General features: G+C 43.5%; 2 protein-coding genes and 1 pseudogene across 2 annotated transcripts; 1 reads left to right on the plus strand and 2 right to left on the minus strand.

The window, feature by feature from the left end:
• Positions 1-37,866: 37,866 nt before the first annotated feature.
• On the minus strand, positions 37,867-216,106 carry LOC136638827 (zinc transporter ZIP11-like). The gene is made up of 7 exons (XM_066612854.1): positions 216,053-216,106; positions 211,675-211,807; positions 206,860-206,898; positions 170,271-170,429; positions 86,124-86,268; positions 40,368-40,452; positions 37,867-37,972 (listed from the first exon to the last, which is right to left on the minus strand). Exons 2-7 carry the CDS (start codon positions 211,780-211,782, stop codon positions 37,867-37,869), a joined length of 642 nt encoding a protein of 213 aa, XP_066468951.1. The 5' UTR covers positions 211,783-211,807; positions 216,053-216,106.
• Positions 216,107-255,104: 38,998 nt separating this feature from the next.
• Positions 255,105-255,228, minus strand: LOC136643004 (5S ribosomal RNA; annotated as a pseudogene).
• Positions 255,229-256,743: 1,515 nt separating this feature from the next.
• Positions 256,744-257,929, plus strand: SSTR2 (somatostatin receptor 2). Its single transcript, XM_066617077.1, has one exon. It carries the CDS (start codon positions 256,808-256,810, stop codon positions 257,927-257,929), a length of 1,122 nt encoding a protein of 373 aa, XP_066473174.1. The 5' UTR covers positions 256,744-256,807.
• Positions 257,930-284,546: the final 26,617 nt, after the last annotated feature.

A 284,546-nucleotide genomic window follows, 5' to 3' on the forward strand; every position in this document is an offset into this window, starting at 1 on the left:
AGACACTTTCAGAGTGTGCCAAGCACTTCACATGTATTATCTTGATGTTGTTACTACAACACCTCAGGTAAGTAGAATTATCTCCATGTTGCACTTGGAAGACTGGGTACAAAAACAGTGGCTTTCCCAAGTCCACCTGGACTTGACGACAATTTGTAGCTCAGTCCCTTAGCCACTACACCATGCACAGAGAGAGGGAGGGTGCATGTATCTGTGCATGTGTATATATACATAGAGAGTCCGTGTCATATGTAGTAGAGCATATGCTTTGTTTCTCTTCAGATATGCGATTGTATTACTGCAGAATTCAGCACGAGATGAGTGTCTGGCTATGCTCCTTTAGACCTGGTATCCAGCCCAGCGCCCCCCATTAGCACTACTTATTTCCCTGTTCTAGGGAAATAAGAATGAAAAAAATGACACTGGGCATTCTCAGAAATTGAGATGCACGCTTTAATATGAAGCATCACTGCAAATGGTTAAATCTCAATCAGTCTCACTTCCCAACACACCAAGACCTCTAGTTTCCAGGAATCTTCTGAATGGAGCAGACATATCTCCAGCCATTCAACTGTACTTCAGACATGGGACCACATCTAACAAAAGGAGCTCTCTATTCCAAGAGGCCCAATTGCATTTAGCATGCTGCCAAAGTTACCTTTTTGTTGTTATTCACTTTGTTTGCCAGTCAAAGATGTATCACAACAATTCTTCATGTAAAACTGGTCACACACATAACGTCCAACTGTCCACCCCAAACATTATTTTCTTTAGTACAAAGTACCCTCATGAATGTCACTGGCAGCTCTGTTGCCTGTTCCCCTCTGCCATCATTCAGCATGACAAAGAGGAAGAGAATTTTCTGAATCAAAGATTCCAATGACTGCCTGATAAGTTACCATTCGTACCCACTGAGGCAATGAAAAATGTTATCCATGCAATCAACAGATACTTGTCATACCAAAAACCTCTTGTTCTCTACACAGAAAGAAATAGGACTTCTGAATGCACCATCACACTAGGCAATTGCTGTGGTATTTTTTCCCCCTGAGTGCATTAAAATCACTTGCTTGAGTATACATTTAGCAGTTCTAAGGACAACTGTATACTTATCAGGAAAATGCAGGAAAATGAACAGAGAAAGAAGAAATAAAGATGTCTGGATATAGTAAGAACAGGACTGGAGACCAGACATTTCCAAACTGTCCATCCAATTGGAGCAGACAGCTTCATACATTTACAATATATACATACATCTATATGTGCTTAAATGAATAATTCTGATTTCACATTCTATTCTGGATGTCAGACTAAAGCGTTTTTCACATTTTATATTTATTTTTCACACTTTTATACCACCCTTCCTCCAAGGCGCTCAGTATGGTGTACTTAGCTCCTATTTTAATTCAAGAAAAAGGTTGCGCTTCCACTATTAGGAGCTGGGGGAATATTGCTGAAGACACATTTTCAAAAATATCTGAACATAGGCAATGTTCAATGTGCTTCAAGCAAGCTTTTGATTGAACAGTGTTATTAAAGTAGTGTCAACAGCCTTAAAGAAAATTAGGGCCCAGTACAACAGTGATTGGATATTAGGGTGGGTTACATTTGTACCAGCCATTGCTACTAGAAAATGCCAATGGTGGCAGATCCAGGACAATAGTGCCAAAGAACAAGAAATGCAGGAGCAAAACTAGATTTATACCATTTCTCCCTCCCTTTCAAATTGTGCATTTCCAATACCAATATTTGAAGACATATCATAAACCATATGAGAGGAGTTTCTTAATTTCCTTTCAAACAAAATCAGTTTTACAATTCATTGTTACTGTGCAATCTTTTGAAAACCCAAATGTGAAAACAAGAAACAAAACTGAGAATCCTAATATCAGATATGGCAACGTTTCTTTTGAAGAAAATGCCACTGCCAATTGTCCTAACGTAGTCATCCTCACACATTTAGCACAGGGACCCACTTTTTAGAATGAGAATCTGCCAGGACTCACTGGAAGTGATGTCATTACCAAAAGTGATGTCATCAAGTAGGAACATTTTTAACAAACCTATACTGCAATCCTACCCACACTTACCCAGCAGTAAGTCCCATTGACTATCATTGTTAAAAGCATATACAGAGTAGCTTGTTAAAAGTACAGGTCTGTAACATTTCCCCAAATGCAGTCACATACCATGGGAGCATCAAGTTTAATATATGAAAAATAAAATATTGAAATGAATGGGGACCCACCTGAACTTGGCTCACAACCCACCTAGTGGGTCCCAATCTATAGTTTGAGAAACACTGTCCTAAAGCAACACATTCTGTGTACACTTTCCAAACTCCTTTGCTACCATTTATGAATGTCAACTGAACGGCCCAACCAGGAACATTCATAGCCTGACTGGAGAACTCTCATAGTCCCATCACTGTAAAGAACTTTAGAAGAATTAAACACACATACACAAACTCCAAAAGACAGGGAGCTACCTGGGTAACAACTCTAATGGGGAAAGATAACAACAGAAAGTGAGAAAATTACAACCTTATTGCTTACAAGTACTGTGTGTAGTGGCAGAGAATGCACTTCATACCTGCTCTGATCTTCAATGCCAAACAAACAGATATTGAAGCAGCAAGTCTTAAGAGGGGAAGGGCCTGGGGCAAGGAGATCTTGGGCTGTGCTCCAAAATTACTTGAAGAGGTGTGCATATTCCTACAAGTCTCTGATTAAGTAACTACAGAATTTAGCACTATGCAAAGAATGTAGTGATTTTCTTGTCCTCAATGAGTATTTGCATGAAGAAAGCCTGAGATGCTGCAAGTGCGGGTTTCCATCTATCAAGAGGCTTCCATCAGTCAAGAAGTAATAGCCTCTTGTCTCTCTTCTCGGGAGTGGGATATGCAAAAAGCAAACATTTATTCACATTTTCTTAATTTGCTTCATTCTGTTTCAGAATGATGCAAAGTACAGAATTCATTTTTTGGAAATTGGAAACTGACTAATGTAAATTAGTCAGAATTTTAACTTACTGTACTTTCTCTCTCAAAAATATACAGTCCTATTTATCTGTGAATCACACACTGAACTGTCATGGGACCACATGTTCAAGGGTAACAGCTGCATTTACCTTTTGCACACTGACTACCATGGGACTGACTGCCAAGCCTCATGGTAATCATGTGATCTACAAAGGAAAGCGAAGCATAGAGATGGAAAAATAGCATCACCCCCAAAAATCTATAGCAATGCTGGAAGTACAGTCCAAACAGTCTGCTTCTAAAACTTCTCCTTAGCCAATGGAATATCTTTCACACATCTAAAATACCAACACATCACCATACTGGAGCTGGAAAAGTGAACCGAAAATTACACACAACCTCCAGTATAAACAACAACAACAGAGAAAGATTCCAAAGCTTTGTAGCTGCTGTTTTACTTTGGAAAGAGCTTGGTATTTCCTCCCCAGCAGGAGGGCCAATCTTCTCATACCATTTTAATCTGACCCATCTCTCTTTCCACTACTTTTCATATTCACAACTTTCAGAGGGACACAGATTTCCAAGATGAGCACGTGCACATATGCAAGCAAACCTCTTAGGTTACCCAAAAGCCGTCTCAGGAGAAGATAGCAGATGCTTCAATTTCGTCACTCAGCACAGCTGTCCAAACCAAACCCTGCCACATCTAAAAGAAGAATGCCTGTCAGTCCTTCAATGCCATATGGAAGTTTTATTTGTTTGGCTTTCAAGCAGTACAGTTTCACAGCAGCTCCATCACATTTTTCATGTTACACGCAAAAGGAAATAAAGATCTTGTTGAAACTGAATAGACAAGAGAAGCCAATTTGGGTAAAACAGACATAAGTACTGTAACTAAGGACCTAGGAGAGGAGGGTAAAGGGGTAATTTGTACCCGGGCCCAAAGGGGGGCCCAGGAGCCAAAGGAGGGGGCCCAGAAATTTCCTGGGATGTTAAGTTTTCCTGTCTACTCAGACTTGTTGCCTGCACGGGATGCTGGGGACACTACTGATGCCACATGGGTTGGCAGACCTGGGCTCCAAAGACTTTTCCAACTTTACCCTCCCCCTACCCTGTTTTGCCCCTTCCTGCCCATACTTGATCATCATTTGGAGGATTGGGGGATATCTCTCCCATCTTCCCAGTGAAAAAATTGTGAAGATATTGGGTAATCTGAGATGCACGTTAGGAAGATTAAAAGGTAAATCTCTCCCTCCCTCCCTCCCACACACCACACAAGTCTACTCAGAAATGTCTCATTATAGCTAATGACCTTGCTACCAGAAATACGGACAAATGAAATCCCCATCCAGGTAGTATCTTGGACAACTACACATGATTGAAAGCCTTGAATCACCAGCCAACCAACAGGATGGTTGCACTTAGGCAAAGGATTATTTTGCACTGAACTCACTAGCTAGCCATCTCCCTCCTGCCTCCCATGTTCCACTGCTGCTTCATGACACATTGGCCTGGTTCACATGCTCTAAGAAATGGTTGGATCATAAATGAGGTCAGGAGCACAAATGCAACACTTCCCCCTCGCCTTGCAAGCACATGCAAAGCTTCCTGGTTTCTTTAACCAAATTTTTATGATGTCTGAACCAGGAAACTGCAATTTAAAACAATCCCAAGATATCACAGCTACCCAGTAGTTTAGGAAGAAGAAAACTGGGGAGCACTGAAATACAGAGGTGAATGCAAAGAGGGTCAGTGGTGTCATAGTTGGACAGTCTCAGAAGTTCAACACCAATCCCCACCCCCATCACTATGTTTGTAATCCTTGTATCCCATGAAACCTCCACTTCTCATCACCTCCTGTCAGTCACAGGACAAGAGATGCCTAGCCAAGGGGACAGTGGACTGGCCATGGACAACTGGGCTAGATGAGCTGATGTGTGGATATCTGAATTAAGAAGCAGGCAACCAACAATTGCAATGCTTAGGTTCAGACAGCTGCCCCACCTTGCTTGCTTACAGCTGACCTGCCAGTTACACAATCAGGATAGTTTTTGACATCAGCAAAATAAGGCATCCCTGTAAACAAGAGCCAGCCCTGCAGAGACACTACCCGCTCCCATTCTGCACTGGCAATAGAGACTTTGGTAGTGCTCCTATCATTCATCTCACCAGCTCACTCAGAGACAACAGCAAACGGTTTGCCAAGAACACGCAAAGAAGATTGAGCTGTTAGAGGGGGCATGAGGGGAGGACCCTGACAGAGTCTCTCTTGGTGGTTGTGTAGGTGTCTATGACTGCAATCCTAACCACACTTTCCTGAGAGTAAGCCCCACTGAACAAAACTTACTTCTGAGAAGTCCTGGTTAGGATTGTGCCCTTTGTGAAAGCACCTTTCATTTGTGACTTAATCAGGGTGAAGCCAGTGCAACTGGTCCTACTAAACATTCCTTGATGACCTCCTACAGTCATGACACTAGAACTTCCAGAAAGGTAACAAAATCAATCTCTTTCCAATTTTCCACCTCATTTAAATGCAGCTTAATGCTACCTATATACAGTTTGCATATTTCCTTTCATTAACTGCTATACGGCTGAGCCACCTGCTTACTTGCACACAAGACAGGCAAAATAGAAACAGTTTAAACAGTAATATAGCAGCAACAAAAAAATGTCCAGGAGTTCACTTACGCTTCGCCTTGAGATATCCCCAGTTCAGCCAAGATTGTATGCTTCTCCTGGGTTTCACTTCTGTCTAACCACAACTTAGAGAAGTCTTCCACTACCACCCCAAAGTTCTGGAAATATTGGAAGCACTCATTCATACCAGTGCTTAACCTTTCATTATTCTAAGGTCCTTTTCATGCTACCACTCGCTCCTTAAGTTTGCATGACATACTTCAGCCCAGACATTACCAGTATAACATCCAGGAATGGTTTTATTTCTACCTGACATGGTTTTAGACAGGATGATATTATCATCATCATCAAGAATATTTATACAGCATACTGCTTTTCAACAAGAGTTGTTCACAAAGTGAACAAATAGTAAAATAAAATAAAATGGTTCCTTAATACCATTTTAATATTTTTATATGATGATGTTCTAGTTTGCAGCAAGAACCAGAAGTTTTGACCTATGTACTTGCATACAGATCTCTGGAACCTAACCTGTATACACACAAAGGAAACTTGGTGTATATCAGTGTTCCTCAACCAGCCCTTCAGGTACCACCAGTGGTACTTGAGGTGGTGTTTGGTGGTACTTTCAGGACCCCTGCTGCCCTGAAACGCAACACAACCAACAGTGGTAGGAGGCTCCAAAGAATGCTTTTCTATGCTTGAGAAAGTCCCCCTGTCCACCCTGAGCCTCTTACTGGTATTTGTCGCTTCACATCTGGCCTCCCAACCCGGAAGTAACTGGCAAAGATGTCATCGCCAGTTATATCCGAAGATACTTTGAATAGGTGGACCGTGTGAAGTGGTATGGCAGAGGACAAATGTTGAGAAGCATTGTGAAAAATAGCTAACCCCAATTAACATTCTTTTAACACCAACTTTAAAGTCACAGACACTGACTTTACGTGCTTAATACAACTGATTCGATAAATTCAGAAGAATTCTATCCCTTAGAATACAGGACCCATCTGCAGTGCGCTAAGGGCTTCCAGTTGGCTGAGTGAATACTGCCCACATCACCAAATGAAAAAGAAAAACAAAGCAAGTACTTCCATCCTTCCCGAGCAGCCTTCTCCTCCCCCTCATCTCAGAATAAAAAACAACTCATTAAATTACAATAAGAGAAATACATCTAGGCTTTTAAATTTATAAAACAAACACACGCATATAACGTAAAAGAAACTATGGTTGGCAACCTTCAGTCTGGAAAGACTATGGTATAAGCCTACAGCTCCCGGTATTCCCAGGCGGTCTCCCATCCAAGTACTAACCAGGCCTGACCCTGCTTAGCTTCCAAGATCATGGTATAAGCCTACAGCACACGGTATTCCCAGGTGGTCTAAGGGTTCGATCATACCCACCACCAGCCCAAAGCACGCAGTGTTGCCCACAGAGCACATGCTACATGCTGTGTGGGGGAGGGGGGAACCAGGCATTCCAGGAGAGATACTATAAGTAAAAAACTTTTTTTTACTCTACATCTCCTACATCTCTATAGGCCACCTGGTCCCCAATGGGTCTCCTAAAACCTACGGCCCTTTTGCTGGTGTAAGTCCCCTGAGCATAGATCTGGGCTGGAGAAAGGAACTTGGCAAGCACTTCTGCCACCCCCTCCACTGCTGAACTGCCTCTGGTCTCGCTTGCTCCCCACCCCAACCTGCTCACAATCCCCCACCAATGCCAACTTACAAACAGAGATGGACAAATCCAGTATGGCTTGAGTCAAGTCACGAGTCTCTGCCCCCTTTAAAGGGCAGAATTTCCAAGTCACCCAGAGCATTCTGGCCACTCAAAAAGACTAAGTCTTTTGCATTAAAAGGTCAGCTGTGGCTCCTCAGAAAAAAATGCAGCTGCTGCCAGGGTGAGTGTGTGTTCGAATTATCTTTAAATACTCACCAGATGTCCCCAACCCATATGTAAACATGGTGGGTGGGGCTAGAACAGACTACGTGAAAGCAGGGACAGAAGCAGCAAGAGGGAGGAGGGTCAGCAAAGTACGCAAATCACATCCAGACACAGACTCAAGCCTGCACACGTGGAGACTAATTTCTGAGTCAGTGGCCTCAGACTCAGGTCAGTGCCAGAGTCATTGACATGCCTAACTTAAGTGTATACTAGTCAGCAGAAAACATGAGTTTTTGCGACTTGGACTCAAGCCACCTGACTCGAGTTCCCATCCCTGCTTTTCAGTGATGAAGGTGGATGGTGGAGATTCAGTGGACAACTGTCACTCACATGTAGCCTCTGGGAGTTGCAGCTCACCAAATGGCAAAGAGGCTTTCCCCACTGCAGCCCAGGACATACTCTTACATATCACAAGATCCATCAGTGTAAGCTCCTGACAGAATTTGGCCATAGCATGGTTAAATTCTTTTTTTCTTTTTTTTTTAAAGAAAAGTAACATGTTACTCCATACAGGGGGCAAAATAACAATGCTACATATCAATAAGAAATCTTACAAGACTGCGGTAACAAAGAAAGTTACACAGCTTACAAAGAAAAAATCATGCAGAAATTCTGTTTACATTTAATACACTGACATCCTGCTATTTCCCCACATTTGCGGGCATTCAAGGAGGCTTGTGAAGGTAAGAATTTGAATATAATGAAACCACCATATATAAAAAATAAAAATTAACCATTCCTAGTGAATTAACATTCACCCACACAATAAAAAATACCATACCCTGAAATGCCTCCTTTAGCCTCCGAACCACCCTCCCTCAGCCCTTGCACCACTCAGCACTTCACTTGTTATCTCTGCTGGCAGCCCGGAGCTTGGATGTAACATCAGCAGGGCGAGGAGGAAATGGACAGAGAAGATGTAATATTTAAAAAAAAAATTCTGGCTAACATTTAGAAAACATTTACGACTAATGTGCATCTTTTATTGAAATTTAAGAGCACAGTCACGCTTTGAAGTAGTTAAGTTTCCTTTTTCATTGAAATCCATAGTGCTTAGAAGGGGCAAGGCAGGTTAGCTTTGCGACTAATTTTATCAGTTCACATTCGATAGCTTTGCAGCTGATCAAATATTTATTATAACATTAATATTGCTAAATGTAGACAAGCCAAATAAACTATTTTTAAACTTGCCTTTTAACACATCACTTATAGTTTAAATAGACCCGTGTAGTTGGACCAAGCTGCCACCTTAGCGGGTGCCAAGTTAATGGGCAGCAGGTGGACTGATCTTTGCGGTCATCTTCATTAGCAGCGGTTGTGAAATCAGTCTTTGATTGTGGATGTGTGAAGCATTGCCAAATTGCAGTGTTAATTGTTTCCATAATGGGAATAGTGGGAGCATTTATGCAAGTTCTGTGAGATGCTGGTAACTTGTTAGTTAAAATAACTGTGTGTGCTCAAAGTGACGTGATTATTACACAATTTTTTTTTTACAAGGACATTAATTGTATTCCATTTAAAAGCCTTAAATATAATGTTTGCTATATCCTTGCTTGCTTAAACTGTCAGCACTTTTACAGCAACCACAGCAATCAGTAGGGCTCTAAAACATAGCCTTGCCTGTGCACAGATTTATGAAAATTGTAAGGTTATATCAATTATCGGGGCAATAAATACTTCTGTAAATAGAGTCTTTGCCTTCTTCTTTGTGCTATTGCTGAGATAGTATGTCATCTTGCTTTATCTTTGCTTTAGATGACACCAAGCCATAAATCCCCAATCCCATCTATGTAACTCATGTTGCTGTCATTCTGTTCTGGTGCCTGCTATCAAACCATTTGAGAACCTCACAGACTTAACATAACTATGCTTGAAATTCCTCATATTGGTAAAGATGTCAAATTGTGACTACAAAGTTGAGTAATGCGGGTTTCAGCCTGGTTTTGATACAGAAACTGCCTTGATCACATGGATGAATGATCTACTCCGGGGGGGGAGGGGGAGAAACAGGAGAAGCATGGTGTTGATGATTCTTCCAGAATTCTTGGTGACTTCCAACACCACTAACCACGGTATCCTTCTGGATCCACTTTCTGGGTGGAGTCAGTGAGCATGGCAGTTATGTTTCTACCAGCAGGGCCATTTCTAGAGGATGATGATGCAGAACTCCTGCTCATGGCAATTATGGGAGTCATGGCACTTACACTGCAGAATCCCACAGGGTTTCATCACCCCCCCCCGTTTTTTAACATACGAAGCCACTGAAAAAAGGTACTTAGAATGAAATGTCCCCCAATATGCTAATGATACTCAGCTCTATTTCTTCTTAACAGTTAAGCCATGTAAGGCAACGGAAGTGGTGAACAAGTGCTGGAGAGGGTCACTAAAGAGAGACTCAGGAAGTCTTACTTACCATACCAACACATTGCTTATCATTCAGAAGAATGAGCCAAAACACCTGGAAAAATAGGCGAGCAGAATGCCCCTCTGTTCTTCTTTCAAGAACAAGAATTTATGGTAAGTGCAAAATCCGTATGCAAAAACAAAAAAGGCATTCTCAAATTGTAAGCACCACTTGTGCACAAATCATGGGCAGCCTGGGGAACAAGGAGCCCAGCATTGGGGTCAAATTTGCAACTAGCCTGAAGGATTAAGAATGCCCCCATTCCCTTGCCAGAGAATCACTAGTTACATAGAGACTTAAATGAGGGCAGTCAGGAGCTGGATGTGGGCAAACAAGTTGAAATTAAATCCTGATAAGACAGAGGTTCTCTTGGTCTGGAAGTCCATGATTCGGGTATTGGACTATTGTTCTGCTCTGAACGGGGTTGCACTCCCTCTGAAGGAGCAGGTCCACAGCTTGGGGGTACTCCTGGATCTGCAGCTGCTCCTCGATTCCCAGATAGTGGCTGTGGCCAGGGGAGCCTTTGCTCAGGTTAAGCTGATTCACCAGCTGTGACCATACCTGGGTTGTGCAGACTTGGCCATGGTGACCCATGCCCTAGTGACATCCAGATTAATTACTGTAACACATTCTACATGGGGTTGCCTCTGAAGATGGTTCAGAAACTGCAATGAGCACAGAATGTAGCTGCCCTTGTGGTTGCTGGGGCTCACCAGTTTGACTCATTCCTTCAGCAACTACACTGGTTGCCGGTTCATTTTCGGCTCAATTCAAAGCACTAGTTTTGGCTCTTAAAGATCTTTATGGCTTGGGGTCAGGGTATTTGAAGGACCACTTCTTTCCTTATAATTCTAGCTGTCCTCTCAGGTCAACAGAGGGGGTCCTTCTAACTGTGCCGCCACCAGTAGAGGTAAGGGGGATGGTGGTAAGAAATAGGGCCTTCTCAATGGTGGCGCCCCATCTGTTGAATTCCCTTTCGGCAGGGCCTCAAACCTTTTTTATTTAGGAAAGTTTTTAAATGCTGACAGCAGGGGGCTGGAGTTTTTCATAAAACATTTTAACTGTGATCCAGTTGAGCGTACCATGTCTTATTGTTTGTATGGTTTTAATTGTTTTAACATTAATGTTTTAGTATTGTTTTATGCATCATTGTATTGATGCATCATTTTGTAAGCTGCCTTGAGGATCCTAAGTAGGGTGCAAAGGCCCACACCTTATAAATTCCTTACATACATACATACATACATACATACATACATACATACATACATACATACATACATATCATATAACTGAATAAAGTAGATATTAACAGAAGGAGAAAAGGTGAATATGCATCTGTGATTTCTCTTTTGGAGAACAAGCTTTCAACTGCAACTAAATCAAATGCTTTTCCAAGATGCAGTTTAACTTTCTCTTCATTTAAATAGTCAGATTCAAACACGCAATTTTTAAAGCCAGATCAATCGATCTCAAACTGAACACACCATACATCATTGTATTAGGTTCCTGGGGACCCCAGGAGTTGTTTCTCAATTCCTTTAATTTATTGTTTATTTTCCACCTTTTTATACCACTGTTTCTCCAGTGAGATCAGGGTGGTGTACATAGTTCCCTCTTTTTGTCTTCATAACAACCCCAGAAAGTAGTTTAGGCTGAGAGACAGTGGCCCAAAGTCACCCAGGAAGCTTCACGAATTTGAACCTGGTTTATCAAAGTGTAACTCCAGAACCATTATACAAACAAAATTAACTAACCCCTAGAGCAGCAATTTTCAACCAGTGTGCCATGGCACACTGGTGTGCCGCAAATGGTTCACAGTTGTGCCGCAAGAGTTTAGGGGAATGTTATTTATTATAGGGCCATTGGGGTACGTGAGCCCGATGCCAGCAACATGGTGTGCCTTGTCAATTGTCAAAAAACTGATGGTGTGCCTTGTCAGTGTGCCCTGAGATGAAAAAGATTAAAAATCACTGCCCTAGAGATTGTACATCCAGCAAAAGCTCACATGCTAGGGACATAACCACAGCTTTCTTTACCATTTCATTCTTTATTCTTTCCTAATATTTATTTAATCCTTTTTATTTTATGGCAGTCATCTCTTTCTAGCTCATGGTGATCGTGGCTCATTACATTTCATAGCACTTTATACTACCAATCATATAACTCTTTTGACAATTTTTTTAAGAATAAGTTGGAACAAATCCAGATCAATTTTTTTCCTATGACTCTCCAATCCCATAGGCGCAGATGTGCATAGCTGTGTACGTTCTTATAAAATGGTAATGCTAGGCACATCTGCATTAGAGGAATGGGTGGTACCTCCGTACATTCAGGGAACTACACTTCGGGTATGTGAACTGTGCTTGCATATGTATATATTATGCTAATAAAGGTTCTGATTACACACTTGCATTCCTAAAAAGTTCAAAACAAAATTCTGTATTTTGGCCAAGTTGTATGGAACCCAAACTAAAAATGTATCCTTGAAATTCCATATTATTTCCAAATGCAGATGATGGAAAAAGAATAAAGCCTAAAAATAGCTTGGATTAGAAATCAGGAGAACACAATTACTTTAGCAATCAAAGGTGTTTAGGTAGCACGGGGGAGCAGGGTAAGAACTGGTTATTTTTGGAATGAAAAAACTACTACAATTAGACAAAAGCATTGGAAGGGCAATCACACAGCATATAAAGCGTGCGCTTTGTATACCCTCCCCATGGCCCTTGCAGTACATTTGAAAATAAAATAATGATTTCATATTATTGAATTTTCCAGAAAAGCCATGGGGTAAAGTTTCTGCCAAAACTTAATTACATCCATGCCACTTGTTCATAAGGTATATTTTATTTGTTCAATCAAGAAAGTCATAACAAAAAAAATTTTTCCCGCACAAAATAACAACCCACAAACATGAAGCACCATAATAATTTGAAAAAAACCTCACCCACTCTAACATTAAAACCATGACCCTACAACTGTACCATAATAGGCTGATATAAAATCAGATCTAGTGTTGCAACCTGTTACGTATTCACAACCTTCATAGAGTCATGTCTGGAAGAGGAACACACACAAAGAGAGAGAGAGAGAGAGAGAGAGAGAGAGAGCAAGCACAATTGGATTGTATGGAAGGGTTTTATTCTAGAGAATTTCTTAATGACATTTCTCAGCACAGACACAACAGCATTTTGCTCAGAAGCTGCAGTGAGGACAGTCCCATGCCTACAGATTCCTCTAGGGATATTTACTTCTTCAAAAATGAAATGCTTATCTATTAGAAAGATAGCATTGTGTTCATACTTCTCACTTCTGCTCTGGCTTAATCTATGCGTCTGACCATAACCATTTTTTGTCACCTCAGCACTACCAAATACACATTTGTCCACTCAAGCTGTCTGGGGTTATTTTCTGTCCCAAGGATCCTTGCTGCAAGGACTCAGCTCATTTTATAGGAGGGAAACAGAATGCGACAGCTTTGATAGTCTCACCTCCAGCATTCTGGGTTGAGGCCAAGGCAGCATCAGACACCTGCTCCTGCTTCAGTCAGATTGGCTGGTTTGCTTTGCATGATCATTAAGATGTGTTTTCTGCCCTTTATTAATGTTGTAAATCACTTTGATAGACGTGCCTTCCACTTTTCAGAGTTCCCAAACAGATAAACAAACACAAAATGACACAGTGGTCCCACAGTATCCAGACTCTGGCTAGCTTTATTGCATGTTCCAAGAGTAGGAGTAAGTCCTATGGCAGTGAAGCCTGCACAGCTCACTGTCTTAAGAGGAGGAGCAGAGCCAGGAAACCTCTGTTCCTGGTGAGCCAAAGGGGAGCCTGAAGAAGAGGAGTCCTCCCCTTGCCTGTTCTCAGTAACAGAATAACCAGTGAATTATCATGCATACATGAGAACCAGCAGTCTTCACACCAAAGTATGAAATCCTTTGTTGTTCTCATATACAGATATAAGATATTTAGGGCTGCTAACACATCACCATTTACCTGAGTGGCACAATCGCAGTTCCGAGTGCAGTTAGCAAATCTCTAGCAAGAGCATCAATGAGGGAAAGCACTGAATCACTGGAGAAACAAGGGAGCAAAGGACAGTTATGGTCATGTCTCTCTTTCACCCCACCCTTTGTATCACCAAAGTCTGGAGGAAAGGATTTCCTTTTCAACTCTCTTCATTATGGATTACTGGATTCATGGATTACTGGCAGTGCTGTTGGGGGAGTGGAGTGAAAAGAAAGTAGGGGCTTACCCTATACCCCACTAATTGCATTAGGTAAGAGAAGCAGCTAATATGCCTGTATTATTACTGCCTGAGGGAAAAATGAGGGGTACAGGTATAGTTTAAGGCAAACTCCTCCTCCTCACAAGCGAGGACAACAGGAAGGAATCTACAGCTCTGAGATAAGGACTTCAAAATGATCATTTGGCCTGAGGTCCATTTTGCTGCCCATCCTCATTTCAGAACCCTTTCCACTCACACACTGCACCACCTTCCTGTGCTTCTGTATGCTAAAGGCAGGATCGGCCCTGGAACTGGTCCCAAAACATAGAGAGGAATTCAGCATTGGACCAAGATGCCCAGGTAATCTGTCTCTTGAAAGAGATTCTGCTCTCTTATGTCTCTGCCCAAAATATCAGGCAGTTTTAACTATTCAGGCCTCAGAAATCTATGTTAAACCTTCTCCAAGTTTTTCCTCTCTAAATTGGTTTCCTCAATTTCATTTTGAATGACAGAAAACAGAATTATTTCTATTTATAAGGATTAAGACAATATCTTGCTCTAAACCTAACCTACAATGGAGTGTTGATACTGCTTATTAGAATCTAGGCTTTCAGTTGCTCTTTTATTCCCAAGATTTATACTTGGCTATAAAATGCAGAGAATGAATGGATGTTTTAAGAAAAAACTCACAAGAAAGGAAAGCTGAATATTTCAAGCATGTTTGCATTATCTCCCTTGGGCACTACTTCCATTGTTTCTTGACTGCACTTGAGGGTCAATTTGGTTACAAGTGAGGGTCAACATGGCTAAAACCCCTTTCTAGCTCTACTGAGAGATGCCAGGGGTTGAACCTGTGACCATGCAAAGCATGTGGTTTATTACCAAGTTAAACCATCTAACCCAGGGGTGCCCAAACCCCGGCCCGGGGGCCACTTGCGGCCCTCAAGGCCTCTCTATGTGGCCCTCAGGGAGTCCCTAGCCTCCAATGAGCCTCTGGCCCTCCAGAGATTTGTTGCAGCCCACACTGGCCCAACACAACTGCTCTCAGCGTGAGGGCAACTGTTTGGCCTCTCAAGTGAGCTGTGGGATGAGGGCTTCCTCCACTGCTTGTTGTTTCACATCTGTGATGCAGTAGGAGCAGGAAAGGAAAGGCCAGCCTTGCTTTATGCAAGGCCTTTTATAGGCCTTGAACTACTGCAAGACCTTCATTCATTCATGTAAGTTCATCTTTAATATATTCATTTATGTAAATTTATTCAAATTTGATATGTAAATTAATTTGGCCCCTGACACGTTGTCAGAGAGATGATGTGGCCCTCCTGCCAAAAACTTTGGACACCCCTGATCTAACCAATGGCTGCTGGTGAGGGTAGAACAAGCAGGACTACAAACTGAAGGAGGAATCATGAAAGAAAGGAAAAAAGAAAAGAAAGTCATGTTTTTATGGTGTGTTAAGTCTTGTGGCACCTTATGTGCATTGTCATTTGTAATGAATTTCCTTCCTTACCTTGCAGCTACCAGACAGATACGTAGTGAAACTAGAGAACTTCAAATGAAGCGACAGATAATCTTAATGAGCTTTCATTATATTACATTTGAAATGGAATACTAAACTTGACTGCTCTGGGGCTGAGGACACAGACAGAGAAATGAATGATTCTACTAAAATCCCCTCCCCCTAAACCATATTAGCAAGACCCTGTTTTGTTTGTTTCCCTATTATATTTCATGTTATTGATTGACCAGACAAAAAGGTACCAGAGAACTCTTCAGATTTTATTAAGCAATGAGTTCCTTTGGCGTTTCCACAGAACTTATTCTTTCCAATTAATCTTGGGGACAACACAAAAGCTGCCCAGGAAAGAACTAGTGATAAAGCACGCAATCACTTTATTGCAACAGTATCAAAAGGCCAATATCAGCAGCACCCAAGTGGCTTATTGCAAATGATCATCATGATATAAAAAAAAAGATACATTATTATACATCATTATTATTCATAAAGAGTATTCAGTACTGGTGGATGTAGAAGACAGCAATAGAGGAAATGCATGTAAAAGTTGCATCCTAACTCAAAACCTGTTAGACACACTGATTTTAACCATATGAAGCCTGGGCTTCCCCAGCACTCAGGATGCCTTTTATGGGCAAAAAACGTCACATCTGTTTTCTCTCCAAAAACCGTAAGTTGCTTTTTTATTTGTTTTGCTAAATCGGCCGTTCTGAAGCTTGCAGAAGCTGAAGGCTTTAGAAAGCCCTCCGGAAGCAACCAGAGCACAGCTCCAGTTGCCTTTGGAGGATTTAATGGGGTAGAAACCTCAGATTTCATTATCTGCAGGGATTGGAGAACAGATCCCCCACGGGTACTGAGGCCCCACCTGTATGTGAAAAAAACTAGAAATGAAACAGTGACATTTGATCTCTTAAGTTACATCTCTAAGAGTTATACAAAATTTCTTGTTGGATTCCAAGTTGATCCTACAAGGAACAATAATAAAAGTCAGGGATGACAATTATTAGCTGCTCTTGCTCTTTCTGCTCTTTAGCCTAAAGCACATTTCAGGATGGATTGCAACAACATGTTTAATGGATCCAACAACATTGGCCCCAAGACCCTCCATGATAAAACCTTCAAGTGATTTGGGTTAATTTCACTCTGTGGACTGTGGTTCATGCTCAAGAGACAGACATTCTTGGGTAAACAATGGAAGTGCACCATGAATTTAGATATGAATGAAAGTTTGCTATTAAACCAAGCTCCTAAAGTATAGACAGCCCAATTGTATGCATGCTAACTCAGAACTATGTACCATTTTTGTCAATGGAGCTTACTCCCAGGTAAGTGTGCATAGGATTGCAGCCATAGTACAGTGGGATTGAAGAGCACCAGTAGTGATGTAAGCTAATTTTTTTTAGGCATGGAATTGATTATGGGTTACATAACAGAGTTCCGCCTCATCAGCTGTGATGGACTATTCTGCCTGCCTGCATCATATACTTCATGGCTCACAGATCATTATGTTATTAGTTCATTTTTAATGAGGATGTAGGGGTTTCTTTAAGAAGCAATTTTACAGTGAGACACAGTAAGCTATTCTTTATAAATGTGTATTTGATCTTAAGCCTGCCTTGATAACTATATAGTCATAGATTATCCTAACATATGGAGAGACAGAGCGTGCACGCAGAGAGAGAAACAAGATGATTTTCATCTGATCAAAAAAAAAAAACCCTGCCCTTCAAAAAAATCAATCTACTTCTAAATCCTTCCTTGTAATAGCTAGTATAAATCAAAATAATTCACAAGAATTAAATTCCCAATGGTCTGATAGTCAATTAGAGAAGACTGTAGAAATGCTGTGATCTGTGGTGCAATTGTAAAGCCATTAAAATTTCTTGTTGTTTCATGTTTGCAATCCCCCCTTTCTTCCCTTCTTGATGCTTCATTAGTCCTGAATATTGGTGACAAATGTATTGCCCTGGTTGCACTTAATTCCAGTAGAATACAAACCCTGCTGGAGTTTTATTGTTTAATTTCCAATAGGAACAGGTAGGAGTTCTATGTACAATAATGTAGAACTGTTGTCTCATTCAACCACAGCACAAATAAGCACATAAGGTACTTTGCAATCAATAGGATACAATCTAAAGGATACAATCAATCAAGTGTTGCAATCATTTGATTAATAAATTGAAAACATAGATTTTTAAATTGGGATTCAGTAGATGAGCCAGTGTATAAAAAAAAATATCTAGTTTTACAAGTCATCAATAAGGTGCAAATGTGAGTGAGAAATAAGAAGGCGTTTGCTATTGTGACACTCAGATCATGGCTAAAGAGGATGCTGCTGCTAATCAGATCACATGATCTCAAAAACTAATAGTGCCTGACTTACCCTATATAACCATGGCTTCAGTCTTGGTTCCTCAATTCATTCCTATGAGTAGCCACACACCCTTCTTTGCCTTGCGACCTCTTACTGTACCGGAAACAGCCATTTGGGGAACACAACTATCTGCCTGCCCTTGACTCTGCTCTTGTTTCCAGATCTCAGCTTGCTGCACTGGACTCTCAAACTTCTGGCTTGACCTGACTCTGCAATCTGTCTCCAGCCCCTTGGACCAGTATCCACCCACTACAAGCTGAACCAAGCTGAAGCCTTACACTTTACAATTTACCTTATTCAATATTTTCAAAACATCACAAAACGATTTGCTTAATTTGTTAAAGGTAAATAGTTCAGCCACTTTATCAAAATTGGAAAGTGTGGCAATAGATGAGGTTCTTTTGAAAACCAAAAATGATTAAGGACTCAATCCTACTTTCCAGGACTGGTGCAGCCATGTCAATGGGGTGTGTGCTGCATCCTGTGCTGCAGGGGGCAGTCACAGAGGCCCCCTCAAAGTATGGAAACATTTGTTCCCCTACCTTGGGACTGCACTGTGGTTGCACCAGTACTGAAAAGTTGGAAAAAATTGGGCCCCAAGTACCTAGCTATATGCTTTGACTTTCATATAAAGTAGTTGCCACAAAAAGTCTGTCACCAACAACCTATGTGTGCTTATACCAGTTGTGCAGGGACTGCAAAACTAAAGGGAAGCATCCTCTTGCCTCTATCATCAGCCAGAATACTTTGGGTCACTGGGAAGTTGCACCTCCTTGTCTGCCAAAAAGAACATCACAGCAATGAAAAAGACCAGTCTGGCCCTATGCATAGATTAGAGAAGTAGCAGTTGCAAGGTACAGTCCCTCTTCCCTTGCCCTCAACTGAAAGAGCATCTACCTTTTGTTCTGAAAATGTACAGAGTTCAAACAACACATACTCAGGGTCTCCACCATTGGTCCGAGGACTTAAGGGCTCCAGAATTGTGTGTGTTGATGGGGTATTGCTGGTGGAAATATTGCTGTAAAATGACTGAAAAATATTTGATCAAAAGGTAGGGGATAAAAAATTCTTCATAATAAGGAAGTAAAACAAAGAACTGCCTTCTCCTACTCTGCCCCAGAGGCTTCGTAAAATTGTCCAATTCCCCTTTTAAAAGGTATCAAGGCCAGGTGGTACATCCCACGGAAAGGAGTTCCTAAAAAGCAGACACCAACAGAAGAGATTCAAGGGGCTGCAACCATACAGGAAGAAACGCAGCATAATAGAATAGCTATTAAAACTAGTGGAGACTCCACACTCCATACCACAGTTAAGGCAGAAGTTCTCAGCTGAGAACTCTCTACTTAAAATGGGAGACTAAGTAAAACTCGGGGGGGGGGGGACTGGATGCAACTATAATTTAACAGCCAAATTTGGAGGACAGAGGTTCTTTGCATAGGGGTACTGGCAGCTGCCTCTTTTTTGCTCCTAGAAAAGGTAGGTTAGAGAAGGTAGAAACTATGCTTCTATTGCTGTGTTTCCCAAACTGGTGGGCCGAGGCCCTTAAAGGAACTCCTTTAAGGGGAGTGGTCCTGCTCCAATGGCAGCAACAGTGCTGCAGAGACTGCAGCGCTGCCTCTGCCAAAGGGATTTTTTACTTACCTGGGGGGCAGTGCTAGCCTCCTGCAAGTTCCTGGAGGATCGTGGCTGCCCTCTGATCTTCTCCACAGCTTGTTTACAAAGCCCTTATCTCCATCTAAAGCTACTTTCCGTTTTCAAAGAAAACAGGAAGTAGCTTTAGATTGGAGATAAGGGGTGTTTACAGCAACCACAGAGGAGATCAGAGGGGGCTGTGAACCTCCAGGACCCTACAGGAGACCACCGCTGCCCTCCAGGTAAGTAATAAAAGTAATAATTATTATTATTTATATAGCTCATTCCATGTGTGCAAAGCACTTCATATGTATTTCCGTGATGCTGTCTTTACAAAAACCATATAATAAGTAACTATTGTTCCCAACAAGCAATTGGGAAGCTGAGGCTGAGAGGGAGCAGTTAGCCAAAGGTCACCTACTGCGTGCTATGTTTTACTCCAGAATAGTGAAGAAAAGTGGATCTTGTATTAAAAGGTAGAATAAACCACCTACTAATTTCAGCCTAGATTGCACAGCTAAATGCAGTGGCTGCTAGACTAGGAGGCAGAAAAGGCCAAAGGGGGAAAAGGGGTTAGTCTTGCAATTATGAAAGTAATTAGAAGAATCAATTTAGTGTAAGGCTCCTTACTGTGCTGAGTGGTGCTTATACACATGGTAAGAGATTTTTTTTGTCACAAGGATCATAGATTGCAAAATGCGAGGTGTGGGGAAGGAGAGAGAGATGAACAAAGGCATGGATATGCTACAAGCCACAAACTCAAAATGGAGTTGGTGCCGAAGACATTCCTTCCTTGTGTGCTGCAGCCTTCAAGAAATGGAATGTATGTATTAAAAAGTCTGAAACCCTTCTCTTCCATACCAGCTGGGGCCCTTAGCAGGCAGTTTGCAATCATCAGACAACAGCAAAGAATAATGCAAAAAACTGAACAGCACTACCAGATGCGACAGAAAACCTGTAGCCAAACTGCCAAAGAACATCCTGGGGCAAGGAGCATTTGAAGTTTAAACAATATTGCTTGGGCTTGATGCGTTAAAAAAGCATGAGGGTAAGAGCGTTAGCCAAATTTTACAGAACAAAGAATTTTACATTCTGGGCAATACCAGCAATACTACCTGCCTGCATTCCCACCCCCTGCACTTCAGATGCATGTGACATGAAGTAAGCCTTCATGTAAAGATTGCAGCACATGGGTAGGTTCATATGGAGGGAGAAGATTCTTTGGATACTCAGGTTCCAAGTCATTTATGGCTTTAAAAAGGGCAAAATACTGCTAGCCTTTAAAGCCCTATGTAGCTTTAGAGAAAGGTATGGACCATACAAACCTAGCCATATGCTGAGGACATCTTTCCTAGCCTTTGAATGCTAGGTTAGGTGGCACTGGAAAAATGGCTCTCTTTGTCTTGGAGTGCCTGCCTTGTTGGTGGCATTCTGAGTTAGTGATATACCGGAACTTTGTGATAAGACAAAAATCACTTATAAGCTTAGTTATATCGTCAAATGCATATAGTGCAAGTTTTCTCTTTTTTTGAGTATATGTTACCGGGACTCCTTTCTTGTTGCACTTGTCTTTTACCTCTCCACTGTTCCCCAATTTTTTCCTATGCTCAGCAATTTGTCTCTTACTATATCTGTTTATTCTACATATGAACAAAACAAATCAGATCCTTACGAGTCAAACCCTCCTATACCCATGAAGAATTGACAAAGATTTAACCCAAAAGCTTCTGGTGGACTACAGGCCTTTCTCAAATAGCTGTAGTAGTTTATTGACTTCCCCCCTCCTTTTTCCTCTGTTGGTTGGGTGGGATGCCTCTATTCTTTATTTTCACTGGTTTTAATAAAAATAATAAAAATAAAAATGATATGGTCATTTTTAAGTTTTTAAGACTTTGTGACCATATCAAAATGAACATAAGGATGAGACCATCCACTATCGCATTACCTCTGAGACCAGGGCTTACCCCTGCTAACTGGGTAAGAGGCATTTTTTCAAGTGGGTGCTCCTCTTTTATTTAGCACAGGGAGAGTAACTGGCTGTCCTTCCCCCAGCTGTGTCTTTTCTAGTGGCTGTCTACTGGTGTTCTTTTCCATCTTTTTAGATTGTGAGTCCTTTTGGGACAGGGAGTCATTAGTTATTTGATTTTTCTCTGTAAACCGTAATACTGTTATTATTTATTATTATTATTATTATTATTATTATTATTATACCCTTCTTTTTTCTCATGCTAATATTGCAGATTCACTTTAAATAGTTTCTTTACACATATTTCCATCAACAAAATTGATTCCCCCCCCCCCCCCATGGATTTTGGCATGTGGTTCAACATGTTTTTAGAGGAATCTGCAGGGCAGGGAACGTTTAAGAGTTAGGCACAGACAATGAGTAAGTATGTCCCCTGTTAACTGGGCAAAGAGGCATCTTTTAATCTTGTGCCCTCTGATACTTAGCAGGGGGAGAGCAAGTACCCATCTTCCCCCAAGCACAGCAACTTTTTCAGGGGCTGCTGCTGGCACTGCTCCTGATGGAAGCTCAGAAGGAATACCCAGATGTCAGATAAGATGACCATAGCATGAAGGATTCCAGCTGAAAGTGAAGGGTTCTACAAGTTCTCGCAGAACAATTATAAAAACTCATTTGAAATAAATATGAGTTTATATAGTCTGCCTATGTGAACCACTGTAAGTCACACAGTGAGAAAGACAGTATACAAATGCTGTAATTATTATTATTAATTATATCAAGACCTGTGAGTAGAACTCGGGTATCTTTGGAAGAAGAAGGTCAATACTGTGCCAACTGTCACTGGAGCACCTGGAGTAGTGCCTAAAAGTCTGAAGAAATGTCTTGACATTCTTGGTCTGGAGCAAATTACACTCTTGGCCTTGAGCAAATCAACTCCAGAAAACAATGGTGCTTGGAAGAGCAAGAATCCTATGATGATATCTCTGCAATTCCCAGGATCTTGGTTGGATTCTGAATTGCAGAATATAATCAGCCCAGCATAGGCTGTGATGAAGTAGTGTAACAACCACTGCCACCTAATGCATGCCTTTCATTAGGTTCATCCAGCTGACTCTAAGAACTTATGGCCACAGATGACTTCCCCACTCTAGGTTCCTTAAATACGTTCTTTGAGATACCTACATTTTGCACCATTTCTCACTCGCTCAGGTGATTTGCCTATGTCCAATTTGTCATTGATTAGGCTTTAATTTCAAAGGCAAAACACTTTTTTCAAAATGTGTTAAAACTCAAATGCAAAAATGCCAATCCACAGAACAGAACATGTACCAGGAAAGGCTTTTAAAACTGTTGCTATTTATATGAACATTCTTTTGAATCAAGTACTGTACGTGCAGAAATAATGGAGATGGGAAGCAGGGGATAAAAGCTTTCCTAACAAAGAAAAAAATCCAAACAAAAGAAGAGAGAAAGTCAGTTTTGTCCTTTTTAGCGATTACAACAACAAAATGACTCAATACACCAGATTAAAGTAGTACACATTTACAGCAATTTGCTTTTTATGAAGACATCCATTTACATGGGTGCCTTACAACCAGCCAGATTAAATCACTGATATGCCTCCCTTTTGTTTGACTGAAGGTATAATTGTCAGCATACTGCCATTAGTCTGGCATCTATAGTTTTTCCAACATCTTCCATTTGAGAGAAGGGACAGGCACTGCAGCTCTAGCTTCATTACACTTGTTTGAAAATAAAAGTTACTGCAGTCATTCATGAGGGAACAGAGCCTTAAATAGACTTGAAAGAAGAATAGTGAGGACTACAACTATAATCCAGTTGTGTTACTTTTTACAATGTGATGTAGAAAGAAACCAGATGGGACAGAAGGACTAGTAAGGCATTAGAAGTTCCACACAATAACTGCAAATAGTAATCTGTCATTAACAGCACAATCCTAGGCATGTCTACTCAGAATTAACTTCTTTGAGTTTATTTTAAAATACAGGTATGCGCCACTTAACGATAGGAATATGTTCTTCTATCCCTGTTGTTATACGATTAGGTCATTAAGTGAACATTCAGTCCAATCTATTGCCTTTGTTGTGTAAACAGACACTCTGCTACAGGCTATGGGAGTCTTGACTGCCTCATTAAGAGCCTCTTTATGGTTCTTTGACCACCATCATATATGTGGTCCGTTAAGCGGCGCACACCTATATTTATATCCCACCTTTCTGAAAAGTCAAGACTGCTGACACTTTCAAAACTGTTAATAAAACCAGAATAAAAACACAACAACGATTAAAACAATAAATAAAAGAATATGGAAGGTTAGTAATAGTGTGAAGTGTAAAATGCAGCATACAGCTTATAACACTAGCCTAACCATTGCAGCAACATTTCACCAACTAAAAAGCCAACTGAAATTTAAAATTTTTTAACTCCACCAAAATACCAATAATGAGGAAAACGTCCTAATTGCGTATAGGAGAGCTCCAGACAAATGGTGCCACCATAAAGAATACCTTACTTCTAGCTGCCATGCCCAACACCTCCTACAGAGGTGATGCCAGAGGCAAGGCTCCCTAAGATTATCTTAAAGGGTGGGCTGTATGATACAGAAGCAGGCGGTAGCCTGCGATACACTGCTCCCAAACAATTAAGGGCTTTAAAGGTCAATATCAGCACTTTGAATTGGACCCGGAAGCAAATGGGAAATCAGTGCAGGTGCCGGAGCAGCGGATCAACAGCATCAGACCACCAAAGCCGCATTCCGCAACCACCAGTCAGCTTCTTGAATGGTCCTGCCCTGTCTCTAGGACAAGAATGGTCAGCTGGGGGACTCGGGATTTTTTATTCAATTTCTTCCTTTCTCCAATGAGCTTTAAATGTCAGGTCAGCCTCACAACAAGTGGAAACCATTCACAAGGAAAAATAAATCTCTTTTTTTAAAATTGTGCAAACAAAGAAGCCCTGTAACCAAATGTACATACGCTTGTACATACGCATGTACATACGCTCTGAAATGGATACGATTAACTGCTGAGGCTTTGCTGAATTGATTATATAGCCAGACTTAACCTGGGGTCAACTCACATGGCAAAATATGCTTTCAGAGCCCTAATCACTGTTTGGAACATGGAATCTTCATCCCCTGCCCCCATACACGTTGGTCATCCCTCATCTAGGGCATGTCTCTATGGTCAGTGACCAAACATCTTCTTAACATAAGAAGAGCCCTGCTGGATCAAGCCATCTAGCCTAGCTTCCTGTATCTCACAGTGGCCCACCGGATGCATCAGAGTGCACACAAGACAACAAGAGACCTGCATCCTGGTGCCCTTCCTTGCACCTGGTATTCAAATTGTTGCTGCTTTGCTGTCACAGGAATTCAGAGTCTCCAGTTGCCTGCTCATCATCCAAGCTGGAAAATGGCCAAGACCTAGAATGATAAAGGGTACAGACCTCTTCCTTACAGGGATCACCTAACGCTTTGGGGGCTTTAGAAAAAAAATATATTGATAGAAGTATATAAAATTCCCAGCCAAATGGAGACAGATGAGAGAAGTTTCTCTTTTCTTTTGTGATATTAGAACTTGGGGTCAAGGAATGAAAGGTCGGTCTGTCCTGAACGCTTTGCCAAGCAGAAGTATGCATTACATAATTAATTTGCAGAATTCACTGTTACAAGATGAAATGGTGGCCACTAGCTTATGCAGATTCATAAGGGAGGATAAAACTATTGATGGCAGTCAACAACAGCAGCAGTGTTGTGACAGTGCCTAGCCAGGTTTCTGGGATTTTGCACATAAGCAGAGTTATTTGAGCCTGTTCTGAGCATGTACAGAGTGCTTTGGCCAAAGTAGGCCCTATACTTAGCTGCTTAGGTCAACAGAATATTTTAGAAGATGCCCCTTGAATGCCCTTTGGTGTCTGTGTTAAAAGCAAGTCGTGTTGCAGCTAGTACCTCAAAAACAGGAAACAGCTAGCTAACCGCAAATGAGCAGGTGGTCGACGGAGAAAAAGGGACTTTACGCAAGCAAGCTTAGCTAATAAGGGACTTTACTGGGCAGGAGGTCTGGTCTAGAGGGTAGAGCTTCCGTTTGCCTGAAGATAACATCCACAGGTCGCCAGTTCGAGGCCACCGGCACCATGCGACCTTGAAGCGGCTGACAAAGCTGAGCCGAGTTATTCCATCTGCTCTGAGCGTGGGAGGATGGAGGCCAGAATGTGATACCAGATCAGAAAGAAACATCTGAATGTTGTGGTTCTTGAAAGACAGAACCTTCTTTCAATTGTAAAAATCCCTACAGGGATTTAAATAGCCTGCCTATGTAAACCGCCTTGAATAAAATCTGAGGCGAAATCTGAGTACCAAGAAAGGCGGTATAGAAATACCTGTATTACTACTACTACTACTACTACTACTACTACTACTACTACAATGCTATATTTAGTGAAAACATGCTAAGCAAAATTCAAGTAACAAGCCATGTAGGCAGGAACAAAAGTCCATGTGATGTGCTGTTTGCCAATCAAGAATGTATCAAAGGCTTTGCAATTTGCATTTGGCCAATCAGAAGTCCTGCCAATGCTTTACAATGAAGATTTGTTTTGTATATCAACTCAGAGCCCCGAGCAAATCGGGGTCACAGACTTTGGAAATGATTCCTCTGTGACCAGCAGCCAGCTGAAAGAAATAAAGCTTGTTTTCCATGAAACCTTCTGGCGTCCGATTCCATCCTTGCCTGAACCTGCAACATTTCCACTGATGTCTAAGTTTCCAGAAGCATTTGGCTGGCTACTGTTGGGAAAAGAACATTGAACTTGATGGCTCTGGGTTTGATCCAGCAAGGTAATTCTTATATTCTGAGAAGCAATTCGAGAAGTAAAAATTGCTGTGTTTTGTGTAAGGCTGGACCTAGATCTCCTGGAGACTGAGGTAGTATGCAAAATGCTGCCCCCCACTTACCTGGTGATGTGCCAGCTTCTGCTCTTCCCACTCCCTGGACTGGAAAAGGAAGGAGGAGACAGGGCAGAAGAGGAAGTATGGAGAATGGTGGGCAACAGTATTAGAGAAAGAGCAATGGAGGCTTGGCAGCAGACAGATTTGGGGGTCCCCTTCTAAACTGGTGCTTGAGGTAACCATTATAATTGGCCTCATGGATGGGCCAGCCCTGAACCCAGTCCCTCCTCTTCCTAGGACTGTAAGATTTTTCTTCCATCCCCTTCGTGTCTCGTTCACTCTCTCTTTCCTCAACAGAGAACTGATCATTATGGTAAATACAACTGTTGGCCAATTGTTGTTCCTTTCCAGGACCTACGAGGGTCGCCCAGAAAGTAATGCACCACATTTTTTTTCTCAGCCTACAGTAATGGTACGAATGCGAAACTTTAAATATACATTATTTGAATTTTCAGGAGTGCGCACACAAATTTTTGGTTTCTTCAGACAGATAGCGTAGCTGCAGCAGTGTTTCGAAATGGCGTCTGTAAGTGATGTACGTTACAAGCAGCGTGTCGTCATTGAATTTCTCACTGCGGAGAAAGAAACTGTTGGGAACATTCACAAACGTTTGTGTACAGTTTATGGAGCATCTGCAGTCGACAGAAGTACGGTTAGTCGCTGGGCACAGAGGGTGAGGCCATTAGAAGGCGGTTCGGCAGAGCTCCAAGATTGGCAGCATTCGGGGCGGTCATCCACGGCTGTCACACCTGACAAGACGCAGCTTGCTGATGTGCTCATTCGCGAGGACCGACGCATAACGACTAGGCAGTTGGCGCTGAAGCTGTCAATCAGCAAAGGAAGTGTGGATGCAATCATCCATGCTCTTGATTACTCAAAAGTGTGTGCACGATGGGTTCCGCGCTGTCTTACGGTGGACCACAAATCTCTCAGAAAAAACATTTCTTCTGAGTTGCTGAAACGTTTTGAAGATGAGGGGGAAGCGTTCTTGTCCAGGATTGTGACAGGTGATGAAACCTGGGTTCACCATTTTGAGCCCGAAACAAAACGACAGTCAATGGAATGGCGTCATCCTCAATCTCCACAGAAGAAAAAATTCAAAGCAACTGCTTCCGCCAGTAAGGTCATGATCACTGTGTTTTGGGACTGTGAGGGCGTCATACTCATTGATGTGATGCCAAGAGGCAGCACCATTAATTCTGAAGCTTATGTGAAGACATTAACCAAACTCAAGAAGCGCTTCCAGCGACTTCGGCGCCATAACAACCCAGGTGAATGTTTGATTCAACATGATAACGCTCGGCCTCATACAAGTTTGAGGACTTCGGAACACATCACTAAACAGGGTTGGACTGTGTTACCCCATCCACCCTACAGCCCTGACCTAGCTCCCTCAGACTTCCACTTGTTTGGGCCATTAAAGGATGCCATTCGCAGAAGACATTTTGAGGATGACGAAGAGGTGATTCGCACAGTGCAGAAATGGCTTCGTGACCAGAACAAGGAGTGGTACCGACAGGGCATACATGCCCTTGTGTCTCACTGGAGGAAGGCCATAGAACTGGACGGAGATTACGTGGAAAAATAGGGAGTGTAGAAGAAACATCATTCTTTCTTGTGTGTAAGTTTCATTGTGTTCAATAAATAATTGTTGAAGAAAAAAAAATGTGGTGCATTACTTTCTGGGCAACCCCCTCCCCCCAATACAAATTATTTCATCTGGAACAATTTCAGCAAGACTCTGCATAGAATCAGAGTTGAAGGTCATCTAGTCCAACCCCATACCTGTAGCAGCCACTGACTAATCAATCCTAGTCCTCCAATCCCCTTGCTTCTCTCTTATGTCTGAGTCTCCAGTTTCAAGCTGGCTTTTCATTCATGCCTGTTTGAGGCTGTCAAGACAAGAGGGAGAGGCCATCAATGAGAACTATGGAAACTGGTATGAGTATAAAGAATAATAATATTTATATAATTTATATAATATTTCTGTGGGATCAAAGTACTTAACTGATTGGTATAATTTCATTAACCTCTGCAGGGTGCCTAACTCAATTTACAAAAATTTACATATATAAGGGATAAGTATCAGATCAAGTGTGATAATGCCAGAAGTGACTGTCAGTTGTCATTTGTTGCAGTGGCAGACTTTTGTTGGCATACAGTGGTTATCCAGGGGTGTACATACACATAAGAAAGCTGTTCTGCACTTGCAATATTTCACAAATACAGTACACAACTGTTATGGTAACACACGCTATGCATGAGCTAAAAACATTCACCCCACCAACTCTAAACCTCACCAGCTATCACTGCCCTTGACCACATATACCATAAGGAGCTTCATTTCCAATTGCTCCCTATAGAGACTGGGCAAGCCCCAGCTCACAAGTTCCACTGCGTGGGCAGACAACCCACTGCAATTTCTCTCCTAGAATTAACGTTATGCTCAAAGACGCTTTCTCTATTATCTCATTATGAGCTTTGCATTCATGCTAATATGATTTTTAATAGCTTTTTTAATAGCATGAAGCTACTCTACAAGGGATAGATTCAATGTCACAGAAACCTCGGATAGCAGTTTGCATGGCAACAACTGTAAAATACACCCTTTGCCTTCAGCTTTTAGTTTACGCTATGTCTGGGGAAGGGAAAGAAAGTAGAAAAGAACAAGTGAAGCTCACAGATCTTGCTGCAGGTGAGATCCATGAACCCTACTCCAGAAGTCCAGGACTTGCACATCTGGTTTCTCAATTTCTGTGCAACATACACAAACTGGGTGTCATTTTGATATACTTTGGTAAAGGGCAATTTCTAAAGACAGAATGGCTAAGGCTACAATTCCAAGTATAAACACATTCAGAGGCAGGGTGGGGACAAGGCTAATTGGCATACTCTCAACCCCTCCCATCATGTGATTCTGTGTGGAGTAACCTCTGAAGGGGACTGAAGTTCCACTGATTTCAATGGAACTGATACTATAATCCTATACATGTCTACTCAGAGAAGTCCCACTGTGACCAATGGAGCTTACTCCCAGGTAAGGAAACATAGGAGTACAACTGGCATATTTGAGATACCACAAGACACTTCTTTGTTTTTACTGTAACAGATTGCCACAGCTCCCTCTTTGAAATTAGGGAACACAGCATTTCTTACTTAGAAATGGACTTAATGACCTATCATTATATCTTAATTACCTTTTATAAACACATGCACAGAAAAAAATTGCCTCTGATATTTTCTGCTTAGCAGTTTAATATTAAGGTTTAAATACAAACTCATACTACAGATATTTGTAATTTTGTTTCAGAAATAAAATATTTGATTGACTATTAAGCATCTGTATCTTATAGAAACATATAATGTGGTAATGGAAACACAGTCTATGCCATTCATTCCAATATGTTTAATATGTGTCCAGGCATGTTATACGTTACCATCAAACTCTTATAATTGTTCAGCCTAATTAAAGTTCATGTAGCAATCATAATATGGCAAAATTGGCCACGGTTCACATAAACTCCATGGACATTACCCACCTTCTAGCACTTCAACACTCATTCTGGATAGGACCAAAATTAAAAGAAACAGAAAATGCGTGGCCAAACGTAGGAAATCATGTTAACTTGTTTTTCTCAACAAATAAAAATGTGATGTGTCAGCAGTACAGCCCTAGGACTGGTAAAAATCAATAGATGTTCCTCTTGAAGAGGTAGCTTCTTTGTTTCCCTGTCTTCTACTGCCCTAATTAAACTGCTTTCAGCAGAAGAGCTTAATGTGCTGAAGAATTCTGAAATGCAGCATTACGGTGGTGCAATATGACACACTGAACTGCCACCCTGACAGACCCCTGTGCTCCCTAGGCATCGTTTCCTGGCCTAACAGCAGTGCTGCATTGTGATGTGCTGGGCAGAACTTAACATAATCCATGCAAATGGAAACACTTAACAGAGAGACAGCACAGCATGATACATCCAACTTTCTCTACACAAATAAGAAAAACCCTGGCTCTGTTCTAAAGACCTCTAAAAATTCATGAAGTCTGGAGAGTAGGTGACATGTTGAGGGATTAAAGGGGGGCCAGCAACAACTGGTACAAATCGGGTTGCTACATTTTTAGTTGGATACACCTGCTGATTCCATTTCCACTGCACAGCGAACAAAGGCACAGCCATACCCTGACCTGAACAGGATCTGGCTACCCTACAAAGGTAACAAATGCAAGGTATGTGTGAGATATGTAAACCCATGTACATTTTGCCTTTTTTCCCCATTTAATGTACTACTTTGGGGTCAGCATAGTTGGCCAGCACAACTACAGCTAATCTCTCTTCTCTTTTTTCTCAGTTTCACAGATCTGTAGAACACACCCAACAGTCCCAAAATATGTACCTCTTTTTAAAAAAATATGGATCTGTTTCAGCTGACAATCTTATAATAAACCACACAGTTTATTATGCACATAGAACACAGTGTAGCTTCAGCACTTCTAAAGTATCTACTGGCGGCAGAGGAAATGGGAGATGTAACAGGAGAATAAAATACAGAACACTTTGGATGAACATGTTGATTTGTTGGTTGGAGGGAAGTTGCACATTGCTAAGCAGTTTCATTTTTTTTTTTAAACCAAGCAGCATTCCTTCAGTTTTGAAAAATCGACCAAGAACTGCAGAATCACAGTTGCTTCTATCTGACTGGTACAAACAGAAGTCTATGGCAAATGGCTTTAACCCCAGAGCGAGCCAAGCTGTGGCCTCGTGGCTGGAAATTAAGATTAAAACTCTTTCCCATTATTTTTCATCTTCTGTCTTCTCTGACATTTCCTCTTTCCACTACTCTCTTATCATTAAACAAAGGAATCCATGAGTAAAAAAAAACAGCAGCACCAAACAGCATGTCCCTGAAGCATCTCTGCATTGTTTTGAATGCTGTCCCTATGTACTTTCAAAATGATTGAGCTGATGCTGTGGAACAGTGTTTCTCAACCAGCAGTACGGGTACCACCAGTGGTGTCTGGTGGTACTCATGGGACCCTTGGACACCTGCAACCCAGCAGCAAGACTAGGAATGCGATACAGCAAACAGTGGTAGAAGGCTCAGCTTGATAGGCAGAACTCCAAAGCATGCTTTTCCATGCTTGAAAAAAGCCCTCCCTTCCACCCTGAGCCTTTAACTGGTATTAGTTGTGTCACATCTGGCCTCCCAACCCAGAAGTAACTGGTGATGGTGTCATTGCCAGTTACTTCCGGTGGTACGTGGAATAGCTGAACCATGTGAAGTGGTACAACAGAGAACAAATGTTGAGAAACACTGCTGTAGAGTTCTAATTCAAGTCTCATGTATTAGTTATGGGAGGACACATGTATCAAAAATACACACTGGCTCTCAGATTCTAAATATTTTGTACTGCATCCGTTTAGAAGAAACATATAAACAAGACCTATCTCATTTCACTGATTGGAATTATTTTGTATGTGTCATCTCTTGACAATACATCCAGTGGCATGTGGGATAATATTTATCAGAGGCAGTGACACTGAATACCATGACTCCCTGGGAATTTGCACATGCTAAACTACCCTGATTTGTACAACAGAAATTGTATATTTATTTAGAAATAGCTTAACCAGCCTTAAACTACCACAGTATTGGCAACCTTCAGTCTCGAAAGACTATGGTATCGCGCTCTGAAAGGTGGTTCTGGCACAGCGTCTAGTGTGGCTGAAAAGGCCAATCCGGGAGTGACAATCCCTTCCACACCGGGAGCAAGTGCAGTCTGTCCCTGGTCTGTCTCCCTGGCTATGGGCCTTCCTTCTTTGCCTCTTAGCCTCAGACTGTTGGCAAAGTGTCTCTTCAAACTGGGAAAGGCCATGCTGCACAGCCTGCCTCCAAGCGGGCCGCTCAGAGGCCAGGGTTTCCCACTTGTTGAGGTCCATCCCTAAGGCCTTCAGATCCCTCTTGCAGATGTCCTTGTATCGCAGCTGTGGTCTGCCTGTAGGGCGCTTTCCTTGCACGAGTTCTCCATAGAGGAGATCCTTTGGGATCCGGCCATCATCCATTCTCACGACATGACCAAGCCAACGCAGGCGTCTCTGTTTCAGCAGTGAATACATGCTAGGGATTCCAGCACGTTCCAGGACTGTGTTGTTTGGAACTTTGTCCTGCCAGGTGATGCCAAGGATGCGTCGGAGGCAGCGCATGTGGAAAGCGCTCAGTTTCCTCTCCTGTTGTGAGCGAAGAGTCCATGACTCGCTGCAGTACAGAAGTGTACTCAGGACGCAAGCTCTGTAGACCTGGATCTTGGTATGTTCCGTCAGCTTCTTGTTGGACCAGACTCTCTTTGTGAGTCTGGAAAACGTGGTAGCTGCTTTACCGATGCACTTGTTTAGCTCGGTATCGAGAGAATGAGTTTGTTTAGCTCGGTATCGATTTTCTTCGCTGTCCTGCTGAAGCAGGCCTTTGGAACTGCAACAGAAGGCATCTATCTCCGGACCAGATCAGACGGAAAGCTCTTCAACCTCTCCAGACTGAGAGCAAAATCCAAAGTCCAGCTGAAATGTCTGCGTGACTTCCTCTTTGCCGACGATGCAGCTGTCACTACCCACTCTGCCAAAGATCTCCAGCAGCTCATGGATCGTTTTAGCAAGGCCTGCCAAGATTTTGGACTGACAATCAGCCTGAAGAAAACACAGGTCATGGTTCAGGATGTGGACTCACCTCCCTGCATTACAATCTCTGAGCATGAACTGGAGGTTGTCCATGACTTTGTGTACCTTGGCTCAACGATCTCTGACACTCATTCTCTCGATACCGAGCTAAACAAGCGCATCAGTAAAGCAGCTACCACTACCACAGTAACATTGAAGAAAGTGACCAGGGGAAGCCTGGCAAGCCTGCTGATGTGGTTAGGCTTCCATGCCAGTTTTGTTGGTGCCGGGGGTACACATACTTCAGCAGGTCGTCTGATCCATAGATCAGCTTTCACTATAAGTACAGTAATGCACTTCTTATTGCAAACTGAGTGTGACAAAACACCAGAAGAGCTGCAAAGGCAACTACAGTCTAGTGTAAAAGCTAGAATGACTGCAATAATTCACCAAACCGACATCCATTTTCCTGTTGCTAAAATGCAGGTAGTTTGCTCCCTATTTTTGAAAACCTAACTACTATTTATTTTGTTCTCTGCTTGAAACACATTTTGTTTTACAAACAAGATCTTATTTTGAAGGGGGAACAAGAGTGAAAGGAGAGTAGGTTTCTCATGTTAAAAATGAGAACAGGCAGTGGTGTCACTGGGGGGTGAGCGGGTGCTGCAGGCTGCCCCGGGTGATGTGCGCGGGGGGGGGGGTGACACGCTAAAATCATGGTGGTTAGGAGTAATACCATCATGTTATATACCATTAGATGCAGAATTTCCAGCTGAATGCAATTTTAAAAGACAGAGTGAAATATCACTTTCTATCAAAAGTTATGGCCAAAAAATTGTAGAACAAAAAATGCATGGAGCCCGATGGAAAGTGAAATCATGTGTTTACTCGCAAGTAGGTGACCTTGCCTTAGTTCGTTGGAAAGGGCAAGCTGAATCCAACAACACCAGAATGGTCCTGATCCAATGAATGCAGCCCCAAAAAACACCTGAGAAGGAAGTCCCTCCCTCCAAGCAGATGAATGTATTGAGCCCTATGGAAAGTGAAACTAAGCCACACAGTCAACAAACGTGCCTTGGCTGGTTGTCAGGCCAGGCAAAGGGGAGTGTGAAGGCCCCAGAATGATCCTGATCTGATGGAACTGGAGCTCAACAAATGCTCCAGAAGGCAGTCTCCACCCCCCCCCCCAGATCAAAACAGAGGCTTCAGCTGATAAGGTGAACCTTTTTGAGACTTGCAAAGCCAGGTGGATCCTGACAGTGATCTGGTTTAAACAGAAGTTCTTCAATTGAACTGGGCACTGGGTAGGGCTGAAAACCTTACTGGTTTTGGAGGGGGGGGTGTTATTGCAGGCAGGCTACAGAGGAAATTCACTTGGTGGAACAGGGCTGGCTTCTGCTTATTTAAATATTTGTTTTACTTTAATTATTTACTTATTTATTTTAATTTGCCTGATTACGTCACTTCCACCATGACATCACTTCTGGTGGGTCTTGGACAGATTGTCATTCTAAAAAGTGGGTCCCAATGCTAAAAGTTTGAGAACTGCTACAATAAGGTGTTAGTAAGTTGACACCCTGGGGGGGGTGACACCACCAGTGACCAAAATCACTAAAGTCACAGTTTGGAGGAATAATACCATCATGTTGTATATCAATCAATGCATAATTTCATGCAGAGTATGTTCTATCTTTGTTCTAGCAAAAGGTACAGCCAAAAAACCAGTGGGGGGCGGAGTGATGGTACATCACCACGCCCACCACATAGGGTGTTGCCCCACCCACTGCATGGGGGGTGACGCACTGGCATCCCGCACCGAGTGACGCAAACCCTAGTGATGCCACTGAGAACAGATGCCAACATTTTCAATGAATACTGTATACTATTTGTGAGAATTTGGTCGCCATTCCTCTATAACCATGCACTTCTTTAACTATGACTTCTGATATCAGGATTAATTGTGCCCAACCTGTAGCAAAGTTAGCAGAAGCAGTCCTGCTATGAAGTATGGCAACTTTGCTTGATGGAAACTATAACTGGTTAGCTGAGGAAAAGCAATGAGCGTCTGCTCTGAGGCTTGTGCTCTTAAGGAAGTCATTGTAATGGGCAGCAATTAACTGGTACTCTGCATTGTTGATGAAGATATTAGAATAGCAATCTTCTTCCACATTTGGGTTAGAGGCCATATCCATGAGAGCATAGTGGGCCACATTGAAGTTCATATGTTGAAACAAAGCAGAAGGTTCTCTGACTACCAAAGGAGGAGAAGGGTTCAGCCTTGGCAGGAAAGAGAGGAGCCCTCCTCCCCAAACCTTCTGCCCCATCCCTGAGTGTAGTATTCCAGCACAAAAGGCAACGGTTGCCTGACCAGGATGGCATGGCTTGCAGTGCTCGGGACTCAGTTCATAGCCAGTAGGAGATTGCCATATGTGCTCAGCCTCCCTGGAGGGAGCTCCTTTCACTCTCAGCGGCAATTGGTTGGTTGACTTTCCCATATCCTTCCTGCACTGCCAGCGCTCCCTCCCTCACTCTGCCCAAGAGCTGACTAGAGCCTGGATCACAACACACAGAAAGAGCCAAGCCAGAGACTGTACCAAGCAGGAGTAGCCCAGTGCACCATGCAACTTGGGGCTGGGGAGAGGACTGGTGCACAGCCCCCCTGCCCAGCCAGGCACCAATCATGCTGCTAACACGCCAAAGTTGAAGAGTAGCTGGACAAGGAGGACAAGTGCCCACTCTTCCCTTGTCTTCCCCACCGCTTGCTTCCTTCCTTGGTACAAACCTCTCCCCATGCACAACATACTCTTTGCTTTTCCAGCAGGCAGGACTCATTACAACCCGCTCCATGCAGCCCTCCTTGACCCTCAGCACTGACACAGCCCCAACGTGGTGTGGTGTTGTTCCTCTTCTTGAGACCCAGGAAGTGGTTCTGTCTGTCACCCAAGTAACTTTGCAACATGTGCTTGTCAAGAAAGCAAAAGGCCTATGTGTCAGATGATTTCGGGTGGTTGGCTGGATTCAGCCCACGGGACATAGGTTGCTGAGCCCTGTATTAGATAATGAATTGCACCTCTTCTTCAAAGCCTAGCTGACAATGAAAATATGGCCATTAACGGGAAATAAATTCAAACCTCATCTTAACATATGTTTCTATTTTACATCGCAGACTAAGAGTGTTACTTGCTGAAACATCACCACAATTTTACCACAGTTCTGGCCTGAAGTATGCTCCGATCTTCTCAGAGTACACCTAGTCGCTCCAGCTTTCCTTCTACCACACAGTTAACATCTGCACAAGTACTGGTACAGTATTTCCCAGATGCCCCAGCAACAACAAGAACTAAAAGGATGACACTACTGGTACAGCAAAAGTGAGCTAATCATTGTTCTGGCAGACAGTCAATATGACATTCACAAGGAGCTTTAATTGTTGCAATGCTGTCTATTTGCCCAGATAGAACCGAAAGCTCAGTGCAGTCAAATATAACTGGCTTTAGATCATAATTTCATGGTGGTTTTAGAAAGCACATTTGTTCCACGGTGTTTGGACCTAAAATGCATAAATGTGACATCTAACATTATTCATGCTTTGCTGCCATTCATGCTTTTGTGGCTATATTTTACACTATGATATTTCCCTGCTGCTGAAAAGCAGCAGGCATTTGGTGCTTTCCCCAAAACCATATGGCCACCAATGGCACAGCTGATCTGAACTTTATGGGGTTTTTCTTCCATGTGCCATGCAACTGTGGAAAAGCATACCAGCTACCAAAACATGCAATGTCTGACTCCTTCTCAGTCATTAAAGTAACTCCACATGATAAATCCAAATATAAATGTCTTTTGAAGCATTATTTTGACCCCATATATAAGCAGAAACTCATTGATGGAAAAACCAAGCACCCCACTAAAAAGATTATCTTGGCAGTTGCCATGATTCAAGATATAGCATTAAAAACACAAGAAGATGGGAGGCTATCATGCAAAAACACTTGTCCCTGCTGGCTACAGCTCCTCAGGGATAATGTGATGCTTGCCAGTTTCACCTCACAGGGTTTTTGTTCAACAGTGAAGCAGTGCTTCATAATAAGAAGCATTAGCACTTGTCATGACAGGAGAGAAATTAACACCCTAAGATCTGAATATTTTCTCTGCTAAGTCTACAAGTAGCTACCGGGTCATTCATGTTTGGGGTGAAAAAAATTGTGGCAAAGTATAACATGAGTTGAGAGTGAGCCTTGAATGCGACACAGTTTCTTTCCTAATTTGAGCCACTTTCATGGAAAAAAACAAAAAAAGATATTTGCTAGATATACGGAGATATGCAACTGAGGTGGATTTTTAAGCGTTTTCATTTTGCATGTTACCAGACAAGAAGCTGCAATGAGAAAAAACAAAGCACACCTGCTAGGATAGAAGTTTGATTTTTTTTTTTTTTTAAAAAGAGGTATTTGTTGTCAGAAGGCTCTCTTTTTAATCATTTATTTTCTATCCCCCAGCCAGAGGAGGATGAGTCAGCCTGCAAAATGGCATTACAGCTCCCTCCCACGCAGCCCCACACGAATTCCGCTAAGAGGCAGCAGAAAAATCAAAATCCACTCGTTGATTTCCTTCACTCTTTGAAACATCACAAAGAGTCGTTTTGATAAATGCTGCACAGAAATACACCACAACTCTTTGAGAGGGAGAAAAATGTCAATATTAAAGCGCTAAATAATTAATAGTTTTTAAATGTTGCTCAGAAAAGAAATCTGTTTTGTTAGCTCAGAAAAGAAATCCTGTCCCTTTTTAGTGAACAGAAAAAAATGATCATGGCTTAAATTCTACTCCAGATAGCACCAGTGTGTACTCTGGGTGACACCAGTAAAATCAATAGCATTAGCCTAGAGTTACATTCCTGATAGAGCCTGGTCTTAGTAATGGAATAAATTTGCACAAAATGAACATGTAGTAGGAGGCATTAAAACTTTAATAGGAACTGCACACCAGGGAGCAATATAACTTAGCATATATGAGCAATAGCCCTAAATATTAGTAGAGCAATATTTCTACAAAGCCAAAGTTTCTTTTCATGTATGCAAATTGCACATAAAGACTCTATTTTGTTATCTGAAATGCTTTGCCACTGTACAGAAGATACAGCAGGGTTCTTACACATGAAAGACTGGGCAGGGAAATGCTCTATAAAGGGCACAGCAGAACGCCTGTCAATTGCTATTCAGACAAAATAGTGGGGTCCCCAAACAGCACGGAATACTAAACATAGCACCAGAGCAAGGCTCCAAGAGCTGATCTGTTTACAGCATTCTGGGCCTCCTGAAAACCCATGGGTACATTTTTAGGCAAGGTAATTAAGGAAATGAAAAACCTTAAAAACCAAAGATTGGTTGCTTGTAATGCTCAGCCACAATGAGCGTTTCTCCTTGCTATGGATCAGTTTATTTAGGAAGTCTTTTAACCACAGGTACAGTTCCTAAATGCACCTTACATATTTCATTACCTTAAAATGCATAGTATAAATGCAAACGCTGGATGGAGAGACTGGAAGATTAAACACAAACTGATAGTGGGAGTTAAAAGGAAGAAAACTAATGTGATATTGAGGCTAGAGCATCAAGCTTGGATGTGGGACACCCAAACTGAAACATTCCACTGTTTTAAGGAGCTGACTGGACAGCCTTGTACGTATATCATTATCCTTCAGCCCACACTATACCCAATGTGAAAGCAGTCGTTTGATGGCAACCTTTAGGAAGACACTCAATATCCATCCTCGTTCTGCAGATGAAGGAGTGCGAACAAACACATACCAAGGACAGACAGTTAAGATAAAATATTGCTTTGAAATCAATTTTCCAATCAGATCTCAAATAAAAACTCTACTCTGCAGCAGAGAGTGGATGCCTATACAGCAGTGGTTTTCAAACTCTCCAGGAGAGTTTGAGCCACTGTAAGTTCTTGCGGGGGCGGGGGGAGGCAGCAGGGGACAGCAGGGGCTTGGGAGCACTTACCCAAGCCTCCTGCAGCCTCCCCAGGGTGCGGGGAACCCGGTGCAAACCTTTATTAGAGCTCCCTGCAGCAGTGAACGTGAAAGCGGAGCAATCGTGCTCTGCCTTCACTAAAGCGGACGCGGAGTGCGATTGCTCCACTTTCACTGCTGCGGGGAGCCCTAACATAGGTTTGCACCAGGCTCCCCGCACCCTGGGGAGGCTGCAGGAGGCGTGGGTAAGTGCTCCCAAAATACAACAAAAGGAAAATACCAATCAAATTATCCTTCAGCAGTACCCAGGACTACTGAAGGCAATCAACCCTTTGCACTATTACAACTGCTTTCTGGTCTTTGAAGAGAGAACTTAGCTTTACTCTGCTTCTTAATGTGCCTTGAGGGCCATATGTTATCAAATAGTAACACCTGCCTCAGAGAATATCGCTATTCTTTAGCTCTATGGGAGGGAAGGAATCAGAGCTTAAAATATGACTGCAAAGCCTCTTAAAGGAGTAGCAGATGGCTATTAATATATTTGAGTTTAATACTTGCTAGCTAATGAAGCCCCTTAAAGATATACATTTAGAAAAAGCTTTCACAGCAAATTGCATGATGAAAAATCACCAAACTACCCTTTCGTTTCAAAAAGCCGCTTCTTCCCCACAGAAGATATCAGAAGCGCATTATACTCCATTCACCGTTTGTGCTTTTGAGCCATGATCTCAAGCACGCAAGTACTCATGGACACATAGGACTGAGACTGCTACCTCAGGTTTTGAAGGTTGGTCTAGGAATGCCAGTCTGAGTGCAACCACACAGCTTCTTCTGTCTGCAGTTGCCGCCAAAAAACACTCTGCCTGCTCCAAGTTCCAGCCCTGGCAACACACACACACACACACACACACAAAGGAAGTCCATGTGATTATGGTCAGCATGCACCTGAACTTTAACTGAATTGGCTCTTAGCATACTATCTCACACACACGCACAAACAAAATTAATCCACAAGCAGAGATGTCGGGGTGGATCAACAGCTGGGGCACATGCTGAAGGTTTGGGTCCACATATGGGCCCACAGCAGTACCTGATCAACTCCTCACACAGCAAGGCCTCACTACTGCCAATATTTGTCACTTGCCTCTGGCAATCCACAGCCACAGGAGTGCTTGCTAGGCAAACATGGGGAAGAAGTTTTAGGAGAAGGCATCTGTCTTCTTTCCCCAGTGCCATTTTACAACTCCCAGATGTCCTGTTGTCCTGTTTCCCAATACTGCCTCAGGGGCTGGGGCATCTGGGAACTATTTAACGGCACCAGGGAATGAAAGTTAAGTGCTCCTACTTGCCACCTCCCCATCTGCCAGTATGCCTGCCCAATGGATTACCAGGAGGCAGTGGGGAACAGAAATAGCAGTGGGCTGTTCTCCTCTTCACTCAGTGTAATTGTACAAATCCTGCTGCCATTGCTGCCATCCCCTGGTAAGCCAACCAAAGTTCCCAATCCCAATGGGGAAGCTTACCAGAAAATGGTGGGGAGCTAGAGGAAGCAGAAGGTGCAAGCCCACTGTCTGGCTCCTGATCACAGTGGGTGGGTGGGTGGGTGGGGGAAGGTGGCATGTGTAGGTGCTTTCCCAAGCACGAGGGAGCACACCACTGAGAGACCTCTCAGATTTTTTGCCCTAGGCCACTCCAAAAGTTGGACTCACACAGAACAATGAACTGAAAGCCAATACAGATCCAGCCTCTTTATACACTAATTTTTTATACTCGGATTTGACTCAACATGAATGGCCACTGAGAATGAGAAGGAATATGCTGATCCCTGGAGAAGGGGAAAATGCATCCCTATGAAATCAGTTTAAAAAATTGAAGAGTCCTTTAACAATAGCCTCCTTAATGGGGGGGGGCAGCTGGTTGACAATCCATCATTCCTTTTCTCTCTAGGCGACCCCCCCCTTTCCCCTGAGTATGTGAAAGAAAGGTGATCACTTTGAATTGGTGAAGGGAGGGACTAAGAGAAACGCCTTTGTAAGCCCTTGGAGGAGGACTGATTGATGGATTGTCTTCTTAATGACTCTTTTCTTACATCACAAAGGTCAGCAAGGCTGTTTTTAAGCCACCAGAGCAAGGGAACTTTGTTTTTTAAATGGATTTGCTTTCGTTCTGGGAACGGACCCCATGCGAATAATGAGGTTCAACCTGTATACAAATAGCTTACTGCAGTGGTTCTCAAATTGGTGGGTCGTGACCCACCAGTTCGTGTAAAGGTCCCCCGTACCTTTAAGGGGCAGGGGAAGGGAAGAGGCAGGGGAGAGATCCCCAGGATCACGTCCATATGGGGGGCAAGGGGGGATGCTTTGTACTTACATTATGTAGGCAGGGCTGCTCAGCTTTGCTTTGCTCCTGCTGTTTCCAAACTTTCCAAGCCTCAGGGAGCGCTGCAGAGGGCTCCCCGCACCTCCTGCAGCCTGCTGCAGCTCTGCCTTCATAAAGTAAGTCCAAAACACCCCCCCTCACTGACACGATCCTAGGGATCGCATCGCTGCCCTAGCCCCTCCCCCACAAAGACTTACTGAAGGAATAAACCTCCCTCAAAGTTTGAGAACCACTGGCTTACTGAACATCCAATACAATCACATTGATTAATTTGTGCTTGCTTCTTGGGGTAGAACTCGGCACTGGTCTTGTGCTTTCCAGTGAATTCAACCCTTTATGGGGCAAAGAATCTTATGACTGAGCCCTTTCAGCCAGAGGCCTGAAGGACTTCTAAAAGAAGACTTTGTGCTCAGAAAAGTGGGAGGAATCCAGAGATTTGATCAAAACAACCTGCAATTCTTGCCATGAGAGAAGCAAAATTTTGTGTGGGAATGGAAAAATAAAGTGGAAGATCTCATCCAAAACATTCACAGCAGCAGGAAGAAACATATAAGAGTCCAAACAGAGAACTCCATGTGCTGGGTACAGCAACACATGCAGAACAAAACAGAGTGACAAGCTCATGCGACAGCTTAATATTTGCAACAGGGAAGATTGAAGAGAAGGAGGGACAGGGAGCTTTTCCCAGAAAGGGCATGGACTGAAGTTGCGTGGGGGAGGGGGTCTAAAGCCTAAATGTCTAAAAACCCACAAGGAAATCAGCCTTTCCCAGAAACATAGTGCAAGTTTGGATACAAAAACCATGCAGGTTTCCGTATCCGTGAGCTTTTCCCCCCACAGAATAAGCCAAGTACCCTTCTTACTTCTTAGAACCAAGGTTGGAAACTCACGTGGTTGTCTGATATCCATGGGTTTCAAGGTCTCAGAAGAGGTGAGACAAAGGATGATTGACGGTGCTGGAGGAGCAAGGCTTTTTCTGTGGATAAATGCCAGATTGGAGCAAATGTACAGTTGCAAACCCCACATGGGTTGACAAATGTAGTTACACATGGATGTGATTTATCACAAATGTACTACATGTTTGGTCAGGCCCTTAAATACAGAGCAGCAAAATAATCAACTTCATAGTATAGAGTAACCACATGGGTACATTTAATTAGAGAAAGGTATTCTTCAACTTTGCTAAGAAATTCTAATTTGGTGGCTTCATGTTGGAGTCTTGCTTTGAAAATGTTTTATGGTAACCCAGTGACTTTAAGTCAGGACATTCCAACCTTTTTGGGGGGAGGATTCTTTCCTCAAATGATTTTCTAAGTTCCATCTTTTGTAGGTACCACTTTTGCAACTGCTAACACTAACCCAAGAGGTAACAGCTGGCTATGCACAAGAGTAGGCAGCTTGCCCCAGTTAGAAATTCACTCTTCCCCTCCACCTCCAGTCAGTTTCTCTTTGGAAGGGCCAGGCAGCTGCATGGTCACATCTTGATCATTACTGCAACATTACACTTCATACCTACCACTTCCATTTCTAGCACAGTCAGGCATGGCAGGGCAGTGCCACTCAGTCATCATGACCTACCACACTATGAACTATTCCTAGTGGGGTAGCAGTAATAGTACTGCTTCAAACATTGCTTTAAGAATAGCAACAAAACATTCCCAAAGGAACGAAATATTTCCGTTTTCCGAATGTTGCTATTATGTCTGATCTGTGCCCATTTACTGTATTTTTCGCTCCATAAGACACACCTGACCATAAGACACACCTAGTTTTTAGAGGAGGAAAACAGGAAAAAAAATATTCTGAACCAAATAGTGTAATAAAATGTTTAATAAACTATAACAGAATAACATTGGAACCATGTAAAGTGAACAGCAGTCAACAGTGGCATTAAGAACCATTATCACCGTCATTAACAAATGGAGAGACTTAAAGGTTTGAGTACTCTAGTTTTCTGGAAACCCCAAGAACTCAGAATTTATAAAGCTCACAAAAGCAGGTGCACACAAATAGGGGATCACATTATCTTTCTGCTACAATGATGTTCTGCCAAATTCCAATACACTGGGCCTTGTGCCCGCTTAAGGCTGATCAGTCCCCCTTGTGCAACTCACCAGTGCAGCAAGCAAAAGTGAGTCCAGTTCCAGTCCACAGATGCCAAGTAAATCAGTCCAATCAATCAGAGTTGCCAAATCAGAGTCCAGAGCCAATAAGCCAAATTACAGTCCAAGGTCAGGTTCCAGGTATGGTAGGTCAGTCAAATCCGTCAGGGTATCCAAGTCCAGTCACAATCCACAGTCAGATTCCAAATTCAATAAAGTCAGTCAGTCTCCTCTCCTACCTCCAACCTGCACTCCTTCAAAACCCACAAACCCTTTCTGCCTCAGGTACTCCTTATATCCCTGAGGGCCCTATTGCCTTCCAGTGGCTGCAGCTGTGCAGCACACTCTGCTGGATGCCCAGGCCTTACCCTCAAAGGGGCCACTGCTGACACCACATCTACCTCCTTGCCAGTTCCCATACAATACAATACAAATGAACAAGTGGAAAGTCCAACCACAACTTGAATTCTCAAGACACAACAAACCTCTGGATTTATGGTGAGAACCGAGCCTTACCTGGGGCTTGTGCAATAAGCAAACACTGGCTTTCTGACCAAGGAGACAGTTTTTTCTTTGTGATGGGGGGGGGGCTTACATTCAGATGCTGGATGAGGTGAGTGAAAGCACCCCTCCCCCGCTGTGTGAGTGTGGGGGGGCAGAGCATCTGTGTGTGTAAGAGAAGGGGGCAGCCTGTGTGTGTGAGAGAGGGGGGAAAGTGTTTGTGTTGCAGAGAAGTTGTGATGCTCCAGGCTTGGGGTGGGGGGAAAGAGAGTCTGTGATGCTCCAGGCTTGGGGGGGGGAGAGAGAGGCTTTCCTGGGAGTAAGCCCCCCTGACTCTAATGGGACTTACTTCATTTTTTTTTTAAATAATGCTTTATTTATTTATTCGTGAGATCTATGAAGGCTATAAAGAGTGGCTGTCGTTGTTCCCTGCATTTCTCCTGCAGTTGTCTAAAGGAGAATACCATATCAGTGGTGGACCTGTTGGCTCGGAATCCACACTGTGATTCTGGATAAACGCTCTCTGCAAGTACCTGGAGCCTCTTTAGTGCAACTCGGGCAAACAACTTTCCTACAACGCTAAGGAGAGAGATGCCACGGTAGTTGTTGCAGTCACCCCTGTCGCCTTTGTTCTTGTACAGCGTGATGATGTTTGCATCCCTCATGTCTTGAGGTACTCCACCTTCTCTCCAGCAGAGACAAAGGATTTCATGCAGCTCAGTGATGATGATCTCTTTGCAGCACTTTAGGACTTCAGCAGGGATGCTGTCTTTTCCAGGTGCCTTGCCAAAGGCAAGGGAGTCCAGGGCCACGTGAAGTTCTTCTAGGGTTGGTTCACTGTCAAGCTCCTCCAGCACAGGCAGGCACTCAATGTTGTTCAGCGCTTCTTCGGTGACTACATTTTCTCTGGAATATAGCTCAGAGTAGTGCTGCACCCAGCGTTCCATCTGCTGCGCCCGATCCTGGATGACCTCACCTGTTGCAGATTTCAGAGGGGCAATTTTCTTCTGTGTTGGACCTAGGGCCTGCTTGATACCATCATACATCCCCTTGATGTTGCCCGTGTCAGCTGCTATCTGTATCTCGGAACAGAGCTGGAGCCAGTAGTCGTTAGCACATCTCCTGGCAGTCTGCTGGACTTTGCTGCGAGCACCTCGGAGGACCTGCAGGTTGCGCTCACTGGGACAGGCCTTGTATGCTGCTTGAGCTCTCCTCTTTTCCTCAACCAGTTGACTGGTGTCAACTCCTCAGAGTGGGCTTCAAACCAGTCTGCTGTCTTGTTGGTCTTCTTGCCAAATATGGACAAGGCGGTGTTGTAAACGGCATTCTTGAAATGTTCCCATCTGTTGGATGCGTTTGCATCGACCGGGCCTGGAAGAGATTCCTCAAGTGCTCGTGCAAATTCCTCCACTTTTCTCTGATCCCGGGTCTTGCTCGTATCAATGCGAGGTCTTCCTTCCCTTTTCGTGTGATACAGTCGCTTTGTTTGCAGTTTCACTCTGCTGCACACCAGCGAGTGGTCGGTGTCACAGGCAGCACCCTGATAGCTGCGTGTGATCTTGATGCTGGGAAGGCTGGAGCGTCTGGTGAGAATCAGGTCGAGCTGGTGCCAGTGCTTTGATCTTGGGTGTCTCCAAGAGACTCTATGTTGGGGCTTCGTGTTGAAGAACGTGTTGCTGACACAGAGATCGTGATGACAGCAAAACTCTAGCAGGCGTTGTCCATTTTCGTTCATCTTCCCAGTGCCGAACTGACCTAAGCAAGTGGGCCACGAACTGTTATCAGCACCAACTCTAGCGTTGAAATCGCCGAGGATGAACAATGGCTCTTTTACGGGGATCTTCTTGATAGTGGTGGCCAGGTCATCATAAAATTTGTCTTTGGCTTCTGCTGGAGACGACAGAGTCGGTGCATAAGCACTGATGAGAGTGACAGGTCCTGCTGATGACTGGAGCTGCAGCGACAAAATTCTTTCACTTCCCACAGTAGGTGGGATGATGGATTTCAGCAGGGTATTTCTGACCGCAAAGCCAACACCATGTTCCCTGGTTTCGTTTGGTGGTTTTCCCTGCCAGAAGAATGAGAAATTTCGCTCCTTGACAGATCCAGAATCTGGCAGCCTTGTCTCTTGAAGGGTGACAATGTCCATCTGCAGTCTGCTCAGCTCCATGTCGATGACAGCTGTTTTGCGTGCATCGTCTATTGCTTGCAGGTCATCAGAGAAGCCAGGTGTCATTGTCCTTACATTCCAGGTGCCCAGCTTTAAGGCAGGAGTTTTCTGTTTTCTATTGCATGGTGCAGAGTTGTCGATCCGCTTGTCGGTTTTCACCCTAAACCCCACGCACCCCGTGAGGTTAACGGACCGTGGCGAGGCAACACCTTACTGGCTGGGGACTGCCCAGCTTAAGGCGGGCGGTAGCTGCCCAATGAGATGCAATGATCTCTCCCACCGTCGGAAGCAGCCCCTGGCGTCATGCCCTACGCCAATCGAGCAAAGACTTATAACCGGTAACTGCTGCTTCCCGTGTTGTGCCGACGCCGTATGGTGAAGTTGGAGTGTCCTCTCCAGTGCGCGAAGCCTGGGTAAAGAAGGTATGGAGGATAGGCTGTTACCCATGCAGCAAATCCCCCCTCTCCACGTCGCTGGAATGATCCAATGGAAAGGCAGTAACCAATACGGTTGGTTCCAGCGGCGTCGCAGGAGTTGCCAGAACATGACTGTGTGCAGCCACGAACCGCCTGAGGGACTCCGGCTCCTGATTTTGCCTCGAGGTTGACTCCTGAAGCCTTTTCCACAACTGCATGTAGCCACAAGGCAGTGGAGGTTTGGAATCAGAGTTTTCCTTCTCTTAGATGGAAAACCCTCTCCTGCCCCTCCCCCTGCATCCCGTCTGCCTCACCACTGCTCCCTGTTCAACTTCCTGATACACACAAACCCCTCTCCTGCCCCTCCCCCTGCATCCCGTTTGCCTCACCACTGCTCCCTGTTCAACTTCCTGATGCACACAAACCCCTCTCCTGCCCCTTCCCCCTGCATCCCGTCTGCCACGAAGGCTTTCGACCTGGTAAGCAGGGATGGCCTCTTCAAGATTCTCCCCAAGATTGGATGTCCACCCAGGCTCCTCAGCATCATCAGATCCTTCCACAAGGACATGAAGGGCACTGTTGTCTTTGATGGCTCCACATCACACCCCTTTGACATCCGAAGCGGCGTGAAGCAGGGCTGTGTTCTTGCACCAACCTTGTTTGGGATCTTCTTCGCTGTCCTGCTGAAGCAGGCCTTTGGAACTACAACAGAAGGCATCTATCTCCGGACCAGATCAGATGGAAAGCTCTTCAACCTCTCCAGACTGAGAGCAAAGTCCAAAGTCCAGCTGAAATGCCTGCGTGACTTCCTCTTTGCCGACGATGCAGCTGCCACTACCCACCCTGCCAAAGATCTCCAGCAGCTCATGGATCATTTTAGCAAGGCCTGCCAAGATTTTGGACTGACAATCAGCCTGAAGAAAACACAGGTCATGGTTCAGGATGTGGACTCACCTCCCTGCATTACAATCTCTGAGCATGAACTGGAGGTTGTCCATGACTTTGTGTACCTTGGCTCAACGATCTCCGACACTCTTTCTCTCGATACCGAGCTAAACAAGCGCATCGGTAAAGCAGCTACCACGTTTTCCAGACTCACAAAGAGAGTCTGGTCCAACAAGAAGCTGACGGAACATACCAAGATCCAGGTCTACAGAGCTTGCGTCCTGAGTACACTTCTGTACTGCAGCGAGTCATGGACTCTTCGCTCACAACAGGAGAGGAAACTGAGCGCTTTCCACATGCGCTGCCTCCGACGCATCCTCGGCATCACCTGGCAGGACAAAGTTCCAAACAACACAGTCCTGGAACGTGCTGGAATCCCTAGCATGTATTCACTGCTGAAACAGAGACGCCTGCGTTGGCTTGGTCATGTCGTGAGAATGGATGATGGTCGGATCCCAAAGGATCTCCTCTATGGAGAACTCGTGCAAGGAAAGCGCCCTACAGGTAGACCACAGCTGCGATACAAGGACATCTGCAAGAGGGATCTGAAGGCCTTAGGGATGGACCTCAACAAGTGGGAAACCCTGGCCTCTGAGCGGCCCGCTTGGAGGCAGGCTGTGCAGCATGGCCTTTCCCAGTTTGAAGAGACACTTTGCCAACAGTCTGAGGCTAAGAGGCAAAGAAGGAAGGCCCATAGCCAGGGAGACAGACCAGGGACAGACTGCACTTGCTCCCGGTGTGGAAGGGATTGTCACTCCCGGATTGGCCTTTTCAGCCACACTAGACGCTGTGCCAGAACCATCTTTCAGAGCGCGATACCATAGTCTTTCGAGACTGAAGGTTGCCAATACAAATTTATTTATTACAGATACAGGTAAGGAAAATTGGATAGACTTAGTGCTAGGACTACATAGGTTACACACGAGGGTGGTGGCCATCAATTACAACAAACATTAATCCAAACGAAATTAATAATCAATACAAAAATTATCATATTCTTTAACCCAACTGGTTAGTACTTTAACATTCCATATTTTTCCTCTAACCTTATCTATCCCATCATAAAAAAACACTTCAGACTTTTACTTATACACTCTTCTTACCACTAAACTAATCTCTAAAATAAAATCTTTTATCTAATTCTTAATTTCTAATATAACATCTAAAAAAAAGTCTCCGATTACAATGGTATTACCTCCTTCAATATCTCTTATAACACGTTATACATCATTTTCCATAACTATCCAATCAAAAAAGGCTTCAAATTTTTACTTATAGACTCTTCTTACCACTAAACTAACCTCTAAAATACAATCTCCTATCTGATTCTTAATTTCTAATATCACATCTAAAAAACAAATATCTCCAATTACAATAATATTATACTTCACTTATCCACCACATATTTATTAACCCAAAATACAGGTTTAATATTTTCTCCAAAATAAATTGACATCTATAATTTCTTTTATTTACCTTCTTTTTTATAAAATAACCCTTTTATTTGTCTTAATACCACTATAATTTACACCATACTTATATTCCAAAATTACAATTCCATCTAATTTATTTCATATATTTACCACTTTAATTTTCACAATACTTATATTCCAAATTCCCTTTTCATCCACTTTAGTTTAATCTAATTAATAAAATATTTATCTTAATACCACTTAATTTCCGAAATATTTATATTTCAAATTTTCATTTGCATCTATTTTAATTTAATATATTAAAAAAAATTCTATTTATTATTCAACCATTTTGCCCTTCTTCTTATTGTTTACTTTGTACTCTATCTTATTGGTGTTCCCTCTTAGTCCTCCTACTGGTTCTTCCACTTCTTCTTTTTCTTCTTAAGTCCCCCCTCTGTTTTTCTTTCTTCTTTTTCATTCTGTTATTCTTGAATTCAATCCATAAATTCTTCCTCTTCTTGAGACAGCTTGCTCTCTGGACATTTCATCTTTTTTCTTCCTTAAGATTCTCAGTTATTATGATAATTGCTTCTTCCATCTCGTGTCCCATTTCAAAATACTCCACTTCTTTAACTTCACCCGACATCTGATCCATTCTTTTTTCTTCTCTATTGTTTATAATCTGTTCCCGTGAGTTTACAAGGGAGGAGCTTATTTGCCCAATTTGTTCAGAGAGTTCTCTGACTTGTTGCTCCATTTCTCTTCTAAAATCCATCAGAAAGTCCACCAACAAGGCCTGGCTTTCACGATCATCTTTTAGATTTTCAAAAGCCATTTTTATCAACACCAACTCGAGCCACTTCCTGCAGGGCTACTTTCTAATTTTGTATCCAGGGCTACTTTCCAGATTTTTATATCCAAAATAGTCAATCAAATCCACAATCAGGTTAGTATGCCTTTAAATGACCAAAAGAAGAAAAAATAATTCAAGCCTCTTGCTGAGAAACCGAAACCAAAAGTAGCCATGTCCAGGCTTTTTGCTGGGAAAATGAAGGTAAACTTTATTTCCTTCGTTGAAGATTACTTATTTATTTCTCTTCGGTACATACCATTAAAAAAAATATAATCTTGCACTTACTCCAGCAGGGGAAATACCAATTCACCTATTCCCCCCCTGGGTGGCTAACGGCCAGCGTGAATAATCTTGAAATATCTCCTCCTCCTCCAGACTTCTTACTTACAGTTCTCAGTAAAACTTTTTAACGAACCAAGTTCACTCACTCTTAATAGCTTTTCTCGCTGCGATGTTGTTGTATCTAGGCCGTGGGAGGACGGATTTTCAGCTTTCCGAGCTTCTCAAAGATGGCACCCGGGATAGATATGCTTCAGCACAGAGCAAAACAGAGATAAATCCTTGAAATTGCCTGTTTCTAAGGACCCCCCCGTTCAAGCTCTCAGCTCTTCGTACCATCTTCCTGGCACCGAAGCGTGCCTTAGTTGTTTAGGCACATGAAAACATATCTATTTCGCAGTCTCTTCGGGAACCCCCAAAGTTCACTGCAACTTCGCTGAAAGTTAGCTCCGCCCCCGGGACTTACTTCAGAGTAGGCATGCACAGGATTGCTCAGCGAGACTGCCACCCCACCCACGCTTTCCTGGGAGTGAGCCCCAGTGACTCTGAGACTTACTTCTGAGTAGACATGCGGGCTTGCGAGGCTCAGGCTCTGGTGGGCTGTGGCGCCTTGGAGCCCTGCTCATCGCCCTCGCGCTCCGTCCGGCGCTGCTATAGTCCACGCGGGCGCTGAGGGAAGGCAGGAGCCCCCCCGGCCAGCTCAGCCTCTGACTGCCTGGGGAAGCCGAGCAGAGCAGAGCGGGCAGGGGGTGGGGCCGGGGCCGGGGGCAGAGTTTTTTGTTGTTGTTGTTGTTGTTTTGCAGTATTCGCTCCATAAGACGCACACACTTTTCCCCCCACTTTCTGGGGGGGGGGAAGTGCGTCTTATGGAGCGAAAAATACGGTACTATTTTTGCTTAAAAACTAATCTGTTTGACCCATGAGAACAATAGAAGGGTACTGTTGGCAGGGAGCAAAATATATAACATTGAAGGATATGAAGATGAATCCAGCCTTGATCATTAGTAGGACCTTATAAGTATTACCTGTGATACAGAGACAGAACAGACATCAGAATATACCACAGGGGCTTAGTTGCTGGGCTTGTGTTTCCATTTGAAGATCCATCATTTCAGGTGAGCAGCTGTTTCAGGATGGGGGCGGCAATCAAGGACAAATCCAGCATCCAAGGTTGGTGAGATAAGGTATCATTTGCAATTATGTGCTATAGATTCTTGGTAGTAATGTTTAAAAAAAAAAAGAGCTGAAAAAAGGAACATTTGTCCTCCTTCAGATTATGCATTACAGTGCATTACATTCAGATCTAAAAACGATACCCAGTTTTTTCAGTGCAGATTAGAGAGAGTAAATTCAGAACAAAGGACTGTAGAAATTAGTCAGCGGGTACTAGCCAATGTCCTCCCAAATGTGAATACAGTTTTAATAGACAAACAGCTGAACCCTATACAAGTTTATTCCAAATAAGTTCCACTGTGTTCAAAGGCACTCTCAAGTGTAAATAGACACTTCAATGGCATTTGCTCTCAAGTGTCCATACTTTTCTAACAGCAAGTCCCATTAAAGACAATGGATACACAAGCATAGGATTGTGCTCTTATTCCATATGTTCTAGACCAGTGTTTCTCAAGGTTTGTCCTCCACCATAACACTTCACATGTTCCATCTATTCAAAGTACCACTGGAAGTAACTGGCGATGACATCATTGCCAGTTACTTCTGGGTTGGGAGGCCAGATGCCACATGACAGACACCGGTAAGAGGCTTAGGGTGGACGGGATGGCTTTTTCAAGCATGGAAAAGCATGCTTTGGAGCTTTGCCTGCCAAGCCTCCTATCACTGTTTTTGAATCATGTGCCTAGTCTCACTGCCAGGCAGCAGGTGTCCAAGGGTTCTGCGAGTACTACCAGATACCATCTGTAGTACCACTGATGGTATCTGTACCACTGTCCTAGACCAAGGATGGTTAACCTGAGGGTGCCTGGATCTTTAACAATTGTGTAGAAGAGGGAACTTCACAGATGACAAGATGCACCTGCTGAAATTCCCTCCTCTGCACAATTGTTAAAGGTCCAGGAGCCTTAAGTTGAAAGGTTGACCACCCCTGTTCAAGACAAATAAAAAGGTTTGCAATAATTTCAGTTATTATGGTTGCTATCCCCAGTCTTATTAAATAGGCACTACAGATTCTAAATAAATTAAACCTAAATGCCTTTGTATGCCATACATCTGCCATACATAACCTGGAGAGCTTGATCTTCATAAATCACTTTCCATGCATGCCAAGTACTAAAACAGCAAGTACAAAGTTCACATCACTCATAGCTGCTCCTCTAAAAGGGAACAACACTCCCATGAAATGGACGAACTACTTGATTTACACTTGGTCAAAAATTATCAAGGGCAGGCTTTGCTCTAGACCAGTGATTTTCAACCAGTGTGCCATGGCATACCAGTGTGCCGCAAATGGTCTGCAGGTGTACCATGGGAATTTGGGATAGGGTCATTTATTATTAGGGCCGTTGGGGGATGTTAGCCCCCAGCCATCAGCATGGTGTGCCTTGTCAATTGTCAAAAAGTTGATGTTGTGCCTTGACAATTTTAGCACCTTGCAACTGTGCCCTGAGATGTAAAAGGCTGAAAATCGCTGCTCTAGATGCTTCTTTCCCCTAGCTAGACCTGGGGAAGAAACTACATCCACACATCTGAAGTAGAGCCACAAGTCCACAATGGAAAACACGGCAATAATTTAAATCTCTTTTCATTCCAAGAACAACTAGGCTAGACAGAAAACTTATGTCTCATGTCTTGACTCAACTTCTATTACATGAACCAAAATATGCAGTACTCTTTATGGATCCTATTTTCTGAGGGCTTCTAGTCACTGAACCGCTATTTCAAAGAAGCAATTGCTTTTTGCTTCCAGTCTAGAATCTAGTGAAAACAAATCAAGGCAGAATGAATCACATACACCATGAAGGCTTTAAAAACATCCACAGTGGACTCATGGTCTCAGAATCATGAAATAAGTCCAAGGTCAACTACGCAGAGTGTTTCTTTTTCTCCCTCCTTCAGAGAGGCATCTAATGGTGCCTGCAAACAGACTTGCAAATCAGGACTTGTTGTGTTCTCTCTTTCTCCCTCCCTCTGCCTTTTTTTTAAAAAATAATAAAAGCCCAATCAGTTTTTTTAAAACAATGAAAACACCTGTTTGGAGAGAGAGATGAAAGGTGAGTTTGTAACATCTGCTTCAGATAATCTGTACTGCTGTAAACAACCAGAACTGATTTCTCACAAGCTTGATCCTTGAGAAAGGCTTGCACACCAAATAAAGTGAATATGCTTCCAAAATAGGCTCACCACAAAAATGATGCACATCTGTATGCAACCAAAACATACTAAACAAGGGGGAAGTTGGGGAAAGCACAAGTGCACTGAAAGTTGCAATTCATCTTCCACCTTATGGTTTGGAATTGAACCCACGTCCTTTGACCCAGTCCCTGCAGAGAGGTATATAAAATCCAAATGCAGAAAGATGAGCATGAATCTTACCCGAGGAGGAAGACTACAGGTCTTTCATCATAGCAAGGAACAGACTGTTTTGCTGTTTTTAAAAAAAATAAAATACAGGTTGAGCCTCATTATTCGCGTGGGTTCTGTTCCCAGAACTCACGTGGATGGCAAAAAACGTGCTAAAGCAAATCCATTTAAAAAACAAAGTCCCCTTGCTCTGGTGATTTAAAAACAGCCTTGCTGACCTTTGCGATATAAGATAAGAGTCATTAAGAAGACAATCCATCAATCAGTTGTCCTCCAAGTGCTTACAAAGATGCTTCACTCAGCCCCTCCCTTCACCAATGCAAAGTGATCATCTTTCTTTCACTGCTCAGTGGGAAGGAAGGGGTCGCCTGGAGAGAGGATTGATGGATTGTCATCCAGCTGCCCCCCCTCTCATTAAGGATGCTATTATTAAAGGACTGTTCAGTTTTTTAAACTGATTTGAAAGGGATGCATTTTTCCCCTTCTCTGGGGATCAGCACATTCCTTCTCATTTGCAGTGGCCATTCATGTTGAGTCAAATCCGTGTATAAAAAATCAGTGTATAACAAGGCTGGACCTGTAAATATAATTGACTGTGATAAAGATTATACCTGCCCCCACTCTGTAAGAGGTGAACTTTTTCTGAATACACATCAGGCATGAAAGTAAGGGTGCAGAAGATGCTGTTGGCCCGACACTGTGTGCACTTCCTTTCCAAGAGGAGGTCAAGGTGGGTAGCAGCCATCCCTAGCAAGTCAGGATGGATGACAGCTTGACCCCATCACAACTCTTGCCTGGAGACAGCAGGGGACAGAACACTAGCAGCAATCTCAGGACTTTGCAAATGCAGGGGGGAGGGGATCTATTGATGGGAGCTTGTAAAGTAGGAAATATCTCATTCAAGATGGAAACCAGTGAAGAAATTAGCAGGGTGAGAGTGAATTGCTCTGAAGATCTCTCTGTGAGTCAAGAAACCTAACCTGGAGTCATCATATGATCTAAGTTTAATACTGTGGCTCAACCGCTACAACACTTAAGTACAAGTGAGGTTGAAGAGACTAAAGAGATGTTCCCCAACAATCACAGATAAGACAACTTTTTCTTACAGGAAGCTGCCCCCCTATTGAATCAGCTCTCTGGTCCATCTAGTCCAGCATTGTTTGCTCCAACTAGCAACAATTGTCCAGGGTTCATATTGAAGAGGTCTTTCGCAACTCTAGCAGGGGATGCCAGTTTGGAACCCAAAACCTGCTATGTGCAAACCAGGTACTCTGCTACTGAGCTACAGTCCCATCTTCTCACATTATGCTATATGAACGTTAATCGGCCAAGTGTTGCCAGTCTCTTTATCCTTTTGCAGTTGGTACACTGTGAAGCCATCCAAGGCTTTAGTGAGATGTATACAATATGCCATGTTGACTTAAGGAATATTCAGTCCCTCCCAGGTACAAGGAAAAACAGCAGAGGGGGTTGATAGGGATAATAACGAGAGCACGATGGAAGGCTTCCCTGTGAAGACAAATCTATCCAGTAATTGCCAGCAGAGAGGAACATAAGAACAGCCCCACTGGATCAGGCCATAGGCCCATCTAGTTCAGCTTCCTGTATCTCACAGCGGCCCACCAAATGCCCCAGAGAGCACACCAGTTAACAAGAGACCTGCATCCTGGTGCCCTCCCTTGCATCTGGCATTCTGACATAGCCCATTTCTAAAATCAGGAGGTTGCGCATACACATCATGGCTTGTAACCCATAATGTATTTTTCCTCCAGAAACTTGTCCAATCTCCTTTTAAAAGCATCCAGGCCAGATGCCGTCACCACATCCTGCAGCAACGAGTTCCACAGACCAACCACATGCTGAGTAAAGAAATATTTTCTTTTGTCTCTCCTAACCCTCCCAACACTCAATTTTAGTGGATGTCCCCTGGTTCTGGTGTTATGTGAGAGTGTAAAGAGCATCTCTCTATCCACTTTATCCTTCCCCTGCATAATTCGTATGTCTCAATCATGTCCCCCCTCAGGCGTCTCTTTTCTAGGCTGAAGAGGCCCGAATGCCATAGCCTTTCCTCATAAGGAAGGTGCCCCAGCCCAGTAATCAGGAGGATTTTATAGGCGACATACACTGGAAGGGGGAGAATTCTTTGACAAATACCAAACAGAAAATGAAATTGTCGGGGCCCCTCCCAGATGCCCTGACCCCCGACTTACCCTGGAGCAGGCACCCCATGCCCAGGGTGGGGAGGCTTCCCTGCCCTTGAAGGGGGCAAAGAAGGTTGGCTCATCCCAACCAGCCAGAGGGGGCTGGCAGGGCAAACAAGGAACACTACAGGAAACAAGCCAGGAACAGGAAAGGCCTTTTCTGCCCCACCTGGAGGAAGGGGAGGGGCCAAAGGGGGTGGGCTTGCTCCGTAAACAGGGAGGCTAGGGATGAGAGGCAGGCAGTGTGAAGCAGGGAGCTGTGAGGTGAACAGCTCCTGCTCCTAGGCCAGGTCTGGCAGCTCTGCTAGGGAGGAGAACAAGGGTGCTTGTCAGGCTGCTCCCCCTTCAGCCAATCTGAGGCCTCCCTGGAGGTGGAACAAGCCTACTCCAGGCCCCTCCAGGGCAGGGACCCTACAGAAATATAGATAAAACGCAAAATGACACTCTACTTGCAGCCCTCCTTCCTTTCCTCAAGCTACTCACAGAAATCTCTACAGCATATGTGTCAATCAACAATATTTCTTACCCTCTTTCTTTATTCCTCCCCCCCCCTCATGCTTTGTGCTGGTTCTTTTGCATGAGACAGCGCTGTGAATATTGCAGGCAAGGACGCCAAATGAGACACCCAGGGCAACACTCTCTGTAATAAATAGCTCCAATTATCTGGAAGCAAGCAAATTCACCCAAGACAGACAGCACACTGGCGCCCCGTGGCATCCCCAGGCCACATCACCATGAAGATATCTACATTTGTTTATCCTAAAATTTATATTCCACCAACAAGGCAATACAATACAATTTTTATATTGTATGGCTTATGCCTTGTCCCACCCCTCTCAACTCTGTTGTCCCATCTGCAGTATCATGAACCTGTGGGGTGGGTGGGTGGGTGGGTGGATTGGAGGAGCTGGGAACAGCACAATCAACAAAACAATGTCTGTCTAATGACAAAACATCTATTTTGTTCAATCAAAAAGCAAGAGAACAAACCCCACTATTAGGTTTGTCAGTGCCATGGTTCTCAAAACACGAGGTAAGCCTCTTTATGGAGGTACAGACAGTTGCTTAAGGAAACAGCTAAAAAAGGCCAAAGACAGACACAGCAAGTGGCTGGAATTGAATGGTAAAAGCAGGAAAACAAAAAAATGAAAGAAGAACCTTTCTGAAGACACAAACATGCCACTTGGAATTTATTAACAAGACTTGTACCTAAACTCCAATCAAGCTGCACTTTTATGTATGTAGTTTTCATTGGGGAGCAACTGAATTTCTGCAAGATTTGATTCTTGGATCAGAATCCAAAGGATTTCAGTCTTGTAGCCATATTGCAAGCCAAAACTCAGACTTATACACACTCTTCTTGGATTCTCATTTGAACAGATTGCAGGTAATGTTTTGAGGAGTGGGCCAAGGACATACAGCACCACAGACAACATGATTGGATGTGCACTCAATGTACACACTTCGTGCATGACCATGCATTGATCTTACATTCCAACCACAGCATGCAGTTACCAGCTTCCAAGCTAAGATTTTTTTATTTTTTTAAGACTCTCACATTGACTAAAATGAGCAATGAAGCTCAAAGGGTTCATATGACCAAACTATTATTCCCAAAAACTAAAGGTATTTTTTAGACTTACACCTTTTGGAATATCACCGTTAAAATGAGTGTAATATATGCACCAGTTTAATCCAGGACCTTCCTCAGAATGGACAGGATGAAGGTGACTAGGATACTGGTTGGTGAATATGTCTAACTACTGTATACCAGTTTAACTCTTGCAGAACAGTTAGCACTCACTGAGAGAGCCCTACCTTTTTTAGTTAACAGAGATAATCCATTGATTTTAGATTAAGATGTTTCATTCAAACATCTCTTTAATCCAGTGGTTAACATCACAACAGAGTGCTATGAGAGGCACTTGACATTTAAGAATAGAAAGGGGAAATTAATCAAGGGCCTCTAAAGATATACACTACTGATTTCCTGTGCACAGAGAAATCTTTCCACCCTGAAAATCTGGGAAAAGGTGAAGCTTGTGCGATGGTGAAAAAAAAAGGTTCATGAAGATTTTCACCTCCTATGAAACTCTTTTTAGAGTTATTCTGCACCCCTTTGAAGAAGTCTGTGAAACTCTTTGCAAGGAGACAGTGGAATGGACAGAAAAAGGAATGTGTTCTCTTTGTCAGCCAACCAGGGCAACACTCCTTCATTCCAATTCAGAAAGAGTTTACTAGGTGGGGAGAAACAGGACTACACCTGTGAATGCAGTAAAAGTAGTGCAATGAAAATGATTCACTGCAGACATCTGCATTTGCACATGCATTCTCATTCACATTCTGCTCCAGCTGGTTATGGCAAAGTGCATACAAGTAGAGTCAGACTGAGACAAAGGTCTTGCTGACTAAGGAAAGAGCTTGCACAGCATCACAAAACAGGGAGAGTCAGTCCAGTTGCCAAGGGAACATGGATGCATATCAGTAGAAGAATTTTCATGGACCCTCATGAGGTCACACAGTCCATTCCAATTGGCAACATAGCATGGTGACATCATCATGTTCACTACATGCTCCCCGACTAGTCAGGATTATGCAGTGAAGAAGCCTCTTCAAGTTAAGGAAAACAGTGACCAAGAAAAGCAGATCAGTGGAACCACAGCTATTCAGAAATACACAACAGTGAGGGGCATCTTTTTTATTTTCTTACAACCCATGCATGTGCTCTGAAATGGCAACTTTCACAGTGAAAGTTGAACCTCATAAGGATTCAGCATAGAACTAGGGGGAAAAAACCCCACAAAATAAAAGGAAACCTTTGTATGGGGGAAAAAATGACATAAGAACTCTTAAGCTGCATACCATCAGAGGCCTTTGAAAGGGGCAATTCATGATTTAAAAAAAAATTGTCCATGTCACAATGGGAAAGAAACAGTTCAGCTTGAGTAAGTCAAATTATGCCTTCAGAAGAGCAGAAAGCAAACTGAAGGACACAGCAGAGTAACTGATTGAAATGGTCTTTATCAGCACGTCACACGTGTTTTATGGCCACTGTGTGTTTTAAAAGAGCAACACACCTCCCAAATGCTTTTCAAATACTGTTGTCTTTGATGTCAATATTTTAAACATTTTAATGCAAGATAAACCCTCCTTCAATGAATTTGCATCTATATTTTGAAATAAAAGTATAGCAACCTTGGCAACTGCAGGCCCACAAGTGGAGCTATTCCAGATCAGAACATGACAAGTGTGTGTACCCCACTGCTTCCTTTTTATTTCCTTTCCAAGGTCCCATCAGAAACAAAAGCTGAAGCACCTCAAGATTGATGTCATGTTAAACTATGGCAAAAAATGGGTGGGCAAAGGGCTGGCCCATGGGGAGCCCCGCATTTCCAATGAGCCCCTAGCCCATCAGAGACTGTTGGAGCCTGTGCTGGTCCATGACTGCCAGTCACAACCATTTTAAACCCCCCCCCCCCATTGCCTCTGAACAACTTATGTCTCCATGTGTTTCTGGCTTGGTTTTGACCCAATCTCCAGAACCATCTGTAAATACAAATGCATGTAAAGTCATGCACATTGGGGAAAAAAATCAAAACTTCACATATAGGCTAATGGGTTCTGAGCTGTCTGTGACAGATCAGGAGAGAGATCTTGGGGTGGTGGTGGACAAGTCGATGAAAGTGTCAACTCAGTGTGTGCCAGCAGTAAAGAAGGCCAATTCTATGCTTCGGATCATTAGAAAAGATATTGAGAACAAAACGGCTAATATTATAATGCCGTTGTACAAATCTATGGTAAGGCCACACCAGGAGTATTGTGTCCAGTTCTGGTCGCTGCACCTCAAAAAGGACACAGTGGAGATGGAAAAGGTGCAAAAGAGAGCGACTAAGATGATTAGTGGGCTGGGGCACCTTCCTTATGAGAAAAAGGCTACGGCGTTTGGGCCTCTTCAGCCTAGAAAAGAGACGCCTGAGGGGGAACATGACTGAGACATACAAAATTATGCATGGGAAGGATAAAGTGGATAGACAGATGCTCTTTACACTCTCACATAACACCAGAACCAGGGGACATCCACTAAAATTGAGTGTTGGGAGGGTTAGGATAGACAAAAGAATATATTTCTTTATTTAGTGTGTGGTCAGTCTGTGGAACTCGTTGCTGCAGGATGTGTTGAAGGCATCTGGCCTGGATGCCTTTAAAAGGGGATTGGACAAGTTTCTGGAGGAAAAATACATTATGGGTTACAAGCCATGATGTGTATGTGCAACCTCCTGATTTTAGAAATGGGCTATGTCAGAATACCAGATGCAAGGGAGGCACCAGGATGCAGGTCTCTTGTTATCTGGTGTGCTCCCTGGGGCATTTGGTGGGCCGCTGTGAGATACAGGAAGCTGGGCTAGATGGGCCTATGGCCTATGGCCTGATCCAGTGGGGCTGTTCTTACATTCTTATTTTCTTATGTAAAGAATAGCACAAATAGCCACTGATCAATCATCAGCCCTTGACAGAGGCTTTCCTTGCCAATGACTGGGGGAAGCCGACAACTGATGCAACAAATATTGTGCTTCTCAATAAACTCCAGTGTTTGTGCAGATAAGATACAAGTCACCATTCAGTCCTTTATACCAGCCAGGGGTGTTTTCTGCTTAGTAAGCTGCAAAAGCAGCAAGGCCTCTATCAGTTAACTGGCAGGGTATTGAAACAGGTCAACTCTTCTCCAGTAGTGCTAAACAACTGTCAAGATGCAGCTGCTTCCTTATTGATGTATTTCTGCGCATCATTTGTGACAGGCAACGCTTGGAGTGCTTCACGGCATGGTGGCTCTGTAAGTGGGGGGGGGAGGACTACTGTACAAAGAGCAGCAAATATTGATTCAGCAGAGAAATCAAATATGATCCAGAATTGAACAAGAAACTCATCCTCTTTCTGCCTGCTCTGTGCCTCACGATGAGGGTTTCAAAGTGAGTATAAAGATCTGAAAATAAAGTTAAAATTTGATGGAAATAATGCACTAACAATATTCAACAAAATATCCACCTATTTCACTGCTATTACGAATTAATGTGAATTTTTAAAAGCAATTATGCTCAGGTTCCAAGTGAACATGAATGCATGCCAGCACCCCGAAAATTTTGCTCTCTACACTATTACTTACCTTCAACAAAAGGACAATTTTGTAGTACAGGTGGTTCTCAGAACAAAGTCCCACATTCACTATTGTTACGGAAATATACTCGTTCTTGGCTGTGAAATTCTGAAAGTCGTGTACTTGCCTAACTATAATTAATAAAACCAGAAAGCATTAAAAAGGGGATATACCTATATGATGAAGACTATTCCACAAAACTTTTTTTTTTAAGTTTGACAGAAGAAGTAGTGACCATTCTGCCAAATTAAATCCTTATTTTCCTGGCAAACTCTCCCCTACAAAGTTCAACGATCAGCTCTCTTCGTTTTTAATGACAGAGCAACTGTAGATGAAATGCCAGTTCCAATTATTCCACAAACTAGTATAGTGAAAATGGGGTTCCTGTCTGCATCGTCAATATCTGTATTTAGATAATTTTTTTTAAAGAGTGAGAGAAGGAGGGAAAATACAATACTGATTTTAGTCTGTCATCCTGTGCCATATACCACATGAAAGAGACCCCAATCTAAAACTATTCTCGTCCCCTCAAATTTGCAAGAAGCCAATTAAGAATATGTTGCCAATCAACAAACAAGGAGCGTCAGCTACTGTAGCAATATCATGAAGGAGGGAAATGCCAAGACAGAGGAACACCAATAACCATGAAAGAGAGAGAGAGCATGCAAAAAAAAAGACATGCATATAAAATATAAAAATAAAAACACCAGATACCCAATTCACTGCTATTGTGAATTAATGTGAATTTTAAAAGGCAATTATGCCCAGGTCCCAAGTGAACATGAATGCAGCCAGCACCCCAAAACTATCTGAAATTGTACATCATGTGTAGATAACTTGTTGCAGCGGAACATAATTAGATGATATTCAGATTCAGATGTGGAATGAATGTCCCCGTCCACATTCTGCCACAACAAATAAATATGTATGAATATGGCTGGAACAGGATACAAGTCTTGCTGGGCAGTGCTAGCAGGCAATGAAATCAAACCAACAGCACAGGGAGCATCAGCCAAGTTGCCTCAACAACAAAGGACCAATTTCCTCTTTCACCACACCCTAATTTAGAGGGACACTTTTGGGCCTCAGTGATGTTGACAGGTAGCTAAACTGCATTATGTGCCTTCATGAGGTTATCCTATTGGCCACGAGATATTGGATTGGCTGGAATCACAGAGCGATTATTGAAATTTAGAATACACACATACAAGAATGTGGAAGGCTACTTCAACACGGGAGTCGAGGAGCTCTTTACACTATTTGAAAGCTCACTTTTCACCTCAAAAATACATTGAGTATGAAAACTGACCACATCACTAATAATCATGGCCTTAAAAAGGAGACATCTGCCTTGCCTTTTTAACTCGACTTTCCAAATCAATCTCTTCTAACCTTACTCGGCACTTCTTTGACAGTTACTATGGCTTCCTCCATCCATATCTGCACAGCTGGTGAAAACATTCCCCCAGAGATTTACTAGCTCCGTAGTCATGCTCCAGGCGTACTGCTGGGGTATACATGCTTCAGTTTATCCCTGGGGAGTCCTGACTAAGAACTAGAAACAACAACTCCCTGCCAGAAAAGACTGAAACACAGTATTTGCGTGCAACAAACAGCATGAAACAGTATTAAAAGCTAACATACTGCACACACATTGGAGTAATTTTCATTTCTTCAGGCAATCCGCATCCTGAGCTCACCACGCACAGTACCTCAGTAGAGCTAAACCTGCTGATGGCCACAATTCATTCACACGTGAAAGAGGGGGATTTTTCTCCTGCAAATGGAGCTAGGAGGCCTCATTCCTGGGTACATTAAATAAGTATTCATACTGAAAGCTGTGACCTGGGCAATGCCCAGTGGTTCACAAAGTGGGTGAACCACTTGGGGGAGTGGTTTTACCTAAGGCGTACACTAAGAAGCAACTGGGCAGCAGGAAGGTGCTGGACATTGTGGATTATGACAGCATGTTGGCAAATGGCACTCCAAATGTCTGCTGTTCCATAGTGCTGAATCTGGTGGGAAATTATGGTTTTTTTTAAAATAAATATGCTACCAGAGCATACTCAAACCGGTATGAAGCATTTTGAGAAACTGCTGTCATCATGTGTATTTCTGTCTGTCACTGAACAGAAACAGCAGAAGCAGAAAAATCAAAAAAGAAATTAGATAATATAGTTTGCAACATCTGAAGTAAGAATTTCTACCCCAACAAATCAGCAGCTGTGCCTAATATGTGAAAAGGTCTTTTTTTTAATGAGGACTGTGTAGGCATTCAGACTGACTGAACATTTGAAGAAGGCACATCCTGACAAGGCAAACAACTTTTTCTCTAAACACTTAGCGACAAATTTCAAAGCCAGCCAACACTATCAAGTATGCTTTACAATGCTCAACGACAAAACACTGACAGTTTGCGTACATCATGCTACATTTCATTGCTAAGTCTTGAAAACCTTATACAATTGGTGAAGAACTCATCCTACCAGTAGTGAGGTTCTGAGGACTGTTTTGCACAAGTCGTCACACTACATAATTAAGACAATTCCTCTCAGCAACAATTCAGTGCAAAGATGAAAATGGTGAAAATGGCTGAAAATGGTGAAAATGTGGAAGATACATTGTGCCACATGCCAAGGACAACAGAATCTGCATTACAGCAGGATGAGTTAAATTTGCCAGGCAATGAATCTTTGCTTCTCACATAACTGCACTTTATAAAAGATAAAAATTTGGCCCAAGACTTATTTGTAAGGCAGCTAAGAACAGATACTAAAGGGGAGTCAATATTTTGTGGTGTTTGAACTGTTCTTCAAAGAGTAGGAAATTCCATTCTCATCATACTTGCTCATGCAGCAGACAGAGCACCATCAATGACTAGTTGCTACCATGAGTGTGTTTCTCAATTGAAAAAAAAGCCAAATGTTTTCACCGTTCACAGTGCTGTTGATTGCCATCATCTGGTTACAACAAATCTCAGTGATCACCCGCACAAGCGATTACACACCGTCGTCATAAGAACATAAGAACAGCCCCACTGGATCAGGCCATAGGCCCATCTAGTCCAGCTTCCTGTATCTCACAGCGGCCCACCAAATGCCCCAGGGAGCACACCAGATAACAAGAGACCTCATCCTGGTGCCCTCCCCTACATCTGGCATTCTGACTTAACCCATTCCTAAAATCAGGAGGTTGCGCATACACATCATGGCTTGTACCCCATAATGGATTTTTCCTCCAGAAACTCGTCCAGAAACTCGTCATTTCAATTAATAAAATTAAAGCCCATGTTCTCATGTTCGCAGACACCCAAAGATAGTGAAAATTGTGGATAAGCAAATCTGTAATTTTCAGCCCCCTAAGCCCTCTGAAGGGGACCAAAGTTGGGCTCCCTTGACCTCAGAATGCCTTAAAAGGCATAAAAATGTCACTTCCTGTTTCCTGAGGGAAAACAGAAGTTGTGTTTTTATAGCTCCAGGAGCTATTCTGAAGCCCAGTGACCAACAGCAGACGTGGGCTGCCTCTGCAGGCTTCAGAAAGCCCTCGAGGGGACCAGAGCACCGCTCCAGAGGGTTTAAGTGGAGCCCAGTCTGGTTCAACACGGGTCTAGGGGAGCCACGTTGTGCCAGATCCATGGATGTAAAATTCGCGGATAAACAGGTTCCACCTGTAATTATACTGTAAGGTGCTTTGATCGTGCCTTCAGGGATGGGAAAGATGGCATAAACTTTTTAATTAAATACATACATATATGGCATCTCCAACAGCACCTTTTCCAAATTTCTCTGTTTATTTGCACAATAAACATTTCTAGTTCAAATATCAAGAGCTGTTCTTCAACCATTTTTTTAAAGTAGAATCAGTAATTTTGGTAGATGACCATAAAACAACAAATACAGCTCAATGCATACTGCTAAGCACTATAACATGGCTGTTTTCGAAGCACCTAAGACTGTGGGCTCCCAGTGGAATACACCAACTTCATTATCTAGAAAATGGAAGAATAAGAAGAAAGCGAGCATTCCATTTTGCATAAAGAGGTAAGATATTCTTCAAACCCTACCAGATTAACAGACATTTCAAATGCACATACCTGCTTCTTGAAAATGGTTACAACTCAAATATGCTTTTATAGCTGCAAAATATAGCCCTAATGACTCCCCACTCTTCTCAAATTATTGTGTGCTAATCTACAGCAACAGAAGAAAGGCATAAGACTATTTCGAGTTTGACACAAGCTTTCTGTCTCATCGAGACAAAAGCACAGCAGGAAACATAATGATAAACAGTGAGCCACTGAAATGATGGACAACACACAAAACACAGTGCTCTTACTAAGAGAGGAAAGGTAGAGTCCCTTAAAAAAATCAGCAAGCCCCATCCCTAGCTCTCTCCAACTGTAGTCAAATTATATTCACTCTCATAGCCTTTTAAGAACAGTACTAAGGGAGAGGTCAGGTCCTTTCACCCACATCTGCAATTCAAGCACTGAAAAACACTATTTCAGGTAATACAGAAGGGTTAGGCCAGGGCTTTTCAAACTGGGTTGTCGTGACGCCCCAGCCTGTGAGCCCTGGCCTCTGCCCCCTTAAGGGGTGGGGCAGCCTGGAGGCAGGGAGGAGGCAGCAGCACGATCCCCAGGATCGCGCCGCCTGGGGGGCTGCAGGGGCTTGGGTGCACTTACCCAAGCCTCCTGCAGCCTCCCCAGGTTGCGGAGAGCCCGGCGCGACCTGCAGCAGGGCTCCCTGCAGCAGTGAAAGTAAATGCTGAGTGATCGCGCTCCACGTCCGCTTTAGCAAGTGCACCCAAGCCCCGGCAGCCCCCCTGGGCGGCGTGATCCTGGGGATTGTGCCGCTACCCTCCTGCCCCCGCTGTCTCCCCTCCCACCCATGCAAGTACTTAGTGGCTCTCAAACTGTCCCAGAGAGTTTGAGAACCACTGGGTTAGGCAGTTCTATCGTAACTGAAATCATGGGGTGTTTTTTTTCTTCAGTCAGGTCAGGCACTTAAATCCTACATTTCTAAGAGGAATGGGATACTTGAATAAGAATTCAGTAGTATGGATTAAAAGTGCCCACTGTTTGTAATTGAACTTCAGCATTTTCTGGAAAGGACACTCAACTTTGATATCACCACCATCACCACCCCACTTTCAGTTCATGGTTCAACACAAAAACTAACCAAATACATAACATCCAAGTTCTGCAAGTAAGAGGAGGCAGATTTTCAAACAAAATTATCATTCTCTTCATTACACTGTTGGCAACCTTCAGTCTCGAAAGACTATGGTATCGCGCTCTGAAAGGTGGTTCTGGAACAGCGTCTAGTGTGGCTGAAAAGGCCGATTCGGGAGTGACAATCCCTTCCACACTGGGAGCAAGTGCAGTCTGTCCCTGGCCTGTCTCCCTGGCTATGGGCCTTCCTTCTTAGCCTCTTAGCCTCAGACTGTTGGCCAAGTGTCTCTTCAAAATTCTCTTCATTAGGAGAATGAAAACACACCAATGCTCCCTTGCTGTTGCTTGACTCCACATGCAACAGGGAATTCGGGTTTCAGAATCATAGAAGAGAGACTAAGGGCACAATCCTAACCAACTTTCCAACACCAAGGGCCATGCAACTTTGAGGTAAGGGAACAAACATTCCTTTACCTTGAGGAGGCCTCTGTGACTGTTACCCAACTGCAGGATGCAGCATATGTCCAATTGGCATAGTTGTGTCAGTGCAGGGAAGTTGGTTAGGATTTGGACCTAAAGGTGATCCATACCTTTGTGTCCTGGATGATTGTATACTGGTCAAATGTTTCCCAGTCATTGGCAAACCTGGATATTAGCATCTAGTGTTTCTGAGTACCTGTTATTTGCATCCCACCATAACAGAGCAACAAACCCCATGTTATATATCCTAACCCTACTTTTGCAGTATATCCAATGTAAATGTATATTGAGACATGAGTGTCTGGGATGCAAAAAAAATGGGCACAAATCTCCAGGGATGCCAATGACTGGGACACATTTGTCTGGGACATAGCTGACCAATGGTCCCACCACCAATCCATACCATCACACCATCACAAGCCCACATTGGAGGGCCGCAGAGGACCTCCTGGACACGACTAGTCGTGTATGTCCTCCCTGAGCCTCAGAAGGCCAGCCAGAGTCCTCTGAAAGGAACTTCCAGGTTTTTGCTAAACCAGAAGTGCCTCTCAGAAGTCTCCAGCTGTCCTTCTGAAGTGTGGAGAGGCTGCATGAGATCCTCTGACAGGCCCTCACTGCGGATTTAATTATCAGCAAATTTCAGTATATGCGGGATTCCGGAAACAGATCCCTGGTGGATACTGAGGGTCAACTGTATTTTGACAACTTCAAAAACTAATAGGATAAGCTCACGGATGGCTAACATCACTGAATAGAGGCAATTAAGAAGAGGGGTACAAAAAAACAGAATTTTGGGGGGAAAATAGGTATTTATAGTTAATTACTAGAGATTTTCATGACAATATTAATACTTGTGGAAGATTCTTTATCAGTGAATAACTTACCTGCATATTTGATCATTTAAAAACAACATGTGACTGGGTTTGACCCAGTTCTGGTGGTGCTCTCCTGACTGTTATATAATAACTAAACAGGTTTACAAACAGTCCATTACCCACCCACGAACACCATTTTAAAAATTCTTCATGGGTGCCTTTTCCTGAGACACTGCAGACTGATGAAAGTGAAGAGATGTTGGAGAGGACAAGACCTTCCAAAGGTGGGTGATATGAGATTAGAGGGGAGTGAGAGATGGAGTGCTCAGGGCTGCTATGGCCTTTTCAATCAGACAGATCTCAACAGGAGGTTGTTTGGTCTGATGAGCAAGCAAATGCACTGGGAGTTTCAAGAGCCAGGACCAAAAATAGCACTGAATCGCCACAATACAAGCTATGGGAAATATTTTTAGGACATCAACCATTTCCAACCATTAACAGTCTTTAAATTAAAAATTGGAAGCTGCCAACAACAGAGAAGAACACAGTTAATTTTTCATATTTTACTTTGGTCAGCTCTTCTATTCTACAACAAAGGGGAAAACTTAACAGGAGGCCAACAGATCTTCTGCTGTGCATTATTTTTAAATGACATATTTGGAGCATGAGCTATTAGAGGGCTGTGTTTTTAAAAACTTAAAAAGTAGAACTCCAGACAGATAGCCATGTAGGTTTGTAATGGCAAGAACTAACAGCCCAATCCTAACTAAATACCCACACCACCGATGCAGCGATATCAGCAGAACACATGCTGCAGTGGAGGGTGGGCTGAAGTCTGGAGATCTCCTTAAGGCACTGGTTCCCAACCTGTGGTCCGGGAAGTGGTCCTTGAGATCTAAAAAAAAAAATCAGCTTGAATGCTTGAACTGTATTTTTTGTGTGCAGAGGAGTAGTGTGGTTCATGATAATTTCCAATTTTTGCCCCATGATCCGCAAGCTCCTAAGGTTGGGAACCACTGCCTTAAGATAAGTTTCCTTACCTTGGTGTAACCTGCACTACCCCAGTGGGTTTCCTTGGATCTGTATCAGCTATTTTGCATATACCAAGGAGAGTAAGGGAGAAAGAAAGTGACAGTTAAGGAATGAACACCTAATTGACATTGGGCAGTTATTGGGGCTGTATTGGGGCTGTATTGGGCCCTAATAAAGGCATTTACAACAGTTTGGATCTGAGTGTAAGCCTTGTGCAATTTATGGCCCAAACCTATCCAGCATAGGAGCAGTGGCACTAAATGCACTAAATGCTCACCGCTGCATCCTGTGCTGGAATTGAGCAGGCTGGAGATCTCCCCAGACTGCTCAGTGGGGCTTCTCGAGTCTGCATCAGCTAAATCACTGATGCAGACTCGGGAAGTCCCATGTCAAGATTCTGAGCAGAGGCGACCTCCACTGATCCCACCCCCTTCCTGGGTCTTTCCTTCCACTTTTTATGAAAAGTGGACTACAAATGGACTCAAATCGGGGTGTTTTTTAATGATATTTTTTTCTGAAATTTCTTGATTAAAATAGCTAATTGTGGTGGTAGGTGTTTTTATCCAAATTCTTAATTCAAAAATGTACAAGCAGTGCAATAAAGCACAATAAGCATTTCAACTGTGAACTCTGTATCATTTTAGACCATTACCAAACACACAAAGGTATTCATTCATACATATTCATTCATACATTCATATTTTCCAGCTTCTCAAAAATACAACACCACACAGATAAGTAGAATTTTTTTTAAAAAAATCACAGTATACCAGAGTGGTATAAAATGTGCAAAAAAGTCACAGAAAGTGATCAGATCAAGGTGCAGTACAATACAGAAAAAAGCTTCACTAAGCCTTCCTTGGTTTTCCAGGCTTCTCAAAAGTGCAGCACCACAAAGACAAGCCCCAGAAAAGGCATTTACAGAGTGTGGCTTGGGGCAGAGGGGACATCCAGATCCGAGAACATTCACCTGAACACAGATCACAATTTAGAACTCAATTGCCTCATCTTCAGATTACGGTACAGCGCTGGTTTGCCCTCCCTGGGCATAACAGAATGACATAAAATTGGCAAAAAAAATAAAGACCACAGAAAAGTCTGTGGAGCCACAGAAAGTTAGTCATAACTAAATACCACTGAGATCAGTGAAACAATTTCATCGTGACTAACACTCTTTGGATCCAACTGTGACAGAAAAGTGAATATTGGTGATCAGGTAACATCTGAATAAGGAAAGCTTCTGCTTGTAGCCATGTTGCTAGGCCTGAGTACAAGGCCCCAGCTATAACCAACTTCCAATTAGTGCATACCAGATCTGGGAGAACTGTGGAGAAGGCTGCTTCACAGGGCCTCAGATACTGTACCCAAGCTTCAAGTGAGCTTCAAGGCCAACTTGATTAACAACAAGGTACAGCTGTGAACTCCTCAGGTTGGGAGGGGGATTCCACCTTGAGCAAGGAGGTTTGTGGCACATCCACCCCTAGAATGTTCGGCAGGATCCGAGTTCTGATTGGTGGAGGGGTCAGGAGACCTATAAAGGTGAAGAGAAAGGGCTTGCCTTTGTTCTAGCTTTGTCTCGGGCTAAGGGGGCCTGAGCTTCGACCATTCTGACAAGATGCACCTACCTTGACTGCAGCCGGGATGGGTCAGACTGGACTCTGGGAGTGTAAGACTTTGGTGAGTGATAGTTAGAGTTAGGAGTTGGCTCTTTATTGTTTTATTAGTGCTGAGTATTGTAATGTATTGATATGCTCTACCCTAAATTCTGAAACCTTTGACTGATGCAGTGCTGTCTGTATAACTATTCTTTAAATCTATATTCAATAAATCCTATCTATTACAACTGACTGGATTACTGGGACTGATGGAACAAGGGGGAATTGGTTGTGGGTGCTAATCCGGTATGACTGAGTTTGAACCTGGAGACCCCCAGTAACAGGAACCTGCTCCTGGGTTAAGCTGAGTCAGAGGGGCTCAGGCTGGAGCGCAGTTCAGGGGAGGGTTCCCCAAATTGGCCTGGCTACCAGAATTGAATGCTCTTACGGTTAAAGAGCAATTGGCAACTGAAACTGCAGAGGCCTGAGTGGTGTTAGGTGGTTGGATGGGTTTATGGCCACCTAATTACTTCTAAGGGCAATAAATGGATTACACGGCCCTCCAGGGGGAAGGTCATGCTGAATGTCACGCCAACCCATTAAACCAGGGGTGCCAAAACCCCAGCCCGGGGGCCACTTGTGGCTCTCAGGGACTCACAATCTGGCCCGCAGGGAGCCCCCAGTCTCCAATGAGCATCTGGCCCTCCGGAGACTTGCTGGAGTCCATGCTGGCCTGATGCAACTGCTCTCAGTGTGAACATGACTGTTTGACCTCTCACATGAGCTGTGGGACAAGGGTTCCCTCCACTGCTTGCTGTTTCACATCTGTGATGTAGCAATGGCAGTGAAGGAAAGGCTAGCCTTGCTTTGTGCAAGGATTTTTATAGGCCTTGAGCTATTGCAAGACCTTCATTCATTCATACAAGTTCCATCTCTAATATATTCATTTATGTAAATTTATTCAAATTTGAAATGTAAATTCTCTCTGACACAGAGTCAGAGATGATGTGGCCCTCCTGTCAAAAAGTTTGGACACCCCTGCATTAAACTATCATGGTCAAGCTACACATTTCCTTCACTTTTTCAAAGACCCTACAACCACGATTGATAAGAAATGCTTCTTAGGAAAGGGGGAGCAGAAATGATTGCTTTCTTTCCCCCATTTTCTGTCAAACACCAGTTCCAACAGTGGAAATACCACCAATGCAATTCCATCAAACAATAATGAGTCTTTGTTGAGACAAAGTGAGATCTTATGTTTCAAATTTAGTTTTTAGTGCAATGGTTGTCACTAAGTCAGCTTTATACTGGACTATTTGCCACCCAGTACAAATTTCATTTAAACTATGTTTGCAGGACAGGTGCTTATCCTACTGTTGTGAGCAGGCACTCTTCTCCTAAGAAAACTTCTGATTTCTCCAAAGCAGAGGTTCCCAAACCAGGCGTTGTGATGAGTCACCTGTGGTGTCACAGGCCATGGGCTGGCCAAGCTGCTCAGCATCACAAGCACAGGAGATCACAATTGCCTCTGATCACAGATCAGAGGCTCTGCATCGTGAGCTGAGGGTCACGCACACTGTTGTGTGTGCCCACCTGCCCTCACTGGCCAGTTTAACAACAATTTTTCAACTTTTTTCCAGGTGTAAGCCAAGATGTAAGAGTCAGTAATGTCATCATGTCACGCATCATCAGTGCTTACTTCCGGGTTCAACAACCAGCAGTAGTAGGAGCAGGGCGCCACCAGACCAGCTAAGTTTGGGAAGCGCTGCCTCAAAGGACAGTGCTCTGTATATACTGAAGCTAACACAGGAAGCAGCCAATCACATTCTCTATTCTGACCAGGACCCATGTCACACAAAGCTTTCCTCTTTCATGTCAGTTGGAGCAGTCATGTCCCATGGCTGCCTGGTATCACTAGAGAACAACAGACCAAAAGTTAGCTCACCTCTGGTCATTGGTCCAGTTTGCTCACCCGACTTGGGTGCAGAACACTTTAACATCTGTTTAATTCAAACCCAGCCTATCAGAGCTTAGGAGGGCTAGACTCCCAAAAATGGGATAAAAGAGAGCTGATCACTTGGGTTGTGAGAGAAGATTGCACAAGATGTAAACGAGGCTTTGAAAGATTCCAGCCAAGCGAAGATACAAGCCATGATGCTATCCAGCTAGGAAAGAGTTAACTCCTAGGAAGATCTTTCCTGCCAAGACCAGAAGGATGCTGAATTGTAAGTGGATGCTTTAAGCCACAGAAAATCTTAGTTACATCTGTTTTGACTTCGTTTTTGAACTTTGCCCCTTAATATAAATTAAAGAATTTGATTTTTTTTTAATCCCCAAGAAATGTATCTTTAATTTAAATAAAACCAACCCTCCTAGTGCTTTAATCCAACCTACCTGGGGAAGGCTAAGAGAGAGAGAGAGATTGTAGGGGGATGTATGGATGAGAGAGAAACACAAGGAGGTTGGGTCAAGACACACTCTATTCTTCTCCCTCCTCAGGGAGCAGCATGAGAAATACCTGTTAGTAGACAGACCAAAAGCTGGATAGAGGGGTGAAAATGTGACCGAGATCCTATTTTCTAGTGGCAGCTGGAATCTACCCCACAGGTTCAGTCCATGTCTGACCATATGTGTGGCTTTGACGTGATCTCCGACGGGGAGAAGCACCAGATTTCCCAGAGGGGAACATGGTTAGCACTACTCTGGAGATAATCATATCAACTTAAGATGGACTCATCCAAAATAAGCCAGGATAGGAACAAAACAAGATTAACTGGAACTGACAGTTAATTTGAGATTGGGGGGAAATGGTTCCTCCTGCACTCCAAGTCATCATTGGCTTGAAAGAGGGAAAACAGTGAGCAATTTACTAGAAGGAAAATAAAGGTTGACTTGGCAGACAACGGGAAGAAAATGCCTCTGCTTAAAGCAAGCAGTATTGCTCGCAAGAAGACCTGTCAGAATCATAGCCAAAAGTCAAAAACATACATGGTTGTGGGCCTGAGACTGGCAGCTGGAGGCAGAGTTCATCTTGCAACCAAATTTCAGAGTGAGGCAGCTGGCATGATCTGTGTCATTATGCAGTGAAGAAGTCTAGTAGAGAGGAACAAGCAGGGAGGAGAAGGAGCAGAAACAAAATTGTGACCAGCCAACTAGAGCATATGTTAATATTGTCACAAGGGATGTTGCTGCAAACAGCCTCCCTGTGGCATGTTCCCACTCTTTTTATTATTATTATTATTATTCCAAAAACAAAATAACAAACACACATAACAAACACAATATTGGAGGGTGCAAGGTATCATACATCACTATAACTAATAAATCATTACATATTTCCTAATCCAGCTCCTCGTCTACATTAGCCTCTTAATATCATTTATCTATCATATCATATATAATATATCATATATATAATACATTCATCTAAATACCCTATCTTATACTTCTACAACTTCCTTTTCCACCAAGCATAAAATAATTTTCATTACTCAATCTAGGTTTCACTGTTGATCCAAGCTCTCTAAAAATCTGTCCATTTCCACCATGTTCATTATTTTCTCTATTAATTCATCTTTCATTGGGATCTTCATGTCTTATTATTTCTTATATTTATGATTTATTTAATAATATTATAATTATACAACAGCACTCCCCTTACTACAAATTATCTCAGATGGTAAAAAATGTCAACATCCCAACTGAAGACCTTGTTTAGATTATCAGTAATTTTCTTGTTTCTTCTTTATGCAAACAAGGGAACCCATGATTAAGGAGTCTAAGGGTCCAATCCTGCCTAGGCTTAACACTGGCACTGAGCTCCAGTGACAGCACTGGGTGTCGTAAACATGCCGTAAAGCACATTTATGGCACCCATCAAGTAAGAAGCGCTGGTGCCGGGCCAATGCCAGTCGGCACTGGGCCCAGCATTGGATAGAGAACACCGCAGCAGTGTCCAATGGTATGTCTCTCCGCCAGGTGGCAGTGGGGTAGGTAGGGCAAGGCAAAGGGAGGGGAGGAACCAGCCAGTGAGAGTATCCCTTCACAGATAGTAAAAACAACAACAATAGCTAAATCTGGGGTTTCAGTTCCTTAAACCCTCCAAAGGCAACCAGAGTTGTGCTCTGGTGGCCTCTGGAGGGCTCTCTGAAGCCCACAGAGGCTGTGTGCATCCACTCTAGAGGGCTTCCCAGGGCTTTAAAAGGCATAAAAATGTCACTTCCTGTTTCCCAAGGGAAACCGGAAATAGCTTTATGGGTCCTAAGGGCCATTCTGAAGCCTGCTGAGGCTGCAAGCAGATGCAGTCAGCCTCTGTGAGCTTCAGAAAGCCCACCACAGGTGACCAGAGCCCAGCTATGGTTGCCTTTGGAGGGTTCAAGTGGGGCCAAGTCTGGCTCAATGTGGGTCCAGGGGCTCCATCCTGTACAGCCTCCACCTGTATATCTCAAGTCAGCAACTTAAGTGAAGAGAACAAATGCTGACTGCTGGAAGGACTTGAGGTACTGAGCAAGGAGACCAAAATGTTTATCCCCCTCCCAAAATAAACACGCAAACATCTAGCCAAAATAAGTACAAAATAAGCCTCAAGCAAAACTGTTATTTTCAGCCAATGGCACCAGCATCCACAAATTGTGAAAGAAGCTCCATGTGATAGCTGTGGACTGGACCCTGGGGTAATGAAAAAGTCAAGGACAATTTGTTTATCTGCCAGACCAGCCTTCATCCCATGAAAATGCAAGCACTAGTTAGAGGCCCTCAAGTTCTTGAGTAAACCCAAGGGAGCAAATGTAATCCTTCACATTCAAAAAGCCTCAGTTTCCTGCCGTTTATTTTATTAAACAACTTGCATTTCTTAAATTGTAGTGAATTAATGTGTATTCAGTGTTTTGTTTTTTTTACACAACCCTCAAGCCCTGCACTTCATTAAAATAACTCTGGTAATGAAATTCCCCTTCTGAAATATTTCATACACGCTACTGTTCCTCCAGAAATTATTCCCAATGTGCCTTTTTTTAATTGCTTGTCAGCCCACAGCAACCATGCCCCTAGCCATTATGCCTTAACCACAAACAAACAGATTCACCTCTTGGTGATGAAACAGCATGCAAATTGCTCCGGCTTCAAAGTGAACATCCTGAAGATTGAATCTGATATGAATCTTCAGGATGTTCACTTTCACATCCCATCATAATCTGTTGCATCACCAAGAGGCAGAGAGGTGTCAGCAACATAGCGTAGATAGAGAAATGCCAAGAATTGCTCAAAATAATTTCCGTTTGATTATTAATTCTCTTATGAAAAGACCCCACAGATCTGTCATTCTTTCCTGGTATTCTCAAAGCTTCCCTTTTGCATAGCATGTTCATCATATAGATCATGCCTCATTATCCCTGTTGATAATACCCAGTGGATTAAAAAAAAATAATCAGTGGATTCCAAATCAGTGGAAAAATAGCTTTAAAGACCCACTTCCAAGTTTCTTGCTCCTCCACTGTCACCCCAGAATGCATTGATATAGACACTATACTACATTCAGCCACTAGATGGGGTGAATAATGTAATGAGATTACTGTATCATTATTTAACAGCGTGAATGTGGGAAATTGGATTTTGGCGCTTTTTCCCATGTTATAAGGCATTTAAAAGGTGGACCTCGGTATCAGTGGTGAGTCAAATCAATTTATCCCAAATCAGCATCTCGCCTGTATTGCCCAACCAATTCAGACCTTGGAAACATACTACTCATTTGGTGAAATATTTGCAATTTAAAGCATGTTAACCCCCTTCCTACCCACAGTATTCCCCAAGTGCAGATCATAATATTCTGTACACATTTATCAGATCATGGTAGTTTTCACTCAGCCAAGCAATCAAAGAACACTGGTTTTTCTATCAAATAATTACCCCAGTTAATAATAATTCAAATTATAGGAACCGGTCTGGGGGGCCCAACCTGCAGTGACTTGCATGGTTGTATACAATCATGCTTTGTCCATCAGTATCTGGTACACTTTGTGAATACAAAGTGTATTCTCATTAAGTTCTCCTTGACTTGACTACATACATCTACACCTAGCTATCACCACTTCATATATCTGATGAGGCAGGATGTTGCCTAGGCCCATTCATGTCATCAAAAAGCAATTTACAGAAACTAGAGTACTTTTTTGGCTCATTTTAAACAAGCCACCTTCCAGTGTCTGTTCCAACTAACCCGTCTCATTCATTTCAGTCCATGTTCAAAGCTATAATGCAAACTGATAATGCAAAACGTATTCCAGCACTACTGCAGTCCATTTATCTGTCTGCACCACCTTGGAATGCACACAAGGGCCATCACTTCAGAGCATTTGCAGAGAAATTTCTGTTCACAAGGAAAGGTACCACATAAGAGAAATGCATCAGCCAGGAACACTCTCCCTGACATGGTATGGGGTCAGAGACAAAATATAAGGCATCTCAAAAAATGTACACACATTTTAATGAGCCCTAATTCATACATACTTCATTGTAGAAAACTGCCAGTGTGCATTGTGCTCACCACTGGCGTGCTCTGTTGCAAATGTGCCATAAGACACGTTTGCGGGCCCTAGGTCCGATGCTCCACTGGTGCTAGCCCAGCACTGGCCGGCACTGGGCTAGCACAGGTGGAGAACCAGAGCTCTATTGCTTGCCAATCGCACAGACCACCAAGCAGCAGAAAGAGAGGTGGGGTGGGAAGTGAAGAGGAGGCATTTCAGGACGGGGGAAGCAGGGGGAGCTCAGGGAGAGGACGGGGAGAAGGCATTCCAGGGGGAGGGAGTTGGGTGGGAGGGAGGCGGGACCAGTGGAGCTTTGCTCCACCAGATCCAGAGTCTCTGTTCTGGGTTGGCTGCCCAACATGGAGGCTCTGAATTCTACACCAACCTTCATGTCGACATGGAATCAAGTAGCCCTATTGCAGGGCTACTTGCTTCACCTGCGGGAATGGGACAAAAGTTGAGAAGATGGGTGAAACCATTCCAGCACACACAGTGGTGGATGCCTGCAGATTCTCTTAGTCAACGTAGTCAGTGATATAGAGGAAAAATTTGTAGGGAAAAATTTGACTACTTAGTCTAATTTATTAACTAATTAACTGGGCCAGGCAACCACTTCTGTGTACACCGCATGCTGTATGCAATGGACCTTCAGTATCTCTGAATACTGAATTTATACTGAATACTGAATATGCAGATACTGAATTTCACGGATAATGAAACCCAGGAGAGGATGGTTTGCTGGCAAACTGGAAGTCCCCTTTAGAAGCATCTGGGAGGTCTTCGGAGGTGCAGGGTGGCCACACAATCTCCCCATGCCTCAGAAGGCCTCCCAGATGTGACTAGAAGGCACCTTCTGGTCATGTCCAGGAGGTCCTCTGACGCACTCCAGCTGTGGAACAAGCATCCACAGATACTCAAATCTGCAGATGCTGAGCCTGCAGATCAGGAGGGTTCAGGATCTGTATGTGTGAATAATAGCACAATGACTTTGACTCTATAAAGTGTGTGTGTGTTTTCTTGAGATGCCTTGTATTTTTCAGCCAGGCAGATAGCTCCAGATACCAGTCTGGGTTCTGTTCAGTTAGCATTTAAGTGGGAGTGAACTGTAGTACTATAGACAGCTTCAAGGCATAGAAGGTTTTTCCAAGAAACTACAGAAGTCAAATATTTTCTGTGCCAGTAAGATGACTTCTAGTGCTCACTCCTCAGCACTACTAACACTGCTCAGCTACCTCCTTCACCTAGGACAGGAGTCTCTAAACTTTGCGGCCGAAGGGCCACATCAAGCATCTGGCACAGCATCGAGAGCCAGAAAAAAGAATTAAATATAAATTTTAAATAAATACATTAGAAATGGAAGTTAGATGAATGAATAAATAAGCTCAAATGTCCAGGATTTCTCCAAACACCAACACAGCCCAAAGCACACACTTAAACAGACCCCCATTCCCCCACCCCACAAGCACAACTCTGGTTGTGTTTGGTCAACTGGGCCAGAGGCTCTCAGGGGATCAGAAGCTGGCCTTGGGCCGGATAGAGGCTTACCGTGGGCTGCATCTGGCCCCTGGGCTGGAGTTTGGTGACCCTGACCAAGGAGATCAAGCTGCATTCTATGTTCAAAGATGCGTTGTATTCAAGAGAACAATTAATCTCCCCTCCCTGTAGGCCACCAGCTCTGGAAGTAAAACATTTTCTCCACCAGGAAGCCAAACACATAGCAGGCACTAACATCATTCAGCCTCACTCAAGCTGCTGACTTCCCTCTCAACACATCAGATTCTGAAGTTACATTTGACATTTAAGCCTGGAATCTGAAACATTCAGATACAGAAATAATCTCCCACAGGACAGCTGACATGGTCCGGAGGCTTTCGGGGTGCAGGTTTAATAAATGATACATTTTCTTTCCTCTGAAAAATTGTAATTAAAACAGGAAGGGAAACTACTAGAGGGATTTCCCCAAGACCAGCTGGTGCCATCTGATCTAATTTACAATTAAACAGATCACTTTGCATCTGAAAAGAGTAGGGGGTCAAACAATTTTTTCAGACTAAGGAACACATTTCCCTAATTGCTTTCTATGCTTAGGTATCTAGAAGCACCTTCCCTCACCTCCCACTGGAGCTAAATGTGAACAACAAATGCAAGTAAACTTAGAGATGGCTGCTTCAGTTTCACAGCATAAGGATCCATTAAGTGGTACAAATCTGACCCAAACACCTCCTACTTTTTTGGGCCAAGAATTTACTTTTTTGGAGCCAAGAATTTGGCCCAAACACCTCCTACTCCTACCAAACTCCTAAGCCTGGAGTGATGCTGCATAGAAAATACCTTCTTAAATCAAGAGCATTCACAATAAAGTTTAAATAAAAGGAAATACATTTCCTCAAGTCCACTGCTCATCACTGTTCCCCTGTAAGCTTGCTTGTCCGACCCTCCCACTTCCCCTCTTCCTGGCTCTCCTTCGTCACTCCCCTCTTATTCTGACTCTTTGCCAGTATTTGGCATTGGGCTTAGTGCTGCTCCATTCCACACATTCCGTGGCAATGCTCTGGGGCTCCCGAAGACTCCATGCATGCCTCATGAAGACTCCTTTTAGAAGTGTAAAAAGCTCCAGAGGCTGAAAAATTGGAGATCGCTGGTCTAGGGCAGGGGTCGGCAACCTTAAACACTCAAAGAGCCATTTGGACCCGTTTTCCGGAGGAAAAAAACCTCAGGAGCCACAAAACCCTTTTGACATCTAAAATGAAGATAATACTGCATATATAGTTTTTTTTTTTACCCTTATGCTCTTACAGGTCCCATTTTTATAATGTAGCCCCCTCTTGTAGCTTTTAGCTAGTTTTGTCATACATTCTTGTCCTGTGTTTTCAGATGCCTGGTCCTCTATGGTGTTTTGCCTGATTCCAAGACCATTCTCTGCCTGGAGAATTATGCCCACTTTAAGCAAATTAGCTCCCCTTCTTTCCCCCAACAAATGACCCTGGTTCTGCCCTGCAGTCCTGCTGGACCCCACCTCCAGGGTAGCTCGCCTGTTCAACCTGCAGAGGTCCTCTCTCCTGTCAGCAGCCTCCCACCGCTACAGCAGACCCTTGGTCCTCAGCAGGTCTTGGGCACAGCAGCCACACTTCAAACTCCAGTGTCTCCAGCAGTCCCTTAGTCACAAAGTCAGTCAGAGTATCCAGGGCAGAGTCCAAAGTCAATAAGCCAAGTCACAGACCAAGGTCAGGTTCCAAAGTAAGTCAGTCAGATCAGTCAGAGTATCCAAGTCAAAGTAAATAAGCCAAGTCAGTCTCCTCTCCTCTCCAACCTGCACTCCTTCTACAACCCACACACCCCCCTTCCTGCCTCAGGTGCTCCTTATATCCCTGAGGGCCCTATTGCCTTCAAGGGGCTGCAGCTGTGCAGCACACTCTGCTGGGTGCCCAGGCCTTACCCTTAAAAGGGCTACTGCTGACACCACATCTACCTCCTTCCAGATCTTCCAGGATTCCAATACATATGGCAGTTATATCTGCTTATCTTACATGGATACTAAAGAACTCTCCCCACCTTCCAGGGGCACCCTGCTGGAAGGAATAAAGGACACAGACTCCAGAGGAGGGGAAGAGAAGAAGCCAGAGCGGGGGCAGCCACAGGCCAGCTTCTGCCCTGCCTGCCTGTCCTCCCTCACTCAGGCTGCAACCCTCTCCACACTATCCTGGGAGTAAGCCCCATTGGCTACAATGGGACTTCTGAGCAGACAAGTTGGTTGGAGCTCTCAGGTTGCAGTCCTCTCCACACTTTCCTGGGAGGAAGCCTTACTGACTACTCATGAGTAGACCTGCATAGGAGGGGGCTGAGGCTGCAGCCCTCCACACCTTCCTAGGAAGAAGCCCCACTGACTACAGCGGGGCTTACTTGTGAGTAGACCTGCACAGGAGGAGGCTGAGGCTACAGCCCTCCACACCTTCCTGGGAGTAGCCCAGGGACTATATCGGGGCTTACTCTCGAACACACCTGCGCTGACTCCCACTCACCCGTCCTTGCACTTGGTCTTGAGCAGGCTCCAAGGCTGCCATCCCAGGCACGCTTTCCTGGGAGTAAGCTTCATCTGCTGTAATGTGGCTTACAATCGAGTAGATAGGCATAGGAGCAGGCTCCAAGGCTGCCATCCCAGGCACCCTTTCCTGGGAGTAAGCTTCATCTGCTGTAATGGGGCTTACTATTGAGTAGACACACAGGATGTCTCCTCTGCTGTGGAGGAAAAGCCTCTCCTTGCACTGAGTGGGGAAAGGCAGGCTGCAAAGGCTCACAATGGCTGAGGAGGAGGGCGTCCTGCTGGAGAGTTGGGGAAGGGAAAAACAGGGAGCTTAAGCCTGCAGAGCGAGCAAAATTGAAAAGGGAAACCAATGTGGGGCAGGTGGGGGTGAAGGGAGAGGAGGGCAGTGAGCTCAGGGGGCGGAGGGAAGCAGCCTGCCCTCCCAACACAGGTGCCTCCTGTTACCCCCTTTGCCACTTTCACCGGGAGAAGCCGCAGCAGACAGCTGAAAGAGCCACATGCGGCTCTAGAGCAGCAGGTTCTTGACCCCTGGTCTAGGGTATGAGCCAGCAGGAGCAAATTATATGCATGACAACAAATGCATGCAGCCAAATGGCTATAGACACATCATTACAAGATTTTCCCCAGGACTTCTAAAAGTTGAAGCTGTTGTGTGAAAAAGTCCTTCTAATCAGACTTACTATAGCAACATTTGAGAACCTTAAGTCTAACCTATTCATTAGGGCAGGAGGTGCTGAAATTTCCATTTGTCCATATATTCTTATGCTATGAAGCTATTCCAGGCATTTTACCTGAACTATTTCCTTCTAACAACTGAAATGGATATCTTTCCAAGCTCCAGTAGCCATGAAGAACAGCTGCTCCTCTAGTTCACAGCAGTCTTTCACCTCTTAGGTCTTTCCCACTAAAGCTTTTCTTCCACGTTCATTCCCTAAGGGCGCAATCCTAACCCACTTTCCAGCACTGGCATAGCTGTGTCAGTGGGACGTGTGCTGCATCCTGCCGTTGGGTGTCACTCACAGAGGCCTCCTCGAAGTAAGGGAATGTTTGTTCCCTTACCTTGGAGCTGCATTGCCCTTATGTCAGTGCTGAAAAATGGGTTAGGATTGCGACCTAAAGCTTTTTCTTTAGAGATCTTTGTGTGCCATGCCCTTTACAAGCATTATTTGTTTTTGGTTTTTTCCTGAATGCTCTTCCAGTTTGTTAGTCAGCTTTAAAGAGTGAAAGGCTCACAAGTGTATCAAAGACATGAAACTAGTGAAAGTAGAACAGAATGAATACATTGAACATTACCTCTGTGCATTCACCAACTCAGTGCAAAATACAAGAACACAGTACTTTGGATACGAACCCAAATCTCCCAGGTTAAATTAATCTGGATTAACCTTCTGTGCTGGTTCTGTTCACAGTTCTGCACAGGTAAGAAACAGCATTCATAAGCTTCTTACTATCAAAGGATAGTAAGAAATGTGGGTTGATAAACATACATAGCAATATTATTCTTATTGATATACAGTAAATGCTTGATTTAATATACCTTGATGAAACAGACTTTGGAAATAGACATTTTCTGCTTCATTCATCATCTCCACTGACTTCAATGCATTTGGATTTAATGGACTTTCAGCCTTAACATACACACCTTTCCCTTCTTAGTCCAGTAAATCGAGGGTTCGCTATAGTACTATCAATGCATATGGCTCTTTACCGAGTAATCAGCGAGAAGACAGGCCTCTGTCTCAACAGATATGTTACTGAAGGGAAGAGAAGGCTGAAAAGCATTCTCTAAAATGCAGGGGATACTGGTGCAAAGGAAGCATGTGCAATCTCAAGAACAAGAGATTCCCAATTCATCATTTGGAAATCGATAGAAGGAAATTTTTTTGCGAATGTTGCATTTAAGTACTGCTAACTGTGTGACAGATCTGTTCAACTGCATAGCTTTACCACATATTTCAGCAGTTTATCAATGAAAGGTCATGGTACTGTCAGTTTTAATAAAAATGCTTATTAATACTCCATTCCAAATTGTGACAGTTAATACGCTATAGAGAGAGACACACAATACATTTATTCACATTTTTCAGAACAATATAGACCAAGAGAAAGTCCCACTAGTGGGCATCTTGATTTATATTCCCATTGCCATGTTTTACCTTTTATCTTTTACTGCCATCTTTTATCTGATCTTAAAGGCCTGTGATCTCCTGGCCTGGCTTTTTAGAATATGACCTAAAAGTCAGAAGTGTCTCATTTACCTATGAGAAAAAGCTTACAAAATGCTGAATACAAGTTCCTCTCAAGCCTACAAGATCTATCATGTATATAATGGAAGTTTACCTTAACCAAGGAAACTGCTAAAGAGACATTATTGTAGCTATCGTTGTATAAGCTATTAGAATGAAAAATCAAAAAGCCTTCCTGAGATCAGCCAGTGTGATCAAAGAACATAGACCAATCTTAAAAGGAATACTCCTAGGTATCTGAAAGAACTGAAATCTCATTCAGTATATACCTGAGTATGAAAAGATGAGCAGAAATCATTCTTCAAGTTTATTGCTAAAGAAATGAAGTTTTCTGAATTGGCAAGGAACAGCCTGCTAAAGCAGCCATTTTCAACCACTGTGCACACTGGAGTGCTGTGAATGTGCTGCAGGAGTTTGGGCGAGGGTCATTTATTAGTAGAGTCATTGGGGATAGTTTGTGAAAACCCCAAAAAATCAAGCCTCAGACTACAATTTTTTTTTAACGCACAATTCATCCGTTTAGGGTCCTTTTTCCTGCAAGTAAGATTGATTTGTCTGCCGTACGTCTTACAAAGTATAGTTATCACCATCCAGTTGAAATCATCCACTAGCAATTATTATGAGAGCCTGCACCAAAGTCATTGTCTAGTCACTGAAAAATCACCAGAACTGCTGGTCTCTCTCCTGCTCACTACCAAGCCATCCCCTCTGACTTCAGCTCCAATTCACATTTTATCAAGCAACATAACTCTGTAACAGAGTTGCTTTCCTACCCCCAGATAATTTTAATGCCAATGGCATTAAATGACTCTAAATTACCTGTAAGGACAACACCACTGTCCTATTTTAAAATGATAATGATCCAAGAGTGATTACTGTCAGTATCTACATCAGCAAGAAAAGTTGTTAGGATTGTGGAAAAAGCTGCATGAGATGACTCCAGAATGCTCACTGGAAAACAGCTGGAAAGTTTTTGAAAGTTTGGAGAAAAGCAACAAATTAATAGGCACTGCTGGCCCTTTATTTGCCCTCATGCTCCCAAGCAGCCATGATTCATTTTGCAAAAACACAAGAGTTTCTCCCAGTAGGAAAGCAAGGAGTAGAAATGTCACTGATGAAAGGAGAAGCACTGTTTGCATGCATACCTTGAGAGAGAGAGAGAGAGAGAGAGAGAGAGAGACCTTTTCTCCAGATAAGGAGAAAACCACAATCCATTATAGAGATTTTTTTTTCCATTTCTCCAAACCACTTCCACAGTTTCTATTTACAACTTAAATTAGGACACACACAAAAATGTAAAACAAGAGGTGGGGGAAGATTTCCTCTTTGCCCTAAATTAAACTGTAATTTAAATTCAAAGTTGTTATTTTTGGAAGATAAGTGCTTTATGATTTCAGCATACTCACGAGAGGTTGGAAGGCAAGAGCACTCTGTGTCCTCTCGTCCCCTTTACTTGTTCTTTGTCCAAGGACATTTAGAGAATCGTAATATTAATCAAATTAAAGAATTTTAGTCTCAGTTGTAAGAGATTCAACTAAAGAATGCAACCAATCCAAAGAGTCTTCTCTCTGTTATAAAAGTAGTGGTGAAAAAAGAAAACATCTCTTTTAAGGGGTTTACAGCTATTGCGGCTGTGTTGAAGGTCCAGGTAGCCAAAGCTCTTTTTTTGCAAGAAGAGAATTAACCTACATGGTACAGTACACACTTTTCTTTCTTGCTGAAGAAAACACAATGCTTGAGATGCTCTTGATGTTTAAATATTATTTTGAAAACAAAAGCCAGTGACTGGTAAAGTGCCTTCCTAACATTCCCTGAACAGCCTGCTTCACTTTGAGCTTAATTTCGTTTTATATTTTTTAAGACTTCATGGGGTACGCAAATTCAAACACTTTTGAAAATACCAGAATCCAAATTACATCTGCAAGTTTTGCATGGGGTAGAAATATGACACTTTACAGTGCAAGAGAATAAAGTACCCAACTTGGTTCAGACCCAAGTTAGCAGGCACACGGGGGGGGGGGGGGGATATATTTGCAAAAAAAAAAACCACAACTTTGGTTTACCTGGAATATAGATTTTGAAATTCCCCATTACAATCAACACAAAGAACTAATAATACCCTGTGAAGATCTATTTGGATTAACAAAACAAAAGTACCTGTCAGACCAGCAGGAAGGGGAGAATCCCCTCACCTTTTTGTAGTAGCTTCCTAAATTAGAAGGTGGGGGGGGGGGTGATTTACTATGTTAATAAATCTTACTGATGGCTAGTCACTATGTAACAGTTCACATTTGCTTCAAAACCTAAAGGTAAAACTGCACTATTGCCTTGCTAAGGTCAAGGGCATCATCAGACTGCACAGATCCTATACTTTCCCTTAGCAAATGCTCAAAATAAAGGGAATAAAATTGAAACCATAACTACTACACGTTTAGAAAGATAAAAGTTCCTCATAAACATAATAAATTTAGCTGCAATCCAATTCGACCCTACATGGCTAAGCAGCTGAAAAAAAATCTGTTCTCTTATGATACAACATCTTCAGTTAAATTTGGACAACCACCCTGTTCATAGCTAGGGCACCTGCACCTTTCACAGCGCACAAGTGAAGGAATGTTAGCGGGCGCAGTTTATCGTGTTGGACTGCAGAAGTTTTAAAAAACAGACATGCTGAAATTCTCTCTTCTACATAGGTAATAATGGAACAGGTCACCATATCATATATAGGTTAACCGTCCTTGATTTACATGATGATAATCTAGCTATCTGCAAAGTAATGACATCATGCAAATATTAAGGTCTACGGAAGTAATTTGGAGAAACAAGAAGCAACCCTACTTCTTCCCAGTTTCACAAATGAAAACAAGAGACTTCTTTAAAACTGATTTTTGTTTTAAACACACACACACGAGTGAGTGTGGTTTTCAAAATATAATTTTAGTGCAATATGTATCAATACTAGCCCATTGATGGTATATGACAGGATGCTTGCCTGAATGAAGCACAGTTCTACCTATCCGGATGGACAGCTCATTTTCATGCTCCAGACGATGCATGGGCTGGGATTCATACTTCTCTTTAACCACTCTGGAATCATAGCTCAAAGCTAGTGACGTGGGGGAATGGTCACTGATACCCTAGAAGAGAAACAAACAAAAAACAATTGTTTTCCTCATGCATTTCTTTAAAATTCATGAATTCTATATTGTCGTCTTCAAGAATCACCTTTTCAACTCAAGATATCTAACTGCCTAGGTAAATTAAAACCCAATACCAAGTTGACTTGTTTTTATTTGATGATGATTTTTGTCCTGCAAGCTGTCTCAAACCATTTCAAGAGAGGGTGGGTAGAAATCTAATGAATAAATTGCTCTGCTGTAAACATCATCGTATGCAAAGGACTGACAGAGACTCTGACACTAGGAATTACACTGTTAAAAGAACTACAGATGGGACCTTGGTATCCATTGATTTGGTATCCACAGATTTGACTTACCACTAATACCAAGGTCCACCTTTAAATGCGTAACAAGGGAAAAAAAGTACAAAAATCCAATTTCCTAGCCTCACACTGTTATAATTTCATTCCATTATTCACCCTATCTAGTGGCTGAAAGCTGTATAGTATCTATACCAATGCATTCTGGGGCAACAATAGAGGAGTAAGAAACCTGAAATTGGGTCTTTAAAGCTAATTTTCCACTGATACAGTATCCACAGATTTTTCTTTTTCTCCACAAGGGGTTCCAGAACAGAACCCCAGTGAATAACAGGGCATGACCTGTATCCCGTTGCCAGGCTTCATAACATCATCACCAGTGTACATGGCACAAGATCTTCTGTGACAAAACACACACCCCACACCCTGCAATGAGCAACTTCTTATCTCAGGAGGATCTTGATGTTCCCCTTTTCTTCTAACCTGTAAGAAGGCACTCAAGCCAAACTTGCTTCTCTAGGCCTTTTGGAAGGTGAAAGTTGCCTGGGAGCAGTTTGTACCTGCTGCTGGAGTTCTGGTTAGTTTAAGTTCTAAGTTGTTGTTTTTTAAAATTTGTTTTTAAACATCTCTATTTATTTGCATTTCACTGTTGGTCACTTTAAGATTTCCAAAGAAAAGCAAGATAAAAATGAGGACAAATAGAAATATCACAATACAACTGTGCTGTTAACAACCATCAAACCCTGACCTGAGCCAGATGTTCATAGGACAGTTGGTTATTGCAGGTTCCAAGAGGTTTAGTGGATAATCTTTACAGCAGCCATTTTCAACCTTTTTCAGCTCACAGCATACTGACAAGGCACTAAAGTTGTCAAGGCACACTACTACTTTTTAATTACATTATTATGTTACAATTAATTTAATTAATATAACTAAGGGCACAAGTCTAACCAGGTCTAAGAAGTAAGTCCCATTTTGTTCAATGGGGCTTACTCTCAGGAAAGTGTGGTTAGGATGGCAGTCTTGGATCATTACATGACAATGAAAGAAACTCCCCAGAAGCTTGGAGAGGGAGGTGTATGTGGTTTCTGGAAAGGTTTTGAAGCAGGTCTGTTCTAACTGTTATCAACTGATGTGCTCTGATATGCCAGGAAGTGGCAAAGAGAGATGAGACTGAGCACACTGGAAAAACAGAAATGTGCTGTGAGGGACAGTGAGGAGATGTGGCTGAAACAAGTGCAGGATTCACTGGGGTGGGGGGAGAGAGAGAGAGAAAGGGAATGGGAGACACCTTCTGAATTTTGGAAGGTGGTGAAGAGGAAGGGGAGGGGCAGAAAGAGAGGGGTTAACTGCAATTATGATGGGGGATGTGTGTGCAGGAGGGGAGGAGGTGGGGTGGGGGGAAGAAAAGCATCACTTGCCTGCTCATTTATTCAAGAAAGAGTGCGACCAAGCCTCTGTATGTTTACTCAGAAGTAAGCCCCATTATAGTCAATGGGGCTTACTCCTAGGTAAGTGTGGATAGGATTGTGGCCCAGTGCACTTCCTGTCAAAGCCTTGCCAGGGGAGGCAACGCAGGCAGGGTCACTTTGGGGCATTGCAGACAAGGAAAAGGGTCTCTCCAGGATCCTTGTCAGCTAGCTGCTTCTGGCTCCTACCTGCTTCCACCTTCAGGCTCACTCTCACTCCCTCCTTCCTCTCGCTGCTCACCCTCACTCCCTCCACGTTCCGCCCGCTGGGAGCTCTTCCAGGCTTCTCTAGCTGCCTGCCCAATCTCTGCGCGGGGCAGGCACCAGCAACAGCAGGAGCGTTCAAACCCTTGCGCGGCTGCCCCTTTCTCTCCTGCTGCTGTGCGAGGCTCCAAACCGCCACTGCTGCTGCTGCTGCCGCCGCCGCCTGACTCCTTGGACCCACGGCACACCTGAGGCAGCCTCACGGCACACTAGTGCCACGTCACAGTGGTTGAAAACCGCTGCTTTACACGGTACTTGCTTCCATTTCTGCATAGTGTATTTGAGGACTGGGCACATACAATAGTAATTACCACAGCTGGAACCTACAATTTCTCCACCATTACCCCTCCAGCTTTGTAGTTAGCACAGGCATTAGCCTCAATGTGAGCATTAGGGCACTAAATTCTAATCCAAAGAATTTCCAGCATCTTCTTGGAAAACAATAAATTTCAGCATTATCACACAAACACAGGGAGAAAATGAATTACGAACACATTGGCAAAGCAATTAAAAAGATGAAAGCCAATAAAGTAGCAGATTGGAACGGTAACAGTGCAGAATTTTGTACATTTCAGGAACCAATTGGTCCCAAAAGTAACAGAATTATTCTTGCATTTTCTAGGAAACGAAACATTTCAGATACTTGGTGAAAGAAAAAAGTTAACTTGATTCTGAAACCAGATGAATATAGACAAAAGAAGAAGACCTACAGCAGCAGCATTTCTGAAAACTGTTTATAAAATCCAAACTTCTATTTTGATTAACAGACTAACAGCCCTTTTCCTAATTTGATCTGGAACACGCAGGCCAAGTGGCCTGCACTGTATCCAGCACAAAGTCGGTGCTAGCTGGAGCAAAACTCAGAATAAAGGGATATTTCCCCCTTACACATGTCATACCTCAGTCACCCCTATGCGGCTACTCAGGTCTGTACCAGCAAATTCACTGGCACAAATCTGAGTAGACTATGTAAGGCTGACTAGGGTGGGAATGGGGGTTAGGATTTGGCCTATGCTGCCGCGGCGGATCCCAGCCCCGTCCTGGGTCCAATTCATCTCCCAAACTGCCCTTCCCATGCCCAAAAATGTATCTTCCCAACCACCATTCCACTCACCCACCACCCTGTCCCACCCATCACCCCCTCCCCCACATCAGTCTGCCTTGGCCAGCAGGTCAGGATCCGGAACATGGAAGCTAGCGTAGGTTCTCAAGCTGGCCTAGTCAGATCAAAAGTATGTGCTTTATGGCATGTTCATGACAGTCTTGGGCCAGCGCAGGGGGCTTACACAAGCCCAACGCAACTCCAAGATCGTGTTCTACATTATAAATTGTATAGCTACAATATATTCCAAGGGATCAGCTAGGACACTAGTACTCAAACTCTCAGAGAGTTTGAGAACTAAAGTAAATTTTTGTGGGGGAGAAGGGAAGACAGTGACGTGATCCCTAGGATACGCTGCTGCCAGGGACACATGGGGGGGTTAAACCTACTCAAGGTCAGTGCCAGACTGGTGCAGGGAGCCCCAGGGAGCCCTTTGCAGGGCTCCCCAAGTCTCAAAAACAGTAAAAATTGTGATCGGAACCCACTTCCAGTTTCACAACTGAAAACTGGAAGTGGGTTCTGATCATGATTTTTACTGTCTTGGAGACTTGTGGAACCCTGCTGAGGGCTCCACAGGGTTCCCCACATTACCTCAGAGGCCAGCGCTGACCTTAAGGTTTCTTTAAAAAAAAACCCTTGTCCCTGGCAGCAGCATTATCCTGGGGATCACATCACTGCGTTCTCCCCTCCCTCAACCCTTAAGAGGCCAGAGAAGGGCTTCACAGGCTTGTGAGTCACAACCCACCACTTTGAGAACCCCCTGAATTAGGATATTTGAACACTTGGAAAGTATCCAGAAAATTATTAACAATTTACCTATTGTTATCTATAGAAGCTAAAAGTTATTTGACATGGATTGAAAGGGTATTCTGAAGCTTATGTTTACAAGGTTTGGATTTGGCCCATGGAGGCACTCTAAGCAGGTCCTCTGAAGTTCTTCTTAAAGATTAAGCAAGCTCCTATGGGAGAAAACATTCATTCAGGTATCGTGACCTCAAGCAATTTAGGGCTTTACTGATTAAAATCAGCACTTTGAATTGGGTCTGGAAACAAATTGGTAGCTGAAATACTTCTTCCAGTACTGAGACAGGTTCTCTGTTATTATGACCAGGTGTGGCCAACCCACTGCATTCCGTACTGAACAGAGCCTTGAATGTGGATGTTCTCAGGTACACATAAAAATGGTCAGAAATCATTTTTCCATGAATGGCCACAGCTGGTAGATCAATTAAAGCAGATTAAAAAGTGATTTGAGCCACAGAATATACCCATACATCAATTCATAAGGCTGAATCTAATAGAACTCCCAAGCTGTGAATCTGGTTCTTCACAGGGAATGGAACCCCATCTAGAAAAGGATGATTCCTACTTCCCTGATCGACATTATCATGCCATTATTTGAACTGAATTCCACTTTACTGACTCTCACTTAACTCATTAACAATTGCAAAAACATGCTCAGGTCTTCTTTAGCCTCATCTGAAATGGATGGAAAGGGGATTAGCAGAACTATGCATCATCACCATACTGACAATGTTTCACTCCAAATCTTCAGTGTTGCATAAATGCCGTGGAGCTGAACAGTAGTCACCCAGCAATATCTTCTGAAGCCAACTAGTCAAACACACATTGAGCCACCAAGGCACAGTACCTCCGATTTCCATCCTAGACAATGGAACAAGTAAAATTGGTGCTATGGTCAATGAATCAAAGCATAGTACTGAGAGAACCAGAGGAGCCAACAAGGCCCTCCGTTACACTCCTAGGATACATCATCCGTAGGTCCAAACATGGGAGAGTGCACTTCCTCATCTCTAGGCCGACAGGAATGCTATCATTTTTGCACTGAGAGCAAAATATTTATATAGGCGTATGGCAAAGTAATAATTAAAGGGAGCCAAGTCCCATAGTACTGGGGACACGCCAGCACTGTTAACACCTGGGTCCACAGAGAGCAAATAACAAAACGTATATGTGTTAAACTACTGGAAACAATAATGAGATGCTTGATGAGTAAAGGTCATTTAAAATGCCACACACAAAACCAACCCTCAAAAGGTTAGAGATGAATAACAATCTTCTACTGTCTTAGTTTACATAATGTATTCTGACTGGTGGAATTCATACTAATCACATATTTGCTGTCCTTTTTTAAACACTGTTTAATCAAGACGATGTTTCCAGTTCTATGAAGCCAACAATTAGAAAATTGCACTGAAGAAAATAGGTCTTTATTGTAGAAGTGTTCTTTTATTTTTTAAGTACAACTACAGAAGGTCATTTCTCCTTGTCCTTACATTCTTCAGCTACCTTACTGAATAAACAGATAAACCACCAGCAGTACCTGTATCAGTCCAATCCCGTCCCATGAAATGGAGTGAACACACACACACACACACACACACACACACACACACACACACACACACACACACACACACACACACACACAACCTGCCTTTGCAAACATGTGCAAATTAAAAAATATATCAGAAAATATCTGTGAGCACTTTGGGCTTGGTTCTTGGACCAAGAACACACCAATATCAGTATACATCTAGTAAGATGCATTAGGACACATGCAAACATAACCAAGTCTTAGAGCCCAACGTCTACCACACTTGGTAGACAATAATGATTTCTACTACCCATTGGGAATATACTAACGTGCCTCTGAGCATATGTAGAGTGCCTTTTCCTATCCACCGAGCAAGTTCAGCCTGCCCTTTCCCTCTCAGAAATAAGGAGGAAGAAGAAGTCTAAGCTACAAATCATGCAAGAGAGCTCATACTGAAATTTCATCTGAAGCAACAGTTCACCAGGAAGAGTTTTGATTATACTATACCAGCTCCTGGGCAGTTCAGCCTTTTCAAAACAATTGGAATGCATCATCCAACACAATGCAAATTAATGCAATGACATCTGAGACTCCTCAGATTGTGACGCTCCACTTAACACCCCCAAACCACACATATAACCATTATAAATTGTGAATAGCTCCCTCACCCCTAACTCTCCCCACAACTTATTCACTCATTTAAAAATTTGTATCCTGCCTTTCATCCCCACATACAGAGGTCTAAAGTTTTGGTGCTGAACCCTAAGTCATCTGTTTAGGCTGAAAGATACAAATCAACTTCCAATTGCTTACTGACAACAAGGAGCAACACACAACCTGAGCAAATTTGAAATATTGGGAGACATTTATTTCGGCTACGATCATTCTAAATCATTCAGATGCTGCTCCTCACATAGAAGATTCAATTAGCAGGGGTCAGAGGGTTAATACAGGTGACCAGAAACGGATTAGAAAAGTTACTCCACATTAGGGCGCAATCCTAACCCCTTATGTCAGTGCTTTTCAGCACTGGCATAGCGGTGCCAATGGGACGTGTGCTGCATCCTGCAGTTGGGTGTCACTCACGGAGGCCTCCTCAAAGTAAGGGAATGTTTGTTCCCTTACCTCAGAGCTGCATTGCCCTTATGTCAGTGCTGGAAAGCATTGACATAAGGGGTTAGGATTGCGCCCTTATCTGTTGAATCAGAGTTAATGGAAACAGCCAAAGGAAATTGGTGTGTTTGGTTAGAAAACAAGAATCCTGGAAGAGAAAACGTCTCCAACAGCAGGATGCTGCAGCTTAATCTGGTACACGACATTCCCAGAAAAATTATTTCATGTTGCTTCATTGGCAACATTAGAAATGTCGTCAGCCCTCACAAAATGGCTGAGCTTAAGCCAAGAGACACTGCTGGCATTATCTGTGCAGTAAAGCATGCTAAAAACAAAAACAGTTCTGTATGGGAGAGAGAAATCTCCCTCTTTATGACAACAAAATATGCAAAGATCACATTTCATTGGCTTCATTCTCTACAGCCTAAATCTGCTCTTGAAATAGTCACAGGAAGAAATCTCAGAAACAGCTCTCAAGGGTGGCTTACTGAGCATGGGAACCTAATACTAACAGGACAGAGATATACAGGTTGCACCCTTGTCGGAGCACTGATCTCTGAATTCAAGTTCAGACTCATTTAGCCAAATAGCAGTACTAGATGGAACACTAAGAGTGACAAGGACTTGAGCACAGCCAGTAGGAAGTTTTACTTCATCCTCTGAACAAACCACCACACCACTCTAAAACCATATCACAATCTGTCTTTGAAAACCCCCTCCATTTAAAAAAATGGTTTGCGTATTTTTTTCAGCAAACCAAACAAATTGTGCAGTTCTTTGAAAATCAGACAGTAATAAAGCATTTCTGTATAATGTGTTCACAGCAGTCCTTATTCATCATGCTACCGGTCTGACAGCCAGTTATGGTGTAGTGGTCAAAGCGTCAGATTAGGGATGGGGAGACCTAGACTCAGTGGCATCGCTAGGGGTGTGTGGGCTGCACCAGGTAACAAGCACACGGGGTGACACCCATACAGGCCAAAATATTTAAAATCTTAGTATTTTAAATACTAAGTATTTTAAAGCAAAAATAATGATCACGACCCACTTCCAGTTTGTGATTGTGAAACCGGGTTGCAATCATTATTTTGCCTGTTTCTGCATGTTGGGGAGCCCTGCAGAGGCTGGCGTAGGGTTCCCTGCACCCCCAGGAGGCTGCTGCAGGCTGTAGTGAATTTCAGCAAGCCCCTGAACCCCTGCAAAGCGACACGATTCTGGTGATCACATCGCTGCCTTCCCCCTCCCCTGCAAGACTTACAGCGGGGCTCGAACTCCCTGGGAGTTTGAGAACTACTGGTTTACAGGAAGAAAGCCCCAGGCTTCCAATGTATGATTTCCCTTAGCAATTCTGTCAAAAACTCAGAAAAAAAGGAAGGCCCCCAACTTCTAACTGATCTCAGAGGCTGGGGGCATCACAGGAACAAGCAGGCAATGGGAGAGCACTCCCACCCCAAGTGTGTGAAGTAATTTCACAGCGTGCCAAAGGACTCGCTCCTTGTTTGTAGTCCTAGTTCAGGCTACAGGGAACTGTGCCACAGTTTTTCACTGCAGCTGGAACCTAGGTACTTTCCTGCTAGATATTTTCTCTGCTCCTGGTTCCTCTCTTTTCTCCCCCACCCCTACTACCACAAAATCCCCAGTTGTTTAAGTCTCAATTCCCCCTGGATAACCCTTCTGATTTCCCTACAAAAGTGGTATTGAAACTGGGGCGTCGCAACGCTCCGGCCTGTGAGTCCTGGCCTCTGCCCCCTTAAGGGGCGTGGGCAGCCAGGAGACAGGGGGAAGGCAGCGGCGCGATCCACAGGATCGCGCCGCTAAGGGGGGGCTGCAGGGGCTTGGGTGCACTTGCCCAAGCCTCCTGCAGTCTCCCGGGGGTGCGGGGAGCCCTGCGCAACCTTCGGTAGGGCTCCCCAGGTCAGGAAAAGTGAAAGCGGAGCGATCACCCCCTGCTCCGCCAAACCGGAAGCGGAGCACGATAGCTCCGCTTTCCCTTCTGACGGGGCTGCAGGGACTGGGGTGCACCTTCCAGTCCCTGCAGCAGCCGTCCCTGTGTGCGGGGAGCCCTGTGCAAGCACCTGCAGGGCTCCCCAGGTCAGGAAAAGGGAGAGTGGGGCGATTGCGCTCCACTTATGCTTTTGCGGAGGCAGAGCAGATCGCCCCACTCTCCCTTTCCCTGACCTGGGACACCCTGCAGGAGTTTGTGCAGGGCTCCCCGCACACAGGAACGGCTGCTGCAGGAACTGGAGGGTCCATCCCAGTCCCTGCAGCCCCCTGAGCGATGCAACCCTGGGGATCACATCGCTGCCTTCCCCCTGCCCCTGCTGCCTCCCCCCTGTCCCCACAAAGACTTACTGCGGGTTTCAAACTCCCGGAGAGTTTCGCAGCCCTACACCCTGCTCTCCTTCCTTGGACCATTACACACACAATCCTTTCCCTTGTAAGGATTTCCTGCTGCCTTTCTTCAACCAAGAAACCACTTACTTACACAACTTGGCCTTAGATGTGATCGAAATACTGCATTGCTTTTTGTTTTTGGATTTCCCCTCCTGATTACTGCATTATTATCTCCACTCTAGAAGCTTTGGATTGTTGTTCCTTTATAGTGTACGCTATTCCACGGAATTCTGCCATTGGCCAATGCACTCAGTCCCCGAACCCAAGAGATTTCCCCCATGCGCACATGCTGCATACATCCACGAAAGCATAGCCAGAAACAACAAATGTTTACAATTAACAGAAACAAGCAGTGAAGGTGTATGGATTAGAAAACACCTAGTGAATAGTGTGCAGAAAAAAAAACTCTTCAACACTGTAGGCAACTGTCTAGCTTATGATCATCTTGGTCACCAAGGTCTCATGTCATCTCCCATACCGTTTACCCCTCTGCCTCTTCCACCCACAATCAACACGTTCACACCAAACAGATTCTACATTTATTATCGAGGAACTAAACAAAAATAGGCTCATAAAAATGAATCTATAATTATCCAGCATGGAAGAAACAAAATTACAGGCATATTTCCTACTAAGAATTTTAAAAATGCAAACATTTTATTGGGCTCATTCGCCTCTGCTACATTTATCTACCAACTGCTGTTGCAATCCTATTAGAACAGAAGGCTCATAACAATCAAAACAAGGCTGCTTATTTATATGATGAAAAAAACCACTGAGAAGAGGGGGGAAAGTAGTACGCTCATGCTCTTGCTTAAAAATACATTAAGACCAAGGCTGAATATTCCCAATTTCAAGACACATGGCAAGCTAACCATGGGGGAAGATTTATTTTTCAGACATCAGTTTTAACTTTCACATTAAAGTTCAGTATCCGCTTCTTGCCCTTGAATTAAGATGGATCAGGGTCATTTAATACAAAGAGCATGCGCATGTAAACACACATATCCCCTTACACTGGAAAGTGTCTCATCTTCGCTTCTTAAGTGAAGCAGAAAGAAAAATAAAAACTACTCCCCCTTTGCTTTTGTTTTTTAAAACTTACTCTCTCTTTGGGACTTTGCCATGTTTACCAAAATTCTCACATCTGAGTCAAAAGCACGTTGCTACAATAAAGTTTAAAAGTGTCATGTCAGCTCTTTCATCGCCTCTGCCATGTATTTTTCACACCCAAGTCATCCATTACAAGTTTTAAAGCAAGACAAGTGAGATGCAAGTTGTCAAACAGCTGGAGGGGTCAAACAGGAAGGAAAGAGCAACTTCGCCTATCATGAGTCCTTTTCTAGTAGTAGAATTTAAATGCTGTAGTAGTGTTTACATGCTGCCAATAGAGCACTTGAGGCATTCTGTGATACACAGACATAACACAGCCCTGTCCAAAGAAGTTACCATCTCCATTAGACAGTCTAGACAGAGAAGAAAGGAGAGGGAGTTCAGAGATTTACAATTAAAAGACAATAGGTTATGGGAGCTTCAACTGGCTCTGAAAAGAGTTAGTACAACCAAAGAGTTTCAGGTTTATGGCAGACTAGCCTCATCTCCTGTGAGGCTTTAACATACGTATTTTTCTGCCACACACACACACACACACACACACACACACACACACAAAGAGAGCTTTCCAAAGCAACACTTTGCTCTCACATAATGGAAATTACTGGGATAGCAGGACCTGTAAGGAGACAAGAAACCTGTCCCAGTAGCAATGACATAATACATTCATTGTACTAACAATCTCAAAGACACAGACTCCCCCAAACTCCTAATCCTCACTCTGCATATTCTTTTCATTTACTTTTGAAATAGATATATTTGCCTCACACGAGTCAAGCATTAATACAACAGGAATTGACATATGGGAGTGACACTAAGCAAGGTTAGTCTTCTTCAAGAATTTTAGTTATCCCATAAACAGGATCTCTTTTCTAGGAAAGCATGACTGTGCTAGTAAACTAAGGGCACAATCCTAACCTACTTTCTAGCACTGAGGTAAGGGCAATGCAGCTCTAAGGTAAAGGAACAAACATTCCCTTACTTTGAGGAGGCCTCTGTGACTGCCAGCCAACTACAGGCAGGATACAGTAGTATCCCACTGGCATCGATCTGTCAGTATGAGAAAGTTGGTTAGGATTTGGTCTCAAGATTCTAAAATGACTGCATTGAGATATAGTTCTGAATACTACTTATAGTACATCCCCAAGAGAGTTGACAAAAATATTCAATGTAAAGCCATATCAATCTGTCTCATAACACACTTTGCTCTTCCCTAGTGGCAAAAGCACCAGTTGAAATAGTTCCCTAGTCAAAAGAGATTAGACTTCCCAGACATCCTCAGCAATAAAATGCCACCATCCATCTCTGTTGATGCATTTCTGGAATGAAAATCTCTCAGATCTCCTAGTTATATTCCTGAGTTCTCAACCATGACAGAATTCAAATGGGTTTTTCTTAGTGTACCAACGAGAAAGCTTCACACAAAATAGAGGAAACAGGAATAATTTATCCAAAAGATTTTCAGCATATACAGTGTGCACAAATGTTATTATCAAAGCATCCACACCATGATATTTTCTTGTTCTTGCTGCTTAAGAAAAAAAAGGTAACTTTGATCCTAGAACAAGTTTATGACATGGTACCTTCATAAGCAGAAGGGGTAAGAAACAGAGATTTTAATACTGATAGGAAAAATTCAAGGGAAGGGGCCATGATGCAGAGGCAGCTATAACTGGTCAGAAACTGGAGCATAAAAGGGACACAAAGATGACATCAAAGTAACCAATGACTAAAAATGCTGAATAAAAGCTTAGTAGCCCAATTAATTTATAACTGTGTAACACAGGGATGTCAAACATAAGACCCAGGGGCCGGAAGCTTTTTAACTGGCCCTCAGGCTCTCACCTGCTGAGCAGTGCTATGGTGTTACTGCTGAATGGGAAGCCCACATGAAAATTGGGCTCTCCCATATCTTGAAATATGATCAAGGTTTGTGTATTTTCTTTTCTGTTGTTTGCAGCTAATGAGTTCCTAAGTAAGAAAAAGTGCTTATTTTTGGTTATGACCTGTTTAATGACATCACTTCCAGCCCTCATCAGGCATCATGAATGCTATTTGGCCCTTGATATGAGACAAGTTTGACACCCCTGTAACATTTCTAGTACTCTCTCTCAAAAGGTTTCAGAATGTCATATTTTGCTTTCCTAATAATTATTTATCTTGGTAATCTCAGGGACAAAATTTGTTCAAAAGTAAACAAAATAAACAAGTTTAGTACTCAATTAGTAGAAACAAGGTAATATAAAACGAACATTTGAAGTTGTGTGTTTGGAGAAGCAATGAAGAATACACACACACACACACACAGAGAGAGAGAGAGAGAGAGAGAGAGAGAGAGAGAGAGAGAGAGAGAGAGAGAGAGAGAGGAATCTGGTAGGTAACTGAAATTCTTTGCTTTTGTAAATGAACATTTAATATTTCATGAAAACCACTTGATGAGGGGCAAGTAGGGAATGGCTTCTGGCTACACACCCTGCTTGAGGACTTCCCTGAATTAGCTGACTGGCCATTGTTGGATAGATCTTCAGACTGATTCAGCAGGGATCTTGCTGTGATGCTTTATCTCAGGCACAAGAAGTCTTCATTTCAGCAAGGGACACAGTTATAGCAGGCTCAGCCTGACCTTTACTGGGGGCAAATTCAAATCAATTCTCTTTCATTTGGTAGCAATTCAGGCAGAATAGAATCCAGCAATGAGGTTAAAAAGAAATCTCATTACCAGCACCATGAGCTAATAGCTCATTATTAACAATTATTCTATCAAGAGAAAAGGAAGAAAATTGTAGAGCTTCCCTCCTCCCCTCAAAGGGATGATATTTGAATGCTCTACTACCTGCCTAGGCTATTGCTTACATTCGATCTATTTTTGGTGCTTCAGTAACCAAGTGATTAAATCACCTATTTCAGGATGCTTTCAAGAAGCCTCTTGAAATTCCAGGATTTTAAATTACAGCATGCCAGAATAAATTTGAGGTTATATTAGTCCTAATAGTGATGCATGGATATGGTTTGGTAGCTCATGAGTTCCAGCTTACGAATTTGGGCTGCAGCCAGATTGGGAGAGATGCCAGGTCTCCAAAGAAAGTTTCAGTTGCTTCCAATAAGTCACACTGCAGAACCTCTTTGCCTAACTGGTCTACCAAAACATTTTTCCTCCCTTAAAAAGATACAGAAGGAAAACTGATCTCCCTTTTTGTTGGTTGAACACCACCTCCTTTCCTCAGAAGTTACAATGAGGTGTTTTGTACAGACACAGTAAAAGACCTAACACAGGCATTTATTCTCACAAACAACATGGCATGGAAACTCACAGATCTCACAGTCCTGAGGGTCAAATATGAGCCTTGGCTATGATCTGCACTTTTATGCTTGCATGTTATTTGCTCACCAATACACAGATGTCCTGCCTCCCAAACTTAAAATGTTTCAGATGTGCCTGTGAATATACTGTACACAAGCTAAGGGTCTAGAAAGGGGAGGGTATTATAAAATACATCAATCTTCTGTGCTATAGTACAACCCAGCTATCACTCAAAGGACTCCTGAATTCTGCAGTGGTTTACGGAAAAAGAATTCAGAGAGAAAAATTATCACCTCACATGAAACATGCAATTCTTGTTATCCTCTGAAACTGACTGGCAGTAGCATTAGAATAAACAGAATTTAAAAAGATGCATTTTATGTGATGCAGGAGTAACTTAAGGAACATATTGCCATTAGCAAATGTAGCTTTTAAAAGGTTTGTGTGCATAATTTGTATTTGTATTGGCAACCTTCAGTCTCGAAAGACTATGGTATCGCGCTCTGAAAGGTGGTTCTGGCACAGCGTCTAGTGTGGCTGAAAAGGCCAATCCGGGAGTGACAATCCCTTCCACACCGGGAGCAAGTGCAGTCTGTCCCTGGTCTGTCTCCCTGGCTATGGGCCTTCCTTCTTTGCCTCTTAGCCTCAGACTGTTGGCAAAGTGTCTCTTCAAACTGGGAAAGGCCATGCTGCACAGCCTGCCTCCAAGCGGGCCGCTCAGAGGCCAGGGTTTCCCACTTGTTGAGGTCCATCCCTAAGGCCTTCAAATCCCTCTTGCAGATGTCCTTGTATCGCAGCTGTGGTCTACCTGTAGGGCGCTTTCCTTGCACGAGTTCTCCATAGATAATAGACCTAGGTATAACTACGTCTATTAGACACAGCATCTAACTGATTCCAACAAAATGGAAGCAAATATTAAGATGCCCTAATTAATGTAATGTTGCTTAAAAGGTCATTTTAATCTTTTCTTAAACGAACAGCACACATACCCAATGTGTTCTCTGGAACCTAACTAAATTAAATGGGGTCAGGAGGAGCTCATATCACATGGAGAAAGAGATTAAATCTGAAGTATCAAAGAGACATTATCTCACTATTGCCAACGAACAGGGGTTGCCAAGAGAAATCCTATCATTCCCCCCTCCCCCCATTTAAAATGTAAAGTGCAAAAGCAAGCTCTTTATCAAGGGTTAAATCTATTTATGCATAAAGGATGGGACAAACGTGCTTCCAAAATTAAATAAAACCAATATAGAGGTTCAGGAAAAAACAGATGGGTTGTGAAGCTTCATCTTGCGTTACTTTTCCTTTTGCCTCAGTCAAGAGAGAGCTCAGGTTAAGGCTTTCTGCTCCAGAACAATTGCTTTACATGGCTTCATAAGGACATTCAAGACCAGCCTGTCTCGTCTGTTTCATGACACTATCTCTGATTACTAGGCTAACAAATAGATTTCCATGCATATTGGCAAGGAGAGAAGAGAAGCCTGAAAAGCTAGACCATCATATGCAAAAAAGGTCAGACATAAATGGCAGAGCTAAGATTAGATTTCAAGACCAGCCAATATAAGCAAATATAAACAATAAATTCTGAATAGTAGTTGAAAGAGTACCTAAAACTGCAGTATTGCTTTCCTCTCTGTGCAAAACAGGAAGAATCAAATACACAATGAAATAAGAAGATGCAACATCACAAATATCTTTTACAATGTGAAAAGAATTAACACTAAGAACAGAATAATAAATGCCAATGCCTCCTACCCTCATTTTCTCTACCCTCCCTAACGATACCAACATCTCCTGTAGACTCACACCATGTTACACAAGTGCCAGTACAGTACAGTACTATACCAACCAGCTTAGTGCATGTTCTAGAACAGGGGTGTCCAAAGTTTTTGGCAGGAGGGCCACATCATCTCTCTGACACTGTTTAGGGGGCCAGGGGAAAAAAGAATTAATTTACATTTAAAATTTGAATAAATTTACATAAGTTTACATAAATGACTATATTAAAGATGAACTTATATGAATGAGCGCAACCTGCAGGTCCTCCGAGCTGCTCGCAGCAAAGTCCAGCAGACTGCCAGGAGATGTGCTAACGACTACTGGCTCCAGCTCTGTTCCGAGATACAGATAGCAGCTGACACGGGCAACATCAAGGGAATGTATGATGGTATCAAGCAGGCCCTAGGTCCAACACAGAAGAAAATTGCCCCTCTGAAGTCTGCCACAGGCGAGGTCATCCAGGATCGGACGCAGCAGATGGAACGCTGGGTGCAGCACTATTCTGAGCTATATTCCAGAGAAAATGTAGTCACCAAAGAAGCGCTGAACAACATTGAGTGCCTGCCTGTGCTGGAGGAGATTGACAGTGAACCAACCCTAGAAGAACTTCATGTGGCCCTGGACTCCCTTGCCTTTGGCAAGGCACCTGGAAAAGACAGCATCCCTGCTGAAGTCCTAAAGTTCTGCAAAGAGACCATCGTCACTGAGCTGCATGAAATCCTCTGTCTCTGCTGGAGAGAAGGTGGAGTACCTCAAGACATGAGGGATGCAAACATCATCACGCTGTACAAGAACAAGGGCGACAGGGGTGACTGCAACAACTACCGTGGCATCTCTCTCCTTAGCGTTGCAGGAAAGTTGTTTGCCCGAGTTGCACTAAAGAGGCTCCAGGTACTTGCAGAGAGCGTTTATCCAGAATCACAGTGCGGATTCCGAGCCAACAGGTCCACCACTGATATGGTATTCTCCCTTAGACAACTGCAGGAGAAATGCAGGGAACAGCGACAGCCACTCTTTATAGCCTTCATAGATCTCACAAAGGCTTTCGACCTGGTCAGCAGGGATGGCCTCTTCAAGATTCTCCCCAAGATTGGATGTCCACCCAGGCTCCTCAGCATCATCAGATCCTTCCACAAGGACATGAATGGCACTGTTGTCTTCAATGACTCCACATCAGACCCCTTTGACATCCGAAGTGGCGTGAAGCAGGGCTGTGTTCTTGCACCAACCTTGTTTGGGATTTTCTTCGCTGTCCTGCTGAAGCATGCCTTTGGAACCGCAACAGAAGGCATCTATCTCCGGACCAGATCAGACGGAAAGCTCTTCAACCTCTCCAGACTGAGAGCAAAGTCCAAAGTCCAGCTGAAATGTCTGCGTGACTTCCTCTTTGCCGACAATGCAGCTGTCACTACCCACTCTGCCAAAGATCTCCAGCAGCTCATGGATCGTTTTAGCAAGGCCTGCCAAGATTTTGGACTGACAATCAGCCTGAAGAAAACACAGGTCATGGTTCAGGATGTGGACTCACCTCCCTGCATTACAATCTCTGTGCATGAACTGGAGGTTGTCCATGACTTTGTGTACCTTGGCTCAACAATCTCTGACACTCTTTCTCTCGATACCAAACTAAACAAACGCATCGGTAAAGCAGCTACCACGTTTTCCAGACTCACAAAGAGAGTCTGGTCCAACAAGAAACTGACGGAACATACCAAGATCCAGGTCTACAGAGCTTGCGTCCTGAGTACACTTCTGTACTGCAGCGAGTCATGGACTCTTCGCTCACAACAGGAGAGGAAACTGAATGCATTCCACATGCGCTGCCTCCGACGTATTCTCGGCATCACCTGGCAGGACAAAGTTCCAAACAACACAGTCCTGGAATGTGCTGGAATCCCTAGCATGTATGCACTGCTGAAACAGAGACGCCTGCATTGGCTCGGTCATGTCGTGAGAATGGATGATGGCCGGATCCCAAAGGATCTCCTCTATGGAGAACTCGTGCAAGGAAAGCGCCCTACAGGTAGACCACAGCTGCAATACAAGGACATCTGCAAGAGGGATCTGAGGCCTTAGGAGTGGACCTCAACAGGTGGGAAACCCTGGCCTCTGAGCAGCCCGCTTGGAGGCAGGCAGTGCAGCATGGCCTTTCCCAGTTTGAAGAAACACTTGGCCAACAGTCTGAGGCTAAGAGGCAAAGAAGGAAGGCCCATAGCCAGGGAAACAGAACAGGGACAGACTGCACTTGCTCCCGTTGTGGAAGGGATTGTTACTCCCGAATTGGCCTTTTCAGCCACACTAGGCGATGTTCAAAAACCACCTTTCAGAGCGCGATACCATAGTCTCTCGAGACTGAAGGTTGCCAACAACAATATGAATGAATGAAGGACTTGCAATAGCTCAAGGCCTATAAAAGGCCTTGCACAAAGCAAGGCTGGTCTTTCCTTTGCTGCCGCTACCGCATCACAGACCTGAAACAGCAAGCAGTGGAGGAAGCCCTCATCCCACAGCTCACACAAGAGGTCCAACAGTCGCCCTCACGCTGAGAGCAGTTGCGTCGGGCCAGTGCAGGTTCCAGCAAGTATCCAGAGGACCAGAGGCTCATTGGAGACTGGGGGCTCCCTGAGGGCCACATTAAGAGTCCTCAAGGGCCGCAAGTGGCCCCAGAGCCAGGGTTTGGGCACCCCTGTTCTAGAATAATGCCAGAATGTGGGTCTTTCCCACTCCGTGACCACTGCACTAGAGGTTAGAATATTCACCTGGTGGGAAGCTTCATTGATATAGTTGCAATATTCACACATGCACCACAGATACTTGGAGTAAAACCATGAGAAAGCAGCTCCATTGCAGGTCAGTATCTGTACAACAGATGGGTGGGTTAACTATTATACAGTATGTAAACTTGCACCCTAAACCTCAGTACATTTGTTTGGAAGTGTGATTTAAATGGAAGCCTCTTTCACTTAAGTGTGCACAGATTTGTATAATCAATAATATGTGCAAAAAATGCAAAAAATAAATTACACAAGTTCAGATTAATGAAACAATTTTAAAACTGTGCATTCCAAGCTTTAAAATTCATTTCATACCACCAGCAGTCAGGCAGGAGTCACATGTCAGTATCCTTCAATTTATTCCACCCCACCATTCACAGATGCCATCTCAATGTATTTTGCTAAGGGGAAAAACCTGATACACTTAATTGCTGCTCCAACTCCCCATCCTGCCCTCCCAATATGGAATGATCATATTTTAAGGCTGCAATTCTTTCTGCAAAAAAATTCCTGATCCCTCATTGAACACAATAGGACTTGTTTCTGAGTAGATCTTCATAGGATTGTGCTGCAGGACCCAGATAGGAGTGCATCAATTCATCTTTCTGCCTCCTGGAAAAAGAGAAGTGAGCGTCCACAAATGCATTATTCCAAAACGTAGTCTCAAAAGAACCACTTCAGTGCACCGCTTGCTCTCTTCTCACCTACCACATTACAGATGCATCAAAACAAGAAGATGCTCTTTGTTAGAACTGAAACACATGCAGAAGGTGGAAGCAAAACAGGAGTAGTGCATCTCTTTGAAGGTTTTAGAGGGAGGTGCATCTCTCTGTAAAGTTCATAGTATTGGGGGGGGGGCATGTTTCATTTTTGATTACTGGATGCCAAACCAGATGAAACAAAAAAAACCAATCTTGATGCGGCGGTTCCTTCTTGAATTTTAATCCCACAGTTGACCCAGCAGGTCTACACTTCTTTTCTGACCCTTTCCTTATTGAGATTTGCAGCCCATCCCAGCCTGAGGGTGCAGAGAGTAACACAGATATATACACACACAAAAAACAGGCAAATTGAGAACGGAAGCAAGCATAGTAAGCACTACGGCCCAACCAACTAAAACCAACCCAACTAAAAGAGTTGTATAACACTTCCACGGTCTGAGGGCAACGCTGAGCAAGCCTAATTATTCTCTGGCAGTCTGTATCTGGTGCATTAACATTGCACAAAAAGTTATATCAACAGACGTACAGACGATTTATAAATTGCTTGTAGCCCTGTAGGCTCTTCATCATATTCCAATTGGTCTGCTTCAGTTTTTCTCAAAATGAGGTACTTGACCACTTGGTTGTGCTCCCCCTAAGTGGTCAGGTGAGACCACTTGTGAGGCACTTACAATTGACTAGCCCAGCTGAACGATAGAAGTAATATGAGAGAGATTAAGAAATGGGGGGACTGCATTTAAAGCTTCAGGTGATACCGGTTGTATCAGCAACAGACTGAGGTGGGGCAAGGCACGGTTTCTTCAAAACACGGAAGCGCAGGACATCTTGTTTGACTTAGTGGGATAGCGCAAATGAGGAAGCTCCTTCAGAGGTGCAGTCCCTTTAAATCAAACCAGAAGTCCCACGCTTTTCCAACTGAAGAAACCATGTGACAGGCATAGTAAGCAGCTGGGGGGGGTTGTACGTGTAGAGTCAGCAGACTGGAGAAAGCATTCCAGGAGATGCTGCTGCTGCAGAGCTTTAACTTTAATGGCCAATGAGATTTAACTTTAATCGTCAATGGCCTTGAGGATCTGACAGCCCATTCTGTTATATAGGCAGCCCTTTCATGCCTTAGGATGGCTTGACCTCGTAGACAAGACAGGAGGGAGGCAAGACCTGAAGGACGGACCCTTCATCATAGCCAGTCCCCAGACCGACCTTATTTGTATGCAGGAGTGCTTGCTGGAGATGGTGATCACCATCTTAGTGATCACTTATGTGATATTACCTCACTGCAAAATTTGATTGGATATATGGCTTCATTAATTAAGAATATAAGAAGAGCCCTGCTGGATCAGGCAATAGGCCCGTCTAGTTCAGCTTCTGTATCTCACAGTGGCCCACCAAATGCCCCAGGGAGCACACAAGACACCAAGAGACCTGCATCCTGGTGCACTCCCTTGCATCTGGCATTCTGACATAGCCCATTTCTAAAATCAGGAGGTTGCACATACACATCATGGCTTGTACCCCGTAATGGATTTTTCCTCCAGAAACTTGTCCAATCCCTTTAAAGGCGTCCAGGCCAGATGCCGTCACCACATCCTGTGGCAAGGAGTTCCACAGACCAACCACACGCTGAGTAAAGAAATATTTTCTTTTGTCTGTTCTAACTCTCCCAACACTCAATTTTAGTGGATGTCCCCTGGTTCTGGTGTTATATGAGAGTGTAAAGACCATCTCTCTATCCACTCTGTCCATCCCCTGCATAATTTTGTATGTCTCAATCATGTCCCCCCTCAGGCGTCTCTTTTCTAGGCTGAAGAGGCCCAAATACCGTAGCCTTTCCTCGTAAGGAAGGTGCCCCAGCCCCGTAATCATCTTAGTCGCTCTCTTTTGCACCTTTTCCATTTCCACTATGTCTTTTTTGAGATGCGGCGACCAGAACTGGACGCAATACTCCAGGTGTGGCCTTACCATTGATTTGTACAACGGCATTATAATATTAGCTGTTTTGTTCTCAACAACTTTTCTAATGACCCCAAGCATAGAATTGGCCTTCTTCACTGCTGCCGCACATTGGGTCGACACTTTCATCGACCTGTCCACCACCACCCCACGATCTCTCTCCTGATCTGTCACAGACAGCTCAGAACCCATCAGCCTATATGTAAACTTTTGATTGTTTGCCCCAATGTGCATGACTTTACACTTACTGACATCGAAGCACATCTGCCATTTTGCTGCCCATTCTGCCAGTCTGGAGAGATCCTTCTGGAGCTCCTTACAATCACTTCTGGTCTTCACCACTTGGAAAAGTTTGGTGTCGTCTGCAGACTTGGCCACCTCACTGCTCAACCCTGTCTCCAGGTCATTTATGAACAGGCTGAAAAGCACTGGTCCCAGGACAGAACCTTGGGGCACACCGCTTTTCACTTCTCTCCTTTGTGAAAATTGCCCATTGACACCCACTCTCTGCTTCCTGGCCTCCAACCAGTTTTCAATCCATGAGGACCTGTCCTCTAATTCCCTGACTGTGGAGCTTTTTTAGTAGCCTTTGGTGAGGGACCTTGTCGAACGCCTTCTGAAAGTCCAGATATATAATGTCTACGAGTTCTCCCGCATCCACATGCCTGTTGACCTTTTCAAAGAATTCTATAAGGTTCGTGAGGCAAGACTTACCCTTACAGAAGCCATGCTGATTCTCCCTCAGCAAGGCCTGTTTGTCTATGTGTTTTGAGATTCTATCTTTGATGAGGCATTCCACCATCTTACCCAGTATAGATGTTAGGCTGACCGGCCTATAGGTTCCTGGGTCCCCCCTCTTTCCCTTTTTAAAGATAGGCATGACATTTGCTATCCTCCAATCTTCTGGCACCGTGGCCGTTTTGAGGGACAAGTTGCATATTTTAGTCAAGAGATCAGCAACTTCATTCTTCAATTCCTTAATAACTCTTGGGTGGATGCCACCAGGGCCCAGTGACTTATTGATAGTTAATTTATCAATGAGGTCTGAAACATCTTCTCTTGTAACCTCTATCTGACTTAATTCCTTGGTCAGGAGGGGCCGTTCAGGCAGTGGTATCTGCCTGAGGTCTTCTGCCATGAAGACAGATGCAAAGAACTCATTTCATTTCTCTGCCATCTCTAAGTCTTCTTTTATCTCCCCTTTCCCTCCCTCACCATCCAGAGGTCCAATCGCTTCTCTGTTTTCCCTTGTCACCAGACATTCCAGTTCTCCCATCTTTGCTCGGAGACTTTGGGCATTTGTACATGGAATGCCCCAGGATGGGCTGCTTATTCGCTCCTTTGTCCCCGCATCCTCTCACTGTACCAAACCATCTATCACATCCCATTACGCTACCATTCCCAATTTCTTCTCCTACTCTGCCTTTGTCTTGTTGTTCTCTAACCTACCCATCCTCGTCCCATAGGGATGAGGAGTCCCAAACCAGATGCCCCTCGGCTCCTGTCGGCCTTCCCCCAGGGATCAGTTTAAAAGCTACTCTGCCACCTTTTTGATGTTATGCACCAGCAGTCTGGTTCCATTCTGGTTCAAGTGAAGCCCGTCCCTCTTGTACAGGCCTCTTGTCCCAAAACGTTCCCCAGTGCCTAACGAATCTAAACCTCTCATCCCTACACCACCGTTTCACCCACGCATTGAGACCCCTGATCTCCGCCTGCCTATCTGGCCCTGCGCGTGGAACAGGTAGCACTTCCGAGAACGCTACCTTTGAGGTCCTGGCTTTCAGCTTCCTACCTAAAAGCCTAAATTCCACTAAGTTCAACAAAAACATCCTTTGAGCAATACACAAGTTAGCTTGCAGCTTTTTTGGTTCAAACTCATATTTCATTCTTGGTCTGAGTACGCTGAAAATAGGAGAAGCTAATGCTTCTCATTCTTCAAAATACTACTGTACTTGGAAGAAGCAAGCTTTTGTACAAATTTTTCCTACAAAGTGGACAACATAAAACTGAGCATTGTTAACAGCAAAGGCAAAATATACCTCCAAAAATGAGTTGTCCAAACATTTGGCTCCCCACTTACAACCTTAAAAGAAATGGAACCTCTTCGTGCAGAACAAGAGTGTCATTTCTTTAACAAACACAGTTCCATCTGTGCCACTCTGGTGGGCTGAATCTGTGGTGCCAATCAACAACAAAGCAATCTTGTTAGAAGGAAGTACAGTAATTTTGGAAAAGGCATGCATTTTAAAAAGGGCATTTGCACACAACCAACAAGGAGAATTTTCTGAATCACAATCTAAAACCTGTACTCATTTTTTCTACACCAAAAATAATTTGGGGAGGAAACTGCAACTTTAATGAAGAAAGACTTTTAGAAAAATCTATTTTTCACGTTTATACCACTCTTCCTCCTGGAAGCTTAGCGTGGAGTACATCGTTCTTTTCCTCATCACACATCATCGTTCCTTTCCTCATAACACCCTGCGGGGTAGCTGAGGCTGAGAGATAATGACTGACCCAAAGTCACCCAAGATGAGTCATGGCTGAACAGGGATTTGAATCCCAGTGGCTGTTTGCTGGTGTTTTTTTGTATCTTTTCTGATTGTGAGCCCTTTGGGGACAGGGAGCCATGTTGTTATTTAATTTTGTCTGTAAACCACTTTGTGAGCTTTTTTGTTAAAAACTGTACATAAATAGGCTTATCATCACCATCACCATCATCAACCTGGACATTACAGGTCTAAATTCAACTCCCAAACCTTATGGCCCTTCTTATGACCCAAGTTATCTTTTAGCTGCAGTAGGTCCTCTCTCATCCTTTCTTTTGCAAATACAAAAAATGGGGGTGGGAAGATGCACAAAGTCTGAGGGGCAAATAAGGTGTTTCCTTGGGGGGGGCTAGATGCCCAGCTGTAATATAACTACCTTTGACCTTGTTACTAGAGTGTCAGTCCAATTCTAACTAAGTGTAGTTGCACCACCAGAGCATGCACTGCATTGGGGGGGGAGCAGTCACGTAAATTTCTTCCAGGTAAAGGAACATTTGTTCTCTTACCCAGGGGTAAGCCTCTGTTAGCTCAATGGGTCACCTTGAATTGCACAAGTTACTCTGTTGTCACAGGTCCAATGTGAGTAAGAGAGAGCGAATGGGGGGCAAAACGAGAGGAGGATATCAGTGTAAGTCTTTGCCATTCTCCGTTCAGCCCCCTCCCCTGCTAGTCACTCCCTTCCCTTCCCTGCCCCATTCCGCCCCCACCACTGCCTTCCCAGCTCCAGCAGCACAGCCTCCTGCACAGTCTCAAAAAATGGCTGCCAGCAGCACACTATGCATGCCATCAACAGTCATTTTACAGCAGCAGAACACTGTTCTGCTGTTGTAAAACCCTCAGTGCGCCAGCCCAATGCTAGTTAGGACTGGGCTGAAGGTTTTGGAATAAGAAACCACTTTCCCTTTTTTTTCCCCCCAGGAAGACAATACAAGAGAACAAGCTCCACTGTCATAATATACCATAAAATACACAGGCAAGCACCAAAGGGACAAAACAGAGGCCATGAACATAACTTTACTTTTTCTTTTTCCAAACCCTGTAATGCTTTGAGAGGCAAATACTAAGAAGCAGTAATAAGTCATAATTTGATCAGTCCCAGGGGCTCTCTCATTTCATGCTTATTAAAAGGCAAAAACAGTAAACGTTTAGTACTTGAAAAATAAGAAAAACTACTCTTAGAGAGAAAGCATACTGAGGGGAAAAGCCAATGTATTGCAAAAGAGCCACACTATGCCTTTAGTCTTCTAATTGCACTTCATGTTCATGATGTGCATCTACAGGCATGGGATAAACCTTTTATAAAGCCTGCAATAAACAGAAACCCATAGGTAAGTCTGTGCAGAACTTTCCTACATGAACTGGTAAAACAGTACTTGTGGCTTATTTGTATTGTCTATTCCACTTTTCTAGGCAAAATGCTCACTCAAGGCAGCACGCTGTATAAAAACAAAAACACAAACAATAAAAAGCAGAGGCTAAAAACCCGAGAGAATTAAGAAGTGCCCATCAACAAAACACATTTTCAATGTTCTCTTAGAAAAGGGCAACAAAGGGATCTAGCCAATCTTCTCTGGAGAAAAGTATTAAAATAATCCAAGAGCTGTGATGAAAAAGGCCCTTTCCCTCATCCCCAAATACACACATTTTCAGATCATAACTTAAAATGTTGCTGCCTTTTTTTGGTATACATTTATTCTGCTTCCACAGTCAAGCGGGAAGAGCAAGGAGCTGAGAGCATCACAGGGACCTAACCGTCGGAAAATCTGCAAGAACCAACTCCTTCATCCCTGGCTTCTGAGACTGCCATCAGGCACTGCCAAGATGGTTCCAAGTCCATCTTTGTTACTTCAAGGATTAGAAACGCTAGTTTATTATTTTTTTTTAAATTACTGCATTGAGATTCTTAGTAGCTTGAATTTTGCACCCCACAGCAACACCGGCACTTGAGAGGTGCAGCCACTGAATTCAAATCCATGCAGCCTTGCATTTAAAATAGTGACTGGCGGGGAAAGCTATAATAAAACTAAGACCCTTTCAAAGAGCTCAGGTCACAGGCAAATCCACAGGCACCTGCTAATGCTGATGTTTACCCTGGCCCAGGATTATTTTCTCCAACACTAGAGCCCAGACCGCGATCAAACCTCTTATCAAGAGGGCAAAAGAGCCTGTAAGCACTTGTGATAAGAGGACACTTCAGCTAAGGTTTGAGCTTATCACTGTCTCAAGAACACATTTAAAGCAGAGACCAAAAGGCACATTTATTCTTGGTTGAGAATATGAACAATTAAAGCTGACAGTACAAACTCAGAGCCCAATTCTTCTGTCTACCGAAAAGTAAGTCCCATTAGAGTTAATAAGGTTTACTTCCAGGTAAGTATGGATAGGATTGTAGCCTCAATTTCTGCAAAAGCCATGCTACATGATGCACAACCAAAGGCTCTTCTGGTTTCTGAAAAACTTTTCCTGAAATGCAGAGTGAGTTATTCAGGATTCTTGCTGCAGCTTATGTGACTACTAAATATCCTCAGCAGAGCAGGAAACAACGGAATTTGTGTACTCCTAATACCAGGAACATGTAGCACAGGGCCCAATGCCAAAAGTTCTCTCAGTAGACTTGCAGCGCAATCAGATTGGCAATTCTGATGCGCTACAGAACATATCCTGCAGGTTACTGGCTCACTCCTTTTTTGTGATGAATTTTTGTGATTTTATTGACAGGATATTTTTTAAAAAGTCCACTACACAGTCAGGAAAAAGGGGGGATTTCTTACTGAAATATTCAGTTCTGGGAAGAGGAAAGGGTTGGAACTACTGAGCCTTTAGGATAACTACTCCCACATAGTCAGAGGCAGGACCAGCTAGATAAACAGTCTCCTCCTCAGTGGAAGGGCACTCCACCCTCAGTCTGGAACTGAAAAAGCTAGGAATATCCTCTGTATTTCTCCGAACCCATCCCCTAACGCTACAGGCTGAACTTAAAGAAGAAACAACCATGACCACAAGTATTCATAAGGACAGTGATGAGGCAATGTGAGACAGACACCTCAACTAAGAACGTAGGCCTGGAGTGCTACAGAAGAGCCTTGTTCCTAGGATTACCAAATACCATCACCCCACTAGCCTATCATTCAGAAGAAGGAACCATCCAAACTGGAACAGTGTGGTAGTGTTGCATGGCTGACAAGCAACTCAGAACGACTCAGTACACAGGAACGAAGGTTCACAGGCTTTTATTTGAATTGTATGCAATTGGTCCACGGATCTCATGTCCAAAGCATGAACCCGGTTTTGACTGTGTCCAGAACTCTTATACGACTCTTGGCCCTTTGTCTGAAAATCTAGACTTCCCATTTGCTGAAAATTTGACATCATAAATGGGGCTAATTCCTAACAGGATATACATAAGATACCATTTACATAAAAGATAGAAAATAGGTGGGCAATAAGTGGGCAAAACCATTGATTGGCTTTGATTTACATACAGGTGGGGTTTCACCCTAAAACTTAGCCAAAATTACACAATTTCCAAAAGTTTTCAAAAACCAGTAGGGTACGCTATAATATCATTTTATCCGGTACTGACCCAGTACTGACCCTTACTCACACCCATCAATCCACTTAGGGACTTTCTTGACAGGTCTCTGTACCATCCTCATTAAGAGATGACCGTTATCTCTCTCCGCATGCCTTTATCCTATGCTAATGTCAACATAGAAACACCTGTGAAGCCTTCCTGCTATGTTAAGGCTTTTGTCTGTTCTTAAGACTTTTCTAAAATTTTAGTTCTTTAAGAACTACTTTTATGCCTAATATGTTCCCATATGTGAATTACAATTAGGGCAAAGACTATTTTGCCCCAGCTTTTGCCTATATATATATGTGTGTGTGTGTGCCTTTTGCTCTGAAAGCCTGAAAGAATAAAATAAGTGAGCACTGGCAAGCAAGCAAAGTGACGTCCCTGCATAGAAGACGTGTACTTCTGCCAAGATGAAGCCTACCTCTTCGTTGCCTTAGTTGCACTATCTTTTCTACATTCCAAAGTGTATTAACACAGCCTTTGAGGCCCCAAAGTCTCAGCTTCTGCGAAACTTCAGTGAAACTAACAAACAGCTTCCAAAATGATTCTTTCAAGCAGCTTTTCACTATTCTCTGTGTTTCCATGCTTTAGCAATGTGGCTTTTAAGCTTTTTGCACAAATGATATGCTTTTAAAATCAAGCAGCTCTTTACCATTGTGTGTATGCTATAGTATTTCTGGGCTATCCAGTGGCTCTAGGGTCAAAGGTCACCATGCCTCATTGGGTGCAAAGTTTTCCTCCTTCTTCCCATAACAGGATTTTACAGTGAGATATCCTCATTTTCTCTAGAGGAGGGGGGCATTCCTGATCCTTTGAGATAACACTGAATAGTGGTGCAGGGTGGATCACCAGGTAACAGAAAAAGACAAGAGCCAGGTTGCCACCTGACATATCTCATCCTTTCATGAGCAACGCCCCCCCCAGAAAAAACTCTCAACACTGTTGCCCCTTCTTAGAGAATGCTCTGTAATCCCCATTTCAAAAAGATGTGTCACCTAAAGTATGATAGGTACAATTTCCACTCCAACTTCTGAACCTGTGTTTTGTTGAGCCAGTCAGTTATCACGTTGGAGACACCAGCTAGATGTTCCACCTGCACTGATGCAAGGTGTTGCTCTACCCTCAGGAGAAGGAGTATAGGCTTCCCTGTATGTACCAAATATCCTCCAATCCCCTATCATCTCTCTAGCTGAATGCAAATCTATCTTGAAAAAGAACAAGAAATTTTTAATAAAACAAGATTAGAGAGGGGGGAAAGGCTTTTTGCACAGAGGTGACAGTTCCGTAGAAGACTGATGTTCAATTAGAGCACATTTCTTTAAAAAAAGGTTGTCAAATTGAGTTACATTGCTCTGATTTATTTCCTCTTGTAAAACATTATATGGTTTTTAAAGGGGCAGAGATAGGTGGTCCTTAGTCCAATTTTCAATTATAGGTGAGGAATGCAACTTCCAAAACTGAAAAATATGTTTTATTCTTACTGATATCACAGAATAGCAGGCTTTGCTAATAGCATAGCCTGTGCTATGTACCTCTAGGCTCTGCATAGAGGTACATAGCACAGTGCAGATTAGACAAATTAGCTACAGGCTGGAACACAGTCTTAAATTGATTTATAGACACAGGCCAATACAGAACCTTCAGTGTGCCCTCTGCTTTTCTACTCTCTATACATGTCCCATGGAGTTCCTTCCTTGGTTCTCTACTCTTTGTAATCCATTTTCTTCCACTTAGTACCATTATCATTTCTTTTTGTTGTTAAATACGTTTTCACAGAAATGATCTCAAACTTTTTTTTTTTTTTTAATCAAGCAACACAAGCTAAAGAGGACTGCTCTTCTGGACTATTGCCAACAATACGGTGAGGATGACAGATATTTCAGAAGAAGCCATATAGATTTCACCCTAAGGCCCCTATACTTCAATGTGGCCAGCCCAGATTGTTCCACACTAGGAAGCCACTTAACCAGTATTCATTAATCGGTTGGGTGGGAGTCAGTTTGGCTTCCACAAAGCATGCAGCTTACAGAATGTCTTCCTATAGCCCAGGGGTGCCCAAACCCCGGCCCTGGGGCCACTTGTGGCTCTTGAGGCCTGTCAATGCAGCCCACAGCGAGCACCAAGTCTCCAATGAGCCTCTGGCCCTCCGGAGATTTGTTGGAGCCCACACTGGCCTGACACAACTGCTCTCAGCATGAGGGCAACTGTTTGACCTCTCGGGTGAGCTGAAGGATGAGGGCTCCCTCCACTGCTTGCTGTTCACATCTGTGATGCAGCAGCGGCAGCAAAGGAAAAGCCAGCCTTGCTTTGTGCAAGGCCTTTTATAGGCCTTGAGCTAGTGCAAGACCTTCATTCATTCATATAAGGTCATCTTTAATATATTCATTTATGTAAACTTATGTAAATTTATTCAAATTTTAAATGTAAATTAATTCTCCCTCCCTCCCCCCCCCCGGGTCCCCAACACAGTGTCAAAGAGACGATGTGGCCCTCCTGCCAAAAACTTTGGACACCCTTGCTATAGCCTGTAACCCATAAGAACATAAGAACATAAGAACAGCCCCACTGGATCAGGCCATAGGCCCATCTAGTCCAGCTTCCTGTATCTCACAGCGGCCCACCAAATGCCCCAGGGAGCACACCAGATAACAAGAGACCTCATCCTGGTGCTCTCCCCTACATCTGGCATTCTGACTTAACCCATTCCTAAAATCAGGAGGTTGCGCATACACATCATGGCTTGTACCCCATAATGGATTTTTCCTCCAGAAACTCGTCCAATCCCCTTTTAAAGGCGTCTAGGCTAGACGCCAGCACCACATCCTGTGGCAAGGAGTTCCACAGACTGACCACGCGCTGAGTAAAGAAATATTTTCTTTTGTCTGTCCTAACCCCATTATGAAGACAGTATTACATTCCTTATGACTTCCTCAATGAACCCTAATTCAACAACAGGTTGCTATCCTCCAACATCCTTTCGAAGCTTGCAACTTAGATCAAGTTCATGGTTCTTGGAACCAACATTTATGAAGTGCTAACAAAGTAATAAATTGGTTGGCATGCATTCTATTAAGTCCCCTAGAGGAAAAAAAGAAAAGCCAAGCTATGCTAAGCTAAGCTAAAAACAGCTACTCCTGTTGTCTCCTTAACTTCTTGTTTCTGGCAACCCATAGTCTGCCATTACATTTGAAAGCTCAAGCTACAGTTTGCACTTGCTCTCTAAATCAGACCTGGAAAATATGGTCTTAAGTTGAATTCTGGTTTGGAGGGTAAGTGCTAATCATAGCTTGATGGCTTTATGAGCAAAGTAAACTATGGATTGCTGGAACTATATATTAAGGAAAATATTAGATTGTATAGGTCCTGGAGAGAACATGCAAGCCCAGGGTTTGGACTTATGGCATCCAAACTACCCCAAAGAAGGTTAAGAATGTGATTTCTGTATACAGAACTGCTAGCAGTTCTGTATAAAGAACACTTAGGATGGACAGTGTAATGCCTTTTAAAAACTTCTGCTGTTTGGCTCTGAACATAGTGAGCTCTATGATTATATTCCCTTATTTTTTAATCCATTTTATATTGTCTTGTAATTTAAGAATCCCATTTTCACCTGCTGCCCCCTTTTTGTAAAGCATAGATTATTTATATTGCTGAGAGCTAGACTTTTTTTACAACCCAATAAAAGCTGACTAATACAACGGTGAGTCATTAGAAAAGGAGACCTTCAGTTCAGTTTCCCTCCCACTAGCCCTGTGCCTTTGTTTAGACTTTATTCAATTCACTTCCAGAGGTTAAATTTGCCTCATAGTTCAAGTTTAGTAAAAATAATCTCTAATTTTTGCAAAAGCTTGACAAAATATTTTCAAGCAAACAAACACGCTGTTTGTTTTATTATGCTTCAGTGTGGAAGTACATTGCCTTTTTGAAATTCGGCTTTTCGCTACAGAATTTGCAAGCAACTAACACAATTACCAAGATGTAGGAAAATGACCAACACACATGATATTCCCACAACAGGAAAATAATTGGCAATCCTACTGGAACAGCAATGGAGTTATGGATTCAGTTGAAGGGAGGATTTCAGACAAACTGCTTAAGCCTCTTTGTGTCCCTAGTGACCTTATTACAAGACAGGTACAATAGCTAATACAAATTTACTACTATATGAATGCTGGTTGTGAGCCATAGTCAATCCTGGTTTCCTAGTGTAATATGCTTAATGTGACAGTTTCATGGTTATTGTAAATAAAAAGGTTTTGAATGGGCTGAGTAAAGCCTGAAAAAAAATTGTAACAGGTCAAGATATGATCACACGCAAAAGACCAAACTGGATCATTGTTTGGTCAGCAGATGAAGAATGGGAAACCCAAAGACAAATGAGAGAACTGGAACCATTTGTCTTCTGGAAAGGTATGGCTGGTAAATAGCCAAGGTGAATGATGAAAATATGAGGCCCCAAGGTTGACTTCAAGGGAATGTGCGAGAAGGGCCTCTGAGTGGAATTCTATCAGGGGGTACAAAGTTTCTTTTGGGCCCCTTCCCAAAGAGGGAGGGAGGCAATGGGGGCAGGCAGAGTGGGGGGACAAAATAGGTTAGGGGGGCGATGCTGACAGCCAGAATAGTCTTTGGATCCCAGGTCTCCCAGGCTTCTCGATGCGGAGCCCAGGTCTACCCAACCATGTGCCATTGGCAGCAAGATAAAGTAATATGGAAAACCAAACACACTCCTGAGTCTCTCTAAGATCTTTGAAATATAGAAAATCCATTGCAGAAAATTAGCATCTTCATATTTGAGTTCACAGTAGAATGGACAGTGTGCCGTGTGCACCAGAATGAAATTCTGCAGCAGCTGTAGCCCCGCACTGAGTCCCTGAGCTCCTGTACACTCCTTCATGGTTATCGGATCCACAAGCCAAAGAGTTACTGTAGCAGGCCTGTTTCCTCCCAGATTTGACACTGTGTTAAGGTGGGTCATGGACGCATTCCAGGGCCCACTGTGTATGGGTTGCAGCAGTAGTTGCCACTGCATGTCTGTGGTTGTGCCCCTCACGCAGGCAGCAAGTTCAGGTGAGATAGGAAAATGTCAGATCCCAGGAACTTTCTGGGCCCCCTTCCTGTGATTCCTGGGCCCGGGTACAAATTACCCTTTACTCCCCCTCTCCTAGACCCTGGGTGCAAGACAGAAGATAATCAATCGAGCCAGGTGACGGCATACAGTACTTCCTTTTTATTCAGCCTCAACCAACATGAAATCAAGAAAACATTGGTCAATCAGGGCCCAAAATGTAACATAGTTAGGTGGTTTAGGAACCCCAAAAGCCAACTGCTCACTGGGCACATTCAGGCAGAACAAGACTCAGACATGCTGTAGTTATGACCAGAGCTTCCTAAACAGCAGTTGCCAGAAGCTTTGAGACTGACTTATCAGGCTGGCAAAAATAAGCGGACAGTCTGGCAAAAGTGAATGAAGGATGCAAAATTAATTCAGCTGTCAGGTAAGTCCTATACAAAAACAGAACTCTATTGGAATGTCTGGCTGTCAGTGCTTTAAGTTACTTTTACTAAAAATAAAAAGGGTTCCCAAAGAGCTGGGAGTCAGAGGAGAAGCAAGCAACCTACCTTACCAAACAGTCATTCTTACTCACATAAGTTTGGAGCAGTTTCCAAGTTGCTCATCAGTCAAATGATGTTTTCAAGGCCTCCCTCATTACCTTGCAAAGTGCAGTTAGGTTGCCTTGATCAAAAACAAGAGTGACGAAAGTGAGAAAGAGAAACATTTTTTTTCAAAAGAAGTAACACTTCTACTCCATTCCTTCACTCCTGTTGTGCAGGCTACAAACAGCATTATAAATTAACGGCTGTTTGTGCTTGATGCCTACATGTCCCATCATGCCTCATTAACAAACAATCAAGACAGTTCTGCTTTCAGTGCTACACAAGGGGCTGCAGTTCTTTTATGTGATGGTGCAGGGGGTAGCATGAGTCACAACAACTGTTCTGCGCTAGTATTCATGAAGCAGAATCCCCCAAACAGGTTTGGTTCTGCACGTAAGAAGTCACGCAAGCAGAACTGCACATTAAAATTGCTAAAAGAAGAATAAGCCACTCTGCTAGAAATTTGAAAGCTTCAAAAACACACAAGCCCTTTGAAAAATATTGTTTGATTTATTTCCATGCTGAGGTATCAATCAAGTATTGCCATTAAAACTTGCTGAAAGCAAAAATGGAACACTAACAAAAACGCTGACTGTAGCATGTGCCCTCAAAGTAGTGGTTCTTAACCTTTTTGGATCACTGACTCCTTTGAGAATCTGAAAAAAGCTATGGACACTCCTACCCCCCCCCCCAAATGCACCTGAACACATAACACACACAAAATTTTTTGCACACAGTTCACAGGCCCCTAAAAATCCCTAGTTAAGGACCCCTGCCTCAGAGCAGATCCTGAAACCTGATCATCATCCATCCAAAGATGAACTTGGTATACTTACAGTTTATATGCTATGCCAGACTTTCCAATACAGCAAGACAGGAGGAAAAGCATGCCTCCCTTGTTTAAAAAGGAAGCACTAACTGAAGACCAGGGATATTTATTTAAAATACTACACACACACACACACACATACACACGAAAAACATCGAAGACACATCAATCAGTACCAAAACAGAACACACAACAGTGAGAGGTAGCTAAAGTCATAAACCCAAGCACAATGCCAGAACCAGGGTTTGGACACAAAGCCCTGCACCAGACTCCTCACGGCACACAGACACCCTGTCCAGTCCCCAATAGTGCACTGGCCACTGCCACCAGCACATAGGGTAACCCAGTCAGGTGGACTGTTTGATGGGCACAGGCCGTTGGCCCTGGCCAAGCCCTACTCAGGCAGCATTGTAGGAGAGCAGTGAAGGACTACCCAAAAAGTTGAGTCTTTAGCAAATGATCAGTAGTATGAGGACGAGCTGCAACAGAAGACAGGGGCCACAACAGAGAGCACTCTTGCAGGTCACCGCCAATCACACATTAAAGAGGAAACGGCCAGTGTGAACAACATAACTCCAGGCTGCGCCTTTTCAAACATTGGCTCTGCTGCTGCAAAGGACCCTTTACTGAAAAACATTTTAGAAGACTCCTTTCATTCCCCAGGACTGATTTTATTCAGTAAGAAAGTTCAATCTTTGGGGCTTTCCTTGGAATTGCTAGGCATGATCCCATGGACAATAGCTAAGACCCTTCGTACCCGGATATGGGACATTAAAAAACAAGAGCTCCTAACTGATGCCCAAAAAACTTGTTCCCCATTTCATTTTGAATTACCCTGGATGGCTGATTTCAGCAGTAATTATTTAAATTTCTTAACAAATCTGCATGAACGCAGAATGTTTTCCCTAGCTAGATTTAATGCCTTTCCCTCAAATGAGATGAAAGCTAGGTTTAATGCCAAACAATCCAAAGCATGTCGCTGTGGCACAGGTTCCCTGGAGACAGTCCCCCATATTTTACTAAGTTGTATCCACTATTCAGATCTAAGGAGCCATTTGGATCTGATATGGACATTGTTAGACAATTACTAGCTGGCAGAAATGAGGCTGTATCAATTAATATGGCTAAATTTCTTTACCATGTTTATATAAGAATTGTCTCCGGAAACAGAGCTTAATAAATGTATGACACAGATAATTTTCTTGGACCATTATTTGGGTTTCTCTGTACATATGACAATAAAGGTTTGAATTGAATTCAGATATCACAGAAACACCATATATGAACAGGTCCCTAGGTTATCCTTACCAAGGAAGACAATATTGCTCAAAAGGAAGTTGATAAGAGCATGGCATGTAGATTCAGATTCAGACACCTTTATTAGGCATTATTAAGCATACAAAAAAAAAATACGGAAGTGCACAAACGTAACATAGCAAACTACAAATAACACCTATAACCAAACACTTCAGAGACTAGGGGCACGCTTCAGATTAGTCGCCACAATTTGTGAGATAAATTTAGCTGAGAGACAATGTCAAAATCAGTGGATTTTGCAAAATTGCAATCTAGCAAAATCCTCAGCAAGGGAGTTAAGGTGAAATTGAAGGGCCAGACATTTCCTTCTGGCCTCATTGTGAAGCAGACAATGAAGAAGAAGGTGGTCTAACGTTTCTACAGCCCGCTGAGGACAGGGACAAATTCTTTCCTGAAAAGGAATGCATGGCATGTATAAAATTGCATACTAAGAAGGTGGCAGAGGTAGAAAGTAGGACCTGAAGCTGCAGCTTCCAGCCACCATGCTGGAACCTCTAAACAAATTCAATATCCTAGTCACTATGCTCTCAGCTGATATCCCCCAGCCATTGTAGCAAATTCAATTTGCCCTGGATAAATAAAACTAAATGTCAGCTGGAATGAAATGATCCACTGCTCCCCAGACAGAAATTTAGTAATATTAAAAGTAGTTCTGCATTTCAGAGCCATGTTATTTCTAGAGTAATCAGCTTCGCATTTGCTAAACGTTTGTGCTAGGCAAGCTCATGGGGCGATATCATTTTTGCCAAGTTCCTCCTCTTGCAACCTGTGCAAAATGTTTGTCATAAAGTCATAGACATCTAGGTCCCAAGACAGACTTGAAGCACATTTCCAAAACCCATCTCCACTGAAGTAGAATCCGACATTAATCAGGTTAGCCTCCACGCAACCGGGAAGTGGGTCTTTCAAAGCTAAAAATACCTCTAGAGCAGTGTTTCTCAAACTGTGGGTCAGGATCCACTAGGTGGGTCGTGAGCCCAATTCAGGTGGGTCCCCATTCATTTCAATATTTTAGTTTTAATATATTAGACGATGCTACCATGGGATGTGACTGCATTTGGGTAAATATTACAGACCTTTCGCTACTATCCATGTTCTTTTAACAATGATAGTAAATGGGACTTACTCCTGGGTAAGTGTGAGTAGGATTGCTAAAAATCTTCCTGCTTGATGATGGCACTTCCATTGGGTCCAGATAGATTTTCATTCTAAGAAGTGGGTCCCGGTGCTAAATGTGTGAGAACCACTGTTCTAGAGCAGGGGTGCCCAAACCCTGGCCCTGGGGCCACTTGTGGCCCTCAAAGCCTCTCAATGCGGCCCTCAGGGAGCCCCCAGTCTCCAATGAGCCTCTGGAGATTTGTTGGAGCCCACACTGGCCCGACGCAACTGCTCTCAGCGTGAGGGCAACTGTCTGACGTCTCAAACTGTTTGACATTTGACGCGCGAGCTGTGGATGAGGGATGTTCACTGCTGTGGATGAGGATGAGCTGTGGATGAGGATGTTCACTGCTTGTTGTTTCACATCTGTGATGCAGTAGTGGCAGCAAAGGAAAAGCCAGCCTTGCTTTGTGCAAGGCCTTTTATAGGCCTTGAGCAATTCAAACCTTCATTCATTCATATAAGTTCCATCTTTAATATATTCATTTATGTAAACTTAAGTAAATTTATTCAAATTTTAAATGTAAATTAATTCTTTATTTTCCCCGGCCCCCAACACAGTGTCAGAGACACAATGTGGCCCTCCTGCCAAAAACTTTGGACACCCCTGCTCTAGAGCAGGGGTGCTCAAACTTTCAACTTTAGGGATGCTGGACCTTTAACAAGTGAATAGAAGAGAGAATTTCAACAGGTGCAGCTTGTCATCTGTGGGATGACAAGTTGCACCTGCTGCAATTCTCTCTTCTATACACTTGTTAAAGGTCCAGCATCCCTAAAGTTGAAAGTTTGAGCACCCCTGCTCTAGAGGATGGGAAACAGCATGGTTTGACTGTGCAAAGGTAGGAAGGTGCAAAGGTAGGAAACAGTACTTTTGTTCCTTTATGTTTTTGGCTGGCATCACGTTGAGTCTATCCACAGGTGCCAGAACGGCGGATCCAATGTACTTAAAATTTTATTGTTTGCTATACAGGTGTCCCCTAGTATCTGTGGGGGATACGTTCCTGTGCAGACACCAAAACTGTAGAAAAAAAGGAGACCCTATATTTACTGTGGTGTCAAGCACTCATTTCTCTTCCATTGCAGACTGTAAATAGGAAGCTGGAAGTTAACTGCTTCCTCTTAATGTTTGATATAGGCTGTGCCCTTTTTTATATTCTAGCACTAGAGAACTTTTTTTTATTTAGGTTCCAGCACACTCGGGTCATGTTTTTTTAGATTCCAGATTTTAGATTCTATCTAAAAAAAGAACACAGCCCTAATCTCTTCAAGCATTCAGGATTGCATGCTTATAGTATTTGCTTAAAAAAAAAAAAAACATTTTGTTGTGGTAAGCATCTAGGGGCACAATCCTAACCAACTTTCCAGCACTGACATAGCTATGCCAATGTACTGCATCTTGCAGTGGGGAGGCAGTCAAAGGGGCCTCCTCAAGGTAAGGGTATGTTTGTTTCCTTACCTTGGGGCTGCATTGCAGCTAAGCCAGTGCTGGAAAGTTGGTTAGGACTGCGCCCTAAATAAAGTTAATGAGCACTGGGGGGTGCAGCCCCCCCAATCCATGGATTCCGGATCCACAGATATAAGGGGGGGATGCCTATACTTTCTTTTCTGCCTTTTGGAAAAATAGGATAAAACACAGAGTTTAAAATGGAAATCATCAGTGTTGTGTCAGCCAAAAAGAAGTATGCTTTAATTTGGCCTCAGAAACAGTCTGTTCTCTGCAGACAGAACAACAACAACAGAAAGAACCTGCATCACCACAAAGAGACAGTGAAATGACCACCATCTTTGAAGATTTTCAAGTCATCAAAAAACTTAAAAGTCTGTCTGTCTGTCTTTAACCTGAGCCTCAGGAACCAGGAGAGGGCAGGTTCTACCCAACCTTTCAAGTTTCTCTTCTGAGGCTTTGGAATATACAGCAAGCCTTTTTCCAGTTTCTATGTCTTTTGACTTCCTTTCAGATTCTACAAAAGCAGGCAAGGTGACAGAGTCCAAGGAACCTGAGAGATCATCTCTGGGATAAACTGGCTGCTAACAAAATCTAAATCAGGAGGACAACAGATCCAATTACTCCTAGTGTCCGTCAACCTCTGGTCAGAAGAGGAAGGCAGCCAAAAATCTGCAAAGCTTCCATGGACAAATTTCTCTCCATTTTTCCCCCTACTGTACATGGCAGTTAACGGCCTGAGCAGTAAATGACCACTGTAATCTTAAAACGGGCACTGACCAGCCTGACCGCTAGGCAGTAAATTACTGCTGAGGAAGTGATTAGAACAACTAGGCTGTTCACATGGTGTGTTTATATGTTCATCAGACATGATTACTGCAATACTTACATAGTTCTTATTTTAATGAAAATTAACTGAACTGTCAATAGCTCCTATACCTACCCTCTAGACAGCCTAAAGAAGGGGTGTCAAATTTGTTTCATAAAGCAGGTCAAATAACATTCATGCTGAGGGCCAGACATGACATCCTTAAGTAGGAAGTGACACCATTAAAGACATAATGACCAAAAGTAAGTACTTTGTTCTTACCTAGGGACTCATTAGCTGTTAGTGACAAGAGAGAAAATATGCAGATCTCAATAATATTTTCAAGATATGGGAGAGCCCAATTATCACATAGGCCACACTTTCAGCAGCGCTGCTTCTGCTGGGTTCCCCTGGGGACAGTGACACCATCGTGGATTTGGGATTTTACATTATGAAGGGATTGCAATACTCTGTTTTAAAAAGCATTCATTCATTCCTCTAGAAGCAGCGAAAACCGTTCTTATGGAGGTTTTTTTTCCTATTTCCCCCCAAAATCCTAATTTTACCATTAGGAAAAAATGGCTTGGCAGAAAGTGTTCTTTTCTCTCCCAATCCTTCCAGTTATTCTTCCAGGCCTTCATGTCTCTACATAGAAATCAACTAGCCAGTCTGACTTATAGAAAAAATCTTCCTTATCCTAATATACCATTTTGTTATAAGAACATAAGAACAGCCCCACTGGATCAGGCCATAGGCCCATCTAGTCCAGCTTCCAGTATCTCACAGCGGCCCATCAAATGCCCCAGGGAGCACACCAGTTAACAAGAGACCTCATCCTGGTGCCCTCCCTTGCATCTGGCATTCTGACATAGCCCATTTCTAAAATCAGGAGGTTGCGCATACACATCATGGCTTGTACGCCATAATGGATTTTTCCTCCAGAAACTTGTCCAATCCCCTTTTAAAGGTGTCTAGGCTAGACGCCATCACCACATCCTGTGGCAAGGAGTTCCACAGACCGACCACACGCTGAATAAAGAAATATTTTCTTTTGTCTGTCCTAACCCGCCCAACACTCAATTTTAGTGGATGTCCCCTGGTTCTGGTATTATGTGAGAGTGTAAAGAGCATCTCCCTATCCACTCTGTCCATCCCCTGCATAATTTTGTATGTCTCAATCATGTCCCCCCTCAGGCGTCTCTTTTCTAGGCTGAAGAGGCCTAAACGCCGTAGCCTTTCCTCATAAGGAAGGTGCCCCAGCCCCGTAATCATCTTAGTCGCTCTCTTTTGCACCTTTTCCATTTCCACTATGTCTTTTTTGAGATGTGGGAACCAGAACTAGACACAATACTCCAGGTATGGCCTTACTATTGATTTGTACAATGGCATTATAATTTTAGCTGTTTTATTCTTATTACCTTTTCTAATGATCCCAAGCATAGAATTGGCCTTCTTCACCACCATCACACATTGGATCAATACTTTCATCGAGCTGTCGTCCACCACCCCAAGATCTCTCTCCTGATCTGTCACAGACAGCTCAGAACCCATCAGCCTATATCTAAAGTTTTGATTTTTTGCCCCAATGTGCATGACTTTACAGTTATATCCTGAACAGACCAGAAAATCCATTTGCTCAGTATACATACAATGATTTCTCAAGTCATCAGCAAGAGATCTACCTAGTCAGCAAATTCCCTGCCCTGGCAGCCACCCACACTATATGAAAGATCAAGGAAGCTTCCCTGTCTGGACTCATGAAATACGGTGCAGTGTAGAAGCACATAATCACAAGGGTTTGGTGGCGAACCACACATTACATTGCAGCTGAGTATAACGTGAGCCTGATGTTCTTTTCTCCATTGCTCAGAAAAAAGAGAGTGCTTTGAAAATGAAGATTGGTAGAATGAGGCACATAATCCTCCCTGCCAGCTGTTTCCCCCAGAATCTACTCCCTCTTTCACCTCTGCCAACTTGGAAGGCTCTAGGGGAGAATGCAGCAGGGAGGGAGAGTTTCAAGAGGAATAGCAGTTTGCAATAAATGGTTAGGCACTCACTTCCTTTCTCTGCTGCAAAGCATCTCCCAGAATATTTTGCAATGGAGAAAGGGCCACTGTGCTAAACTCACATATGGCTGCAGCACAACGCATCATTTAAGTCTTGGATCATATAAATCCCAGCTCAAAAACAAAGTCACACACTCCACATCTCCTGCGATTTACGGGGACTGAATCTTATTTCCATTTATGAAAACTACTGTTCTTTAAAAGATAATGTATTCTAAATACATGTACCATTTGTGTATCGTTAGTGAAAAGAACACACTCTGTCCCCTTCAGCCTACTAATTAGGATCAGGGACGCATGAAATAAGAATCACACAACCTACTTATACTCCCACTTAACACTTTTCACATAATGAGGACAGAAATACTGTTTAGTTATCAGATGGAAATTTAAAAGGTCAAGGGGTGTACTTGTAAAAGACTATATAGTATTTAGGGTGCCCCTTGCTTTGTTACGCTGTTGAACACTGGGACTATACAATTTGTCAAAGTCAGTAAAAGTGCACTTTAAACACAGTAATGCTCAAGGCTGCCAATAAAATAAACACCACTGATCAGGGTCAAATCTCCTGTAGCTGGGGTTCTTATTAAATATATCCCCTGTTGTTGGGGTCCTTATTAAATTTAGAGATAGTAGGACTACATGATTTAGAAATAACTTTCAGCTACTCCTGCCTTCTTACTCCTCTTTGGTTTGAAGTATACAGAGCTTCTATGCAAGCAGCAAAAAAGACCATCAAAGCAAACCAAAGCTAAAGAAAGGATGAAAATGATCATTTTCTCCCATTATACACATAGCATCGATTAGCATAAAACAGGAGCCCTAGAATATTGCTTAAAAATCAGCCAGACTCTGTCAATCTTTATAGCTACATGGGATGCCTGTGACTTGATATGAACACATTGAAGGGTTCTCCAACTTCTGACCTTGGCAACTCACTGTGTGGTCTGCGACTGATCTGGGGCCCTCTAAGGCCGGGAAGCTGCAGAGTAAAATGGTGCACAACCTAGAAGTCACTGCCGTGTCACACCACAACTCTCAAACCACATGTCGCGATCCACTGGAGGCTCACAACCTGACTTGGACTAGCACAACATGGAGCAGCACAACATGGCCAATGAAGCAGGTCGCAGCCCAATGTAGCCAATGAAGCAGGTCGCACGATCGTACAACCTGGAACCAACTTCCAGGTTGCAACCCATTTTACTGTGCAGTTTCCTAGTCACCCTTACACATTCACTGGATAATCCTTTCTTCATGATTGATAGGTTTGCTATGAAGACTCAATGGGTGAGTGTGTGGGCATCTGTGAGATATAACATTAATTCTTCCTAGTTCCTCCATCCAAACCAGAATTTGTGCTGATTTTCTCTCCAGCACAATGGGTTGAAGTGTGTTTTCGGAACATGACTGGCATAGGAGGACCAGATGGCCATCCAGGGGAGGACGCTTTGTTTGATTCCTCCAAATGCTTCCTCCTTCAGTGCCCAGCCATCTCCTCCTCCACCCCATTCTTCCTATGCCAATCACTATCCCATCATGCTGGGGAAAAATTACTTTGGACATTTGATTAATTTTATGTACATTTCTTAGACCAGTATAAATTATTCCTGATTTTATTTTTGCCACATTCTCTCAAAGAAAGAGATATTCTATGCTTCTACCTATTATATAATAAAGGAGTCCTTTCCCCGTTAGAACTAATTGGCAGCCATATCAAAATGTCTAGAATGCCTGTTGAATTTGCTTGAAAGGAAAAGTCATTTACAGTCCTTTAAATAAAAGCAACTGTCATGAAACTCATGTGTGCATGTGGATATAATGTAGTTGTGCATATGATATTCACACAGGCCTGTGCACTATAGCCCTGCAAACAGTCCTGACAACAGTGAACCACAAAAGTATGCCCCATTGTTGATATTGCCAGATGCATTGCCTTAATTATAGATAGCATGTCCAAAGCCCTCACCTAATAACTGGAAACAAACATGCCTAAGAGGATATTTAAAAACCTTCTGTCAGTTTATCTGTAACTAATGCAATATTCTTCTGAGATCCGTTCATTCACTACTAATTACAACCCCCTTTGCTAAGTCATAATTCTTACAAATTGCAAAACAGGAACTTCAATAAGTCACCTCTTTTCCATTAATTAGTTTTAGCAAGGGCTCTGGTAAATAACTCACGTCCTCAGACAAATATAAAGCTAAAGCCTGTTATGTATTATCCACTGGATTACCACAAATTCGTGTTTTCTTCTTTAAACAGAGCTCTATTCTCAAAGCAGCTTATCACCTTGGTTTCGGAAGGCAGGGATGCATTCTCAGCTCTACATCAATGGCAATTTTGAGGCAAAGACAAACAATTCGGACACAGAATACTCCCCTTCAGCTGGAGGTTGGATTACCTCAGAATGCCAGATGCAAGGGAGGGCACCAGGATGCAGGTCTCTTGTTGTCTTGTGTGCTCCCTGGGGCATTTGGTGAGACACAGGAAGCTGGACTAGATGGGCCTATGGCTTGACCCAGCAGGGCTCTTCTAATGTTCACCAAAGTTTGCATTTAGAAATGGGGAATTATATGCACCTCAGCAGTATCTCCAAATCAAACTATGTGCGTCAGTACTTGGGTTTCATGAGACAGGAAAATTCAGATTGACAGGCTCTGCTCATGATTTGCCATAGATCTGCTTGCTCAGGCTTTCCCCACTAACCCTGCCCAGAGAGCCAGTATTTTTGAGATTAAAAATGAACAAGAACAGCACGGGATGAAGGCAGAGGAAGTGGGAACCATGTTGCTTCAGTGACAACCAGGGCTGGCACAGCCACAAGGCTAAGTGAAGCGGGCCTGCCTCAGCAGGCAGATGGGCACATCTGCCCATCCTGCACCCATCAACCTCCTTTATGGCTGTCTCACCTAGACCTTCACCTCTTCCTCTCTACTCTTGTCAGAGTATGTTGGGAAACAGTGGCATAACAGGACAGCAACAAGAAAGCTAGGACAAACTTCCTTGTTCTGCAGCTCAGTTTCAAAACACACAGAGGCAGAGCAAGGAAGAGGGGACAAGTAAGCCAGGGGCCTTGCCTCCAGCACAGCTGCACAGGGAGGAGGACACATTGATGATTCTATTGATCAAAAAGAGGACTACTGCTATTGCCTCCTATCCTCCTCCAGCAATGGAAGCAGCAGGTGCATGGGTGAAGATTGCCACTGTAGTAGCCTCACCTCCTCTGCTCCTAGACTGAAGCAGAGGAGGTGGCAGGCAGCAGGGGGAGAAGAAGACATAAGCGGCACTATTTCTGCAACTCTCTACATGCCATTTCCTCTTGGGCTGAGCCCGATGCCACCATACAGGTCCACCTCTTACTGAGCAAATGCCTCAGCTGTAGCTGCTTCTCAGCTGCTTCCATGATTACTCTGTTCAACTTCACAAGGAATAAATTAAAGATGGCAACACACTTGTGTAATGAAAAGACAATAAAGATGCCAACATATTTCTTTCAAAAAAAAAAATCTACCTGAAAGCAAGAGAGACTTATCCCCTACAATTGGAATCACTTATTCAACATGGGAAAATCTTTCCTTTAAATCAGTGGTTCTCACACATTTAGCACCGGGACCCACCGGGACAGAATAAGAATCTGTCGGGACCCACCGGAAGTGATGTCATGACCGGAAGTGACGTCATCAAGCAGGAAAATTTTTAACTGTCCTAGGCAGAAATCCTACCCGCACTTACCCAGGAGTAAATTTCCTTTACTATCGTTGTTAAAATAATATACATAGTAGTTTGTTAAAAGGAGAGGTCTGTAACATTTCCCCAAATGCAGTCACATATCATGGTAAGTATCAAGTCTAACATATTAAAAATAAAATATTGAAATGAATGGGGACCCACCTGAAATGGGCTCACGACCCATCTAGTGGGTCCCGACACACATTTTGAGAAACACTGCTCTAAATCACATATTTCAGAAAAGATAATTCCCTTTTTACCAAAGAGGGGGAAAAAAAATAGTGTTCTACAAGGAAGTAGAAACTAGAAGGCCTAGTTTTGCATTTATGTTGCAGCAGTAATCAGGCCTCCAAGTTGAAGCTTTCTCCCCTCATGTCCCATATTTACTCAGAGAGGCCCAGTAGCAATGGATGCAACACACCAAAATGTTCAGTGGATCTTAAGAAGCGCATGAAAGAGGAAGTTGCCACCCAAGATACCCAAGCCTTTTTAGGCAGTAGGGGTGACGGGGGGGGGGGGGGAGAAGCAGAATTCCCAAAAATCAGGCAGATGCACTTTGCCCAAGTGGGAGCTCGTGGGAACTACCTTCTCTTCATGCTTCTTAAAATCCAGCCATGTGGGATTTTACTGCTTTCTGGCAGAGCACAAGTCAGACACTAGTACACAAGCAGAAGTGGGAGCACTTCAAAAAAGACCTACAGCACAATGCTATGTTATACAAAGCTACCGTATTTTTTGCTCCATAAGACGCACTTTTTCCCCCCAAAAAAGTGGGGGGGGGAAGTGTGTGCGTCTTATGGAGCGAATACTGCAAAAAAGAGTGCACGTTGGGGACCTTAATGATGCCGTGGGGAAGCCTGCAGCCAGATCAGAAAGGGAAGCCGGGGCTGGGCTGGGCTGGCTGCTGCCCTCGCGCCGGCGAGAGCTTGCCGCCCGCCTCTCGCTCCGCCCGCTGCCGGGCTTGGCCGGGAGCTGCTGCCGCCGCTGCCAGCAAATGCGCTGCCACCGAGGCCGGAGCGCCCGCCCGCCTGCCCGCCCCTCGCCCCGCAGCCCTCACCCAGGTAAGACCAGCAGCGCCCGGCTGGGAGTGCCCATCGGGCAGCGCGCCGAGCCGCGGAACTTCCCCGCTGCTTGGCAAACTTCGCAGCCGCTGCGCTCTTGGGCTTCGCCGCGGAGGGGTTGCCGCCGCGGAGCCGCTACTGGTGCTGCCTCCCGGGGCGCCGGCGGGGCTGTGGGGCGAGCGGCGGCGCACGTGCCCGGCCCACACTCTGCTCGACGGCACGCCTCCTCCCGTGGGCGTGCCTGGTCCCTGCGCCAGGCGGGCTTTCTCGGAGCCAGCCGGGCGTCCAGCGGAGGGACGCTGCCTGTCCACCGGAAGAAGGGGGCTGGGGCACTGCCACTCCGCCATCCCACCTCGCAGGGCTGTTGGGAGGAGGCAGCGCTTCTCCCACGCAGGGCAAGGATCCCTCCCCCCGCAGCAGCTCTGCGCACGAGTTGCCCTTCACCTGCCACTGCCCGGCTCCACAGCTGCTTGGCCCGCGCGAGGCTTCACCCACCCGGGCGGCACCCGCAGGATCCTGTTTTCCTCCTCTAAAAACTAGATGCGTCTTATGGAGCGAAAAATACGGTATGTTTGCTCAGAAATAAGCCCCACTGTGTTCAATGGAGGGTCCACCCTAGTAAGTCCGTACAGAATTGCAACATACAAAATGTTTGCAATCCTGAGCACACTCACTTGGGAGGAAGTCTTGAGTGAACTCAGTGGGATGAACCACTGAGTAAACTTAGGGCTGTAAGAGTGAGAAAGAACAAGGATCCTCAGTCGAAACAGCAAGCAATGCAAGGATTGTGTCATTTAATGGAGGTACTTGGGGTCATGGCAGACAGAAAATGAGCTATAACAGGGGTAGCTAAACTTGATGAATGTAAGAGCGACATACGATAAACTTGAGATGTTTAAGAGCCACAACAGGGATATTTAAGACCTGCAATATTTAAGAAGCACTTAAATTCTTAAATATAATTTATTCACCATGAACATTAAACTTGTGTTTTAACCCAGTGGATTCTCAGTTTATACCTGGCAAATAATTATAAAGCTTGAAAGTTTCTTTTATGCCTTTTATATTAATTGTGATGCAAAAAGAAGAGCTCAGCCAACATATTTTTGTAAGCCACACAAGATGTGTCAGAGTCACAGTTTGGTCATTCCTGAGCTATAACTATGAGTACATTTATTGTTCTATGATTTTTCAATTGCAAAACAGATCACTGCTTTAGGCTGCAATTCTATCCACACTTACCTGGGAGTAAACCACATTGACCACAATGGGACTATTTCTAAGTAGTCATGCATAGGATTGGGCTCTTATACATTAAAACCTAAGTCAAGATTTTGTGGGGGGGGGGTGACAAGATATAAATAAAAAGAACAAGCAAATCCTAAATAAATTCTAACCTCAAACATTGAAATGACTCTTGGAGGCACTGGGTTTGCAAAGTCATCCATCTACGGCAGAGCTGCCTTCCATGGCAAACCTTGTATATTTTCTTTCCAGTCAAAAGACAAATGCTTTTAAGAGGAGGGAAAGTGATTTCCAAGATGAATTCTAAATAAAAACCCTTAAACATGCAGACAAGTTTATTGATGCTCACTCTCTTAGGTAAACATATTTCACTCCTTACTGTATGTCTAAAGCAGGATAATGCTGAAGGAAAAAGAAGAGCTTTCATGGGGTTTAGCATTCTGTATTATCAACTGGCATAACAAAAAGAATGGTGTCCTAATGTGTCCTATCCAAATATTGCTCAAGAGCAGGGGTGCCCAAACCCCGGCCCTGGAGCCACTTGTAGCCCTCAAGGACTCCCAATCCGGCCCACGGGGAGCCCCCAGTCTCCAATGAGACTCTGGCTCTCCAGAGACTTGCTGGAGCCTGCACTGACCTGACACAACTGCTCTCAGCTGTATCTTGAGCTTGCTTTGATTTAAGCTGGAGACCTTGATTCTACATGTTCTCAACTATTGTTTCCTCATTTTGTCATTTGCAAACTACCAACTAGATTATGATGGCAGTATTTTTAATCTTAATGAAGGGTTTTAACTATCAATCAGTTTTAAACGCATTCTCTCATTATTAATCTCATCATCTCCCAGAAAACATTCTATTTTTAAAAATTTTTGTGTACCATATCAATCAAGTTAGAGTTTGTATGTATTGTTCTTGTAAGAAATTATTCTGTATTCTATCTTCATCTAACTCTCATACTTTAAAAGCTCATCAAAACTTTGCTAAAACTTTAAAGGGGGTTGATTTATGCTTTATGCCATGTTGAGATACTAGACTGCAGTGAGCGGGGAGCATGCTCAGAACCTGGAATGTCTTGCAGCATACTTAATGAGTATCCAAACAACATATTGTTGTCTGCAGTATGAATTTCAATAGCAGTCCAATCTACATGGCAATCCAGTGTGTATGATGTAGCTGCCACGTCTATGCAGCTCAGATACTGTCAGAGGAAGGGTAAAGAACATGTGGCTGGGATTAGCAAAAACATACATGAAACATAAGTTTATGCCACCAAAACCTTCTTGGCAGTTAAGTTTTTCAGCACCCCTATGTCAGAGGCACAAATGGTTACTCATGGTTTCTACGTATGCCACCATCTAAAAATCACCAGCCCAGTCACAAAGTAAAGGCAAACTGAGGAGCACTTCCCACACACGCACCCTTACTTTACCAGATCCTTCACTCATCACAAAGAACATAAGAACAACCCTGCTGGATCAGGCCATAGGCCCAACTAGTCCAGCTTCCTGTATCTCACAGCGGCCCACCAAATGCCCCAGGGAGCACACAAAACAACAAGAGACCTGCATCCTGGTGCCCTTTCTTTCATCTGGCATTCTGATGTAGCCCATTTCTAAAATCAGGAGGTTGCACCTACCCATTATGGCTTGTAATCCATAATGGACTTTTCCTCCAGAAACTTGTCCAATCTCCTTTTAAAAGCATCCAGGCCAGATGCCATCACCACATACTGTGGCAAGGAGTTCCACAGAATATCAACATGCTGAGTAAAGAAATATTTTCTTTTGTCTGTCCTAACTCCCCACTCAATTTTAGTGGACATCCCCTAGCTCTGGTGTTGTGTGAGAGGGTAAAGAGCGTCTCCCTATCCACTGTCCATCCCCTGCATAATTTTGTATGTCTCAATCATGCCCCCCACAGGCACCTCTTTTCTAGGCTGAAGAGGCTCAAATGCTGTAGCCTTTCCTCATAAGAAAGGTGTCCCAGCCCAGTAATCATTTTAGTCGCTCTCTTTTGCACCTTTTCCATTTCCACTATGTCCTTTTTGAGATGTGGTGCCCAGAACTGGACGCAATACTCCAGGTGAGGCCTTACCATCGGTTTTTACAATGGCATTATAATATTAGCCGTTTTGTTCTCAATACCTTTTCTAATGATCCCAAGCATAGAATTGGCCTCCTTTACTGCCGCCGCACATTGGGTCAACACTTTCATCGACCTGTCCACCACCACCCCAAGATCCCTCTCCTGATCTGTCACAGACAGCTCAGAATCCATTAGCCTATATGTGAAGTTTTGATTGTTTGCCCCAATGTGCATGACTTTACACTTACTGACATTGAAGCGCATCTGCCATTTTGCTGCCCAGTCTCCCAGCTGGGAGAGATCCTTCTGGAGCTCCTCACATTCGCTTCTGGTCTTCACCAGTTGGAAAAGCTTGGTGTCGTCTGCAAACTTAGCCACCTCACTGCTCAACCCTGTCTCCAGGTCATTTATGAAGAGGTTGAAAAGCACTGGTCCCAGGACAGATCCTTGAGGAACACCGCTTTTCACCTCTCTCCATTGTGAAAATTGTCCATTGACACCCACTCTCTGCTTCCTGGTCTTCAACCAGTTCTCAATCCATGAGAGGACTTGTCCTCTAATTCCCTGACTGCAGAGTTTTCTCAGCAGCCTTTGGTGAAGGACCATGTCGAAAGCCTTCTGAAAGTCCAGATATATAATGTCCATGGGTTCTCCCTCATCCACATGCCTGTTGACCTTTTCAAATAATTCTATAAGGTTCATGAGGCTAGACTTACCCTTACAGAAGCCATGCTGATTCTCCCTCAGCAAGGCTTGTTCGTCTATGTGTTTTGAGATTCTCTTTGATGAGGCATTCCACCATCTTACCCGTTATAGATGTTAGGCTGACCAGCCTATAGTTTCCCCTCTCCTTCCCTTTTTAAAGAACAGTGTGACATTTGCTATCCTCCAATCCTCTGGTACCGTGGCCGTTTTGAGGGACAAGTTGAATATTTCAGTCAAGTTATCAGCAACGTCATTCTTCAATTCCTTAATAACTCTTGGGTTGATGCCATTAGGGCCCGGTGACTTATTGATCTTTAATTTATCAATGAAGTCTGAAACATCTTCTCTTTTAACCTCTATCTGACTTAATTCCTTGGTCAGGAGGGGCCGTTCGGGCCGCGGTATCTGCCCAAGGTTTTCTGTCATGGACAGATGCAAAGAACTCATTTCATTTCTCTGCCATCTCCAAGTCTTCTTTTATCTCCCCTTTCCCTCCCTCACCATCCAGAGGGCCAACAGCTTCTCTGGCAGGTTTCCTGCTTCTAACATATTTGAAGAAGTTTTTATTATTCCCCTTAATGTTGCTGGCCATGAGTTCCTCATAGTTTTTCTTGGCCTCCCGTTATCACCTTCTTACATTTCTTTTGCCACAGTCTATGTTCCTTTTTATTCTCCTCATTAGGGCAAGACTTCCATTTACAGAAGGAAGCTTCCTTGCCCTTTACGGGCTCGCTAACTTGGCTCTTTAGCTAGGCGGGCACCCTCCTGGACTTAATCGAGTCCTTCCCCCTTTGTGGAAGAAGTTCTTCCTTGTGGTAGAGGAATAGTGACAACTTTGCCCACTGTTAGCCTATGGAAAGCAATGCCACTCAGATACTCTAATTCACACTGCAAGTGCTGTTTACAGATTTGTGTGTAAGCACGCACGCACACAGGAGCTTTTCAACTTAATTGTGTAGCACAGCCATTTTCAACCACTGTGCCGTGGCACACTTGTGTGCCACGAACGGTCTGCAGGTGTGCCATAGGAGTTTGGGGGGAGGGTCATTTATTAGTGGGGTCATTAGGGATGTCAGCCCCCCACCAGCAGCATGGTGTGCCTTGCCAGTTGTCAAAAAACTGATGGTGCGCCTTGACAATTTTATTACCTTATCAGTGTGCTGTGAGATGAAAAAGGTTGAAATCACTGGTGCAGCAATTCGTCCAAACCAGCCCTTTACACCTGCTGTTATGAATACATTTGAAGTAGTAGCAGCATCATGTCTATGGGGCAGTTTGGATGAACTGTCCATCCCATGTGCTTAAGCTAAAGAGTACCAGCATGCTGGAAACAGGTAGAACATGCACACTCCATCAGAAACGCACAGAGAGGCCAGGCATTTGGGACATTCGGGGACATTTCTTTCAGGACAGTTCCAAGAGCAACAAGAAACTTACCACATGGAATTGTTATTCTAGTTTGCCTTCCTGGATTCTCTAAAGACATCTGAGTATAAGACTTTGGATTATGTGCCTTTCAGGACAAAGATGGATACTGCTTAAACTTTCAGAGTCACCTTGAAACCATAGAACAGGGCAAAGTATAAACATAATCAAGCTATTTAACGGCGTGCATTGCTATCTGCTCATTTGTTTCCAAGATATCCATTTATTAAGTACTTATAACTGAAACAACTGCAAATTTCTTGGCTGTTTACCTCCATTCCCCTTCTCTTCTAATGCTGTCTCCTGTGTGTCAATATGTAGACTGTAGGGCCTTCAGGGCAGGGACCTGTTTTACTCCATTCCTTGTAAAGCACCAAGCACACTGAAGGCATAACAAAATTTCTACCCAACTCAGCAATGTCTCTGAAGCAGCTTACAAAAGCATAAAATCATACAGTACAAATATACGCAAGACTCATCAGGTACAATTTGCACATTCAAAAATGAGAACTACACATATCACAATAATCATAAATCCTCGCATCTGCAGTGTACATTTTCCTACCCCAGAAAGAGTCAGGCTGAACTCTCCCAAACAGAGTAATTTTCACCAAGATCCTGGAAGAGGTTGGCAAGGGGGCCCAGCAGCCTCATAGAGTGAGAGTTCCATGAGTGAGATGTCACTACGAAAAAGCCTGTAGTTCTTGTCAGACCATTTTTTGATAACACAGGCTCCTGCAGCAGAGCCTCTTTAAATAACCTAAAAAAGCACAGGTTGGCATATGGGAGAGGGCACCTGCTAACTGGGCTTACAACTACTTAAGGGATGGTCTTCACACGAAGCACCTGTCCCCTCCTCATCCCAGCATAGCATCTTTTCTAATAACTTTGCTAGTCTAGATTATGAGCCCCTTTGAGATGGGAAACCATCTTTTTCATTTACTTTACTATGCAAACCAACAGTAATTATGTATACCTTTTGGAGGAAAAGCAAGAAAAGTAATAAAGGCACCAGAACCTAAATTGGGTAATGGTTTAAAGCTCACAACAGCACTTTGAATTGTGCCTATAAACCAAGTGGCAATCAGTGCAGTTCTTCAAAGCCCAGTATATTTCATCCTGGTCAGGTGCCTGGCTACCACATTCTGGACCAGCTATAGTTTCCAAAGTGTCTTCAAGGCAGATGGTCCCATATTAATCTAATCCAGAGGTTACCCAGGCATGAACTCTTGATGTACTAGAAGTACATTAAACATATACAAGCTGCTGATGCAGAGCACCAGTCAAAAAGCATTCCTTGGTTGTCTAGATTGACTTTATTAATGGACAGTGTTGCAAAATAGCAGGGCTTTTTGCACATTAACAAGATAAATCGGTGTGTTGCAATTTTTATTACTTTAATAAAGTGTGCATAAATAAATGGGTTCTTAAGAACAATTCACTATATTAGGATGACTGTGAGTACACAGCAGTTATCCTGTTTAGAATATGACCATATTTTTTTCCCACACTAGCAAATAAGAGTCTTTAGTGGTACACTAAATCCCCTTACTTACACCAAGGTTTGGTTCATAACTTGAAACCAACTTAGGTCAACAGAGCTAGTTCCTGCCAGCCCAGCACTATTGCAACTGTGCAAACACGGGCATCGCTAGGGGGGTGCGGGCCGCACTGGGTGACACGTGCAGGGGGATGATGTGCACTGGGTGGTGACACGCTAAAATTGTGGTGGTTAGGAGTAATACCATGATATTATATACCGTTGGATGTAGAATTTCTAGCAGAATGCAATGCAAAAAACCAGATTGAAATATTTCCTTTCTATCAAAAGTTATGGCCAAAAAACCAGAGAACAAAAAATGCATGGAGCCCTATGGAAAGTGAAACTGAGCTGTATCATGCGTTTATTAGCAAGTAGGCGAACTTGCCTTAGTCCGTCGGAAAGGGAAGGCTGAGAGGAATCCAATGACACCAGAATCATCCTGAATGCAGCCCCCAAAAACACCTGAGAAGGAAATCCCTCCCTCCAAGCAAATGAATGTATTGAGCCCTATGGAAAGTGAAACTAAGCCTCACAGTCACGTTTACTCACGAGTAAGCAAACGTGCCTTGGCTGGTGGTCAGGCCAGGCAAAGGGGAATGTGAAGCCACCAGAATGGTCGCGATCTGATGGAAGAGGAGCTCAACAAATTATCCAGAAGGCAGCCCCCCCCCCACTAAAAAAGATCAAAACAGAGGCTTCAGCTGATAAGGTGAACTTTTTTGAGACTTGCAAAGCTAGATGGATCCTGACAGAGATCTGGTTTAAACAGAAGTTCTTAAATTGAACTGGGTAGGGCTGAAAACCTTACTGAATTTGGAGGGGGTGTTACTGCAGGCAGGCTATAGAGGAAATTCACTTGGTGGACCAGGGCTGGCTTCTGCTTATTTATTTGTTTTACTTTAATTATTTATACTTATTTAACTTGCCTGATGTCACTTCCACCATGACATCACTTCTGGTGGGTCTTAGATTGTCATTCTAAAAATGGGACCCAGTACTAAAAGTTTGAGAACTGCTGCAATAAGGTATTAGTAAATTGCCACCCCTGGGGGGGGGGGGGAGTGTGTGTGACACCACTAGTGACCAAAAATCACAGTTTGGAGGAATAATACCATCATGTTATATATCAAGCAAAGCGTAATTTCATGCAGAATGTGTTCTAACTTTGTTCTATCAAAAGGTACAATCAAAAAAACAGTGGGGCGGAGTGATGGTACATCACCACACCCACCACCTGGGGTGTTGCCCTGCCCACAGCATGGGGGTGATGCACTGGCATCCCGCACCAGGTGACGCGAACACTAGTGACACCACTGTGCACAAAAGTACCAGCAAGGAATGTAGTGCTCCTGTGTGGGAGCACTGATGCAGCCATTCATAAGTCAGATGTCGGTAAATTGGGGAGCTGTGTGTTATCATGCTGCCATAAAAGAGATACACAAAGGCAGCAAGCAACTTATTTCTATTCAGACATTTATGGTAAAACAAGAGTCAAATGATCAAGTTTTTAAAGTTTAGAGAAATACAGAACTGGTCCAAGACCTCCTGACACCTGAGGCAGTATTCCAAATGCTGCACCCCCTACCTGCTGATGTGCCAGCTTTTGCACCTTCAACACTCTTCTCAAACTTAACTTGGTAACTGCACCCTTCTTCCACAGTACCTTGCCACCCTCCCCCAAGATATCATGAAAGATCGACCAAGATGGCAATGTGCGGGAGAGCCGGAAGGAAGGGGCCACTGGGGACATCCTGCAGTACCCCTGTGAGTGCGCCACATGACACAACTTGGGAACCACTGCTCTAAGCCCACTGCTCTTCTTTCTTCCACACTTGTGCTCTGCCCCCCTCTTCTTTTCCAATTCAGGGAGCAGGAGAAGGAAGAGGACCAGTGGAAGCAAATAGGGAAACAGCAACTGCTGGATGGGCTGGCCCTGGAGAAATACAGAAACTTCCACCCTGACTCAGTCCAGTAAATCCCCAGTTCAAGTCTCACTGCTATCAAGAAACCACTAGTTTCTCAATCACAGTGTTTCTCAACATTTGTCCCCGCCGTAACATTTCACATGGATGCCCTTAATTGGATAGAAAGGGGGGATATCAATTCTATAAATAAATAAAATAAATACCACCAGAAGCACCGTAGGTACCTGCCTATAAGTCGATCCCACAGATAAGTAGAGGGCAGGCTTTGAGCCATCATGGAATTTTCTATGACCCTCGGATAAGTCTGGGGTTAAACTTGTTGGAGTTGATACAACTCCGTCTGCTGTCCAGAGGGGGCAGGATGCTGTCCAGAAGGGGTCAAGCTATGGCCCAGTGACTATGACCTTTCTACCTGTTCTCTCTGTGATCCTTGTGGGGTGTGGCCCTAACCCTTTATCCTTCCCTTCTCCTCTGAGCACTTTCTCTTGTCCTCTGACCACCAACATGTTAAGATGGCACACACTAGGGCCCTGATGCCCAGGCCATCTTGAGCACAAGGCATGCAGGGTGAGGCAGCTCCAGGGCCTTGCTATCTCTAAGTAATAGCTGAACCTCTGATCCTAATCAGATGCTGTAAATATACACTCAATGGAACTGTAAGTAAATAACTTCTTTTTTGCAACTTTAACAAGCCATTGCCTCTTTTGTCTTTTTTTTTCATTGATTAGCAGTCAACCAGGTGAGGGAGGTTCCCTGGAGTGATACCCAAAGGGGGGGTCCGCTGCTTAAGCTACTCTGCTTTCCCACAAAGAGGAAACTATTTTTAATTTCCTCCAACAAAACTTGGGGGGGGGGTGTCTGACTATAGTTTTGTCTGATTTTACTCGAGGCCAGATCCTGAAAAATAACCTACTAGTAATTGTTACCTAAGAACTGTAGTCTCTAATTTATTAAAAACATAGTAAAAGATTATAAGATACATTTTTATTCTTTTCAAATTCTGGTCTTCACCACCTTTTTGTAAACACTATCCGTGCACTGTAAACTACATACTAGTAAAACAGTGGTTCCCAACCTGGTATTCATGTACACCCAGGGACACTCAACAGGACCTTTAGGGGTACTTGAAAAAGAATGGAATAATGGCAGAAAAAGGCAGGTCATGCTCCAGAATGCCTTGCAAGGACCAGCAAGGCAGGAAGGAAGGTAGCTAGTTGGCTGTGAAAGCCCCACCAATAGCTAGTTTTTGGTCATCAATTCATGTATGAACCAGTGATTGAAAACCAGCACAGTAAAAGAGCTGAAACATAATATGGAAAGTGATCAATCACCCAGAATTTCTCAGCACACTTCTGGTGCAAAACAGTGCAAAGGCAGAGTCTTCTGTTCTTTAAACAGATGAAAAGAGAAAATATGTGATGAATACATGAAGTCTGGGTTTTCATAGAGAGGAGATGAGGGCTTGTATTATTACAAACATTTTGCTAATATGAAGGGTACAATTTATGGAAATGGGCTGCCAAGGGATATGCAAGTGAAAAAGGTTGGGCACTATTGCAGGAGAACCATGAATCAAATCCACCTTTAAGGTGTCTGGTGTGGTAAGCCAGAAGCTCTACATACAGCATGTAACACATAACTGAGAGTGTGCAATTGAATTCATAGCAGAGAGATGAGATATTTGTGTGAGGAAACCCCCCAGAATTTAGAGCGTTTGAACCCATTCAGAGCTCCGTTTGGACCTAGCTGTGAGCATAAGCAGGATGCTTTGGCCAAAGTAGGCCCTATACTTGGCTGCTTGGATCAACAAGATATTTTAGAAGATGCCCCCTGAATGCCCCTTTGTGTCTGTGTTAAAAAGCAAGTGGTTTTGCAGCCAAAACCTCAATAACAGGAAACCTCACGCTTTAACCGCAAATGAGGTGGTCGACGGAGAAAAAGGGACTTTATGCAAGCAAGCCTAGCTAATAAGGGACTTTTTGCAGCTAGAAAGATTTCACATATTTAAAGTGTCATATTTAGTAAGGCATGCTAGGCAGAATCTGAGTAGTGAGATATGTAGGCAAAGCCTCAGTTAATATGCTGTTTGCCAATCAAGAATATATCTAAGGCTTTGCAATTTGTCAATCAGAAATCTGACCAATGCTTTACAATGAAGATTTGTTTTGTATATCAGCTCAGAGTCCTGAGAGAATCACAGCCCTGAGAGGGTCACAGACTTTGGAAGCTATTCCTCTGTGACCATCAGTCGGCTGAGAATAAAAGCTTGTTTTCCTTGAAACCTCCTGGTGTCCGACTTTATCGTTGCTGGACCTGCAACATTTACAACACTTTTTACTCAGAAGCAGACCCACTGCTTTCCATGGGTGTTATTCTTAAGTAATGGTGCATTGAATTGTAGCCTGGGACTTTGCTTCAAATGGAAAGGAGGATCCCATCCTGGTGTTGAAAAACACATACCTGCTTTGCAAGCATTTGCAAAGCAGAACCAGGCTGCAGCAGCATTTGCAAAAGGGAAAGAAGGAAGGAGAAAAAAAGGTTAACTTTGGCTGGAATTTCCCAGGAAAGTTACTATAGAAACAAATGATCTATGCATCTCTTCTATGAGGGGTGCCTGCCTGCTGCTTGTGAAAGAAAGGAAACTTTTCAGAGTTGAAAGGCTCTGCCCTCTGATTGACTTGGAGATAAGGCAAAGTGATAATTGGAGCTTGATTACTTGGCAAAAATTTTAGTATTATAGGCGACTATCTATGGTAAATTTCGATGATAACATCACCTTTTACTTCCACATTGGGAGGCCAGATGCAATGCAACAAACACCATAAGAGGCTCAGGGCAGACAGAAGGATTTTTTCAACCACATGAAAAGCACATGCTGGAGCTCTGCCCACTGAGTTGAATCTCATACTTGTCTTATTGCATTGCTGGTCTCGCTGCCAGGCAGCAGGGGTCTGGGTGTCCCACATGTACCACCAGACACCACCTCATGTACCAGCAGTGGCACAAGTACCTGTATTGTATTGGCAACCTTCAGTCTCCCTTCAGACTATGGTATCGCGCTCTGAAAGGTGATTCTGGCACAGTGTCTAGTGTGGCTGAAAAGGCCAATCCGGGAGTGACAATCCCTTCCACACCGGGAGCAAGTACCACTGGTTGAGAAAAACTGTACTAGGTGGCTTTAAGCAAACTATTACTGCTCAGGCAGCAAACCATGCTTCAGCATAGTGATCAAACAAAAAGATGTATTAATTATTTACTGATTAACCTTCCAAATTAAGGATTGTGCTCAAACAGCTCAGATCTCTGAAATACTGGCTTCCTCCCAAATTTCTGTGAGCATCATGCAAGTGCACTTCTGCTGGCTTTTTGGCAGACAGATGGCAATGCCATGAAAGAAGCTGTGTTCCTCTGACAGCCGACACTAGCTTCTTCCCCACCCCACCCACCCACCCAACTTACAAGCCACAACAAGAAAAGTCAAAGGCTAGGTGAAACAGCTGGGCCTTCCAGGAATAAAGCTAACACATCACATTTATCTTTGGTTATCTTTCATTCCTCTCCAGACTTCCAGATGCTTCTCATATAACATGAAATAATAACGTAAAAAGCTACAATGCCCAAGAGAGGCAGTAACTTGAAGGCACAGTTGGCACTCATAAAGAAGAACAGCAGTTTCAAAAGGAAGCCTGTATTGTATTTTGAAAGAGGCATATACAAGGAAAGCCACACAACAGATTACAATGAATCTTTTTATTTTTAAAAACCCCTTAGTTAAAGCTCCGTGTTGTGAAGCCACCTGGAAACAGGATGGCCATCATATGGGGACAAAAAATAATACTTTCAAAAATTGCGCCTACATAGAAACTACTTCCTGTTTGTTGTTATTTTGAAAGAGTTGCATTTCCTCATTAGAGGTAAACAGCTTGCAAAAACACTGAGAGGCAAGTCAGGCTATTAATTTGGAAAGGAAGTTGGCCACTGATTTACTATGTCTGAAGCATGCCCTGATTGTGCTACTTGCTACAGAGGCAGAGTTGGGCTTTCCCAAGATAGGACAGCTCTAAAACTGAGCTATCAGGCCAGAGTTTCCTCAGACCTATGGAAACTGCCTTCATTTATGCCACCAATTAGCATGGAAGCAGGACCATATTTTACCAGAGCCCAGGTATGTATCCATCACCTCCCTCCTAACCGCCAAGCAAACGGTGCCATGCAACTATTCCAGGACTTCAATAATGAAACATCTCAGTGCTTCTTCCGAAGGACAATCTTCATTTATCAGCAGCCTACAAATAATATGTGTTTATTGCATTCACTACTTCAGAAACATGGAGCAAATACAGGCTACAGAATATCAAATAAAGTGCAAGAAGTCATGCAAAATCAAGGGCCCATGAGAGGAGGTAAGCAGGGGATAAGTTGTACCCCAACCTGGGATCAAAAAGGTGTCCCAGGAGCCAAAGGAGGGGACCTGGAAATTTCCTAGGATCTCAGCTGGCCTCCTGAAGAGCAAAAAATGGAGGTTGGGTCAACTGCCAGGTCCAGGGGTTTTCTGGCTGTTGCCACCCTCCCCCATCCCATTTTGCTCCCTCTCCTGCCCTGTTTCACACTCCCCTCCCTCTTTGGGAAGGGGCCCAAAAGAAAGTTTGTATTCCTTGATAAAATTCCTCTTGAAGACCATGTACAAAATTGGATATTTCAATTGTGGTAGCCCCATACCAACCTAAGCAGCTTGGAGGACAGGGCCAGGTTACATGTGCACCATCTTTCCTCCCTAGTTGTTTTGTCTGCACAGCCATTTTTAGAGCATTAGTTTACGGTATATCAAATATATGATTCTAGCTATATGACCAGTATGTGTCACAAGCTATAAGGTTAATACTTTAAGACGATCACATACACAACAAAGGTTACAATTCTTAGATATTCATATGAAAGAGGTAAACCCCCATAAATCAGCAGGACTTTGATTTTAAGCAATTTTACTCAAAACACACTTCCCACACTTTTCAAAATCAGGGAGAGATAACATGGGGTAACAACAGGGGCACAGTTTCTGTGTGCTGCTCAAGCTACACTGCATCTGAAGCTACATTTAAGCCTGTGTAGATTGAGAACAGTTAGATGTGTATCTGTTTCAGGGTTAAACTATATCTTGATGGAATCAGCGTAGGTTTGAAACAAGCATATAGACAGCAAAACAAAATTAACTGTAAACTACCTTGAGAATGGTTAGAACTTATCTTCCATCATAACCTTAGTACTCAAGTAAATAAACAGTAGTTTTGGAATCAGCTCTATACAGCTACTTCTAAAACAACAGCACTTGACAGATGATGACAGATTTAATAAAGTATATTAAAAGACAAGAGATCTATTTTTTTTTAGGATAACAACTTAATAAAGAAAGATGAAAAACAGGTGAGAAAATAAGGTGAAGTTTAAAAATATATTTTGTATTTGCAGAGAACAAAAACAAATTTTTAGATCTCCTGCCACAGTGCTCAGGCAGCATCCCCGATCCTCTCCCTTACCATGGTTTATCTACACAACTACCCTCTGAGTTAGGTTAGGTTGGCCCAAGGCCAGCCTGTGAGAGGCACAGATGAATGAGGATGTGAATCTGACCCTCTTTGTTCCTAGTCCGACACTCTAGCCACTACACCATACCAAATCCCCTTTATTTTAATCAATGCATGTATTGTTGCTCCCACGGCTTGTTCAACCCCCATAGTATTACATGAACAGCCAGCACTTCATTCTAATGCTCTCCTGTACTCCTCTGTACATTTGCCTTTTGCCATACAAGATTCAAATACAAAGCCAGTCGCTGCTCTCAAAGAGCTAACAATACGATCTGCATTATGCCTGAATGCCGCCTCTTCGTGATACATTACCCAAACTGGCAGCATGTCAATGAAGCCTCCCTTCCTCCTTTGTGCAATTCAGAGTTTCCTTTGATAGCAAGCTGTCACCAAGCTAGCTTATACAGATATATATTTATCTATACTTCCACTGTGCCTCATCAAAGCAATTTCCCCATTCTTGACACATTCTACACCCTTCTGCTTGCAATCACGCGCACTTCTCTCCCCATCACTCTAATGATAGGTTTACGTATCTAAGGCACACAGATTAATTAGAGCCCACTGTTTGGCTTTGAACACAGGATCAAACCAAGTGTTGAAGAGTTGTTAAAATTGCTCTAAATGCAAGCATGGAAACAAGGTCTCCCGAAGCCTTTTCCAATTACAGTAGACATGGGCCTAAATGTGTAACATGGCCCAAGGGGAAATAGTTGCTGGGGATTTTTGTTTGTTTGTTTTTGCACATGGGGGGGGGGTTAGCATGAAGGTATGGGAGGCTTTACTTAGCTCCCACCACAGTTTTGATCTGGATCATGATCCACACACGCTTTTTTCAGTTTAGTTAAATTTAAAAAGCCGTCTATTGCAACCAATGCACTTAAGTGTCTCTCTAGTTTGGCCCTAAGAAAATAAAACAAAAGGGTCAGCTTTGGAAGCACTGGAGATAGAAATGGGGAAGGGGGCGTAAAATCAGGAAATCTAGCACTGAAATCTTATAAGCTCATTAACACAATTGGGGATGATGGAAGAAAGGATCTGCTTTACTAGGGTCCAGAGGCACCCCAATGTCAACCTGCAACTCCATTACCAGCTGATGAAAGAAAGGCTACATAGTAAATTATGCTTGAGGATATTTATAGAAACTTCTGCCTCTATGTTTATGCACTTGTTGTCCAGATCTTGTGAGATTTGCTGGAACCAAACAGAAGCAGAACAAGGTACATTCTGAACCGAGAGTTGCCAGCCCAGACCCTTCAAGGAACTGCTGTGCTTCTGCTGCAGTTAAACTTGAAGCAGTTAAAGGATTGTGGTCCAAGAGAGAGACTTGTGCTTCTCTATGCAACATGTACCCTCAGGAACTACCAGTTCCAGAGTTCCTTGTGCACAGGTAGGCGGGAGGGACAGAGCACTCTTGTTAATAGGCAACACTGATCCCAAGCACAGTGACAGTTCGTGTTGATGGTAGGATCTACAAACCAAACAGGTGTGCAAGTAACTAAGAGAGAGAGAGAGAGAGAGAGAGAGAGAGAGAGAGAGAGAGAGAGAGAGAGAGACCTTATATACAAGGAAGATTATTTTAAAAGGTAACTAGAGTATGTACTTTTCAATTCTACGTCCAACCCACCCCTTTCCTTAAAATTATACAGCAACATTTCAAGAATGCAGTGCAGAATATTAATCTAAAAAGAGAAGGTTGAGAAATATTTGCACAGTCAAATAATAGCAGAAATTAAGTAATTCAGTGTATAGACAACAAAATTCAGTGTGGAAAGTTAAAATTAGACACACTGTGATGTCATAGAGAAATTTTTTTCAGCGCTAGGAAGGTACAACTTTGGAGCTGTTTAGAAGAAAATTGGAATGGACTTATGGGATTCATTATGCAGGCAACCCCTCTTCCACAATGTGCAATTAGAGAATGGGCTACAATGGCAAAGGGGTTAAGAAAAATTATACCTTTTCATACTACATCATGTCACTCCTAAAAATGCATCAAAAAGGTTTGATGGATATCTTGAGATGTGCACCCAAAGGTGAGTTTTTAGAATATATAAAAGAAACAAAGCAACTTTAAGTTGTTGCTCTTTTAACAGATTCTGATATTTCCAGTCCCAGGAACTTCCTTTTAATACTTCACTAGAGCTTCCTTTGTCTCACAGTGGATGAAATCTGCAAATGCCCCACATACTGAGGGCCAAAACCTATCCAACATTCTATCACTGATGAAGCCATGCCAATGAGAGGTCCACTGCAACCTGCGGTGGTGGGGCAGTCACAGAGGCTGCCTCAAGCTAAGGCTGCGGTTTTCAAACTCACAGGGAGTTTGAATCCCGTAGTAAGTCTTTGCAGGGAGGCGGGGCAGAGGTGATCGCCCCTCTCTCACTTTCCCTGACCCAGGGAGCCCTGCAGGTGCTCGCGCCCGGCTCCCTGCAGCCAGGGACGGCTGCTGCAGGGACTGGAGGGTGCACCCCAGTCCCTGCAGCCCAGTCAAAAGGGAACGTGGAGCTATCGCGCACCACTTCCGGTTTAGCGGAGCGGGGCGCAATTGCTCCGCTGACACCTTCCCCAAACCGGGGAGCTCTGCCAAAGGTCGCGCAGGGCTCCCCGCACCCCCGGGGGGCTGCAGAGGGCTTGGGCAACTCCTGTACTCCGAGGATCGCGCCGCTGCCTCCTCCCTGCCTCCTGGCTGCCCCCACCCCTTAAGGGGAAAGGGACCGGGACCCTCAGGCTGGGGCGTCGCAACACCTCAGTTTGAATACCACTGAGCTAAGGGAACTCTAAGGGAACTTTTTTTGCTAACCGTGGGCTTGCATTGTGGCTACAATGGCACTGGAAAGTTGGATAGGATTGGGCCCTGAAATAAAATAGCAATTCATTTTGATATGACGACTCATTTGGTTATCTTTAACTGTTATACAGAAATCGGTTTAAATATTATAATGTGTTAACTCCATCTTTCTGAAATTGTTCTGTAGCACCTCGTGAATAAGAGCACTGGTTAAGTTTTGCTGTTTTACAGGAGCAGTCTTGCAAGAATAAAAGAGGATATTTGTTTTTTATGAGACTTAAAACATATAGAACAATAAAAAGTAAGAATTGAATATAAGTTAAATTTAGATAATTGTGGATATTTCAACCAATATTAATGCTTCATGTTATATTAAGCATTCAGTTATTTTAAGATGTGCCACACATTAACATTTGTATTCGTATATGAGAATGTAACTTAAAGCAAAAGAAAGTCATACCTGGATTAGCATTTATTGAGTATTTCTTGTTTTAGGAATATAGCCAAATGCATTTAAGCAAATATCCATGATGAAAGAACATATGCTTGAAATGTTTATGCTTAAATACTCCAAAATTTAATACAGGTTCTTTGTGCCAACTGTTCCCCTGCAGTAGGGTATAACCATATTTTTCCATTCATTTTGATTGTTAGAGAATAAAATAATTTTTTTCCAGCCCTGAAAGGAATGGACCTGTCGTATTGCTTCTATTACTTTATAAAATTTCCACTTTCAGTATTCAAGACAGCTTACTTAAAAACATAAAAAATACAAAAATATAGATGCATAAATCCAGCACTACTGCCAAACATAAATCAGAATTAAACCAAGGAAGCAAACCAACAGCATCCATCAAGAAAAAATGCCCAACAAAACAGCTTTTATTGCTGACTTAGCTGACAAGTGATGGTGCCAAACACATACTTCTCTTGGTAGGTCTTTGCCCCCAACTACCCAGGTCTCCAGTTGTCACCTGCAAGAACACTCTGAGCAGAGTTTGATTATTTCCAAGAGTGGGCAAGTTAATATAGGGAAAGAGGAGATTTCAAATATCCTGGTCCCATGTTATTTAAGGGTTTAAAAAGGTCAAAACCCACACTTTGAACTGGGCCTGGAAACAAATTAACTGTCCAGAACTCAGTAATGAACAATCTTGGATCCAAAGATCTCTTTCCCCTTGCTATTTTATCTGTAGTGCTCCTACTCAATCACTATTTGGTAAGTGAAGGAGAAATTTGTTGCTCTAATATTTCAGACTCTGTCACTTTTGAAACATATGCACCATGGCAGTGATTTAATTTTACAAGCCTGATAGGCATAAGCTGCAGTGTGAAGGTTATGAGGAGCGGGAAGTAATCTCTTCTAATGCCTACTTGCCTCATCTGGTGAGGAAATATGACACTTTATCTCAACCGCAGTCCCAAAGGAAAACTGAAAGAAAGTCGAGGCTTCTTACAGAAACTGCAGGGTTCCTCCTGAATGCAAGGAAAGTAGGATGGAGTGAGACACATTATTGTGCTTCAGGATTTGAATGTTGATGAGCCATATAATTCTATCATCCAGCTAAAAAAAAGCAACAACAATGATAAAATCTTAGAGTGTGGGACACAAGAGCCTAAGGTTTCTGACAGAAGGTACCAACACTAAACTGGGAAGTTGGACTGGGTAGTCAAAGATTCTCTCTAATGAGATGTACATTTTTTTTAAATGCACATAGAAATGCAAACTTTCCTGATGTGGAATATTTTGAAGAGGGATAACCAATCTGTGTATCCTTGAGGTTCACTTTTCTCCAGAGCTGGGATCGGCAACCTGTGTTTTTAGAGCCGCATGGGGCTCTTTCAGTCATCTGCTCTGGCTCCTGCAGGCTGGGATTTAAAGGGGCAGGACAGGCGGCTGCTGCTCTGGCTCCTGCAGGCTGGGATTTAAAGGGGCAGGATGGGCAGCTGCTGCTTTCCCCTTGGGCAGAGGGGGAGATTATTTTGTGCAGGACGGGCTGCTGCTACTTTCCCCTTGGGGGGAGCGGGAGATTGTTTTGTGCTACGGGGGAGGGAAAGGGGGGCTTGGCCACTCCTGCCTGGGAAGATGGTGTGCTGGGGCTTTGCCTGCTCCCGTAATGCGCTGTGCGCCCTCTACGTCGTGTATATGGTGAGTATGGTTGACTGCAGCCAGGCTCCCCTCCTGGCTTCCTGCCACCCTGAGTGTGGCTGGCAAGGGGTGGGGGCGCCAGGCAGGTGGGCTTCCAGTGGGGGGTCGGTGGGGGACGCAGAGGCAGGAGGGGGAGCCCAGGTAGGGCTGCCTGGGTGGGGGGAGGCAGGGGCAGCTCCCAGGAGAGGGCAGAAGGCGCCTGCAGTCCCCTTGTGGGCATCTCCTGTGCACACAGCTGTGGGGTGGGGCTTGGCACAGTGAGGCAATGGGGATGACCTCACTTTTGTCTTGTAGGGCAATAGGTGAGGCAGAGCAGTTGGGGGGGAGTGTTCACTTTGCAAGGGTGAGTGGGTGGGGAAGAGGGAGGCTGTGGAAGGGCTGCCTGTGTAACTCCACCTTTACCTTGCTTTTCTGGGGTGCCATGGGGAGCAGGAGGGCAGAGATGGGGCTGTGGGAGCCTTAGAAAGGGGTGCTCTTTCAGGAGCAAGAAAGATGGGGGTTGACCTGGGGAAAATGAAGAGTCCTAAATTCAAGGGTGCCGTCTTAGCATGCACCGTCCCAGTGTGTGCCCAGGGTGACCAGAGGTCCTCTTTTTCCAGGACATGTCCTATTTTTTAGCCCCATGTCCTGGAAAAGAACTTAAATGTCCTGCTTTTCCCTGTGAGCAGGCAACGCATCCCCTCTTGCAATTAATAAATTATATGTAATACAGTTTTAAATTCAATAATAAGTAATTTTAAATTAGGCACATGAGATCAATAATACAATATATAATGAATATATAATCTATATATTGATCAATATATAATCAATATAGATGAGTGTTTTTAGCTTTTATTTTGTGGTCCTACATTTTTCTTCAATATCCTACATTTTGGGGTGATTTGTCCTCTTTTATTGTTATGACATCTGGTCACCCTGTGTGTGCCTCAGAGTGCCATCTCAGGGCCCAATCCTATCCAGTTTTCCAGTGTTGGTGCAGCCATTCTAATGGGGCATGCACTGCATCTTGTAGTGGGGAGTCAGTCACAGAAGCCTTCTCAAGGTATGGGAACATTTGTTTCCTTAAGTCTGGGCTGCATCAGTGCTGAAAAGTTAGATAGGATTGGGCCCTCAGTCAAGATATATCTATCTTGACAATAAGTATATTGTCTGGTTAGCACAGGAAGGGGAGCTTGCAGCAGATCATAAAGGTTAAAAAAAACTATATATGCTGTGTTATCTTCATTTTAGATGTCAAAAGGGTTTTGTGGCTCCCGAGATTTTCTTTTCTCCGGAAAACGGGTCCAAATAGCTCTTTGAATGCTTAAGGTTGCCTGCTCCAGACAATAGCCCTCCAAACTCACCACTTCATTAGCAGCCAGGCTCCATGATAAATTAGGTACCATTTAGCAATTGTAAAAGCTTCACAGTTCAGGAGCATAGGCATAACACACACAGCTCCCATGAGCACTGCAACATTGAAGCGTGCACTTTTATCTGCTGCATCCTGAAAACAATTTTTCTAGCGAGTGGGACAACGTGCAAGCATTTTACCATATCTCTGAATAGAACTTAGAAGGATTGACAGACACCAAATACAATAACTTCAGGGACCGCAGAGATTTTGACAGTGTCAAGTTCCTATCATTGTTGTTAATGTTAGAAAGATGCATCAAAAGTGTATTAGAGAAATGCACACTGTTTTATTAGAACCATGCATTTCAGATTTCCTGCTTTGAGGGAGACCTCTCCAAGTCAACTTCACTACCAAGGAACCTCTTTCCCACGGTATATGGCATGGGAATCTGTGGATCAGAGGACTCTTGAGGAATGTTCTACATCGCAGACACTCAGTTCACAGGTTTACCACAAAATAGTGGCATGCTAACCTTCTTCGGGCACAATCCTAACCCACTTTCCAGTATTGACATAAGAGCAATGCAGCTTCAAGTAAGAGAACAAACATTCCCTTACTTTGAAGAGCCCTCCCTGACTGCCACCCAACTGCAGGATTCAGCACACATCCCATTGGAACAGCTATGCCAGTGCTGGGAAGTTGGTTAGGATTTGGGCCTTCATCACCTTATTCAAACTGAGAGCGTGACATGCAACACAGTCCATTTGTCACTGCAGTAGCACACTGCTAGAAAAAAAAAAGCAATAATGAAGGGCAAAGCATAATTCAGTCTACCATTATTATTATTCTCACAGAAAACTCCTAAAAAGATCTGAAAAATTCCAGAGCTCTTTGGAACATAAATTTGAAAACCTCAATATTAGTCATGCCAAATACCTTTGATGAATTGGGAATAAATTGGTTCATTAACTGCAGTAAAGTTGGTTTCTGTGCAACCCTAGGAAACTACTACTGTTGGTTGATCGGACAGTTCTGTAAACTTTGGGAGACTAACTTTGGGAGATGAATTGGCAAATGATGTTAGACTAACACAGTAGTAAAAAGTCATTTTCAAAGAGATGAGTGTTGCATAATTCTAGGATTCCAAATACTCCAAGGTACATTTTTTCTCACAGTAGTCTAAGGTCAAGAGTCATATGGTTTCTTTTGATACTTAAAGGGGTGAAATGTGACATTAAAATGTCAAGTCATACTGTAGGCCAGTAATTTTCAACCTTTTTCATCTCAGGGCACACTGACAAGGTACTAAAATCGTCAAGGCACACCATCATTTTTTGACAACTGACAAGGCACACCATGCTGTTGGTGGGGGGCTCATATCCCCCAATGGTCCTACTAATAAATGACCCTCCCCCAAACTCCCGCAGCACACCTGCAGACCATTCACAGTACACCAGTGTGCCACTGCACAGTGGTTGAAAATAGCTGCTGTAGGTAGAAGTAATTAGGCAATTTATTTGAGAAAGAAACTCCTCTGAACCTTTCAAAAAAAAAAGTTATAGAAAGATGACATCCAAATTTGTATATTTATAATTAAAAGGCACAGATGGATCTGGAATCCACAATATACATGCGGACAGAAAACAAGAGTACAAAATACAAACAGAACAGCAGCACCAGCCCTACAATGTGGCAGAAGTTTCAAAACAGAGGTGTTATAGGACCCAATCCTATCCAACTTTCCAGCGCCAATGCAGTCTTACAAATGTTTCATTGCCCTGAGGAGGCCTCCATGACTGCCCCCTCCCACTGCAGGATGCAGTGTGCACCCAGTTGGCACAGCTGCATTGGTGCTGGAAAGTGAGATAAGATTGGGACCATACTTCTTGCACCACCAAAGGATACGCATGGTAAAGATCACCATAAGTCACATCCCATCCTTATAATGGCCAGAAACAGTACTGCAGCTCTTTGGTTCAAGTGAGTTGAGAATCTTGTAGGTGTCTACCTAATCCTATATACAACATTTGCTCCAGACACGAATTTGTCCCTACCTGTTCAACACTGCACTACCCTAACACTTTCACAGAGTGGACCACTATGAAAACTTACAGTAAGAAGGAGTACTGAATATTTGGATGAAGCTATACAAATCAAGCATATATCTAACCAACAGAACACACACAGACTCCTATTGAAACAGAGATGCAGCTGTGATATTAGATCTTTTGGCTCCAATTTAGTGTTTGAGTTTCTACTTCACCCCTATCCGGAGGGCTTGGGGCAAGTAATACCACACTAAAACCACCACACTAAAACCAAAATCCAACAACAACAAAAATATGTATTGTATCTGGCACATGCTGACCTGTTTGTTTATAATCCAAGGTACAATTCTTTGTATGCTTTCATTTTCAAACACCATGCTGTAAGGTTTTAAAGGGGGAAGAAGCATGCTGAGGGAAAGCAAGGGAGTTCATGAAAGAGTAAACCCTTTTTTGTAAGCAGGAAAAATGAGAGGAAAAAATAAAACCAGCACCTAAAAGGGCTTCCAATAGCGCTCCCTTTTGTTCCAGTCTTTTTAAACTGCTTTAGTATGGAGATAAATATCTTTACTTTATAGACGGAGAAACTGCAATGTAATATTAAAGATAAAGTGAACAAAATGGGCTTGGATTAGCAGTACCCAGTTTCCTATCTAATGTCACCATCTTCCTTCATATTTGTTTGGCAGGAACGGGTTGCCCTTTAAAAGAAAAAAAAAAGTGCAATCAGTGTTCATAGTAAGACTACAAAGCTTGAGCCATACCAAGCCAAATGCAGTTCCCTGGATATTGAAACTCACAAATGCCACCTACAACTCTGTTTGTACTGTCCTCAAGAGGCAGCAAAAACAGGAGGCTTAGCAGATTTCTGGTAGGCCACAGTACACGGATGGCCAGATGCATTTAACATGGTGGTCACCAGTGGTGTGTATCTAGCTTGAAAGCACATCCTTGGGATCTTGTGTTGTATTGGGTAAACTTGCTTGTGTAATTTTGTGCTGTCAACAATTAATTAGAAGTGTGACTGCTAAATCCTTCTAAAGTGGTTATAACTGCCACCCTAGTTAGTATTCTGTGTTGAAAAGTGCACACACTTGTATTTTATCAATGAATAAATAAAACAGTCTAGCATATATTAGGGGGAAAAAGAAGTTCCTACTCCTGTTTTAGAAACATGTATTCTTTTTCAGACATAGCCTAGCTGTGAAGCAACATGAAGTACACATTCTGAGCTGCAGAATACAAAGGGTGTAATTTTCCTGCTTCCATTGTATGTGTCGCTGACAGAATGAGTGAGAGAGAGGATGTCTTTGTGCTTCAAGGTACAAAAACATCCAAAGGCCATCTCCATTATTTTGCTTATGCTCATCTTTGGGTTTTGCAAGATCAACCCAGACCATTCCACTGCAGAGTATGTTACTCAACAAGCTGCCTCCACAGACATGCTGGCAAGAGGCTTGTCAAAAACAAGATGCTGCGATATAATATGCAGAAATCCAGCATCAAAAGAACAGAAACTGGGAACTGAAACACAAATCAAAACTTTGTTTGCAAGGAAAACTTTGCATAAATCAAATTTGTTCCAACTGATCAGTAAAGCTGGATTTTCAAATTCAGAAGAAACAGCAATCACCTTCGAGCTTCAGGGCCTTCTCACTCCAAGCCAGAGTTAACTGGCTATGGTGACATTTGCTATACTCTTCCATGGGTGTGAACCACAAAACCAGAAGGCAAATACTAGTGCTAGGGTTCTCCATCACAAAGTTAAGACCACCCTGGAAAGATTTGTTCAGTTTGACCAGTGTCATTCAAACTGTGAGGCGTGGCTCTTTAGGGCGGCGCCAGGAACTCAAAGGGGAGGCGCGGGATGTCCTCTCGCAGCAATACAGTCACACCCCTGGGCAGAACACTAGCCGGTCTTCTGCCTGCCTTCGTCTGCGCTTTTTTTTTTTAAAGCAGAAGAAACAAGAGTTGCTCAGCTGCGAGAGTGGCTGCTGCCGCCCCGCGGCTTGCAGTCTTAACCCTCCTTGATCCTTGTCTGGTTGTTTCCGAGTTTCCAGCCTGGAATCGCTTCTCATCAAAGTGAAATCTCTCTTTTCAACACCTCCCTCTTCCACATACCCCTTTCCTCCCCCTCCCCTTAAAGTTGTTTCCATGCAGTTGGCAAAGGGGGGGGGGAGAGAGAGAAACACACACTTTACTTGACCAGGAGCAGAAAAAGGGTACTGTTTTTAAAGTGATTTATTAATCTTGTTGTTTGACTGAAGAGGAGAGTCTGTATTTTTAAAGTTATGAATCTTGCTATTTGAAGGGAATACTTCCTACTCCAGCATCCTGTCTCCAACAGTAATCAGCAGCTGATAATTTATAAAGCATGTATATTGCTGTGCATTAATAATATATTTTTAAGATCTGCATTTAATTAATGATATGATTAATATAATATTAATATAGTTAATATATATTTAATAGTTATTATATTATAATAGATATAATATATTATATTTAATATAGTTAATATTTCTGGCCACTTCCTGTTTAATGATGTCACTTCCAGCCCTCAGGAACATGATGGGGAGTCATGGCCAACAGCCACAGGGGTCAAGGGAGCCACTGGCCAGAAAAGTTTGAATACCACTGAGTTAGACCATTCAGAATGCCAGGAGGGAACTGAATAACTCCATTAAACTGATGCTTTATTACTGTTCGAAAGGAGAAAGAGGACAGACAGTCTGAGATCTGACTCACACAAACAAACATGTAAATTGAATCCCTTCAGTTCATTTTTTCTTCCCTCCCACCACACTTCCTTCCTCTCCTTACTACACACCTGAAATCTCCACAATTGAAGTGGACACTTAAAATACAGTTATCAGTTCCATGAGGAAGACACAGAATGGAGTGGTCTATAATCACCCTCTGCAATCAGCCTTCAGGGAATGGAAATGCCACCTCCCATTCATGGTGATGACATTATGGGGACATGTTTCAGGAAGCTTTCCTCCCTCCTCCACCCCCTTTTAATGTCCTTTAGAAAAGAAAGCATAGCATGTTTGAAGCTAAAGAAGTGCAAGCCAGGAGTATGGAGAAGCTTACATACAAACACAAGCGCTCTGTACGTATCTTGCAAGTTTTCTCCAATCTGGGTATAGCTTTCATTCTGCTACTCTGATTTAGTACGGGTAAAATAAATAGAAAACCTTGCATGTTGGTTGGAGTTGCTGTTGCCATCATTCAATGCTATCCAACCCTACAAAAGCATTTTACAAGCTTTTCTAATAAACAGATACATAAGATACTGGGGCAGGCTAAAATCTTAATGCCCTGCCTTTCTCCAAAATTTATGACCACCAGGGCTGATCTGCAATCCCTTACTGTTTGCTGGCAACCTTCAGTCTCGAAAGACTATGGTATCGCGCTCTGAATGGTGGTTCTGGCACAGCATCTAGTGTGGCTGAGAAGGCTGATTCAGGAGTGACAATCCCTTCCACACTGGGAGCAAGTATAGTGTGTCCCTGGTCTATCTCCCTGGCTATGGGCCTTCCTTCTTTGGCTCTTTGCCTCAGTCTGTTGGCAAAGTGTCTCTTCAAACTGGGAAAGGCCATGCTGCACAGCCTGCCTCCAAGCAGAACGCTCAGAGGCCAAGGTTTCCCATCTGTTGAGGTTCATTCCTAAGGCTTTCAGATCCCTCTTGCAGATATCCTTGTAGCGCAGCTGTGGTCTACCCGTAGGGCGTCTTCCCTGCGTAAGTTCTCCATAGACGAGATCCTTTGGGATCCGACCATCACCCATTCTCACAACATGACCAAGCCAACACAGGCGTCTGTTTCAGCAGTATATACACACTGGGGATTCCAGCTCGTTCCAGGACTGTGTTGTTTGGAACTTTGTCCTGCCAGGTGATATTGAGGATGCGTCGGAGGCAGTGCATGTGGAAAGCGTTCAGCTTCTTCTCCTGTTGTGAGCGAAGAGTCCATAACTCGCTGCAGTACAGAAGTGTACTTAAAACGTAAGCTCTGTAGACCTGGATCATGGTATGTTCCGTCAGCTTCTTGTTGGACCAGTGTTAAGGAGGGAGCAACGATCCTTGTTTATTTCTTTTACAACATTTATGAAATCAATTGGTACGGCTTTACTTGAGTAATGGTAAGGGATTGAAGCAGGTGTGAATGCTAAGGTGTGAATGGTAAGGGATTGAAGCGGTGTGAAGCAGGACTGTGTTCTCGCACTGACCTTGTTTGGGATTTTCTTCGCTGTCCTGCTGAACAGGCCTTTGGAACTGCAACAGAAGGCATCTATCTCTGGACCAGATCAGATGGAAAGCTCTTCAACCTCTCCAGACTGAGAGCAAAGTCCAGCTGAAATGTCTGACTTCCTCTTTGCCAGATGATGCAGCTGTCACTGCCCACTCTGCCAAAGATCTCCAGCAGCTCATGAACTGTTTTAGCAAGGCCTGCCAAGACTTTAGACTGACAATCAGCCTGAAGAAAACACAGGACAAGGTTCAGATGTGGACTCACCTCCTTGCATTGCAATCTGCGCAATGAGCTGCGCATGAGCTGGAGGTTGTCCATGATTTTGTGTACCTTGTGTACCTTAGCTCAACAATCTCCGACACTCTTTCTCTGGATACCGAGCTAAACAAACGCATGGGTAAAGCAGCTACCACATTTTCCAGACTCACAAAGAAAGTCTGGTTGTCAGGGTGGATCGTTCGTGGCTGGTGGCTGGGAGAGGTGCTGCTGGAGTTGTTGCTGGTGTGTGATATCATGCCGTTGTTATTATTTTCTTTAGCCATGTTCCTGATACGCCTTTTGTTTTGCTGAAACTTTATTCAGTACAAGTCTACTTGTCAAAAGTAACGTGTAGCTGTATTTTTTCTCCTTGGGACTGCTTGCTTCAAATGCTCTCCTACATGCTGCTACTCTGCTCTGCTAGTGGGGGCAAACCGGCATACCCCTAGCATTCCTGACAACCTCAAGGCAGATTAAAATCAGTAGGGGGTGCAGGTGTGCGGGCCTCATTGGGTGACACTACTACAGGCCAAAATCTTTAAAATCTTGGTATTTTCAAATAATACCACCATGTTATATATCATTTGATGAATACTTTCGTGCAGAATGCAGTGAAACAAACCGTGATGAAGTATCTCTATTCTACCAAAAGTTATAGCATCACCACGTCCACTGCCAGGGTGTTGCCCCACACACTGAATGGGAGGAGGCTCATCGTGGGGGGTGATGCACTGGTCTCCTACACCAGGTAATACAAACCCTGTGATGCCACTGATTAAAATACAATTTGAAGACACCTGCATCAGAGTTCAGATCTGTATGCTAGGAACTAGATACAATTTCCAGATCAATTCAGCCTGTGGACACCACCAAAAAACAAACCACTACAGCAGTGGTTCTCGAACCTTTCCAGCCCACGGCTCCCCTGATCCTTGTGGCGATTGGCCACGGCTCCCCATTACAACACCTCACCTCAGTTACCCCCAAAATGCAGATAAAGGTGTTATAATTATGCACTAGAAACAAAAAAACAGCTGCCAGCACTCTGAGGCTGCAATCCTAACCACACTTACCTGAGAGTAAGCCCCATTGAACAAAATAGGACTTACTTCTGAGTAGACCTGGTTAGGATTGTGCCCTGAGTTTGTTAGCAGCACACCTGGAGGGTTTTGAAAAGGGAGGGGGGAAGTGATGAATTTGCTGGGGGAGGGGAAGACGTTGTTTTGTATGTATCTGCTAATTGCAAACTGATGCAAACTGAGACCCAGAGACTGTTTGGCTGCAATCTTAACCTCACTTTCCTGGGAGTAAGTCCCATTGAACAGAATAGGACTTACTTCTGAGTAGACCTAGCTAGGATTGTGCCTTTTGTCTTACAATAGCAGCCAACATTTAGCAGCCAGCAACAGTTAACCCCTGCTAACTGGTAAGAGGCACTTTTTCAAGTGGGTCTTTTATTTAGTGCTCTTTTATTTAGTAAGGGGAGAGTAACTGGCCTGCCTCACCCCAGCAGTGTCTTTTCTAGTGGCTGTCCGCTGGTGTTGTGTCCTTTTATATTGTGAGCCCTTTTGGGACAGGGAGCCATTTGTTGTTTGTTTGATTTTCTCTGTAAACCGCTTTGTGAACTTTTGTTGAAAAGTTAATAAATGCTGTCAAGAATAATAACAACAACATGGGAAGTACCCCCCCCCCCCAGGAGGCAGGAGGAAAAAGGGGGGTGGCTGAAAAGGAATGGGTATTTATTTTTTATTCAATTTTTGGAGACAAAGCCATCAAGAGTGGCTTTTTTTCTCTTTTTTGAAGGGGGAGAAAAAAGAGAAAGGTGAGGATCCTGGGTTAAGCTGACAGACCCCAAGCCTATGTAGGTCTACTCAGAAGTAAGTCCCATTTGAGTCAATGGAGCTTACTCCCAGGAAAGTGTGGAAAGGATTGCAGCCACACAGAATAAGATTACAACTCACCCTCAGAGCAGATGGGGGTTGCTCACACATACACACCCAACATGCAGACTGGGGCATTTGGACACCACCCCCAAAGAGGAGGCTGGGCTCCCTCCTTCCCAAGTGGAGGAAAGTGCTGCTTGCCTGCCAAGAGCTTGCCCTGTGCTGATGAGATGCAGCACCTCTGCCACTGCCCAGCCAGCCTTCTCTCCCACCTCCCCCCACCATGTTTCACACTCCCTCCCTGCCTCACGCTGCCCCACCCACCCAACTGTTGTGGAGGAGCAAGTAGGGAGGTGGCAGGTGCAGCAGAGCAACGCAGATACTCTACTACTACTAGGTCCTGCAGCTACGGCCACCTCTCTCCTGGAGATGCCTCAACTCCCTAGGGAGCCAGGATGCACAGACTGAATACCTCAGCACTACAGTATAAGAACAGCAACTTGGGCTCTATAGCACACAAGGAGAGACACAGGAAATGTGTGAAATAAAGAGGGATCACCATAATGATATTGGCCCCTTCAGACCTAAAAGCATCCAGAAGAGCCAAACCACACCATCCCTGCACATATATGCTCTGTCTACATCCCCTTAAACATCCCTGAATTCAGCACTTGCCTCTACAAACAAGCCATGAATATGAGAGTGCAGCCAGGGAACAAATTGGCAAAAAGGTATCACTAATAGGTGTGATCCTCAGACACTTTTTTCCCATGTTCAGTGAACACTGGAAAAGGATTTCTGAAAAGTTATGATCATGGCACAGCAGAGCTAGCCCTCTGCTACTCCAAGCAAAGAACCTGATTTTACACAACTTAGGAAGCAAGTACAGCCTGACTACTTCCTGGAAGAAGCAACAGAGGAGGGGAGGAGCTTAAATGCTAAAAAAAAGAACTGAGGTTGTAGAAACAGAAATAGAGAAACAGAGATAAGCAGGAATTTTCTGGCCATTTGATTTTGTATTTCTGACTGCTTTTCAATTCAGCAGAACTGCAGGTCTTCTACCATAGTACTCAGTGAAGAGAGTCAGCCATGTGGACCACTTAGCTAAGGTGTGTCACATAAGGCCCACAAGCCTTTTGCGGACAACAGAAGCTGTTTATCTGGTCCATATGATAATTGGACAATCCTAGTGCCACCATTTCAGCAGCACCATTTCGGCTGGGACTCTGGGAGGAAGAGCTGGGAGGAGGCCTTAGAAGGCAAGGAACACTACAGAGGAAGGCACAGACCATGAGCAGGGAGAGAGGGAGGTGCTGCCAAGCTGTGGGAGAGACCAATTATTATGGAGGACACTCTTTTTAGCTGTGCCACTTCTGTCAAGGTGTCACTTCGCAGAGTACCTGAGCTGGAAAGTAATGCAGAGAGGGCACAACTGAAAGGGTGGTAACTGGACTCTCCTAATTGGGCTCTCCCATATCTTGAAACATGATCAAGATTTGCATTTTTTCTCTTCTGTCATATGCAATTATGTAATGCAGTGTTTCTCAAACTGTAGGTCGGGATCCATTAGGTGGGTTGCAAACCAATTTCAGGTGGGCCCCCATTCATTCCAATATTTTATTTTTAATATATTAGACTTGATGCTACCATGGCATGTAACTACATTAGGGGAAATGTTACAGACCTGTACTTTTAACAAGCTACTATGTATATTCTTTTAACAATGATAGTAAATGGAACTTACTCCTGGGTAAGTGTGGGTAGGATTGCAGCTTAGGATTGTTAAAAACTTTCCTGTATGATGATGTCACTTTCAGTCATGACATCACTTCCGGCGGGTCCTGAAAGATTCTCATTCTCAAAAGTGGGTCCTGGTGCTAAATGTGTGAGAACCACTGATGTAATGCATTCCCTATGTAAGAAGAAAGTGCTTAATTCTAGCCATCATTTGCTTAATGACATCACTTCTGGCCCTCAGCAAGCTGCATGAATGCAATTCAGTCCACTGTATGAAATGAGTCTGATCACTAGCCCATACTGGCTTTCATCAGTCATATTCACGTGAAACAACAGGGAAAGGGGAGGAAGAACCAAGGAGACCCTTGGATCAAAAGCAACAAAACACGCCATTCTCCAAAACCAGAGCTGTGGGGACAAGATTCTCTGAGATGAAAGTCTTGCTCTGTTCCACAAAGGATCAAGAAGAGAAATACATCAAATGTTTGAGCTGCTATAGCAACAAAAATTAAATAAGTGTCTCCATTGTCTGAGTGACCTTGGGCACCTCTCTCAAAGCCTTTCCTTAGTGCTTCAACTCTCCTCTACAGAGAGGATGGCAGCTCTCCCTGTATGTGCTAAAAGCATACAAATATTCCAATAGCCATGAGAAACTTCAATACTGTACTGATGTAGGAAGACTTCAAGTGCTTTAGACAGAATAAAACAGGAATGTGCAATTATCAGGGCAGGAGAAGACCATTTTATTCTCATTCATTTTCCATTTATTCCATATGCAGCACAGAATTTACTCTGTAAAAGCCTCAGTGTCTTCACAGCAAAAGGAATCTGGGTCCCTTTGATATGGCCCAAGTGAACAAATATGAACAACAACAACGTGGTAATATAATAGAGCACATTTGCCAGTCACCTGTATTGTGCTAACAAGTAGAATTTTACCATTCTCTTGCCATTCTCAAATTTCTGACCAGGCCCAAAAGCTTGTGAATATTCTCCTTTTTAGCAGGACAATATAGATAGCCAGTTTACCAAGTGATGACATGCCCAATAAGGATGTTAGCACTTGGCAAAGATTGTGGCTTCAGTATACAGAGAGAAAGACAGAATAATAAAAGAAGGCCTCACATAAGAATGGCCTGTCTGCTCTCAACACTGTATCAAACAATCAGACACGCAAGTCACAAGCTGCAGATTTCTGGACAATCTCATCAGTCCAAAAGGTCAGAAACACATTCAGTCAGTCAAATCTCTCAGCTGCCATTTCTCAATAAAAAAAATCTGCATTCCAGAAAAACAAGACTATTCAACTAATTAGCTCCTTGAATGTGTGGAATATAAATACACAAAAAAAAAATAGAGAGACTTTTTAATCAGCATCCTCCAACAGAATAAGGATTGGCATGAAAGGAAACAAAAGTTAGGCAATGAATTGAGTGCACAAACATATCAACAAAATATCTGAAAAGCAGGCCTTTTTGCAGATCCATTAATTAATAAAAACTCCTGCTGAAGATTTGCCCTAAGTTGAATTTTACTCCCTCCTAAGATGACTTGTAGCTTTTTGGTATGTGGCTGGGTGCCTTTAACACTTTCTAGAACGTTGCCTTTGGATTGCTATCCTTTGGATATGAGTATTCAATACTACATACTCTCCATACTACATTCTGCTGGGACTCCAGAAAAGGCTGGCTTGTTTCAAATCAAAGGACAACCAACAACCCAATAGATCAGTGTTTCTCAAACTGTGGGTTGGGACCTACTAGGTGGGTCATGAGCCAATTTCAGGTGGGTCCCCATTCATTTCAATATTTTATTTTTAATATAGTAGACATGATGCTACCTTTGCATGTGACTGCATTTGGGGAAATATTACAGACCTGTACTTTTAACAACCTCTCTGTATATTCTTTTAACAATGATAGTAAATGGGACTTACTCCTGGTTAAGTGTGGGTAGGATTACAGCCTAGGATGGTTAAAAATTTTCCTGCTTGATGATGTCACTTCTGGTCATGACATCACTTCCGGTGGGTCCTGACAAATTCTCATTCTAAAAAGTGGGTCCCAGAGCTAAATGTGTAAGAACTACTGCAATAGATGAATGGTATCAACTGAATTCTGGCCCTGAAATACTCCCACAGGGAAACTGCAAGATTTTGGTCGACTTTACACATATGTGTTGGTGATTATCAACTTGTTCATACTTGTTCAACTTGTTGACCTGGAGTTGGGAATAAGAAGCAAGGTGGCTAAGTCTGCAGATGTCAATAAACTTTTCCAGCTGGGGAAGTCCAGAAAGGATTGTGAAGAACTCCAGAAGGATCTCTCCAAACTAGAGGAACATGTGGCACAATGGCAGATGTGCTTCAATGTAAGTAAGTAATTGGGGCAAGAAATCACAATTTCACAAACTCTGGGGTGGTGGTGGACAGCTCAATGAAAGTGTCAACCCAGTGTGCAATGACGGTGAAAAAAAAGCCAATTCCATAGTCCGGATCATTACAAAGGGAACTTAGAATAAAATGGTCAATGTTAGTATGCCATTGTAAAAACTGAAGCTAAGGACACATATGGAGTATTCTGTCCAGTTCTGCTTGCCACATTTTAAAAAGAATATAGTGGAACTAGAAAAGATGCAGAAACAATCAAAATGATTAGCCTAGATCAGGGGTGTCCAAAGTTTTTGGCAGGAGGGCCACATCATCTCTCTGACACTGTGTCGGGGGGGGGGGCGGGGAAAGAATGAATTAATTTACATTTAAAATTTGAATAAATTTACTTAAGTTTACATAAATGAATATATTAAAGATGAACTTATATGAATGAATGAAGGTCTTGCACTAGTTCAAGGCCTATAAAAGACCTTGCACAAAGCAAGGCTGGCCTTTCCTTTGCTGCCGCTGCTGCATCACAGATGTGAACAGCAAGCAGTGGAGGAAGCCCTCAACACACAGCTCACGCAAAAAAGGCAAACAGTTGCCTTCACGCTGAGAGCAGTTGTGTCAGGTCAGTGTGGGCTGCAACAAATCTCTGGAGGGCCAGAGGCTCATTGGAGACTGGGGGCTCCCTGAGGGCCGCATTGAGAGGCCTCGAGGGCCGCATGTGGCCCAGGCCTGGGGTTTGGGCGCCCCTGGCCTAGATGCTTTCAAAAGGGGATTGCACAGATTTATCAAGGAAAACAGGTTACAAGTCATGATGACCATATGCATCTTCCAGGTTTTAGAGGTAGCCTTTCTCTAAATGCCAGAAACACGAAGTGGCAGCAAGATACAGGTATCTTGTTGTCTTGTGTACTCCCAGAGGCATCTGGTAAGCCACTGTGAGATGCAGGAAGTTGAACTAGATGGGCCTTTGGCCTGATCCAGCAGGGCTCTTCTTATCTTAATTTCTAAAGCAGTCAAAGAGAGGACAGTGACCCAAACCTTCTTTCCCTGAGTTGTTCCAAATGGATGTAGTGAAAATCTGTTTGATATGGAACAAATTCTGTTTTGATCATCAAGGCTTGAGACACAATTTTAAGGAAAAATGGTTGAGGCAGACTTTTTTTCTCCATGTCAGACTGGCCCACAATTTGCGGGATGTAACAGGTACATCAAAGATCAGAGTTTCTGAGGATAACTGTTCCCTTCCCTCCAGAACTGCCCCAATTATTCAGACTCATGAACACTCTGTAGAAAGTTGTACTGATATGCTGTTTGAGTTGCACTGTTACAATATAGCAAGGTACAACGGACACAGTAGGATTAGTAACAGAAGAAAGCCTTCATAAGAATGGAATGAATGCCATTTCTTAGATTTATAAGGAACATCCACACTCATTTCTACAGAAAAATTAGATCTCAAATGGAAAGAGCTAAGACGAAGAACATATGATTCTATATCTTTTCTGGTATGTGAATTTCCAAAACCAAATATCTGGAGAAACACAAAATACCAGGTATGAAAAGTTAACATTCAAGGCTCAATATTTATCAGATCACCAAAGTGAGTTTTTAGACTTCCTCAAAGGTCAAGAAATTATAATGACAAATACAAACTGAGCATTTGGAATTCAGAGTTAGGATCCCTTGTTCCAAACCAGGAGATTTCTAGCTACTTCTTGTGCTATGCTTCTTCATAATCACTATGGGGAGCTTCCATATACCTCAGTATCATCTTTTTCAGCAAGACAGATTTGAACAACTAGAATTCACAGGAATATGATAATGACAGCCATCAGTGGAATCAAATTGTTTCTACTACATATTGGCAAAGACTACCCTGCTTTTCAGAGAGAGTTCAAACCATAGAGTATTTTTAAGCAACTGAAAGGAAGATTAGCAGCAAAGCTCCGAGGCAGGAGAGAGTTGCACATTAAGCCTCATTATCTTGCTAAATGCAACAATCTGCTGGCGAGGAAAGAAAATGTGTCATCGCCAGGCTGTGCAAAGAGTATGAAATATAATTGGAGGCTTATATTATACACATGAAAACACAGTATCAGACTGCTCATCGAATGGCATAGCAGGAACAGGATCACCAAAGCAGAGACTCTCTCTTCATAGTATAAAGGATGCTGAAATACAGGTGCTGTTCCAGAGAACATTCAGAATCTTAGTGTAGTCCACTGGGAATACCAAGTGCTCTTTCCATAACCTAGGAACATAACCTAGGAATTTAACAGTTACCATTATCTCTTTATTGACACTAACCAGGACATATTAATAGTCATTCAATGTTCCCATCCTTTTGGTGAGCTAATCTGCAGCCTTTATGCAGTCACTGTTATCAGAGTTCATGAACAATTACACAGTGCTGAATTACTAACCAAGACAGTATTGATCGAGAGCAAACTCCATTTCTCTCACATGAAGGCAACTCACTAGCTCTGAACACTTACAGAGCAACAAGAGTTATACATAATCCAAACATCTGCTAAGAAGCCTCAAGAGGATGTGTGGTGCCTGCTCTACAAGCTTCACTTAAAATATTGCAAAACATTTTATCTGAAGATTTGGAGAGGATCTTACCTGATGTAACCTTTATAGTTCACCTAAATAGCCCAATTTTCTTTTTCCTACAATGCCAGGAAAGATTTCACTACGAATTAACCAGGAGAGATGCTGCTATCAATTTTCTCTGAGTTATCATTCCAATAGTTCACCAACATTAAATTATAATAAAGTGCTAATTGAGTAATAGTATTCTATTCACCTACTACATCATGTGACTGCTAGCTGAAAAAGACACCCGAGAACTAGTGCTCACTGACCCCCAAATTTGTGTTAAGCTTTATCTTCTATATGTGGGCATTAAGAATCTAAAGGAATTCTAAAGGCATGTGGGCATTAAGAATCTAAAGGTCTAGAACAGCTGGGTGGAAAAAGCTCCCTTTTTTCAAGCTTTTCAAAAAAATTCCAGGAATAAATTTAAAATTTCAGGGGAAATGGAAAAACAAAATTTAGATGGACAGTGTTCTCTTCTAGAGGAATGAATGAATGCTTTTTAAAACAGAGTATTGCAATCCCTACATAATGTAAACTCAAATCTCAAATTCAAGATGGTGCCATTGTCACTACTGTAACATTGGAGGCTTAAGAACACACAGTGGGGACAATCCTAACCAGGTCGACTCAGAAGTAAGTCCTATTTTGTTCAATGGGGCTTACTCTCAGGAAAGTGTGGTTAGGATTGCAGCCACAGAAAGACACATTTTGGATTACACTCCTCGCCACCATGTGTTTTGGATATCAGATTTTTACGTATTTTGGAATCCATGCGTATACCTAATGAAATATCTTGGGAATTGGACCCAAGTTGAAACAGGAAATTCATTTATTTTCATATACAACTTATACACATAGCCTGAAGGTAATTTTATACAATATTTTTAATAATTTTGTGCAACCCATCACTTGAGGTCAGATGTGGAATTTTACACTTGTGGTGTTAAGTCAGTACTCAAAAGTTACATTTCTCAGAATAATTTGTATTTCAGAATTCCATATAAGGGATGCCCAACCTGTACTACCAAAATACAATTGATCAATATGATAACTTATGTTGAGAAGGTCCCCCCCCACTACAGATAACATATTAGCATGCCCCCCCCCAAACAGATCTACTCTTAGAACAAAACAGAAGTGGAACCAAGAAGACAGAAATATGAGATCACTATTTAAATGTTTCAGGTTCAGCTTACTATGAGAAAAGCTGAAGCGCACATAAAGAACCAAAGACCACTGCCTTGCCAACAATGGAGCTATTTTTCCATCTCTGGCACAAACACAATGGAACATTTCCCCAAATTCAATGTCATTCTTATAAAAAGTAGAATTTTATATTTTTGTTACAGGGCTATATAGTTTTATTCTATGTGAACAGCTAAAGGCTAAAGTTATTGCAATAACAACTGGTAGTTTACTGCTCTTTTGGAGGTACCCCTAAAATCAGCTGTTTCAATCTTCCTACTGGCCTGCCAAAGATCTGGAAATTCAGGAGGCCTTCCTATGGAACAGATTACAGTAGAACTTAGAAGGTCAGGTGCAAGGGAGTGGCAACAGGATTCAGGTGTCTTGTTGTCTTGTGTGCTCTCCAAGGTATCTGGTGGGCCACTGTGAGATACAGGAAGCTGGACTAGATTGGCCTGATCCAGGAGGGCTCTTCTTATGTTCTTAGAACTGTGTACAGGTGCCCGCATTACCTGCAGATTTGGAATCCTCAGATTTGATCATCCACAGGTTCTGAGCCCACAGATGGGTCCAGCCTGTACCCTCGAGAGGCAATCGGAGTTGTGCTTCCAATGCCTCCAGAGGCCCTTCTAAGGCCTCTGGAAGGCCAAAAAAAGTGACTTGCAGTTTTCGGCCAAAAATCACATGTCACTATTTTCGGCCTTCCGGAGGTCTCAGAAAGCCTTCTGAGGGTCAGGGTGGTATACTCTACCCTCAGAAGGTCCTCCAGACGCAACCAGAGCATGGCTCCATGGGTTTGGAGGGTTTAGGGGTCCAAAATCAGCTGATTCAATCATCCGCAGATTTTGGTATCCATGGGGGTTCTGGGAACAGACTCCTTGCAGATACCAAGGGCCACCCTATACTGACTCTCTGCTTCAGATTTAAGGCAGTAAGGCAAAACAGATTGTTCAAAACACCAAATCAACAGATTTCAAAGGAAGAAAATCCCACCTGAGTCAACTAAAATCTCCTCTTGGATTTAAAAAAAGGAAAAAGAGACAGTTCTACAAAACAAGAAATTAAAAAAAAAACAAGCAGTGTTTTAACTCAAACAATAATACAGCCTCAGAAATACAACTTTATTATATCTCCAGCAGAAAAAAACCAATGATATTTTGCTTCAGTGTGAATACTTAGAGAGGGCAATGCCTCTTAATTTGCTTCACTTCACCCACCACAGCACACAGATGTGATCATTTGGTACCAGGAATTGCTACAGAAACACAAGGTCTCAGGGTCTTTCCAAGATTTCTGTCAGATATGCAAAAAAAAAAAAAAAGCCCCAACACTATTTGTGGTTAATTCTATTCCACAAGGTTTGTTGGCGAGGGGAAGACTTTTAAACAAGCAGGAGAATTTTTTTTCCTTCTCCTTTACTAGTGAAAAAGGAAGGAAGGAAGGAAGGAAGGAAGGAAGGAAGGAAGGAAGGAAGATAAACGAACAAACATTAAAAAGAGTATTGCTAAGCCATAAGCAATCTATACATTAAATAATAAACCAACAGAAGAATTTTAAGACTGGTCACACTTGACTAAAACACCTATGCTACCTATGCTAAACTGATGAAAGCTGGGTGGATGTGTAGGGTTACACAGGCTGTATCAATAATAGGTGACAAGGTATAACTTTCCAAATCAGCCATCAACGTAACCTAGAGTCCTCCTCAGTTGCAGAGATATCACCATCACCCCAAACTTAGATGCTGTTGCGAGGTAAAGAGGAACCTCTCCACATCATACGCATCTTAGTACAAAACTTGAACAGTTCCAGCATAATGAGGGGTCAGTGATACAGTATGTGCAGAAGGTTCCATGTTCAAGTTCCTGACAACTCCAGGTGAGGCTGGGAAAGACCCAGCAGAGCTGCTCCCTGTATAAACAGTGTTGAGAAAACAGCCCAATGGTCTGGCTTAGCATACAGCAGCTCCATATATTGCCATCAGATGGTGTGAGAAATGGATATTCCTGACAGAGGCTATTAAAAGGGTTACTCACCAGCCAAGGGAGAAGGAGATCGGCAAAATACACAAATGCTGCTCCCAGAGTGAAGCCAACCATCACAGGGAAGAATGCAAAGGCCCCAAACTTCCCAGATTCCTCAGCCAGTTCAATGGCAGGTGCAAGGAGTGACCAATAAGATGCAGCCAGCATGACCTAAACAATAGGCGGAAGAGTTAATACCACTTAAACTACAACAACATACTGTATGCCTTTCTTATTAAATCAGAAACTTCTGAGACAGAGTATTGTTAACAACATCATTTCTCCATATGTGAACACTGAGACTTGTGTCCAAGTTTGATTTTATTTGTTTAAAAAAATCAGTAAAATTGTTCACTTAAAAACACAGAATCCTTTTATGATAAGCAATAACTGAATATACATACAAAAAGGAAAGACAGAATATTATCTGGGAACACTGCACTGAACAGGCATAGGAGCAAAGGAACCTGATAGCCCAGGGTCCTGATATATTTTAATTGGATGCTTCAGCAGAGCCCTTAAGAGGTCAAGCAGGTTCGATTCTGGCTACAGAGCTTTCTTTTAAAGAACACAGGAAGATCACACCAGAAGGGTCCAGCTAGTCCAGCATGGTTAATAAATTGCAATTTTTGTTATGCTTAATTTTGAATTTGTGAGCCACCTTTGGGAGGTCAAAAGGTTGTGTAAACACTCATGCTTGCTCCCTCTCCTTACATACGAGAGAGAACAGCTGGAATGTCTGCTCCTGGAACAGCTGGAAGTAGTTCAGCACACTCTCTTACACATACATACAGGGTCCCCCTGCCCCATCCCAGTTCCCAAAATTGGAAAACTGAGCACAGACATCTAAAGTGAAGAAGAGCAAAATGGCACAATTCATGCCATAGTGGGCACCACAGTGGGTTCTGTCTCTATGAATTCCAATTTGGGTACTTCTCAGGAGACACGAACATCAATCTGAGCTGTTCACAGTTTTTTTTCTATTTACACGTTTGCAAAAAACAGTGCAAGAACAGCAAAAGGCTAAAACGCTCAAGTCCTAAGAGTCCCTATGGTGTTTTCCTCTGAACAGGACGTTAACCAGAAAGCCCACAGCCAAAAGCAGCAACAAGGACACAAAATACAATACGCCTATTCCATGGCAAAGTAATAATATCACAATAATCTTTCCAAATAGCTGGCTCAGGACTACACAAGAGTCAATTTTTAACAACCATTATTCTTAAATTGCCTATAATGTTATAGAGAACTTGTGCTCTCCTAAAGATAGATTCCCTCAGTAACCGCTTGTTTATCCTCTCCCCCAACCCGCAGACACTGTGTCGAACTTCTCTTCAAAGAGCTATAAGCATCTTTCCAATTTGCACTACTACGCCTTAGCGCTAGCAATAAGCATAAATGCCAGTGTGTATCTGCCCTCACATGGTCAAGTGAGTAGTCCATTGATCAAACAAACAAGCAAAGATCTGTACCGTGACCTAAGGTGCACTCCACCAGTAGCAACCACAGTCTGTCAGAATGCCAACTAAAATAAAAATGTCTTCAGCCCCCACCAGAATAACTCTAATGAGGAGGATGTTCTTTATCCATAAGTTTCAAAGCTGCAGTACCACCACAGAGAAGATCCTGCTTATCGCTGCCACTCCTCTAGCTTCATGCATCAGAGTCCCCTCAGATGATCTTAAAGGGCAGATCACAATATTTGGAAGCATATGGTCCTGAGAGCACCCTGGTCCCAGACCAATAACACCAGCATCTTGAATTCGACCCAGAAATAATCCTGCAGCCAGTGTTGTCGCGAGAGCAGCGGCCCAACAGAGTCAAACCACTGCACTTCAGCAACAATACAAGCCACTGCATTCTGTGCTAACTGCAGTTTCCAAACCATCTTCGAGGGCAGCCTCATGTACAGCACATTACAGTAGTCTAACCAATATGTCACTGAGGCACAGTCTGCCAAGGCCAAGGCCAACAGAAACTGGTCAGCTGCAACTGGCACACCAACCAAAGCTGGCCAATAGCAGCCCTGACTACAAGTACCACCTGGAGATCCTGAAGGAGCTGTGGATCACAGAGAACTCTCAGGTTGCACACCTGTTCCTGCAGAGGGAGTGTCACCACCTTTCAGGACAGGTAGATAGTCTGAATTATGAATTTCCAAACCAGCAGGACCTCTGTTCTGCTCAGATTTAGATTCAGCTTATTAACCCACATCCAAATCCCAACCATCTCCAAACAGTGCCCCAGGACCTCAATGATTCCCTTAGAATTTGACAGAAAAGAGACAGAGCTGAGTGTCATGAGCATACTGATGACTGAGCAACTTCAAATTCCCAGATGACCTCGCCCAGCAGTTTCATGTGAAGGTTAAACAGCAAGGGGAACAAGATAAGAGCCCTGCAGCTCTCTGCATGTCACAGACCAGAGTATCAAACAGGAGTTCCCCAGCAGCACCTTCTGGGGAAAGAAGTAGAACCACTGCAAAACAATATCTTCAAGTTCCAACTTAGGTTACCAACCTCAAAGAACATCATGGTTGATGATGCTGAAAGCTGTTGAGAGGCATACCAGGACCAACAAGAATGCACTATCCCTGTCCAGTCCCCAGTACAGGTCATCCCCTAAGGTGACCAAGGCTGTCCTGGAGACGTGTATTGTGTGAACAGTACTGGGGAATTCAACTCATTGAGAGTTAGTGTAGTATAACGATTCAAGTGTCAAACTGTTAAAAATCCTCCCTTACTCATGAAGCTCATCGTGTAACCCTGGTCCTTTCACTCTCTTGCAATCTTGCCTACCACAGGAGATCATTGTGAAGGTAGAATGGGCAGGGCGGCAAACCATGTATGTTGTCCTAAGACCCTTGGAAGGGAGACAGGATAAAATTGCAAGTAACAGTGAGTTTGAAATGTTGAACTTGACCAATTACACAAGGTAAAAACAAAACGGGAAGCGATTCTGGAGCAGCTTTGAGAATTTCTTTCAGTTCCGTTATTATTCAAAAAATGCGGATTCTACTAAACCAAAAATATTCCCAATTCAATCAACAAATTATATTTGCAGATATTCAGCCATTTACATAACCTTGGCTGTAAATACTGCATAAAGTGCCTAATGCCTTGGCAATAACGATGGAGAAGACTCGCAAGAAGGATTTTGCACTGGGAAAAGAGATGACGGTTCATAAGCTTCTGCTGTTGTCCTATTTGGATATTATCTTCCCCTGTGCTGGAAGCTGCCAAATCAAGGTCTCTTCCAAGCAGCAAAAAGAGAGGAGAGACAGCTGGACGACAACAATATATTTAGTTGTAAAGCAGCATTTACCCAAAACAGCCATATATTACGTACAATATGATGGTGTCACCAAGTCACAGGCATGGAGGTAGTGAGCCTTGTTGAAGTGGCAATAGCAGTGCTGCAATGTAATTATTCATCTGTTTTTTACAAACAAACACAGAATACACAGATCTTATCTTTGCGCTCTCTTTCTTGGTAAAAAAAAAGCAAATGCATGGCTGTCAAGGAAAAGACGGAGGGCAAGTCCCAGAAGGCAGCAGGCTGACTAAAGGGAGCAGCTCCTAACGTTTAGCACACCCACACCCCCTCCTGTCCCCCGCTCTCCCTTTACTAGACTAACAATGCAGAAAAACCTTGTCCACTTGTACCTGCTGCCACCATCCCAGGCCAAAGAGACCAGTGGAGAGGAGCCACCTGAGAGAAACTCCCCTCCCAAGAGACAATGAACCCCAGGGTTTAAAAAAAACCAAACCCACAGCAGCATCTGCAAGGTGAGGAAACGAGACAATCCACTGAATTACCTGCGAACATGGACTAGGCAGACAAAAATGTAACTAGTTTGTTAAAAGGTCCAACAAAAAGAGTCAAACAATATGGGAGAAAGGTGGGTGGTAAAAGTACAAGCAGGCTAATGCCTAAGCTTGGCTGGAGAGCACCAAGAAAGGGCATAATCAAAATAGATGCAGTAACCAGTAACACACAGCAGATGAACCTGGGATGCTACTCAAAGCTATCAGACCGTAGGACACCAACCTTAGACTCACTGCCTGAAACTAGGGAACTTTGAATGCTGGCCAGAGACACTTAGCAACTAGGAAAATACAGTAATCTGCTAATGTGATCTAGGATAGTCCTTATGTTAAGCTATGTACATGGCTTGAGGATGCCCCAGTCCTTGTTCTTGCAGGTGAGCAAGTGGACATGCCTCTCAGGTAAAAGGTAGAGAATAAAGACTTCCTGTGGGCTGGGAAATATATAGCTTTGCATTGATTATATCACCAAGTTTCCTGATTGGAGGAGAAGAACGCAGCTGGGTCTCTCCATCCCAGCCCTTGAACCTAGACAGACAGGTTTGCTACCCAGTGGGCAAGGTAACCGAGGGCCCAATCCTATTCAACTTTCCAGCTCTGGTGCAGCAACAATGTGAACAAGTGTGCCCATACCTTGAGGAGGCATCTGAGACTGCCCACCACCACCACAGGATGCAGCACACATCCCATTGGTACAGCAGCACCAGCCCTGGAAAATTGGATAGGATTGGGCCCTCAGTTGCTTAGCAGAATAGCTGCCCGGAAAAGGAAGACAAACCTTGAATTCACCATTCATTCACCATACAGCCTGGGAATAATGGAGTTTCCAAACAAAAAACAAGAATGCTGGAGGAGGATTCACCATGGCTTCTGGGCAAATCAACTTGATGTGTTAAGGATCCTGCTTGAGTGCCTGGTAGCCAAGGCTACCTTAATGACCTTATCAATGACTCTCATCACTGAGCATCTGAAAAGCATGAGTTCCTTCAGGAGAGAGTTTCAGCCACCCACTTCCTTCCCACCAAGCAAGCTGTAAATGTTCAGCTGCCTTTCAGGAGAAAGAGTCCTGATGCAGAGCTCCACAAGATGGCAAGCCAATTGGAGGGGTAAGGAGGAACAACAACTGTTCTTACTTAGGAAGGAACTTAGCAACTGTTCACTTGCCAGGATTGGCAAAAGTGGAGGGGGGGGGGAGCTTTTTCAAACTTCGTGCAAGGCAAGAGGATCTTATACGGTTCACATGACAGAGAATACACATTGGGTTATCTGTGAGAGGCAAGAGTCTTCCACAAGAACTGTACACAGTTTGCAAAAGGGGTGGGGTAGTGTGTGCTTTAGACAACATGGAGCTGGACAGGCTAACTGACCAAATACTTAAAAAAAAATCCAGTCAGTCGCACATTTGCTCAGCACTAGTGACCTGATTTGTGGAAAAGTACAATTTCCAAGGACTCCATTGGATCCAAAGCATGACCTGAAGGAAAGACTTGCATTCCTTCCACAGCAGATGACGAGAAGACATTATAGGAAGCAAAGTCACATCACTATATCAATGGTATGGGTCCAAATCCTATTTTAAGAACGTAAGAACAGCCCCTGGATCAGGTCATAGGCCCATCTAGTCCAGCTTCCTGTATCTCACAGTGGCCCAAATGCCTCAGGTAGCACACAAGACAGCAAGAGACCTGCATCCTGGTGCTCTCCCTTGCATCTGGCATTCTGACGTAGCCCATTTCTAAAATCATGAGGTTGCACATACACATCATGGCTTGTAACCCATGATGGATTTTTCCTCCAGAAATCTGTCCAATCCCCTTTTTAAAGATAGACGAACAGGCCTTGCTGAGGGAGAGTCAGCATGGCTTCTGTAAGGGTAAGTCTTGCCTCACGAACCTTATAGAATTCTTTGAAAAGGTCAACAGGCATGTGGATGTGGGAGAACCCGTGGACATTATAGTATATCTGGACTTTCAGAAGGCGTTTGACACGGTCCCTCACCAAAGGCTACTGAAAAAACTCCACAGTCAGGGAATTAGAGGACAGGTCCTCTCATGGATTGAGAACTGGTTGGAGGCCAGGAAGCAGAGAGTGGGTGTCAATGGACAAATTTTCACAATGGAGAGAGGTGAAAAGCGGTGTGCCCCAAGGATCTGTCCTGGGACCAGTGCTTTTCAACCTCTTCATAAATGACCTGGAGACAGGGTTGAGCAGTGAAGTGGCTAAGTTTGCAGACGACACCAAACTTTTCCGAGTGGTAAAGACCAGAAGTGATTGTGAGGAGCTCCAGAAGGATCTCTCCAGACTGGCAGAATGGGCAGCAAAATGGCAGATGCGCTTCAATGTCAGTAAGTGTAAAGTCATGCACATTGGGGCAAAAAATCAAAACTTTAGATATAGGCTGATGGGTTCTGAGCTGTCTGTGACAGATCAGGAGAGAGATCTTGGGGTGGTGGTGGACAGGTCGATGAAAGTGTTGACCCAATGTGCGGTGGCAGTGAAGAAGGCCAATTCTATGCTTGGGATCATTAGGAAGGGTATTGAGAACAAAACGGCTAGTATTATAATGCCGTTGTACAAATCTATGGTAAGGCCACACCTGGAGTATTGTGTCCAGTTCTGGTCGCCGCATCTCAAAAAAGACATAGTGGAAATGGAAAAGGTGCAAAAGAGAGTGACTAAGATGATTACGGGGCTGGGGCACCTTCCTTATGAGGAAAGGCTACTGCATCTGGGCCTCTTCAGCCTAGAAAAGAGACGCTTGAGGGGGGACATGATTGAGACATACAAAATTATGCAGGGAATGGACAGAGTGGATAGGGAGATGCTCTTTACACTCCCACATAATACCAGAACCAGGGGACATCCACTAAAATTGAGTGTTGGGCGGGTTAGGACAGACAAAAGAAAATATTTCTTTACTCAGCGTGTGGTCGGTCTGTGGAACTCCTTGCCACAGGATGTGGTGCTGGCGTCTACCCTAGACGCCTTTAAAAGGGGATTGGACAAGTTTCTGGAGGAAAAATCCATTATGGGGTACAAGCCATGATGTGTATGCGCAACCTCCTGATTTTAGGAATGGGTTAAGTCAGAATGCCAGATGTAGGGGAGGGCACCAGGATGAGGTCTCTTGTTATCTGGTGTGCTCCCTGGGGCATTTGGTGGGCCGCTGTGAGATACAGGAAGCTGGACTAGATGGGCCTATGGCCTGATCCAGTGGGGCTGTTCTTATGTTCTTATGATGTCTTAGGCCCAATGCCATCACCACATCCTGTGGCAAGGAGTTCCACAGACCAACTACATGCTGAGTAAAGAAATGTTACTTGCACTATTTCTCACTTGTATAGGGGGCAATTCTCAACTATTGTTCCTTCTCTCTCCAGTTCCTTAAACCCTCCGAAAATCTGGTCCTGAGAGGAGCTGAAAAACCCATGGGCACAAGACAGTATATGGCACAGGGAGCTGCAGGAGGGAAAGGAAAATAGTCTAAAATCTCACATGCCCCCTTACATGAACGGGAGACAAGGCTTGTGCAACCCATTTTGGGTTGGAGCCAGTGTGACTAGCAGGGAAAGAACTTCACCTTAAGAAACAGCCTGATAATAACTGGTGGATCTTCATAAGCATTTGCTCAGAGCACAGAATTTTGAAATCAACTAGCTTACCACTGATGAGAATGCCATAGCTGTAAGGAAGCAACACAGCTGCAGGATAGAAATCGACTGCCACAAAGAGATAGATTTTGACTCACAAATAAGAACAACCTTAGGTGCCTTTCTGTTTACCCACCACAGACATGAAAGTACTTTTCCCACAAGGAAGATTGCACAACACTAATTCATTGCAAGTGAACCTTCTTTTGTTTTCATTGCACAGGAGTTCGATTTACTGGGCTATTTTTCTCTCCTGTTTTAACCAGCTGTCCTGGAAGCCTTGGGTAAGCAGCGACTTCCTAACTTCAGAGTAATGGATCAGCAGTGTGAAGTACTTTGAACATAATCCAATTTCTAGGAACAGCTTTCTGCCTCACTGGCTATTATGACTGTGCCAGCAAGAACTGGGCTACCGTCCAGAGAGAAAAGGATCTGGGGTCCACACAGCAAAGGTCTGACTTCCTTCAACCGTAATTTCCAGCACTTACAGGCTTTTCCCTCAACTCTGAAAGGTTCAGAGATTCCCCACTTGCTTAAGACTGATGGGAACAGAATGGTAGGTAGCATTCCAAAGCATGGGAGGAATAATTCAAATGGAAAGCCATAATTTGTCATCCCCCCGCCCATGAATTCTAAAGTCCAACAGGAGACAAAGGCTAGATTCCTTTGTTCGTAATATGCGTTAAACCAGGGATGTCAAACTCATTTCGTACAGAGAGCTGAAGATAGCATTTATGCTACCTGCTGAGGGCCAGAAGAGACATCATTAAGTAGATGATGGCCAGAAATAAGCACTTTGTTCTCAGATAGAAACTCATTAGCTGCAAATGACAGAAGATGGGCAAATCTTGTTCATATTTTCAAGATATGAGAGAGCCCAATTATAACAGGGGCCAGATAAATTGCTTCTGGGGGGTGCATTTGGCCCATGGGCCTTATGTTTGACACCCCTTTGTTAAAGCATCAGAAGGCACTCTTGATCTCCATGGGAATAGCTGGTGTCTAAATGGAGAGTGCATGTTTTTTGGCACTACCATCTATGCATAAGAAGTCCAACTGGATGGCATAAGGAAGCGGTTCACAAACTCACCACGGGGCCCTTTGCATCACAGGAGCACTGTGCAACCACTTCTTCCTGGCCATCCAGGAAGAAGAAGCTGGGCAGCTCTCCTGTGGGTGCATCGTAGCACCCTGGGAACCATCGTAGCAATTTGGGAACCATTGGCATAAGGTCTTCATTTGGCTGTTTCACAACTGTTTAGAAACATAATCTCTCTCTGTCTCTCTCACACACACACACACACACACACACACACACACACACACACACACACAGAGAGAGAGAGAGAGAGAGAGAGAGAGAGAGAGAGAGAGACGCATTCCCTTGAAATCATCATTATTATTATTAAATAACAACATGACTCTTTGTAGGCAGCGAAGATCAATTTATTTTTGTGGAGGTACAGCATCATAAGTTTGTAATTACTGCTAACTGGAAAACACAAAGGAGATTTTAACATACCGATACACAAGCAATGTTTTCTTCACCCACCCACCTCCACCATCCCAGATAAGACAGATAGGACATGCGGTCCTATGAGGGCACAGGACAGCAGTCCTCCCAGTACTGCTAAGAATTATGACATTTGGTAGCTCATCCAACTCTTGTTCTTCAAATTCTTTGCATTAGGGCCAGTCAACTCTGATGGAAGGAAACCAAGCACATTCTTAGCTTAATTACATTTGTCTTTCCTATAGGAGAAAAAGAAAAACTGGCAATTCACAGGCAGTCATTAGTGGATTAGCACCATAGTTAGAAAAAGTAGTCATAAAAATGCCACCTTGTATAGTCAGTTCTCTTTATACACAAATTCACTATCTTCAAATTCACTTATCTATGAGGAGCAGAATTGCCACCTACCTCTCATTATCTGTGAATACTGTGCAGGTGAACATGGGGTGGGGGGACTCAGCACAGCTATAAGCAGGCAGGCAAGGTGAGAAAGATTGCAGGAGGAGGAAGAGGAGAAGAGACAGTGGCCTCCTCAGGAGCAAAAAGTAGCACCTGTGCCATGCAGGGGGCTGAGGAAGAGATGCCTATACAGTATACAGCTGACAAGTTGCTGGAGTTGCAGTAATTAAGTCCAGCCAATTATACTCATTTAAAAAAAAAAAGTTGTCAGGATTGGGTCAATTTTCAGCATCAAACGGGCATTGGTATTGGTCCCTGGAGAATCAGACACATTTGTGTCTGCTTCCAGACTTGCCTCACCATCTTGGACACCATCTCAGCTGAACCTGAGGCTGGGGCAAGCCCAGGGAAGGAGCCAAGAGACAGGTAGAGGGCAGGTGAAGCTAGACCATTCACGAATTCTGAGGCCTTGTTGTTGGGCCAGCAACCTTCAATAAGGGATAGGCATCACAGAGGAAGCGTTAGTTGTTGATGAGCCCTCACTGTAACCTAACCCCATAGACTTCAAGTTACAATTCAGTTCATAAAGTTTATGGAGTGTATGGTCAGAAGGGTCCACTGGAACCAAACCCCATTTTCCCCATAGACTCAATGATTCAGTATCCACTAGGTTTTCCAGGAACTTAACCCTAGCAGATAATGAGAACTGACTGTATATTGACATAATCAGAGAGAGAAACTGTCATATGCCAAGTCAGATTGGTCATCCATCCAACTCAGGATTGTCTCATCCAACACCAGCATTTCAAATTATGCTCTGGAAGATCACTTTAGCGGCTCTGCAAAAACAGCGCCATAAGCCATGCTAGCAGCTCTTACATTTGTTCCAGCTCTGCAGAGGGATAGGGTGAAAATGCCACCTCACAAAGCCACTTCCTAGCTCCCACCTTCTCTTCTCAAGCTCCATGCAGCAGGGGAAGGAGTGTTCCAAGAGAAGACAGGCAGGAGCTGTTGCCAATTATATGAGTGACACAAGAAGAAAACAACCTTTCCAGCAAGGAAAGGTCTTCCCTGTCAGAGCAAGGTCCAATAAAACACCAGTTTCACTCACAAGCACCCGCAGATCCCACCCCACTGAATCCTGGCTTCCTTCAGTGCCCTGTTTGGGTGGGAGGGATACTTTGAGGTATGAGCTACTTTCATGAACAGTTGAGTCACACTTACTTGGAAGCCCTGCTGTTTGTTCTATAAGTCCTGACCCAATACATTTAAATGCCTAACAGTCCAATACCATGCATACTCAGACATACCTCTTTTATAGTCAATCGGACTTACTTCCAGGTAAATGTGGATATGATTGCAGCCTTAACCTCAGTTTTAATGTCTAAGCCAGGAGTTAAACTGCACACGTACACACACAGCATTTCCACTGCCTCTCCTCCTAGGGAGCATAGCAAGTAGCTTACATGTAAGCTCTGCTGTTTGTTCAGTAAGCCTGCTCTTCCAAAAACATTTGTTCTGTAAGCCCTGACCCAAAACATTTTAATGCCCAAGCCTTAGATTTAATAACTAAGCTGGAAGTTAAATTCTAATGAGGAAGACAACAATAGGTAGAGCCACATAAACAAAAGGTTGGGGGGGGATACACAATTTTTGGACACATAAAGGGCTCTACCAAACAAAACATTTGAGAACAACTGGCTGGTAGCAACTCTCCAAGGTTTCAGGCAGGGCCTTTCCAAGCTGATACATGGAGATGCTGCCAGGGGTTAACATGCAGAGAATGTGCTCTATCACTGAGCTACAGTGCTTCTTATGAATCCCTTGGACACAACTGAAGCCAAGTCAGACAGAAGTAATGAGATTCTAGAGTGTCTCGACAAATTAAAATTTAACAAATCACTAGCTTCAGATGGCCTCCTCCCAATAGTTCTTAAGAAGCTCAAATATGAAATTGCTGGGTCTGGTCACAAAAATATGTAACCTGTCCTTTAAATCAGCTTCTGTGCCAGCTGTTTGGAAAGTAGCCAAAGTAACACATTGGCTGAAAAAGGATCCATGGGAAATCCAGGAAATTCCAGGCCAGTAAGATTAACATCTGTTCTTGGAAAACTGGTGGAAAGCATAATTAGTGATAAAAATTATGACGCATCTAGAATGAGCCTTACTGGAGAATCAGCATGGTTTCTGCACAGGTACGTTCCACCTCACTAACCTTCTAGAGTTCTTTGAGTTCAACATGTGCGTGGACAGAGGGAATCCAGATGCCATTGCATAACTGGACTTGAAAAAAAGCTCCCTGACGAAGCACCACACCAAAGACTCCTGAGTAAACTTAGCAATCATGGAATAATTGGACAGATACTTAATGGACTGGCATCAGGTCAGTGGTGTCACTAATGGGTGTGGACCATACCAGGTGACATACTCAGGGGAAAGCGATACCACTACTGGCCAAAATTGTGAATATCTTGGTATTTTAAATAATACCATCATACTATTTATCATTCAATGTGTAATTTAATGTAGAATGCAATGAAACAGCCAACATTGAAATATCTGTATTCTATGAAATTTTATAGTCAAATAACCAGAAAAGGAAAACACAACTGCCTTATGTAACAAAATGGACTTATTTAATTCAAACTGACCAATGAGACTGATTGTTCTGAGATTCAATGATGTGTTATTATGACACAGCAGGGAACCAGTAAGGTGTTAATATGAGTTAGCTCTCATTTCCATTTATCAGAGCTAATACTAATACTAATACTAATAATAATAACTTTATTTTTACCCCGCCTTTCTCCCCAAAGGGACTCAAGGCAGCTTACAACAGATTAAAATACATAATTTAAAACAAATAAAAACATATTAACACATTATAAAAACAGCAGTCAGATAAAAAAATAGGTAAAAAGAACATAGAGCAGCAGCAAATCATAAAAGAATCAGGCCTGTAAAAAATATTAAAAGATGTTAAAAAGATGTTAAAAAGGCCGAGAACTCAGAAGGCTTGTTTAAACAGAAGGGTCTTCAGGCCTCACCGAAAGGTCTCAAGAGAGGGAGCCATTCTTAAGTCAAGGGGAAGGGAGTTCCATAGCATTGGTGCCACTACTAAGAAGGCACTATTTCTTGCCGCCACCCCACGTACCTCCCTAGACGGCGGCACTTGTAAAAAGGCCTTCTCAGATGACCTAAGAGGACGAGCCGGATTGTATGGGAATAGGTGATCTCTAAGATTCCCTGGCCCAGAGCAGTATAGGGCTTTAAAGGTCAAAACCAGCACATTGAATTGGACCCGGAAACGAATGGGCAGCCAATGCAGCCACTGGAGAATACTAGAATTCTTAATTAGTTGTGTGAGTGTCATCAAGTTGGCTGCTGGTTTTTGGTGGTTATCGATTTGTTGGGTGACCTGTTCTGTTACATTAAATTAAAGTTGATGGGGTTACAGCAATTCTAGTGCTGCCACTACATTTAGGCTGTGCATATGAATGATATTGTAATTTATTTTGTATGGTCTGGTATGGACCTCCTCCCCGTATCATGGGGAGTGACAACGGGGATGACACAATAAGCTCTCATACCATGTGACGCAAACAGTAGTCACGCATCTGCAACAGACGGGAGGCAGAAAACAGGAATAAATGGGCACTCTTCACAGTGGAGCGAAGACAGTGGAGTCTCCCAAGGATCTGACTTGGGAATTGTGTTTTCTTTACTTGTTCGTAAATGATCTACAGTTGGTACAGCATGGTGACCGGGTTTGCAGATGACACCAAAATTATTCAGGGTGAACAATACCAAAGCAGATTGCCTAGAGCTTCAAAAGTCTCACTCCAAACTGAGTGAAACGGCAACCAGCTCAGACACGCCAAGCACTGGAGATGCTTTTCCAGTCTGCCCTGTAACATGAACACAACTGACTGGTGGAGAAAGAGAGGGTTCAATTGCCAGCAGACACTGAGTAGGTTAGCACTTGCACACAATTTTTGCACACGCATCTCCCCTCCTCCGTTTGCAGCAAAACCCCGGCATGCCCCTCCCTCCCTCCCTGCAGCAGTTTGATGACTGTCCACCAGACACATCTGGGAAGGAAATTCCATTGCCTATTTGGTGCTTGGAGTTTGACTCTTGCTGCCCAGGATCACATTCTAATGCAGCAAGCACACACACCTAGCTCCCTTCATCCCAATTATTTTCCAGGGAGAAAAATGGAAGTACTGTCGAAGCCAGGCTTACCCCACCCCAAAAAAGTAACATAATGAGGAACCACAGCCAGTGGCAAGTAGATCAAGGGAGCTGCAGATAGAAAAGGTTTGGGAACCACTAACCTTAGCATACAAACACATTACATGTGATTTTTTCTTCTTCTAAACACTGCCAATTAACAGTACCTCAATGAAAATGTCAATCGAGTGTGCAACAGCAGCAAAGAAAGCAAATTCCATGTTCAGGATCATTAGCAAAGGAACAGAGAATAAGAATGCCAATATTATACTGTCAATGCAAAACTAAGCTGCTGCCATCTTTGGAACACTGTGTAGCATTCTGGTTGTCATACTATAAGAAAAACAATGTAATGGTGGAAAAGCTGCAAAAGAGGGCAACAAAATAATCGGTGAGCTGGAATACCTACCTTAGGAGGTAAGGCTACAGAGTTTGGGGCTTTTTTCCAAGGAAAAAGGCTATTAAGAGGGAACATGATTAAGAGCTATAACATTATGCATGATGTGAAGAAAACAGATCAGCAGTGGCCAACCTTTCAACTTATAGGGCTCTTGAACCTTTAACAGTTGTGTAGAGGTGACAGTTTAAGCAGGTACAATTTCTCATCTGTGAATGACAATCTGCACCTGCTGAAATTCCCACCTCTACACCAGCAGTTCTCACAAATTTAGCACAAGGACCTACGTTTTAGAATGAGAATCTCTCAGGACCTACCAGAAGTGATGTCATGACCAGAAGTGACATCATCAAGCAAGAAAATTTTTAACAACCCTAGGCTGAAGTCCTACCCACACTTACCCAGGAGTAAGTCCCATTGACTACCATTGTTAAAAATTATATACATTGTAGCTTGTTAAAAGTTCAGGTCTGTAACATTTCCCCAAATGCAGTCACATACCACATGGTAGAGCATCAAGTCTCATATATTAAAAATAAAATATTGAAATGAATGGGGATCCCCTGAAATTGTTCCGACCCACAGTTTAAGAAACACTGCTCTACACAATTGTTAAAGGTCCAGGAGCCCTATAAGTTGAAAGGTGAGCCACCCTTGAGATAGTCACTCTTCTCCCTCTCTCAATACTAGGACCAGGGAACATTCATTGAAACTGACTGGCAAGAGATTTAAGATGGACAAATGGAAGAACTTCTTCACAAAGTTCATAATTCATCTATGGAATTCCTTGCAGCAAGATTTAGTGATGACCACTAGCCTTGCTGACTTTAAAAAAGGAATTGGAAAAATTCATGGAAGACAAGTGTATCAATGGCTAGATATAGAGGTGTTTGTTTCCAGTAAGATAGAATTACAGCCCAGGTCTTACGGAACACAATGGACTTACTTATGAGTAGGATAAAAAAAAAAAAACAATTATCAAACATCTATAGCTATGTACTATCTCCAGAAAACCAATTGCAGAGAAACAGTGGTGAGAGAGAAATCTGCTTTTGTCTACTACTGATGGGCTTCCCAGAGATGGCCCCAGCCACTGTAGCTCCCAGAGACACTCCTCCATCGGTGCCGCCCCACACCTGAGGGTACCGCCCCCCGCACCCACTGCCTCCGCTGCAAAGGTGTTCTGAGGGCTGGAGAGGACACATGCAGCCTTCCAAACCCTCAAAAGGCCTTCTAAGGCCTCCAGAGGGTCTGTAAACATCAACTGCGATTTTCAGCCGAAAACCGGAATTTATGTTTAAATGCCCTCTGGAGGCCTTAGAGGAACTTCTGAGGACTGGGAAGGCCACATGCAGCCTCTCCAGCCCTCAGAACACCTCCAGGGGAGGCAGCAGGCATGGGGCAGCAAATGCCATCCCTACCCCTCTGCCCCCTGGAAACACATGTTCCCCTGGACCGTCCCTTCAGGGAACACCACTGGGGCTTCCCAGAAATAGTTGGTGAGCCGCTGTGGGAAAAAGAAAGTTGGATTAGGTTGGCCTTTGACCTCAAACAGGGCTTCTCTTAGTAGTACAAACAAGGAGATGTGTTTCACTGGAGCAATGAGCATGCAAACCGGCATACAAGCTTTCAAGTCACAGAAAGTTCAACACCTGACAGAAACAGAAAGCAGAATGAGAACAAATTCAATTTTTTTCTGCTCCATACTACTTCAGTTCACTGCATATTCTTATTCTGTATTTCACTTCAGCATGAAAAGAAGTTCTATGATGCTGAAAATCTTGCATTACATTTTACCAAGGAAAGCTGAGCAAAGTTACTTGATGTGCAAGTCAGCGGCCTCTAATGCTATTAAAATAAGTGAAAAGTATGCAGGTCCCATTCATTTAAATGGAGGTTAGACATGCCTAATTTTGTCTCCAGATTGCACCTAATTGCAGCCCCCCCTCCCACAAAAAGAAATCTATGTGCACCCACAAAGTGACTCCACATGCACACTTGGTAGGGGTAGATACCATTGCCATGGAGGAAGCTGAAAAGGCCCCTTGCATGAGCAGAAACAAACTCCGCTTCTCTGAATTCAAACTTCTGTCTCCAACTCCATGTTGGCAGTGCCCACCCCATCTGCATGTTGTCAGCTAGGATTGTGGCAGCTGCTGAGAAATGTGGATACGGCACCCAAATCTTCTGCTATACCTTCCCATCTCCTCTCTGCTGGTTTGTTTCATCTATCGAAATGAATGCAGCACAAATTTTTTTCCAATACATGTTAGGCTCAGATTCCTGACATTTACAAATGCAGGGAGAACATATTAGGCAGAGATTGCATCAAATTAAAAGCGTGCGCTTTTGGAAGAAAAGCAGAAAAGAAAAGGCAGGAGAGAGCACTTCATTTCACAAGCAAGAGTTATAGCTCATTAACGCTCCATCTCAAAGAGTTGGTTTGCTCTTAAGCTTTGCAAAGTACAAAGCAGCCTTGAAAGAGAATAGTCATCCTCTTAGAGTTAGTTAGCCTCAATTTGAGCACTCCTCTGCTTTGGCAGGAGGGCAGCAAATCAAGAGACATAACAAGAACAATTAGGCCGTGTACCTTTCACTGTAGCATTCTTCAGCAGATATGATATTGGCACACTCGGCATTTCCCCAACACCACAGTCAATGATCGAGGCTGGAGAAAGGGAAGATTCATGGTGCAGTGATATCACATCGTGTGTTGTGTAAAACCAGATGTTATTGGGAAGAAGGGGAAATACATACTCCAGCAGCAACAGCAGCCCATGTCTCTTCCAACACCTATTTAAGCCCTCCACCACGATATTATTTAGACATTCTAGGGGAAGCCACTGTTTGTCAAGTTGATCTACTCCAAAAGACCCCTGCAAAGTGACCAAAGCTGCAACGTCCAATCAAAACACAACTGGAACATGTAATTGGAATCCACGCCCTTCAGACAATACAGAAGGGAAAAGAAAGGAACCTTTGTAGTTCTGTAATCATAATGTAACAAACTCCATATCTTCCTCCAACACATCAGATGAATCTCTTACTTATTTGGGGGGGGGGGGGGGAAGACTGCCAGATCCTAACCTAAACAATGCTTCACTATCTAAGTTCTTTATTTCTAGTTATGTTTTAATGTTTGTAATTATAGGTTTACCCTGATATTTCAGCATAGAAATCAAAGAGAAGGACCATTCAGTGCATCATTCACATCTATAGAATCTTTACCTAATATTGTTTAAGTGTAATGGAAATGCTCAAGATCCCTTGAGGAGATAGGGTGTGGTGTCAACAGTGAACCCTTGCTCTGGAGCGAACATAGCTTTAAAGCCTAGGCCTTAACAGCTGCAGCCACAAGAGGCGACAAGGGCCTCAGGGATATAAGTAGCACCTGGAACAAGGAGAGTTGGTGTGTGGGTGTGGAAGGAAGAGAAAGCAGGAGAAAGGAGCTTGGAGGAAAGTGGATGGACTGACAGACTGAATGAACGAACAGAGACTACCGGAGACAGAATGCTGGTGTGTGGCTGCTATGCCCAAGAGCTACTGCAGCGGCTGGAGAAGATGCCAGTGGGAGATTTGAGGAACTCTGCAGCTTGAACAGGCAAGTAACCCTAGTGGTGGGGTCCAGTAGTGCTTTCTGCAGGATTAGGGCTATTCCAAGTGAAGAAGAGAACTAGTTAGCTTAAAGTGGGCAGAAGGTCTCTAGACCAAGTTTGGAAAGGGAAACAAAGTTATCATTCACTGCATTTTAAAACCTAAATTTCATTGTTACAAAAAACGAGTTTAACTGTTGTGAAATTATCAGAAGTATATTTTTGTTGGTCTAATAAAGTTAATGCTTTCAAAACATTTAACAGGTCAACCCCCACTAAAACTCAGAGGATATGAAAGTTCAATTCAGCTTCGCAGATAAGAACTCTAGACACTTTTCTTGACAGAACTCTTTCTAAGACAAAGTATAGAGTTTAGAAGCAGGAGTAACTTCCATAACAGCAGCAATTCTTTTACACCTATGATTTAGCAAACAGGCAAGTTGTTCCATAACCATTTCAGAGAAACTATCTTACCGGTTTCTTTCAGAGAAACAAATCATACTGGTTAAACATTTCAACGACTTGACTATACCATACAAATCTCAATTTCTATTCAACTTTGTACTTGAAAATATCATTGAGGAATTTGTGAAAATAGAACACCAATTCTCCTAGTAAAAATAAATAGTAGTAAGACAGAGAATACAGAATAAGGTTGATGCGATGACGAGCACTTAGAAAAATTACATACACAAGCTGGAACAGAGGTGTCAAACAAGGTACGTGGGCTGTATCCAGCCCACGTGATAGCTGGGCTCTCCTAGTGTCACCATAAATTGCGGAACTGCAAAGTGACGTGTCAACAGAAGCAGCACTGGTGAGAGGGAGGCCTGCATGATGAATTGGGTTCTGCCATATCTTGAAAATATGATCAAGATTTGCTTATTTTCTCTTCTGTCATGTGCAGCTAATGAGTCTTAATGAGAAAAAAGTGCTTATTTCTGGTCATTACCTGCTTCATGACATCACTTTCAGCCCTCATCAAATCAATGAATGCTATCTGGCCCACTGTATGAAACAAGTTTGACAACCCTGAGCCAAAATAAGGAAATTAGGCTTTCCAGCAGAGATTAAATGTTGTTTAGCACATACATATATACATGGGAGTCTATCAGAAGACAGTAGGGCTAGAGCTTGAATCAGTTGCAAGGAATAAGGGCTCTGTTCAGTCCTGGCACCCATTTGCTTCTGGAAACTAAACTCTCATTTGAATTTGTTTAAACCAAAGCAAGTTAGGAACATCACTCCTTGCCCTGTATAATGATCCTCCTGATGGCGGCAGCACTGTACCTGTCATGCTGCTAGCCGATACCACCACACAGCCCTGTTGCTCCACATGAATGATGGGACTTATTACAGAAAAGCTGCAAAGGTTCCAAATGGAGTTTCTAAGCTGAATTTGAACTGGTGTGTGTCCATTATGACACTGATGTGTGGTAGACCTGGAAGTATGATGTCACTGCCAAACATCCGGGTCACCAAGCTTCCCTGTGCACAATCACAGCAGAAGCTGAGTTTTTGCTACTGCAACTAAGCCACTATACAGGGAGAGACAAGTGCTGAGGCAAACAAGAGCTGAGCCTCCCCAGCAATTGCATAACCACTCAGAAACTGGGTGGTGCATGTGTGCAATACAATTCCCTGTGTTTGCACACACATTCCACCCAGTTTGAGTGGTTGTGCAATCACCAAGGAGGGTGACCTCTCATCTGTCTCAGCACTAGTCCAGTGGGAATTCATTATCCCCTGTGATCACATCACTCCTCAGAAAGTGGGTGGAGAGTGCCTAATCATAGGGGAGACTGAGGTTTGGAGTCTATAGGTGAAGCTCTGCCTCCCCTGCCTGCACGCTGCAGCAGGGAACCATTTGGTTGTAAACTGCATTGTGAACTATGTTGTTAAAAAGCAGTATATAAATTCTCAGTAATAAAATAGTCCAGAACAATATCTTCCCAAAAAAGTGAACTATATTCATAGTACTAGCATACCTGGGAGGGGGGTTGGGGGGAAATGCCCTGGGTGGCTCCCACATGGGTCAGTGCTGCAACCCTCCCACCCACCACCATTTTTTCAGGCCCATTTTCAAGGTCTTAGAAGGCCTTTTAAGAGCTAGGGAGGCTGTTCACAGCCTCCTTGGCCCCCTGCTGGAACCTTCAAAATGCCAAAAAAGCAACTTCCAGTTTTCTTTGAAAACCGAATGCCATTTTTCAAGCAGGAAGATGGCATTTTGTGGCCCCGCACTCCCAGGCAGCACTGGGGTCATGTCCACAATTGACTCACAGGGACCATTTAAGTTCAAGATAACTCACTGTTTCATGCTGCTCCACCTTCAATGCAAATATGCAAGTAGTAATGAGTTCATTAAAACTTAATCAAGGTGCTTTTTACTCAGGACAATATGGAAGCTTGCATGAAAAATGCACCACTTAACCAGTCACTGCCTTGTGTTAAGATGATGCAGCATTATTGAGCATTATGCAATCACGTATAGTCACGGAACGTGGCACTTAAAGTGTCTTTGGATATTGGCCAAAATCCCCAGCAGTTTATGATTACAATTGCACAGAGGAGCATATAGCCGGAAGCACACGCTGGGTCTTTGGAAGAAAAATTCATGCTTTTCCTTCCAAAGAGATCACAGTAAATACCAGCTGTGTATAGCTTACAGCCTATCCTAGTTTCTTTTAGCCATATGGACAAATGGGACTATTCCTACAAACACTTTTTCCAATCCATCATACTATCTAAATTCCTCCCAGTTACTGGTAGTTCTCAGTCGCATGCCAAATATTCTCTTCCCCCTTCTCCTTTATCTGCACCCTCTCAATTTAAATTCCCTTCTTGTCCCTTTCCGCCTTAACTCATCTCTCTACATCCATATCAATCGCATACCACTCATTTTGAACCTGTAACCATGTTCTTAGACCTCTCTTCTTTTATAAGCATTTCACTCAATTTCTCTCTCTACTGGGATTATTTTCAACTGCACAGACCTTCATCCATCCCACTATTTTGCATGCATTTCATTACCACTTCCAAAAAAACACAGCTACAAACACAAAATCCTGATTTTAAAAAAATGTTTAAACCAAACCAACCAAGCCTATTAAGAGAGTCAAAGTGCAACACAGCATTTGTGAACAATATGAAAAATGTTAATTATTAAATCTCAAAGATTTAGTTTTTGACATGCAGCAGTTTTCAACCTTTTTCATCTCACGGCACAATGAAAAGGTGCTAAAATTGTCAAGGCACACCATCAGGTTTTTGACCACTGAAAACACACATCCTTGACAGCAGGGGCTTGCATCCCCCAGTGGCCCTACTAAAAAATGACCCTCCACCAAATTCTCGTGGCCTGCACACCTGCAGACTATCTGTGCCACACCAGTGTGCCATGGCACAGTGGTTGAAAATGCTGTGCTAAACATTCATCCCCATAAACATTTCTCTCCTTTCTTCCTCCTCCCTCCCCACCATATTTCTTGGATTTTATGTCAACATTTCAAAATGTGTTCTTTTGAATTCATCCAGAAATACCCCCAAAGAACAGCCATCATTGTGAACATTTCAGAGACTTAGAAGTGCCAAGCTGCTCTAATTTCAAAGTAAGAGGAAAGGCTGACATGCACCTAAGTGGCAAGAGGCTGCAGCCACATCACTTTAGTATGGCACAGATTTGTTCCTCCCCACCCCCCTTTCTGAAAAACACTCTCTGCCTTTGTAAATAATGAAATACATTTCTAAAGATAATTTCAAAGAAATAAGTGGGCCAAGGCACTTTAGAACAACATGTGGAACACTGCTCAGAACATACTAAAGCTCCAAGCCCCAGCAGAATGGGTACATCAAGTACACTGATACATCAAGGAGCAACATTTTTGGCATTTGCCTGCACATGATCAAGCAGAAGCTACAAAAAAGACTGAAGTTGAGAAACAAACAAAAAGTAGTAACCAGAAAGCTGCACTTCAAATCCAAAGTTGTTACAACGATGTATTGGGTAAGAGGCACTTTTTCAAGTGGGTGCTCCTCTTATTTAGCAAGGGGAGAGTAACTGGCCCTCCTCACCCCAGCAGTGTCTTTTCTAGTGGCTGTCTGCTGGTGTTCTTTTGCATCTTTTTACACTGTGAGCCCTTTTGGGGCAGGAAGCCATTAGTTATTGGATTTTCTCTATAAAACACTTTGTGAACTTTTTGCTGAAAAGCAGTATATAAATACTGTTAATTATAATAATGGTTTTTTTTCTATGCAGTACTCTGAGATCTGGCAGCTAAAACTCCAGGGAACCGTCACGTATAGTTGCCCTTCCACAGTGACCTACTGGTTAACCTTTGTAGGGAATCGGATCCTCAGTGCAGTGCAGTCAGGGGACCAAGCTGGGGGTGGGGCACATGGAGGGCTTGAAATGGGGGCTCCCAGAAGTTTGAGTATGGCAACGTAACTCTTTGTCAACACCAAAGCTATTTCCATACTGTGAAGGTATCATCCAGGCTGTGCTAACAGTCAATTAATCCCAAGGGCCAATCCACATCCAACAGGCCCTAGCCAATGAGGCTTGCTTCTCATCTGAACAACTTGTCTCTACTAAGCAAGAACATGTCTCAGGCTCCTGCCTCCCTTGAATCTTGATCCCACTAACAAAACCACCACCACCACACATACTTTTGGCCTTCTGAATTCTCTCTTGGTACACTTGGGCAGGAGGTCTGGTCTAGAGGGTAGAGCCTCCATTGCCTGAAGATTAACATCCACAAGGTCGCCAGTTCGAGGCCACCGGCACCGTGCGACCTTGAAGCAGCTGGCAAGCTGCAGCTGAGCTGTTCCATCTGCTCGGAGCGTGGGAGGATGGAGGCCAGAATGTTAAACCAGATCGGAGTGTAACAGCTTGAATGTGGTGGTTCTTGAAAGAGAGAACCTTCTTTCAATTTGTAAAAATCCCTGCGTGGATTTAATAAGCCTGCCTATGTAAACCGCCTTGAATAAAGTCTTGAATAAAGACCAAGAAAGGCGGTATATAAATACTGTATATATGTGTGTGTGTGTGTGTGTGTGTGTGTGTGTGTGTGTGTGTGTGTGTGTGTGTGTGTGTGTGTGTGTGTGTATATATATATATATATATATATATATATATATATATATATATATATATATATATATATATATATATATATATATATATATATATATATATAGATCTTGACCTCTGTTTGGTTTGATTGAGCACCTGTCACCAGCCCTGCCAATTCACATTTGCTTGCTTTGGAACCCAACCCCTGACTCTTGTAGACCAGGATCTTGCCTCTGATCTGCTTGCCCTGGAACCCAGAAAGGCAGTGATTCCCAAACTGTGAGCCATGGCTCCCCAGGGAGCCATGGAAACTAGCCAAGGGAACTGCGGAATCATTGCTAAAAACTTACCACCCTAATGGTAGATTTATAGCCCTAATGGGAGCCATGGCAATGGCCAAGTAAGTCAAGGCAGCTGTCAGTCAAAAAAGTTTGGAAACCACTGCAGTAAGGTCTGACACTGCAGGATAAGAATTTGATTCCTCTTGCAGAGCTTCCTGATGCCCTCAGAGAAGGAAGCAGGAGACCAACCTAAGCAACAAAGGTCTCTTAACATAGTTTTAAAAGATGAGCTAAACACACTTCAGAATTAGAGCAAAACCCAACATATCAGAAATGCTACATTTGACTAATCTTTCCCATTCAAAACTCTAAGAGTTAATCTGAAAGGTGAATCATCTCCATTTTAGCAGGATTCACAGAAGTATTCCCTTTGGAACTTGTTAATTCAGAATGAACTTCTAAGCACTGCTTTGAGTGCTCATCATCACACACTCCTCAGGAATGAAATGGAAGTTACCAGCTTCTGTGGTAAACAAAACACACAAAATAAAAACAAAGTACCTTTTTTAAAAAAGCTACCACTCTAGCTGTTTGTCAAAACCAGCAACGTCATTGTTTTCAATTCTTACATTCAAAAAGCATTGATTTATGGGTCTATACAAAAATGAATTAAGTATCTAAACAGAGTCAGCACTCAGTGGAATAATCAGAAGAACAGACTATAAAAATTCATTTCACACATGATTGCTTAACGGCTGGAGTGCATTTCTCCTGAAAGAATGGCTGGCCAATAAAAAAAATTAGCACGTTTATTATTTTCCTAAACCATTACAAGTTCCTCGAACATACACAGCAAGGAGTTCCATCAGCGCTTGTCAATTCTAGGCAGAAAACCATAGGCAGAAGGCTTGAAAATATAGCAGCAAGCAGAAAAAGACACCCACCCTAAAACTCCCAGTGGGTCTGAATATCCAGCACTGGTTTTCCCCACACTTGAGGTAGCTGACTGGTCAGTATGACAAAGAGCAGGACTCCAGCAAAGAGTACTACTGGAGACCCTCCTTTTGCCATGCCCATTTAAAGCATTACGGAGAGGAAGCAAAAGCGAAGCCAGGTGGCCAAGAAAACCACTGCTGTCTGGGCCAAAGCACATTATCAAAAGCATCCCAGAGAGACTCCAAGAGCCAAGAACTAGCCACTTGACTAGACTAGACCAAAGATGCCTGGTCAATGACCAGTCAAAAATTGTCAGGCACCTGTCATCTATTTGAAAACACTCATTTAAATATACTGCAACAGAGAGAATTTTGCTAAAACCTGATATTCAATACATTGTTATTGGGCCCTTCCTCTAAAGAGATCTCTGCTATATTCATCCTCCTCCTTTCTCTTTAAATCCCTACAGCAGCCTGTAAGTTGGAACAATCACTAGAGCCCTTTTCAAACATCCCCATGTTGATGGGGAAAGCAGGATTGCAAGCATTAGCCATATCCCCTGACACAGAGCCATACTCCCCAGGTAACTGCTGGTCTGAAAAGAGTTAAGTTGTACACATAGAGGGCTCTTTTATACTTAGAGTCTGGGACTTTAGAGACCAACCTTGAACATGAAAGCACCCAGCCAAGGGTGGGCACAGCTGTCGGGTGCACCAGCATCCAAGGGTAAGGCTTGTAGGCATGTTCCAGCTTCTCTGTCCTGCATTCACTGAATGCAGATGGGAGTGTTCCAAAAAGCACTTATTTCTCAGCCTGATCTAAATTTATCCAGTGAGCTTCATGACCAAGTTAGGATTTGAACCTAGATCTCCTCAATCCAGAGCCAGTCTTATATCCAGCATAACACACTGGCTCTTTGTCATGGAACAATTTCTAACTCTAGCAAATTATTACTCCTTCCTAACATTATGCAAATATAAGAGGTATGTGAATGGCATCCAAGAGCTTGAACAGTTCTTCTTGGCCTTCATCCTGGAATCCCAGAGAGAGCACGAACAGTTCCCATTTTGTTGAAAATGGCATTCAACAGATCACACACACACACACACACACACACACACACACACACCTCTTCAAAAGAGAAATATTACATTTTAAATGTAGCTCTAGTTATAGTGTAAGGAGGCAAAGTTTGCTTCTAAATGAAGCGTATGCATGCACCAAACGGGCTGGAGAAGACAACATCTTCTAGAGTCAACTAGAGTTAACAAGAGATCACTAAAAGTTAAAAACAGAAGGAGAGGGGACCCACGTAATTATAGGTCAGTCAGCCTGATGGCTGTTCCAGGTAAGATGGTACAGATAAAGATAAAATCTTAAAACACATAGATGAACAAACCTTGCTGAGGGAGAATCAGCATGGCTTCTGTAAGGGTAAGTCTTGGCTCACAAACCTTTTAGAATTCTTTGAAAAGGCATGTGGATGTGGGAGAACCTGTGGACATTATATCTGGACTTTCAGAAGGCATTCGACATGGTCCCTCACCAAAGGCTGCTGAGAAAACTCCACAGTCAGGGAATTAGAGGGCAGGTCCTCTCCTGGATTAGGAACTGGTTGAGGTCCAGGAAGCAGAGAGTGGGTGTCAACAGGCAATTTTCACAATGGAGAGAGGTGGAAAGTGGACTGCCCCAAGGATCTGTCCTGGGACCAGTGCTTTTCAACCTCTTCATAAATGACCTGGAGACAGGGTTGAGCAGTGAGGTGGCCACGTTTGCAGATGACACCAAACTTTTCCAAGTAGTATAGACCAGAAGAGATTGTGAAGAGCTCCAGAAGGCACTCTCCAAACTGGGAAACTGGGCAGCAAAATGGCAGATGCATTTCAATGTCAGTAAGCGTAAAGTCATGCACACTGGGGCAAAGAATTGAAACTTTACATATAGGCTGATGGGTTCTGAGCTGCCTGTTACAGATCAGGAGAGAGATCTTGGGGTGCTGGTGGACAGCTCGATGAAAGTGTCGATCCAATGTGCGGTGGCAGTGAAGAAGGCTAATTCAATGCTTAGGATCATTAGGAAAGGCATTGAGAATAAGACAGCTTCAAGTCTGAAAACCTTTATTGGCATTAAAAGAAACAGTCAGCAACACAAAACAGTAAAACAAAACCAGCGAATGACTGTATACCAAGAAAAAAAAAACAAACAGGAAAATAAGAAAACAGGCGGAGAATGAAGAAACTACGAGTATATAAATCAGGAGGGGAATTTTAACTTAGAAACAGCAGAAAGATAATCTGCTACAACATTAGTGATAGCCACAGATCTATCACTTAATAGGACAAATAGAGGATCAGCAGAAGGACCAGAGAAAGAAGATAAGATAGGGATCAGGAGTGTGTCTCGAAGGGAAAAGTGAGCTAGACAGCGAAACAGTATATGGACCACGGTGTCTGGTTCTAGAGAGCAAAAAGGGCATAGTCTGCAATCATATGGGATCTTGGAGAATCTGCCAGAGTAAACGGCTGAAGGAAAAATGTTAAATCTCACTAATATAAACACTCTCCTCTTAATGGGATCAGTCAACATACTAAAATAATTAAGAAAACGACCACGTGAACGGAGAAGACCAAAGAACTGAGGGGAACAGGTAGGGTTAAGATTAGAAAAAAGTTGAATAGATTCGAGTTCCCAAAGTTTGGCTTTAAAAATTGAATGGGACCTATGGAGATTGATGTCGGCGAGGTGTTCGGGGGACAAACCCAGTGATAAAAGCTTGAGATCGATAAGATGGAACCACTTAGAAAGATATGAATCCTTTAGTAGGTCTTCCAAAAGGGACTCAGAGTGGATGTTTAAATGTAATCGAAGCCAAAATTTAAAAGTAAGGGACCACGCAACGGTGGAAAGGAGGTGGATCCCTAACTCAAGCACAAGGGTGGATAATCTGATTAGACTGGGGACTCCCAGAATTCGCCTAAGGAAAGAGGCAACGACTTTATCGAGATCCTGATTTGCAGCCTCTATCCAGATAGGGACACCATACAATAACTGGGAAAGAATTTTAGTTTTATATATGTGGAGAGCAGCCGGAACATACTGATTGTCACTGGAGTAATGAAAGCGAGCAATTGCGTTTGTGGAATGATAAAGAGATAATAGATTTCCTATGAGAGCGCCAGGTGCAACGAAAGTGAAAAATGATCCCTAAATATTTAAAGGTTTGAACTTACTGAAAAGAAAAGGAGCCTATCTTCCAGGGGGATGGGGCCCAGGATTTGGCAAAAACTAAAATTTTAGTTTTCTCCAAATTAATTGTCAAATCGTTGGATAAACAATCATCGTGAAAGGAAAACAGCAAGTGGCAGAGGCCCGATCTTGCAACAGATAATAGGACTGCATCATCTGCATAGAGGAGAATAGGGAGAGGAACACCATTGAGACAGGGAGCGGAGTTCTGACCACTGGAGAGGTGAGGGGGTAGGTCAGCCAAAAATAAGTTAAAGAGGAGAGGGGTGAGTATGCAGCCTTGGCGTACTCCTTTGTCGGTGGGAATTTTGTCCGAACTAGTACCCCGACCATCCAGCCGAACCCTACAGAAATTAAATGAGTGGAGCCAGCGGATTAAAAAAAGTAGGCGGGGATCTATTCCAAAGCTGGCCAGTTTAGTCCACAACATGGCTCTGTGGATAGAATCAAAGGCTCCACGAAGGTCTATAAAAGCCGCGAAGAGTTTGGCGCCATGACAGAGTACTTCTTGGCCAGATAAGAGAGCAGAAATGCATGATCAATAGTAGAAGCACCAGAACGGAAACCAATTTGTTCTCTGCCCAGAAGGCCTTTAGTAAGAGCCCAAGATGATAACCTAGTAAGTAAATATTTAGCATAAAGCTTCGCAATAAAGGAAAGGAGGCTAATTGGGTGATAATTCCCCGGATGGGCAGGGTCTTAAAGATAGGGACTAGAGTTGAAGAAAGCCAAGAGGCAGGTAAAAGACCAGAATGATTAATTAGAGTGAAAAAGTTAGATAGAGGTTCCGACCACCAAAGAGGGTTACTAATTAAGATTTCACACGGAATGTCATCAGGACCGGGACCTTTTTATGCCAGGATAAAATAAAAGGATAAAAAAAAACAATGGAGCTCCCACTCCCTGCGTCTGCACGGCTGGGAATCTCCGACACACCCCAATAAGACAGTTAATATTGTAATGCCATTGTACAAATCGATGGTTTGGCCACATCTGGAGTATTGTGTCCAGTTCAGGTCGACACATCTCAAAAAGGATATAGTGGAGATGGAAAAGGTGCAAAAGAGAGTAACCAAAATGATTACTGGGCTGGGGCACCTTCTCTATGAGGAAAGGCTACAGTGTTTGGGCCTCTTCAGTCTAGAAAAGAGGCACCTGAGGGGGGACATGATTGAGACATATAAAATTATGCATGGGAAGGATAGTGGTTAGAGAAATACTCTTTACATTCTCACATAACACCAGAACCAGGGGACATCCACTAAAATTGAGTGTTGGGAGAGTTAGGACAGACAAAAGAAAATATTTCTTTACCCAGCGTGTACAGGTGAAGCCTTTTTATGCACGCGAGTTTCGTTCCCTGACCCGCCGTGATTAGGAAAAAACACGTTGTGCTAAATCACACCCAGAAATGATGTGTTTTACACAAATTGCATAGTTACCCAAATACGCTACAGCCTAACGCTTGCGGATGGAAGGAAACTAAGGCAGCAGTTCTCAATCACCTCCTCCTCTGCTCCTTCACCTCCCACTCCTCCACTTCGTACTCAGCTCTCCCTGTTCCCAGCTGTCCCTCGTTTCTTTCACAGGTGGAATGCTAAGCTTTTAAGAGTTCAGTCCTATGCATTTCTACTCAGAAGTAAGCCCCATTGTAGTCAATGGGGCTTACTCCCAGGAAAGTATGGATCAGATTATAGCCTAAATCTCATGCTTTGGCTTGCTGGGAAGACTTGCTTGCTAGGCTGTTTTGTTTGTGTAGGCTAGAGCAAGGAGAGCCTGCACCATCTCAGTCTGGGGGGGGGGGAATTCGGCAAACACTCCCTGGGTTTTTTAAAGCAATCCCCTCTGTTATTACCACCTGACCCTGTGTGAGAGAGAGAGAGAGGGAGAGAGAGAAAGAGTGCTCCACCTTGCTGCACATGTTCTGGCTACAGAGGTTCCCCCCCTTCCCCTCTTTACTGGCTCAGGGGCTCCAGGAGTCTTACTGTTCCTTCGCAAGGGGAACCTCTTCCATGGCTCCCGGGCTATTTCCCTGCCTGTGCAAGGCGGAGCCTTTCTGCAGTGTTTTGGGCTGCCTTGAAACTGAGCGAGACACCAGCGCAGGGCAAAGGAGGCAAAGGTGTGTGCTACTTTGAATTCCCCTCACCAGATTCGAACTGAGATAAATCCGCAGATAAAAAATCCATGGATAAATAGGTTGCACCTGTAATTAGGTTGTGGAACTCCTTGCCACAGGATGTAGTGATGGCATCTTGCCTGAATGCCTTTAAGAGGGGATTGGACAAATTTTATTGCATGATTTTATTATTAGCTGCCTTGATCATTTATTGAAAATGGACTCATTTCCTGTCTGAGATCCAATTCACTGGTTACTGTTTTGGCATTCATTGTATGCCTGAATGCCAATGTCAGTCTTGAGACTGGATTCCTTCACACAATCACTGGAAAAAACTGTTCCCAAGATCAAATGGGCATAACTCAGGCAATGTAAACACACTGATGGCCAACTTGCTTCACCACAGCAATTTATCTGTTCTCTCTGCTACCTGCAAAGGCGTGCTTGTGCATTAGCAGCCTGCCAAGACTTGAAAGGAAGCAGCAGGCCACTTGAAAAGATGCCCTGTGGCAGCATCAGCTACAAGCAGAAAGATAAAGCAGAAACAAGCAATTCAGCAACAACTGTGCCAGGAAACAAGATCAGCAGAGATCTTCCGTACAGATTTCCAGGCGCTGCTTCCTTCAGGAAGGAATCCCTAATTCAGGGTTTGAAAAGCATCTGAAACCCACTAATGGAAGGCAAAAACAAGAGCTGAAATAAGGTCAGCTACATGAAAGAAACCACATAGAGGAGGGATTTTTCATAGGGACAACTGCCAAGAATCTGGGACTTGGATAAAGTGTTGCTTCAATTGTGACAAGGTATGCCATGTGCAAGAATGCGCATGCACCCACACACCCTTTTGCCTTAAGATCAGAAGCAAATGCCCTTCTTCAGGTGACCCCACCATCTGAGATGCAGCCAGCGACAACAAAACATAAGGCCTTCTGGTGGAATTCTCCATCTGGGAAGGTGTACCTAGTCAGCTCGCTTCTACATTACAGGAGAACAGTTAAAACTTTTCTCTTCATAAAAGCATTTGTTGGGACAGAGGAGCAGCTATTAATTGCAAATTTTAATTTAATTGCTCTACATTTTTAGCTTCCTGCTGCTAAAGTCTTAGGACTGACACGTCATGTTGTTCACGTTAATTGTTTTTATTATTGAAATATATTTTAAATATTGTTGTAAGCCAGCATGAGAATTGTTTGGCTAGACAACAGGATATACATTTTAGAAAAGAAGGAATAAATGCATAATAAAATTCAGTATCCAGAGAGTGGGTTAGAATTTTTTTTTCCCCGCTCTGCATATCCTGGCTCAATCATGGGTGGCTACTTCCTAAGGAAAGTTGGCACCATCTAATAAAGAGGGCTTCGTAGTTATGGAACACCTAAGCAGGAAGAGGTCAGAAGAGCTCAGGAATAAACATGGTTTCCCAAAAGACCTCTTCAAGAGGCAGCTTGGCAATGGTCCCCAAACTCTCAAGAAACAAACCTACACACAATGACATGCAGGGCGCAATCCTAACCCCTTTTGTCAGTGTTTTCCAGCACTGACGTAAAGGCAATGCAGCTCTGAGGTAAGGGAACAAACATTCCCTTACTTTGAGGAGGCCTCTGTGAGTGACACCCAACTGCAGGATGCAGCACATGTCCCATTGGCACCGCTATGCCAGTGCCAGAAAGCACTGACATAGGATTGCGCCCACAGTGTCATTACAACATTCTAGTGCAGAGTATCTCTAGCTCAGATAAGTCTTCTTTAACAATTTTAAATTGCCTTATGAATAATACTATAGGCAAAGCTTTACCAAACCCTGACTAAAATTTTGGAAAGGCGGTCAGGAGCAGATTAAACTCTTTATGGTCAAGGTATATTCACCCAACCTTTCTTCCCTGGAAATTCTTTCCTTCCCTGAAGCTTCCCACACCCTAATGGTCCCCCAGCTCTCAGAAGAGGCTGATGGGGGGGGGCAAGAAAGTTCCCTTGTGAACATGTCTTTCTGCAGACACTTCTGAGGATCCAACCCATTGTAACAGCCAATTCACATATATGAAAACTTCTCAACACCACAACATATTTAGTAGTTTTGAACTTATTACTGTGTTTTCCTGATTATTCAACAAGCCATCCCCTCATTAGGACTGGATACTGAAAAAAAAACTTTCAGCTGTTGCAAAATAACTTCAGGTGCAAAGTAAAATTTATTTAGGTGATTTTCAACCTGCCTTTTGGTCTCAAACGGAGCTCCTAAAGGCAGCTCACACCAATTAAAAAGCCCAACACACACACAAACCAACAACAGAAATTCTTCTCTCCCTTTTCTCTTTACTGTGTAGCAGGGCCATTGTGAGTGGCAGGAGAGAGACACACTCTTTTAGTTCTATTGTTCAGATACAATTTAAACAAATTTAAACAAAACGTGATCAATCTTGGCGTTTGAAAAATCTGTGTTGTATTCTCCTACCACATAGGGATAAGGTCTTTGTATTACACAACTGCTGACTCTTCTTGCTTCAGATTCCTCTATCTTCTGCATCAAGCAAAATAAAACGGCGTATTGATCAGGCCCAGGAAGAGGGTTAAAATTTGGTGGGTGCTGCTACTGCCAATCCCATCCCTTTTCCTGACCCAATCCACCCTCCTCCCTGCTACCATTGTGTCCTTGTTCTCCCCACCCCTTGCCCCATTCCACTATATTCCCACCACCCTCCTGACTCCTGCACAAACTTACCAACAGCAGCGGCTGTCTGCTCCCCATGGTCACACAGACCTGGCCACTTACTACTTGTGGTGGTGGCTGCAACAGCCTACTGCTAATCAAGGCCATAAACTAAATCAGGGGTCTCCAAACCCCGGCCCAGGGGCCAGATGCGGCCCACAGCAAGCCTCTTTCCGGCCCGCGGCCAACCTTTTGTCCCCTGAAAGCCTCTGGCCCACAGAACTGAACATGACCAGAACTGTGCTCTGATTGTGTCTGGAGGGTGTTCTGAGGGCCAGAGAGGTTGAATGAATGAGCCCATTCATTCATTTATTCACTCATCTAAGTTCCATCTCTATTTATTTAAATTTTATATTTAAATTTTTTTTCCATCCCTCAGCACCGTGCCAGATATTTGATGCGGCCCTCTGGTTGAAAAGTTTGGAGACCCCTGAACTAAATGACCTGATAACCCCTAGGCTCTGGTTGACACCAATCTAACTCATAGGTTTGCACCTCCATGAGTCAGATGGGCAGCTTCCCAACATTAACATATAAAGTCTTTTTAAAAGACTGCTCTTGGCAGTTGCAAATAACAAGCCCAATTCCTGACTTTGCCCTGGGCCCAGTTCTGGCTTCTGCCCCAGGGTGCGGAGAACAGCTTTAAAAAGGGTTGTGGTAGCTGTGGCAATGGTCAAGCAGTCAGGTTTGGATTCAGTTACACCCACAAATCCCCCCACTATGCTCAATAACACACACCATTAACAGTAAGTGCTTTGTTCTAGAAATTACAGTGGTTACATACAAGAAAGACGGACATTTAAGGATAACAAGAGAAACACAGCATGAACAATCCTCAGCAGCATACCAAAATAATAAAAACCAACTCCTACTCTATCACTCACCCAAAGTATCTCACTTCTCCCAGACGGGTCTTATCAGTTCATACTGCCACAGACAGCACAGCCAAATGTCCTTGATGGAAAAAAAACAGCCACAAAAAGCATGGCCAAGCCAGACCTCCTAGTAAAATGGTGAATTTTTATACTTGATCAGAAATGAGAGTCAATCAGAAGCTGGACCTGCCAAACTTTCTGAGAGTGATAATTACTCCCATGGGCCCTCCCTTGTTAACACTCATGGCTGCAACCCATCATTCAATCAAGGTGTCCTTAATCTTTTAATTAGTTCTCTAAACTCTTAAAGGAGTACATTCTCATGATACCCCAGCTATACTCAGTGCAAGTAAACTGACTACAGGCAAAAGCCCACACTGCCTTTAGGCACTTGGTCATTTCTGTCACACTGGCCAGGCCACACTCTCTGGTGCTGTCACAGTTGCAACTGCCATAAAACTGCTTATGTTGGTGGAATGGAACACTCCTTCCAGCAGTGTAAACAGCCCAGAGGATCACAACCATTAGAGCTTCAGTTTTTCAAACTTTCTGGAAGTTTGAGGACTGCAGTAAGTTCTTGTGGGGGGGGGGGAGAACCGGACTGCAGGGACTGGGATGCACTCACCAGTCCCTGCAGCTGCCTTCCTGGGGTACTGGGAGCCCTGCGCAAGCATCTGCAGGACTCCACAGGCTTCCAAAAGTGAAAGTGGAGTGATCACACTCCACTTCCAGTTTTGCAGAGGTGGAGCGCGATCGCTCCACTTTCACTTTTAAAAGGCTGGGGAGCCCTGCAGGTGCTTGCACAGGGCTCCCTGCACCCTAGGAAGGCTGCTGCAGGGACTGGTGAGTGCATCCCAGTCCCTGCAGCCCCCCTGAGCAACATGATCCTGGGGATGGGGCTGCCTTCCCCCTGCCCCCACCCCAAGGGGGCAGAGGCCAGGACTATCAGTCTGACTCTCCAATTTGAATACCTCTGCATTAGACTGAACATTCAAAATCCGTGCCTGAAAAGATCCATGAGCTCCCAATTCTGACTAGGGAACTGAACTTGGGTTAAATTTTCAATTCTTAATATTAGGTCAAGGATTTATTAATTTACAGAAATGGAGCAGGATATTCCCGGATAAATGGGCAAGAGATACTTTTTCAAGTGTTGTTCCTCTTATATTTAGCAGGGGGAGAGTAACTGTCCCTCTTCACCCCAGCACAGTGTCTTTTCTAGTGGCTATTGCTGGTGTTCTTCCGCATCTTTTTAGATTGTGAGCCCTTTTGGGAAAGGGAGCCATTTAGTTATTTGACTTTGTCTGTAAACCACCTTATGAACCTTTTGTTGAAAAGCACTATATAAATATTGATAGTTATGATGATGGTATAAAAAATAAATATGGGCTCAGGATACTTTTCTCTTAAACTAACTATAACACAGCGTTTTTCAACCGCTGTGCAGCGTCAGGTGTGCTCAGGGCCAGAGGAGGCAGGCAGCAGCCTTGGGCAGGAGAAGCAGGAGACAGCAGCTTTGACCCTCACGCAGCAGCAGTGAAAAAGCAGCATCTCCTGCGGCTTTGCATCTCCTGCTGCTGAATAAGAGGAAGGCTACAACCCAATCCTCATTTACCTGGGAGTAAGCCCTATTGACTATTATGGGACTTACTTCTGAGTAGACATGCCTAGGATTGGGTATTAAGTCCCTTGTCTGCCCTTCCTGCTGACTGGGCAGTGAGAGAAGCCTGGAGGAGGTCTGGGCAGAGTCAGTGGGAGCTGAGGGCAGGCAAGCAGGAAGGAAGCCAGTGAGCCTGCTGAGGCCACCAGCCTAAGAATGGGTTGGCTTAGGGTCCACGAAAGTCCCTTCTCCTTGCCACAGTTGCCTGCAGCTCCCCAAAGCAACCCTCCCTGCCTTGCCTTTGCCTTTCAGAGGAGGGGAATTGGGCCACAATTCTATCCACACTTTCCTGGGAGTAAGCCCCATTAATGGAACTTACTTCTGAGTAGACATGCCTAGGATTGGGCAAAGTGTCTACTAATCACACTTTTTTCTGAAATACAGGAGCAGGCAATGGGGGGGGGAATGTGAGGCAAGTGATTCTGGACCATTGGAAGGTGCAGACCAGTGAGGGGAGGGACAGTAGGAGAGATGCCAACTGCAATTATGAGATGGGGGGAATGTGCCTGTGGGAGGGGGTGGGGTGGGGTGGGGTGGGGTGGGGGGGAGGAGAGAGAAGCGCCAATTGCCTGCTCATGTATTTGAGAAAAAAGAGTGCAACCAAAAGCCCAATCCTAGGCATGTCTACTCAGAAGTAAGTCCCACAGGCACATTCCCCCCCCAATGTCCCCCCCAGTCTTTAGCTGCAATCCTAACCACACTTTCCTGAGAGTAAGCCCCATTGAACAAAATAGGACTTACTTCTGAGTAGACCTGGTTAGGATTGTGCCCTTTGTTATGCAATGATTTAATTGTATTAATTATATTAATTAAAGATTAATTGTAATGTAGTAATTTAATGTAAGTAAAAAACTGGGAGTGGGCCTTGACAATTTTAGAGACAGTGTCCCGTGAGCTGAAAAAGATTGAAAATGGCTGCTATAACACTTGCAGTTCCCACCAAGTTTAGTAGCGTACAGCCTCACTGTGCATAGAGATAAAAATGAAAAGTTCAACACTGTTATAAAATTTAACTGAGTATCCAGATTTATAGCTCTCTCTTAATTACCCTATAAGAATATTTATTTTCTGAACTCTTCTTTCTAAAAAGCTCCTTCTGTTTCTATGTGCCAATGCTGGAGGTCTACATACTGTACCCGAGCAGAGATAATAAAACTGTATTTTTGTTTACTGCAACACTGAGATTTTGTTTTACTCATATCTTCCTGCCTGGCAAAAGAACTAAGATCTACCTGCAGCACAATCTTGTGTAGAGTGAACTTGAAAGTAAATCCCATTGAGTTCAATAAGATTCATTCCCAGTATGAATGCTACCATGCTGGGCAATTCATTCAGGAAAAGAAGTCCCCATGTGTTCAAGATCTTATGTCCAGATAGGCATGCATAGATACTTTCAGATGCAGCAACGGCATCTCCAAGTATTATCTGAGTAAAATTCAAGGAAATTTACATTTCTAACATATAACAAAAAGTACAACTTTTCATTCTTGCTAAGATAAACAGTGTTTTTTTAAATGTAGAATATATATTTTGGTTAGGTAAGAAGCCAAAATTGCAGTATTTCAAATTTTTCCTCAAAATATATGTTCATTTTTACCCAGGAAAAAAGCAGCATTTCTTCATATAGCTCCAGAGTATCCATACATTTCACAACTCTAGCCAACCAGTTGCCAAGGAATTTTAATTAGTACATATGCGCTTTACTTTTTACAGATTTAAAATTTTAAGATGAATTTTTAAGAGAAAAACAAAACCAGAAGGACCCCATGAAAAATTTTTTTAAAAAATTTAGGTAAAGCAGCAGCACTTATTTTGCGTATAAAATTCAGTACAGGAACAAAAAACATTATCCTGCATCAGATTAAACCAGATATGGTCACATTACACTGTCGCACTTGTCCTCTAGGACATACCAGACCAGCATAGAATATGACTAATGTTGCCCAAATTCATCCAGTACCTCACGAAGGTATAATTATCTCTCAAGCAGTTATGCAAGAAACACTAATACAACCAGGCAGCCACCAGTAGCTTAAGAGACAAGATCAGGGCAGCACGCAGAGCAAGTTAACCAAAACAAAGATGTGCTAGACTTACCCCTGCAGCAAAGCCCAGGCTGCCATCCAGGACCCGTCTCTGCAAATTAAAGTAAAGAATTTAGCTTTCATATTGCTTAAAAGAGCAGGGTATGTCAGCTTATTGTGTTTGACCAATCCCCAGGAATGTGGAGCCTTCACCATAGCTAGGTTCAATATATTTCCATCTAATCTCCTATGGGGTAGATTTTCAGGGGTGGAGATAAGCAGAAGATTATGTCCTTGTGATAAATGTACTGTTGAGACTCTTGCACATATGATGTTTACTTGCTGCTTATATAAAGATTTGCAACTACAATACTTAGATCAGGTAGTTACTTCGTCAGGGTGGGAGGGGCAGGACATGGTGCGTTTCTTGTTAGCAGGAAGGGATCAAGAACGCATTTGTATGACTGCTAAATATCTTTGATTTTTAGTAGGCGCAATTTCATCTCCATGATTTATATATGACATTATTTATATTATATATGTATGTGCTATGATCACTGAGAAGCTGTGTACGGGGGAACTATGTGTGTCTTGGGCAGCTCTGTGTGCATTGAAAAATGTGTGATGTTTTAGGCTATTTTATTGGCTGTTTCTTTTTTGCTTGTTTTATTTGTTGTCTGTGATGCCAATAAAGGTTTCTGATCTGATCTGTGTAATGGTGCTGTTAAATGCAAAGACAGAGGTCTAGCACAATTCAGCAAGCACTCAAGCGCCCTGAATGTGAACATACACTGCACAATCCAGTTGCACATGCCTATTTTAGGATGCAGATATCAACAGCACTGTTCTGGGCCCTAGCTCTGGCAGCAGGTTCAAGGTTCTTTGGGATTCGCTGAGAAGCAAGTCAAGTCCACAGTTGTCATAAAAGATCTTTATTTGTCTAAGGCTGCAATCCTATCCATTCGTACCTGGGAGTAAACCCCATTGACTACAATGAGATTTACTTCTGAGTAGATATGGATAGGATTGGGCTCTAAAACAGTGGTTTCCAACTCATGGTCCAAGGACCACAGATGGTGCACAAGATTCTGAGAAGTGGTCCGCAAAGTCTCAGGGGGGAAAAAAAGAAGATGATCACCTTCTATCATTTCCAGCAACTCACTAAGCAAGCAAGAATGCCCCCCGGAGGGGGCAGAGAATGGAATTAGAGGACAGGTCCTCTCGTGGATTGAGAACTGGTTGAAGGCCAGGAAACAGAGAGTGGGTGTCAATGGGCAATTTTCACAATGGAGAGAAGTGAAAAGCAGTGTGCCCCAAGGATCTGTCCTGGGACCGGTGCTTTTCAACCTCTTCATAAATGACCTGGAGACAGGGTTGAGCAGTGAGGTTGCAAAGTTTGCAGACGACACCAAACTTTTCCGAGTGGTGAAGACCAGAAGTGATTGTGAGAAGCTCCAGAAGGATCTCTCCAGACTGGCAGAATGGGCAGCAAAATGGCAAACGCGCTTCAATGTCAGTAAGTGTAAAGTCATGCACATTGGGGCAAAAAATCAAAACTTTAGATATAGGCTGATGGGTTCTGAGCTGTCTGTGACAGAGCAGGAGAGAGATCTTGGGGTGGTGGTGGACAGGTCGATGAAAGTGTCGACCCAATGTGCAGCGGCAGTGAAGAAGGCCAATTCTATGCTTGGGATCATTAGGAAGGGTATTGAGAACAAAACGGCTAATATTATAATGCCGTTGTACAAATCTATGGTAAGGCCACACCTGGAGTACTGTGTCCAGTTCTGGTCGCCGCATCTCAAAAAGGATATAGTGGAAATGGAAAAGGTGCAAAAGAGGGCAACTGAGATGATTGTTGGGCTGGGGCACCTTCCTTATGAGGAAAGACTACGGCGTTTGGGCCTCTTCAGCCTAGAAAAGAGACGCCTGAGGGGGGACATGATTGAGACATACAAAATTATTCATGGGAAGAATAAAGTGGATAGAGAGATGCTCTTTACACTCTCACATAACACCAGAACCAGAGGACATCCACTAAAATTGAGTGTTGGGAGAGTTAGAACAGACAAAAGAAAATATTTCTTTACTCAGCGTGTGGTTGGTCTGTGGAGCTCCTTGCCACAGGATGTGGTGATGGCGTCTAGCCTGGACGCCTTTAAAAGGGGATTGGACAAGTTTCTGGAGGAAAAATCCATTACGGGGTACAAGCCATGATGTGTATGTGCAACCTCCTGATTTTAGAAATGGGTTATGTCAGAATGCCAGATGCAAGTGAGGGCACCAGGATGCAGGTCTCTTGTTATCTGGTGTGCTCCCTGGGGCATTTGGTGGGCCACTGTGAGATACAGGAAGTTGGACTAGATGGGCCTATGGCCTGATCCAGTGGGGCTGTTCTTATGTTCTTATGACCACCATGCCCTGGGAAATGCTGTCATTTCCAGCATTTCGCCAAGCGCTCCCCCACAGACTACTAAATGTGATTGTATTTTTGTGTGGAGGATGGGGGGTTGAGGGGTTGCATGTGGTCCACAATGATTCCAATTTTTGCCTCTGTTGTCCACAGGCTCCTCAATGTTGGGAACCACTAGCCTAGAGTCTAAGAGCACAAAGCTTACAGAAGCATTTTCAGATGACTCAATAGGCAACACAGCCTGCTAGCATTTAACAAAGCCTGAAAGCAATGAGCTAAGTTAACCACAAGATTATATAGGTTACTTGTTTACTTCATCAGAATTTTCAAGAAGAGACCAATTGGCCACAGAGTGATGCAATGTTATTGAAAATATCACTCAAAAACATCCTATCACACAGGTGGAGCAGATAATTGACCAGGCTGATACAAGCAAAAGATAACTTCTGGAGAAAGCACTACTTAATGCGCTTTCAGCTCTTCCCACCCTGATGCCACTGGATGATATAAGCAACCGAAGCCAAAGTCATTCGCTCTGAGTCCATCATCAGCTTTTCATGGGAACAGTCTAGTGGGAAAACTGATAGTTCCCAGAGGATGGGAGACACAAGACTTCTGCCAGGCATGGAAGGTGGTTACAAGCACACTCACCTATACTGACAGCTATTTTACTATACCATCCCTTTTCATTCTTCCTCACAATATCCCTTCAAGGTAGCTCATCACACTCTTATTTCACAGGTGGGAAAACCTAAACCAGCTTGCATGTTACCCAGCAAGTCCCAGCAAAGATTTCAGGCCTCCCAGACCTAATACTATGTATAATCAAATGCATAACTACAAGACAATACAGCAGTGGTTCCCAAACTGATGGGTCAAGACCCACCAGCCAGGGAAGCACTTGTCCCTACCCCTTTAAGGGGTGGAGAGGGGGGGAAGGTACCAACACGATCCCCAGGACAGTGCTGCTGCCAGCGATGGGAGGCAGTTTTTTTTACTTACCGGCAGCCAGCGCCAGAGTCCTGGGGGACCAGGGAGTCCTCCACAGGGCTCCCTGCACCTCCAAATATGTAAAAAAGAAAAGAAAAGACTGGACCAGTTAGTAACAAAACCAGATATGCCTTTTTCTTTTCTTTTTTTGCATATTTGGAGGCACAGGGAGCCCTGCAGAGGGTTCCCCGGACCCCCAGGACTCTAGTGCTGGCTGCCAGTAAGTAAAAAACCCACCCACCCCAAAGTAGCACAATCCTAACAATCGCATTGCTGCCTTCCACCCCCTCCCACACACGCACTTACAGTGATCCCAACTCCTTTGTAGGAGTTTGGGAAGCACTGCAATAGAGAAAGTATCCCTACTGCATATTCAAAGAGACAGAAATCAGCATGTAAGCTACAGAGACTTCTTCTTCCAGCACAAGTATTCCACTCAAATTTTTTAAAGTATGATGCTCTCCAAGGAAAACTCCAAGATTTAAAAAGTAGTGAGGCACGTTTAAATAAAATTGGATTGCATAATCAACTTTTCTTTTTATATGTTGATATTTGCTTCTAACTTATAGATCTGAAGGAGAGTTTGGTGTATTCCATATGCTTCTTCTGACATCTTGAATATTACTTGCTCTGGTTCCAGTTATCGATTCACTAGAGCGGTTATTCTGCATGTCTGGGATGATCAAACAAAACTAAAGACTCGTTCACATCTGAATGTACATCATTTGATTTAGCTGTTGTTGAAAAATCCATGGAAGCCATTCAAAACATTTTGTATCTGAAACTATGCAAGGCAGATCTGCCTGCAGAGTTAGATCTGCACTGGCCTGTTCACACATGCAAGTCATCCCTGAATGCTGCAGATACATTTATGTGATGAAGACAGGCGTCTCACTGAACTATTTGTCTCCCTGAAGCCAGCCACAGATTTTGAGGTCAGAACACTTCACATATTATCAGGGTACCAGACTTGCAGCAAGGGGTGGAAATGAAACCACATCAGTTGACATTCAGCTTATTCCCTGTAATACTAAGAGCAGACATGAGACTTTTTTAAAAAAAGCTTCTATCACACCCTATTTAAAAATCATTCCTCGCTTAGTTCAAACCACAATAAACGTGTCAGTCTTTAAAGTGTCACAGGACACAGTCATTTTTACTGCGACATACTAACTTGACCTAGAATGAAACCAAAAAAAGCAGTTCAAGATCAACAGCTTTATGCATTTGCAGCAATGAACTGCAAAAAATTAAAGCTGCATCATTTAAAAAGATCCAATATTTTAAATGTTGGGCTCATTTCCTTTTCATGAAGCCATCACCTATTGGTGTAATTCTTGCACAGGATGATCAGTACTCAGTCATGCTTGCAATATTGCTTCACATTTGCATCACTGACACCGACTACAAAATGCCAAGGATACAAACTGCATACACCGAGTTTCAAATTGCACCTTGAAAGACACGCTGAAGTACAAAACTCACCTGCCCACTGGAAAAGACAAATACAAGAGCTGAGCCAGCAGCTGTCAATCCCCAAGTAAGGAGGGTTCCTAGCAGTGCTTGTGACACAGGACTGTAGCCCAATAACATACTGAGTGCTCCTTTGCTTGACGACCTAGAAAAGACAAAGGTTATTAAGCATAATAGTTCAATATTAAAACCTTAGCCATTTAAAAACATTTTCCTCTTTGCAACAAGTTTTTCAGAGGTTCCAAGAATTTTTTTTTATATACTTCGACACATTTTCCTGTAGTGCAATCCTTGCTTGCACTACAGGAAATAAATACCACAAGGTCAATAAAACATACTTCCAGGTAAATGTGCATAAGACTGCAGCATTCATTCATTTTTCATCTCATTATGCATTATTGCGCATTACTGAATGTTTCTAGAGGACATAATAGTGAACTTAAAAGAGAAGTGAATTCAAGTTCCACAACAAACTCAAGCGGGGGGGAGGTGTGGTTTAAGCAAATCACTCTTAGCCTCAATTCTCCCTTGTAAAATGGGTTTATGGCCACAATTCAATCCGATACACTGTATGCTAAGGAATAAACCCCAGTGAACTCAGCAAGGCTTACTTCTGAGCAGGGATGGGAACTCGAGTTAAGTAACTTGAGTCAGAGTCGCGAAAACACTTGTTTTTCACTGACTCATGGGTACTCAAGTCACACTTGTCAATGACTTGGCCAAACACTCAAGCCTGGGACTACAGACTCAGAAAGCACCATAGATTTGGATAACTCGAGTCACCCAGACACAGTTTGGGGGTGATGCTTGTGTATTCTGATGCTGCACTGCTTCTGTGTTGCCCATAAGGCCTTGTACAGTGATCCAGAAGCCAGGTATTCAGATCTGCACGAGCTGCAGCAACCAGCAGCAGAGTACATTATATTCAGTTAGGAGGCAGAGACAGGGGCTGCAGGTGGATGGAAAAAGCCGCTTCTGTCCCCTCATTCACTCGCACTGCCCCCATCCCTTCCCGCCTTGCTGAGCTGGATGCATCCTCCCTCCCTCCCTCCCTATAGGTCCAGCTATGCCTGTGATGTGAAGGGAGGTGGGTTTCGTCGCGACTGGAAACCGTACAGCAGGAACCGATTAGGATGTTCTGCACTGCTGCCTTCACTTGAAGAACAGCATGGCTTTTGTTTACTGATGGGATTGGCAGGGACATCAGGGGAATGTTTCAAGAGAACTCTGACACATACACATGCCAGCAGCAGCTCAATTTTTTTTTCTGTGGAGTGGCAGCTGACTTTTTTATGGAAAAGACTTGGAAAGTCTTTTAGAGTCCCCAAAACACTCTGGGCAACTTGGAAAGTCCACCCATTGGAACTCATTTTAGAGTCAAGTTAAAAGGGGTGAAGACTCATGACTCAACTTAAGCCACGCTGGCTTCTGAGTAAAGATTCAAATATGGCACCATCTATGTGCATGGCACTTTAACAGAAAGAAAACATGGTTTCCTGCCCTAAGGTGCTCACATTCTAGAGACAGAGGAAGATAAGGTAGGAAAAAACTAGCGGAAGAATTTGTGATGATTTCCTATACAATACATATACAATATATATTAAAGACTTAATAGAAAGAGCATGTTTTGATAAAAGATTTGAAGGAACTAAAAGAGAAGCGAATGAGAGAGGCAACTAATAGGGATGAGATCCGCATAGAGAAGGTGGATGAATGCCACAATGCTGGAAACAGGACACTCCACCAGTCACAGGAGCTCTCTAGGTGTGGGGAGATCTAACAGTTGTCTTCTGCCTGGGCAAAACAAACTCTTCAGGGACGCTGTAAGCATTATGACATTGTCAATCTCACAGTGTAGTTGTGGGGATAAATATAGTTATGGTAAACCACTTTGTATTTTAAAAGTACTCCAAAAAATAATTTCATTCATAACAAAAATCACCTGCCCTCTCTTTAATTTACAGCCCAATCTTGTCCCACAATACCAAACTGTGTATATTCAAGATAACTATTGATGTTGACTAACCAAAGTCAGACATTTGCAACAGTCCCTGCCCATTGGTTGCAAAAATACGGAGAAGGTAAACCATATTGGGGGGGGGGGACACTTTACCATTATGCTGTAACAGTTACAGTCAGAAAACATTAGCCTGAAATATGGAGTTTTGAGCCAGTTCTCTGCAGATTTTTTTGGTTTTTGCTTGAACAACAATGGGCATGATCCAGCCAGTTAACACACTTCTACGTCCCATCTGTTTCACTGGGAGGGCAATAACAGCCACTGACATCAGTGAGATGTAAAAGAACTTAATGTCCTCTAGATTACACTCAGTGACATTTCATTTTCTTCTGACTTGCCAAAAACACACACTCCACAAACCTTCTTATGCACAAGCCGCATTGAAATGAATATGCTCTAGATCCTTAGCTTTTATTTTTACACACACCCCGTAGTCCATAAAGATAAACAGCAAAGATCCTCAGGATTCACATACACATCCTGCTGCTCTAACATGGAAGGAGGCAGAGACAAGGATTACAAGGTACTTTTGAACTTTGCAAATCAGGAATGATAATATGTAGGGTAACCACCAGAAAATCAAATCAAAGCAGGTATTTTTAAAATTTTCATCTACCTTAGAAGTTCTTGAAAAGAGCAACTGATAACGAAAAGACAGAAAAATGGGTTTGGTTCAAAGTATTATTGTTTTGCATTTGATTTACCATTGCCATGATAGCAAATGGATAACAGAGCTGCTCATTGTTCTCTGACTTCCAGAATTTTAATCATATACAGATTTATAAAGTTTCAATTGAGAGCATTTCTAAACAAACAAAATATGCTTTTTTCTTTCAGATGTTTGCATCTTGCCTCAGTTGGCTTCATAAGTCAGCTCCAAAGCAGAGGATATTAACATAGACCACTCCAAAAATGTCAAATTAGGAGGAGCCTCCAACTAAGAAATTAAGCCTCGCAAGACCTCAGACTGTTTTACTTCTTGCAGTTGTTTGGTTGCAAACAAGATAAACTGTAATCCCTTCTCAAGTGATAAACTTAGTAATTTTGTTCATAAAGAAAAGTATCTCTAGAGCAGAGATTTTCAACCTTTTTCATCTCATGGCATACTAACAGGGCACTAAAATTATCAAGGCACACCATGAGGTTTTTGACAATTGACAAGGCACACTCTGCTGTCAGTGGGAGGGCTCATATCCGCCATCAGCCATACTAATGAACTTTGCCCAATTTTCTGTGGCACACCTGTGAACTATTTGTGGCACACCAATGTGTCATGGCACAGTGGTTGAAAATGGCTGCTCTAGAAAATAACTTGGCATGAAGCACAAGATCTACTAAGTATGTGAAAGCCAATTTATGTGTACAGCTTATTGCTTGCTTGTGTCCAAATTGGGCAGCACATAAGGGCCATTCATTGTAAGAACAAACAGAGATACACACACACCACAAACCTTTCCAACCACAAATCTTTCCAACACAGCCAGAATGTCATAGCACCAAACTGCAAGTTGTGCTTGTGGCATCACCTATGTGCCTGCACTGTGCAATTGGCAGAGGTGCCTGAAAACTATTTTACTCAGAAGTAAGCCCATTGACTTCAGTAAAACTTGGGCTGTAAACCTATCTTACTAGAAACAAACACTGCTAGCAATCCGGCTGAACTAGAGAACTTGGGGGGGGGGGGATTGATCCAGACTCCTGAAACAATTTATAAGAAGTCCACCTGATCCTACAAACATCATAATCTTATCAGATAGAACAGCCACTACAAAAGACACTGTGCTAGAATGAAAGGGACAGTCACTCTCCCCCCTGCCTAAATATAAGAGGAGCAGCACTTGAAAAAGTGCCTCTTTGCCCAGCTACCAGGAATTATTCAGTTAGCTAGTATGTTGCCTGAGTAGTTATTCCATTGTTAAACCTTTCCTGGGAGTAAGTCCCACTGAACACAATAGGACTTACTTCTGAGTAAACCTGCATAGGACTATGCCCTAACACATTTTAGTGAAGCTCTATCAAATTTGTAATCACACAGTCTGATCTATCCAGAAAGCAAACTGCAACTGAATGAATGAATGAATGAATGAGCTTACCACACTGCTAACTACACGTTCAAATAAAGGCAGATGTGCTGCAATAGATTTTTTGCACAGTTCCAAAACACACACACCAGGCAGGAAACAGCTAAAAGCCTTCCAGCTCTACCTCCAGTAAAAAGAAACTTGCAAGCTGTAAATGCATGAGAGTATACAGTGTTGGGATTTGTTGGGTCTCCTACCTATTTTTTTTTAAATACATATTCTGCTTTAATTTTGGATTTCCATAAAGTTTTCCCTCCCCCAAAAAGGATGAGAAAATAAATCAACTCACTACATACAACAGTCCTCGGGACCCACAGCTCCTTTGGAACGTTATCACTCCAATTCCTGCAGTCACTTCCTGGTTCCTCTGTACACGTGTCTCTCAAACAGAGCTAGCCCTGCCTACCATTCCCCTTCAGCCACTGGCAAATCAGTCTGGAGGTGTGGCGTAGATTCTGTGGTGCACGGCTCTTGCGTTTGGAAAAAAGTGAAGCGGGCGGCAAAGCAAATCTGGCCACCTCCACTGTGTTTTCAATGGCATCGGAAGTGAATCTCACATAAGTTCAGTGTAACTAATTAATTGCACTCAGAACTGGGGTTTAAGGTTGGGATTGCACCCTGATTAGGAACACACCTGGAAGAAGTCATTAAACTCAGTGCAGCTTATTTCTGAGAAAACATACCTAGGCTTGCATAGTGTTCTAACACTGGGATCCTATGCTCAGCTACTCAGAAGTCCTATTGAATTCATTGCTACTTATTTCCAGATGTATGTACTGAAAAGGCCGATTCGGAAGTGACATTCCCTTCCGCACTGGGCAAGTGTAATCTGTCCCTGGTCTGTCTCCCTGGCTATGGGCCTTCCTTCTTTGCCTCTTTGCCTCAGTCTGTTGGGTAAGTATCTCTTCAAACTGGGAAAGGCCATGCTGCACAGCCTGCCTCCAAGCGGGCCGCTCAGAGGCCAGGGTTTCCCACCTGTTGAGGTCCATCCCTAAGGCCTTCAGATCCCTCTTGCAGATGTCCTTGTATCGCAGCTGTGGTCTGCCTGTAGGGCACTTTCCTTGCACGAGTTCTCCATAGAGGAGATCCTTTGGGATCCGGCCATCATCCATTCTCACGACATGACTGAGCCAACACAGACATACTTTATGTATACTATACTATAGTATACAGTATTGTATTGGCAACCTTCAGTCTCGAAAGACTATGGTATCGCGCTCTGAAAGGTGGTTCTGGCACAGCGTCTAGTGTGGCTGAAAAGGCCAATCCGGGAGTGACAATCCCTTCCACACCGGGAGCAAGTGCAGTCTGTCCCTGGTCTGTCTCCCTGGCTATGGGCCTTCCTTCTTTGCCTCTTAGCCTCAGACTGTTGGCAAAGTGTCTCTTCAAACTGAGAAAGGCCATGCTGCACAGCCTGCCTCCAAGCGGGCCGCTCAGAGGCCAGGGTTTCCCACTTGTTGAGGTCCATCCCTAAGGCCTTCAGATCCCTCTTGCAGATGTCCTTGTATCGCAGCTGTGGTCTACCTGTAGGGCGCTTTCCTTGCACGAGTTCTCCATAGAGGAGATCCTTTGGGATCCGGCCATCATCCATTCTCACGACATGACCAAGCCAACGCAGGCGTCTCTGTTTCAGCAGTGAATACATGCTAGGGATTCCAGCACGTTCCAGGACTGTGTTGTTTGGAACTTTGTCCTGCCAGGTTATGCCGAGGATGCGTCGGAGGCAGCGCATGTGGAAAGCGCTCAGTTTCCTCTCCTGTTGTGAGCGAAGAGTCCATGACTCGCTGCAGTACAGAAGTGTACTCAGGACGCAAGCTCTGTAGACCTGGATCTTGGTATGTTCCGTCAGCTTCTTGTTGGACCAGACTCTCTTTGTGAGTCTGGAAAACGTGGTAGCTGCTTTACCGATGCGCTTGTTTAGCTCGGTATCGAGAGAATGTGTGTCGGAGATCGTTGAGCCAAGGTACACAAAGTCATGGACAACCTCCAGTTCATGTTCAGAGATTGTAATGCAGGGAGGTGAGGCCACATCCTGAACCATGACCTGTGTTTTCTTCAGGCTGATTGTCAGTCCAAAATCTTGGCAGGCCTTGCTAAAACGATCCATGAGCTGCTGGAGATCTTTGGCAGAGTGGGTAGTGACAGCTGCATCGTCGGCAAAGAGGAAGTCACGCAGACATTTCAGCTGGACTTTGGATTTTGCTCTCAGTCTGGAGAGGTTGAAGAGCTTTCCGTCTGATCTGGTCCGGAGATAGATGCCTTCTGTTGCAGTTCCAAAGGCCTGCTTCAGCAGGACAGCGAAGAAAATCCCAAACAAGGTTGGTGCAAGAACACAGCCCTGCTTCACTCCGCTTTGGATGTCAAAAGGGTCTGATGTGGAGCCATCGAAGACAACAGTGCCCTTCATGTCCTTGTGGAAAGATCTGATGATGCTGAGGAGCCTGGGTGGACATCCAATCTTGGGGAGAATCTTGAAGAGGCCGTCTCTGCTGACCAGGTCGAAAGCCTTTGTGAGATCTATGAAGGCTATAAAGAGTGGCTGTCGTTGTTCCCTGCATTTCTCCTGCAGTTGTCTAAGGGAGAATACCATATCAGTGGTGGACCTGTTGGCTCGGAATCCACACTGCGATTCTGGATAGACGCTCTCTGCAAGTACCTGGAGCCTCTTTAGTACAACTCGGGCAAACAGCTTTCCTACAACGCTAAGGAGAGAGATGCCGCGGTAGTTGTTGCAGTCACCCCTGTCACCTTTGTTCTTGTACAGCGTGATGATGTTTGCATCCCTCATGTCTTGAGGTACTCCACCTTCTCTCCAGCAGAGACAGAGGATTTCATGCAGCTCAGTGACGATGATCTCTTTGCAGCATTTTAGGACTTCAGCAGGGATGCTGTCTTTTCCAGGTGCCTTGCCAAAGGCAAGGGAGTCCAGGGCCACGTGAAGTTCTTCTAGGGTTGGTTCACTGTCAAGCTCTTCCAGCACAGGCAGGCACTCAATGTTGTTCAGTGCTTCTTCGGTGACTACATTTTCTCTGGAATATAGCTCAGAGTAGTGCTGCACCCAGCGTTCCATCTGCTGCGCCCGATCCTGGATGACCTCGCCTGTGGCAGACTTCAGAGGGGCAATTTTCTTCTGTGTTGGACCTAGGGCCTGCTTGATACCATCATACATCCCCTTGATGTTGCCCGTGTCAGCTGCTATCTGTATTTCGGAACAGAGCTGGAGCCAGTAGTCGTTAGCACATCTCCTGGCAGTCTGTTGGACTTTGCTGCGAGCAGTTCGGAGGACCTGCAGGTTGCGCTCACTGGGACAGGCCTTGTATGCTGCTTGAGCTCTCCTCTTTTCCTCAATGACTGGTGTCAACTCCTCAGAGTGGGCTTCAAACCAGTCTGCCGCCTTGTTGGTCTTCTTGCCGAATATGGACAAGGCGGTGTTGTAAACGGTATTCTTGAAATGTTCCCATCTGTTGGATGCGTTTGCGTCGGCCGGGCCTGGAAGAGATTCCTCAAGCGCTTGTGCAAATTCCTCCACTTTTCTCTGATCCCGGGTCTTGCTGGTATCAATGCGAGGTCTTCCTTCCTTTTTCGTGTGATACAGTCGCTTTGTTTGCAGTTTCACTCTGCTGCACACCAGGGAGTGGTCAGTGTCGCAGGCAGCACCATGATAACTGCGTGTGATCTTGATGCTGGGAAGGCTGGAGCGTCTGGTGAGAATCAGGTCGAGCTGGTGCCAGTGCTTTGATCTTGGATGTCTCCAAGAGACTCTATGTTGGGGCTTTGTGTTGAAGAATGTGTTGCTGACACAGAGACCGTGATGACAGCAAAACTCTAGCAGGCGTTGGCCATTTTCGTTCATCCTCCCAGTGCCAAACTGACCTAAGCAAGTGGGCCATGAACTGTTATCAGCACCAACTCTAGCATTGAAATCGCCGAGGATGAACAATGGCTCTTTTACAGGGATTTTCTTGACAGTGGTGGCCAGGTCATCATAGAATTTGTCTTTGGCTTCTGCTGGAGACGACAGAGTCGGTGCATAAGCACTGATGAGAGTGATAGGTCCTGCTGATGACTGGAGCTGCAGGGACAAAATTCTTTCACTTCCCACAGTAGGTGGGATGATGGATTTCAGCAGGGTATTTCTGACCGCAAAGCCAACGCCATGTTCCCTGGTTTCGATTGGTGGTTTTCCCTGCCAGAAAAATGAGAAATTTCTCTCCTTGACAGATCCGGAATCTGGCAGCCTAGTCTCTTGAAGGGCGACGATGTCCATCTGCAGTCTGCTCAGCTCCATGTCGATGACAGCTGTTTTGCGTGCGTCATCTATTTCTTGCAGGTCATCAGAGAAGCCAGGTGTCATTGTCCTAACGTTCCAGGTGCCCAGCTTTAGGGCAGTAGTTTTCTGTTTTCTGTTGCATAGTGCAGAGTTGTCGATCCGCTTGTCGGTTTTCACCCTGAACCCCACGCACCCCATGAGGTTAACGGACCGTGGCGAGGCAACACCTTACTGGCTGGGGACTGCCCAGCTTAAGGCGGGCGGTAGCTGCCCAATGAGATGCAATGATCTCTCCCACCGTCGGAAGCAGCCCCTGGCGTCATGCTCTACGCCAATCGAGCAAAGACTTATAACCGGTAAACTGCTGCTTCCCGTGTTGTGCCGACGCCGTATGGCGAAGTTGGAGTGTCCTCTCCAGTGCGCGAAGCCTGGGTAAAGAAGGTATGGAGGATAGGCTGTTACCCATGCAGCAAATCCCCCCTCTCCACGTCGCTGGAATGGTCCAATGGAAAGGCAGAAGCCAATACGGTTGGTTCCAGCGGCGTCGCAGGAGTTGCCAGAACGTGACTGTGTTCAGCCATGAACTGCCTAAGGGACTCCGGCTCCTGATTTTGCCTCGAGGTTGACTCCTGAAGCCTTTTCCAGAACTGGATGTAGCCACAAGGCAGTGGAGGTTTGAGGTCAGAGTTTCCTTCTCTTAGATGAGCTGCCTTCCTAGGCTGACGAGTCCCATCTACCCGGTGGCTGTTTAGTCGCCTCTTACGACAAGTACAGCCAAACTGAGGGCCTATTCTTAGCCCCCAGCCCCCAGGGGTTTTTGACATATAATGCTCACAGAAATATGTCGGCTGAGCTCCTTTACAGTATACAGTATAGTGGTTCTCAAACTTCTTAGCACTAGGACCCACTTTTTAGAATGACAATCTATCAGGACCCACCAGAAGTGATGTCGTAATCTGAAAGTGATGTCATGACTGGAAGTGGCATCATCAAGCAGGAAAATTTTTAATACCCCTATACAACAAAATTAAGAAAGTAAGTAAATTAAAAGTTATTGTAAGTTTTAAAAACAAATTTGAAATAAAGAAGAAACTTCCTACACTCCCAAGCAGCTCTGATCTGTTTAGGAAAAGCTCCCCAAACATTCCAAAGGCTGCAATCCTATCCCCACTTATCCAAGACTATCCATTGACTCCTGTTGGCATCCTTTAGTCTCGGAAGACTATGATATCGTGTTCTGAATGGTGGTTTTGGAACAGAGTGTCCTCTCCAGTGCGCGAAGCTTGGGTAAAGTAGATATGGAGGATAGACTGTTACCCATACAGCAAATCCCCCCTCTCCACGTCGCTGAAATGGTCCAATGGAAAGGCAGAAGCCAATACGGTTGGTTCCAGCAGTGTTGCAGGAGTTGCCAGAACGTGACTGTGTTCAGCCATTAACTGCCTCAGGGACTCCGGCTCTGGATTTTGCCTCAAGGTTGACTCCTGAAGCCTTTTCCATAACTGGATGTAGCCACAAGGCAGTGGAGGTTTGGGATCAGAGTTTTCCTTCTCTCAGATGAGCTGCCTTCCCAGATTGAGGAGTCCAATCTACCCGGTGGCTGTCCATTGACTATCATTGTTAAAAGCATATACATAGTACCTGTTCAAAGTACAGATCTATAACATTTCCTCAAATGCAGTTGCATACTGCATTTTGTAACACATGGGAGCATCAAGTCTACAATATAAAAAAATAAAAAATACACACTGAAATGAATAAAATATACATTGAAATGAATGGGGACACACCTAAAATTGGCTCACGACCCACCTAGTGGGTCCTGACTCACAGTTTGAGAATCACTGGTGTATAGGATTCCACCTAAGACAAGAGGTGAATTATCGATCTGATCCAGCAAGTGAGGCTTTAGATTCTACTCATGCAGAAGGAAATCAAACCTGAGGGAGGTGATTATGAACTGGAGACACTGCATGAGCTAACAGCGGCAAGTATCTTTAGACTTAATTCGGATTAAAAAACAAATTCATGACATTACGAGTCCTTTTCTTAAACTTCACCCATGGTGCCATTTTTCTTTAACAGATATTTAAGATTTAACAATGGAATTACTACTTAAGCAACATACTAGCTAACTGAGTAATTCCTGCTAGCTGGGCAAAGAGGCACTTTTTCAAGTGGTGCTCCTCATATATTTTAACAGGGGGAAGAGTGACTGTCCCTTTCACCCCAGCGCAGTGTCTTTTGTAGTGGCTGCTTGCTGGTGTTCTTCGGCATCTTTTAAGACTGTGAGCCCTTTTGCGACAGGGCACCTTTTAATTACTGTATTTGATTTTGTCTGTAAACCACTTGTGTACTTTTGCATTGAAAAACAGTATATAAAATATTCTTATTGATAATAATAAAGCAGGCATATTTTACAATTATATTAACTCTGCCTTGCCAGTAAACAAACACTTCTAAATGGGGGTTGCACCCATTTTCTGGCAGAGCTGTGTATCTGGCACTGCATAGCAACTCAACAGGCAACACTTCACCCATCACCATGTGGCATGCCAGGAAAAACCACACTATTGTGGTTTCTACCAGCTGTGTCAAGTGACAGATTCCAGAATGGCCTCCCCAGGGGTTTCTCTGTTCTTGAAATGGAATGAGAATCCTGGGGACAAGTCCCTGGAACTTCAGAGGAAGCAAGGAAAACAATCCACTTCTCTCTGTCAATAGCCGTATAGAAAGAGGTTTATACAAAAAAGGAGATGTCCTGGACCTTGAGTAATTACAGTTGCTTGGGCAACCCCTTGAGAAGTGGTATTTTCTATAGAAGGTATATATATTACGGAGGCCTACACAAATTCTCACTCTTCCCCACAAGTGCTCAAGTTACTGGGGAGTTGGGGGCTACCCAACTAGCTGCCTTTCCTACCCATTCTCAAAGCCTACAAGGGTATGATTCGGCTATAAGAGGTTGTCAGGAGATAGGATTTAAATATAAGGGCCTCCTACTTTTTCACCCATATTTTAAACACTGGCATTGGGTGCTTGTTCACTCTTTCCTTTAGCCATGCTGAACCAAGCTACAACAAAAGTAACCTGAGCAAGGAATTGGGGTGGCAGAGAATATTTATCCAGATTAAACTGAGTTATTATTTCTGACTTGTCATGTTGTTTCCATTTGGAATGCTTATAACTCTCTGCTTTTGTTGGAAATCACTTTTAAATAGAACAGGGGTGGAGTGGATCAGATGGCCAGATTCAAAGAAGTCCATCTATTGTGTATATTTACATACCAAGGAATTTCACCAGGTGGCACTTTTCTCAATCCTAACAGAGATGCAGGGCAAATGCTAAGTACCGTATACACTATTTAACTGTGCTACATTATCAGAAATTTTCAAACTATAAATAAACAATATCAACAACAAGAAAAGATTAACCACTTGCTGTAGGTTCTTGCAGAAACTGTAGTTTGAAGAAAAACAGAAACTGTCGCCCCCTGACCAGCTCTTTGCATATCTACCACAACAGACTTGTTTGTACAACTGCAAGGAAATCAGTAGGGATTAATGTGCAGAAACCCACCTTGTGTATCAGTGAGTCATGGCCGTTTGAGTCTACCCATCAGGCCACTAATAGCCATGCTGCCTCAAACTTTGCCACTTTTTTTCCTTCCAGAGAGACTATGCTTGTAACAACAGTATACCTGGAAAAAAACTAAATAAGTATGGATGTTCTCCACACTGTATCCCCAAGCCAGTGAAGTCACACCTGCTTAGTTTCTGCCTGATGTTCTGATTTCAAAAGCATAGAGAATCTGCCAGGAAAAAAAGAGATGGCAACGCTAACAGTGTATTCTAGGCCTGTTGTTGGTTCCATCACAAACACAGCAGCAGGACATCTGATCCATGCGTCTGGCTTGCTGGATCACAGAAGTTGCCATGCAAAGAATGTACTGTGTTCTCCTGTTTGTTCTGTCTTAAAGGGAGTTTCTAGAATAAGCAAAGATCCTTTAAGACTGTACTCCAACGCATACATACCAGAAAATATTTCCAACCGAACTCAGTGGGGCTTAAATTTGAGTAGATGTAGATAGGCTGGACAAGTCAGCTTTGAGGGGAAAAAAATAAAGGACACCCAATTCCAGAAGGTTAGCAGTGTTAGGGTTCAATCCTATCCAATTTTCCAGCACTGTTGCAGCCGCAATACAGCCCCAAGGCAAGGGAACAAATATTTACATACCTGAAGGGCACCTCTGTGACTGCCCCCCTACTGAAGGATGCAGTGCATGCCCCATTGGCACAGCTGCACCGGCACTGGAAAATTGGATAGGATTGGACCCTTAGTTCCAAATCCTATCCAATTTTTCAGTGCCGGTGCAGCTGTGCCAACAGGGCATGCACTGCATCCTTCAGTAGGGGGGCAGTCACAGAGGCCTCTTACAGGTAAGAGAATGTTTGTTCCCTTTCCTCGGGGCTGCAATGCAGCTACACCGGCATTGGAAAGTTGGATAGGGCCCTACCTGTAGGGGCCACTCACAGGGAAATGGAGGACATTTAGGTTCTTTTCCAGGTTATGAAGCTAAAAAAGAGGACATGTCCTGGAAAAAGAGGATATCTGGTCACCCTGTTTAAAGACTAACAAATTCATTTTCTGTGGAAGAAAACCTACTTCATCAGACATTTGTAAGCTCCATAATAGTCAAGATTCTTCTTGGAGTTCACAGCCTCCGGATCTCTCTTCCTGCATTCCAGAAACCCTGGCAAAGAGAGGCTGTCTTTTCACTCATAATTCTCCTGGTTTGGGTGTGATTCATGGCATTACCTACTCTGCTAGCAGGCAGCATTAATGGGCTGTCACTTAGCGGAAGGCTACACTTATCGATTACCCATTTGCTCACAATTAAGAGGAAAACGGAATAAGTGACCCGCCTGAGCCTACTGGCCTGAGAATCAATAGCACAGTTTGATAGTTGGATGTTTGCTGTGGTTACATCCCTTTCAATGTGACTCACAAGATCTGGCTGTCAGCTGTAACCTTAACAAACTCCTTCCTCCTCCATCATCAAACAATAACTCTGTTTTGCTGAATCCTTGTTGCTCCACCTTCAAATGCAGGAAGAAGCCTGAATCATGCTGCAATAAATATGTGTTGGAAGTTTGCATCACATGCGCAATGACTATCACAAGTGACCATTTCTACCAGTTAGATACATTTATGGACAGAAAGCAGGCAACTTTAAGCAAGAGTAGCTAGGTGTCTATTTATGCCTAATTAGAGAAGGCAAGCACTGTGGAACAGAACATTTTCTTCAGTGTGCCATCTGTTCATCCTTTGGCTTTGCCCCTACTTTGCAGTTGTCATGTTAACAGTGGCATTCCTGGGGGGGTACAGACCACACTGGGTGGCACACATGGGGGGGAGTAACACCACTACAGGCCAAATTTTTTAAATCTTGCTATTTTCAAATAATACCATCCTGTTATATATCAATTGATGTGTGATTTCATGCAGAGTGCAATGAAATGAACCACATTGGAATATCTCTAGTCTATCAAAAGTTAGAGCCAAAAAACCAGCAGGGGAGGGACAATGGTACAACACCATGTCCACCACCAGGAGCGTTGCTCCGCCCACTGCATGGGAGGAGGTGCATAGGGATGACATAGGGGTGACATGCTGACCTCCCACACCAGCTGACACAAGTGCTAGTGACACCACTGCATGTTAATGGACGTAACGAAGGGTGGAGACAGTTACAGAGGACATGGATTAAACAGCGTGACCAGATGTCATAACCACAAAAGAGGACAAGGTACCCCAAAATGTAGGACATCCAGGGAAAATGTAGGACACAACAAAATAAAAGCTTGTATACTTGTATACACAAGCTTGTATAGCTTGTATACACTTGTATATTGATTTAAAGTGGTTAATTTAAACACTATATTTCTTATTAAATTTAAAACTATATTACATATAATTTCTTACATACAGTTTATTACTTACAAGAAGGCTATGCACTGCCTACAGGGGCCGCTCATAGGGAAAAGGAGGACATTTAAATTCTTTTCCAAGGCATGAGGCTAAGAAAGATAACATGTCCTGGAAAAAGAGGCTGTCTGGTCACCTTGGGATTAAATAATCATTCTAGGATATTTCCAATGCCCTTGATCTTTCTCAAGGGGAACTGGCAATTGTGGTTGTTCAAGTATAAACATTTTAATAAACAAATGTTAGGACCAGACACCAACTTGCAACCTTCAAGGTCACCAAATATGTACAGTATGACTCACCTACATTTGATAAAAGAAATATAAACAAATGGGGGGGTTGTTGCTTGACTGGGTAGCAGAGAGATTGTCAAACAACTGGACGTCCACCCTACGCTAAGTGTTGTTGACATCAGTATTACTAATCTGTAACTGAAAACATGAATTTAAAAAAGTCTTGTAGAGCCTTAAAGATTAACAGATTTGTTGTGGCATAAATGTTCCCTTTGATTATGCATGATTACCACCTTTTTAAATGCTTTGCCTCTGACAAAGAAATGTGGCAGATAGAGCTTTTTCTACCACTTATCTTTGTGCCAGGAGCACCTTCACCAGTTAAAGTTCTGTGCATTATGCTACTATGAAAGGTAAAGAAGCAGGGCAGCTCTAGATTCAACAGGCTGAACACTATCCATTCGTTATTTGATTTTTCTCTGTAAACCGCTTTGTGAACATTTTGTTGAAAAGTGGTATATAAATACTGTTAATAATAATATTATATTATCATCATCATCATCATCATCAACAACAACAACAATAATGACAGCCACTCTTTATAGCCTTCATAGATCTCACCAAGGCTTTCAACCTGGTCAGCAGGGACGGCCAAGATTCTCCCCAAGATCGGATGCCCACCCAGTATCAGCAGGTCTTTCCACAAGGACATGAAGGGCACTATTGTCTTTGATGGTTCCACATCAGATACCTTTGACATCTGAGGCGGAGAGAAGCAGGGCTGTGTTCTTGCACCAACCTTGTTTGGAATTTTCTTCGCTGTCCTGCTGAAGCAGGCCTTTGGAACTGCAACAGAAGGCATCTATCTCTGGACCAGATCAGACGGAAACCTCTCCAGACTGAGAGCAAAGTCCAAAGTCCAGCTGAAATGTCTGCATGACTTCCTCTTTGCTGATGATGCAGCTGTCACTACCCACTCTGCCAAAGATCTCTAGCAGCTCATGATTTGTTTTAGCAAGGCCTGCCAAGATTTTGAACTGACAATCAGCCTGAAGAAAACACAGGTCATGGTTCAGGATGTGGACTCACCTCCCTGCATTACAATCTCTGAGCATGAACTGGAGGTTGTCCATGACTTTGTGTACCTTGGCTCAACGATCTCCGACACTCTTTCTCTCGATACCGAGCTAAACAAGCGCATCGGTAAAGCAGCTACCACGTTTTCCAGACTCACAAAGAGAGTCTGGTCAACAAGAAGCTGACGGAACATACTGTCAGGGGTCAAGCCCTTGTCCGACCCCTGCCTTACCTGGCTGCAGGCCAGGAGCAGAACTGCCTAGCCATAGAGCCACCACCACCTCTCCAACTGACCAGGTAAGACATAGGGCAGCTGGGTGGGAGAGACCATCCCCCCAGGGTTCACCTGACCTGAGCAGTGAGCAGGGCCGAGTCACCATTAACCACCAAAGAGAAGGGAAGCAGGCCAGGGTCAGGGACCCTTTAAGCCTAGAGAGGGAGAAAGGGGAGGAGCCAAGGGTGTGGCCGGGGAGGATAAAAGCAGGGAGGCCTGTGATGACAGGCAGTTCTGTAGAGGGAAGGCAGGAGGCCAGAGCTAGAGCCAGATGACCAAGGGCCTCAGGTCCTGCCTCCAGGGAGGAGGACAAGGGTGTCGTGAACCCCCTCCCCCTGGCTTGGTCTGAGGCTTCCCCTACAAGGAACCCCAGGGAGCTGGACACCCCACCCAGGGGTCCCATTAGACCATCCAGCCGACCCCTCGGCACCCCACCAGATGATGCCCTGAGACCCCCCCCTTTTCGGGGCACCCCTCACACATACCAAGATCCAGGTCTACAGAGCTTACGTCCTGAGTACACTTCTGTACTGCAGCGAGTCATGGACTCTTCACTCACAACAGGAGGGGAAACTGAACATTTTCCACATGCGCTGCCTCCAACGCATCCTCGGCATCACCTGGCAGGACAAAGTTCCAAACAACACAGTTCTGGAGCATGCTGGAATCCCTAGCATGTATGCACTGCTGAAACAGAGACGCCTGCGTTGGCTCAGTCATGTCGTGAGAATGGATGATGGCCGGATCCCAAAGGATCTTCTCTATGGAGAACTCGTGCAGGGAAAGCGCCCTACAGGTAGACCACAGATACTATACAAGGACATCTGCAAGAGGGATCTGAAGGCCTTAGGAATGGACCTCAATGGGTGGGAAACCCTGGCCACTGAGCAGCCCGCTTGGAGGCCGGCTGTGAAGCATGGCCTCTTCCAGTTTGAAGAGACACTTGGCCAACAGTCTGAGGCTAAGAGGCAAAGAAGGAAGGCCCATAGCCAGGGAGACAGACCAGGGACAGACTGCACTTGCTCCCAGTGTGGAAGGGATAGTCACTCCCGAATCTGCCTTTTCAGCCACACTAGATGCTGTGCCAGAACCACCATTCAGAGCGCAATACCGTAGTCTTTCGAGACTGAAAGTTGCCAACTAAATAATAGTAATAATATCCTCCAGTTAGGCACATACTCTTTTGCAATCTAGCAGTGCAATCCTATGCACGTCTACTCAGAAAAAAAAAAAACCATTTACTTCAGTGGGACTTTCTCCTATGTAAGCATGTTGGATAATAGGCAGCAAAATCGGGAATTTTATTGAACCCTAGTAGGGTTTATTGAACCCCTAGTAGTGCATAACTGATGGATTGCATTCAACTTGGGGCGCAGTCCTAACCAACTTTCCAGCACTGGCATAGCTGTGCCAGTGGGGCAGGTGCTGCATTCTGCAGTTGGGGGGGGGGCAGTCATGGAGGCCTCCTCAAGGTAGGGCAATGTTTGTTCCATTATCTTGGAGTTGCATTGCCCTTATGTCAGTGCTGGAAAGTTGGTTAGGATTGTGGCCTTAGTGGGGCAGAACTACTTTGGTCTGCCCTAAGTGCCTCTATCACTGATTGGGAGTGATGATGGTGTGTGTGTGAGCTGTGATTAGTCATTGGAGAGGGCAAGGCAAGTCACTTTTTCCCAGCTCAGAAGTGCCCTCTATCATCATGATGTGTGTTTGAACAGGAAGTTATGATACTGAAAAGAAATGCCATAATTTGATGAACACTGCAATGATATGCTAAGCGCCATTTAACCCAATGCAAGAATTGAACTGGATGTCTTCTAATAAAGCTCCGTATAATTATGATTACCAATTTGGAAGGCATCTTTTATCTCAGGCGTTCTTCCCAGTGACTGTGTAAAATCATTTAAGAGAGATAAAAACCAAGAGCCAAGGATAAGAATCCAAAGTCATAATGAGTGTAACCTTTCCACCACCCAAGAAAAGATATGTAACTGAGCACAGGAAAATCATACAGACATACATGCATAACAGTTCAGGGATATTTTCTGTTTAGAAGAGGCTGCAAAGAAGAAGGCCCTTAAATCAATGTGCAGATTCTGAAATGCAGTGACTGTGTATTTGCTGAGTCTTCTTTAAAAGTGCATTTGAGTTAAATAGCTGGTCTTCATCTACCAGGGTGAGCCCCAGCTTTTTATGGAAAGATTTGTATTTTGAACATGTGAAATCATAATAATAATAGGAAGAGAGAATGCAAAATGAATTTATCTTGGCTTGCAGTGAGGAGACTGACTGGAGAGCTGGAACTGACCAGCTCATAAGGCAACAGTGTAGAGCAGGAGTGCTCACACTTTTTTGGCTCAAGAGCTACTTTGAAACCCAGCAAGGCCCGGAGATCTACCAAGGGGGAAGGAAACGTCTGACAGACACCCCCTTTAATGTATGGAGCCCCTACTGGAGTCTAGTCAGTTTCGTCAGTTTTGTTGCTGCATGCCTGAAGAGCAGCTAAAGTGTCAGTTTCAGTGTCAGTTTAGTGTCAGCTAAATATGTCAGTTTCGTCTAGCCACTAGACGAAACTGACATATTAACAGTTTGGAGAGACAGGGCTCCGCAATCTACTCATTTTGCCTTGCGATCTACCAGTAGATCACGATCCACCTATTGAGCACCCCTGGTGTAGAGTCTGTTACTTTCACCTTGGCAGTCAGCCCAGTTAAAATTTCAAGTCAGACTGTGAAGACTTGTGGAAGGAGGTGATACTATTCTCCCGCTTGTTCAGTGCCTCTGGAAATTATCTCTCTGCTTGCTTAGTGTCTCACTCAAGTTTAGCCTTGAGGGATAGTAACAGCAATGGAACTGCAACCAGGCCCAGCCTTACTATGCGGCCGTATATAGCATGTTGCTTCATGTGGAGAATTTGGGAGAACAGATTATTGGGAGCCATCCCTCTCCCTGTTTGCTCATCACCACTGTGGCAGACCACACCACAGAGCTGCTAGCACCTTTCTAGCCAGCCCACCTCTATGGGTAGAAGCCGCTCCTACTCTACAACTCTTGTGTACAGCCATATTCTGATTTGCCATGATCTCAGTTGTCAAAATGAAAACTAGGGTACACATTCAGGGCACCACTGTATATTTCATGTTGAAACATCCTGTTCCCCATTTTCAAGAAGGCTAAGAGTGAACCATGTCCATAAAACAATGTTGCTTTAGTTGCTTCCTTTTAGTTACGGCACATGTCCCATAGACTTCCCAATAAGATACAGGCTGCATAAATGGATCTGGGAAGAAAAAAAATGGGGGGGGGGGGGAGGTTTGAAAAACAGTTTTTAGATATATCTGCCACAAATGGAGAATGATTATTCCACTGAACATGGGAGGAAAGACAAACAGAGGAGCAACTTCCAGCTGTTCCAGGAACAGGACCATAGATATCTTTGCCTGCCTCACTGACCTGGTTCTCCAGCTGAGGTAGGGCAGGGGATATGTTCATCTGCTCCAAAAGCGAATGGTGTTATTGGCAGTGTTCACCTGCACCTGACAGAGGAGCTTTCCCTCAGGCCATTTCCCTCATCCATTATGTGTGATTGCTTCTTTTAGCTTGCCCTCAAAGGAATCTTCCGCAAATGCTAAAACTATGTGGACGTGTGCACAATGAATATCAGCTTGCAAAGCAGAGGCAGACTGGAGAAGCTGGAATTGACTTCTCACAAGTCAGAAGCAACATTGTCTAGAGAAGCTGTAAGGAATCATTAGTGCACTGAAGGCCAAACCAGGTATGGTATCAGGAGATATTACATTACTTTACCCCACTAAAATCAGAATTCCACCTCTTAGAATCCTAGGTGTGTTTGTGTTGAGGTGGAGAAGGCAATTACGATACAGACACACTTGATGTGCAAAGCCTGCAGTTCTGGGTCTACTAAGAAGTAAATTCCATTGAGATAAATTGATTTGCTTCCAAGTGTGTATGTTTAAGATTGGACTGCAAAGCCAGATGCAAGCTCACATGCTTGGTGCAAGAACATAACACACTGGTCAATCCCAGCTCACCTATGAAATTCACTGGGTAATCAATGTTTATCTCAGCTTGTCTTTCCTCATAGGGTTGTTGTAAAAATAAAGTGCATATGAGAACGTTACATATCTGTCCCAATCTGTAGATGGTGGGAGAGAGTGGGATATGGGTGAGAAATGCAGGACTTTTGTACTCACCCCACTTATGGTTGCATGGCCAGTGCGCTTTTATCTAATACAGCTGAGCTCCTGTATTAGAAGTGTGCTTGGCTTAGAGAAAATTTTGCAGTTTTTCACATGCGCTATTATTACTTTTAAAAATGAGCCCCGCCCCATTCAGCTCTGCAAAATTTGGGCAGATCCATGTTTGAACACACCAAACTGCCAGTGTCACATCTAGGTCAGCCTTAGAAAGAACTGAAGCAGGAGTCTATTGCCAAATGAGTATGTTTTAGAATTATATCTTTAAACTAATCCAAAGTGGTTTGAGAAACTACACACAGCCGTCTAAATTACATTCTTTCCCTGATTAACATTCTACAAGAAATTGAACCTCGCAGTCTTATTTGCAATTTTATTGCACTTAAATCTATAGAGAAAAAGTTCATGTCTGTAAAACAAATTGGATTCTTACAAAAATATAAATAATGCAAGCTGTTATTCCTTGCAAATGCCTATATCTATGCCCATGATAAATCTGACTACCTGTACCCTTCTCCTGTTTTCTGTATGAGACTCTTTTTGCCAGCTTTTCCATTTCCATTGTAACTGAATTAATCATATTTTCTTTGCCTGTTTACTCCCTCCTTCCTTTCTCTCTCTCTATGTTGCCATCCCGTGTCAAATTTTAGATTGTTCTCTCCTCAGGGCAGGAGCCTCTTCTTTTATATTCTCTAAAGCAGAGGTGTCCAAAGTTTTTGGCAGGAGAGCCACATCATCTCTCTGACACTGTGTCAGGGGGCCGGGGGAAAAAAGAATTAATTTACATTTAAAATTTGAATAAAATTACATAAGTTTACATAAATGAATATATTAAAGATGAACTTATATGAATGAATGAAGGTCTTGCAGTAGCTCAAGGCCTATAAAAGGCCTTGCGTCCAGGGTCATGCTGCCCCTACCTGGCAAAAACCCTCAGGGGGCCAGCTTGACTCAATGGCCACCAAGAGCTGATTTCTAGCATAAGATAACCTGGTTCCCAGGAAATCCAAGGAATATCAGGGGTGCCAGACTGTGAAACACATGCACACACACAAAATCAAGCAATTCTTAGTTATCTATGTCATACCCTAACACACTGACGTACATTTTAGCTCCTTGCCAGTTTTTGTCTGGCTTAGTCTTCATCAGGGCTGCATGCATGCTGCTACTGAACTGTTGTAGACTCCCAAATAAGCCTTTAAATGCACTTGTGTGTGGGGAGTGCCACAGACCATTGCCCTCTCCTTTCTTAGTCAGTACTGTTCCTGTAGGCACCTCACCATAAGAGAAAATGAACCAGGAGTACTGTCGATAGGGCCCAAGGTGGGGTTGGGCTGGCCTAGTCCAGCTGAAGAGGACCTGAAAGACAGTAATGGAAGACTGAAAGATAGTGGGTATCTATACCTCTACTATCAGAAGGTATGGGCATGTGGTTTTTGTAGCAAGTGTGGGATGAGAAGCTGACCCTTTAATGTTTTGTGGAGTACCAGCCAGCCTACACTACTCAGTGTTAGGAGTGTGTTTACCTGTATTGGGAAGGTAACCAGTTTCTGGGCTTATCCCAGTTAATCTGTGTCACTGGCTGCCAGGTATTGGCTAAGCCCCATCTTTCTTTATGACCATTCTTCTAGCTATCCTTATGTACTCTATTCGGTAGGAAAAAAAGTGTGTTTGGGACCCAGACAGGTCCATTGTCATCTGGGTGTTTTTTTAGGCTGACTTGCTTCAAGACATATCACTCCACTATATTTCTTGGGAAATTTGGTGCATTTGCACACAGTGGAGTAGCTAGAGGGGATGCAAAGCACTACCTTTTGTAGGGAGCCTCATCGAAGCATGCAAGCAGCCCTTCCCCCTCCCCTTCCATTCCATTCCAGGCCACTAGAACAAAACAGAGGCATTTGCCTCTGTTCACCTCTGTTTTGCTCTAGCTGGGGGGGGGGGAATGGGGGAGGGACCACTTGCATGCTGGTGAGGCTCCCTACAGAACCTAGTGCTTTGCATTCCCTCTGGCTATGCACAGCTCTCCATAATATCTTTAACAAAGCAATGTCAAAAGCAGGGACTGCTTTTAAAAAAGCAATGTCTGATGATCACTCCAACAGGACAGGGAGTTAACAGCCAAAACAGACAAACCTTCGGACCTGCTGTCTTTGGCTTAGATCAGACCACTGCTACACAAACAAAGGAGACATATATTTTGGAGGCAATTCAAAGGGTAAGTTTTCAAATACAAAGGAGAAGCCAGATTTGTAAACCAAAATTATGCAAGTATGTGCTGCTGTAGATGACAGTGTGCATAAACCTTTGGCCCCCACTAAGAAATAACAATGAAGATTAAAGGCCTTATTAGGAAAGCTCTGGTTTGAGACAAGAATTGTACTAAGCCTAGAGACAGATGGGGGTGGGAGATTGATCATAAGAATTTTTAAAAAATAAGGAGCAGTAGAATGAGCACTGACAGATCTGGGGGCTTATGTAGTAGGGAGCTGAAGAATTTTGGCTAGGCTCTGAGGCTGTTGGCAGTGAAGTTCATGGTCCCCTGATCTACACATGCAGCAGAATGAAGGCATATGATATAATAGACAGTAGTGCTTCAGGTGAGGAAATGGCATTTTATAATGCTCCTTCTTTTCAGAAAGCAAAGCATCCCTGCAAATAGAACACTAGTACCATCAGGAGCGGATTGCGCTAGAATGTTTTCCCTTGACTTGCTTGGGTTTGGTTATTGGTGCTTGCAAGGGGGGGGGGAGTCTTTTACCTTAGGAAAGATGAAGAAAAAACAATCTCCACCTACAGCCTGCAGTGGTACAATTCACATCCACTCAGGACTCATATCACCTCGTTCTTCTCTATGTGGAGACTAGGTCCATAGTCTAGAGATTGAAAGAAACTAAGCCCACGAGTTTGCTCAGACTCTGTCTCTCTTATTCCCATTCTTACTTGGTCTACAGAAGACTATCTGCAGTACAGTATTGGATGGTGAACCAGAGCCAAAGTGCTGGACAGCTGCCAATACTAAACTTGTCTGACTGTTTTTGTCTTTTCTACTCCATCTGTCTTTGGGTGGAAGGAGATGGTTTCTGTGTTTGTGTCTGTTTTAAAGTTCAGGCTTGTGATGGATAGCTGAACATTTCACAAATGAATCCACAAAGTTCTGTGGAATGGTCTCTGTTCTCATACTTTATGTACTGTCAAGCACACTATGGAGGCATGTATAGCACAGGTAAAGAAGAAGAAAAAATCCAGCCAGTGAGCTATAGTGAACTGTGTATAATTGCATTGATCAAAATTAGCATAACCCACAGCTGACTTACAGGTTTGCCAACTTTTCAACAACTATTGTAGCTGTGTCTTTTAATAACAACACTGTACTGAGATGTTACTGGCCCAATTCTATCTGTAAGTTATGACAACAGGATACTTGTCCCACTGTCATCAAAGGCCCTGCAGTGCCAATCCAGTGCCAATCTCACAGTGACCCACCAAATGCCTCAGGGAGCACACAAGACAACAAGAGACCTGCATCCTGGTGCCCTCCCTTGCATCTGGCATTCTGATGTAACCCATTTCTAAAATCAGGAGGTTGCACATACCCATTATGACTTGTAACCCGTAATGGATTTTTCCTCCAGAAACTTGTGCTTAAGCCTATCTCCCATTTTTGGACCTGCTCTGTTCCCTTTTTCTTTGACTTACACCAGTTATATGGCTGGCATAGGTTTGAAGAGAACCATAGGTCATTAGGGGGCCTATGCAGAGGTAAAGAAAAAGCATTTTACCTCAGACCTCTTGATCCTCCACTACCATAGCATGCAGTGCGCACCTCCATGGAGTGGCTGCATGTTTCAGCGAAGTGGGGGATAGAATTGGGCAGTAACTGTGATAATGTTTATCTCCATGCAGGGAAAAGTGACACCTGAGTTTTGCACAACAGGCATAACAGCAGGCCACAGTTTTATTAATGGGTCAGTTGGCAACCCTACTTAATGAAAAGCAGTGAGAAGAGCAGCTGTTGCTGAAGGCACTTTGTGTTCCATGGTGGTGCAGGAACAAATTGTTTATTTCTGTCTTTCACCTGTGTTTCATTGGGCTAATATTTTATTACTAAATAGTATGCTGTATTCTGAGTTTATCTGTCCTAAGACAAACCCTAAGTAAACTCTTTGTAGCCTATGTGGACTCTAAGCATTAAAGTAAGCCAAGATAATATGTGTTGCAGGGCTCTAATAGGAAATCGCTTCTGAGTGGCAATTAAATAATCAGGTAATTTTTCGGTTTATAGGCTCCAGGAAAGAGATTAACTCTATTTGTGTTCAAGGGGGTCTGATGGTAATTCAGAACTATGACCCATTTAGGAAATGAGTAAATGCAAAGCTTCTCTCTCTCCCATCACATAATTAAGTAGTATTGCTCCCTTGCACAAAGAAAACATGGTTATTTTTGAAAATAAAAGTGAGGCAAGAAAATGCCATTAAGGGCACAGTATGTTAAGGCGTATACAGATGATTGGTTTATAGTGGACAAGAGCACAGCAAAGGAATCAAATATGGGGAAGGGGTGATGGGTACATTTCCAGGACCCTGGAGGACATTGCCCACCCTGCAGACAGCAAGCCCATGGCAGGGGGGGGTCAGGGAGCTAGGCTACATTTTGAGTCATGCTTGAATATGTTTTTGGATTTTTATATCTTGGTAGACTACTGGTGATCTGTTGATGGAGGAGATTAACATAATTCCTTTGTCATGGACAGATCATTCTCCAGTAGGATTTTTAGGCTTACCACATCTGATTCCTGCAGGGGTGGAAAGTTATTAGAAAAGTCCACCTCTGAAAGCTCATGGATCCAAATGAAATTCTGATGGTTCTAGGGGACTTTTATACCACTTCTGGGGATGATTCTGTTGAGATCCTGATTGATTTCTGAAATGCAGAAATGGGTTTGTGACACAGTCACTACTGAACATCCTCTACCCACCATCGAGCCCAATCAGCTCTTCAGTTTTCCAAGAAATTGAGAGGAATGAAACAGCTGGGCATATGACTGGAGCAACAGTGCTAAACAACTCATGATGGCTCTGGCCCAATACAGACTAGGACCCACCGTCCATATCCCCCTTTGGTCTCGACCAGCCTTCCCAGATATACTTAGATTTGCACCAGCTGAATTGCATTCAGCATTCTTGGGGAGGAGTTTTGCCCAAAGAACCCCTCTGGGAACCGGATATCTTGGCCTCCTGGCAGCAAACTAGATCTACCAAGTCTTGGCCCACCAAGCTGCACATCCAAACCAATTGGAAGAGTGGGGGACAGGAAGGGAGTGAGTGCTTGCCATGAGGCATCACTGCTCTGTATCACCAGATGGTCACTGAAAGTCCCCCTCCTCTTTCATGACAGGTTCCTTATCAGCAAAGAGCAAAAAGGGATATATAGTATACACAAATCAATATGTACTGTATATGTACAGTATATGTACAGTATATCAATATGTACCTGCTGAGGGACAGTCCTATATCCTCTAGGCTAGGAATACTATATTCCCAGTAAGGAAATTTAAATGTCAACATGATTTGTGGGGCCACCTGAAATCTGTAAGCATTCACCCACTTCAGGGGATGAACTATTCCCCTGGGGCATCAGATAAAGATGATTCAGCTAACCAAAACCATTCCATTCTAATTCTGTTTCCTCTTTGCTCTTCCTCTGTAACAAAGGGTTTTGTTCAGTTGCCTGAACAATTGGGATGATTATCCTAAAAAATTTAATTGGAAGTCTGAAGCTCTAGTGGTGTGTAGCACCTTGTTTCCCCCCAGTCACTAGTTTTGTGGAGTTTTGTGGAGCATGATAATCACCATGAAGCAAACAAACCTGTTACAAAAGTGATTGTCTGGATGAGATAATTGGCGGAGGAACCTTACTTAGAGTGGAGGGACAGACTGGATAAATCTGTGTCCTCAAGCTTGTTATTTTAAGTATTTACAAAACAGCAATCAGTTTTTCAGAGTAATCCAAACGTTTACTCAGAGTAAATCCCACTTTCAGCAGGATTCACTTCCAAATAGGAATGCACAGCATTACAGCTGTAAGGACTTCCACACGGCTTCAAGATCACATTTTCAACATCTGCACACTCTAGTGTAAACAGTGTTTCAGTGTAGGTGGATGTTGCTTATCTTTTTTTTTTTTTAAGGTGGAGTTTGGCAAACTGCCTCAACATCTAAACCAGGCCTAAAAAGTCACAGCAATTCAGGCTCAACAAGCTTTAGAGCAGCAATAGCATTTCTGCTGTAAATAATTAACTAAAAGGGGCCCAGGCAGGTTGACCGAATGGATTGCATGGAGGGTGAGGAGGTGCCCTTCTGAATATCAGTAGACCACTGGAATTTGGAGCAGGTTTGAATCTTATTGTTTAACGCAAAAGCATCTCACAGGTAAGTCTTGTTCCTTCTGGGATCAGTTCATTGTATTAACTCTTTCTTCCACTGCCTCTTTATAGATCAGTGATTTTCAACCAGTGTACCACAAATGATCTGCTGGTGGGCCTTGGTAGTTTGGAGAAGAGTCATTTATTAGTAAGGCCATTGGGGATATGTGCCTCCCACCAGCAGCATGGTGTGTTTTGTCAATTGTGAAAAAAAAAAAGAACTGATGGTGTGCCTTGACAACCTGACAGTACCTTGTCAGCATTCCCTGAGATGAAAGAGGTTGAAAATCCCTGTTATAGAGAATGACAATGGTCTGGATGAACACAGGAAAACCAACTGATGTAACTAGGACTCTCCTGGAATTCTCCAAGGGCAGCTGGGGCCCTGGAAATTTGTAAAGATGAATGGAAATGCTGTAGCATCTTGAAAGCCAAACACTTTCTAAGCAAATGATACCAGGAGGAATACTACTGGTTCTGGTTGTAGTGCTGTACTAGCACTAGTCAAATGCAGCCAAATGCTCATCACCTCCAAATGCAATGGGGCAGGGTTCTCTTCTTATTAATGAACACCATGTCCACGCAGTGTTTCAAAGTGATTGACAATTAAAACCACTGAAGAGTTAAGAGTTCTTTTTCTTTTAGAGATGAGTGCTCAAGCAGAGGACAGGATGTGTATTCAACCACCAAAGGGAAATTTTAAAATGAACAAAGCTTTTTAAAACTGGCAAGAATTCAAACATTATTAATAATATTATTATTAAGATATTCACTATTTTTCTACAAAGCACACTTAACATACCAAATGAAATGAGCAGATAGGGCCCTGCCCTGTCCAACCGACTCACAGTTCTCAAAAGGAGACACAAGCAACTGAGGAGGAGCACTGTTTTGAGATGAAGAGGGGCTGTTGCTCTCCCCTTGCTAAACCCAAACAACACATTAACCACATGACATGCTGTTATTCTTACCTTTACTGCAGGCAGGAGGGCATGGCCTGGAAGAAGTAGTAACCCTTTTCTTCTGTCTATCCCCCCCCCCCCAAGTTTTAAGAGTTAATGAACTGCTCATGGGGGTGGGATGCAATTTTCTACAGGAAAATGGCATGGAGGTAAAAGGTTAAATACTCTCCACATCACTGCCAAATTTGTACCATGGCCCCCTAAGTAGGACTAAAGGTAAAAATGTAACTACAAGCAATGTAATAAATGTAGCATGCTGTTTGAGTTCAAGAGAGCCACTATTTTAAAAGAACTTTCTTCGCCCAGGGGTAATATTACCAGAAGGGATGAGAAATGCCTAGTAGTTGTGTTTGTCTTAGGCAAACTCTATTAACTGTGACTCTGATCACAAGGGCCATTTTCATTTCCTCAGGGAAAACTCTTGTGGAAATTGCCCTTGCTGGGACAAAATCCATAGCTGAGTAACAATTCTAGGCAGTGATCTTACTACTGGTTAACACTCATCGTTCCTCAACAGAAGTGCTTGCTGAATTAACACCCTCTGCCTCAGTTCACTCTCCCCAGACCAATAAACTACAATATATAGGTTCAGTTCAGGCAAACCATATCATTGGTTGTGTCATGATGAACCAGCAAGCCCACATGTGCCTTCTCTGCTCCTCTTTTCTGTTGCCCTCTGGTACTCCTTGGCTGACATTTTGTTAAACTTTGATTTAAACTTCAAAACAGTGTTTGATTTTCTAAACTACAGTTTCCCATGATGTTCAAACTAGGGAACTGTGGTTAGAACAGTTTTAGCAAACTAGGATCACATTATGGTGTTATTTCTTAATTTATTGACACTGGTGGTTGGCAACCTTCAGTCTCGAAAGACTACGGTATAAGCCTACAGCACCAGGTATTCCCATGTGGTCTCCCATCCAAGTACTAACCAGGCCTGACCCTGCTTAGCTTCCGAGATCAGATGCGATCAGGCATGTGCTCAAATCATAACCCCCCTTTTTGGACAGTGTTATGAGAGACTGCTTTCAGAAGTCAGTGTTTGAGTCAGTTGGGTTTGAAAAGGGAGGGGGAGAACCTAACAATGATCATATGAGCTTGTAAATGTAATATGTGATATCTTGGAAGGGAAGTGTGGTCTACAGGGCTGTACCTCATAAGGATCCACTTGGCCCTTACATTGCTCAACAACCTTTCTTCTGCTGCAAACTGCTGTTCCACTACAAACCAAGGCATAAGCCAAACATTCCTGCGGCAACATTTTAGAAGCCCCAAATTCACTTCCCTCTGGTTTAGTCCTATGTGGCTCTCATAACTTATGAAATTGGAAACCTCTTTTCCAATGTGTTCTCAGGAATCTGGCCCCCAAGTTTAGGTCCAGGGATATATTAATGAGAGTTGGCCCATAATTTTTTCATGACTAGTATCTTTTCATGACCTCATGCCACTACTTGTCCATTGTTCCTTCAGCAAGCAATTTACAATATGCCTATATTAGAAAACAGTGAGCTCTCATTCTGCATCTGTAACCAAATGTAAAGATTTGGTGTCAATTTGCACCCCTGATGGCGGTCCTGAAAAAAAATGGCTTTCTGAGGCCCGTGGAAGCCGCGAACCTCAGAAGTCTGTTTTTTTCCACCTCTGGTCTGCCATTGGGGTATGAGTTGGCACCCCCCTTCAAGACATGGTACCTGGAACAATGTACCCCTCTGCCCCACATTAATTACACCACTGTGTAAAATCAAAGGAGGATATAATTCAGCAGCTGTAACCAGTCTACCCACAACAGTAACAATGTTGATAAAAGGAAACTTTTTGTTTCTGTTGGTAAATTAATAGCTTTTTGGTTTGTTCAGGGAGTAATGTTTATTTTTGCCTGAGGCATTGAGGATGCTTGCCTAGCTCTGCACAGTCAGTCATGGAAACTGTATATATAGTTAAAAGCAACTTGTATTGAGGGTGTCTCTTTATTAAAACTCTCTGCCTAAACCTGAGGGTCTGAATGCCTACCTGGCTAGAAGCATCACAAGTATAACTATGGTGAGATGAAGTGAAAGGGATGCTATTCTATTGTGAAATGTGAATACAACCTAGGAGATGGTAAATTATCCAAAATGTTTGTTTTGTTAATTAAATATCTTTAGCTATTTCCCACCAATATGGCATTCCAATTAATTGATACAGTATCAATTGACACTGAGTACACTGGTATTATCTTGCACATGTGTTGGACGATATTTTTGTAAATAGAGAGTAATAATTAGCAAGAGTTCGCATTGCCAGTGAGAGTCTTCTTATCCTATGTCAGATGCAATATTATGTTGGCAAGTCGGTTCTGACATAAATGATTGATCTGCAAATATTTGAAATTTGCTGGATTTTCCATCTTGCTATTCAGATTTTGAATAAACTGTAATTTAAAACTAAAATGCTCATATTTAATTTTTTTTTAAATCACAACATTCAAATTTGAAAGCTTGTTGGCATCACTGATAGTTTCGATGCTGGCAGGTTTCCAATATGGGATCTCATAAACTGGGAATTGTCATTGCCAGAATAGTATATAATATGATACAATTAACATACAATACAACAATAACAGGTGCTTTTAAACCAACAGAAAGCAATAACATATGAGCAGATTAATTACAAAGTAAGAACTATAGACAAAGTCAGAATAACCAAGTAAAGAACTATAACCTATTAAAAGAAAGGCTCGTAACCAATGACTGAAAACAGTGACTTAAAAAGGGCCCCCAGACAACATCCCTCCATAAAGGTTAAATGAAATTGATGTGTTTTTAAGCCCTGCTGGAATCTATCTAAAGAGGCTGCTTTTCTGAGATTTTCTGGAAGCTTGTTCCATAGCCATGGTGCCACAACAGAGTAGGCCTTCCCTAAGTTAGTTACAGTTGATGAGCCATTCATCCCTAGCTTGGAATTTGTATGCTACTACATTCATAGCCTGATCCTATTTGAGTCTTATGCCACCAGAATGAGTGTTCGGGCCACGTTAAGTTCCTTTACGGCCATTGCAAAATGTAACATGCCATTTGGTTTGACCTGGCCGCCATGAGCCACCAGTAGATAACTCACCAGTAGATTGAGGACACCTACTGGTGCTTTTAAGTCAAGAGGGTGGTGGGAGACGGGAAGGGGGAGGAATATTGTGGGATGGGGACTAGTGGGAAGGAGGTGATGGCAGGGAGGTGGGCAGAATCAGTGTCAGTGGTGCATGCCAATATCCTATCCCCCTTCCTGTCCTTGACCTTTCGACACAGGCCCACATGGACTTGCACCAGCAATACAGCTGGCACAGGTATGAGTAGACCCAGAGGGCCAGTGTGGTCTTACTCCAGGGCAAGGGAGCAAATGTTCCCTTATACCAAGAAGGCCTTTTGAGGCCAAAACTCCCCCGTGGGATACAGCTTGTGCCACGTGGGATTTTAGTAGGATTGGGTTGCCCTTACATAATTCCATCAGAACAAGTGTGTTTCCTCCAGGTGTTAAGGAGAAAACAAAGGAAAGAAACAGTGTTTCTACTGCATCATACATAGAACAATGTGAGAATTTTCCAATACTTTTCTTCATCATTTTACAGATTGGCTAACAGCAAGAAAATATGATTTGTGGAAAAGCTTCACATGCAGGTGATGAAGGAAATCACCTCTCCTTCTTTGCTCCCCTGAACTTGTAATCTTCTAAGTACAGTGCCTAGGAAGGGATGTCTGTCACAGAAGGTAAAAGTTGGCTATGAGCTAGGCCCCCTGAAGCCTCCCTGTTGTGCAAGAAATGACATAGCTGGAATCCGAGCCTCGCTTTCTGACATTAGCACTAGGTCTTCTAGTGTTAGGACATGTTCAGAGACATACCATAATTTAAAATAGTTGCCCTTATTTTAGGATATTACTGAGTACACTGTGACAATGTAGCTGCCTGCTCTTTATTCTTGCAGTGCTGATTCAGGGCCCAGTCCTATCCAACTTCCCAGGACCGGTACAGCCGCAATGCAGCCCTGTGGTAAGGGAACAAATGTTCCCATACCGTGAGGATGCCTTTGTGACTGCCCTCCCCACCACAGGATGTAGTGTATACCCCATAGGCACAGCTGCATCGGCACTGGAAAATTGGATAGGTTTGCGCCCTCAAACACTCTTTTGCCCCGGTCCGCTCTGTCTCTGTGTCATCAGAATCTAATATAGCTTGTGAAGATCCAAACTCTGTCTACTTTTGAATATTGGTTCCAAACTTAATAACCAAGATTAAACAACACCAATCTGATAGGTCTTATTTGTTGGGACCAAATGAGCACTGTTTCTATTGGCACCAAAATCAGTAGACAAGCTGCCAGTTGATTCAGTTCAATGCATCAGTTGCTTTAGACAAGGGTGCAGATGATACCTCCATACTCTATGCAGCTGATGAGAGCCACCATCAGAAATCTCATTTCAGAACTGTGTCAAGTATTTCAGCAAGTGCTCCTGTGCTCTCAGGCATGGAATGAGAGCATCTATCAACAGTCAGAATCTGTGGCTAAGAAAATCACCCCTGCATTTAAATATTGTGTGAGATGCAGAGAAGTACACCCACCTTTCATTTTACATGTGTTTGACTGGGGCCCAAGTCCTAACCAACCTTCCAGCACTGGCACAGCTGTGCCAACGGGGCATGTGCTGCATCCTGCAGTTGGGTGGCAGCCATGGAGGCCTCCTCAAGGTATAGGAATGTTTGCTCTCTTATCTCGGAGCTGCACTGCCATGACCTCGGTGCTGGAAAGTTGGTTAGGATTGCGCCCTTAGACATTTTTGGAAGAATGCACTTTGTTTCATTAGTACCAAAACCTTATGTATGCATGCAAATTTTTACAACTCAGACAAATACCCTATGAACAGGACTCCCGCCTGTTCAGCTGGCAGTGTAGTCAATCTTATGGTAAAAATATTTTTAATTTACACATTTTTGAGATACTGGTTGCTTTTCAAAAACTTAACTTGCATGTAAAACAACCTAAAAGAAAATCTGGCTAAAGCACAGTGAAGAATTGGAAAAATTAAGAGTAGAATTGTCATGGATGCCAAGACAAGAGAGGTGTTGTACCACATGTAAGAGTTCAACCTGCATACTATCAGCCCTTCCTATTTATTTTTCTATAACATGCAAAGATACAGTTGCCAGCTTTTTTACTGGCCTTGCTTTTGTACTGTTAATATAAGCCTGGCATGTAGATAATTACGGCACAATCCGATGCATGTCTACTCACAAGAAAGTCCCACTGAATTCAATGGGTCTTACTCCCAAGTTAGTGTGTATAGCATTGTAGTCCTAACTGGTGAAGCTTTTCTTGCTAAGGAGATAATGATGGGGAAAGCATCACATGCTAAATGTCATGTTGCCTGCTATGGGCCCAGAAGAAAGGATTAAAAAAAAACTGGCAACCCTAAAAGCAAACAGACAACAGGGAGTCTGCCAACGCTCATTGTTTTATCATAAACTGTGACGTTTTAGCACTCAGATTGCCAAACTATATAATTTTTACAATCCATTTCAGAGAAGACAGCTGCCAGATGTAATGGATGTGATAGGTCAGTAACAAATGAAAATGCCTTGGCTGGCACTAAAAGCAGACCTCTATTTATTGCTAGTGGCTTCAGTGCTTAAAAGAAATTCTATGAATGTATTGAGCCTCGCTTTGAACTGTGAAAAGATAAATGTAATTCCAACTCTTTGTATTTGTAAAAGGAAAGCAATACATCTCTGAACTGCAATCACAACAAATTTTTGACACCAATGCTCAGGCATAACACTAATGCTGTGTTTTTAGACTATCTTTTCTGCTGTGCTACTATGTTTTCCTTGCACCCACCAAAAAAGGGTGGGATGGAGAAAAAGATTTCCACCAGAATTTGAGGGAGGGGAAGCTTTGAAGTGGAAAAATCTGTATTCCATTTGTGAAACCAATTTATAAATGTATGCACATTAAAATGAAAGAAGATCTACAGGTGGTGCAGCTTCTTTAAACTTGACCACATGTCTCCTGCATGCACTGATATTTGATTAAGCTGCTTTTATTCACCTTTGGGGGGGCATCATGAAGGCTAGAGTCATTTCAAAATAAAATCCATGTTACAGAGGTATAAGTGCATAAATGTGACCCTTATTTTAATTGGAAAAAAAATAGCATAGCTTGCCCTTGGCCGCTTTTCCAAAGGGATGCTGTTTGTGTTTAAAAGACTGTGCCAGCCGCCTCTGCAAATCCAGGGAGGTACGCATATCCCTCTCACTAAGGCACTCACGGCAACACCATCTGCTTTTCTGTGGTGCTTTGAAAAAAAGCACCATTAGCTTTTTAAAAAAAATGAATCTTATTTGGATATTTATGTGTCTCATTTGTTTCTTTGGGAAAGGTCATTTTCCTGTCTTATGAGTTATTTATTGTATCAATGGTTATTCCCTTGCACTCTGGAGACCCTGCCTCTTGAAATTTCTTGCCTCTTGTAGATTTCTAGCTGCAAATTGAGCCTTTCTATTTTTTTCTCCTCCTGGTGTTAAGTACCAGTCCTGTCCCTTTCATCTTTGTTCCAACCTGCCCTTAATTTCCGACATTCTGTTGTCTTGATAAGTGACAGAGGAGGAGGAAGAGATGAAAATCTGCTATTGAATTGGTTCTGAAATCTCAAACAGCCCAGTCGACAGGTTATCTTTCTAATGCAAACCGCTCCTCCTTGGTTTGCCTGTCTTAAGCAACTGTTACATGGTAACTAAGTCTTGCCGACAGATAGGTTGCAATCTGTAATAACACTTGACACATTTAATCCCATGCTTTGAAAACACTGCATCCGGTTCCTGCTTCTGCAGTCTTTACTCCAGTACTCGAAGACTGCTTTTGTAAGGGTGTGGTGGCACCAGCTGTTTTCTCAAAGTCTATTCCAAACAGACCTGAGGCAGCTGAAGCAGTCCTTACCTCATCTTCCATCATGTTCCAGATTAGGACTCCACTTCTGGGCTTTGTAAGAGCTAGGGCTCTGTCATTAGAAGGATTCTAGTTTCCCTGGCAATATGCCTTATGATGCCAAGAGAAAACAGTGAAAGCAATTTTATCTTCCGCAGCTGATAGATAGCAAATTGCAGATGGAGACACTTACTCAAAAGTAGATTTATCAGCAAGTAAACACCTCTTTCCTGCTGTATGACATGGTAGGTAGACCACAGCATGCACCTGTCAGTAGAACCACTATTAGCCCAACCATGAAGCAAGGTGAACCAGATTGCATCAGTGGTGGTTTACGAGGGGTCCATGGGTCTGCTTCACTCCATGTCTGCTACTGCCTCCCTCCAACCTACCACTGACCGAAGCTGCAATGATCTGCTTCCTGCTCACCTAAGTGAGAAGTGGATCATTCACCTCCTTAACTTGCTCCCCGTGCAGTTTCCTCCCCGTGCAGTTTCCTTAAACTTCCAGTGTTATTCATGGGGGTAGTGTGCACCATCCCTTTAAAAAAACCAGATGCCTCACACTTCCAGGTTTGACAAAACCATCTGAGAAACATGGTAAGAAGCTTCCCTCTCTCTTTTTATAATGCCATAGCAGCAACAGCATTACTGTGGAGTCATGTTCCAGGTCATGCCACCCCTGAGTAGATCTACTAGCTAATATGTACCCTAGTGTAAGGTTGTCAACGGACCAAAAAAAAAAAAAGTCTGTCTTGCTCTTGAATTTTTGACAGCATGTTGATAATCACATACAAATGTCTATAGAGCGAGCTCAAAGGTCGGCTAAAAGGATGATAGCCTTTCCCCAGCTTACCACTCAGCTAGGCATACCTGCAATTGAGTACCATGCATATGAACTTCAAGTGCAACAAGATCGGCACAGTCACATACTGGTATAAGGAGGAACAAACTAACCTTAAAAAAAAAAATCAAAGTGATATGGGGCACTGATGCAAGCACAACCTGATTCACAAAAAGGTCAAACCTGTGGCAATTGGAAATACTGTGGCTATTCCTTGCTAATTTACATTCTGGTCTTACAGACATATCTACCTGGAAGTATGTCACACTGAGTTGTGGAACTTACTTATAGGTAAATGTGCACAAGATCACAACCGTAGCTACTTTGCTTGATAGTTCATGATGTCATGGGACAGGATTTCTAATGGTAGGTATTAGATGTTTAAAACCCTATCCTCAATTAAGGTTGCATTTATATAAATTTTATGGTGTCAAGCAGTTATATAGTTAGGGTTTTGTGAAGGGTTGCCAATTGTTCTGATTTTGTCCCTGAATTCCCCATTACCATGGGCTGAAGCAAGACTTGGTAATGCCCCAAGTTTGTAAAACACATGCAGAAGGTTAATGTATTAGAAACACACTGTTCTCCTGAACACGTCCACTGTTTACGCACAGCTGGCTGGAACTACCTGTATCCTAATAGGGGGACAGGATGAAAGTAGAGGCACAGAACTGTGCATACCAGAGCCAGTATTGTCTCATAGGTGTTTTTGTTTTGTTTTGCATGCCCCTACATTTGTGGGTGTTAAAACATGATGTGTTTTTTAACCCTCGCTACTTGGGCACAGGGGCACCTTTGAAAGTGGGGCTCTCATATTTAGTAGGTGGAAGAACAACTGTCCCTATTCATTCTAGCATAGCATGCCCCCCAGTGGCCATTGTAGGCATCTCCCTTGTGTTTCTTGCAAGTCTTTCGGTCACAGAACCATCTTTTCATTCCTTTTGCTATGTCAACCGTTTTGTGAATTTTTTTTGTTGAGAAATGGTATAGTATACCCATTCTAAATAATAAAAACATGCAGTGGTTAAAAATGTACTATGTGAACACAATGCAGAGCATTTCTGATTACAGCGTACAGTACTTATGGTTAGCCACAGCAGATCTGTGTTGCTGAATATGAACTGCTTCATCAGGTATGCTGTAACATGTCCTAGCATGGTTACATTTTTTGCTCAGGTGTCAAAAACTTCACACAATAGCCAGTCATTATCTTTTGCGTAGTCCCAGGTTTAAGCAGGTGTGGCGGGTCTTGTGTCCCTGTGTACTAGCAACTTAGAAATAAAAGATGCTAGTATAAACTGGGGAGTTTAAGCCATTTCTGCCCATCATTGCATATATGCAACAGGGATCAAATGTGTTCACATGTGGGCTGGGCAGAAATGGGTTTTAATATTTTAATGACAATGTGAATGATGGGCCAGCATTTCAGCAATTATTCAAAATATTCTGAGGATCAGGTAATGGAGCAATGACAGACCATAATTTTCCTGACATTAAGCAATGACTGTATACACTGGAGTCATATCCTTTAGCAGAGGGAACAGAAAAAGCAAATATGAGCCAGGAGGTGCAGGGCTCAGTGTACTTAAACCAACATAAAAGAGATCCTGACTCCTTGGCAAACAAGCCACCAGTAGATTAACTGACAATGTGAGCCAGGGAAGATTTTGTAGGCTCCCAGACAACTGAAGTGAGTAGCAGCCAATCAGACAGTTTGATGAGACTTTGGGAAAGTTTCTATGACTGGATGAGGCTTCTGCCTCTAGAACTGAAGGACCCACTTAGATGCTAGGGCTATGCAGGGGACAGTACATGACTGGCAGCAGCCATTTTGTGTAGTTTGGATTCTGAAGAAAGCTCTGCCCAAGAGACACAGAGCCTCCAGATCTCAGTCTAAACAACTACCAAGTCTTCGATCTGGTGCATGTTATTGTGATAGCAAGGGCATGTTTTCACTAAATCAATGTTCTCCAACCTGTGGGTCAGGACCCCAATTGGGTCGTGAAGCCTCATTTTGGGATTTGCAGCAAGCTTCCAAATCCTGTGCAAGAGTGGGCCTGAGTTCAATCCAATAATGGTCCTGCCTTATCAAAAAATGAGTTTTTGATATACAATCCTGCACAGCCTCTTCTTGCTGTCTTACCCTGCTGCTCCTAAGACCAGCCCTGCTTAGGCTGCTACCTCACAGGGTTGTTATGAAGACACAAGAGGTAAGGGAAAATGGGGCAGGAAGGGGATGGGTGGCAATGGGGGCAGGTCCTGGGAGGAGGTGGGATTGGTGGTCAGTCTCAGACTTCAGTTATTTAATTATTTATTGGGGTCACAGCATGATAAAGGTGGAAGACCAGTGCACTAAATGTTTCCCAGAGGGGCCACCTCCTCTGCCAACATGGTGCTGCCCCTAAATTTTAGGGTAAGCAAGCTTCTGCAGACAGGTGCCCTATGTTTAATAATTCCCCCTTCACATACCCACAAATTTGCAGGCAGTCATTCAAAGCTCCTGGACTACATCAGTTCATTGGTCAGTTGTTAGGGCTGCTATCTTGTGTGCAACTGAATCCCTGTGCTTTCAGCCACTGCATCATGGACAGAAATTCAACAGGTCAGGTTTTTTCCTCACTTTTCTGCTGGGAAAATGCACCTGTTAGAAGTTAAACAGGAAGTTAAACAGTGTGGCTGCACCTGTGAAAAGCACAGTGCCTTGTCCTGAAAATACCATGGGAAATCCAACAAGTGGCTGCAATCCTATACTGTACACATTTTTGAACAGTCTTAAATAGGCTTGTACAGTACTGTACTGTCCACCCCTTCTTGCCAATTCCACTCTCCTCACATTGATTGAGTTGCTCTCTATGTCAGCTTCTTTGGATGTGATAGGAGGAGAAGCAACTGTATGTAATGTCTGACATCTTTCAAGTCTTCACCTTGTCCAAAAGTGAGATGACCACGCTAGACCAGTCTGCTGGGATTTCCTCTCCTTGTTTAGGTCAACCACGTGCTTCCTGCACTTGACATTTGCCTAGCTCATCACCTTTTGAGGCTGAACTAATTCTATTGCTCATCAAACATTTTCTTGTTGCTCCAGCTTTTCAGCTGATAAATGTGTGACTAAAATCTTTATAGAGGCAAAGCAATACAGGAGAGATGGGGGAGGAGGTGATCCATCTGACTGGTAGCAGAGAGTTTGAGGTTTACCCTATGCATGAACTTAGATCTTTCCAGAAAAGTGTGGAAACAAGGTGGTTTCGAAGTCAGGATTTCATTGAGTAGGCTTGCTTACTAAAATCTTAGAGCCAGCTTTTTCAGAGAAACAAAGCTTTCCTGACAAGAAGCTGAACTGCAGCTAGAGGTGCATTACATGCAAAGTCTCCTCACCTTTCTGAGCTTTTAAATCAATGAACATTTCTAAGAAATACAGGAGGTATTTCTCCCCCCCCCCCCCAACAATCTCGAATAGGGTACAGAAAATATTATCTAGCCCTTCAATCAGCACCTATTCCTCTATCATAAGAAGAAATTGTGGGGTGGCCACAGGGCCAACCCATTCATGAGGCCAACTGAGACAGTGGCATCAGGTAGTATATTGGTTGGGGGTGCCTACCAGTCACCTCCATCACTATTTTCCCTCTTATGCTCTCTGGATTTGAAAAGAAAGAGGGGAACAAAGTGGAAGAGATCTCCCAACCCACACTTCCTTTACCTCCCCATTCTCCTGTTTTCAAATCTAAGGAGCAGGAGGGAGGGGAGGAGGAGTGGAGGTGGCAACTGGCATGCTACATGGTAAGGGGGGAGTATTTGATGTGCTGCCTCAGGCACCAGAGGTTTGGTCCTGCCTGGGATGGCCCCTCTGATCATCCAAATAACCCCCTGGCAAATTCTCTTGCTAATGCCATACTTCATGTTCCTTCTTGATCTTTTTATTTTGGGGGGGAGGGGGGAGGTTTGGGATATCAATGCCAGGTCACTGAGTGCACTGGGTCAACTTCATACACAGAGGCCCCTTAGCTTCACTCACTCACTCACTCACTCCTGGCAATGCATTGGAAGCCACCTCTCCTACCATTGAGAGTTCAGGGGTTGACTCAGGCTATGATCCTATACACACTTCCCTGGGAGCAAGCCCTATTGGACATGACGGGACTTAGTTTTTGAGTAGACCCGCTTCGGATTGGACTGTCAGTCAGGCCCTCTGATGGGTGTGTGCATCACCCGGCAGACCTCTGATTTGGGGGGGGGGGGGAGGAAAGGAGATGACATGCCAGATTTGGCCCAGGGGCCACCAGTTGCAAACCCCCTCCTCTTGCCTAGGAGAGACAGCTGCACCCTCGGGGCAATGCAACGTCATTCACTTGGAAAAGCACACGCTGTGCAGCATTTATTTGCCCAGGAAAAGTGTGCAGCCTTTCTCAGCTGGCCATTAAATGCCCACGACGCCTCAGGCGCCGCCACTTTGAGGACCAGCTCCTTGGCAGCCGCAGCCCTGCCCTGATCCTACCCCTCTCCACTCTCCATGGGCTCCGACTCTGCCCCATGGCATGCCACCCCCTCTTCATTTTGGCTTCCAGGGGAGGCTGCCTCCTCCTCGCTCTCTGCAAGCTCCCTTTTGGAGACGAGGTGGACTTCGCCTCTCCCTGATTGCGTCTTTCAGACCTGGCGTGACACCGCTTTGTGCTGATGAGTGGCGGGGACCATTAATTGCTGGGGGAGTGGCTGGAGCGGGGGGCGGGCGGCGAGCGAGCTCCTCTCTGCCTCTGCTCGCCGGTGGGTAGCACAGCCGAGCAGCTCCTGAGCCTTGAGCTCCATCTGCGTGCCAGCCCCGCGCCTGCTGCTGCTGCAGGCGCTCTCCTTCCCTCTCCAAAGGCTCGTCCCGGAGCGGCAGCAGCAGGAGGCGCGCAGCTGCGGAGCTGCCCCGGCACTTCACAGGGGAAGGCAAGTCTCCCCTTGGCTCCTCTCACTGGGGACCTCGAGCCCTTCGAGCCCACCCAAGCTGGGGAAGTGTGCGGGGAGACGTAAGTGATCTTCAGTCCCTTCCTGTGTGAGAGATGGGGGGGGGGGGTTTGATGTCCCTTAGGGACAAAAAGTCTTCTGGGGTGAGACACTGGGAGACTGACCCACTTGCCTGGATCAAAGGTGGAGGGGGAGCTCCAAAAACTTCTGCAATCTGGAGCTGGAAGGAGGAGGTGCCCCTTGGAGGTGCGTTTCATTCTCCTCCGGACTGACAACGCAATGCTAGGCGCGTCTACTCAGAAGTAAGCCCCATTGTGTTCAGTGGGGCTTACTCCCAGGAAAGTGTGGATAGGATCGCAGCCTCAGTGACGAGAATGAGATGCTTTCTTCTTCGCCTTCCGATTGACAGTGTCTACTCAGAGGTAAGTCCCACTGTATTCAATGGGGCTTACCCCCAGGAAAGTGTGGCAAACTCAGAGACGAGGATGAGATGCTTCCTTCCTTGACAGTGGCTGCAATCCTAACCACACTTTCCTGAGAGTAAGCCCCATTGAACAAAATAGGAGTAGACCTGGTTAGGATTGTGCTCAGTGTCTACCCAGAGGTAAGTTGCATTGTGTTCAATGGGGCTTACTGTCAGGAAAGTGGGGTTAAGATCGCAGCCTCAGAGAGGAGCACGAGATGCTTCCTTCCTTCGCCTTCCGATTGGCAGCACAAGCCTATGCGTGTCTACTCAGAGGTAAGCCCCATTGTGTTCGGTGGGGCTTACTCCCAGGAAAGTGTGGATAAGATCGAAGCCTCAGAGAGGAGGATGAGATGCTTCCTTTCTTCGCTGTTTAAAAAAAGGAGGAAAGGATGCTGCACTTACTTGGGACGGATTCCAAGGCACACCGCGGGGCTTACTTTGGAGTAAACGTGCATAGGTGCAGACTGCCACCGTCTACACGGGAGACAATCCCGTTGACAGGAATGACGCTTATGACTAGTGGGCAAGTCTCTCTCCCTCCCCCCCCCCCCAAAGAGCTTGAGAGATTGGGCTCCATTATGGAATCCAAGGAGGCATCTATGAGCCCATGAGGTCTCCAGGAGGGCATCCAGCCAGACACTTACCTAGACCTGTTCTGCTCAGCTTCAGCAAGGTGCCTGCCTCATCATGTGCCCTCTCAGATCATGCCCATGCATCTTCCCCATCTGCTTCCCAGCCTACTTCCTCCTTTTTCATTTCAATTCCCCAGCAGCTGACAGCCCATGTAGTATAGTCGTTAGAAGACTGAACTACGGTAGATATCCATAGACACACCACCAACTCTCCCAGTCTTGCCCCTCAATAAGGGAACAATAATGAGATTGTGCTGAGGACCAAGAACCATCTCATTCCCCTCCCCACACCATTATTTTCTTTCCTCTATTAAGTTTAAATTGATGTGATCCATCAGATCAATGAGAAGAACTCTGCAGGGGTCTGCAAAGGGGTCTACAAGACAATATGTAAAATGGCTTGTGCCATCAGAGAGAGAGAGAGAGAGAGAGAGAGAGAGAGAGAGAGAGAGAGAGAGAGAGGCTAGTTTCTGCTCTAGTTAAGACATCAGGTGACAGCCAGGCAGCAACATGAGTTCATGTGTGGTGCCTAGAGTAACCATATGCTTGCTAACAGAGGGACTAATCTTATGCCTGGACTGAGCAATGTACCCAGTTTTAGGAAGTGTGAGACCTGGTGTGCACCTGGCAAGTCAGAGAAACTGAAGTAGAGCAGAAGGGAGGGATGTTGTCTTGGCAAAGGTGCAAATTTATTTCAAGAACTACTATTAAAACATTTTTCTCTTAAGACATTGATTCTCATCCCTCCTCTCTTTGCACAGTGAGGTTCCAGATGCATTTTCTAACCAAAATCCAATATATGGCAAACCCATTATCTGGTAGATAAGAAATTCAAAGATGTTCGCTAAAGTCATCATTAAGAATGCCTGGGTTCTAAAAGCTTAAAAGTGTAATCCTATGCATGCTTAGTTGCGAGCAAGGCCCATTGAACTAAGTGTACTTAATTTTGAGTAAACATGCACTATATGGGATTGTGAGTATACTCAGTAGATTGTATTTTGAGCCTGCAACCTAACCCATAGTTATGCACCCCTAAGCCCAATGATTTTAATAGATTGATGTCACTCAAATTGTGATCACTGATGATAATCTCTCTGTGTGCATGTGTCTCTCTCTGTGTGTGTCTGTATATAATCTCCATATACAGAGAGAGAGAATATATGTGTGTGTGTGTGTGTGTATTCTCTCTCTCTGTATATGGAAATATATACTATAAACACACACACAGAGAGAGAGAGAGAGAGAGAGAGAGAGAGAGAGAGAGAGAGAGAGAGAGAGAGAGAGAGACCATATGGAGCCTGTAAAGTACATTGCGACAGTGCAGTTTCTAGTGGGAAGGCCTGTGCCACAGCAGGGAGCAGCATGTGCTGGAGTAGGTAAGTTCCAGCCAGGCAACACAGTGGGGGGGGGAAGGGCAGGGGCGGGAAGGGTGCGGAACAGTGGAAGGGTGGTGATAGGGGTGGGAGTGAGTGGATCAGGCCTGGGAGGGGGGCGGGATTGGTGACACCAGTGCACTCTGTATCCTACCCCCCCTTCCTTGGCCTGATCCACTGACGTGAATCAACTCAAACGTGCCAGTGATTTTGCTGGTGCAGGTTCAAGTAGATTTTGCACTGGGTTTCCCCAGGGCAAGAGGATGAATGTCCCCTTACCTTGACAAGACATCCAACATGCAAAATTCCAGTGCTGGATGCCCTCAAATAGGAAAATGTGTCTTCTGAATTCAACACTTGGGTATTAAAAAAGGAAAGATCATGGGAGAAAGAAATACTAAAGGCATTTCAATTAATTGAAAGGATATGAAAGGCATATCCATTCAAAAGATGGATAAAGATGTAGGATTAAAGAAGTGACCTCGATTAGTGTAGCTGAATTGTGATATTCCTCTTATGGATAGTACAAGTTTTGTGTTAGTCTTCATATAATTTCTAAGGCAAAAGACCTATAGGATGCCATGTAAAAGTACAGCAGAGAACAGAGACACCGTCCTCTTCTCCACCTTCACCAGAATGGAACAATCACCCTTGGTTGGCAACCTTCAGTCTCGAAAGACTATGGTATAAGCCTACAGCACCCAGTATTCCCAGGCAGTCTCCCATCCAAGTACTAACCAGGCCTGACCCTACTTAGCTTCCAAGATCAGATGAGATTGGGCATGTGCAGGGTAACAGTTGCCTACCATAGGATTGTTGCCATGTAAAGAGCTGGCGCATGTAGTAGCAGTGTGTCAGGAAGACCCTGGTTCAAATGTAATTTTAAACAGAAATTCACTAAGGGCGCAATCCTAACCATGCATTAGTCCATAAAGTCCATACAAAAGTCCATAAAGTCCATAAGTCCATAAGGCATGTTTGTGCCACGCCAAGGCACAGAGGTGGATTGGCCCACGGAAGCTGTATCCAGACTCTGTGGCGGCTTGGAGAGGGAGCCTTGGGTTGGCCAACACAAGGCTCTGGGGTGGGCAGGGAGGAGGTCGAAGGGAGGCATTCTGGGGCAGGGGAGAGGGTTGCTCTGGAGGCGGGTAGGCGGAGAGCAGGAGGTGGGGCTGGGATCTGGCTGTTATGCTGGATCCCAACCCCCATTCCCAAGCAGCGCAGAGCGACTTCAAGCCACTCCACCCTCCTTGGACTTGTGCCACCTCAGGAGGTAGTACAAGTCTGAGGAGACTCATAGGGGCTGCAGTGGCTTACCCAGTGGCAAGGGGAAGAGTTTCCCCTTACCTCTGGCTGAGCCACTTTGGCTTCCTATCTTGGGTTGGATATATCGCAAACCTCTTGGCTTGCCTGATCCAGCGCAAGTTGGGATTGTGCTGTAAGGCTGCAATCCTGTACACTCTTTCCTGGAAATAAACCCCATTGGACACAATGGGACTTACTTCTGAATAGACAGGCATAGGATTGTGCTTTTAGGCATGCCACTCCCTCTCAGACCTCAACCACAATATGACAACAAGAAGAGATCCCATGTTGTGGTACAGTTAAAGTGTGAGAATTGAACTGGGGATATTCAGTCAGCCCTAAAGATTAACCTTCTCTCACCATAACCTACCTTACATGGGTGTTATGAGAATTTAAAAATGGGATTACCTCATATCAGCCACACTGTGCTCCTTGGAGAGAAAAAAGCAGGATAAAACTATGATTAATAATATAAAATCAATCCACTGTCTAGGATTGTTGCAAGGATGCCTGGGCAATGTATGGGAAGCACTTTGAAGAGGCAACAAGCACTACATAAATGCAAAGAGCTGCTGCAGTTAAACACTGCAGAGGGTGACCTATTCTGTCCCAGAGCTGAGTCTAAGGACCAGCACCAAATTGTCCCACTTGTGCCCATGCAAAGACTGGTTTGTCAGCCTACATTAGTCTTTGGGTTAGCTGTTTAAGATGATGAACATTAGGAGGGATTGATCTGTGAATTGTCCTATATACTCTTGACAGTCTCTCCCACAGCCAGTATACTGAGAGAGATGGCTGCTACTGTTACACCTGCAGTTGTAGTTCTGTTTAAAGGCAAAACCAAGAAGCCTTGGAGAAGAAAGTATGGCTTCTTCCAAATGAAGTCTACTCTTGATCTTTTAATCAGGCGGGCTCATGCAGCAAAATTTATGATGGTGGTAGAAGAAGCTTTTATTCCTTTGTTGTTCTGTGCTTGGATTCCAGATCATCCCAGTTGGGCTTGGACCACCCTGAACCACTCAACATGCTCCGAGTTTCTTTTGCCTGAAGAACAGTGTTTGCCTGGCAAACAGCGAGCGGAGGCATCATGGACCTGGAGGATGACTTGCCCAACACCACCGCTTTTTGGTTTCCCTCAACCTCTCAGTTTGATAGCTTCTCCGCAGTGACTCCTGCCTCCAATGCCTCTATCAACATCACAGGCCAGCCCTATGACCTGACTAGCAATGCGATCCTCACCTTCATCTACTTTGTGGTGTGCATTGTGGGTCTGTGTGGCAATACCCTAGTCATCTATGTCATTCTCCGCTATGCCAAGATGAAGACCATCACTAACATCTATATCCTTAACTTGGCAATAGCAGACGAACTGTTCATGCTCGGGTTACCTTTCTTGGCGATGCAGGTGGCTCTGGTTCACTGGCCCTTTGGGAAAGCCATCTGCCGGGTCGTCATGACAGTGGACGGGATCAATCAGTTTACCAGCATCTTCTGCCTCACCGTAATGAGTATTGATAGGTACCTTGCTGTAGTACACCCCATCAAATCTGCTAAGTGGAGGCAGCCAAGAACAGCAAAGATGGTGAATGTAGCTGTGTGGAGCATCTCCCTTCTGGTTATCTTGCCCATCATGATATATGCTGGAGTGGCCAACAACCATGGGTACAGTAGCTGTACCATGATCTGGCCAGATGAGTCTGGTGGTTGGTATGCTGCTGGCTTCATCATTTATGCCTTCATTCTGGGTTTCTTGGTGCCCCTCACCATCATCTGCCTTTGTTACCTGTTCATCATCATCAAGGTCAAATCCTCTGGTATCCGGGTGGGCTCTTCGAAAAGGAAGAAGTCAGAGAAGAAGGTCACCAGGATGGTCTCCATTGTGGTTGCTGTTTTCATCTTTTGCTGGCTGCCCTTCTACATCTTTAATGTCTCTTCAGTCTCTGTCTTTATTGTGCCAACACCTGCCCTCAAGGGCATGTTTGATTTTGTAGTGGTTCTCACCTATGCCAATAGCTGTGCCAACCCCATCCTCTATGCCTTCTTGTCCGACAACTTCAAGAAGAGCTTCCAGAATGTCCTCTGCTTGGTGAAAGTCAGCGGCATGGATGAAACTGATCGGAGTGACAGCAAACAGGATAAGTCCAGGCTAAACGAGGCCACAGAAACACAGAGGACATTACTCAATGGAGACCTTCAGACAAGCATCTGAAAGTCCTCTACAGTTATCCACTCATCTCCTTCCTGCTTCTTTATAGAAGGCAACATCCCATAACAAGTCAGATCAAGAGCCCTTGTCCTTCTCTTAAGTGAATGGTGAATGCATAAGAATGGCTTGGTTCGGGGATCAGACTTGCTTCTCAGCCAAAGGCAGGGTGGCTTTGAAGATACTAATCAAAAGGAGAGATTCAATGTGGGGTCATAGACTAGAAACACCCATGGGTGACTGCACATTTGTATATGCATGTTTGAATACATGGTATGATCTTGCATTGGGAGAATTTCTGTGGCAAATCTATTTGAATTAATCTGAGATAAAAGAACCCTTCAAAGGTAAGATTTTCCAGTGTGTATAGGATCTAGAATTTCAAATACTCCATCTCTGATATTTGCAATTGGTTTTTTTTTTTTTTTAAATACACACACTTGGCTGACACTTGAACACTAGAGTAAGAGCCACTAGAATAAGCATGCATGGGTGGGTAGAGAGAAGTGGTAACTGAGTTATTCTGTTTTTGTTTATGGACTAGCTAATGAAATGGGCTCTTTGGAATCAGGATCACAAATATTCATGGCTTGAGTCAGTGCGGATAATATACAGCAGGCTGATGGGAAGATGGCTAGCTGTAATGAGATCCCCTTAATATGATTTTACAGAAAATGACATTTTTTGCTCTCTCTTTGCAAGGTCGCTTCCATAATGTGTGTTTTCTTTTGAGAGAGAAATAATTTGTTGGCAGGGCCCAAGTTCTTAAAATGAAGAATAGATAGATACTAGTATCCATTGTCTAGCATCTACTAGTGTACTAGTCCAGTATTTATCAATGAGTGAAGGACCCAAACCTCCTTCGTCAATAACTCAGCCTTGCTCTGGCTGTTGGATGGAAAGAACCATGATACAGTCTCTATCGTCTTTCTATCAGGAAAAGTTCAAATGCGTGCTGATGATTGCAACATCTAGCTTATATTGCATATATGGTGAAAAGCCATCACTGATTAACCACTAGAGGCAGAGCTTTAATAACCTGTAGTAGCCATAGGGATATTGCCTTATCATTCAACATTGCTACTACCAATCAAACTGTCGAATCTGTCCAGGCTAATTGAAAACCAGCCAGGTTGCAATGTCAGACCAGATAAGGAAGGATCCCTTGCAAGCTGTTATACACAGAAGATGCCTATGTGCTGAGCCTGCCAGAGACTTGCCCCAAAGAGGATTCTGGTACCCTTACTATGCAATCCTACACATGTCTACCCCAAAGTAAATTCCACTATGTTTAATGGAGCTTACTGTCAGGTAAGTGTGTACAGAATTGCAGCTTTAGAGACTATGTGGATGAGATAAACTGTTTTGTGAATACACCAGCCTATCTTGGCATTAAGAACAAACTGTCAGTTGTGGAATTATATACTACATTTTATCACAGCAGAGCATGTGGGTGTGGGGTGGCACTTGGGTATTCTGCCACTGAAAATGAAAACAGAAAATGTTTTGGGCTAGCTGCATCCTGGTTCCCTCCCCCCAACACACACACCCCAGCTAATGGTGCTTCCTTGTTCTGTCCATCCTTTCATGTTGATTTTTGGAGTTCTGACATTTCTGAAAGCAAGAGGCATGACTTGGTCATGGGGGGTCATCACTGATTTGCAGACAGTCCAGAGCTGAGTAGACAGGCTTATCTTTTCTCTTTTCACATATACACAGAGGAAAAAGAGCTCTGGTTCTTCTCGTCTTTTTTTGGAGTTAGTCCACAGTGAGATTAAGTTTGTGAAAGCAATTGGATCACAATCAACACTTGATGGGGGACCTTGGATGCTTGGAGTCAAGATGCTATGGGGACAGGTATGAATAGTACAACTAGAATAGTCAGGTCAGAAATCACGTGCTTTGTTTAGACAAAAGCTTGACATCATCCCTCTTGTGGTGTCACCAGGGCTATACCACTTTGTTGTAAGTCCAGAAGACTGCACAAGCCTATTCATTTCTGAATTAGATCTGGCACGGCTCAATTCCACCTAGTTCCACTGATTTTAATGAAACTTGCTTTCAAGTAAATCAGCTTTGTGTTGCCACCTGAGGCTTATTTTCTGTAGAACCTCAGTAGGCTTTATACAGCAGATGGCAATCTATTATATGCCATAGGAAAGTGGCAGAGCTGTCAGGGCAAAATAGAATCCTGGGGAGCCTGAACCACTGATCTGACCTTGGATACAGGACTTGTAGTTTTGCTTTCTGATCTTGTTTGTATATTACCATTGATTCAATGGTGGGAATGTGTAAAATTCTCATGACTGTGACTATCCTATCAATCCTGGAATCAGGCTGTATTGAAAACAGGTAGACCATATCCTGTAAAAGTTCAGAACAGGAAGTGGAGAACAGGTAGTTCTACCAGGAGCAGAACATCTTTTCATTGAGCATCCTGTTTCGAGTATCAAGTGGCTGCAATAACTTCTTTCTTGCATTCGTTTTAATCATAGGCCCATAGAGCCATAAGTAAAGGAACTCAATGAGCACTATCTTGACAGGAGCTAAGAAGTCATTGCCGTGCAGTTCAATTTTGTTTAACCAAAAATATGCATAATCAAAAGTCCAGATAACCAAAGGAGTGGTTTCATTTTTTAATTAGCCTCCAGTTACACAGGGGACACAGAGTAGGTTCTGAAAACTATCTGCTCTATCTACTACTGGATGTTCTGGCAATAAGTTCTTATTTATTTATTTATTTTTCAGAGCTCAGGCTTTAATCCCATAACAGTGAATCCCATTGAACCTACTTGTGAGGAAACATGCATATCGTTGAGCTATTTGAATGCTACAAGCAAAAGATTATTGTGGAGCTACTGCCCATGTTCCCACCTGCTATTAAGTATGCTTGAGCCTCCCTTGGTATTTGTGCACATTTGATGGCAGTTAATACATGCCTAATAGACTGTAAAAGAGAGACATTTTAAATTCAGCCAGCATAGATTTGACATTTACATTTGCACAAAATACAAAAACCAATTTAAGCCTCATTTTTTGATCGTATGACATATGTCAAAGGTCTGGCTTTACGGAGCGGTGCTGTGTCTTTTTAAAGCAACATGAGAAATTACCAACAGCTTCCGTTTTCGTAACTGTAAAGGAAAGTTTGAAAATCAGAATCAGAGAATTTGTGAGTTCTCCCAGCAGAGAGAGACTCACAAATTAAGTATGTATGACATATGTACATACATACTAAATTTGTACTATATACTTATACATACTATATACTTTGTGTATGACCTTTTTTACAGCACAAATGCCTTTCCTCTCCTTTCTGTTCTGCATCAAGAATGACTGGATGTACATCAATACCACAAGGGAAGCGTAAAGGAAAATTAAGCCCAATGTGGGAAAACTTTCTCTGTTTTTATTCCAGTTAAAACATTAATGAGACTTTGGAATCCCAATAAAGGCTTAAGGTGTGTGATACCAAAAAGGCCACTTTGAGGAAGGGATCGTGGGTAGACCATAGGTCTGTCAATCAGTTTCAAGCTGAAGTGTCAGGTAGACCTGTTTCCCCAGCCACAGCTCCCCTCCACACACACCTCTTGTCTCCAGATTGTGAACTGAAGGCAGCACCTGGTACTGTGGGGAGAGGGCAAATTGTCTAGTCTCAGATGATGCTACAGTTATCTCTAATAGCTGTGATATGATCACTGCAACTGACAAATGGAGACATGAGAAAGCAAGGTTTTTCCACCACCTCCTGCACAATCTCTGTGTAATGTTTGGTACCTCATATCGTGGGATATTTAATTATCTCTTGTGGACTCATAGAGGACATGCTCCCTTTTGTCCTCTCTATTAAAAGAAGTAAATATTAACTAAGGCTTCCTGAGGACTGTGTGGGATATGTCACCAAGGATTAGAGGAGAGAGCAGCATGTTACATTAAGATGAAAAATTGCCTCATGGCTGTAAGGTGCTGCTACAGCCAGGTGCTTTTTTTGTAGGTTACGGTTTAACATGGTGACCACGAGGTTGCATCAGAAAGCATTAAGAGGCTTAGCGTGAAGTGGGCGACACAGGAGCATGTGTGTATGTTTCTGGGGGGAGATTTACTTCAACAGAACTCTGATTAATACAATACAGTTAACGCAGCTATGCCCTCCTACTCAGAGATTTATATATCTTTGAGTACATCTAACAGTCACTTGGTTGACTTCTCCCACACAAATTGAAAGAATGACGGAGAACCTACAGCTGTAGTGAGGTGACTAAAGGATATGCAGAGTATACCAGTGGTAATGGAAACAAAATTGGCAATTGGTTCAATGGGATCAGAGACAAAGGACAGAGTGGATAAGTGAACAGCAGTAGCCCATGAGACAGAGGGGTCACTGAGTTCACTGAGAAGTATGGAGTGAACAATGGACCTCATGCAAGGACAGATGGTTTGCATCTCATTGGGAAGGGACAAGAGGCCTTAATGCACTAGGATGGATGGAAGAAGAGGCACTGCTAGACTCCAGAGACCAAGACAGGTTGGGGGTATCAATTTAATATTTTGCCTAAAAGAAAATACTTTTGAATGTTTTGCTTAGGAAACCAGGCTCAGCTGCTTGCACCTACTAATATTTTATGTTCTATACTAGAGCACTGGAACTCTGTTGAAAATGTGCAGCCCTATGAGGCAGCCTGGCAGCTTAACCATTCACAGGCTCCTGTTGCACTGGTCTAGTGTGTTAAAGATAACTGGGTTGAAAGGATCCTGCTGGATGACTTTGTGGTTATCTAGCTTTAACGACCTTATAATCTGAAGGTTTCTAACAGCCCAATTCTATTCCCCATTTGCAACAGCAGGAGAAACTATCCTGCTGTTGTGAAAGGCCCAGCGATAGCATGCAAAGTGCACTGCCACTGGGCTAGTCAGAACCACCCCTGCAAAATGGAGGTGACTCTGGAATCACAGCACCATGTTCACCCAGCTGCATCAGTTTCAGCAAGACTGTAGTAGGGGTGTGTCATGAGCAGGAAGGGAGAGGGCAAGGGGAGTTTCATGGCAGTTCACAGGGAAGGCAAGGGGGGCGTGGGAAGGAGGGAGTAGATCCTGGTGGCACCAGCGTGCAGCAGGATCCAACCATCTCTTTCGATCAGTCTGCTCCCTTTTCTCTCCTTGAACTTAGAGAGCTGTATAGTTGACATAGGTCCGAGGAGACCCCTAGGACATCAGGAGGCCTACAGAGAGGTAAGGGGAAAATATTTTCCTTACCTCTCCCAGGCCTCCTGATCTCCCCCTCCCTCCCATCACGCAGCGCATGTCTCCAAGCTGCAACTACATGCTGTGGCTTGGCAGGGGTAGGATTGGGCTTTTCGTCTACCAATTTTTAAACCTTTTATAAAAATTATCCAACTGCTGATATAGTGAACAGATGAAGCTGCTTAATATTGAGTGAGACCTGGCTGGCCTGGCCTGGCCTGAGTCTACCTGGCTCATTACTGTATTGTTTACTGTGACTGTCAGTGACTCTCCAGGGTCCTTGTAAGGGGTATTTCTCACTACCTGATATCTGATCACCGAAATGAAGATGGCAGGGATTCATCCTGGGACCTTCTCTGTGCAAATCATGTCCTCCTCCACTATGCTACAAGAATCACTGAGCATATTCTGCCAGAGCTTTGTTCTATGTACTTCTTATTTCAATCCCCATTTTGGGACGGTGATGCTCTAAAACTAAAGGGCAGCAGCTTCCACTGCACATAGAAAGAACTTATTCATAGAGCTCAAATATGTTTAAAACACTCACAGATCTGATTTATACCATTGGTGTTTCTAATTGCTTGAGCGGAAGATGGTGGTTTTATGATCCAGCCATTTCCCATTCTAAGGATTCCTCTGTGGCTATTGCTTTTAAACAGCAGCTTCATTCACTTCTCAGCTCGATAGCATCAGAGATCTTCACTCATGAAAGCACATACTGGCTGTTAAGGGAATTTGTCCTATCCTAGCTTTTTTTGTCTTCTTGGACAAATAGCCACAAGTGTGTGTGAAGGATCCAGTTTCAATCTACAGTGAGGACAAAGTCCCCTCCCCCTTCCATGGTCCCAATTTGCTCAGCTTCCCTCCCCCATTTGTTCTTTTTGTTTTAAAAAAATCAAGCGTGCAGCCTCCCATCATTCAATAGTCTAAACTTGCCCTAAGAGGAAGGCACGTGAATTCACACCTTGTTAGATGGACCAGATGCTCCCAGTGTTGGTGAATGAAACCTCCTCTTCTCACCTGGCTGCACCTCTCATCAAACTTTAAGCGGTTTAATGAGCATTGTTTAGCAATTATTAATCCTTTTAATCATTCATTTTGGGCAATGGTTTTCAATCTGTATTCCAGGGAATCCTGGGGTACTTTGGAAGCTTGTCAGTCAGGGTTCTTCAATGAAAAAGTCTTTAACGGGGGGGGGGGAAGGGGACGGGACAGGCTTTCCTGAAAGACAGCTAGCCCACCACTTTGGAGCTTTCCGCTGGAATGTACAAGCGAAGTGGAAAGCTGCGTGTGCTCTACAGTGCACTCACTAGTCCCTGAAGGCAATCATAAAGGCCAATAGGTCTGGTCTGGTCCAGAAGTACGCAGCAACATGCTCATCCACAACAGAATTTGTGACTGTTAAGCACTGTTCCACTGCCAGAATGCTAGTTCCAGCAGCAGACCCTGTCCATAGGGTTGGGCAGTAGGTTGTGGTAACTCAGTAGCTAGGGAAAAGGTAGATCGCATGTAGCCATAAGCATTCTCTTGAGGACAGGTTCTGGTACTAAGAAATTAGTCCTATTGGGACAGACAATTGCAAAAGATGAGTGTGTGTTTTAATGCAGGATTGCATTTCGCTTGCGGTCTTGTTGTAGGACTATTCTGCAGAACCCTAATAGCTGTGCAGGAGGGTAATGAGAGAAACACTCTTTTTTTTTTTGTTTCAGGGCTGTTTTAAAAGGGGGTACAGGCAACCCAAAGAGGTGACAGACGTAGTAGAGGACATCCTCTAGTCCGTTGGTCCCCAAACTCTGGGTCTGGGACCCACCAGTGGGTTGTGACCCAATTTTTGTTGGGTCACAAAACTGGCAGGGCAGTTTAGGCTAAGTGCACCAAGGGTAATCAAACTGCTACTGGGGGGCAGACTGCTGCCCAATCACCATTATAGAAACAACCCTTGGCATATATAAATCAGGCAGCATCCTCTAGGCCCTCTAAAAAGTTTGGAAACCACTGCTCTAGTCTATATCCTTAGTTAATAATTTGTATATGTGAGAGAATTTGGGGTGGTAAAGCTTTTCTTAAATTTGCAGCACTGAGACTGCATAACCTGCTAAAATACACTCTTCTGTTCCACTATGAAAGGTTCAGGAGCCTTGTCTTCTTATAGCATCTAGTTGCTGTTTAAGTCAAACCTTGAAAATAGATGAGATGCTTTTGATATTTTAATTTTAGGATGATAGAAACCTGGCATTTCGGCCAATGCCAGGTACCAGTGGGTCATCCACTCCAACAGGTTTTCAGACAGATTTAGACAACATCCTTGTCTGAAGGTTGACCAGCCTTTTCTGAGAAACCTCAAAGGAGCAGCCCACCACTTACCATTTTGTTCCATTTTTACTCTTGAAATTTGGAAGTTCCTCTTACAATTGGACTGTAATCTCATTCCATGTACTTAAAAACCATTCATTATTTTTCTATCCTTGGTGGATCGGGTGTACAGCATATTCTCTTCAGCTTTTCTGAGATCCTTTTAAATTTTGGGGAAAAAACCTTCTAACCAGTTCCTCTGTAAATTGTGCTCCTTTTCTCTAAACTAAAATACACCCTATTCTTTTCAATCTGCATCCATAGCCCAAAGACACCTTACTGTGCACACAAGGAAGTGCAATAGAATAGATCAAGCGGAGTCAATGAGGAACTCATGGTAGTAGAATGGTTCTGGTGAGGATTTTTTTTTTTTAATCCCCAGCTTTCTAAATTTGGGAACAAATGAGAAAGGATAAATGTGACTTCCTGACAGTTGGACATCATCTGGTATCCTGCTAGACATTTAGCTGTTGCACTTTCCCTGGGAGTATTTTTAGTTAGTTCAAAATCAGGAACATGCTCCAGCCACAAATGAGCACTTTGAAGACATATTGATTTCAGTGAAACGTGCTTAACTTTCTGCCTCTGAAAAAATCCATAGAACTTGAAAGAGGTTAATTTTGGTTAGATTATTCCACACACTTATCAACCAATTCCCTCTTCAGGTAAAGAGCAATGTTACATTTTAAAAGCAGTAGAGACACTTTAGTAATGTTTCCACCACTCTGTTAAAACAAGTGTACTTGTTTCTCTCCTAGAGTAAGCTGTGGAAAATGGTTCTGCAAGCATTTGGCTTAGATGGAGGGAAAGGTATCTGTGGCAGGCTCCTATTAGCTGTGGCATCATCTTATCTTCTCTCTCAATCCCTGGAGCAATTTTATAGCTTTTTTTAATGGTTGTGATATGGGGGAAAGACACTTTCCTGGGAATAAGTCCCACTGGATACAATGAGGTGAGGGGGGAGTGACAGATGAAGGGTTCAATCTTAACCAACTTTCCAGCACCGAGGTAAGGGCAATGCAACTCTGAGGTAAAGGAACAAACATTGCCTTATCTTGAGGAGGCCTCTGTGACTGTCCCCCAACTGCACATGCCCCACTGGCACAGCTCTGCCAGTGCTGGAAAGTTGTTTAGGATTGTGCCCAAATGCATCTATGAATAAATACGCCTTTGCCACTTCTTAAAAATGGTAGACAGTCCAAAGTACATCCTCAATATAAGGAGATGGGCAAAACTGAGGGGTGAAAACATTTCATTTGCTAGCGTTAGCTCTCTGATACCAGTTGTGAAGCTAGGATCACATTGTGGGTGAAGAATTGTCTGCGACTGCTCCTAAAATCTTACATCTGTCATCCAAAGTTGAAGAGTATTTATTTGCCTTCTGCTTACCATATTGACCAGACCCAAAGTAATACATCCTGTAGGCAGATCCATGGGGAGCGGAAAGGTGTTTGGCCCTCTGTTTCAACAGGGGGTAGGACAACATGACCTTCTTTAAAATGCCACAAAAGTAGCTTCAAAACTCCCCTGGCTAGACTGGGGCTCAGCTAGCAACAGATTTTGTCCCCTGTGAGTTTTAATCTTGAGAAATGTTACTACTGTACTTTCATTCTTTTGCATTGCTCGCCTCACCACATACTGCATATAAGGGGGTGCGTAGTATATGGCCTGATCAGACAAAGTGAAACAGAATGTGTATCCATGGCAACACCATGTATTACCCAACTATGCATATACACTTCACAGGGGTGGGAAACCATTCTTTTGTCTTCTTAATTTACATCTGGTTCCAGGCATGCTGCAGGGTATAGGGTATGAATGATGATAACATTTGATCTCTTTCTGTTCAGTAAATAGTTTATTCTCTACTGCAGTGATTTTTAAACACTGCTTCCTGCCTGTTCAGCCTTCTTAACCCATTTCCTTTCTCTGCCACCTTCATTGGATTCCTCCCAACCCATCTCATAAGCATGTTTGCAGTCCCTGACTTTCCCCCATGCCTCTTTTGCCTATGTAGTAGAGACTGTAAGCCCCTCTAGCAGATATGGTGCCATTTCTGTACAACACCGAGCACACTTTTTGTGACAGAAAAAACATTCATTAGTAGTATTGGTAAGTCACGACAAGGCAGTAGATTCAGGTTGCAGTCTTGTACACACTTTCCTGGAAGTAAGTCCCACTGGGCACAATGGAGTTTACTTCTGAGTAGACATGCCTAGAATTCTGTTTTCAGTCTCCAGCTGCCTGGATAGTATAGCATAGAAAACTTCACAAAGCCACTCCATGTGACAGAGAGAAGCTCAGTTTGGTTCTCAGTGGTACCTGAGAGCCAGACGCTTCTCTTCAAACAGTAGTGAAAATGGTTTGGTCAAACTGTAGAATAGCAGCTCAGTTCAAGTGTGAATTGAGCCTCCCCGTGCAGATGTGGACAGCCAAAAGTGGCCAAGGATTCTTGAATGTTCTCAGTGTATGACTGGATTTTGTAGAATAGTTTATTCAACATAGGATTAGGGCCAGGAAATAAGGGTGCCAGTTTACCTCAGGCCCCATACCAAGTTCTCTCCCTCACACCTGGAAATGTTTATTCAGGAAGTCTATGGCAGTCATATTCCCACAAGAAAGTTGCTTTCTTTCTGTGAGAAATGCTGTGAGATTCTTTTTCTTTGACCTTCATGTTCAGAATAGCCTTTGATATGCGGTGCCCTGGGTTGCAATGACACCTGGGAAGATTAAACATGCAGTTTTTATATTTTGAATCATTTGTGTAATCAAAAATGAGGGAAGTGTTGCCCACTTCCCCTGAAATGGTTGGTGAGAAGGTTCACTTTCTTCAATCACCTAGCTGGCATAACTCTTTGGAGTGCTTGTTTAGAGTAGAGTCAACTGATCATGTGAATGAGCTAATTGTATTTCCAGTTCATCATCAGACTCATACCCATCAGTGACAGTGCAGCTTATTGCACTTAAATCAATAAGCTGGTTGGAATCTGATTCTCATGACTGGTCATTGCATCACCACACCAACAAAGTCAACCAGTCTCGTTTGAAGTGAGTCTAGGAATGGGTCCTATGAATTGGCCTTTAGCATTGCTTCATACACTGCTTGTTTTCTATGTAGCTTGTATCGTTGTGGCAAAATAAAACACTGCCCTTTGTGCACATGTGCATGTTACCCCTCCCCCAGCAAGATAACTATGTTCATTGAGGAAAAATATAATTCTGAAATGCAACGGAGCAACAGATAGGCAACCCATACAATATTGTCATGGAGGGAAAAAGTAATTATGAAGCAGCCCAAACAATGGTGAGGCAGCTGTTGTGACCCATGAGGTGTAACAGCTAAGAGACTGAGGGCCCAATCCTATTCAACTTTCCAGCTCAGGTGTAACCACAATGCAGCCCCATGGTAAAGCAACAAAAGTTCCCATACCTTGAGTAGGCTCCAGTGACTGCCCCTCAACCACAGGATGCAGCACACACCCCACTGGTACAACTGCACCAGCACTGGAAAATTGGATAGGATTGGGCCCTGAGCTGTGAATCAGGAAATTGCTGGTTTAAATCTCATCTCCTCCATGAGCTCACTAGATGGCCTAAGGAAAATCTGTCCCTCTCAGTAGCCCCCTACCCCAATCTACAATGTGGGAATAATCAGGGTTGTTACAGGAGTATAAAAAGATAATACATGTGAACCAATCTGCTCTCTTGTAATTACTATGCAAATATGATTAAGCATTGGGCCAATGCAGCCTCTGACATGACAAACTACACAGGAGTTTCACAGCAACACCTACTTCTACACCTATTGCCAAGTCTCACAGCTTAAGATCATTCTTAAGACTCTGACACAGGGAATTCTCAGTGGAGAAAAAGGACAGATCTATCATGGTGCTCAATATTCCATCTACTGAAATCATTTATTAAGGTGGATGGGCAAGGAGTTTTTGTTTTTTTAAATTATAATGTGTTTTATAACAAAATCAAGTTGCATACAATAAATTCAAATGAACATATGAATCAAATTGATTAAAACTGAACATATGATTGCCAAAACATCATAAAACAAGTATTCAAGCAATGTATTCAAATGCCTAAGAAAGATTGCAGTGCTTCCTAAAGCTCAATACAGATAAGCTGATGTAGATTTCATTGGGAAGCTGTTCCACAGGGTAGAGGCTACCATGGAAAAGATCCTGTACCAAGTACTTTGTAACTTTCCTTTTAAAATGGAAGGGAAACCCCCCCCCCCCAAGCAAGGCCTTGTTGTAATTCCTTGCCTTGCTAAAACCTCTTGTACAGCTGCAAATTGTTTTAGCAGCTGTATGATCAGCAGACCTCATGCAGGGGAAGGATCAGGCTGTAGCTATCCTCCAGGCACCTTGCTGTTTGACATGGTTCCTCTGACCCTCAGCAGATGATTAATATGATCCACTTACAAAAGAAATGCATTACATGATAGTTTGACAAAATCTCCAGAGGTCTTGCCTGCTGATGAAGTTATGTACTGTCGCAACAATGGTCTGAAAGGAAAGTTGTACAGTGTACACTTAGACTGGCCTTTTCAAAATATTTTGGTGGTGGTTGGAGACAGAGACAAACTGATGTTTCAAGGGTCACCATTTTTGACTTCACTGGTTGAGTAAAAATCCAATCCCATATTTAGAACTAGAGTGTGTAAGATACATGCTGTGCTATTGAGGTTCAAAAATTCCTAAGCTACCTTTTACCTTCCAGTCTTGACATACTTCCCTGGAGATGTGCTGCTACTTAATTCTTGTGTACGTGACACAAACCCAAAAGTTGGTTTGGAGGTTGTATAGAATTTCCACACTGGAATAGCAAATGGCTACCTTATCATCAAATAATTTATTGTTTAATCAAAGGGTCATTACAAAGTCATGAAACAATAAAAGGAAGGTAATTTCATTCAGGGGGACTTTAAGCAATACATATTAATACAAATGGATTTCTTGCCAATTCACTGCATTTACTTCTGCAAACATTCTGCCCAGTTCCATGCTGCCCCTGCACAGTTAGCAACACTATACATTATATTTTTCTGTTGGCTGTGCAGTTCATATTCTGCTTTAGATGGATCACTAAGATTTGACATGCAGACCAACAGTTCAGATATAAATTACCTTCTAGGCATAGCATTTATGGGACAATATAGGATAATGTCATAGGTCTAATATATCTTTGATCCGCATATGCAAAATCATCAATTTAACAATTTTATGGCTGCACTGCTTGGGAAATTGCACTGGCGTCGTTTGAAAGCTTAATGTTAGAAATGATCTAGGAAGGAAGCTAGAGGTTAGATCAACCATTTTCAACCACTGTGCCGTGGCACACTGGTGTGCCGTGAATGGTCCCTAGGTGCGCTGTGGGAATTTGGGAAAGGGTCATTTATCAATTGGACCATTATGGGATGTGAGCCCCCACTGACAGCACAGTGTGCCTTGTCAGTTGTCAAAAAGCTGATGGTGTGCCTTGACCATTTTAGTGCCTTGCTGGTGTGCAAGGCTCACAGTGTGCAGCGAGCTGAAAAAGGTTGAAAATCACTGGGTTAGATCATGAAAGCAACTCCCTGATGGATGTGCAGCTGGCTTTTTGCTGATTTTGGCTTTGATTTAAACAAGGAAATGCTCATGGCTGATTTCTTGACATACCAGTTAGGCAAATGAGAAACATCACATTCAAAAAAAAAATGAGTTTGTCACTGAGTGTGACCTCCCTACCTGAAGCACCCCAGCAGAACCTGGCTACACATTCCTCAATTCTACATGGTTGCTGGTAGTTTAGACCTAACTACCTGTAGAGAGATGTTTCTCTAACCTTTCTGAGGACTCTACCTTTCTACACTAGAGACACACTACACTGTTGGAACATGAGGGCAAGGTGACAGTTAATGGGAGAGAGGGTTGGCTACAGATATTTGCTGTGGAAATTTCACTATGTTACTGCTATCTTTCCCATGTATTCATCACAAAAGTGCCAGTGGGCTTCTCCAAACTGACTGCAGGACTGAACTTGTGATACTTAAAAGTGTAGTTTCACCTTAATCTCAAACACACGTGGAATGAAGCACCAATGAGATCAATGGAACGGGATACTTAGGACTGAGATCCCAGCCTCTGTACGCTGAACACTGGTTTACACAAAATTGAATTTTACCCTATACTGCCCACATGACATGTGTATAGACATTTATGTTTCCAATGTGTATTGTGTGTGTGCTTGCTGTATTATATGCTGTAACCTCTATGACTGTGACACCAGTGTTACAAATGACTTTTCTGTACCAGCTTGATTTTAATTCATTCCCTTTGGATATGTACTTTTATAAGGTGTCTTAGTTGTGACCCCCCCCCCCCACAAGGGGGAGACTCCTTGTTGTAAACCTCTCTGTAGAAAATGAAAGCTCAAAGCTGGTTAGGAAAAGGTATGTGAATGATCAATATCCATTTTGCAAACAGATTCTGGTTTTTCAATAAAGTTGTGTGGATCAGAGTAACTTTTCTCGATTGTGGAAGGGATTGTCACTCCCGAATCGACCTTTTCAGCCACACTAGAAGCTGTTCCAGAACCACCATTCAGAGCGCGATACCATAGTCTCGAGACTGAAGGTTGCCAACAACAAAAGAAAGGAAATCTTAACATCTCCTGAATTTTACTCTCAAAATGATATGCCCAGCATTACTGATACCAGTATCAGTACTGATTTTGCTTATCAACAGACATTCACTCAGAGCTAGAGTAGTCAGGGTGGTAGCTTAAGTCACTGCATAGTTTCTCAGAAAAAATGAATATACTCCTTACCTCTAAAACAGCTTAAATAATTTGAGAGCTCTTAGTATGGAGTCTGTTCCTATAACAGTTTTGTTACAGCACTCTGTCCCGAGTGGAATTTTTTTACATTACTATAAAAAGATAAAAAGTTAAAATCTATAAAAGCATTCAAAAGTGTGGTGCAGACAAGCACAGCTGCCAGTGCTGTGCTATCACTGAACAGAAATTACATATTTTGGCTAGCGCTGCATCACTGTGAGGCATTCTGGCTAGCATGGGGCCAATTGCTTGGTACCATGAAATGCTTTGTGAGAGGAAACAGTGGACAAGGCAAACCCCAGATGCCTTCCTCAACAAGAAGCCTGTAATTCCCCAGGATGAATCACAATTCAACTCGTTCTCCTCAGAGTGACTCTTCCTATCAACCTCCACCACTACCATGTAGGAAGAATAACAGAAGCAGTGATAGATCACACATCAGGCTCCAACCTAATGCACTAGTGAGTTCAGTGTTGTGAATACATCTACTTTAGAACAGTGTTGCAAGCATCTTTCACAGTGCTCTTTCACACAGCAGTGTTCCGTTTTCTAGGAACATATCCACAGTGTTATAGTAATACTGTACTCATGCTAAGTCTGTAGTGCCAAAAAGACCTGCAGTACATTAAAGATCACCTGATGATTTTCACAGGCACTGATAGGCAACGACCTCATTCGTCGTCTAATAAAGTACGCAAGTGTCTACTGATTTTGATTACATCCCAGTGACATCAAGTGACATCTCTGGGCAATTTTGATTGCCACAAATCCCTTCCCTGTTTCAAGAAAGAACAAGAGTATGTTTATCCTGCTCTTGACTCCTTTGAAAGTCAATTCATTGTAGTCCAGAAGTACATGATGTTTCCATCTTCGCAACTCCATAATTGAGGGATGATTTCATGAAGTTTATGCAGTGAAGTGTTACAATAATGTAATATTGCAAAAGGATCATGTGGCATATTGTGGCAACTCGCTTTAAGCTTAATTGTGATCCTGGTCCATGTGCTGCCTGGGGCCAGGACCACAGAATGCTGCCCCCCCAGGAGACTGCCGTCCCAGGGTATCCCCCAGTTACTGGTAGCATCCAGGGCCTTGCAATGTCCTCTGTCACTCTGAAAGCCTTCTGATGCCTCCGGAGGGCCTTTAAACATTACTTTCAGTTTTTGTTGGGAAACAAAAAGTTATATTTAATGGCCCTGAGACCTCAGAAGGCTTTTGGAGGACAAGAGGATGTTGTGTGAGGCCTTCCTGGCCCTCAAAAGGATTCCAGAGGGAGGGTGGCAGCACAGTGGGGGTGGGTGGGCAGTAGTACCACCTCCACAGGCATGGCACCCCAGGGCATTTGCCCCCTAACCCCTCCCCTGGTATACCAGTGCTTCCCATCCTGCCACTACTAATAATGTTTTGCAAGAAGGAGGAAGGAGAAAAATAGCCCAGATTGTGACTTTCTGGAATTATCTTACAAATTCTGAGCCCAGAGACTGCAGGTTCCAGGCCCACATGGAAATACAAACAGCTGCTTCTCTCTAGTCTACTGCGATAATACAACTGGGTGGTAGACGTGGAAAGCCATAACAAATCTATTTTTTATTAGTCACAGTAACTTAAACAATTAATCTGCTAGCATACATTCGGAGTTGTGGTATATACAGTAAAGAGTTACTAATGGATTGCCTCTTGTATGTGCTGCCTGACCTGCAATGTCCAAGGAAGAGAAGAAATTATAATAACTTATTCATTTCTTGTTATCACTGTCTTGCTATAGCCCAGGCTCTTCTGTTTTGAATGGAAGACACATTTACATACTCCTGTGCCACATGACATGCAGTACAAGCATAAATTACACACTTAGTACTCCACATTAAGTCAAAACATCCCTGCTTTTGTACTAACGGTGCAGTTCAGCGATATATCTTAGCACCATCCATGCAAATGTTCAGGTTTTGCTCATTTTTGTTTCAGGTAGTATACCCACAGTAAAAGCATTTGGGAACTGAACCTGAGAGGTTTGTGAGGGATATCAATGAATACACACGTTATTTATCCCTAACTGCTTTGTGAAAAACACTAACTCCTCAAATTGCTGTTTGAACTTGGAAGCTAAAAGCATGGATCTGAATTGTTGCAGGCGTTCTCTCTTACACAGATTGGAATCTCTGCTTCCCCAGCAGAGTCATGCATTTTAATGGGGTATGTTTATGAACCTTCAGGCAGATCTGTGAATGTTCCAAATGAACAAGCAACGTGAAGATTGTAATTTATAATCGTTTGTATACTAAAAGCAGTCCGTGGAAATCTAATCTGCCGGAAAAGAACATTATTAGTGTGTGCTACAAGGAGAGATATGTTGGTAGGAAATAAAGATAGAGAGGCTTTATGCTGCGGTAAAAAAAAAAAAACTTAGCAGGGGGGAAGGGGCCAGCCAGCAGCCAAACATACCTGCCTTTCTCAAGCTCCTGAAAGGCACTCTGTTTTTCCCCCAAAAACTGCAGATCCAAGGTGACCTGGGGATATTTGTCAGGAGAGACAAATTCCTCCATGTGATGGCACGATTCCCGAGGAGATAAGCCCTGCCAGGGGGGCTTTCCCAGGAGATTTCGCCATCTGGCAGCAATGGTGAAGAATTCATGCTGAATTAAGCTGAAGGCCCCTGCAGGGAGAGACTGTGAAAGACTTAAGTGTTATTCCGTTTGTATATGCCTGGCGTGGAGTGAGTAATTGATTGCCTGATCTGGTTCTTTTTTGCTGTGAAAAGGGGGGAAGTTCCCCCCCCCCAGTTTATCGGTGTGAGGAGAAATCGTAGAAGAGATTTGCCAAGCTCGTTATGGATGTATGAAAGTATAATTACAACTTTATAACTGTGAACTTCGGTGGATTATAAATTAACTGTCGTTGGATAAAGTTTGTGCATTGGAGCATTTATTGCCTTGGTTTGATACTATTGTTTGGGAAAGAGCAGTTGGATGTTTTGAGATTCTTGCAAACGGAGGAATGTGGTTGCCAAGGCTACAACTATAAATATAAGGGAACAGAAACAAAAACAGTGCACCAGTGACATCTAGTGACATCTAGTGGATTTAAAAAGATATTGCAAGAACTAGATTTGTGTCTATGAGTGGAGCAAGGAAGATAATACACTGAGGACATCTAGTGGTCTTAAAGAGCATTGCAAGCAAAAGTTATTTGAGTTTCAAAGGAAGGAAGAACGAAGACGACTGGTAAGGAAGTTCAAAGTTTGCCAGCGTTGGAGATGGGATTTGGAAAATTAGTACAAGAGGAAGAGAAAGGGAAAGATTGGAAACAGATTATGCAAGATAACATGGAAAACTGTTGGCAATGGTACAGCAACAAATAAATCAATCTGCACAGACCCAAGACAGCGTGGATGCTTTAACTAAACAATTAGATGAACTTAGTGGACACCTGAGAGATGTGAAAATTACATCAGAAGACGACAAACAAGAAATTGAGAGATTGGGAGAAAAGATAAGAAAAGACCAAGCTAAAATATCAGAGATAGAAGAAAATCAGCATGACACAGAGACATGTTAATGGAAACTCAGATGGATAGTGCAGCTCGAGTGGTGAGGATACAAAATATTCCAGAAGAGAAAGGAGAAGATATGTTGTGACAGATTGTCAGATTAATATTAATCTGATTGATACAATGATGGAGAAGATACCTAAAGAATTGGATTCAGTGAGACGAATGAGCACATTTTATCTGAGAAAATATGAATTACTAAGATAAATTCATGTGAAATCCATCAGAAACTTTTACAGAGATAAATTACTGAAGGCTTCACAGGAAAAGAAATGGACAGTAGATGATAATAAAGCTAGAATTTTGAGACATGTTCCATGGAGAGTGAGGAAGAAGAGAAAGAAGAATTGTCAAGGCAAGGTGTGGAGATGGGCTGGTGGATGCACCTATAATTAGGTTCAAGATTTGGGGGAGACAAATAAGAAGGTTTTTATATGGAACAGATGCCATTTGATAGACTATTGCTAGAAACAAAAGAAAAATATACTTTAAAAAATGTATATGTTTATATTGGATTTTGAGATGAAGAAACAGTAAAACAATGTATGATAAAATGGGCACAAAATATAGGCCATAATATCATAATGCATCAATGGGAACAGATCTGGAAGCATAATATAAAACTTATTAGAGCAACACATTTTTTTTAAAAAGTATATTTTTAGATGTTATAAAGAAAAAGATGTGTATTTAGGTATTAAGATTTTAATTGTAGCAAGGATTTTATATTTTAGATATTGGAAGGACTGTAAAATACCAGTGAAAGATGAATTAATAGAGAAAATAATGAATGTGGCAGAAATGGACAGGTTTTCAGAAAATTTGGAAAAACAAAAAACACCAAATTGAGCAATGGAAATTATTTTATGCTTGGCTGAAAATGAAGTTTTAGAAATATATGATAGGGTATTTAGATTATTGTATTACATATATACTATGATATGATATAACAGATGAATGATGAATGAGAAATGATATTAAGAGGTAAATTTTGAAGAGGAAACTGATTAAGATATGTAATGATTTATTAGTTTTAGTGATATATGATAACGATATGCGATTTCCTGCACCCCCTTTTTGTGTAGTGAAGTCTGTTACATTTATGTGTTATGTGTTGTGTGTTTGTTTATATTTGTTTTGGAAAATTAAAAATTAAAAAACCTTGGCCCATGTTAAATTATGAAAGTACTGATAATAAACTCACTTCGCTGTAGCAACGATATGAAAAGCGCTGAAGTGAATAAAATTGTTTAACAAGAAAAGACACACAGTGGCTGCATTTCAGCCATTTGAATGCGCTTTAGTATGTACCAGTGTGAAGCCACATGCCTATGTGTATAAGACTGCAGAAATAACATGCTTTGGATTTGGTAGGGCTACAGCTCTATTTAGCATTACTTGGGAGTGTGCTAAGTAAACACAATGTGAATTTACTTCCAAGTAAATACAATTTAGATTGGGCTACCAATGCAACCTCGCACATGAAATTTGAAATCTGTTAGCAGCTCTTCCTTACTAGTACCACTGAGATTAACTGAGCTATTCTACAGTAAACGATTTGGAAAGGACACCCCAAACAACAGTCTTCAAAGCACTTACAATAACTGAACCAGAGAGGACCAAAAATTAATGCTCCTTCTACTGATAAAATGTGTATTGGGATCCTAAAATCATCTTCCTATTAATTTCTGTTTATACTCAGCATTTGTTTAGCCCCTTCTGACTGTGTATAGCATTATACTTGTCCTTTATTATGTTTATGTAGTTCTTACCATCATTCTGTAGGTATGTCAACCCTACACTGCAATTGAGGCTGACAGAGAGGGGCTTCCCTATGGCCACCTAGTGAGTTTATGAGGCAAGATTCAAACCAAGGAAATTCTGGTTTGCAGCTCAGACTCTTGGCCTCCAAGTTGCGCCAACTCTCATATGAAAACTCAGCCAGTTTCTGACATGCATCATAGAATCAGGAACAAGTGTTTCTTAAGCAAAGACCTACAGAAAGTCAAGTGATGCTTTGATACATTGTCTTCCTGGCTTGAGACAGAATCGTCCATTTCATTAATATAAGTGCCTAACTAGAACACCCATGTCCCAATTTGAGAGATTTTTTCCAAAGAAACTCATGGCCATGAATGCAATCTGAGAAGGAATGCACTTCTTTGAATCAAAACATTATGTTACAAGTATGTGGTCATGGGTGAATGACACAAAGACATGTGACCCAGGCCAGACTTATGTCTTTCTGGACCAGGGTTGATGTTAAGTCAGCATCAAGCCTACAAGACTCTTGCTAAAGACAAACTTATCCATGACTCACCTCCAACTTATCCAACTCCACCCCCCCCCCCAAAGATGCGCCACAAAGATTCCACCATGGTCATACTTTGTAATGCCATCTTATTCACCTGAAAGACAGTGTCAAAGAGAGCGACAATGTCAAAGAGCGACTAAGATGATTACGGGGCTGGGGCACCTTCCTTATGAGGAAAGGCTACGGCGTTTGGGCCTCTTCAGCCTAGAAAAGAGACGCTTGAGGGGGGACATGATTGAGACATACAAAATTATGCAGGGGATGGACAGATTGGTTAGGGAGATGCTCTTTACACTCTCACATAATACCAGAACCAGGGGACATCCACTAAAATTGAGTGTTGGGTGGGTTAGGACAGACAAAAGAAAATATTTCTTTACTCAGCATGTGGTCGGTCTGTGGAACTCCTTGCCGCAGGATGTGGTGCTGGCATCTGGCCTGGACGCCTTTAAAAGGGGATTGGACAAGTTTCTGGAAGAAAAATCCATTATGGGGTACAAGCCATGATGTGTATGCGCAACCTCCTGATTTTAGGAATGGGTTATGTCAGAATGCCAGATGCAAGGGAGGGCACCAGGATGAGGTCTCTTGTTATCTGGTGTGCTCCCTGGGGCATTTGGTGGGCTGCTGTGAGATACAGGAAGCTGGACTAGATGGGCCTATGGCCTGATCCAGTGGGGCTGTTCTTATGTAATGTCACAACCGCTGAATCAGCCTGTCCTTGGACAAACAGGGCCGTTCAGACTACAAAAGAGAGTCTCTCCAGCCCCGGCTTTTCCTCACCAACCTCAGTGGTAACTGAGATTTAAGCTCCTTGGGCAGTCAAAACTGGGTTCACCCAAGTTTCTCTAGGACTGGGCACAAAGTAAATGCAACTGCCCATCCCTTGACAATCAGGAATGGCCCATCAAGGACCATTTAGAAACAATTCGTTTGTCCGATATGACCTCATTCCATATAAGTCTATGATCAAGAGCACTCTAAAAAGCATAGCCACAAACCCCAAATTGTTCTCAATTCCCCATCTGCAAGGCTGAATTTTTGAAACTGCACCCATTGTGCTGAGTCACGCACTTGCCACTCATCCAAGGTTCCATTGGGCAACTAGGACAGGTAACTTGCTTCATTTCTCTTTCCTCATTCCTCCTCTGTGTCTCCCCTCTGCCTTTGTCTCTTGCCCACAATAATCAGAGAAGTTCCAGTTTCATGTCCACTTGATCCCCATTCTACATTGTTCCCCATCTTCTTGTTTGTGTTTTCATGTAGGTGTGTGAGCCTGCTGGGCACTCTAGATTTGATGCTCACACATCAGCAACTTTGACTACCAATCCAACTCAGCAAATGTGAATCAGTAAACTTGGTCTTTAGCTCCACTTTCCTATCTTTATGTCTCACTGTCCCATCCTAAAAATGTTCTGTCTTCCAATGCCCACTTTTTTGGCTAATTAACACGTCCTTATCTCTACAAACAACAGCTGTGGTATACAAAGGAATGAACACAGAACTCCTTATCTATAGCAATTAACCAAATTTATTGCTATAAACACAGACACTCCCTGCAATTCCTCTTGTCCAGAGGCTTCCCCCTCCCCAAAGCTCCACTTATCTTAGTTGGTAAAGGTCTGAAGCCTCCAGTCCAGTGTCCAAAGCACAGTCCGTTCTTCTGCAGCAGAGTCCCTCCACTGTGTCCTCTCCAGCAGAGTGTTTCCTTCAGCAGGATCCAGGCAGTCCTCTCCTCCCATAGGTCTGGGTCAGAGGTCCTGTTGGTCTGGGGTACCTCTGGCTCAGGTAGCTTTTGACTCCTTCTGAAGCTGCCTTTTATCCTGCAGCCCCCTTGTTAAGACCAAATTAGGCTCAGGTGAGCCATCCCTTTAGTCCATGCCCATTCAAAGTCCCATCAAGGTCAAATGAAGCTCAGATGTCCATCAGAGTCTCCATTGGTCTTGATTGATAACAGTTGTGGAGCCAGCCCTGCCCTTCCCAGAGCTGTCAACCAGCTGTCAAAACATGGGAATAGCTGTCAACACCACATCATCTACCTGATGATCTTCTGATCTTCCATTACACTCACACACAGCCAAACTGGCAGCACACTTAAGATGCAATTCTATCCATGTTTACCTGGGAGTAGGTCCCACTAACTTCTCAGTAGACATGCAAAGGGACTAACTTCTCAGTAGACATGCATAGAATTAGGCGTAACTCTGTAATCCTATGTGTGTCAGAAGTAAGTCCAATTGTGCTCAGTGGGGCTTACTCCAAGGAAACTAGGCATAGGATTGTAGCCCAAGTGATTTGTTTCATCACATATTCTGTCTGTGCATGTGTATGTGGCTTAGGTCCAGAGCCTTCGAAATCTTCCTCTTAGCTGGATAAGATAGAAGCCTGGAGATCAGTCCCAGGCACTCCTAACACACATCTCCTCTTAGCCAACACTGCACCTGTTCAAAGACTTGAGATCCCCAAGTGTGGAGGCCCCTCCCCCCCTTCAAGCATCTATCAGTTGAGGGCAATCACACAATAGCAGAGACTAACTTGCCCATCACAAATGAGTGAAACACTTTACAGCCTATTGAGAGGCATGTGCCCTGCCTATAGCTGCTTTCAGGTTATAGTGAATCATGGCCTCAGCACTGGTCTCATGCCTTGGTTTAAATCCCTTCTTTTTCCTCTTCAGATTAAGAACCCTCATTCAGATTAAGAACCCTCATTGCCCTTCTCAATTTCTTAGTTTCTTAATTTCTTCCACTGGGAAAGCCAACAGTTCTGCATAAAATGTTAACAGCTTTTCTCCCACTCCTCTGACCCCCCCTTCCTTAAAATGCTACAGCATCTCCTCAACTGCACTAGTAATTTACCCATTTCAAACACTGCTGTTATTACAAGTTAATCTGTATTCCCCCTTTCTTATTACTGTACATTTATCACCCTATAAATATAAGTGTGGGAAAACTGATACTTAATAATAATAATAATAACAGTATTTATATATCGCTTTTCAACTAAAAGTTCACAAAGAGGTTTACAGAGAAAAATCAAATAACTAAATGATATTTGGGTCTCTACGATTTCTTGTGAACCACTGGGTGTACCTCAAGCCAATAACTCAGACCCAAACTGCACATGAATGAGTGGATACACTTGTGGTAACAACGTTAAGCCTTTATAATGCAATGACTGCTCTGAGGCCATTGACAGTTGCTAGTGAACATTTGTCTTGCAGAAAGCAGAACAACTTGTATGCTATGCCAAGCACTTCTTTCGATAATTCATTAGGAATAATGGATGTTTGAAAACTATGGCAATAGACAGAGAGATGCTTTGGGCTCCCACAATGTGATATTTAATCATCTAACAGCTAGTGATTGGTGCAAAGCTTTAACAATCTTTACAATTGTTTTAACTTTAACAATAACCTGGTGGAAAGTCCTCTTCCAAAGACTAGTGAACACTGACCTTTTGTTCACACTCAGAAATATCAGGATTGTACAAAGAGAGATGCCTCCACAAACCAAGGGTGATACCTTCACTTGTTGACTCTTGCTAGGTTATTATTAAAATATCAATCCATTTTAAAAAATTGTTAAAACAGGTTTTTTTTTTGCTGGTTTTCATCACCACTTAATTCCCCATCCCCTTGGAACATAGTAATAACAATTTTCACTTTCTGTAAAAGTTGCTCTCAATTTTTGATTTTGGTTTTAAATTTTCATTGTTAAGCCCTTTGGGCCTTTTGTTTAAAAAGGAAATGCAAGATATAACTACTTTAAATAAATATATTCAACCACACAGTCTGAATATATTCAACAACAGTTTATCAGAAAGCAAAGCTATTAAGGCTGCAATCCTTATTACCTGGGACTAAGCCTCATTGAGACTGACTTCTGAGTAGACATGTATAGGATTGTGCCTTAAGTCTGCTACCACTTTTGGGGGGACTGGGGTAGAGAAGTAATGTTTTCTCTGAATACCTAATACCTTTGGAAGGAACCATATGGTACAGATAGATTGAAAGGTTATGATTGTATTGCCACCTAGTGGTTTAGCTGAGAAATTAGGACTACAGTACAAGTTATTTAGGGTGCAATCCTATGTCAAACTTGTGACAAATGTCACTGCTACAGCAATGCAACATCTGTTGTATCCTAAACCTGTCCAGCACAAAGGGGGAAGAGCAAACATGCTGGTGCAGCCCTCCCAGTAATTCGACCAATGTGAGTAGAAACCCCAACACATCCTGCTAACTATGGGTTGCAGCCTGAAGTTAGCCCAACATGCAAACAGCCAATCACTGCACCCAGCCCCAATGCCAACAGTCAGAGAAGCTGCACCAGGGTGAACTGAGCAGTAGGAAAGGACAAGCACAGGTGACCATGGCTATCACAATGCCTCCCAGGGGTCCCCCCCCCAATGCTGCAGCAACCACCACTGGCAACCATTGGGAGATGCACCCCCCCCTCTCTCTCTCTCTCTCTCACACACACACACACACACATTCCTTATGCCACTCACACAAACACCCGTTTACAAGATATTCTTTTTTACTTTAGCAAAAGTCAGGAAGATAACTCCTTTGAGAATTGGTAGCCATGTGAAATAAACACACAAATTCCTCTCTATGGCAAGGGTTTGGGTCCACCAGCAGAAGGGTCCACCAGCTGGAAGGAACCCTTTTGTCAGGGGACAAACTGGGACAAATCACAAGGGGAGTCTCAACAGCACTTAGTTTAAGGTGCTGATAGCCAACTGCACAAGGGCTGGAAGCTAGGTAAGACAATTTTGAGGCCAGGCAGGAGCTTGCTAAAACTAGTAACACGCTCACCCTGTGATGTAACTGGACAAGAACAACCATGGAAAGGACAAAATAGACAATGGAGGTAGCTTTGGACCTTACACTAGCCACCTCACAGGCTTTCCCTCTAAGCAGTCAATCACAACAAGAGGTAGTCAATGAATACCTTGTGGAACAGGTAGCAGAACCACAAACAAGCACACCTGGTTGAGACACAGAGACCAATCAAAGGGAGCACTGCATAGGCCAATCATTGGGCTTGCATGAAACACAGAGCATCTACTCCAGCACTGTGCAATTAGCCAAGCCTGCCTACAGACACAAAATGCCTTTTGCATCACTGTTGACACCTGCTTCACTGTAGCCCTGGCAACTATCATTATGATGCCTTCCTGCTCCTCCACAGCTGTCTACCTTATACACCATAGCAGCACAGAGCAGGTGACCTGTGACCAATGAATTGCTTTCCTCTGCTATTTGAGCCCAAGGAGTGAGCTGTGAGAGCAGACAGGTTTCTCCACAGTGCAATCTCTGGGCTACTGTTTTGGTTTTATAGTGTTTCTGTTTTATCTTGTTTTGTTGAATACCATGCCACTTTTATTACATATATTTCCTTATTGTAAGTGATAATTACAATCCTATATATATCTATTCAGAACTAAGTCAACGGGCCTTATTCCCAGACAAGTGTGGATAGGATTGTAGCACTGTGTGCCTTTATGACCAAAAGACAGAATATAAATGGCAGCTGCCTAGATGTAAGTAGAAGTGTATATAGGGGAAAAAAGGGCACGCACAAAGCAAGTGGAAATGTGAAAGGTGCAGAAGAGACTGACCAAAATGATTATTGGGCTGGGGCACCTCCCTTACTAGGAAAGGCTACAGTGTTTGGGGCTCTTTGAAAAAGGTGCTTGAGGGGGGACATGACTGAGACATAGAAAATTATGCAGGGGGTGGAAAGAGTGGATAGAGGATGTTCTTTTCCCTCTAACACAACACCTGAACCAGGGGACGTCTACTAAAATTGAGTGTTGGGAGAGTTAGAACTGACAAAAGAAAATATTTCTTTAGCCATCATGTAATTAGTCTGTACCCCTGGGGGCTGGGGATAAGAATAGGCCCTCAGTTTGGCTGTACTTGTCCTAAGAGGTGACTAAACAGGTAGGTGGGACTCGATAGCCTGGGAAGGCAGCTCATCTGAGAGAAGGAAAACTCTGATCCCAAACCTCCACTGCCTTGTGGCTACATCCAGTGATGGAAAAGGCTTCAGGAGTCAACCTCGAGGCAAAATCCGGAGCCAGAGTCCCTGAGGCAGTTCATGGCTGAACACAGTCACCTTCTGGCAACTCCTGCGATGCCGCTGGAACCAACCATATTGGCTTCTGAGTTTCCATTGGACCATTTCAGCAAAGTGGAGAGGGAGGATTTGCTACATGGGTAACAGCCTATCCTCCATACCTATTTTACCCAGGCTGGTAATTTACCCCCACAGTGGACACTCTGTTCCAGAACCACCATTCAGAGCGTGATACCATAGTCTTCCGATACT

Source organism: Tiliqua scincoides, chromosome 2, assembly GCF_035046505.1.
Source record: "Tiliqua scincoides isolate rTilSci1 chromosome 2, rTilSci1.hap2, whole genome shotgun sequence".
Taxonomy (NCBI): domain Eukaryota; kingdom Metazoa; phylum Chordata; class Lepidosauria; order Squamata; family Scincidae; genus Tiliqua; species Tiliqua scincoides.

Excerpts from the sequence above, each read along its gene's own strand:
- SSTR2 (XM_066617077.1), top strand. The coding sequence starts at position 256,808 with ATGGACCTGGAGGATGACTTGCCCAACACCACCGCTTTTTGGTTTCCC.
- LOC136638827 (XM_066612854.1), bottom strand. The coding sequence starts at position 211,782 with ATGTTATTGGGCTACAGTCCTGTGTCACAAGCACTGCTAGGAACCCTC. Across the intron at positions 206,899-211,674 it reads TTGTCTTTTCCAGTGGGCAG|AGACGGGTCCTGGATGGCAG; the intron begins GTGAGTTTTGTA and ends TTTAATTTGCAG. Across the intron at positions 86,269-170,270 it reads ATCTCCTTCTCCCTTGGCTG|GGTATCAGTGACCATTCCCC; the intron begins GTGAGTAACCCT and ends TTTCTCTTCTAG.